This window comes from Dromiciops gliroides, chromosome 3, assembly GCF_019393635.1.
Source record: "Dromiciops gliroides isolate mDroGli1 chromosome 3, mDroGli1.pri, whole genome shotgun sequence".
In the NCBI taxonomy this organism is placed as follows: domain Eukaryota; kingdom Metazoa; phylum Chordata; class Mammalia; order Microbiotheria; family Microbiotheriidae; genus Dromiciops; species Dromiciops gliroides.
This window is the reverse complement of record NC_057863.1, coordinates 2,666,355-2,954,712: the sequence shown is the minus strand read 5'-3', so window position 1 is coordinate 2,954,712 and position 288,358 is coordinate 2,666,355. Positions and strand designations below refer to the sequence as shown.

Here is a 288,358-nt window from a genome sequence, read left to right as displayed (position 1 = left end):
GAGACCCTCGGGCCTCCCTCCTCCCCCAGCACCCCAGGACCGCACTTTGAGGTCCAGCCAGGGGACCTGGGCTCCCAGCAGCTAGGCCCAGCCTGTCAGCAGCCTCCAGAGGCCATACAGGTGGGTGGTTTTTTTCTTGAGCAGTGCCTATTGTCACTGCTACAGCCACATCACCATTCAATGGGTGCAAAGGTAGAGCCCGGACTTCGGGTCAGGAGGTCACAAGTTCAAATCCAGCTTCAGACACTTCCAAGCAACGTGACCCTGGGCAAGTCATTTAACCACCCTCTGGCTCAGTTTCCTCATCTGTAGGGTTCAGTTAAATGGTGTCTAGGGTCTCCCTGGACATGTCCCTTAGCTTCTGTTTAGTTTCCTACATCTCTAAAGTGGGTGTGATAATAGTACCTATCTCCCAGGGTTGTTGTGAGAATTAAGTGAGGTGATAATTGTAAAGTGCTTAGCACAGTATCCGGCCTACAGTAAGTGCTGGATAAAGGTTAACGATTTTATTTATTGTCCTTATTATTTGGAAGAGATGTTTATGTTGAGTGGAGTGGTTGCTAAACTTCTCCCTATGGAGAGTTGTTTTTTTTTTTCTTTTCTGGATCCTAACCAATGGTAACCTCTCAGCTTGGCTACAAATTCAACAGCTTTTTTCCGTCCATTGTTTTTTTGTGAGACAGATGCCTTGCTGGGAAGTTTTTTCTTTCCATTCCAAGATAACAGGAGCTTCTTTGAAGTCATTCTAGGGATGGTTATTAACAACTCTGCCAACTCTGGGAATAAAAGCCACTTCCCGAGGTGACTGTAACTGTGTGTCACCCTTAGGCAAACGACAAGAAACTTCCCAGGACAAGCCTCTCCCCCCCCCCCCCCACCTCCAGCAAAGTCCTGTGTGCCTGAGGCTGCTGTGGGTATGGAATGTGCGCCAAGGACCAAGCCTGAGCTCAGAGAAATTTTCCAAGAGGCTCTGCCGCCTGGGACCTGCACAGTCAGGACTCCCCAGACATTCCAGGCCAGATCACAGAGCCAGACTTCACTGAGAAACTAAGTCAGAAGGAAGATGCTTATTTCGTTTCCTCTCTAACTGAACAACAAAGCCACCTAGGCTCTGCTCGTACTGCCATCAAAAACCAGTTTCACTGGCCCTTTTGGCTGTGATGGACATCTGTACGCAAGGAAGACTCATCCCGGGTGGCAGTCGGCTCTATCTGGGGATGCATCTGGCTGTTCTCCATCCTTCTCTGACTCTGGAATAGCCATGTTCTACAGCAGGCTCTGTTCTCCTTTTGACAGGAGACCCTGAGACTGACACCATTACCATCCATTCTCAGAGAAATTCTGCTAAACATTGGAGAAAGAGCAGGAGTGACAGGTCACCCCTCCATCCCCTCGAGCCCCAAACAAGACCCAGCTGGGGGTAGACTGTGTGTCTGCTACCTGAGGACCTGGCCAGGCTCACCTCTGGGGCTCAGCAGCCCAGGCAGGCTACCCACAAGTCAGAGAGAGGTGGAGATCTGTGTTGGTGAAAAGGAGGTTCATAAGGGCAGTCTGGTGGTTCATGTGGAACATTCTTTAAGATCTCCTGAAGCAGTAAATAACAGCCCAATTAGGTGGCAAATGCAGTTTTCCTCTGTGACAACAAACACATGCATGTTTGAAGCATTCTAAGTTTTTGCTGCCATTCAAAACTGTTATGCTCATGCACACAATTGCCCTGTTCATGCAGTGATTCCATCAAACTCTGATAAAGAGCAATGTCTTCTTGTCATCAAATTGTTTTCAAAGCACCACAAGCATTCAGCAAGCCAATTCCCACTGTTGGTCAGACACGCACAAACTTCCTCCTTGTTCTACACACCGAACGAGAGCAGCTTCCTCGCTCCCTTGTAACCCTGTAACTGCCTCACCAGCCATGGAATCACAGAATCACAATGTTGGGCTTTTCAAAGACCATGATCGCTGGGCATAGGCATCACAAGTCCTCTTGAAACCATCCAGGACAATTACAAAGGTTCTGCAGAAACAAACTTCAAGGTGTCTCTCAGCACAGTATTAAGGCTGTTTTCCTATTCCACCGTCTCTTCTCCATAGGTTACCATTCTTCTTTCTGGAGATTTTCTGATGAATTGGCTGCAACTCTAGTTAGTCATTGAGTAGAGTTTCTGTGAAAGTGTAGTCAGCGTGCCAACGGAGGGAGAGAAGAAAATTATGGTGGAAGAGATTCTTTCCTTGTAAAGGTTGGTTTCGACATAAACTTTTTTAAAGTGTCATGAAATTTTAAGTGCGTGTATCCCCTTATGGATCATTTATCCCTGGTCCATAGAAAAATAGTTTCTATCACAAATGGCTGTTCTTTTCATGGATTGGTTAGGTCACTAAACACTGAAAATGAATCACTACCTCTCCATTTTCCATTGGCCATCTCTTCCAGGTTAAGCTCAGGCAGATTTTCTCAGTCTTTGATACTCAGCCCCTTCTCAATGCTCTCAATAGCCTCTCCCCTCTGACTGCACAGCTGGTGAATAGAACAGTAAGCTCCTTAGAAAGTCTTCCTTTATAGAGGGCTCAGAGCTGTCCTGAGCAGCTGGGTGGTGCAGTGGATAATGCTCTGGCCTAGAGTCAGGTAAGCCACTGAGTTCAAATCCAGCCTCATGACACTTCCTAGCTTTGTGACCCTGGGTGAGTCACTAAACCTTGTTTGCCTCAGTTTCCTCATTTGGAAAATGAGAAGGAAATGACAGACTACACCAGTATCTTTGCCAAGAAAATCCCATATGGGAGTTGAACACAACTGAACAATATTTTATATTTGAAGCTTTTATGATTATAGAGAGAACAAAATTTTATATTTTATAAATAACTTTACATAATGTGAATTTTAATTTGGAGCTTTTAGGGGCAAAAACTATCACTGTAATTTTTGTTAGCACTTAATGAATAAATCTAAAAGAATATTAGAATTATATTCTGAATCTTGCCCTGGGGTTTTGCAACACTTTTTAAAGGGATTTAAGGAACAATAAAAAGTTGGGGACCATTGGAGTAGAGGATAATTGATGATAGAATCACAGACCTGAAGTGTAACTGTACCAGACACTGCTCTATGTCCAGGAGTTAGGGCTTTCATCATTCTCACCCCAGGGGGGCAGTTTTGTATTACAAAGCAATCCCAGCCCTGCTCTCCCCAGCAAGACCATTAACAACAGCCTGTGAACCAAGGGGTGGAAGTGGCTGCCCCTCTGACTGAACTCTCAACAGTTCAGATACAGAGGACGGCTCTCTTGTAAAGCAGGGTATGACCCTCTGGATTCAATTACAGTCACGTGTGCTGAGTCAAGTAAAGCAGCTTCCTGTTCATACTTCTCTTCCCTCCTTAATAATAGCTAAGGAGAGTGGGCATTTGGATCATAGTTTAAAGTTTGTAAAGCTTCATATACCATTCCAAATGAAAATCCACACATATCAATACGAATTGGTTCTCTGTCCGGTGTTCTTCTGCCAAAGGACAAAGCAACAGAGGAGCTGAGATCTCTCTGCAGGATGAAGTGGATCAAAAACTCTCTCTCTCTCTCTCTCTCTCTCTCTCTCTCTCTCTCTCTCTCTCTCTCTCTCTCTCTCTCTCTGTGTGTGTGTGTGTGTGTCTCCTTCTCTCTCTGTGTGTATCCTTCTGTGTTTCTCTCTTCTTCCTCTCTGTCTCTCTCTGTGTGTATCCTTCTGTGTTTCTTCTCTTCTCTCTCTCTCTGTAACCTTCTGTGTCTCTCCTTTCCTCTTCTCTCTGTCTTTGTATCCTTCTTCTTCTTCTTCTTCTTCTTCTTCTTCTTCTTCTTCTTCTTCTTCTCTCTCTCTCTCTCTCTCTCTCTCTCTCTCTCTCTCTCTCTCTCTCTTTCTCTCTCTCCCCCTCCTCCCTCCCTCCCTCTTTCCCTCCCCCTCTCTTCCCCCACCCTCCATTCCTCATCTGAAAGCCCACTTGGCTCCAGACTGAGGAAGAGTCCACTGGAACCCAGGACAAGTATTGAATAATTGTGCACCTTATATGTTTAGGATTGTGCTTAATGAATATTTTCATTCTATTGACTTCGTTGATAAACTTACATATGAGCCACTGAGTTAATGGGCTTCCTCCAATGGCACATGGCTTGGGAGTAACCATTACATCCCCCTATTGAGTCTTTTTAATTCGGTTCAACTCCCTGGCTCCTCTATGACAAGTAGCCCAGGAGTCCTGGCCCCCAACAGCTTTGAGGATGCAACAGACCCAACAGACAAGTGATGGAGGTTAGTGCTCCTGTAGGTGTGAGAAAATGAGAGAGGATGCTCTTTATTTGTCCCATGAAGGCCTCCCTCCAGCAGACCTGGCTTCAGTGTGAGTGAGCAGCCCAGGACAAGGTTCTAGACATTTGCTCAAACCCAGGCCTAGAACCATAGCATATCATAGAAGACACTTGGGAGCCCATCTAGTCAAACCCCTTTATATTACAGGAGGAGAAACTGAGGCCACAAAAGGAGGGGACTTGTCCCGGAGACAGAATCCAGGCTAATATCCTTCCCCCTGTACTATGCTGCCTCCTGTCTCTGGTTAAAATAAAGATTTCCCCTAGTCCCCTCCTCATCTTCCCTTCCACAGAGACATGCCTCATAAGAAGGAAGGGAGGGAGGGAGGGAGGAAGGGAGGAAAGAGGGAGGGAGGGAAGGAAAGAGGGAGGGAGGGAAGGAGGAAGAAAAAGAGGAATAGTAGAAAAAAATCCAGAAAATTGGCCAACACATTGAACAAAACCAGAAGTTAGAAGCAGTCGCGCCAACTCACAGCAAATGGCCAAGGGGTCTTCTATCCTGGCTTTGGGCCCAGCCATGGTCATTAGAACTCCCCAACATTCCCTCGGGCTGTTTGGTGGCTGACTTGCCACCACCAACACTCTTGCAGCCCTTTGGTTTTTCTCTCCTTCCCAACCCGGAGCCCTTCCCCTTCCATCCGGGTCACTCATCAAGCCCCCTGCTTCTCCCTCTGCAGCCTGCCTGGGGTCTCTGCCAGTGCGGCCACATTGCCTTCCATCCCCCAATGATGGGCACGGCCATTGTTTCCGGGGCTTTGCTGCACTTGAAAGGGCCTCCAGGGATGCTCTGGTGAGCCTGGGGCCGCTCTTTCTGTCACCCAGCTCCTCGGGCCCAGTGCCAGGTGCACAGCTTCCTTTCCATCCGTTATCTTTGGTGCTCACTCTCAGAAGTTGGCTCTCTTCCTCTCCACCATGGCAAACCTTAAGAAGCAGCAAACCCGCTGCTGCCCCATTAGAGGGGAGGGGAGGGAGGGAGGGAGCAGCTGCCCTGCACACAGCGACTGTGAGTGTCTTGACGGAGCATCCCTTTCTACCCACGCTTGGCTGATTCTAAAGGTCACGGCTTCACCTGGAGACCTGCGTGGGGCTGGAGTGAGCGCCTTTTACAATAGTTTTGTCATGTTCCGAATGGTTTCTGACCTGAGGGCCAGAGTCAATAGGAGGAAATTAGATTCTGGGGGAAAGTAGGTGCCCCAGCCTGAGTTCGGAAAGCAAGCAATCGGCCCAGGGCTCACACGTCCCCCGCATCAGTCCTCGGGGCTCTTTCGAGAAGATGCCTGGGCTTTTTGTTGTTGACTCGTTTTTCAGTTATGTCCAACTCTTCATGACCTTGTTTGGGGTTTTCTTGGCAGAAACACTGGACTAGTTGGCCATTTCCTTCTCCGGCTCATTTGACAAAGGAGGGACTGAGGCAAACGGGGTGAAGTGACTTGCCAGGGTCGCACAGCGAGGGAAGTATCTGAGGCTGGATTTGAACTCAGGGAGATGAGTGAGTCTTCCTGACCACAGGTCCAGCACGCTATGCACTTCAGCGCCCCCTAGCGGCCCATGCATGGCTTAGATGCCTTCCTTTGTGTCCATCCTCCACACAGCTCCAAGAACGATGCCCCGCGTGCCATCCCGTTCATGAAAGGGAACCTCATGTCTGAAGGCCCCACCCCTCGGCTCTCAGACCACTTGGGGGATGAATGCAAAGGTCCATGGGAGAGAAGCTGCCCATCCGCTTAAAGATCCTCAGCCTTGGGCCGACCTGGTGACCTCTTCCCAAAAGGTAGCGATCCGCCGGGAAGTTCTTGAGACCAAGGTGTCTCAGAGCTAGAGCAGGCACCAAGAACCTTGACCCGCCCGAGAATGAGGAGGCTCCAAGGGGGAGCAGGGCATACCCCCTGGGCCATCCCCAACCATGCTTGGCCTGAAATTCTGAAACCTCACAGGTTACCCCCAGGCAAGCCTGGAGCCAATCTGTAATCTCAGAAAGGGGTTCTCAGCTCGATGGAGAGGACAGTCCTGCTCACCCAGTTCCCTTCTTGATCTGCTGAGTGGTCAGGCCCCAGAGCAGCCTGGGACTCGATCACCGGGCTATGTGCAGACCCCTGGGAGAAGACGTGCCCCAGGGGCTCCTGGATACCTCTTCCAGAAATGAAATTCAGCAGTCAGCCCCACTCATGGAGGGCCTTGAGGAAGGATACCCCCCCAGATGCTCCCAGAGCCACAGAACCACCCCACTCCCACCCCACCCCAACCTTCTGCCACCATTTGCACTGCAGACCCTGCTGAGGTTGGCCTGGCTCAGCGTCCCCACAGGAGCACTATCCAATCCCATCACAGTCCTAACCCACTTAAACGTTTTTGCACTGAGTCAGTCAGAGTCTCTGGCCCTTACCTCTACAGGCGCAGCAGTGTCTCCTTCCCCCACCACTGGGGGGGCAGGGAGAGGAGGGGAAGGAAGGGAATCGGCATGTATTAAGCACCAACTGGGTTCCAGACACTGTGTTTAGCTCTTTTTACAAACAGTGCCTCATCACAACAACCTGTGAGGTCGATGCTCATATATATATATTGGTGAGGCAATTGGGGTTAAGCGACTTGCCCAGGGTCACACAGCTAGTAAGTGTTAAGTGTCTGAGGCTGGATTTGAACTCAGGTACTCCTGACTCCAGGGCCGGTGCTCTATCCACTGCGCCACCTAGCTGCCCCTAAGAAACACAGCTTTTTTTTTTTTTTTTTTGCAGGACACCTAGCCACCTCTAGCAGCTCTTTTTGTGGTGGCTAAGAATTGGAAATCAAAGGAATGCCCATCATTGGGGAATGGCTAAACAAGCTGTGGTGTATGATGGTGATGGAATATTCTTGTGCTCTAAGAAATGATAAGCAGGATGATTTCAGAAAGGCCTGGAAAGACTTGTATGAACTGATGTAGAGTGAAGTGAGCAGAACCAGGAGAACATTGTATATAGTAACAACAACATCATGTGATGATCAACTATAAATGACATGACTATTCTCAACAATACAATGATCCAAGACAATCCCAAAGGACTACTGATGAAGCACACTAGCCACCTGCAAAGAAAGAACTGATATTGATGGAGCACAGACTGAAGTAGGCTATTTTTCACCTTCTTTCATTTTTTCTTTTATTTGAGTTTTCTTATACCAAATAACTAACATGGTCATGTTTTACATAATTGCACATCTATAACCTATATCTGATTGCTTACTGCCTCAGGGAAGGGAGGGATAGAATTTGAAACAGGAAGGAAGGAAGGAAGGAAGGAAGGAAGGAAGGAAGGAAGGAAGGAAGGAAGGAAGGAAGGAAGGAAGGAAGGAAGGGAGGAAGGAAAAAGAAACCCCAGCAGGGGGCAGGACTCTAACTTACAAGGACTGGGGCCATTAACCTTGGCCCACAACCCCCAGAGTTGAATTAGCCAAGGAGGGCCACTAGGATTGTTGTCTTCCATCTCAACCATGCCCCTGGCCAAGGCCTCAGCCTGTGAGAACAATAGTAGAAGATGAAAGAGAAGGGTGAGGGAAGGGAGGGTGGAGACAGAGGCTGATGGAGATGGGAGGGAAGGGGTCTCTTGGCTCCAATGTCTCCTCTTTAAAGCACAGAATCCAAATCTCAGGCCTTGGAAGACCCCAGCAGCCTCCCAAGCCAAGCTGTGCCCCAAGGGAATGCCCGGAGGCACACGCCTGGCCTGGAGGCCTGAGCCGTCCTCCTGAGACACCAGAAGGGTCCCCAGCTCTGGCCCTCAGTCGGAGTCTCTCCACCCTCACTCCTGGTTCTGCCCTTTGGAGCCCAGAACTATCTCCTCCCTCTTCCACACACCAGCCTTACATATATCCCTCACCTGGAATCTGGGGGTGTGGGTGGAGATGGAAGAAATCGCCCACCCAGGGAGCTTTCCTGATAGAAGGCAAGGACGCCGCAGCCTGTGCTGGCTCCTGACAGATGGCCACAGCCAAAGCTTGTCATTGCAACCTACACATTCCTTCAACCTGAGGTCTAGTCTTTCCACTCAGACTGGTTCAGGCCACTGACCTGGAGAAGCCGAAGGACCTCTCACCAGGGCATGAGCTTCCTGACTGGGCTCTCGCTCTGCTCTGTCCATGCCTCCCCTGCTCATGAAGCTGCCGGCTCTCCCTAGTGCTTCTCCAGTAAAAGAAACTCCCTAACAGTGTAATTCCAGGCTGTCTCTCCAGAGGGATATCACCTTTATCACTCTCACGTGCATCGATCCACTGGCTTGTTTGCTCTCCCCACAGACAACATGGCATTGCCCCCCCTATGCCTAGAGTATACACCTTCCTCTTACCTCTGCTTCTTGGTATCACCAACATCTCCAGCATTCAGCTCAATAATTATCCAATAGATGAATCATCAAAGAATATAAACAGACAGCTTTTTATTCTTGTCTCATCTTTTCTTCCTTTCCCTTCTTCCCTCCCTCCCTCCTTCCTTCTTTCCTTCCTTCCTCCCTCCCTCCCTCCTTCCTTTCTTCTTTCTTTCCTTCCTTCCTCCTTCTCTCCCTCCCTCCCTCCCTCCCTCCTTCCTTCCTTCCTTCCTTCCTTCCTTCCTTCCTTCCTTCCTTCCTTCCTTCCTTCCTTCCTTCCTTCCTTCCTTCCTTCCTCTCTGCCTTTCTCATTCCCTTCCTTTGTCTTCCAGGCCATTTCAGATGTCATATGTGGTTGGAGGGAGCAGAGGGGACAGCCTGTGTTGCACCAGACCACACAGGTTTGCATTGAGGACTTTATTTGGCTTGGTTGTTTTGTTATTTGATCCATGTGGGAAGAGAGAGAGAGAGGAGTAGGAAGCACTGAGAAATTTTTTAAACTAAAACCCCAAAGGACGCTGATGCTCTGATCCACAGCATATATTTTAGTGCAGTTTCTTGCTGTGTGGTGATGTTGCTCAAGGTTAAAACTGAGGCACTGGATCCCTACCCCCAGGGAAATGAAGCTGTTACAGAGCCATCACTAACGAGAGCAGCAGGAAAAGGCAGTCAGAGTGGGCTAGATGGGGGGGGGGCAAGTCAGGGGAGCCACTGTTGATGCTTCTGTTATAAACAATGAGTAAATAAAATAAAAGTGACATAAGTGTCCAAGAGGCGGCGTGTGTGCTATTTGTGTTTCTAAATCATCGTATCCTGACTCCCAGGCTGCATAATTAAATTGAAACGTCCCCTTTCATCCAAGTCACAGACAAAATGTTTAAATAGCGCAGATCCCCGGGGCCCTCCCCTGGAGACCTCTCTCTGGCTGGTGACCAGCCTGCACTGCTCTTTGGGCAGTCAGCCTGCCTCTGCTCCATCTCGACCATATCGCCACATCTCGTCCATAGGTACAATGTGAGGGATGGTTGGATGCTTTGACAAAATTCTGCAGCAGTCACCACTTTTTGTTGTTGTTGTTTTTTCGGGGCAATGAGGGTTAAGTGACTTGCCCAAGGTCACACATCAAGTAAGTGTCAAGTGTCTGAGGCTGGATTTGAACTCAGGTCCTCCTGAATCCAAGGCCAGTGCTTTATCCACTGCACCACCTAGCCGCCCCCAGCCAGTCACCACTTTGATGTTGTTGTTCATCCTTTGTGTCTTGACTTGCCCATGAATTGGATTGAAGTGAGGCAGAGCTTTACAAAGTTGGCAGCAGCCTCACTCTCCCTTTCAGAGTCATGCAAGTCCAGTGGCCAGACAAAAGTCAGGCTGACTGGTGATGGCCTGGTGTGCAGCAGATGAGCTTGGCGTCTTTGGTGTCTGATAACCTTGTCCAGGAAGAGATGTTAGTCTGGCCAGGGCCATTCTTGCCGTGCATTTGGGTGGGTGGGAGAGTCCTCCAGGGTTTGCTAGAATGAGCTTTCATCTGCCCGCCCAGTCAGCATCTCTGTGGAGGTGACAAGATGAAGGTAATTGGGGCTACGCCCTCACACTCATGTGGCCTTTCCCATCTCCAAAGATGTTCTTCCAGACAGCTCGAGAGAGCAGGGGGAGGGCATCTCCACCCCCACTCTTCAGAGGTTCCCAAGTTTAAATGGATGGCCCCCAGTTGTTGGTTTAGTAAAATCAAAGGTGAGAGCCTGGCCAGCGTCCTCACTCTACTCCTACAGCATGGCTAAGCCGGTTTTTCTAAACCCCTGCTATGGGCTTGCACTCCACCCAAGCAGACACCTTCCTGGGGCATGGCTCAAGCTGTGGCCTGGACTCTCATGAGTCGGGCTAGGATTATGTCTCAGGGCTCTCCAGCTGGTGCTGGAGAGGACCCCAAGACCATCCAAAGCAGGGCCTCACACCCTGGGGGTGATGTACTTTACTTATTAGGGTTTTGTTTGTTTTTCGCTTGTTTGTGGGGCAATAAGGGTTAAGTGACTTGCCCAGGGTCACACAGCTAGTGTCAAGTGTCTGAGGCCTAATTTGAACTCAGGTCCTCCTGAATCCAGGGCCGGTGCTTTATCCACTGCACCACCTAGCTGCCCCCTACTTATTAATTTATTTCCCCCCAATTATGTGTAAAAACAACTTCTAAGATTTGTTGGGGTTTTTTAAAGTTTTGAATTCTAAATTCTATCTATTCCTCCCTGCGATGGTGAGGAATCTGGTGTAGGTTATACATGTGTAATCTTGTGAAGCATTTCCATATTAGTTATTTTGGGCAAGAAGAGAAAGAAAGGAAGGAAGGAAGGAAGGAGGTGGGGGGAAAGAGGAAAGGAAGGAAAAATAGTCTGCTTCCATCTGCATTCAGAGTCCATCAGTTCTTTCTCTGGAATTGTCTTGGACCATTGTATTGATGAGAATAGCTAAGTCATTTACAGTTGCTTATCGTACAATGTTGCTGCTACGCTGTACAATGTTCTCCTGGTTCTGCTCACTTCATTTTGCATTAGTTCATGTAAGTCTTGGCAGGATTTTCTGAAACCATCCCCTCAGTCATTTCTTTTAGCCCAGTCATGATTCCATCACAATCATATACTATATACATATATGCTCAGCCCCAATCTTTATCGGTCAGTGCACTTTTTAAAGAATCGGATAACTTTCACTATAATTGGTTTCCTTTGTAATCTTTTGGATTGGTTTCATGTATTTAAAGCCAATCTTCTTAGAAGGGGGCCCCCCACCCAACTCTCCACTTGCTGTCAGCAGTTCTGCTTGGTTTGGCCATCAGAACCTTCTGCCCCATGCAAGATAAGCTGATCCCCTGAGATCTGAAACATGATCATGGCGCATGGGGGCATCGAGAACTGCCTGTGGGAGCAGAGGGGGTGGGCACACCGATGAGGCTGGAGAAGTCGGGAGGCGGGGTGCAGAGGAGGATATGGGATGCAGCAAGCCAGGGAGTCACTGATGATCAATAATAAACCAGGGCTCCCACATGCACATTCTGCTCACACTCCACACCAAGAAATGGCCCCACCAGTCACACAATCCCTATGCCCTTTCTGAGCAGCAAAAAGACAGCCTGTCGTTCATTCAGGAACCCCAGCCCTATTCAGATGCCCCCAGCCCCACCCAGCTCCCCACCCTGCAGGTGCTCAGCCAAAAGAAGAAGCCCCTGGAGTGGGGAGGGAGATATCCGGGATCAGTGACACCCACAGCTGGGGGAGACTTCTGGAATCTTCCTCAGACAAGATGGGCATGGGGTGTCTTCTCAGGCCTGGCTTCTCCACGGCCCAACCTGGGTCAAACAGCCGCTGTCAGACAAGTTGCTAGGTAGCTTAGGGATCCACATTGTTGGGCCTTTTAGGAAGTGCCCAAGTGCTGGGCACCCAAGCCAGGCACAGAGTAAGAAAATACCTGTAACTCGGTGAGAGGCAAGTGAGCATGCCCTGGCCTGAAAGGAGCTTGCCAGTCCCAGGATCATTAGGTAATTACAACCTAAACACATAATGATTTCTTCCTTCCAAAGCCTCATAATTGCTTTGGGAAATACGAAAACCGGCAGAAACTTGTACTCACAGAACATTTCCCAAGCCAACCCCCAGCCCTGGGGAGGCCAGGACTGGGGCAAGAAGCTGGAAAGACCAGAAGAGGTGCCCGTGGGCACCCTGGTACTCCTCTCCAATGCTCCTTTGGGTGTCTCTTGGCCCCATGCCAGTCCTTGCGTAAGGAAGGCTTTGAGGAATGAATTAATGCCTTTTAAGAGCTACCTGAGGGGCAGCTAGCTGGCACAGTGGATAGAGAACCAGCCCTGGAGTCAGGAGGACCTGAGTTCAAATCCTGCCTCAGACCCTTGACATTTACTAGCTGTGTGACCCTGGGCAAGTCACTTAACCCCAATTGCCTCACTTTAAAAAAAAAAAAAAAAAGAGCAACCTGGACTAGGCTGGAGGAACCAAGCAGGGTCTTAATAGCGAGCCAACATCTGCAGAATGAATGGAGCAGAGCCCAGGGGCCTGGGTTCGAATCCCAGGTCCGAGGCTCCCTGCCCCTCACCATGTGACCCTGGACAAGACACTTTGCTTTCCAGGACTGTATGTAGCCTCTAAGTTATCTCCTAGTTCTGAGTCTGGGGCCTTTTCATCCTAAATTATCTCAAGGAAGAATAGTTTTAGGGACAAAGGTCCCAGAGAAAGGACAGGTCAAGGGAAGCAATCCTAGTGAAGCCATCGGCAAAGGGTGAAATTCAACAAGCTCAGCCAAGCTCCAAGATATACAGGACTCCCCCAAAGGAGCCGATGGGCTCTTGGCTATCAGTAGTCTGGGGGTGGGGGTGGGGCAAAGGAGACACTTTGGGTTGGCACAACCACTGGCAGCTACTCATCTCAAACCTAGGGAAGCACACGTGGAAGGGATTGTCCGGCTGACCCGCAGCTTCCTGGGCTCTTGTTCTCAAGGTGGGTGGAACAGGGCTCAAGTCTCTAGAACAAGTGGCCATCTTAAGGGGGAAGCAGAAGACTGAGAACATCAAGAAGTGACAGGCCAACCCCAGAGGGACAGATAGGAGAACTACAAAAAGCAGGCATGAGAACTGGGAAAGCAGAGAAGCTGGGGGCACTCACTCCAGGGCAGGGCAGAACAACCCATCTCAGAACCACAGCATCTTAGAGGGCCCCCAGTCCACTGGGGCCAGAGATTTAGGGTCCTCGGAGGCCTTCAACGACACTCAGGTTACAGAGGAGGAAACGGAGGCCCAGAGACATCCAGTTACTTACCAAGGTCACCAGGTGAGTAGGGATCTGAGAGTGGACGGGAAGCCAGACCTTCATTTGCACTAGAACAACACAGCTGATGAGCCTTTCAGCAGGTGAAGCTCCCTCTCTCCTGAGGCAGGCCACTCTACCGGGCTCCCCTCTCATGGGGAGGAAGCTCCTCCTAGCACTTAGTCTTGAATGGCTCTCTACACCTCCCCACTCTGCCCCCTGGGTCCAGACAAAGCAAGGCTGACCCCTCTTCTGTAAGCTGGCTCTGAACCGTGTCCCCAGCCTTCTCTTCTCCTCTCTATAAACCCCCGTGTCATTAATACAAAGTGTCGGGTGTTGTCACCAATTATAATGCTGATGTCCCCAGCTGAAGCAGACCGGGGAGGGTGTGATACATGGATTCTTGGGAGCAGGGACCACATAGATAATCTTACTGAGTTTTGTGTCGTGCCTAGCCCAGGTCTTTGTACTTACATAGTTGTTATTTTAGAAAGTTATTGTTAGAAAATGATTACACTATATAAATATACGTGTGTATATACATGTATATATGTATGTGTGTATATCTAGATCTGTGTAAACACGGCTGGCCAGAGCTTGGTTCATATGGAATAGCAAGGGGTTGTCGAAAGCTGTTCTTGATTCTGCTTATCTTGAATTCATCGGATGTGGGCTGTATTTAGAGATAATCATTTCAATGCAGGAGAACAGGGAGAAAAATGCTGTCCCAACCACAGGAAATCACCTCACCCGGCAGCAAGTCTTATCTCAGTGTCACTGCTCTAGAGATCTCTGCCCCAAGAGAGGGTTTGCCTTCACCTGGACCTAACTATGGACTAACATGACTGTGGAAGTCAAAGAATGGGAACAGACTTCAGTAAGATGCAATTATAATCACTTTAGAATTATAATTCACATGCCTGATTTAGGGATTTAATCCTTTAAGTGCAAACAAAATTCACAACCAAACAATTCTAGGAATTTATTTTTCATTTTAGTTTTAGTTTTTTTTTTTCCTTTTTAAAGTAAGTTTTGTTGATGCTTCTTGTGTCTACATCGAAATCATTTCTGTATAAAATGGTATAAGGCAAAATATGTCGGATACAAAAAAATGGAAAGACCAAACCTCAAATTTCTGGTCAATGTCGGTTGTTTCTAACAATAAACTAACTATTCCTTCAATCACTGCAGGGATAATAGATTTGGTCGTGTGTAAACCAGCTTTTGCCAAACAGAGGAAGGGACTTTTCTTTCTTTTTTTTAGGGCTTCATTTTTTTTTTTATTCTTAATTCCTTTAAAAAAAATTTTTTTTGCTTTTCCCCAATTACATGTAAAGACAATTTTTAACATTCTTTTTTAAAATTCTGAGTTCCAAATTTTCTCTCTCCCTCCCTCACCTCTCCCTTCCCAGAGACAGTAAGCAATTTGATATAGGTTTTACATGTTCAATCATGCAAAACATATTACCATCTTAGTCATGTTGTGAAAGAAGACACAGATGCAGAAGGAAAAACACCCCCAAAAAATACAAAGTGAAAATCTGCATTCAGACTCCATCAGTTCTTTCTCTAGATGTGGAGAGCATTTTTTCATTACGAGTCCTTTGGAATTGTCTTGGACCATTGTATTGCTGAGAATAGCTAAGTCATTCACAGTTGATCATCATACAATGTTGATGTTACTTTACATAATGTTCTTCTGGTTCTACTCATTTTACTTTGTATCAATTCATATAAGCCTTTCCAGTTTTTCTAAAAACTACCCTCCTCCTAATTTCTTACAACACAATACTACTCCGTTACAATCATATACCACAACTTTTTCAGCCATTCCCCAATTAATGGACTTTTCCTCAATTTCCAATTCTTTGGCAACACAAAAAAAGCTGCTATAAATATGTTTGTACAGATAGTTCCTTCCGCCTCCCCCTTTTTTATCTTTTTGGGATATGGACCTAATAGTGGTATTGTATCAAAGCATATGCACAGTTTTATAGCCCTTTGGGCACAGTTCCAATTTGGTCACCAGAATGTTTGGATCACTTCACAACTCCACCAACAATGCATTAGTGTTCCAGTTTTCCCACATTCCCCCAAATATTTATCATTCTCCTTGTCTGTCACATTACCCAATATAATAGCTGTGGAAATGTGCATTTCTCTGATCAGTTGTGACCTAGAGCCTTTTTTCATATGACTAGAAATAGCTTTGGTTTCTTCATCTAAAAACTGCCTGTTCATATCCTTTAACCACTTATCAACTGGGGAGTGATTTGTATTCTTATAAATTTGATTCAATTCTCTATATATTTGAGAAATGAGGCCTTTAACAGGAACACTTGTAAAAATTGTTTCTCAGCTTTCTGCTTTCAGAAGGTAATTTTTCAAGGTTACACAAAGAATAAGTGGCCAGACCAGGATTTGAACCCAAGGCCTGTCCCTTTATTGGCATTTGTTATATTTCATAAGATCTCCTTCCCTTCCTGATGACTTTTCCCTTTCCTTTGTCTTTTCCTTTCCACAGCTCCATTCCAACATACACACACACACACACACACACACACACACACACACACACACACACACACTCTGTCTGTGTCTCTCCCCTCTCACTTTTTCTCCCTGCCCCCCATCCCAGATAACAACCTCCTTTTTCCTCCCTTTTGTTTGATCTACCTCTTCCTCCCTTCTCAGGCCAGTCTCCTATGCCTAAGGTCTGGGAGCCATCAGGGATCTCTGTCCCCATGTTGGTGACAGCATTTGGTCATTTGGTTTTCCTGGTGCCTCTACAGGGGCTGAGAGGAGGCAAGGGAGAGAAGATCTCTCTGAGGGAGTGAGAAAAAACTGCAGCTTTCTGCCCTCAACAAAGCAAGCCCTAGAGGATACCATTAACAAACAAACAAACAAATGAACAAAGGAATGAATGCACGAACAAATAAATAAATGCATGAATGAATAGATAAAGAAATAAATAGGCAGACAGACAAATGAATAAATAGATAAACAGGCAGGTAGATAGACAAATGAATAAATAGATAAAGAAATAAACAGGCAGACAGACAGACTGACAGACAGACAAATGAATAAACAGATACATAAATAAACAGGCAGACCAATAGATAAAAAAATGACCCCGCCAAGTAAGTAAGTAAATGAATAAATAAAAAGTGGTGTCTGATGTTGAGGCTGGTCTGGACTCAGGAGATCCAGCAGCTGCAGGGTTGGAGGTGGGAGGTGGGAGGTGGTTTGCAGCAATGGGAGGAGAGGAGGGTTCCTCGATCCAGGTCACCCTCAGAGTGTTTGCTTTGGTGCAGCCTCATGCTGAGCCTTCGAAGCCCCTCATGTGCTCACAGACTGGCCCTGCTCTCCGGGCCTCACTTGTGAAATGAGGGGGTTAAACCAACCGGCCTCTGGGATCCCCGTGACACACTGGTTTTTATTTCTCAGTGTTTCTCTGTCCCAGGAAATAGAGCCCCGCCCCCCCAAGAGTGCTGGCCTTTTGTCCTCCAGGCCCAATGCACCTAACCAGGGCACCCCTGAGTGTCCGTCTGCTCCTGGCCAAGGCTGGGCTGGAAGCCAAGAGGAGCCTTCCCCACTGCCATCCTTAGAGGGTTAACACCATGGGGTACTTAGGCACAACACAGATGAGCGCTTTAGAAACAAAACAAAACACCCCTAGACACGACTCCTTAATCATCCCACTAGGGAGAGTCATTAATTACAATCAATGGTTCGGAGCGGGTAAACCATCAGGCTTGCTATCCAGATGCCCACGGGTGGCAGCTAGAGCTTGCCTCTTGGGATGTCCATGGCCAGCTGCCCCCAACTGAGCTAAGCACGGGGACCTCCTTAAGGGAGAAGAAACCAGGGCAGCATCAGGGTGTCACAGATACAAGGTCCAGAACGGTGCCTTCTGCTCAGACATGGTTCTTTCGATTTCCAGTTTTTTGGGTGAGATGGCTCCCTCCAAAGTCAGTGCCCATGAAAAGGTCATCACTAACACTTATGTAGCCGGTGAAGTGAGGGTGTGTAAAGTACTTTGCAGATATCACCCCTTGTTGTTGATCCTCTAACAACCCTTTGAGAAAGGCCGTGTCTCCAGCTGAGGTTGAGTGGTTTTGTGACTGCCCACAGTTCACACAGCTGGTATGTATCTGAAGTAGGATTTGAACTCAGGTCTGCCTGATCTGATTCTGGGTGTCATCTACCATTGTTGTAGTTCAGTCATTTTCAGTCATGTCTGACTCTTCATGACCCCATTTGGGGTTTTCTCGGCAAAGATCCTGGCCACTTGAAAAACTAGGACAATAAAAGTGGTGTGATTTAGCTCAAAGACTCATTGTTCAGAGCTCTGGAGGAGTTTTCATTTATTTCCACACAGTTAAAGTGTTTTGTTCAAGGGCACAGGTATTATTTTTCTTTCACACCCAATAAAAATAGGATATTACAGTTTTTCATGGAAAAGCTGTGTGGCCCACTCTGTGTTTATATGCCACTTTTCTAAGTACTCAGATAGCCCAGAGAGAGCTAGATGAGGACCAGCTGAGGGTCCTGTCATAAAAGTAATCATTTGACAGATGAGGAAACAGAGGGAAACAGGGTGAAGTGACTTGCCCAGGGTCACACAGCTAGGATCTGGACTCGGGAAGAAGAATCTTCCTGACTCTGGAGCCAGACCTCTGACCATGGCACGACCTCGCTGCCCACTGGTTTACTGTGAGTATGTTGGAGCAGGCTGGGGGTGAGATCTTCCCCAGTGACTCCTTTTAGAGCCTGCAAAAAGCATTTCCCAAGCACCTGCAGCAAAAAAAAAAAAAGGGGGAAAGGTGCCTGCCCTCAGGGGCAAGGGAACTCTAGGGTGGGGGAAGCGACTTTGGGGGAGGTTTCAGCGCCATCTCCCGAGGCAGTTCGACCCTGGATGTGGAGACGGATCACAGACCCTGGATGCCAGCCTTCAGGAGGCTGCCCTTCGAATGCCCTTACAGTTGCCTAGCAAATTCAGGTCTTCGGAAGGAGGAGCCCTCCACCTTTACCGTGACTTTTTAATGGCACCACACTGTCTGGGGTCTCAGGCACTTCCCAGAAGGCTCCTGGGCCCTCTATCCCCGTACTTAGACCCTACCTGGGGGCTGCCCAAGGGTCGTGCTGCCCCAGGAATGGAATGACAGGTGGAAAGAAATCCAAGCACGTTTGAGCAGACATCCTGGACCCTGGACCCTCGGGGGCTCTATAGGAGCCCAGGCTGGTCATTTGGCATGACCCACCCAAAGCTAGACTTGAAGGCCCAGGTGCTGGCAGCCAGCCTGCTCCAGAGTCCAGCAGCCAAGTCTGGGGTCCGAGAAGTGCCCAAGTGTGGGAAATGCACATTTCTGGTCACGGCCAATGAGAGTGTTTGGCCTGTCTGTGCATATCTCCCGTGAGGGTTGGTGTTCATTTTTCTTTGCTTCAGCTTGAGGGGGGCAGGAGGTGAGAGGGAGAGAAAATTGAGTTTTGTTCCCTGGAAAAAAATAATTTAATTTAAATAAAGGAATCACGAGGCAGAGAAGAGGCAGGAGAGGCACTTGGCTGGAGGGGCTTGGTAAGAAAGATCGTCACTCCTGTCTCAGGCATTTTCTCTGGCTATCCCCCATGCCTGGAACTCTGTGTGTGTGTGTGTGTGTGTGTGTGAGAGAGAGAGAGAGAGAGAGAGAGAGAGAGAGAGAGAGAGAGAGAGAGAGAGAGAGAGAGAGAGAGAGAGAGAGAGACTCTGTGTGTGTCTGTCTCTCTGTCTCTGCCTGTCTTGCTGGAAAATGATTTCTTCTTCTTTGGGGACATGACTGAGCTCAGAAGGAAAAACCGAGTCTGCCTATGTAGCCACCAGCTTCTTCCCATCCAAATAAAACGTCCCCCTCCATTGCTCACCATCCTTTCACTGCTATCATCTTATCTCCTCTTCATATAAAAGAAAATCTGGTGTCTGCTAAATGCTCATCTCTTGGGATTGGTGCTGGCACAGGGAGAGATTTGGGGAGATGGCTCTTTGAGGAGGGGTGGAAGAAGCAGCTTCAGCTCAGCTGGTGTATATGAAAAAGAAACGACACTGGGGAGACTCCATTTGGAAGTTTCCAATACAGTGGAGGCAAATTGAGATCACAGCCCTCAGCAAGTGACAGGAGAGCCTCATAGCCTAGATGTGTGTGTGTGTGTGTGTGTGTGTGTGTGTGTGTGTGTGAGACAGACAGACAGACAGACAGACAGACAGAGACAGAGAGAGATAGAGAGACAGAGACAGAGAGAGGAGAAAGAAACAGAGAATAGAAAGTGTGTATGTGAGAGAGACAGACAGACAGAAAGAGATAGAGAGAAAGACAGAGAGATAGAAAGACAGACAGAGAGGAGAGAGAAACAGAGAGAGAAGAGAAACAGAGAAAATGTGTGCATGTGTGTGTGTGTGTGTGTGTGTGTGTGTGAGAGAGAGAGAGAGAGAGAGAGAGAGAGAGAGAGAGAGAGCGAGAGAGAGAGCACATCCACCAAAGTTAGTAGACATGAGCCCCTCAGTCCAAAGTGAACGAAACCCAGCAGGAGGGGCCTGTCCGTGGTGTGCCTATCCACTCATGCTATAATGGAAACATTCCTTACATTTCTTAGATGTCTTGCAGGTGAGGAGGACAACCCCTAGGAGCTCCAGCCCTGTTTCTGTCTGGCCACAGCCCACCTCTCTTCCTGGTTAGCTTTAGCTTAGAGTGGGGCAGCTAGGTGGTGCAGAGGAGCGCTGGCTCTGGAGTCAAGAGGACCTGAGTTCAAATCTCACCTCTGACACTTACTAGCTGTGTGACCCTGAGCAAGTCACTTAACCTCAATTACCTTAAACATCTGGGGCCATCTTCAATATATTCTAATATGTAGCTTGCCACTGGACACAAATGGCTCTGGAGGAGTGAGGTTGAAGACCTTGCACAGCCTACCCTCACTTAAATCCAATTCAGCAGTGCAAGTCATGACATCGTCACGGTCCTCTTGGAGAATGAAGGACAAACAACAACAAGGTTAGAGTAAAACACGCCCTATAATCTACAAGTGAACCAATCCCCTCAAGTGAGCTTCTTCCCCACTCAGAGAAACATGGGAATATCGCTATGAACTGATACAGAGTGAAAGAAGCAGAACCAAGAGATCCGAATCCCCAGTCACTCCCACAAAGGAATGTCCTGAACGAATGGCTGAGGAACCTAATGAGGAACAGAGACCTGCCCCCTCCCCCTCTGGAGTGGGGGGCTTCAGTGCAGGGATGGAATGGGAAACGACTGTAACCCAAAGACAGAAGGCATCATCAACATAAAAAATCTAAAAAGAAAAAAACATTAATTTCCAAAAAAATCACAAGGACTGGGCTGGTTGCAGAAAAAAAACAAAAAAATCTTATGACCTTTGTTCCACTTACCCCCTCCCTGAATCTCCCTTTCTATCCTCGCCCCCAAATAAACAAACCCAGGATAATCACAAAGATTCCCTTCTCCCTTAGCTCACTTACTTGCTAACTCCATATGTGTGTGTGTGTGCTATATGTGAGATGCACTTCAAGATGTAATATGATAAATGTATACATGTGTATACATATTGTGGAGTTGCATCATATATGTGTGTATCTCTTCTGTCCTGAAAAACCCCAGAGCCCAAGGGTCCCAGCATTAGACCCGAGGCAGGCTCTGCCAGGAAGGGCAGGAGAAATCGAAATGCTGAGCACTCCATTAATGAGATGTGCTTGATTAGCTCCTCAGTACGGGCCCCAAACCTCGCCTCCTGCTTCCTTGGGCCAGGGCTGAGGTCAGTGGGGCCTCTGCTTGGCAGGGGCAGAAGGGGGTCCCACTTCTTTAATGAGAGTTGCAAAAGAGATATTGATCACCCAGCATGAGTCACCTTAGCAAAGCTGGGGCTTCCTGGGGGTGCAGGAAGATTTTTCTTGTTGAAATTGGTTTCCACAAAGAAATCATTGGTTGGCAAATAACTGAAAAATTGGTTTCTTAGAAATTGGAAAAGGGGATAATGGGGTCACTTCTGTTGAATACCTCCCCCTTGACCTGCCTTGCACCTGTTTTGTTTGCTAAACAGAATTGGAAGCCATAGACTCTGCTCATTCAGGAGAGGTGAGGGGTCAGAACGTCTTTGAGGAAGGCGCCTCTTTCCTGACTACACACTCACCTTGCCGATGCAGACATGAACACCTATACTAACAGGGGCAGAGGCATGCTGCCCTTTGGATCTGCTTTGCCTGCTCCCTCTGCCCCTCCATCCTTCCAACCACTGCCTGTCTAACATGGACACATGTGTGACCTTCCCCTTCTCTAAAACCTCCATGATCCCATGTAGGGAATAAAATAGAACCTTTTACAGTATCATCTGAGATCTCCCGCTGAGGTTTGGAATGGGGAACTGCTCCATGGGCACAGGCAGGCCGCATCCAGGTGCCAGGAATGACTGATATAGACAGACCTCAGCTGGTCTTGGCAGGAGGGTGAAGACCCACAGCTAGCATCAGCCCTGGGGCTGTGGGCAAAGTCAGGAAGCACCAAGAGAATCAGGGACCGGCCTCCAACCATTGAGTGGCTCCTCTGGGGAGGGCTGATGCGTCCTTCAGACTCAGCAGTGAAGGGGGTGCACTCACCAGGGAGATCCTGGCAAGGACTGAAAGAGGGGGTTAGAAGAGACCCACACACACACACCACACCCCCCACCCCACCCCCTGACTCAGGGCCTTCCCTAGGCTCCTGATCTTCATTACAAAAGAGACTCACCACTGGCCCTTTCCAAGCAGTACATAAATATAAGTGAGTTTGCCCCAAGGTGAGGAGTGGAGCCTGTGGGGCCCAGGGGTATCCTTAAATCCCTTAAATCCTTAAGTCTCTAGGGCAGTGGAGGGCCGGGTATAAAGTTAAGCTGCTTCCTGCTCCAAGCTTCAGCCCTCCACACGGTGACGTCTCAGTAACAATCACGCCTATTTCTTCCTCCACAGTTTGCACACACATTCACACGCTTTGCAGACATTACCTGAGGATTCTTGTTATACAGACTAGGAAGGTGAGTCTCCTCACAGAGAGAGGAAGAGGGATGTGCCCACAGTCACTGATGGCATTTGTGGCTCTGAGTCCCCCCTCTGGTCATTGCCCTCGGTCCTGCCTGCCCCACCCCTGGGAGCAGCCGAGTTCAGAGGGGGCACAAAGATGATCCCTCACGCTGTCTGCCATGCATGGCTAGGCTAGCCGGTGGAGGCTAAGAAGCAGGTGCCACTTCCAGGGGCTAATGCCCCTGTGACAAGCTCCATGACCTCACAGCAGTAAGAGGTGGCTGCCCTAGGCCCCCTCTGTCCCCCCAAACCACCCCCTACAGCTGGAGAAGAGTATTTTGTGATCCCCACCACCCTGCTCCACATCTGGGACCCTGCCAGCAAAGCCATCCTTCTCACAGGCTTTGGGTGAGTCCTTTCAAATGCACCGAAATACTCCCCAGTGCAGGTCAGTTAGGAAGGCCGAGGCCAGGGTGGGCAACCAGATGCAGACCCAAGGGCAGGAAGCATCCCCCCTCCAAGGTTCCCCCTCCCCCTCCTGGGGAGCAGGAGGGATTCTGGGAAAGGCAGCGCATCCTCTTGGGTCTGAAGCCTTGGTGCAGACAATGTCTTCTGCAGAGAATGAAGGCCTTGTTTCCTCAGCGTCAGAGTGGGGCTCTTTGGGGTCTGCCCCCCTCCCCCCAGCCCCGCAGGCTTGGTTCCTCTTATCTGTCCCATTCCTTCTGGTTCCAGCAGCCTTTGTTCCTGGGCCTCTCCTGATGGATGGCATCTTACATAACCGAGGAGCTTGATAGCATCTGCCCATTTTAATACTCTGTAATTTCCTCCCATCACAGGCTCGGCTGCAGGGGCCGCAGCCTGGCTTGTTGGCTGTTTCCTTGGAGCTCTGCGGATCACCCAGGGGAGCCTCCTTACCAAAAAAGCTTCCTCTCTGTTTACCCTCCTCGAAGGCAGCTGCCCATAACGAGGGTGCAGCTTAAAGCCAGGGCACCGAGCCCAGGGGCCCCGCTGGGCCTGAGCCAGGGCATGCCCAAACCCACTGAGCTGGCCAGGGCAGGCTTACAGTCAGTGCCACCACGGGTCCCCTTGACTTGCCAAAAGTTTGTAAGTCCCCGCTTGGGTTGGGCCGGATCTCAAGAATGGCACAAAACCTTCCCAAGTCTGAACAAGTCCCTGGGACAGACCGTGTCCTCTCCTGAATTCCAGACCTCTGGGGCAGTGAAGCCTGGAATGGACAATGGGAGCTCAGGAAGAATATTTCCGAGTAATTCTCTGTAATAACTGGAGTCATTTATGAACTTCTGCCGGCTCCAGATGGTGGGAAAGAGATTGGAACATTAATGTCACATCTCCCAGAGCGTCTGACTTTGAAGAGGAGTGAGAAGGTCTTTCCTCCACTCCTTGAGGAGACGGGCATGCGTGGGAGAGACATCACGATCAGCCGGGCTCTTGTCTTGGGGGAACAGAGTGGGAGACATGAGTAGGGAAACCGACTGCCTGAGAAACACATTCTTTGTCCTTCCATATGGAACCTGAAGAAACAAACAACAGTCTTTATACGTGATGGAGGAAGAAAAGACACTGGGACGTGGGCCAAGAAGGCCACTTGTCAGCCCCTTCCCAGGACTGTCCCTATCATGGGAAGGCCAATGAGTAATTCAATCCAATTCAACCAATGCTGGTTAAGCAGCTACTACTATGAGCAAAGCTCTGTCTGTGCTGACGTTGGGTTGAAATGCCTTATGGTCTCTGATCTCTTTGGTGTTAAAATAAATCCACTTTGCAAGTACAAGATGGTGGAGGCAGGATCTGAAAAGGATCTCAAGGGGTTAGTGGCCCTCAGACCCCCTCTGGAAGAATAGACCTGCTTTTCACATCTTAGGAAGGACATTGAGAGGCTGGAGGGTACCCAGAGAAAAGGAGTCATGTCCTTTGGACAGAGAGCCAATGGATGGGCAGAGAAGAGTGCTGGTGGAAGGGAGGAGGAAACCTCCTGGAAGAGAGAAAGAGATGGGATTAAGGACACTAGAAAGAGTAATGGAGTTGATTCAGCCTTTACAACACCTCTCAGATCTGCCCCTGCCCCTGCCCCTGCCCCACCCCGGGGAGGACCCTCTTCTCCTCATACCTGGACTGTTGCAATAACTGCTGGGGAGGGGGAGAGAGGGAGGGGGTTCTGCCTCGTCTCTCCTCACCCCAGCCCCTCCTCCACTCCGCCCCACCCCATAAAGTATGACTAAAAGATAAAAAGCCATCGGCTTCCCTGATGCCAGGCATGTTCCTTGGCTGTGGCCCCTGCCTGGTCTCTTCTCCCTCCCTGTCCTTGCCTCCTGACTCCTCTGGCTTCCCGCAAGTCCTAGCCAAAATCCCATCTCCTACAGGAAGCCTCTTTCCTTAGCACATGTGACATCCTTGGGAAGAGGCCCTGCCTTCCACTAATTCTCTCCCATGTATTATCTGCTGTATGCAACTATTTCCATGTTGTTTCTCCCATCAGGCTGGGAGCTCCTAGAGACCGGAGCTGTTTTCCCCTTTCTCTGTATCCTAAGTGCTCCACACAGTGCACACAGTAGGTGCTTAATAAACGATTGTTGACTCGTTGACCAGGAGGTGAAGGTGAGCATTGGAGAGGAGCTGGAAGTATGGAATAAGGGAGATCAGGGAGATAACCAAGGGCAGCTTTGATTGCTTAGAAAGTAGAAAGCAAGGACGCCTGCCGAGGTGAAGGGACAGCAAAGGGTTTTGGAAGAGAGAAGGGAAGGCTTAGGACTGTCATTGAGGGGAAGAGAGGGGGGAGGAGGAAGAGGAGGAGGAGGAGGAGGAGGATAGACCAGAGAAAAATCAAAGGATTGCCCTACACCTTCAAAACAAAGAAAATCATATTTACTTAGCGAAGGACACAGAAAGGACTTGCTTTTGAGCTGTGGAAAGCCAAATGGGCCAACTTCCTCAGAAGTGTGTGCAGTCTTCCAGGACTTCCAGTATTTCCCGGGGTGGGGCCCCAGCATAGGAGTCTTTGCTCAGGGGCCCCTTTCTGTGCAGAGATGTCTTCTTGCCAGCAGCTCTGTTCTGGCCTTTGCTCTTGGTTAGCATTGTGATGTCCGGAGCCAGACCTAGGTGTCCCGAGGACAGAGCCCTGGGATCAGTCAGCAGGAATGGGTGTGGAGATGTGGAGAATGAGAGCAATTGGGGGATGAGGTCCTGGGTGCAGCCCATAGAGTTCATGTATAGGAACTCTATGGCTACCATGCCAAAACACTCTCTATTGGGCTCCTGAGGAGGGGGCAGAGAGCAGAGGTGGGGAGACCCCAGGCAGTAGAAATGCACACAGGGCAGATGGGACCGGCCTAAGTGTGATCTCATGCAGACCGCCTCCTCCCTGGCCCCTCCCCCTGCTTCCAGTCGCTCTCCTGCCCAGGCCACCCCAGCCCTGCCGCCACATTAGTATTCTCAAGACCCTGAGCTCGCTGTCACACCTGGCTGCTCCCCTTCGCTTCTGAATTGGAATCCAGACGACTCAGCCTCCATTTCAGGCTCTCCCTAGTCTGGCTCCCATCCCCCCTTCTGGGCTTCTTTCCTCAAATACCCCTCACTCCCTCTCCAAAGTGGTCAAACCCCTTCCCATCTGTGTACCTCTGCACAGGATTCTGTGCAGTCTTGAAGAAGGATTCTGGGGACTCGGACGACTGAGCCCCATCCCCCAGTAGGGGGAGAGGAATGGTTTCATTTCTGTCTCCTTATTCCTAGTGCATAGAACTACACCTGGAACATGATAGGTAGTTAATAAATGTTTATTGAAGTGGAATAAATTATGCCAGTGGATGACTTGCAGATTCCCAGCAATGGGGCTGCTTCCTGCCTCAGTAGACCAAGCACCAGAGCCTTTCCATCCCTCCCTAAAGAATATAAGCTCTATGAGGCAGGGGCTGTTTTGTTTCTTGTCTCTGCATCCCTGGATCATGGCCCAGTGCTTGGCACATAGGAGATGCTTAACAGATGCTTGCGGATTGATCATAAATTCTATTTAAAAGAAAGGTCCCTTGTCACAAAACCTGTGATGAAAACAGTGACTGTTAGAACTACTCTCCCCAAATGGGTGGCCCAATCCCAGGTGTTAAACATACGGTCACAGGGACACAGCTGAAGCCCATTGAAATTGGGATAATTGGGATACGGTGCCAGCAATAATGTATGACAATCAACAGATTGTCAGAAATAGTGATCCAAGACAATCCCAAAGGACTCATGATGAAAAATGCTCTCCACCTCCAGAGAAAGAACTGATGGAGTCTGAATGCAGATGGAAGCAGACTTTTCTTTACTTTCTTTGTTTTTCGGGAGGGGGGGGGGTTCTGTTTTCTTTCACAACACAACTTCTATGGAAAGATGTTTGCCATGACTGTATAACCTATATCTAATGGCTTGCCTTCTCAATGAAAGAGGGAGGGGAAAGAGGGAAGGGGGAGAATTTGGAGCTCAAATATTTTTTAAATGAATGTTTAAAATGTTTTTACATCTAATTGGGAGGAAATAAAATATCTCTAAATTTAAAGTGTAATTGAGGGGGCAGCCAGGTGGCTCAGTGGATAAAGCACCAGCCCTGGATTCAGGAGGACCTAAATTCAAATCTGGCCTCAGACACTTGACACTAGCTGTGTGACCCTGGGCAAGTCACTTAACCCTCATTGCCCTGCAAAAACAAAAACAAAAACAAAATAAAATAAAATGTAATTGAAAAATAGTTAACAAAATAAATAAGAATGGAATAAAACACAGATAAGGTAAAAACATGGTTTAATAGGCAGTTGCAGTGACCTCTGTGCATGGTTTAGTGGCCATCAAAACCACTGGTCTAAGCCAGCACAGAGACCCTAGAGGAGGCTCCGTCAGACACCCAGCCTTGGCTCTCTCTCATTCTGACAGAAGTCAACAATATGCCATGGGCTGCAGAGACTGCTTGAGAGTCAGGAAGCATCCAGGAGGGCAATTCACGTCCTTCTTCAGGCTGCTGCCGGAAGCCTCCTGGCTCTCTGGCTCTGATGGTCTGGCCCGGAAAACACCTGCAACCCTCCCCCCTCCAGGAGGGGCCTGGAGCCCATCACGAGGGGTCCCTGTGGGCACACACCAGGGTGGGGGTTAGGCTGTTCTCCCACCTGACTGTGGTAATGTCCTAGGGAAGGGGGGGGTGGGACTAACATGGGAGCTGCCGGCTCGGGCCCCCAAAGAGGCCTCCCTCTTCTTACTGTAGCTCAAGGTCAAACAGGCCCAGGAGAACTCCAGCCACTCAACCTACTGACACCCAGTACCTCCTGACCTGGGGAAACCAGCTTCCTCCAGATCATTTCTCCGGGCCCACTGGCCTCATGGGCTCCACACTCAGAGGGCTCGAGTTCAAGTCCCACCTCCTACCTCAGTAACCTTGGGCCAGTTTTTTACCCTTCAGTTTCCTCATCTGTCAAACGAGGAGGGAGGTTTCCCCAGGGGGTCTCTGCAGACCCTTCCAGCTCGGAGTCTTCAGCCTGTGGGGAAATAAATCGGTCAAGACTTGGGTGAACACTGCCTCTAGTCCCCATGCCTTGCCTCTGATGTCTTTGATCCACTTGCCACCCATCCCCCACTAAAGACTAAGATCCGCTCTGCTTTTCCTCCAGCAAGGGAAGAGCCGAGCACAGCTGGACTGTAAATGAGCCCCAGACCAAGAGCCAAGGCTGTCTGTTCCCCAAGCCGGGGCCAGGGACGTCCCTCTCCCAGCTCTGAGAAGCTCCCCAGGTCCAAGGATGCTCCCCTCTTGGCCTTGGGCAGCTTCCCAGGGATGTCCCCTTCCCAGCCTTGGATGGCTCTCCTGGGCCAGGGGTGGCCCCCTCCCAGCTCCAGGCAACTCCCCAAGGCCAGGGACAGCCCCCCCAGGAAGGGTTCCTGCAGCTCCCTGGATTGGAGCATCATCTGCCTGGGATGAGCCTCCACTGCAGCTCCCAGTCTGCCTGCCCCCTGCTGCAAGCTTGCAGCCTGGCTCTGCAGCCAAGTAGGCTCCTGCACTGCTTCCCAGGAGGGATGCCTTCCTCTCCAGCCTTGCCCGGCATAGCAGGAGACCTGCCAGGAGACCCCGGGGCTCCCACCCCTCTCAGGCAGCCCTCTCCCTCGCCGGCCCACCCTCCATCTCTGTCTCCTTCCAGCTCCCATGCTGATGAGCAGCACCCGCCTTCTGTTGCTGTTGTGGGCAGGGGGCCCTCAAAGTTTATGCGATGGAAAGGGAAGCCCCGGATTGTCCCCTCTCTGCCTCTTATCACTCAAGTGACCCAGCAAGCAAGCGAGCGTCTCGGCCTCTGCAGGGGCACCCCCTGTCACGTGGGGAGAAGGGCACCCACCCTGCCAGCCTCCCCTGCATGAGGCCAAATGTATGCTAAAGTGCTACAGCAATGTAGGCTCTTCTCCCAGTGATTGCTGCCTCCTTTGAGTGAAGCGAAGGCAGCCACTAAGAGCTCTCCCCACAGGGTCTCTGGAGCCGGCCTCTCCCCTCCATTCACTCAGCCCCCCTTTAGTCCAGACCCTCGTCACCCCTTAGCCCTATGTACCTTCTAACGAATCTCCCTGTGTCCAAGATCTGTCCTTTCTAGTCCAACCTTCCCCTAGATGTCAAAGGAATCTTCCCCAAAGAGAGCCTGATTGTCAGGCTCCTGCAAAAGAGCCATCACTGGCTCCCCATTACCTCCAGGCACGGAAACCAGTCTTTCCACCACCTGCTCCTTCCCTGTATTCCCTCTCGTCCCACCCCACCCCCATTCCATGGTAAGTAAACTCCTGGAGCAGTTATAGTCACCCTGGGTTGACTCCCACGGCACCTCATGCATGGTCAAAGCACATCGGATCCATGAGCAGCCAAACAGCAGCATCCAGGGAGCTCTTTCCAAGGTGGGGACCAGGTGTGGTGGAGCCCCAGGAGCCCAGACCCAGAGCCAGCCGTCAGACCTTAGCCCTTGTTCACACAGTGACCTCAGGGCTCCCACCAGTGACAGTTCCCCTCCTCCCCGTGCCTCCCCCTTGTCCTCCACCAGCTCCTGCTCTCGTTCGCCCAGAGCCATCTGGGCCTGTCCCCACTGGGCCCAACACTGGCTGATGGGCAGAAGGAATTTGTGGAAGGACAGAGCCTAGAGTCTGGTGTTTGGAGCCAGAGGGAACTTCGGAGGGTCCTTAGATGAACAAAGCATCCCCCCCACCCTGCCAAGCCATTGTCAGGTCTCTGCTTGAAGACCTCCAAAGAATTAATCCCCCCAGAAGGAAATCTTGGGGGGCAGCCTGGCAGTAAGGGAGAACCTTCAACCCTGAGGACCAGCACTCAGCACAGTGCCTGACAGACAGTAAGCACTGAACAGATGCTTGTTGACTGACTGAATGACTGACTGACTGAGGAGAGGACATGACAGTCAGCTCACCACTACTTCCACGCCCAAGAATCCAAATCACTCCCAGCTTGCCTCTGAGCGCACCCTCCGCAGAGAAGAGCTGGCCGTGACTGTCTGGTCCGGGCCCTGCTGCTGTCTCTGTCTCTACCTCCTGCCCTAGCTCTTTGCCTGCCTCCTGACTTATCCCAAAGGCCACCTTTGCTGAAACTAGCCCCAATCCACTCCCCTTCCTGCTCTTCAGACCCCGCAGGAGAGAGTAGAGTCAGCACCAAGGACAGTGACTCAGTCATGGCCCCAGCACCAGACTCCGTCCCAGGTCCGAGCACAGGCCCTGCTGTTGTTTGTCCTTCATTCTCAAAGAGGACCATGACATGGGGTTGATGTCACGACTTTAAATGAGGCAGGGCTGTGCAAAGTCATCAACCTGCCTGTCCTCCGGAGCCATCTGCGTCCGGTGACAAGACACAGGGAGGTGCCTCATGCAGTGGGAGACCTTGGCCTTTTAAGGGAAGACTTTTCCCAGCTCTTGGATTGCCTGAGGCAAAGCATCTGCACCAGCCAGCCCGACTGAGAACAGGACGGAAGCTGCCTCCTGCTGCGGCCGCTGCCAGGTGCTGAGCAGCCCCTCTCCACTTGGCTATCAGAGGGCAGGGTAAGGAGCCTTCTGGTCTCTCCCCAGGGCTCTGTTCCAGCTCAGATTCCAGCCACAAAGAGCGCTTGGCCACCAGGAACTCACAGGTTCCCAGGCAGGGCATTTGTTGGGGGCACAGGCGAAGAATGTGGGTTGGCAGAGCCCCCCAAGGTCACCTGGCCCTGTCCATGGGCTCTGCTGACAGTGGCCATAACCTTCCAAGTCTTTTTGTTTAATCAGACTCCTAAGTCCTTCTGAGCTATGAAGGTACTTGGTGCATTGTGAGGCAGGGGCAAGTCCATCATCTCCAGGACCTCCCTCACTCAATCAGGAAGTCGTTTCCTCCTCTTTACCCTGTCAGGACATCACTCTTCAAGACTCCTTGCAAAAGCTGGGAGCCTATGAGCTCCCATAAAGGCAAATGATTCTTTTCTAGGACATTTTGTTTTTTCATTTCTAAAACAAACCTGGGCAGCCGGGTGGTACAGTGGATGGAGCACTGGGCTTGGAATCAGGAAGACTCATATTCATGAGTTCAAATCCGGCATCAGACACTTATTAGCTGGGTGACCCTGTTTGCCTCGGTTCCTCGTCTGTAGAATGGGCTGGGGAAGGAAATGGCAAAGCCCTCCATATCTCTGCCCAGAAAAGCCCAAATGGGTCCCAAAGAGACAGACAGGACTGAAATGACTGAACAACAAAAAGCACTTATTCCTCAGAGAAATGACTCTTCCTCATCTGGAAAATGAAGGGGCAGAGGGTTGGCCTGTGTGCCCTCTGAGGTGCCTTCCCATGCTTGGTCTGAGGTCCGGGATTTCAGCAGGGAACCCTTTGCCTCACCCCCACACCCCAGATGATGCCTGTGGATGAAGAGCACTCGCTGAGCTGCCCCACCTGCCAGGGGCCTCCTGCCATGCCCCTGGGATCCCCCTGCCTCTCCTCTCCTCTCCTCTCCTCTCCTCTCCTCTCCTCCCCTCCCCTCCCCTCCCCTCCCCTCTCCTCCCCTCCCTTCCCCTCTTCTCCCCTCCCCTCCCCTCTCCTCCCCTCCCCACTCCTCTCCTCTCCTCTCCTCTCCTCTGTCTTGTTGGCTTCTCTTCACTCCCTGGAGTTTGGTCCCTGGCTTCCCACCCAAGGCCTGGCAGCAGCCCACACTATGGCTTCTGGGGCAGCGGGGCTGCTTGGATCCCCACTGACCTGTTTGTGCTCATTTCCTTTTTCAGACCGTAAAAACATTTTGATTCATCATTTATGTTTGTACAAAACCAGGTCGTTTTCAAAACCCTCTAAGCAGAGGTTTTCAGAGCCTGGAAGAACTCACCCCAGCCAGTGACAGATTTCTCTGACGAGAAGCAGACGGGCCTCTTCTCCAGGATGACAAACGCGCTTCATTCTCCAGCAATAGGGGTCGATGTCCAAGTGACTGAGCCCTGAGCAATATGGAGGATGCTGGGGAGAACAATGGGAGGGTCCTCGGGCTGCTTCCCCTGGTCCTGATGCCGGCTGGGGTGAGATTTAGCCACTGCTCTAAAGATCACCACGTTCCCCCCACCCATGCCCTCCTCCAGTGCCTTGGTGTGACTGAGGGGGGGTGGGGTCTGGGGGAAGAATGACCAAGAGTCCAAGCTGTGCCAGCTCCATCCAAACTGGAACGCTTCAAGGGCAGCCTGGCAACAGGACAGGGACCTGTGTGCTGAGGAGATAAGAGCACCAGGATGCTCCTCATCGTCTCCTAGGAGCTTAGGCAATGGTGGGCTCCCTCTGGCCCCACAAAGGAGGCTGAAGAAGACTCTAGACCAGGCATTAGATGCACACTCAGCTAATCCTTCAGCATCTCACATTCCTAAATTAACCCCAGCTTCCTCTCCCCCATTAAGAAGTCTCCTAAATGGATCTATAATTGCCTCAAGGAGTTTGGTCCGGCTATTCACACAGGACGAACCAAGTGGATGAAGAATTCTTCAGTCTAGACCATGCTACGCTATGGGATGGACAGTCTTGCCCTTCAGCACATACAGATATATTTGGCCACCTTGATCAGGGTAGGGGAGGTTTAACTATTATTTTGCCCAGGGTTCATCTTTAGATAAATTAATCGGATAGCATCTGTCTTCTCAGCCCTTTCCCTCACCTCAGCCCTTCCAGCACCTCCCTGCAGCCCAAGTCCCTCCATGTTCTGTTGCCCTGATCTCTCCACTCACTGGGGCATAGGTTCACCTTTACTAAGGTAGAAGTGAACCTTACTTCTCCTGGGGAAGCTTGTAGGAGGGGCCAAGGCTCAACCACAGGGAGGAGCCCTAATGGCGGGCTTTTGGGCTATAGTGGGGAAAGACTTTGGCTTGGTGGTTTCTCTAGCCCCAACCTGAAGGCTTGGGCTTGTAGACAGAGCAGTTCAATGTGCTAAGGAGATGATGGATGGACTCTCAACTCTCTGATAACCTTGCTTTTCTCATTAACCTGCCCTATAGCTTTCTCATCAGGAAAGTTGCCTGCAAACAGGTTAGTGCGCCAGAGTCTGGTGGTGAAATGCCAGCCGAGCCTGGCAGGGACCTCTTTCTGGCTGTGACATCTGCCATGAGTGATGGTTCATCCTCTTGCCTTTTGGAGTGTGGGAGTAATAATGAGCCTTTCCAGGCCTGGAGGGGGAGCCTGCTTCCTCTTCTTCACCCCCATCTCAAAGCCCCAGAGATTTAGGTAGACAAGGACCCAGACTGCTTCTTCTGGCTTAGGCAATCCACCACTCTCTGAGCTTCCTTGGACCCTTCTCAGATGGGGACTATAACCCTCTCTCCTGGGATAGTAATAGAAGAGGTCAAGGTTGGGAAGTTTCTCAGAGATACTGGGGTGACATTAGCCCATTAGGCAGGTCCCCAGCATTAAAAGAGACTTAACCTGTGGACAAAGGAAAGGAAAAGTTTAGTCTCAAGCTTGTCTATACAGTACCAAGTCCTGAAAAAAGGAGAATAACATGAATCTTCAGTATTTTTCTATATTATAAAGGAAAAAACCCACAGGAAGAACTAGAAAGAGAAGTTCCACTTGGGATTGCTACAGAACATATAAAATGAGTATAATTACCAAGACATATATAGGAACTCTATGGCTACCATGCCAAAACACTCTCTATTGGGCAACAATTGGAGAAATGGGAATTGCTCATGAGTGGACTGAGCCAATATGATAAAAATGCCAGTGTCACAAATTAATTTACTTACTTGGTGCCATACTAATTAAACTACTGTGAGAAATGATTATTAATAATCGATATCTTAGGGGAATCCAGTGATCTCCCTTTCTTTCTCAAGCCCTTTCTACTCCCCACAACCCCCCACTCAAAGGCAAGTTCTCCTTGAGAGAGTTCACCAGATCTCTCCATCTGGGTCAAGTCCAAGCCAAACTCACAAAAGAAGCCTTGGATGGAGACATATTATTTTGTCTAGATAAGCTTACTGAAGAGATTTGGCCTGCATGAACCAGTTCTAGGTCCTCAGCTACTGAAGGAAATACTCAGGATTCAACAAACACTTCTGGGAAAACAAAAAAATGGTTTAGCAGAAATTCAATATAGATGGACAATTTCCCACTACATACCAAAATTAACTGCAAATGAACACAACTTGGATATAAAAAGCTGTATCATAATTAAATTAAAGGAATAATGAAATAACTGCCTTTTGGACCTACAGATGGACAAATGTAATTATATGGAATTTTAAAGGTTTTGCAAAAACAAAACCAATGCAGTTAAAATTAGAAGACAAACAGTTAACTGGAAAAAGTATTTTGTAGAAAGTGTCTCTGATAGACTGAGCCTACAGCTGTCCATCTACCTGCAGGAGGGATTGGAGAGTCAGGGGAATGGGGAATGGTCAGCCTCCAAGAAATCTCTTGACATTCCCCCAGAGCTATGGTGCCCCAATGTCTGGTTTCTGCTCCCCTAACTAACCTCCACCCCTGCAGAGCCCAGGGGCATTGTCCTCATGCCCACTGCCATTAGGAACTCAGTTGGGGGCGAGAATGAACTACCCACCCCCAGCTCTGGCGGGAGGAGGAACTGGCCACAAGGCCTTTCTCCACCCTCTTCTTCCCCTGCCCCTTCCGCCTTCTCAAACTCCAGCCTCCTTCCCCTCCAGCCAAGGGGCTAAGCTCTGCTCCCTCCTACCACCTTCTATCCTCAACTTTTTAAAAAAACAATAATATTATTAAAAATGTAAGTTTAAAAATAAGAAAGTGTCTCTGATAAAGGTCTCATTTCCAAGATCCACATTTATAAGAATTAGAGTCATTCCCCAGTTGATAAGTAATCAAAGGAAATGAATAGAAGTTTTTAAAGGAAGAAATACAAGCTCTCAATAGACATATGAGGGAAGTATCCAATTCACTAATAATTAGAGAAATGCAAATTAAACCAACACTTCACCTCCACCAAACTGTCAAAGATGACAAAGATAAATGTTGGAGGGTCTGTGGGGGAAATGGGCATATTAGGGGAGTTGTGTATTGGTCCGTATTCTGGAGAACAGTTGGAAATAATGACCAAAAAGTCCCTAAGCTGCAAACCCTTTAACCTGACAATACCTTTACCCCCCTTTATCGCTGCCCCCAGTCCTCAAAGAGATTAAAAAAAGAGGGAAAGCATCCATCTGTATGTACAATATTTATAGCAGCTCTTTCTGTAGTGGCAAAGAACCAGAAAGTCATGGGGTACCCACTGATTAGGGAATGGCTGGACAAATTATGATTATATGAATGATATGACTACACTGTAAGCAATCATGCAGGAGACAGGTTCAGAGAAACCTGGGAAAATTTGTGGGACTGCTACTGAGGGAAGTGAGCAGAGCCAGAGGAACCAGCTCAGCAATGGGTGGGAAGATAGTTTAGAATCCTCCCTGATCCATCCAGTAAAGATTTATGAAGTACCACCCCAGGCACTGTGCCAGGCACTGGGAATGCAATTAACAAAAAGAAAGCCGATGAACACCCTCAAGGAGCTCACAGTCTAATGGAGAGGGGGGACAAAACCAGGGAACCTCCCTCCTCTGGAGGCAGGTTGTCCCACTTTGAGACAGTTTGATTTTCAGGAAGGGTTTCTCGGTGTTCTGTCTCATGTGCCTCTTTCTCCCTCCCCACCAAGGCTGCTCCTGGTTGGGCCCGCTGGGTGGTGCCCTCCTTGTGACAGCTTTCAGATATTTGTACCCAGCTTCTTCTGTTTGGTATTTTATGGAATAGGGCAAAGATGATTCAGCTCAATTCAGCAAGCCATTATTAAGCACCTCTTGTATGCAAGACCCTGAGGTAAAAGTGTGTTCACCATCAGTTAAGGGGTATAGGTGACATACAACATCAGCTTTACAAGGGCAGGTTCTGAGTCACAGGTGGGCTGCTGCCCTTCCCAGCATATTGGGAAGACTGGAGAAAACTAAATGAGTACAAGGAAGCCCAAGGTCATCCTTCCCTCAAGATGGATCAGCAGAAGGAGCCTATTTTCCTGCAGGAAGACAGACAGCACAAGGCAGGTGCCTCAAGCCACTCACCTTTCTTGGGAAGCGCATTTTCGGTTTGGGAAAGAAAAAAGGGGAGGAGGGAGTGTTTCTGTCCTTGACCAAACAGCCTTTTATATTTTTTTATCCTCTTTACTTCAGTGTAACCAAACAAGCCACAAAGACACAAGAAAGCAAAATGCCAAGGGGCTTGTGGTGTCCTCCCAAGAGCTCCTTGCTATGGATGCCGATGGAGCCAAGAAAGGCAATGAGGCAAGGTGAAGATTAAGTAGGACATTTCAATGACATGAAGGTAGAAAGCTTTTGCATGAACAAAAAGAAGGCAACTAAAATAAGAAGGAAAGCAATGAAGTGGGAAAAGCCTTTGTACATATGAGTCTGATATCTAAGACATTTAGGCAACTAATAGAAATCTATAAAACCAAAGTTCCTTCTTCAATAGACAAATAGCCAAGAAACAACGACCAAAAGATAAACTGCAAACAATCAAAAAACCATGAGAAAGAATGCTAACAGTCATTAATAAGAAGAGAACAAATCAAAACAACCCTAAGGTTTCACCTCTTGCCCAGAAATTGTCGATGATGATGGTGGTGGTGATGATAACAATAATGATAACAATAATAATAATATTTTAGGGTTTGCAAAGGGCTTTACATAGTCAACTGATCTCACAACAGCCTTGTGAGGTAGGTGCTATTGTTATCCCTAATTAATGGATGAGGAAACTAAAGCACAAAGACACTTAGGATCACACACAGTTAGTTAGTGTCTGAGCCAGAATTCAAACTCAGGTCTTTCTGACTCCCAGGCCCCCTGCTCTATCCACTTCACTCCCTCACTGTCAATGAAAACTGTCATTGTTGGAGGTGCCCTGGAAAGGCAGGCATATTAATTCATTGTTGATGGAGTTGTTAATCCGTCCAACCATTCTGGAAAGCAAAAAGTGACTAAATTGGCTATAGCCTTTGACTCAGAGATCCCAGGGCTAATCAGTGACAAAGAGAATGGACCCAAATACATAAACATTAGTACCTGCTTATTGTAGCAAAGCCTTGGAAACAAAGTAACACCTGTCAACCAGGGAGTGGCTATGAAACTGTGGTGCCTGGATGTAAAGCAAGGGAAGACTTGTATAACCTGAAAAGCAAAATAAGCAGAACTGGGGGGAAAAAATAACAGCAAATTACTGAGTCTGACTCCTGGGAAATCACAGTGACCAAGCTGTGATCCCAAAGAAGAGACACAAGAAGGTCCCTTCCTTTGCAGAGCTGGGGGGGCTAGAGATGTAACAGATTTTTTTGGATATATTGATTAGCTTCACTAAATTGATTATTTCTCCTCTTTTTTACTTTCTTATAAAGTATGGTTTTCTGGGAAAGAAAGGGATACAATAGGAAATGTAAACAATGGGGTAAACATCAATACCTTTAAACATTTTTAATGAGGTAGGTAGGGCAGTCAGGTGTCCCATCACCTCACAGATCTCTTTCCTCTTCCCATCAGATCACGGAAACTTAAAGTTAGGAAAGGCCTCCTGGAGGAGAGTATGTTGAGCTAAACCTTAAAGGAAACCAGAGATTCTAAGAGTTCGAGGTTCAGAGGGAGAATTCTCCAGGCATGAGGAAGAGCCAAGGAAAATGGTACCCCGTGTTTGAAATGCTCTCCCTCCTAACCTCTCAGCCTCAGTTTCTTCATTTATAAAAAGGGAGAGAATGATAGCACCTTTCTCAAAGGACTCTTGTGATGACTGACTTTCTCTCTCTCTCTCTCTCTCTCTCTCACACACACACACACACACACACACACACACTGCTTTGCAAACCATAAATGTTAGCAAATATTATTCCATGTAAATTCTGATTGGTTAATTGCTACCCATGACCCCCCTCTCTCAAGCAAGCATGCCCCTCCTAGCCATAGCCAGGAAGGCCTGCTGTCCTCATCCTATGGTCACACAGATGATGGATGCTAGAGCTGGGGCTCAGAGCTCCCTGGGGCTCTAAATTCTATCTGAACCACCCAGAATTCTGAGGTCATTCTTCCTGCATCAGATGCTCAGAGACTACCATGCTCACTACACTGTCCAAGCTGGCTCGTTTTCTATCCCCTTCCAGTAACTCGAATATCTTCCCACACACACAAGTTCTTTGAATTCCCCCTTCCTAACTCCTGCTTCCATAATCCTTTTTTCACAGATTGCACTTGGCAGGGTATAATCCCCCATTCTCACCCTCCAGACCGGCTCGCTCGCCTGGTATGTTCTGTCTTCACACTAGCAGGTCTGGGATTCCCAGAGAGGGATCCAGCTCAAACTGTGTCCGAGTCCTAAGGGGAATCTTTGAATGGGAAGAAACATCACTCCTACTTACCCCCGGAGTTTTGGAGCCCCACCACTGTGCTCTCTATTTATTCAAATTCAGTCGCCATGACACTATTGGATCTTTCAAAAATTTTTATTGATACCTTTTGTTTTTATATCACCTACATTTCCCCCATAATCCAACTTCCTTCCCTTCCCATAGAGCGATCCTTACAAGAAAAGGAATGAAAACGTATCCAAAATAATACATTTTCCAAAATCTGACAATATCGGCAATGTCATATAACCATAAAGCCCACCCCCTTCCCCCATAACAAGGCAGAAAGAAGGTGTCTTCTCACATCTCTTCTTGGGGCCAGACATATTCTTTGTAATTTTGCAGTATTCGTTTTTGATTGTTTTGTGGTTGTTCTTTCTATTTATATTGTTTTAGTCGGGTCTATTTTCCTTGGCTCTTCTTCCTTCACTCTGCATTAGACCTTATAAATCTTCCCATACTTGTGGGTATTCACCATTTCTCATAGCACAATAATATTTCATTATATTCACATACCACAATTTGTTTAGCCATTCCCCAACTAAAGGAAACCATTAGCTCTGAAACAGCTTATTTAATAATAAGGCAAAAACAAAAGTAATTATCACATAACAGTTCATAGAAATCAAATGCAGTAATAATCAAAACATTACAGTCTATTGGCAAACCTGGGTAACAAGACTCCCACCAGTATCTGGGTGGGGGTGGGGGTAGGGAGTGGGTACACATTTATAAAATCCTAGAAGAGAGTCATATGATTGGGGAAGCCATATGCCTGAGGCAACTCCCAATCCTGGACTATAGCTCTTGATATTCTAATCCCTTCAGGAGCCCCACATGAAGCCTCTTCTCTGTCCCCCCTTCTCTTATCACCATTTCAAATTTCTAGTCCTAAATTGACCCTGTTCCTTGTGGAATGCCCACACTATTGGGAGAACTCCCCTGTATTACTGACCTTTGCCATAACTACTTCTTCTAGAAGAATGTAAGTTTCTTGAGGGTGGGGACTATTTTGTTTGTCTTCACGGCCCTGCATAGGTGTGTGATAAATGCTTGTTGACTGATCAGTTTCCTCAACTCCAATGACTTCTACTCTTGCCCACCCACACCACCACCAGCTCACATGTTGGGCCTTGTCGTCACTTTCAGCTGGTCCACCTCCAAGGTCACAACTGTAGATAAGCTGAGCAGCTGAAACATCGGGCATCTGAGGGAAAGACAGGAGTCAGAACATGCCAGTCGAGTCAAATCACCCCCACCCTACTTTGGCTGCCACCTCTCCTCAAACCCTGATGGAGACAGACCAAGACCCTGAACCCAGGAGCTTTAGGAGTAGCCGGGCTTCCAGCCCTGTGGCCACAGCCACCCTCCTGGGAAGCCACCCCTGCGGGGATGCAGCCTGGACCTGCTTCTTCAAGGGTTATAGCCATGGCTACTCAAGACTCAGAAGAGAAAGTCCTTGGCCCTGTCCAATGTTCAACATCAGACACTGAGGATTTTATCAGTGGAAATGACATGAACGAAGAGGCTGGAGCACCTGTTTTGGAGCTGCTCCCCAAGGACCCGGGACCTTTTCATTTGCTTTGCAGCTGAATCCCCCGGGTGCTGTCTCCCCATTAGAATGTGAGCTCTTCTCTCTGATTTCTTTTTGTTTGCATGTCCAGGGTTTTACACATGATTATTGATAAATGTTTTTCTCATTACTTTCTTTATGATGTAATTTCCTTTTGACTACAATTCCTGACCTCCAAGCTGGCGGCCTGGCCCTCACTTCTAAGAAAGGAGTCCTTCCTCATCTCGGAGACATCCACTGCTGCCGCCAGCCCTCCCTTTTCCTCCATTAGAATCACCAAATCCGAGACTGAGAAGAGACCTTGGCCGCCCTTGAGGCCAACCCAGCCCTGAATTAGAATCCCTGCTACAACGTATGCAAATATCTTTAACTACTCTTCCCTTGGAGCCCCTGGCACTCCACTTTCCGCTCTTTGAACCCTTCATCCCCTTGTCTGCTCAGTATGGTTGGTGGTACCCACCCTGAATTACCCTCAACCCTAGGTAGAGTTCCCAGTGCTATAGGCACGATTTCCACTTGAGTCAATGGGCCAGGATTGGTGAATTTCTCAGCATAAACGGGAACCAAGAACCAGCTTCTGGGGCCAAGCTGTCCTTCAGTGAGTGAGCCCAAGCTCAGACCTCCCACTATCCAGCTGGCCCCAGCTACACGTCATCTTCCATCCAGTCAGTCATTCCTCTGTGACCTCGCCCTTCCTCCCTTTCTACCTCTTGCTTTGGGAAGCATCATCAGATCAATATTCCCATTGCCTTGTGGGAAGAGAAAGAAAGAAAAGGAACACACGTTTATTAAGGATCTGCTATATGCCAGGCACCGTGCTAAGCACTTTGCAAATATTATCTCATTCAAGTATGCCAGTGGCTCTCATTCCCCATCCCTTCAACTACCAGCCAACACTCTCTAGATAGAGGTTCTTAACTTCCTTTGTGTCCTAGACCCTGTGGGTGTCCCCTTCTCAGAAGAATGTCTTTAAATGCACAAAACAGAATATATAGAATTACAAAAGAAACCAATTACATCAAAACCCAATTGTGTGTGTGTGTGTGTGTGTGTGTGTGTGTATACGTTTATGAACCCCTGGTTAAAAACTCTGTAACATGTGTTGTCTTTCTTTGGAAGTTACATACCTAGAGCTTAGCAGCATACTTGGATGGATAGACAGGCAGACAGGGCTCTGTCCATCTAACAATATCAAACCCCCGGTTTCATTTAACCAATGAACATCAATTAGCATTTTCAAACTCCTTCATTAGAATGTTACCTCTTTGAGATCACAAACTGTCTCATTTTTCTGTGTCCCCAGCACTTAGCAAACTGCTTTGAACATGTTGTTCAATATACTGGAGTGATTTGCCATGTCCTTCTACAACTCACTTTACAGATGTGGAAACTGAGGCAGACAGGGTTATGTGACTTGCCTAGGGTCACATGGCTAGGAAGTATCTGAGGTAAGATTTGAACTCATAAAGATGAGTCTTCCTGATTCCAAGCCCAGTGCTCTATCCTCTGTGCCACCTAGCTGCCCCAACCAGAAGGCACGAATGCGGGAATTGCAAGTGAAGAGGACAATAAGACAATTGATCCTGCCTCCAGGGAATGAAGTGTCTTCCTGCCTCTGTCCCTATCCACTCAACTTCAAAAGATTCCCAAAGGAGTATGGGGTGTGAAAAAGATGAAACTGAATCCCCTAAAGGAATAAGGTGAGCTTACCAAGAGCAGAAATTCAGGGACTAGAGAAGGCAAGATTTCCCCCATCTCCTGCCTGGGGGTGACAAAGGGCTCTGGGGGAGTTCAAGGGAAGAGGCTTCTGCCAATCCATCTTAGGGTTTGCCTTCACTGAAAGAGCTCTGTGGCCCTCTAGCTTAAAGTGCTAGCTAGCATTTTATAGTGCTTTGAGGCTTACAAAACATTTTATTTGTGTTATCTCATTTAATTGGAAAAGAGCCTACTAATACCCAGTGGCTGAATGTGCAAAAGGTTGCAGGTGCCCATCAAAGAGGGAGCCCAGCAGCCCAGGATCCGGCAGGGACTCCACCCCCAAGAAGATCCCAGAGGCCAAGTCACCTGCCTGGCCCATGCTGGCAATATATAGTCTAGTGAGAAGCCAGCACAGCCCCCACCCCTGGCACCAGCTTGACCCATCCCAGCACACCACACCTGCCAATTATCATCAGGACCCTCGTGAGGGAAAAAAGGACACTGAGACCCTGCACTTCTGGGGTGGTGGGCAGCCTTGGTCAAATGTGCTACCTGTACATGTACTTTGTGTGTGTGTGTGTGTGTACCTATACATGTACTACTTTGTATTTTTAAGCACACACTATTCCCTTCTCCTGGACTTTTGGCGGACTTGGGGGAATGTGTGGCCCCGGCGTTAAGGGAAATGCTTTGTTACTGGCCTCACCATTTGCATAAATGCATTCACTAAAAACCTAAGTCTCTTAGCTGACTATTAAGGAGAGGCATGTCAGTAGGGGCTCATGAGTCAATGTGAGAAAGATAGTGACCCATGGGGTAGAAGTAACCATTGGGCACAAAATCCCAAGGTGGGGGAATTATAGTTGAATTGAACTGATGCAATAGATAGAGAATAAAAAGCTTCTTCCAGGAGATGACATCTTCCATAGGTGCTAGTGAGGACACGAGAGGCTAAAATAACATCATCGTTTCAGAAGAAACTTAAGTCCAGGAATGATGAAGCAGAGGGCTGTGAGCATCCACTCACGCATACATACTCACAGCCGTGGGAAGAAGGAATCACCTTAGGTGGTTTTAAGGGGCTTTCCTCATGCTCCTCTTCTCCCTCCCTTTATCCTTCGCCATTGCTCGCCAGCTACTTGCAAACTCTTCTCTAGACCGGCTCAGTGAGAATCATGAGCAAGGCAGGGGTGGTTCCCAGGAAGAAGTGGAGTCTGCCTCCTCCTTGTCGGGGTGGGGGAATGGCGGGGGAGGGGCGATGACCTTATGTCTGCTCCACTTGCATTTTGCCGATACTGATACTTGTACATGCTGTGTCCTCCCAGAGACGCTCCCTGAGGCTAGAAACTGTTTGGTCCTTGGCTCAGTATCCCCAGAACAACTAGCATAATACCTGGTCCAAAGGAGAGACTTGAGGATGTTTGTTGACCGACTGAAGGGTTTTTCCCAGAATTTATGGGTATTAAAGTCAAAGGGAAAAGGAGACAGAGATGGAGGCAAACACCCCTGGACATCGCTATGCACCATAAGCTGGACATCTCTGGGTCAGGGACACCCTCAGCCTCCTGATCGTAATGTGCTGGTGTCTGATCTGAGGCTACCACCCCAACTCCCATTCAAAGTGACCAGTCACCTCCCCAGATCGTGGCTACTACGTCTCTCTTTGGGGCTCTGAGGGGTTGGGGCTTCTCTTTGTGCTATAAAACTCCTGGGGAGGGCACGTTCAGTCAGGAGAAAGCCCTGGACACGTTGAGTTCTGTCTACACAAGGAGTGTTTGTGCCTCAGTCAAACTGCTTCATATCATGATTGATCCCCAACCTCTGAAAGGAGGCAGAGAGGGAGAAGTGGGAGAGGACAGAGAAGGCAGGAAAGGGACATCGCGGCACCCGGCCTCTGGGAGAGACCCGTCCTCTGACAGGCACAGCAAGGAGAGAGCACCCTTTGCCAGCTCCCCAGGGGGCTGGCATGCTGGGGCTCTGGCTCGGTCACCCCATGGTGGCTACAGTACCCAGCTGAGGGACACAACCTCAGGGACTTTACTCATGTTGGCAAAAAATCCGCACACTCCCTGCCATCCTCCAAGAGCGACACAAGCAGGTATCCTCACCCAAGATTGTACTGGGCTGATAACATACAGGGACAAGTCAATTCTGGGGCAGAGGAGTGAGCCCAGCCATCCCAGAGAGGGCAGAGAGTGATAAGGGCAAGGAGGGTGGGCAGGCAGGCTGGTAGGAGGAGCCTGCAGGGCACAGCACAGCTTCAGGGGGCCTCAGAGAAGGCTGCCAGGGATTCAGAGGGCACTCGGGTGGGGCGGAATCCAGTTTGTTAGTTCTGGTTTGTAGCCAGCTCAGGGCCCTTGAAGGACCCAAGAGGTGACATGGGAGGCTGTGTGCCCAGTTTCCAGAGCAGCAGGAATATGGGCAGGAGAAACCAGAAGTATGTAAGCCTGACCTTCACTGTCCCTGCTCTTCCAAAGGAGAAGCAGCTGACATTCACCCATGTCTGGACACTTTCCCTAGCACCTGGAGGCCATAAACTCCATCCGATGGTACCAAGCTGGCACACCCTGAGACTCAAGGGAGCCTGAGTTCAGAGCAAGTTTTACCCCTCCTTCCCAGACCAGGGGCCGCTCCCTCTCCACTCTACAGCGATGAAATGGACTTTATAAAGGGTGACCAGTCAGACAGCCATGGAGGGGGCATGCAGGTAGTGTCAGCCTGTGCCAACAAGCCACCCACAGTAAATCCAGAGCCTGGGCAGGACAGCATTTCCATCACACACCGACAATGACCTTGGCCCTCCCACCAGCACCTCCACATGCCCCCAATACCAGGAAGATCAGCAGGCATTTCTTGGGACATCTTCTTGTCATTGCCTTCTAACCCAGTTTCTCCTCCTGACTTTGCTCCTTTTCCCAGGAGCACTGCCACTCATTCATTCATTCATTCATTAACTCATTCATTAATTCATTCACTCACTCACTCACTCATTCATTCATTCACTCATTTACTCACTCATTCATCTCCTACAAAAGCATCTTTGACTCCTCCCTCTCTCCATTGAGTGACTGGGTCACACTGAATCCATCACATCACTCCTTGGGTCACAGGATGAGGGCCCAGTTAGAGCTGGAAGAACATGGAGGCCATCTGGTCCAATCCCAGCATCTTACAGCTGAAGGACAGAAGCCCAGACAAGTGAAGGGACTTACCCAAGGTCACACAAGTAGCATCACAGTGGGGATTTGAACCCAGGTCCTCTGACTTCAGATCCCATGCTCTCTCCTTTTTCCTCTCCACTGTGTGCACTGTTAGGACTGGGGTGGGGGGGGGCTACCAGGACATGCCCAATCCCATCTCATTGACGATGGTGAGGACATCTCCTTAAGCCTCCTCTGCTGGGAATGAAGTTCCCTCAAGTTGGGACTGCTTCATTGATTGCAACTGCACCCCTAGGACTTAGAAAGGTGCCTGGCTTACTGCTTGTGGAATGATTCACGGGATCACTGTGGATTAGGGCCATCCCTTTGTTCTGGTTCTAGAAAGTGAATCTTCACTGAAGAGTCAGTCCCTTCCCCTGCCCTCCCATTTTGCAGTGACCTAGAGAGAGCAGGGAGCAGAGTGAACTTTGGTGCCTGGGGTGGGGGGGTAAGGTTAGGGTCACCTGCTCACTGGCACGGCCCCCTCCCACCCCATGCCCTTCCTCAGTTAGGAGGTGGGGGCAGCTGGGGAAGATGAAAGGAGCAGAAGTCCTGGACCCTAAGGTCACCACCTCAGAGGGCAGCCCCAAGCCTGGACAGGCTGTGGTGAAGGGACATTGCAGATGTAGCACTCTCAGCCACGTGGCCCTGGGAGACTGTGTTCAGCCAAGGGCCCGAAGTCCCTGAACATCAGCCCTCCAGAGAGAAAGGGGCTTTCCTGGGCAGTGCCAGAAGTGTGATATCCTCCCTAGGAGTCCTCAGGTCAGGATCTCTGGGACCCAGGGTTCCAAAGGGAGGTGGTGTGTGTGTGTGTGTGTGTGTGTGTGTGAATGTGGGTGAGTTATGGGAGGGTGCATGTGCATATTGTGGGTATGTGTACAAGTGTGTGGTGTGAGTACATATGTATGTGATGTGTATATGTACGTGTGGTTGTATATGGGAGGATGCATGTGCATATTGTGGGGATGTATGTGTGAGTGTATGTGTACAAGTGTGTGTTGTGTGTGTGTGATGCATACATGTGTGTCGGGGGTAACCTAGACAATACCAGCCTCTCGAAGAGAAGAGTATCCCAGGATCTAGTCTTTTCTAGAGAGACAGGGAGTTCCTGGATACCACTGGCATTGAGGAAAAAAGAGGATTTCTCCAATGGTCCCAGAGTAAGAAACTAAGCCCCACAATCAGGGAACAAGAGGCCTAGACTTTGATCTCCATTACTGTGAGTTTAGGGGCAGCTCTGGACCCAGAAGAAAGAGTTCACCTCGAGGACTTCTGGGGCAGAGCCAAGATGTCAGAGGAAAAGCAGTGAGCTCTCGAACTCATGACACAATCGCTCCACAAAACCTCCAAATAACGCCATAGGACAATGCCTGGAGCAGTAAAACCCACAGGAGAATGTGCTGAAATCATCTTCTAACCAAGAATGGCTTGGAAGGTCAGAAGGAGGGAGCTGCTGTGCTGATACAGGAGTCGGGCACAACCCCACAGTCACCCTGACACAGATCCAGTCCCAGGAAGGCCTCACCAGAGAAGGAGACCCCCAGAGCCTCTGAATCAGCTGAAGCGCCAGTGTCGTCTGGAACTAAGCTCACAGTCTGGTGAGTGGGCTGAGCCCTGGGTAGGGGAGAGACTACAGGGGTCTCTGTTGGTGCTGAGGCAGAACTTGGATTTTACACCCCTGCTGAGAACCAGGAGGTAGCTTCAAGTAGCAGTGGCCCAGGTGGGGGAGAGGCATGGGCTCGTTGGAGCTAACAACCACAACACACAAAGCTGGTTGATTAGCAAGTTGGTCTGGGGTCATCCAAGGACCAGGGAACAGGCCGGGCGAGGGAAGAACCAGATTCTCCTTAAATCATACCACCTGGGACTTCTTAAGCTTGGGATAGTGCAGCCTGGAAACAGTGCTCCACTTTAAGGAGCTAAAAGTCTAGTAAAAAAGAAAGGCAAGATGAGCCGACAGAGAAAGGTGAGGACCATAGAAAGTTTCCTCAGTGACAAGGAAGATCGAGGTGCACCCTCAGAGCAAGATGTCAACGTCAGGGCCCCTATATCTAAATCTTCCAAGAAAATTATGAATTGGTCTCAGGCCATAGAGGTGCTCAAAAAGGACTTTGAAGATAACGTTAGAGAGGTAGAGGAAAAAATGGAAAGAAAAATGAGGGTGATGCAGGAAAGACATGAGAAAAAAGTCAACAGCTTGATAAAGAGTTCACCTCTCTAAAACCAGAGGTTCTTAACCTATTTTGTGTCATGAACACTTCTGGCAGTCTGATGAAGCCTACCAAAGCTTTCTTAGAATGTTTTTAAATAACAAAATAAGATGAATTTTTATTAAATATTTTTATCATATATATAGGATTAATAAGTAACAATAGCTGGCATTTATATATTAAAGTAAATATGAAAAGAAAAGAAAATTTGATTGAAATTAAGATGTAATTTTTCCCATACAAATTCATAGACCCCCCCCCCACCCCTCTGTCCCCCCAAGTTTAAAACCCCTATTCTAGACTAATGAAAAGATCTCACTTGGGCACGAAACACCCTCTGTGGAAAGGAACAAGAGACTGGGAATTACCGTGACCCCACCAGGGACAGGCTGTTTCCAACATAGAGGGAAAGGTGGGTGAGGTCAGCAGTTAGAGCCCAAGAGAGAGTTTGTACAGTGCTCGAACCTAAGACTGAGATTGAACTAGAACCCAGACAGGGTAACTGGGGATGAGATGCAGACAGGCCTTCTTCATAAAATGCCTCAAGGTCCAGAGACACCCCCTGCTGGGCAGTGACAGAGACTTACCCGAGGAGGGAGGTCAAGCCCCATGCCCAGAGGCTGGAAATCTACAGGATGAGTGAGGGATGCTGGGAGAACAATGATCCACAGGGCCAGGGGCACCTACGAGAAGCTGCAGTTGGATGTCTCCCCCCACCCTCCCCAGATGCCAGGTCGAGCCCTGTACATTAGTATTCAGTGGCTCCCTATTGCCCCCCCCTCCCAGGATCCTCTGCACCTGGCTTCCACTTCCCTTCCCAGCAGACATTTGACATCACCCCACTCTCTGGACTCTCCCGGGTCTATTGGAAGTTCCCTGAGCCCCCACGCTTTCTCCTGTCTCTTGTCCCCAAGGCCCGCACTTCTCCCCCTCCTTACCCAACTCTCACTCAAGGCTCAGCTCAAGATGACTCCCATGTCTGACTCCCATCATTGTTGGTACTCTCTTTCTCTCCCTGAATTATTTTAATCATTGATCTATTTACATGTTGAATCCACCCCCCCCAAGTAGAATGTAAGTTCTCTGAGGGTAGGTGCCCCAGTGCCCAGCACAGTGCTCAGCCCAGAGCTTAAGAAAGGCTTAGGAAGGTGACCCCTCTAGAGCACACTGGCTGGCCTCTCTTTGGGAGGCTCTCTCAGCAGGGTCTCCAGGGCATTAGGGATGGACATTAGGGGCCATCACCCTGTTCTGAGTTGCATTGGCTTCCTCTGACCTGTAAAGAAAACTTCTCCGTGAGTTCTGTGAATGTGCTGCTAAGGGAGCGCGGTGACAACCCACTGACTCATGCGAATAGCAGGCTGGTGCCTCGATTTCCCAGATTGAGGCAATGAACAAGAGGGATGAGAAACCCCCTAAAGTGACAGGCCCTTGGCAGACGGCAGAGCCATGGACCTAAAATGTTACGGCCCATAGTGGGGACCTCTCCTCTCCGCAGACGAAGGCAGCAGGGGCTAGCTTCTGCACCCAAAATCCAGGGCATCAGTTAGGGTTCATCTAAGCCCCCTCAAGGGTCTGCCGACTCTACAGGACCATGCAATTGGGGAGAGTTGACTCAAACTCACGTCTTGTAGCGGCTTGCCCTTCTTACCTTGTCTTGCCCACCACCAGCCTCCTACAGACCTTGAGGCTGTTGTTACACAACAGGAAGCAGACCCTGTAGACCCCCAGGGTCCTGATTTTATCAGCAGTTGGAGTATGAGTGAGAAAGTAGAAAGGAACTCCACAGTTTCCAACAGCATAAAGGAGCATCCATCCCCAGCCCCTCCTGCTTTGCTCAGACACCACCAGGCTGCCCAGGAGGTGCCCACAGGAGCTGGGGACTTGTCCAATTCACCATATCCCTCAGGTAGCAGGGAGAGCTTCCGGTGTGGCTGGGAGAGCCAAGGCTGCTGAGTCAGATGCTGTCTAGACTTCTATCTCACCCTCTCATCTCCCCCCTCCACCCCTTCCCAGCCTCCCAGCAGCGGATTTCCGGCTTCATCATGATCTCACCCTGCCACCCGCTCTTCTCAGGGCTCTGCAAAAGAAAGGAGGCCTGGCTCTCGCCTCACCCCCTTCCAAGTGCCCTTCTGTACCCTGATAAGTGAGCCCTCCAAGACAGAGCCCCTCGTCAGGATTCAGAGATCCACTGGAGACTGGGAGCCCTGGCAGGCCGACGCTAGCATAAGACTGAATTAGTGGCCACATTAGTGGCAACAGCGGCTGCTTGGCCCACGAGAGAGCAGGGGCTGAGAGGGGGGTCCTGCCCATTTCTCCAGAGGCTGTAGAGACGGAGGAGGGGGAGAGAGAAGGCGGAGAGGCAGCAGCTGGGATGGCCCCAGGAGGAAGCGGGAAGGAGGCCAGGCCCTGAGAGAGAGGGTCAGGACAACTGAGGAGGGAAAAGCAAGGAAGCAGAGCGGAAACGAGGTCTGGGAAGAAAAGAGCATGAAGGCCAAGCCAGAAGCCCAGAAGGCCAGGGTCTCCGGGCTGGGCCCCCCCCCCCCCCCGGCCTTAGAGTCACCCATTCCCCAGCCCCTCAACTCAAAAATCAATCAATACTTAAGCACCTACGACGGGCCTGCACCGCACTGAGCCCCGGGGACCCGTGGTCCCTGCACCCAGGGAGCTTCCTTGACAAGGGCTCCCCCAGCCTTTGCCTTGAGACCTTCAGTGAGGGGACCCACGACCTGCCGAAGCGGCCAGCTCTGACCTCCAGGACGTTTGGGCTGCCGCTGAGCCGAAACCTGCCGCTTTGCAGCCCCCCCCCACCCTGTGTCTGCTGTGCCCCCACAGGAGTGCCCCCCCCCCTCTGGAGCAGACTGAGATTGAGCCTTCCCCTGGCCCGCCCCCATGACAGCCTGCAGAGGGCAAGAGTTGCCCCCCCCAGTCTTTTCTTCTCCAGATGACAGACCCCCAGCGCCTCCACCCGATCTTCCTGGGACTTGAGCTGAAGGCCCTCCCCCTCCTGGCCGCCGTGCTCCAGATGGGCCCCTCATACGGGGAAGGCCCCATTCCAGATGTGGTCTGACCCAGGTGGCGTCCGCCCTCTCCCCTCCCTCTCTGTGGACCCCACGAACTGCCTTCCTGCCTCCCCTGCCTTGTGCTGCAGGTCACTCACCGGGAGTTCGCAGCCCACCAACGCTCCAGGGCCTTTTCTGAAGTCCCCTCGCCTTGTCTCTTTTTGGACCCGGTACGACTTTGTGTCCATTAAATGCCATCCTCTCGGCCCCATGTTCTAGCCTGCGGTAGCCCTTTGGGCATCCCGATTCACCCCTCCCTCCCTCCTCCCTGCTTTGTGCTGACCAGGAGTGCTCCCTCCCTCCCCTGACCCTCTGGGCAGGTTCACCTCTTTCCCTAGCACCATCTAAGTAAGATGAAAGCAACAGCACCTTTGTCTTCTTCTTTTTTTTTTTTTAGTGAGGCAATTGGGGTTAAGTGACTTGCCCAGGGTCACACAGCTAGTAAGTGTTAAGTGTCTGAGGCCGGATTTGAACTCAGGTCCTCCTGACTCCAGGGCCACTGTGCCACCTAGCCGCCCCAGCACCTTTGTCTTCTGATCACAGGCAGAGAACAGTCCTGAGCTGACCTTGCCCTTCACGACCCCAGAGAAGATGGCATCCCGGCATTCTGCAGAAGACCACAGTAGACAGGCTGTGCCAACATGTCCAAAGGTGGTCCACGGGCCACGTTCTTGAATGCCCATCATAATGAGTCTGTGACCAAATCTTGAGGCTCACTCTTCTCTTTATAATATGTGGCCCCTGCGGCACTGCCTCACTACCCCCCACCACGTGCAGGGTCTCCAGAATATCGGCCCAAGTTCAAGGTTCTCCCAAGGTCCACACCCATTCAATGCCACAATTCATGAGCTCCCACCGACGAACTGACCTGTTCTCTAGCCTGCTGGAAGAACTAGGACACTTAATTTAATAGTATGGTGAGAACATTTGCAATAAAACTTTCTCCCTGTAAACATGGGTCATTCTCTCTCTCTCTCTCTCTCTCTCTCTCTCATAAATATAGACCCGAGAGGAGACTGTGAGCACACACAGGGATCACAAGAGGGCCACAGACTCTTGGGTGCAGCGACTCCGCTGGGTTCCTTGGCCCTGGTTCCCGCTGGCCCGAGGTGGTTGCAGCACAAAGCTCCACAGGGCATTGCCCCTTCCCAGTGTCTGAACTAATGACTTCAGGGAGACCAAAGCATCTGAGGACCAGCCTGTTAGGGAATGGAGACTAGCTCCTCTCCGGGATAAGGGGCTGTGGATGGCTCTTGGCTTTCTAGGGCTCGCATGAAGTCCCCTTGACCCCTGGGTCTGGGTAGACACCACAACTCTCTGTGAATCTACGGTGACTCCCTCAGATCCTCCCAAGATTCTCTGACTTGGCACGCACACGAACTTGAGAGAACAAGAGGTAAGCTAAGGACTGAAGGTCATTGTTCTCCACCCACCTAGCTGACTTTCCGGCCTTAATTATTCACACCTCTCAGTAGTTTATTTCTGGCCAGTAAAAACACTCAGACTCTCTACAAGTTCATTCAAGAATTTCCCCAGGAATCAAAGTCAAGCTCCCTGGCCTATAGAGGCAACAAGTGGCTCAGTGGAAAGAGTACTAGCCCTGCAGCCAGAAGACCTGCGTTCAAATCTAGCCTCCGATACTTACTCACGGTGTGGCCCTTCACCACAGTCTGCCTCAGTTTCCTTATCTGTAAAATGGAGGTAACAGTAGCACCTCCCTCCCAGGTGTTGTGGAACTCAAATGAGATGTTTGTAAAGTGCTTAGCACAGTCCCTGGAACATGGCAGGTGCTGTATAAATGTCTGTTCCCTTCCCTAGAGTTGGCAGGTCCAATTCTCTTCCCTTTTGGGAGAATCAGGACATTTGCCCTCCCCAGCTCTGCAGGGCACTCTCCTATCTTCTCAGGGCACAAGGTCTGTCATCTGCTCCTGGCCACTTGAACTGACCAAGCGACGTTGACTCTTCCTTACTTTGGAGGGGGAGGGCGGGCAGATGCTCCTGGTTTAGTCATTTAATCTGCCTTGTCCTGGCCTGGACCAGAAGCCAGTTCAGAGTGTGCAGCTGCCCCTGCACTCTTATGACATTTCTCACGGCCTCATGCACGGCACACAGTGGCCCAACCCGTCCTTGGCTCTCTTCGCACCCACAACTGAAACAAGCTTTTCGATGTGCGTCCCTCCCTCCCTCTCACTTCCCAGCACAAGTCCTGAAGCGCCCTCCCTTGGCTTTGTCATTAGTCCTTACTCTCTTGCTTCTGTCCTCTGCGTACTTTTTATGAATACAAGAAACAATTTAAAGGAGACTTGGAGGCCCAGCCCGCTCCAGAGCAGGCAGGACAGGGTCCCTCTCTGCAGGCTCTAGGGCCGATTCACCAGCCACACCTGCTCAGCCGGGACCGAGCCCAGCCCCAAGGATCCATCGCTCCCTGATTTGGCAGCTGCTCTACATCTGAGGGCTAAGGGTGAGGCTAGAGGGAGCAGCCGGCCAAGAACAGACTTAACCCTTTAGCCACCCAGCCCCCGGGGGGCTGCGGGGAAGAGATGGTCACCCTTTCAGGCAGAATGCCAGATCTGAAGTCACACCTTAGGCACCCTGGGGACACTGGAGGTGGACGAGTCAGTCACATGCAAAGAGGGGATCCTGACGCTCTACCCGCCAGTTTAAGTTGTTCCTGTGAGGTGGCGCAAGGATTGGGTAGGCATGTTCTCAAAGAGCATGAAACCACTGAGTCTGGGTAACCAAAACCTCACAGGCCACCTACAGTCCATGAGTGAGCAATGACTGAATGAGGCAAGCTGGGAGGGACCTGACAGAAGAGGATGTTGGCAGCAGAGGTAGAATTCGAATCCAGGCCATCTGACTCACAGTACAGTGCCCACCCACAGTAGGTTATTAATAGGAACCGCCCAAAGGGATAGGCCTCTGGATACTGGGGAGGGGGGGTGCTGGCCCAGGGCAGATGCAGGGAGAAGGGCCCTAAAAGGGTTGATGGGAGAGGGCCAGAGACCGCCCAGAGTCTGGGGGGCCCTGAAGGGAACCCCTGAGGGCACTGACTGTCATCCCAGATTCAGTCTCTGGCCAACAGCATGAGGTCTGACTGCCCTTTAAGGAGCCCAGAGAAGGCGGCACAAGGGGTGGGGGCAGTCAGAAGCAAAGGAAATCCACGTTCCTCCAATAATCAGGGCAGCCCAGATGGCAGGGGGTGCCGCGGGTCTGGAGCTGTCGGGGGCTCGGGGGTCTAGACCGAAACTGAGGCCCAAGAAGATGACTTGTCCAAGATCACACAGTTCACAAGGCCACCTAGTCCGACTTGTCCCCAACTGAGAACCCCTCAATAAGACAGAGTCACCCGGCCTGCCCCTGAAAGGCCTGCAGGACCAAGGACCCCACTCCCCTCTAAGGTGTGAGAGGAGTCACACAGAGGCAGTCAGGTCTGGAGTCAGGAGAGGCTTGGGGGCTCAGTGCCCACGGATAGCCCCATCCTGCCAACAGAGCCTGACAGGGCGAGAGGAGGCCTGAGTCACGCACTGGTGGCCAGGAACGCTCTGACCTTGTTATCAGAAGTTACTCCGGAGGTGAAGCTTCTCCATCCTTCTCTCGGGCTCTGGCCCGTCCCTACATCTCCTTGGAGCAGCCCGGCCTTGGGCGGGCCATGCAACATCATCCCACCAACATTTATGAATCACCTGCTGTTTGCAGTAACCCAGCAACTTCTTCCAGCCCAGTGAGGTGCCCGGTGTAAAGAGTACTTGAGAGTGGGTTTTCCTGGACAGCTTTTGTCTCTGTCCCCCCACCTCCCTTCTCGCCGGCCAGAGAAGGAAGACGAGGCTGGCTCTTCCTCTGCGGAGAGCAGGGCCAGTGGGGCCCAGGGGGGTGGTCTGTCCACAGAAGGCACTGGGAGGGGCTCAAGCGGCAGGGCTGGGAAATGGTGGGTGGGGCTAAAACCCCTCCACCTCTTCCCAGCACGTGATGCTCCACCACAAGGGCAGGGACCATACGGACAATCAGGGCTCCCAGTCCGCAGCCAGGCACCCGACCGTGGATCAGGCTGTCTTGATGCACATTCAAGTAGGAGGGGAAGAATGCTTTGTCCCAACGCCATCTTCTTTTTTTCAGTGATGTTTACAGGCCCATGTGAACATCAGCTCATTGATCATAATCATCAAACGTGCGAAGTGGGAGGCGTCAGTTCTCATCCTTAGACAGGGAAGCTGAGCCAAAACCTGGGCCAAGCTTCTGGGCCTCAATTTCCCCATCTGTAAAGTGTGCAGGCTGGACCCGGTGGCCCTGAAAGTCCTTCCCATCACGATTCTAGGGTTGGTGGTAAATGATGCCCAGATGGCTAAGAGAGGAGAAAGTGCATTGAGAAGAGAAATGAAACAAAATTCATAGAACTGAGGACTCTCAGAGGTCCCCTACCTCATGGCTACCAGGGTCCCGTGAGCCCTCCCCTAGTTATGCCCTCAGCCTGGGCTCAGAGAATGTCAAGAATGAAGACACCAATGACCTTGGAACCCAGAATCACTGTTATCCAGCTGCAGTTGTCTCCAGCACTGCCCAGGCCGACAGGAAAGACTCCCCCAAATGCTTTAGAGCCTGGAGGAGAATCAGACAGACTCAGCAGCATCACACCCCCAAAGCCTCAGGCTCAAGCACATCTTGCTGGAATTTGAGGCCCCGGCTCTCTCTGACTGGACAACACAGACAAGACCCAACATTGTCCAGAGACTATTGTGTTTGTCAAGTGCTCTTCACTTCACCACTTGAGCTTGACAATCCCCACAGGAGGGAGATCCTTTGGCTATCTTCATTCCCATTTTACAGATGAAAAAACCAAGGATCAATGACTAGGCTCCCAGAGCTGCTAAGTACCAGAAGCAGGAGCTGAACCTGGGCCTTCCTACCCCAAGTCTGGTGCTCTATCCTCTAGGTCACTCCCTTTATAGGCTGGCCATAGGCAGCCCCAGCTTAGGAAAGAGCTGCCATCAGAGGCGTCTGCTTCCTGCACCACTGAGAAGACCACAGGACGAGAGCTGGGAGGGATGGCAGAGGAGACTTAGGTCAACTCCTTCATATTACAGATGAAGCAGCTGAGGGATGGGGGGGTCACCCAGGCAGCAAGTGGCAATGGTCATTCCCCTTCGGGCCCCTGGCCCAGATGAAAGGGACCATATGGCTAACTAGCCAGTGTAGACTAGAATTGGGATTTGAGAAAAAATAACACAAACTAATTCCTGTCCCTTTCCTATAGGACCCATGGGGAAAGCCACTTCCCTGAGCTCATAAAGCTAGTAAGCATGGGAACCAAGATCTGAGCCCAACCCAGATGCTCCGGAATTCTTCCCACCACACCACAGGATGCAATAGACTCTCTCTTGACCAGAGTGGAGTCTCAACTGTAGACTTGAAGTTTCAGGGCACATTCTCTTTGAGGGAGTTAATGCTTTTCTGCCATTTCCCCCTGAGCCCCATCAATCGGAGACACGAGATAATGATGACAACACCACTGACATTGCTACAGGCTTGACCGTTGGGAAGGTGCTCTGCATACTTTATCTCTCTTGATGATTACAAGACAAAGGTAGGAACTATCACTGCAGGTTGCAAACATGTGACACCTACTAAATCCCAAGCAATACGTGCCTTGATGGCCAGAACTTTACACCCCAAGCTCATTGTCCCTCAGAAGCTAGGAGACAGCAATCGCACTAGAACAAATACAAATCCCCCAATATTTTCAGTTTTGAATTCCCTAAATAAACTGTACCAGAGGGGCCGCTAGGGGGCGCAGTGGATAGAGCACTGGCCCTGGAGTCAGGAGGACCTGAGTTCTAATCCAACCTCAGACACTTGTCACTTACTAGCTGTGTGACCCTGAGTAAGTCACTTAACCCCAATTGCCTCACCAATAAAATAAAATAAAATAAAATAATTAAATTGTGCCAGAACTAAGGTTTGATCCACACCTGTGTGTGAGGCAGGCCCCATGATTGTTCCCATTTGGTGGAAGAGGAAACTGAGGCTCATTGGTATTAGGCAAGATGCCCTTGGTCAAGTCACCTGGCCAGTGAGGAATGGAGGCAGGATTTGGTCCCCAGCCCTTCCCTGTTCCAGGCTTCTTCTCCACAGGAAGGGGAAACAATGACTAAGCAGCTCTTTCGTTGGGGATGTGATTTAGCCAAAGAGAGCCAATCCTATGTGGAGGCTTCAGATGAGTCTGGCTGATCTCCTGGGGGGGGGGGTGCAGGAAGAGATGGTGGCCTGCTGGGATGAGGCCTGACCCGCCTAGCAGAGGGTAGAGTCAGGGGGTAGAGCTTTGGTGAGCATCACCATCCTGTGCTTAGATTTCAGCCATCCTAGCTGGGAAGGACTCTCTGCTAAAACGGAGGTGCCTCCCACCCCATCCTCTCCCCAGGATCTATGACTGTCATTCCTCCCCCCTGCCTGTGCAGCAAGGCATGGTTGCCGTGATGGGGACTTCATAGATTGCCCCTTATTTTGTGCCACATAGAGAGAAGGGAACACTGAGATTGGCAGCCCAACAGAAACACCCTCCCCACTTTTTCCACTTTAAGTCACTCTGTACGTGAGCCTCAGTATTCTTATCTGCAAAATGGGACTAATCCTGCCCCTGCTTTTCCCATGCGTCCCTCAGCTCACTTTTCTTCTTCCCTTTCTCCTCCTCCTCCTCTTCTTCTCCCTTTTCCTCTTCCTCCTCCTCCTCTTTCCCCTTCAGGCCTGCCTTCTACATTCCTTATTTTTGGTGGGGTAATGAGGGTTAAGTGACTTGCCCAGGGTCACACAGCTAGTAAGTGTCAAGTGTCTGAGGCCGGATTTGAACTCAGGTCCTCCTGACTCCAGGGCTGGTGCTTTACCCCCTGCACTACCTAGCTGCCCCCATTTCTATGTTCTTTTTAACCTGGTCTCATCTGTACATAAATGTCATAAGGAAATGCAACCTCCTGCCCCCAGTGACCATCCCATCCAATTTCACGCCATGCTGTTTCATGCTTGAATGATCTGTGTCCTTGCTCCCAGCCAGGGGTGGAGACAATTGACAGCTGACCAGGGAATTCCGAAGTGGGAGGGGCTGAGAGCTCACCTATTTAAGCCAACTTCATTTCAGCTGCCTTGACGTTAGAGTATAAGGGCCCTTTCTTTGTATCCCTAGCACTTAGCACAGTGCAAGGTACCTAATAGGTGTTTAATAAAGGCTTGTTGACTGATTTTCTAATGGCAAAAACGGAATACAAGGAACCCAATCAGAGCAAGAACGTAGAGCCAGAAGGGGCCTCAAATATTCAAAACGCCTTTATTAAGCACCTATTGTATGCCTAGCACAAGGACAGATTTAGCCCAAACTCTTCTTACTGCAGATGGAGAAACAGAGGCTGGGAGACAGGCTATGGCTAATCCAAAGTCGCAGTGGGAGCAAACAGCAGAGCTGGGGCTTGAACCCAAGCCTTCTGTCTTCAAACACTCTTCCCACCTTCCCTCCAAATCCCTAAGTGGTGGCTCCAGCCCCTCAGGTGGCTTGGCAATCACTGGATCTGAGATATGGGAAGGCCGATTGAGGAGTGGCAGCAGAAAGTTGGCCTCCCAGTCCCCCTAACCCCCTGGCCTCAGCCCTGGCTGTTCTGACCCTCAGGTCACCCCCAAGGCCCAGGGCTTGCAAGTCTCAGGAACAGCCAAAGCGTTCCAGCCTCCTCTTCTCTCTAGGAAGGCCTATCTTTTGTAGCCTCTGCCTGCCCCGCCTACATCCGTGGCCAGGTCTGCCTCCCCAGAAGCCTGGCACCAGGATGCTGAGAGCATCCTCCAGGAAGGAATCCAGAAATCCTGGCTTCGGCCTCCACCCTGCTCCCTGCTTCCCAGAGATACAGGGGCACCATTCAGGAGAGAGAGGTTCCCAGGCCAGGGGGCCGGGGCTGGGGCTGGAGTCAGGCTCCCCTCCCCTCCCTCCCTTTTCCTCACCTCTCATCCACCTCCTCACCTTTACCCTCATCCACTGCAGAGACTCACCTGAGGGTGGGCAGGGTCCAGGCCCACGGACACCCGATGACGTGCTTGTCCCTCCTGTGCCCGGAGGCCGATGCCAGAGGGTCAGGCCACGGCTGTGAGTAGCCCGGGGCGTTTTGATAAGGGAAAGTGGGAGGTGAAAGCTGGGGCCTAAAGAAGCCGTCAGCCTCAGCAATCACCTGCTGCCACCCCCCCTCACAAGGGCAGGGCCTCCTCCCGCGCTCCGTCTGGGTCCTCGCCGTCTGCGCGCCGCCCGCGTTCGGGCTCCCGGGGCGGCCGCAGCTGCAGACACAGTCGCCGACTGGGTTCTTGCACATAATGGCAGGGATAGGCTGAAGCTGCAAGGACCGTCAAGCCGCTCACAATGCCATAAGGGAGCAAGCGCCATGGTTGAGGGCGGCCTCCCGCCGCCCCGGCCGGTCCGGCTCCTTGGGCTGGGCCCGCAGCCGCGGGAAGCCGGCGCTCCGCGGAGAGGCGGGGCCGGAGCTTGGAGTCCCAGCCTGCTCGGGGCCGGGCCACACCTTCTCCAGCCCCGGATTCCTCGTCGGCTGCTTGTGGAGGAGAGATGACTTGGAAGGACCCACTGGGCCTAGGCTCTTCTCTTGCTAAGAAAAAGGATGTGCCCAGAGCACCCACCACAAACGAGAGAGGGTTTACACAGTGCAACTGTAGATGGAGTGGGCAGATGCCAGCGGAGCCTCCCCTCATCCCCTGAGCCCACGGAGGATGGAAAGGGAGCCCAGAGCAGCCCCACCACTGGGCAAAGGCCAACCGGCCCCCCACGTCCACACGGAACCAGGGGGACCCGCCACTGGAGGCAGGGAGCTAGCTGCAGGACCGTGTTCGTCAGGAGCGGAGGAACACAGACCAAGAGACTGATGGGAGCAAGTGGCACATGTGGCAGGTGGAGGAGGGGAGGCCAGGGATGAAGGGGAGATGGAAAAGGAAAAGTCCGAGGGAACAGCTAGTGAGCAGCTCGGCTGCATTAGGGACTGCATGATACCAAATAAACTTAGTAAGGCCTTCGATGCCAAGCTGAAGACCTTGACTTTTATCATAGGGGCAATAGGGAGCCACCAAAGATGACATCTCCTCATAAAGCAAGACAAGCAGAGCGTATGCCTTCCAGACCATGTTCTGCCTTGATTTCCATGACCACTCTTGGAACAAGGGCACAAAGGGACAAAAGGCCTGGGATCTGCCTCCTGGGCGTCAGCTGGTATCTCCTGCCTCCCTGTTCTCAGGTGCTATAATTGGGAGTCCCCCCCCCCCCCGCCCAGCGGCAGACATCCCAGGCCACCTGAACCCAAATACCTCCTCAGGTCTCTTTTCCATCCTCTCTTCTCTGCCCTTCCCCGACACTGGCCCTGATCCCATCCCCCACCTTGCTGCTCTTCTTCCACTCTCTCCTCCTCATCTTCAGGAAGTTGTTTTTTCCCGAATTCTGTGTGCAGTACAGTGCTCCCTCTGGGTGAGTCCCTGTTTCTTTCTTGCTCAGCCATGGGCATTTGGGCACATGTCCAAAGGGCAGGGCTAGAGTAAAGTCCGAGGAGGCTCTGGCTTTGGGTCAGAGGACTTTGGAAGAGAAGATGGTGAGTCCCGCTTTGGACAGGTGTTTGAGAGGCTTACAGGTCACTCTTTGGGTGGCAGAAACCTGGAAAGTAAGAGGCCATCCAACATTAAGGAAAGGCAGTGCCTGTGTTGGAGAACCATCCACCATGTGGGCAGATGAGCATGTATAGGGTCCGATGCAAAGGAAAGTGAGAACCACCAGCAGGACAAGGGAAACCAGGACTTCACATTAGCAAAAGGAACCACACGGATGACTTTTATGAGCTGGAGAATGAGATAAGTGCAGACAGGAGAACAACAGCAGTACCTGGGGGAGCTGTGAGGGCTCTGATCCCTCAGGGACCATTCAGGGGGAATCTCGTGCCCAGCTCAGCCAGAGGGGATGGCTCTAGGGGGCAGAAGAAGGCAGAGACCACTGGTCCTCAGCTACCGAGGACGCTGTCGGGCTTCTTGATGAATTGTTACAAGAGATTTGCTATTGTTTTCTATTTTTTCAATGGGGGTGAGTGGATGGAGAGAAGAGAGATTTCTGTTCAATTATTTTTTTAAAAAACTTTTAAAAGAGGGAGAAAAAAAGGAGGCTGGGGTTGAGGGGTGCAGTCCAAATGTGGGATGCTGCCTGCACTCTCCAGTGAGGTCAGTGGGTGGTTAGTTTGCCTGATTGTTTTCCGTTGTCAAAGAGAGCTCTCATGGGGGCCGGGAGAATGTGGAAATATTTGACATCTGAATACCAAACGCATCCATCCCTTACAGGGCAAGAAGCACATGATGCCCATGCACATAGCTGAAGAGTCCTGCACTGTAAGGTAACAATCATGCATGTGGTAGATCCAGAGAAACGTGGGAAGATGTCTCTGAACAGATACAGAGTGAAGTAAGTAAGCCAGAGCAGGGACACAGTCTACACGATGGCTGCAGTCTGTGAACAGGATGCACAAAAAGGGAAAAGGAATGCTGTGTAAATAAATGTACTATTGCCCAAGCCTGGTCCCAAAAAAGAGACGGGGAAATGCTCTTCCCTGCAATCTCTGCAGCAGTGGAGGCCATAGGTGCAAAACACAGCATACACTGTTAGACTTGACTGATGTACTGGCCACTCGAGGTTTTTTCCCCTTTTTCTCATATTGTTACAGGGGATGACTCACTGGTTAAGGGAGAGGAAAGGGATGAATAAAACTTTCTAAAGAAGAAATAAGGGGCAGCTGGGTGGCGCAGTGGATAGAGCACTGGCCCTGGAGTCAGGAGTACCTGAGTTCAAATCCAGCCTCAGACACTTAACAGGTACTAGCTGTGTGACCTTGGGCAAGTCACTTAACCCCAATTGCCTTACTTGGAAAAAAAAAAAGAAGAAGAAATAAGCAGGGGACAGCTAGGTGGCACAGTGGATAAAGCACCAGCCCTGGATTCAGGAGGTCCTGAGTTCAAATTCAGCCTCAGACACTTGACACTTACTAGCTGTGTTACCCTGGGCAAGTCACTTAGCCCTCATTGCTCCACAAAAAACAAACAAACCAAAAAAGAAAAAAAAAGAAAGAAACATTTAGGATTAACTCAACTGAACAGAAAGGAATTAAATCAAAAGGAAAGAATGGCACATACACCTCCAGGGTTCTGCAGCTCTCAAGGTGCTTTCAGTCATGGTCCTGGCAGGGCAGGAGTACCTCCCAGGGATCACAGGAGCCAAGATTCCCTTCAGGAACTTGTGAAGGCTCCTGTGCCTCCTCCATGGCCGCAGATGTGGGTCAGGACAGAACACAATTCGGTTAGAGAAAAAAATGACTCTGAGCTGAGCCATGTGTCAGCACCAAAGCCAGCACCCTGCCCAGAAAGGAGCCCTGGCATTGTGAAGCCTCACCACACAGCCAACAAAAGCCTGCTCCATTCAGGCCACCCCATGAGGAGGTCTCTTTTCTACCTGAGCTGGAATGGATGGGTTTCACATCTGCAGACCATGATCCTTCCGGGCCTCACCTGCCTGCTTTGATGAATAGATTTTTGTTCTTTAAATAAAGAGAAAATCACGCCAGGGGAATGAGTAATCCTAAAAGTAATGAGACACATAAATCAAAGGCAGCCCTTTACAATTCCCATCAGAAACACATCACTTTCCAGCCCAGAAGGGAAAACAAGCTTCCCAACGTTCCCACTGTCCACCCATGAAAGATGAAGGATGGCATGCATCAGTAAAGACTGAGAATTGGCATCAGGGGGCCCTCCCTTTTGGACAGTCCCCCTCTCCCACTCCCACTCCCATCTTTCTTTCCTTTCTTCCATCCCTAAAGAAATTCTCATCATCCTTCACTCACAGAGACCATAGCCCACAGTCTTTGCAAGCCTCCAAACTCTTGAGCATATCTGGACTTGGCCTGTCTCTACTCCCCCCAGGTCACACTATGCAGCCTTGAAGACCACGGTGAGTCAGGGGAGACCCCACCCTTTAGGGGATCTAGCCTGGGAGAGATGCCCATTCCACTTGGGCCATGCCCTCCCTCCCCAAGAGCAGGTCTTCTTCCCCTTAGTCCTCATCTACAATGTTCACTTCTCCCCTTCATTTCTCTCTACCCATCCTCGTTTGGACTCCATGAACGCAGACTCCCAGCAGCTTTTTGAATTTTTGACCCAACTGGCAGAGGCATCAAACCTTGAAGATAGGAAGGGAGGGCAGAGCCCACTGTTCACCAGCCTTCTGACAGGTGGCGAAGAGCAGGTGCCCCTGCTCTTCACCCTTTCATCTGCCACAGCCAGCCTGGATCTCTGGCCTCCACTTCTAATGGAAAGAATTCTTGTGTATTCTCACCTGCAGGGTCTGTCCCTCTCTAGGCTTTAAGACCAACCAGGCTGAAATTGTAAAGCATGTATAAACAAAAGTTGAGAACTATCTTTACATGTAATGGAAAAAATAAAATACCTCATACATTTAAAAATAAATAAATTGAAAAAAAAAAAAAAAAGACCAACCAGGTCCCAGTGCTAGGGAAACCCAGCAGCCCTTAGGAGAAGAAAAGGTAGGCACGGCTTTTCAAGAAGGGCCACAGGGAAAAAGCCAGCAGCACAGATCCTGCAGTGCAGCAGACAGATGCGGTCTCTTGAGAAAGCTAATCTAGGGGCTGAATCCCTAAGCATGATCGAAGTCACCTGCTCCTCCAAGGGGAGATGGTGCCACCCAGGAGGAAAGGCCACTGGTCCAGACTGCCAGTGGGGCGGCGGGACCGAGGGGGGTATTTAAGAGACAGGGACCAGCTGTGGTACCATGGGCTCCTCAAGCAACCCAAATGGACTTTGTCCTTAAGGCCTCTGGCTTACTCGTAGACAGGAGGGGAGAACCCAAACTGTGTTCGCTGAACTCCTGGGTGTTGGGGAGCTGCCAGAGAAGGACTGAGAAGGAGCGTGCATGCTCGGCTGGCGACAGCCGCCTTTGTGGATCCTTTTTCTACTGTCGGGATTTAAGGACTGCAGACAGCTCCAGTCCAGAGCAGCAGAAAGGACGGGAAGAGGGGCAGAACTCTGCCCCGAGAAATGCAGCGGGCGAAACCTTCAGCCAAATGAGAGGTGCACTGCCGCCCACAAAGGAGGGGAGTGAGGGCAGAGAGGGAGCCAGCTCTCTGAGAGCCGGGGAGAGCTTGGCAGTCTTCCCAGAACTGGGAAAAGGCTGACGATATTTGGTTCTTGGAACTGAAGGACCAGCTCCCTGAACATCAGCGCCCTCTTGTGACTAAACAAGGCCACACACCTAGAATGATGCAGAACAGAACCCAGGACCAGCAATAACAGGTCTGGGATGGAATCCCAGCAATGTTTTCTTGGATCTAGGCCATCTAGGATCTTGGGAGATCCATTCTCCAGCCTCTGTACACTTCAGTTTCCTCATATGCCAAGTGTCAGAGTTGGACTGGACAGACATGGGATTCCATGTCTCGGGTGGAGGCAGGCTCAAGGCAAGATGCTCTGAGTCTTGGATCAAGACCTCCCCCACCACACCCCAGACTGGCTGGCAGTCTTTCAATGAGGGAAAAAGCCCAAGAGAAGAGGAGATGCAGCGGAACACCCAAGCTCCAGGAAGACATCAAGGCCACAAGCTGGCAAGCGGCTAAGAGCTCCCATGTCTGCAGCCTTCTGGGACTCATGCACATGGTGTCATTTGATTCTCATAATCACACTCCCCCCCCCCCCCCCCCCCCGTGGGTGCTATTATGATCCGCATTGTGATGAAATAATGGGATTTCACAGATATTCAAAGACCCACCTGGAGATGAATCTAGACTGATTGAATCAAGTGAGAGTGACTGACTGTGATTAAGCCTACTTCAAGTTAACTGGATTGTAATCACGCGTGGCTAGCCCTTAGGAAGGTATTGTTCTCAGAAGCTAGACTGTGAACTCAACTTGAGAACACCTTCAAAGCCAGTGGATTGGGATGACACCAACCAATCAGCTTGAAGCAGTGTGTAAGGACCGCCTCTGTTCCAGACCTATAAAAAGCTTCCACAATCAGCTTGATTTCTTGATTTCCTGATGAAAGCAGGCTCCTGGAGGAGGACTTGAGGAAGAATCCAACCAGGCTAGAACTCTATGCGAGATAGGCCTTTTCTTAACTTTCTGAGCTCCATGTTAATACCCGTATGCTTTAATAAACGTTTAATCCCCAAAGACTGGTGCTGAAGCTTCTAATTTAAGGCAATCACACAATATAGATTTTAAACATCACAGCATCTTACACAGGGAGCACTAAGGGAGCAGGTCTCCACTGACCCTCAGCCCTCTCCAGCCTGGGAAACATCAGCAGAAGCAGGGAGCTGTCCAACAGCTGAAGCTTGAACAGGGTGGGCTCCTTGGACTTGGAAGGGTTGGTCTTTGCACCAAGCAGGTGCTGGTGTCTTGTTGTTTGCTACTGGAGCAATTCAAAGTGGAGGGATGTGGGAGAAATAGCATAGAGAGCTGGCCTCAGAACCTAGCCAGGAAGTCTTGCCTGTGACATATATTGGCTATGTGGCCCTGGGCAAGTCAAAGACCTGGCTTAGTTTCCGTAGTCTCTGGGGAACTCTGTAAGACCAGTCTCCAAGTTGCAGAGAAATGCCAACCTGCACTGGCAGAGGGAATTCCTCACCAGGAGTCCCACAAACGAGTGACTCCCAAGGCAAGTTCCTATCCCTATCTGCACCCCCCGCTTTGTTGATACCAATCCATCCACAAGCGCCTCCTATCTCTGCACCAGACACTACAGTACTAAGCACTGGGGAAGCCAATGGAAAGGCAAGAACATGGGTCCTGACCTCAGGGAGCTTCCATCCCGGTGGGAGAAGCAACATGGACGTGACTAGAGGCATGCAAATGCATGGGGAGGAGATGGAAGGCAATCTGAGAGGAGAAAGGGGGATGAGTAGCTGGGAGTGGGGTGCGGGGACACCAGAAGAGGCCTCCTGCAGGAAGGGCCAGTTGAGCTGGGTTCAGACCCTGCTTCTGTAGGCCCAGGACTGATCACAGACCTGCCTGCTCTGCACTTTATGTCCAGATGCTGCCAAGGGGCCGATCTGTATGTTCGATCCCTGCACACACACCTGGGATCAGCCCACCCCTCCCCCACTGGCTCATGTTGACCACACCCATGACCTTTCCACCTGCTCCCCAAAGAACAAACCATATTCCTATGGGATTGGAAACCACAACAGGAAATTAGACTGGATTCTCTGGCCCTGGAGCATTCTTTGCTGGAGAATGATAAAGGTGTCAAAGCTGTGGGAGCAGAACAGGTGGGGCCCTGGGAAGAGAGAGGTCAAGTGGGGCTGGGTCAAAGTAAGAGCTGTCACCAAGACTGTGGTGGAGGAAAAGGAGCATGAGGCTCATGGGAAGTGGGAAACAGGCACAGAACAATAACAATAACCTAAAAAGCCAACACCTTGCACTTGAGCCTACTTCTGGAAACAATTACAGAAATGGTACTGGGCTAATAGAAAAGAAAGTCTTACTTTTTTTTAAAGGGGGAGGGGTGAAAAAGGAAGCCAGAAACATTTCAAAGCAGGGGGCATAAGTCAGAGTCTGGTGAAGAACCAAAGGGAAGGGAGGCATCAGGAGAATGAGGAGAGCCCACCCTCCCAAGTGCTTTCAGCATCCCACCCTACATGGAGGCCCTGTAAGTGCTGAGGAAGGGAGAAGTCAGAAGGAAAGCCAGCATACCCATAATCTCAGCAGGGCACAAATGGGAACTTGGGAGTCAGAAGACCTGAACTGAAGCCCCAGCTCGAACTAGCTGTATTACCTTAGACAAGTCACTTCCCCCTCAAGTTCTCGGGCTCTTCATCTGAAAAAGGAGCCCACGAGACCCAGCCTATCTATCTCTTGGGGCCTTCAGCTTCCTTTCAAGCCCCACCCCCCCCCGGAGCTCTGTTCTCATGCCTTGTCAGATGGAAAGTCTCACCAGTCCTTGGAAGGAGATGTAGATGCACCTTCACCAAATTCTGTGACACTTTACACATATTCCCTCATTTGCCTCTCACAGGTAGATGCTATCATTTCACAGACGAGGAAACTGAGGCACAGAGAGGTCAGCTGACTTGCCCAGAGTCCGACAGCTAGTAAGTGTCTGAGCCCACATTTGAATTCAGGTCTTTTGGACTCTGGGCCCTATGCCGGCTACTTGACTATCGAGTCTGGATGCTACAAAGTTGAAAGGGAGAGCTATGGTTTTGGATGACCCCACTGGGGTCCACAAAGATCCCAACAGACTGGAGGGGCAGGCTGGAAGCAGGTGGAGTGAGCGGAAGCCCCTACACTTGTGCAAGGAAGGCAAGACATGGCTTAATCAGGCTCTGGGACCTGGGGGCCCGGCACAGCCTGAGCCAACCGTGTGACACGGAAGCCCCCAGAGCCAATGTGAGTTTGGACGGCATTAACAAAAGCCTCGTCAGTGTCCCGGATCAGATGGGCAGCAGCCCCACTGACCTCTGCCTTGACCAGGTCACACCTGAAGTGCCACAAGGCCTTTGAGATGCCAAAGGAATGTCCAGCTCAAAACATCCAGGAGTCGGCAGGTGATGTTGGCCTGAATCGAGGGCGGGAGTTTAGGACTGGGCAGACAAGGCTAGGAATCCTCATGATGGGAAGGGTCAGTTTACCCACTGAACTGATCCATCGACCCATCGAGCTGACAGGTGATAGGATCGATTTGATCGCTGTGCCTAGAACACGAGGTAGAGGGGGCTGAGGCATCGGGAGGGACCTAACAGAATGGAAAGAAAGAGCCCCTCCAGGCCCTGCCAGGCCCATTTCTCTCTGGCTTCTGGGACAGGGTTCCTTCCCTAAGGCCTGAGAAGTACGGCTGTTCAGTGGCCCTTGTCCAAATACAGACTCCTCTGTCTGCCATGCCGTCCCTCTCAGGGACCCTGGGGCGGAATGCTAGCTTCCCTTCCATCACATTCCATCTGCTTCCACGTCTTTGCCCAGAGTGTCCTCCATGGCTGGAATGCCCACCATGCCATCACTGCCCCTCAGCACCCCTGGGTCCTTTCAGGTTCAGCACAAGGCCTACCTCCTGCAAGAAGTCCTTCCTGATTTCCACAGCTGGTACTGGATTCTCTCCAATCACACACACACACACACACACACACACACACACACACACACATGCATATACATATGTGTGAGTATATATATATATACATGTATCTATAGATATCGATATAGATATATAGATATAAATATACACACACACATACATCTACATCTCTTATCTATCTGCTAGGTGGCACAGTGAACATAGAGCTGATCCTGGAGTCAGGAAGACCTGAGTTCAAATCTAGCCTCAGACACTTATTAGTTGTGTGACCCTGGGCAAGTCACTTCACCCTGTTAGTCTCAGTTTCTTGATCTGTAAAATGAGCTGGAGAAAGACACGGAAAACTCCAGTATCTGAGCCAAGAAACCCTCAAATGGGGTCACAAAGAGTCAGGTGCAACTGAAACAACTGAAGGACATAACTGCCCATCTGTCCAGCACTGACTTACCTGGCACGTGCTATCTCACCAAGGAGAAGGTGAGATCATGCAGGGTGAGAACTGCCCACAGCACAGTGCTTAATAAATGCTCGTTGAATTGAATATGTTGGATGTTTTCATTTTGAGATTTATTGAAAGAAAAAATACAAAACTAATCATTACAATAAATAACAATAAGCATTTATTAAGCACCGACCGCAGACCAGACTGTGCTGAGCCATTTGCAATCATCTCATCTGACCCTCACAACAACCAGTGAGGCAGACATTGCCATCGCTCCCATTTTACAACTGAGGGAACCGAGGCAAACAGATGGAATGAGGCCAAGAGCACATGGCCAGTGACTGTCTGAGGCTCAGGTCTGGAACTCAAGTCACTTTGACTCCTGGCCCAGTGCTTTGTCCACTATGACACTGAGTAACCTAGAGGGGTGTGTGTGAGAGAGACAGAGAGTGTAAGAGTGAGTGTGAGAGTGTATGTGAGTGTGTGAGTGTGAGTGTGTGTGAGTGAGTGTATGTGTGCATGAGTGTGAGAGTGTATGTGAGTGTGAGTGTGTGAGTGAATGTGTGTGAATGAGTGTATGTGTGTGAGAGTGTGTGAGTGAGTGTATGTGTGAGTGTGTGTGTGTGAGTGTGAGTGTGAGTGTGTGTCACTCACAGGTGCACACAGAAACACAAACCCATGCACGGGGTGTTTAGTAAACCATGGGATTCACGAAGAGGAGGGGATTCACGAGCCGGCAGTGTCCGGTAGAATCTCCCAACCCCACCAGGGCTTAGATCCTTGAATGCCAACAAGGGATAGAATAGCGATGGTGATGCTGAGGGTGCATGTCCAGAGCTATCCTTCCCTCCTTCCCTCAACCCTCTCTTTCCACCCACACATATCCTTCGGCCCTGCACCCAGGCAGCCAGGAGCCCTAGGTGAGAGCAGAGCTACACCTGGAGCACTGGATGCATGCAATCTGCCTTGTTACTGAGGGAGGCAAAGGCCCTTCCAAGGGGGCAGCTAGGTGGCACAGTGGATAGAGCACCGGCCCTAAATTCAGGAGGACCTGAGTTCAAATCCAGCCTCAGACACTTGACACTTACTAGCTGTGTGACCCTGGGCAAGTCACTTAACCCTCATTGCCCCACCCCCCAAAAAAAAGGTACTTCCAAGCTTTCATACTGACCCAAAGGAATGAGAGGGAGAGAGACACATTCCTCCCCTCCTGCTAACCACCACCCAGCAGACCCAAAGTAGGCTGATTTTGGTAGAAGCTAAGGGCAGACAGGGCAGCATCTGCTGCAGCCTGGACTGACACCCCTTCCTGTTAGTGTGGGCCGGGAACAGGCCGGCTCTGCAGACAGGAGGCTGGCCTTCAGGAGAAGGAGCACTCTAAGCAACAAGGGCAGAAGACAATGTGAAGGGTCAGGGGATCATGCTGAGCCTCCCTGCCCCCCAGCCTGAGGCCACTGCCATGCAGCCACACTGCATCCCAGCCCCCCTGAGGCACAGCTAATCGGAAGGAGGGGCAAAGAGGCATTTGGGCATCTTTAAAAGAAAGAAACCGAATCCTTTCTGTTTTCATACAGAGCTGAACCCAAATGAGGTTACGGCAGTGTTGCCTCAGAGAGGGCTCCTGGGGAGCAGCTCTGTAACCCCAAAGAAGAGTGCCTGGGGGTAGGCACATCTGTCTGTGAGTATAAAGAGACTGAGCAGAGCTTGTTTTCCACCACAGTGCAGAGCAGCTCCGGAAGTGCATTCATGCCACCGATGAAGGACGAGTCCAGGGCAGGGATACTGCAATTGGCTGAGCCGGCACTCCAGGGGCTCAGGGGCCCCGAGTCTGGCTCACCAAGTGCAAACAGCCCTGACTGCCGCTTCTCTGCAAAACCAGCCGAGTCCACTCCTCTGGGCAGAGAGTCTCGCCCCAGGGCACCTGAAGTGTGATGCTCGGGCTTCCTTCCCATTTCAGGAGCAGACTCCTTGGGCCACACCAACTGCCAAGGCCTGTGGCCATCCCCGGGGGCCGAGCCTGGTGACTCCAGCTTCCCCACTCCCGACATAATCAACGCAGGAAGACAGATTCTTTCCACTGAATTTATTAAGCTCTGCACCTGAACTCACGTGCAGTTAAAAACGACGATGCTCAGAATGGATGGCATCGAACAGTGTGCCCAGCTGTGGCAGGGGATCGGCTTCCCTCAGGCAAACACATGGTGGGAGAGATCTCTGGCATGCCTCCCCTCCCCCTGCCCGTGGGGACACTCTACACCACGGACCAAGTCCGGGCTTCCTGTCTGAAGCTACCACAATGGAGACCAGCATGGGCACTGGCCTCCTGGGGCAGGATGGCTACTTACAAGATCTGAAGATGAGCAACGAGGCCGCCTTTTTACCAAGCAGAGTACAACTTGGCCTTCGGGAAGAGCGCAGTCACCGTTCACCTGTGTGAGCTCGACTAACAGCTGCCTTTGGCTCAGCCCCAGAGAAGCCGCCTCTCTCAGGCAGCCTTGGACGTTGGAAGTGTGTCTGGCCAGGATGACCAGGGGCACAATGATACTGGGTGCATCAGCTCTCCTCCAATGGGGAGTGCCCAGTCTTTGTCTAGTGGCAGGAGAAGCCTGCTCAGAGCCAAATCTCGGTGACCAACCAGCATGATCAGGAAGCCCCTTGGGGACTTGGGCGGGGATGCTCCGGCCATGGCTGTGAAGTACCTCTGGCTGCTGCTCCCCAGTTCCCGGGAATAAGCAGGGCTTGGGGGGGGTACCCCCAAACAACATTGGGCAGGACATCTATGCCCCACCAACCTGGTCCAGCCTCAGCACCCAAGGGCCACACCAAGAAGAGTGGCCGAGTCTCGGGTGCCTCTTGTTTTTAAGTTAGTCTGTATTTGGTCCCAGCGAGGATGAGATTTGGGGAGCGCTGGCATCATGTGATCTGATTCTGGCCAGGATGGTCCCTCTCTCCTGAGAACTCAGCCCCTCCCCCCTGTGGACAGCCTGGCAATCACACCTCTCCCTTGTCACTGGGGGCAGGTGTGATGAAAGCTGGTGGCCGAAGAGAGGCCCCCAGCGGGGCCTCTAGCTGCTCTCGCAGGCCCGGGCCCCTAGTCCTCTGGGATGGGTGTGTTGCAGTTACCGTGGAAGATCCGGACGTGGCCCTCACAGTGGAAGTAGGCGTCGAAGACGTCCCCATAGCCATGGTCCCTCCACCAGGTGCACAGCTGCCGGTTCCAGGTGCAGTCGAGAACGTGGAAGAGCTCGGGATGTTCCATGCCCACAACGGTGAAGAAGTCCTGGTCACCCAGGTGGCCCTGGAAGCGGTACTTCTCGGTGAGCTGCTGCAGCGCCGCCGGCTCCAGCAGCCGCTGGTAGAGCGCAGACTGCCGCATGGCCTCCAGGTGCAGTAGCAGCACACCGCTGTTGAAGCCTGGGAGCCCGGCGGGAGGAGGGTCCCCGACTCTGGTGTGCGGGTTCTCACGGCGAAACTGCCAGAAGGTGTGCCTGGGGAGAGGAGAGAGGAGCTGTCAGCCAGCCCGGGCCAAGGGGGTGTCAGCACAGGGCGCCCAGGAGCAGGGGGCAAGCAGGGAGATGGAGCGACAGGGAGCCGGCTCAAAGCGGCCTCTGAGCCGCCCCCCTCCCCCAGCTCCCACAGACAGCATCCTGGTAAAAGGGGACAAGCCTCCATCGGCAGCGGAGAATGGGGAATCCAAGCTTTGGGGCCTGGCGTCCCTGCTCTGGAACCAGGTCAGGGCTAGCTCTGCTCTTGACCATCCGCTGGGCCCCTCCTGGCTCCTTCACGAGCCTCTGGAAAATGGGCACAAGAGCCAAGTCCATGCGCCTGCCTGGAATGCTGAGGGTAAGCAGTGGCACGTCTCTAACAACCCCCACTCCCCTAAGGATGAGGAGCCAGAGAAGGCCGGGCTGATCCCTTCCCAGGAGTCCCCTCTTGCGGGTGTCTGTGGGCCTGGCCCCATGCACGTGCCTCACTGGCCCGTGGGGCTCCCTCTGAGCTGGCCCTCTGAGCCCTCCTCCCCCCACTCTCCCTGGGCAGACCCTCGTTCCCTCCCCTGCCCTAGCCTGGGCTCTTGTTATTCCCTGGCCTCAGTTTTCCAGGGCTGTGTCTCCGCCGGCCTGGCTTGGCGGGGGGGGGGGGGGGGGGGGGGGGGGGGGGGGGGACAACAGGGACTGCCCCCAAGGAGCTTCTGGGGCCTGCTGGGAAGGAGCTCTGGTCTTCTGAAAGACCAGGGCAGAAGGTCATAGATCTAGAGCTAAAGGAGACATCAATCCCTCACGTCACTGAGGTGGAAACTGAGGCACAGTCAGCTAGTGACTGAGACAGGACCAGAGCCCAGGCCCCCACAATGGTGGGCCTCTGGGGAAGTGAGGAGGAAAACAAAACCCCTTCAGCCTGGTCTCTCTGGACCTCAGTGGGACAGTGCTCGAGTCCCTGGGCCTTAGGGGAGCAAGGAGCACCCCAAGAGGTATTGGCCACTGCCTCCTGCCTGGTAGCAGGCTCTGCCCTGGGGGCTGGGGAGCCACAGCATCTGGGGGGGACCTCCCAAGTCCCACCAGCTTGGGCTCAGTAAGGCCCGATGGACAAGGTGCTGAACTTGGAGTCTTAAGGGCTGCCATCTGCTACCTGAGTGACCCGGGGCACGTCGCTTCATATCCATGGCCTCAGTTTCCTTATCTGTAACAAGAGGGTCAGGCTCAGGGACCCCTCCCCAGCTCTAGAAGGTAAGTGTGGTGAGGACAGGGAGTGACATTTTCCTCTTGCCCCAGCATGTGCCTAGCCCAGTGTCTGGTATACAGTAAGTGTTCAATAAACACCAACTCTACCAAAGTGCCCAATAATGTGGGGCTAGCCTGGGTCAACTGTTTATTCCCAGGGGAGCTGCCTCACCAGAGACCCCCCAAAGCAGCCCTCCCTGCCCAGCCATGGGAAGCCTCCTGCAAGCCACAGTTCTCTTGGAATATCAAAAATCTGCCCAAGCCCGGCTCAGCTCTGGCCGACAGACAGCTCCATGGAGATGTGAGCAAGGAACAAGGCCATGGGGAGCCAAGCAGTGACTCAAGCGTGCCAAGGTTTCTTCTCCCTTCCCCCCACCCGCCCTTGACCCACCCTTGAAGCTCAGGATGGCCAGAGCTAGCTCATGCGTGAGGGGCACGGAGAGGGCTACAGCTACTGATGTGAGCGGGCATCCCAGGCTGGCACCTCTGAAGGGAGTCAGTGACGGACACCCCTGGGACTGCCCAGAATCGGGAATGCCAAGTATGTGAGCCCTAGACAACGGCAGCAGACAGCAGAGGCCCCAGCGCCCACTCAGATGCAGGGAGCCCATTTCTCCCACTTGGCACATGCCTGGGAGCCCTGGGCCCGAGCCATGTGGCCTGGATTTGCCTGGTCCAAATATGCCCAGTGCATTGAGTGAGAACCCATCTGTGAAGCCACGGCATAAGTGTCAGCTCTTACCATCTCAGGACACAAAGGGGGTCCCACCCAGAGCTCCAGGGAGGGTTCTTGGAGATTGCCTCGGCCAACCCCCTCACTTACAGGGGAGGAAACTGAGGCAGAGGGATGAGGCAGCAAGCTCAGAAGTGTGAACACAAGTCCTCCGGCTTCAGAGTCGTGTCTTTTCCACTGTACCATCTGATCTGGGACAACCTTGGGACACTGAGATCAACCCCCTTATTTTACAAATGGGGAAACTGAGGCCCACATTCATTGCAGCCTCTACTCGAAAGCATTATCTTGTATCAAAGGATAAAGGTGGAGATGGGGAGTAGACAGCAAGGGGTAGCGCAAGTGACCAGAGGGTTTGTCCTGCTCTCCTTCCTACACACACACACACAAATACATACACACACACATACACACACTCACACACACACATACATACACACACATATACACACATACATACACACACACACACACATTCACACACACTCACACACAGAAGCATATTTCAGAACCAACCATCAAAGTAAAGGGAACTGTGGCAGCCAGGATGAACACAGGCCAAGTGTGAATTCCTGTGCTGGTGCAGCCTCTCCTCCCCCTTGGCACAGACTCTGCTCCAGCCTCAAAAGACCAGGAAACATCTGGAGCCCAGCATTTCCCAGCATTGAGATGCTCAAGGCAGGCAGGATGCAGAGGTCAGGAAGCTGGCTCAGTGAGGGGTGTGTGTGTGTGTGTGTGTGTGTGTGTGTGTGTGTGTGTGTGTGTGTGTGTGTGTGTGTGTCCTTCTCTGACTCTTTCCTTTCCTTTCATTACCCCAGGGCACTAAAGCTTAAGAACAGTATTGGTCCCTTCCATCTTCATCAGAATAGAAACAACTAGGATTAAAGGTGCCTGGTTATCGAGAATAATTTGTTTTAATGCTCTACCAACCAAACCACCCAAGGGGCACTTTGCAGAACTCGATGCAGGAATAACAAGATTCATTTGGAGGAACACAAGACCTAGAATGTCAAGGGAAATAAGGAAAAAAACCAAGGTAGGACAGAAAGGGGGAAGCAGCAGTACCCAACCTTGAACTACCTGATGCAGCCACCATCAAAATCACTTGGTATTGGTTGAAAAAGAAAAAAGAATGAGGAGGGGGCAGCCAGGTAGTGCAGTCGATAAAGCACCAGCCCTGGATTCAGAAAGACCTGAGTTCAGCCTCAGACACTTGACACTTACTTACTAGCTGCATGACCCTGGGCAAGTCACTTAACCTTCATTTCCCTGTTTAAAAAAAATGAGGAGACAGAGTAATGGAAAAGACTAGACAAGGAAGAGCCAGAAGCAATGGAAGTCAGTAAGCTGGTATTCAATAATCTGGAAGCCATGAATGACTTGGGAAAGAACTTGCAGGAAGACTGAAGCAGGCTGGCAGAAATCAGACTGGGACCAAGCCCTTACACCACACTCCACAATGTGTTCAGCATGGACACATGGACTGAATGTTACTATCAGAAACAGATGAGAATAGTTAACATTGGAAGGATGGTGGGAAGATAGGTGGACAAATACATTGTTGGTGGAGCTGCAAAGGAGTACAACCAATCTGGAAATCCATTTGAAATGGTGCAATAAAGTACATAAAATGTCTATATTTCTGACCCAGAGTCTCCACAGGGGAGGGGACGCCACCCAAGGAGATCCCTGGAGAAAATAAAGGCTCTGTATACAGGCTTTTGGGGCAGTAGTGGAGTTGCCCAGGCTGGTAGGAGGAGCTCCACAGACTGATTCCTCTCAGCAGCAGTAGACAGGGGACATCCTTTTTCATTTGACAAAGGCATTTTGGCCATTGTGGTGAATCCCATCAGCTCTGCTGCTTCTTTACACAAAAGCCGACCTGTGTAGCCCTTCCATTCTTCCACTGATGCTCCGTAACTCTGAATCACAGAACATTCAAAGAAAGCGGGGGAAGCCCAGGAGCAGGGGCCATGAAGAGGTGTGTGAGCCCCAAGCTGGCTGTACAAGGAGGCCCAGGAGGCCCTGCGCAGGAGAAGGAGCCCCAGGCCCCTGCGGCTACTCCATCCACCCCTCCATCTGCACCATTTTAAGAGCCAACCTCGTGCCGGGAAACTCTCTAAGGCCACGAGCTGCAGAAGGCACTGGGTCGGCGGGAAAATGCGCACTGACATGAAGAGCCAGCCACCACACTTTTGCACGCGCAGTAACAGAAGTACCACAGAAAGCCGCCAAGACATGGAGGCTCACAGGGCTGTCTATTCAACCAGTCTTGATAAGGACGGCCCAACGTCCTGGGAACCCAAAGACCAAAGCAAAACAGCCCTGCCCTGCTGATGCCCATGTTCTGCGGGGCAACACATGAAAGAAGATGCACAGGATGATGGATGTCACTTGGTTGGCGCTGGCCTGCTTTCGATGGGTAAGCCCTGGCCCACCTAAGGCCCCAGGGAAGCCTTCCGCCAATGACAGCAGGGAGAGGCATGACACTTTGGGCCCATTTTCACCTCAAATGATTAAATAAATAGCATAGGGGCAGATGTAAGGGATAATGTCTTCTCTGGAAATTTTACGGGTAGAGAACTGTGCCTTCCCTGGTAAACTGGACGAGGCTGTGGCTCCTACCAGACCCACCAGAGGGCTAACTGCTAACCACTCGACTGATGGTGCCCACTAGGCCCCACTCTGGTGCTCTGCCGAGGTGTGGGCATGGCCGAGGCTCTTGTGGCAGCCTCATCTGCTAGAAAGGCTTCACCACGGCCCCAGAGACAGAGCTGGCTGTGGGCTGTTCAGGGACTACTAGCCTGGCGCAGAGTAGAAACATTCACCAAAAGGCTGGACAAGAAGCTGTGGATTCCCCTTAGGCCACAGCGCCTCATAAACCACTGTCATAGTGGGAAGCAGCCACGATACAGGGAACTTACTAAAGCTGCATGGATCCCACCCTGAAAGCCACAGTCAGAGGCCATGGCTCCTTGCTCCCAGAGAACAAGGAAAACATTGACAGAAAAATGCTCATATAATGACAGAAATTGTTCATATCAATGGACTATGTCCACTCCCTCAAATGGTCGTCCTTACATTCCTGCTTATATTCATTCTTGATTGGGGTGAGCTGAACCACACCCTAGGGCTGCCCCCCAAGCTGGGATATGTAGCCCTGTGGGGAACCCGGCTCAAGGGAATCTCAGCTTCTCGAGTCTTTACCCCCTTCCATTGGGATTCCTGGCATGAAGGGCAAAGCAACCAGAAAGAAGTGGCGTTCCTTGCCCGGATCGCCCAGGGCCACTGGAGTCTTTGACCAGGTCTTGCTACCTCATGCTGCCTCCTCTGCTCTCCTCCTAAAGGTATGTCTGGGAAATCCACACGACATCCCGCAGGGTGGCAGGTTTGCTAGCCTGGTGTCTCAATTTAAGAGGCTTTATCCCAACTTGAGGCTTTGGTTTACTTCAGGACTTAACAATATGGTGAGTCCTGCAGAAGGGGGCTGGGAGGGGGCAGCTAGGTGGCCCAGTGGATAAAGCACCGGCCCTGGATTCAGGAGGACCTGAGTTCAAATCCGGCCTCAGACACTTGACACATACTAGCTGTGTGACCCTGGGCAAGTCACTTAACCCCCATTGCCCCGCCAAAAAAAAAAGAAGGGGGCCGGGGGTGAGATCTGCACTCAGGGCCTGTGAGGTCTCTTCTAGCACCAGGCATAAGCTCCAGTGAGGATAACACCCCCAGGGAGGAAGGAAAAACTGAGCAAGAGGCAGCCGGGAATTTGAGGTCAGCCCACAAAACCCAAGAAAGTGGGCAGCCACGGGAGCTGTGGGTGTGAGGCAGCCTCTCCCAGAGACCAAAAAGTCATCTCCTCAGAGGTGTTGTGTGACCTTGATGTCAGAGGCTGGACTCTGGGAAATCACAAGCGGGTCTGTAGCTTACAGGTTCACCCCTGTGTGGCTCCCAGCAGAAGTGGGAGCACTACCCAGTGCCAACGCCCAAGACAGCCCTAATGGATATCTGACCCTGAAGCTTTGAGTGATGCTCTCAGGCTCCCCCCAATCCCCAGGAAGCCCTCTTGTTCTCCTATGTCCCATGGGCGTGGGGGAGGGGGCGGGAGCACATCTGCTTGGCTGGATTTCTGGGCGTTTAGTATTTCTGAAAGAAAGGGAAAGCTACGGCAAACCTGCGCCTGAGTCTGACTGTGGCTCCTGGCACCATCTCACAGAATTATTTAACATGAGCTGATATTTTCCCCAGTGTGAATTTAAAATAAAGACGTTGCCTGGCAAAGCTTAGCTTGGCTAGACTCGGGCACTTCTTTTATGGGTTTGTCTTTTGTTGCTGAATATTATCATTGACAAGGCAGGAGCTCCTGAGGATAAGAAAGACTAAATGCAGCTGCAAGAAGTTGGGCTGCTTGTGAATGGTTTCCAACTGGAAAACGAAGGGTGGCCCAGCCTGAGGGAACCTAGCTAAACCCCACCACCAGTGGCAGGCTGCCCACACTCCCACAATGCCAGGCCACAAGGAACAATAAGATTAGCGACATTAACAACAATAAAAACAGCAGCAGTTAGTGAGTAGGGAAGATCAACCCTGCAGCAGAATGACACCAGACACTTATTGGCTCTGTCACCCTGATGGGGTAATCAATCGCTCTACAGTGGCCTCCCCTCTCCCTGGAGGCCTTGAAGGCCACTTCCAGGGGCTTCATGGGGCGGGGGAGGTCAGTCAGTTAGGGGCTGGATGGGGCAGCCACGTCTGGAGACCCTTCTGATCCTGCTGGCGTTACCTGTGTGACCTTGGACAAGTCACCTCTCTGCTCCAGGCCTCAGCTTCTTCTTTTGTGGAATGGAGTGGCTGGGCCAGTAGGTCTCCACAGTCTCTGCTAGCTCTACGCCCTAGGGTGCTTTGACGTCTTGGTCCCAACAACAATTAGGCATAAACTCCCCATCTTGCTCCTGATGGAGGAAAGTGCCAGCTCATTAAGCCACCCTTCCCCTTCCATCTCTCCAGGTCGGAGTCATCCCAGACTGTCTGCACTGACCGGCCTCCGTGCCCAGGTGTGAAGGGTCCGCATCGAACTCTTTTGAGGACAAACTGTCCTGGAATCGATTTATCCGTTTTCCTAAGTCATGGAAGGAATCCTTTTCATCCCTCCTTTGCTTGAGCCCAGAAAGAGGGAGCCCAAAGGGGCACGAACCAAGGGGCAGAAGAATGTTGAGACATTGCCATAGTTCCACCTTCCCGAATGCAAATCTGCCCTCAGATATTTAGACTGCTCGGGCTCCCTCAACTGTACAGTCGGGCACGGGGCACCTACCCTCGGTGATCTCGTCTGTTGTGAGGATCGAAGGAAATCCTACTTGGAAATGCTTGGCACAGTGCCTAGCCCATAGCAGCGCTGACAAAAATTTGTTCCCTCCCCCCATCAGAGCCACCACTGTGGTTGGCTGGGACAGTGATGGGAGGGACCCCGGCGACTCCTGGGGGCTGCAGTTACGCCTGTCGTGCCACGCAAGCTCATCCAGCTAGGAAATGGAAACACTCAGATGGGAAAGAAACAAAGGATGTGGAAGCGGCCACTGGGGGAGCTGTCTTCTGGGGGCTCGTGCCCAGAGGCGCCAGAGATACTTCCAAGACCTCTCAGAGCCCCAGAGGTCCATGGACATGAGCCATGAGGATGGCACCACCACCACGACAGTGAAAACGTGACCAGGGAAGGCAGGGCCTGGGAGAAGGCAGCACTGCCTAGCTCCTCTTGGCGCCATCCTCTTGACCAAGGAGTGGAGTGGAGGCACAACATCCGAAAGGAGGGGACCCTGTACCGAGCAGGATGCCAACAAGAGAAGACCAAGCGCCCTGGACAAACATGGGTCACTGGCATCAGAAGAGCCACGTCCCAGAGGAGGGGAAAGACGGGTCTCTGTGACCAACCATCAGCGAACAGCCAACGATCGGGAACGCAAGGACAAGGGGAGAAGAGAAAGGAATCTGCCAGAGCTCAGCGGGTGAGCTTGACTTTGGTTCCTGGGGAAAGAACAGGGTCTTTTTTAGGAAAAGGCTGGCGAGTGTGGGTCCCTAGAAAAGAAAGTGGGGATCGTGACACATCATTTGGCTTCCTCGAGAACTGGCCACGTGAAGGTCGCCCAACGCTCTTTGTGCAGAAGTTATTACAGAGGTGGGCCAGGGAAAGGCGGGCAACACAACGCACCTGAATGTGAATGTGGCTGGGCCTCATGCACTCTCCTTGGGAGCAAGATGGAGAAACATCAGCAGGACAAGTGGGCACTCAGCGGAACTGGAGCTGACCAGATGCCTTGCCAGTCGAGCAGTTATCAGCCACCTGAGGGCAACGGACCATTGAGCCTGGCCCAACCCTCTTTATTTTTTATTATTATTTTTTTTTAGATAGGCAATTGGGATTAAGTGACTTGCCCAGGGTCACACAGCTAGTAGTTAAGTGTTAAGTGTCTGAGGCCACATTCGAACTCAGGTACTCCTGACTCCAGGGTCGGTGCTCTATCCACTGTGCTACCTAGCTGTCCCCCCCAACCCTCTTTAAATGGTCTGACCAAATCCTAGAACAGAGACAGTGACAGCAGGCTCAGCACATCAGAGAAAACACAAGGTGAGGAGGAACAGCCAGTACACTGGGTTCTGACGAGCCAGACTCTGGGGCTCAAGCTGATCAGGTGAATTCAGTCTGGAAACGCATAAAGCCCTTGACTTGGGCTAACAAAAAATCAAGCTCGTGAGCACAAGGCTGAGGAGGTGCTGCTACACAGCAACCCATCTCAAAAAGATCTGGGGGCTTTAGTGGACCCCAAGCTTAATGAGTCAAGCGGGCAGCCAAGAAAGCGGGGAGTATCTTGGGTGGCATCAAGAGGGACCACGCCCTTGGCCAAAGAGAAGCCTCCTGAAAATCTCTGCCCAAAGCAGATGAGTTGTTGGCATCCCCAGGGGCTGACAAAGCGTCGGTGATCCACCAGTCCCCGCCACCCCAAGTTATGGGCAGCGTCTGCTCTGACTGCCTGGCCAGAACCCCCAGCATCACTATTTATGCAGCCCCACAGTGGACCCCGGCCACACCAAGCCCTAAGGGTTGTGCGAAGCAGGAGCAGGGCCAGGTCAGGCGAGGAAGAACCAAAGCACAACTTAAGGCATTAAAATGAAAACCAACAACTGACGCGGTGCTGGCCTCACCCCTTGGAGGAGCCACCTTCTCTGTTCGTGCCGCCTCATCAGCCTCTGATGGGCCAGGAAGACACTCGGGGTGACAGATTACGGACTGAGTCTCAGGATCCCCCACTCCACAGGCCCAGAGCCAAAGCCAGCCCAGCCCTGGCCAAGCTAGAAAGGCTTCCCAGGCACGTCCCTGGACAGTCTGGGGCTCCAGAACAAAAGGGGAGAGTGGGCAGCTTAGCTGCACGGATCCCCACTGCTGCATCAGCAGGGAGTGGGTGGAAAACACTTGTCTGCTCTGGGGAAAAGTGCTAATGGGCTCAACTTTGGCTGAGAGCGTCAAGGTGTTTCAGAGGGTGGCAAAGCAAGGCGAGCAAACACGCATACATCTCTCTCTCCCCCCTCCCCCCTCCCCTTCCCTGCCCCCCCCATTCAGCAGCACCCCAACAGACCGGGGTGAGGAGAGGATACCAACCCCATGTCCCGTGTAGCCACACACCCAATTCACGCTGGGGCAGCGCTGCCTTTTACTCAGCAGTTGCTACGGTCCAGTCCCTGAACCCGGGGCGGGGTAGAGAAGCACAGAGGAAGCACCGGCCCCAGGATCCTCCCTCTCTTCAGGCAGGGAGGGCTCAGAGAGCAGCATCAAAGCAGGCCACCACCCCGTGCTGACATCTGGGATGAAAATAAATGACTTTTTCTGTTCCGATGTTCTTTGGGTTGATAAACGACCACTGTGGTTTAGGTACTCTCCTGGAGTATCCCAGGACACGGCCCGGGGGGAGAAATGAAGTCCCAAATAGGGACAAGGACAGAGAGACGCATAGGCATGAGCAGCCTGCCTGGCGTCAGCACCAAGGACTTACAGGCAGCCCCTGGGGCTGGGGGCACAAAAGGAGCTTTGGGGGCTGTGTCCAACTAGGAAGGGAGATGGACTGGCCAGGGACCGAGAAAGAGACTGGTTCGGGTGCACGTGGGCCCCTGAGGTGGTAAGGGAACCAGAGGCGAGGGGGGAGACCCGGCTTGAAGGGAGACTCACTTCACCCATTAGCCTCAGTTTTCTCATCTGTAAAGTGAGGAGAAGAACTGCACCTGCCTTCTTGTAAATCACGTAGCACAGTGCCCAGTACATAGGAGAGTTATTATCAATATGGGGGTGATGGTGACGGAAAGATCAGTTGAAGAGATGCCCTGAAAAGTGTGTCTACATGGGAGGACATGAATGTGAGAGGTTCTGGCATAAGCCCCCATGGGGACAAATCCTCAAGGTCACAAGTCAACAGGGGACACCCACAAAGAAACAGGGGTCCCCAGGGCCTTCAGCTCCAGGTTATGGAAATCAAGGACTGGGGCCAGGTTTTCATTATCATAATGGTGATAATTAATTCTACAGCTTCAATGGTTTACCATGCCCATTTCACAGACAAGGAAACTGAGGCTTGTGACTTGTCCAGCATCACAGGACCAGCATCTGAGGCAGGATTCAAGTTGAAGTTTTCCTGACACATACATGAAGGCTTTGACCACTGAATCACACAGTGGCCTCTGTGTCTCACCCATCATGGTCCTCTCACATGGCTCCTGGGGCCCATGGCTCCTGGGATGGGCTCACAGTAAATGAAGGGTGACCCCCTTTCCGCCTCCGACATTTCCTCTTGACACTCTGGGCTCCCAGCTCTGAATGGGGAGCCTTTCCCTATGGTGATGAACTCATCCTGCTTGAATGAAGGAAAGCTAGAACCCAGAACCAGCTGGGCTTGGTCAAGACTTAATTTGATTAAAAGAGAAACAAAGGAACCCAGAAGGGGAAAGTCAAGTCACTTGGGGATGAGGGGCAGTCGTTTTAGCCACAGGCAGAGTCCCTGCGGCCATGGCACCATCGGTCCTGGTAGGGGCTCGAGGTCAGACCCTTCACCCAAACCCTGCATTTTTTGCAAATTGAAGCCCCTCGAGTCACTGGGCACTATTTCCCAGCAGCCCGTGCGCATGCCGGGTCTCCGTGTCACAATATTTCAGACTTGTCCATTGTGATTATTTCTGTCATGATCACCTGTCATCAGTGATCTTTGATGTCATTGTTTTGGGGTGCCATGAACTGCACCCATGCAAGATGCAAAATCAATCCATAAACGTGTGTGTTCTGTCCGCTCCACCAACCAGCCCTCCCTGCCCACCAGCCCTCCCGGCTGAGCAGCCCATGGTGTTCCAGTCTACCTCAGGGCCTTTGCATTGGTTCTGCCTCCCTCCAGGAATGCCAGGAATCCTCCTGGCCCCATCCAGGCACCCTCTGCAGAAGCCCTGCTTGATTAGCAACTGCCCCCCCACCCCACCCCCGACCCTGGCCCAGCTTTGTCCATCCATCCCTGTGGGGTTGAAGCTGCCAACAGCAGCCCCAGACTGCTCACTAATGTTCTGCGACCAGACTGGCTTCCGATTTTCACTGGGGCCCCTCTGGAGACACTGATCCTCTTTATGTGGTTCCTTCTGTGCCACTACCCTCCCAGCCGTGGGGAGGAGGCCCACCTTCAGAAACAGCTTCCTTAGCAGAAGGGTGTGATGGCCTTGGGGCAGTGGGCTGCCCCTCCTGGGGGTCTCTGAGCAGAGTCCTTTGTGGGTGGGTTGGACCCTGAGCCCCACCCCCCACCCCCTGCCAGCTCCACAATTGTGTGGTTCAGATCCAATCAGCAGCTTGGCTGCCACCTCCCCACCATGGCCCGGGCAGCCCCAAATGCCACCAACTGCTGAGCTGCTCTTCGTCCTCTGGGTGGCTGTTTGTGCTCCTATCAAAGGCCTGAAGATGATGGAACATTCTCCAAAAACAATAACTCATGATCTAACCTCGGCCTGTGACGCGGTGGAGAAGGGGGCAGCCGGGGGCATGGCCAGCAGGGCTGAGCTGTTTCCCAGAGAAGCCCCCGCTGGGTTCGCAGGACTCTGCCCAGGTTTCCCCAGGCCAGCTCCACTGAGGCCTGAATCCAGACAAGCCTGAGCAGGGGCACTGATAGGGGCCCTCTCTGAGGCCGCATCCTTGCCTCCCACCCAGCCTCTGTTGGGGAAGCTTCACGGTCACACCTGTGCCCAAGAACCCCCGTGTGCCTGGGCAGGAACAGGACCTGCTCTTCCCTCTTTCCTCTCTTCACATTCCAGGACGGGCTGGTCCTGAATCACCCCAGCGCCATGATAGCGCTGCTCCGCAACCTGAGAGCGAGCTCCTGCAGAGGCAGAAATGTTTGTCTGCCGAACTGTCCTCAGTCCCTCTCTGGGCCTGTCCCACATCTGTCTGGTCTCCTTGAAGATGAAGACCCAGAGGCCCAGCAGGGACGGGACAGTCCAAGGCCCGACCAGTTGGAAAGGGATCAGCTTTGGTCTGCTTGGCCCCGAAGGAAGAAGCAGGAACGATGGGTGGGAGTTGTAAGGAGGCAGATTGGAGCCCGGTTCCTAACTAGGAGAGATGCTGGGGTCGGGGAGGTCCCCAGTCCTCAGGGGCTGGACAGCCACTTGTTGGCTTTAGAACGGTGGGCAATCCCACTCAGGTCCCACTCAGAGGAGAGGCCTCCGAGGTGCCTCCAACACTGAGATTCTCCCACTCAAATAACTCCTGTGTCCCATCCAATCCAGTCTCCACCCAGTACCCTTGCGCCTCAGTGCTTAATTTAGTCTCTTCTGGACTTCCCCAGTGATGGGGAGCTCACTCATGGCCCTAAATTGAACCTGCCTCCTTGTAAGGCCCCCCGCTGTATCCTTCCTACCCCACAGAAAACAAAGCGGCCCCCTCATCCATATGACTGTCCTTCGAATACACGAAGAACCCCGTCTCATCTCCCCCAAGGCTTCTCTTCTCCCAATTAACTCGGTTCTGGCCTCAAACCTTGCACAACATGCCAAGGTTTGAAATCCCTTCTCCCTCCTGCTCCCGGGCCTCAGGAACCCCTCAGAAAGCCTGACATCTGGAAGCAAAGACAATATTGGGGTCTGGCTCCAGCCACGGACATCGATCAGGGTGGGGGTGGGGGTGGGGGCCTGTTCCTCTGGCTGAGCCACAGCTATAACAGCAGATGTGGAAGAGGAAGCTGCCCCTGCTGCCCGGCTCTGGGCACGCAGGGCAGAGGGCAATGTGAGGGGAAAGTCTAGCAAGTCAGAGAGGAAGGGGAGCTGGGGGGCGGGGGGAAGGCCACTGAGTCGTTTTCTTCCCTATGATTTATGGCGCCTCTGTCTCTCACACACAAACACACACACACATACTCACACACATACACACACTCTCACACACACCTCGGTACCGGTCCGTAACACCACAGCATGTCTACCACAAAGAATGTAAATAGCATCTGCTAGCACAACTCCCCAAACGCTGTGAACTGCTGACAAGCTCTTGGTGGAAAACCAGGCAGCACAAGCAGGTGAGGGGGAAGCGGCCCCCACCCTTATCACCGAGGCAAGTCTGAGTGTGAGTGGAACTGTTCCCACCCAAAGTCTTGGGGCCCACGGCTGGCCGCCAATGCCCATATCCACAGGAGGCCCAGCCTGGAGCCCCACAGTGATGTGGAAGAGCCTTTGGCTTCCCTTAGGCCGTGCCAAGCGAATGCCGTTTTGGAGGGATCCCATGGTGCCCAGGGCCTGACCGTGCGCTCCTGGCCAATGACCAGCCTTGGTAAGCACAGAGCCAAGCCCTTATGGGAGTGGGCACCACGTGATCCATCACAGGGGCCACGGCCAACCAAGGGTCAAACAAAGATGTGCAATGGCCCTGGGTCTGTGCATGTCCACAGGGAGGGGGCGGGTAGCTGGAGGGCGGGGTGGAGGGGGCCGGGGAGGACACCATCCTCAGGCCATTCACAAGCTGGACTGTTAGTATGGTCCTGAGACTGAGTGGGCCCTGTCCTGAGGAAGGCACCTCCCCAGCCCAGTCTCACCATGACCATGAAGGGCCCACAGATGCACAGCCTCACTGAAGGGTGGCCCACAAGCGCTCACATGTCCCATGTGCCCAAGAGCAATTCTTTGGGATGATGGGCAGCTCCCTTGGCTGTGGGGCTCAGGGGGAGATTGGGCAGGAGGGGAGAAGGGCTGTGAGGAGCCTAACAGGCCCCCCAGTTCTCTGCCCGGCGTCCCTTCTCCACCTCCATCCACAGGCCCCGCCAGCCCATGCCCTCATGCCCTGACCCCTCGCACTCTAATGAGGCCTCCTCCCCTCCCCTCTGCTTCCTCTGCTTGGCCAATGCACAGGTGAGACCATGTGCCTCCCTATGGCCTCTGTCCTGACGTTATCTCACACTCCTCCGCTCCCCCACCTTCACTCTCCATCCCAGCCAAACTCCACACTCTGAGGCTTGTGCCTCATGGTCAGGGACCAAGCCCTGAGGTTCTTACCTGGAGAGAGAGAGAAGCAGTCAGTGACCCCACAGAAAATCTGGCCATCCGGTAGTTGGGGGGGGGAGTGGGAGAGGGAGAGAAGAACAGACCCTTATTAATGGGCCCGGGGAGGCGGTGGGATGAGGGGTCTAGCCACCCAAATTTACATGTTCAGGGTCCCCAAGCCAGAGATGGGGAGTTAGATGGGAGGGGGCCCTGGAAACTACCCCTCCCCTTCAAGTGGGGATGCTCACAGCCACCAACACCTTCCTGGGTACCTGACAGACAGACACCAGGCAATTCGGCTATTCTCCCCATTCTAGAGGTAGGGAAACTGAGACCCTGTGGCCACCAAGGGATGAGCAGGAGATGAAAAAGCTCTTAAAGGCACAAAGTTACATCCTTTCCATAAGAGCAAATGTGAAATGAGTTGTGCCCCACCCTCAGCAGCACCCACAGCCCCCCACCCTGAGAGCATTTCCTCCCTTCTTTACTCATCACGGCTGCCCTGTGCCCTCCTGAGACCCAGGGAAGCAGGGGGTTTTCCCTGCCCCGCACTCTGCTCTCTCCAGGGAGGCCTCTAACCTCAGGCAGTCCTCAGCCCAGCCTGGGGATTTCCCTGGGAGGACCCAATGCTCTCCACCTTGGGGCAGTGGTCACAGTCCTTGGGGGGCCCTGTGCTAAGAGGCCAAGGGTTCTCAGAGCAGGAAAGAATGAAGTCATTGTCCATTCTCAGCCCCAGGAAGGTCTCCCTGGAGCAGGAATGCCTGGCCTAGTCCATGGCCCTGCCCCCTGGCCAGCCCCGCCTCTCATCCCCGCCCCCCCAATCTCCCTAAATGGTACCAAAAGGAAGTTTGCACACGACCTACTGTAGCATCCAAGGCTCCCAGAGATGCCTCTGTCTCAGAGGGCGCAAAGCCGCCCCCTGCTTCACACCACCCTCTGTGCCCTTTGCCTTTCAAGGGGACGGTCCCTGCTGAGCTCGGAAATTCCTCCCTGCACCCCCCCTCCCCATCAACCATTTCCAGATGCGCCTTTAATCTCTGAGCTCTATTTGGCCATGAGATAAACCCTTTGCCCCGGCTGAACAGTTATCAGCAGGCTTCCCAAGAGGGTGCACTTCAGCCGCAGCCAAGCTACCTTCCCTTATTCGCTCCTCCCACATCTTGTCTCCCCACTGTTCATGCAGCTCGCAAGGGAGGACATATGGGGAGGTCACAGGGTCACAGTTTTCACCTTGAGGAATCTGGGGGGGGGAGAAAGAATGCATGTGGGGACAGCAGGTAGGAAGAGGTACATTTGGCAAACGGGAGGAGGAGGGGTGAGGACGCTTGCTCTGTGATTCCCTTGGTTGGTCTGGGGAAGGTGTAGACAGTAAGCCGGGGGCTCCAGAGCCTGTCAGGACAGACAGTGGAGCACTGCATCCCTCCATTCCGTCTGCTGGGGCCCCCAGCCGTCCCCCACGCTCCTCACTTCTGCCTGTCTGCCCTCCCGATCATCACTCGCCCAGCTGATCTCCAAGATGCTTCCCCTTTGGTGAACCCTCCAAACCCTGGCAGCACCATTCCTTAGGACCTGCGCTCTCCCTGTCTACACACCCTTCACCCTGATGACCCGGCTCCCAGAATTGGGTCCAAGCCAGCATTGGGTCAGAGACAGAAAATCCATGAAACAAAAACCTGCAGACCAAACAGGAGAGCGAAGGGGAGAAGCAAGGCCTCAGGAGGGCAGGACCCGAACCCCATGTCTACCTCCAAACAACATTCTTCCCTCAGGCACCAGCCCCCACAATCTTAGAGAAGTACCACCTATTTCCCTGTTTTCATGACCTCCTTTGAGTCAGTGTCTGCCTGCCTGCCTGCCTGCCTGCCTGCCTGTCTGTCTGTCTGTCTGTCTCTCTCTCTCACACACACACACACACACACACACACACACACACACACACACACAGCTTTCCCACTAAATGCAGACACCTTGGAGGGAGGGAGAGCACTCGAAGCCAGGGCCGAAGACCTTTGTTATCTTGAGTGACAGAAGAAAGACACACATCCCCAGTGATGCGTGGCACCATCCCTCGTGCCACCCGGGAGCCAACGGGTTATTTTTAGCCCCAAACCATTTCTCAACCCCCGAGCTCACTCCCCTCCCCCAGGTGTTGGTGGCACTTTCACATCTCTTGAGCAAATTTTTCGTGTCAGGGGCAGGGAGACACCTGAAAGTGAGCCCCTGCCAAAGGGTCTCCTGGTACGATTCCTCTCGCCCTCCCCACCCCATCTCTACAAAGGGAATGAGGGGCTCGCTGCCCTCCTTCCTCAAAGCCAAGCATGGCTGGGAAAATGAGTGGCTGTGTGGACTTCTTTTCCACACCCATCCCCAAGAAGAAAGAGCTCCTGGGATCCCAAACAGGAAACCAGACAAGGGGGCAGCTGGGAAGCCTCTCTAGGCCACAGACATGGGTTCAGATCCTGATTGTTTCACTTCATCTTACACATGAGGAAACAGGCCTAGAGGGTAAGAAGATGTGGGCATGTTCACCTGGGCATTAAGAGGAAATGCAAAAAGAGAGGGAGGGAAGGGGAAGGTTTCTCTTGGCTCCTTGCTCACGTTGCCTGGGGAGGGGGCTAGTGTAGCCGTAAGACCCCACCAAATGGGCACGGCCCAGAAGAGCACCCAGGGCTGTAGACTCTATCACAGACCGAGCTCCCCTACAGGAGTGTAGGGAGCAAGGGAGCTCTGTGGGAGAGGCAGAATCACTGCATCTAGAGCCATAGGGGGCATCTGACCTGTAGCATGGGAGAAGTCCCCTGACACCCCCAAAGAGTCCCCTCAGGTCAGCCTCCTGATGCACAGGGCTCGCTGTGTCCCCTGGTGAAAGGCATTGGGATCAGGTTTGGTTTTAACTGGTTTTAACATTTCTCTTAAATCATGAGCAAGTTAGGAATGTAGGAGAAACTCTCCCTTTGCAGGAAGAGAGACGTGTTATCATTGGAGTCACAGGACATGGATTCAAACCTTGCCCCTTACTTACTGAGACCTCATTCAGCATCTCTAAAATGGAGTGGGTGCCCTGGATGGCCTGTGAGGCCCTTTCAGGTACAAATTGGGGAGGTGCCGCACTAGCCACCTGCATCCAGGCAGCCCTGCCCATGGTCCAAGTGGTCGGCTCTGATAGAATTCCCAGGATAAGTGAAACAGCCCAGTGGTGAAATAGGCAGTGCCACACTGGGAGTCAAGGAGACTCGAGTTCAGATCTCCACATAGACAGCAGCCCACCCCCTACCCACCCTGCTCTGAATGATGCTTTTTTTTTCCCACAGAGCAGTGAGGCCTAAGTGACTTGCCCAGGGTCACACAGCTAGTAAGTGTCAAGTGTCTGAGGCCAGATTGGAACTCAGGTCCTCCTGAATCCAGGGCCGGTGCTTTATCCACTTTGACCCCTAGCTGCCCCCAGGATGCTTTTACCAAAGGCCCTAATTGTAGGAATGGCTCCTCCGTCCACAGAAGGCACCATTCCTCATCTCAATGCTGCCATGTAGGTAATGCCCCACCTTCCATGGGCAGCTTCTGCCCTGAAAGAGCCAAAGCCTACAGGGGTGGGGCCCTGTTTAATGGACCCCAGGGCAGGCACACACAGAGCTCCCAGCTGGTCTGACCACTTTGCTGATAATTCCTTTTGCTGTGTCTTTTCAAAGAGGACACCCTGAAGCCCCAGCCACTGGACAGACAACTGCTGGGGGCATCACCAGAGCACCTTGAATAACCCCCAGGACAGAGGCACTGCAGCTTTTCTAGAAGCACAATGGACAAACCAGGGGTTTTTTTTGTTTTTTTGTTTTTTTTGGTGAGGCAATTGGGGTTAAGTGACTTGCCCAGGGTCACACAGCTAGTAAGTGTTAAGTGTCTGAGGCCGGATTTGAACTCAGGTACTCCTGACTCCAGGGCCGGTGCTCTATCCACTGCACCACCTAGCTGCCCCAAACCAAGGGGTTTTAACAGCAAATCTTGAGCGTACCAAACAATGTCTCTCTTTGAGCTAATCTACCCTAGCCAGCACCTATTCTGTAAACCATGGGCCAGAAGTGGGCTCGGAGCAGGGAGTACCCAGGGACCCCCAGCTAACTAACTAACTATAATATATATAATATATAATAACTAATGGCAGTGCTACCCTCAGGGAACCTACATTCTAATGGAGACGCAGAAGGGAAGACCAAGACCAAGGGAGCAATCAGGGAAGGCTGCCTGGAGGAGATGGTGCAGCACCCATTAGACTCCACAGGCCGAGGCATCCATGTGGGTAGCATGGCACGGCCCAAGGGGAGCCCCTGACTTTCTGGGCCCATGCATGGTCTATGGGGCAGACATTTTTACACACACACCAGGCCCTGTTTATAAGAGTGGATCCTCTCCCCTCACAAAGGGACAACCAGGCCAGGGTCACAGCTGTGGCACCATCTCCTCTAACTAACTCACTTCCTTTTCTTTCTTTCTTTCTTTCTTTCTTTCTTTCTTTCTTTCTTTCTTTCTTTCTTTCTTTCTTTCTTTCTTCCTTCCTTCCTTCCTTCCTTCCTTCCTTCCTTCCTTCCTTCCTTCCTTCCTTCCTTCCTTCCTTCCTTTCTTTCTTTCTTTCTAGTGAGGCAATTGGGGTTAAGTGACTTGCCTAGGGTCACACAGCTAGTAAGTGTTAAGTGTCTGAGACCAGATTTGAACTCAGGTACTCCTGACTCCAGGGCCGGTGCTCTATCCACTGCACCACCTAGCTGCCCTAACTCACTTCTTAAAGTGGAGTGTGGATGGGCTTCAGTGAGGGAGGCCACAACAGCCCCAGCCTTCTGGGAACAGAGGATGCCTTGTTCTTGGGTCCCCCAAGCAGATCCCCAGGGCTCCTCTGCTCATGGAGGTGAGGAGGGGGCAGGCTCTGGGGGAGGTCACAACACAAGAGTACCAGGTGGAAAGATTCAACCACATGGGGCAGCTAGGTGGTGCAGTGGATAAAGCACCAACCGTGGATTCAGGAGGACCTGAGTTCACATTTGGCCTCAGACACTTGACACTTAACTAGCTGTATGATCCTGGACAAGTCACTTAACCCCCATTGCCCCACAAAAAAAAAAGAAAGAGAGAGAGAGAAAGAGAGAAAAGAAAGAAAGGAAGGAAGGAAGGAAGGAAGGAAGGAAGGAAGGAAGGAAGGAAGGAAGGAAGGAAGGAAGGAAGGAAGGTTCAACCACAGCCTGGACCCAGCCTGCCCGGCTAGCTAAGGCACAGGGACCCTTCACCAGGGGGTGTCACTGGTAGGAGAATGACAGTCAGCCCCCGCAGCCTCCTGGCTCCAGGCTGTCCATTGCCCAGATCCAGGATTATGTGATCAGAAAAGCATTTCCTAGCACCTCTAATTACCCCCTGGACATTAATCATCCCAGCAAAAGGATAGAAATATTGTTCAAAGCCCAGTGGCACTTGGCAAGGAAGCCAGCCCTGTGAGCCCCCGGCCTCTGCAGGAGACCTTTGATCAGCCCGGGCTCTGTGGGTCGCCTCTGAGATGCAGCAAATGGGAAAGAGCCACCAGGAGCTGATCCAGCGGCAGAGATGCCCCTGCTGGCCACATGGGCAGAGGCAGGGCTGGCGGCAGAGGTCTGACAGAGCGAGGCTCCCGCAGCTGGGTTAGACATTTGGGGTCAGCCAGTCATTCCCCAAGCAAGCATTTATTAAGCGCCTACTGTGTGCTAGGCTCTGTGCTAAGCCCTGGGGATACAGAGAAAGACAAAAACCAGTCCCTGCCCTAGGGAGTTCCCAGTCTGAGGGGGAGATGGCATGCAGACAGCTCTGTCCCCACAGACACAGCCAGGATAAATCGGGGCTGGGCTCAGAGGGAAGGTGCTAAGGGGAGGGGGCTAGGAGGCTTCTTGCAGAAGAAAGCCAGGAGGGGGAGACAAGCAGGGAGAGTCAGGCACCGAGGTATCTTCTGTGGGGAACAGGCAGGAGGCTGACGATGCTGAACCACAGAGGACCCTGGAGGGGAGGAAGGCGCAAAGACTGGAAAGGGAAGAGGCGGCCCAGTTTGGAGGGCACTGAATGCCAAACAGTGGGCTCTGTGTTTGATCCTAGGGGGCATGGGGATCACTCTGGGGATGGATGTGATCGAGGAAAGATCTGAGGCAGGGAGGTCCGTCCGTCCCCCCCCCCCAGCAGCTACTGCAATTGTCCGGGTGTGAGGCTGTCAGAGCAGAGAAGGGGCGCAGAGGATGTTGGGAAGAAAGATAAGATAGGACTTGGTGGCTGATTGGATGGGGGGGGGGAGGCCAAGAGCAGAGGGTTTGAGGAGAGGGGGTGAGGGCCGTTTGGGACGAGCTGGCTTTAAGACGTCTCCTGGAGGTCTGGCTCCAGACGCCCAATGGGCAGTGAGATACCGAAAGCCGGGGGTCAGCACAGAAGCTGGGGCTGGGCAGGTCCAGCGGAGAGTCCTCAGCATAGACTGGTCGTTACACCCAAGGGAGCCAATGAGCTCACCCAGGGAAGGCGTCTCGAGGGAGGAGAGCAGAGGGCCCAGGAGGAACCCTGAGGGACACCCATGGGTGGAGGGGGTGGTTTGGAGGAGGATCCAGCAGAGGAGACAGGGGAGCAGCGAGTGTCCCGGAGCGGGTGAGCCCAGCATCCAGGGCTACAGAGTTCGGCAAGGGTGGCCACTGAGAAGGGGCAATCAGGGATCACCTCCCAGCAGTCTGGGGGCACGATGACGTGGGAGGGGAGACGAGCCAGAATGCAGGTGTGTCCGAGGAGAACTGGAGGGAAGAAGCGGAGCGCTGACCAGAGACGCTCTTCCCAAGGAGCTTGGCCAGGAAAGGGAGGAGAGATGTGGGAGGCCAGCAAGCGGATGGATGGCCCAGGAAGGCTTTCAGAGGCTGGGGAGACCCGAGAGTGTTTGTGGCAGTAGGGGAGGAGCCAGCAGATGAGGGGAAGGGAGAGAGCAGGCAGGATAGAGGGAGCGATCGCCGAGGAGGCGGGGCGGGGCACTGGCCTCGGCACAGGGAAGGGCCGCCTCTTCATAGAAGATGGGGGGGGGCGGTGCCAACTGTGATGTGCAGCCTTAGGTAAGTTACCTGCCCTCTCTGAGCCAGTGAAATGAGGGGCTGGACGAGAAGACCTCTCAGGCTGTAACAGTCCACAGGTCTAGGAGTCTCACACACACACACTCTCATGCACACTCCCACACACAAATACATGTGCACTCATGCACACACATGCACACACGAACTCACAAATGTCTCGCACAGCAGAGTCCAAACTTGAACCTAGAGTTCCAAGCTCCCCACCAAGGCACTTTTGACTCCCTGACAGCACCACTAATAATGGCTAGCATTTACCCGGCACTTTCGCTGCATCCTGGGAATGGGGTGGTGTTATTTTCCCTATTTGACACATGCTAAGGACACTGAGGCAAACTAAAGCTAAGTGACTTGCCCAGAGTCACACAGCTAGTAAGTGTCTGAGGTTGGATTTGAACTTGGGGTACCCTGGCTCCAGGCCCAGAGCTCTGTGCACTACAGTGCCACCTCTTTGTCCGCATCTGCTCAAATTAAATCAACTGAGACGATATTTGTAATGTGGGAATTTATTTTGATTTGGGGACCCTACCTTTGGGCTGAGATTAGAAAGCCTTAGGCCCTCAGGGTCTCTTCTGTGTGGGAGGAGCTGGTGCCCTTCCCCTTCCTCTTCAGCTGAGCCAAAAAGCCCTGTGGGCTGTACAAGACATCTGGGGGGAAAAATTCCCCAGCTCCCTCCAACTAGAGCGGAAGTATCTGAGAGATACTGGGCTCTGGGGTAACCTGTGCTGAGGCACGTGAGGCTCAAGTGCACCGCCCCCCACCAGCTGCAGCCCTGGCTGGAGGATTAGTTTGGTCTGTGGGGGCACAGGAAGCCCCGAGATTTGAGTGGAGAGAAGAAAAGGTATATATAGACCTGGGAGTTAGACAGGAAGGGAGGAAGGCAAGACGGGGGGCTACAAGATCGGACAAGGAGGGGAGGGGCCTGAGAAGAGGACTGGGGGCAGCTGACGAGACGGCAAAGGCTGGAGAAGACAGACAGGGGGCTAAAAGGATGCAGGAGAAGACGAGAAGGACTAGGAGCAGAGAAAAGAGAGGCCGAAGGGCAGACCGAGGGAGCAGACAGACAGACAGACAGACAGACAGACAGAAGGTCAGTGAGAGAGAAACACAGGGATTCAGCAGTGGCAGTAAGGAGAGGAAAGTTAGAAGCAGGGGGATTTACAAAGTGAAAGGGGCTTGGAGTTAGAAGAAAGGACCTGAGTGCCCTGAGGCAAGAGGCAGCTAAGGCCCTTATTGTATTAAAGAAGTTCCAGGCCCAGCAGGTGGGAAAGAGACAGTGGAAAGAGATGCACCACAGTGCAGTCAGGTTGTACATTTTATTTCCCTGTATTCTTAATTTAAATAGTCTCTCATAAATAAACTCTGCTTGGATTATTTAGTTAAGAGGCTTCTTAATCTTTTGCTTATCAGTTTGGGAGTGGAGCAGTTTGGGGGAACTTTATAAATGGCCCACATTAAACTAATAGCAGTCAGACAGCCAAATAGTCAAAAGTCCCAGATTTAGTCCTCCAGTCAGCTTTAGCCCCCAAATTAGGCTAGTCATCAAAAATATTTTTACAGTAAAGTACTTAGCACAGTGCCTGGCACAGAGTAGATGATTACTAGACACCTGCTCTCTCCCTCACAAGACCTGATAATGAGAAAGAAACTAGAGGAAAGAAAACATAGGCCTTGGAGGCCGGGAGTGGCTGTGTCTATATTTACAGCAGGAACAGTTAACCGTCTGTGGGAGGGACCCTACCTCATAGTCTCTGTTCCCTCCCCCAGCCCCTAATTGGAGGGGCCTGAATGGATCTGCTGCCTCCAGCTGCCCTGGCCTCACCCCCTTCTCACACGCCATGAGGGTCCCAAGGGTGGCTGGCGCTCTGCACACATCCCACTGCAGGTGACGCCCTCCAGAGACCCAACATTCAGAAAAAGCAGGTCCGAGAATAGGAAGCGGGAAGGGAGGCCAACATCCTCTAGGCCTCAGGCATCCCCCACCCCAGGCCCAGGGAGGGCAGGGCCTGGCTTGCATGGCCCCATGAGCATCCAGCGAGTGAGCGGCAGAACCTCGAGATCAAAGGCCAAATTCAGTGCCCCACGAGGTCAGCCTTGATGGGATCCCAGGCCTTTGCTTTGCCAGCTCTGGTCACCAGACTACCTCTGCCGAGTCAAACAGCAGAAGCCCAAGGAAGGCCATGGACCAGGGATGTTAGATGTGCTCTGGGCTCCACATAGAAATTCCCACTGAGGGCCAGAAATGCAATGCAAAAGTGTCAGTGCAAGAGAAGCTCTGAGTTGGGAGGGATCCCAGAGGCCTTCCTATGACCAACGTGTCATGCAGCCTTTGACCTCCATAGAGGAGAAAGCGCCCAAGCCCACTGAGGCAGCCCAGGACACTCGGGGCAGCCCAAATGGTTGGGAAGATTTTCCTGACATGCAGCCTTCTTCCAGGGGCAGGGTCCTCCCCACTACCCACCACTTCAATTCTCAAGCCTCTGCAGATGTACCTCCAATTATATAAACCAGCCAATACCACTCATTACACCTTTAGATCTTAAACATGCTATTTACTCAACAATAAGGCAAAAGAATAACAACATTACAGGGATTACTATATTAAATCAAAGAATAAGTGCACCAAATTAATACATAAACCTAAGGTCAATCTGCCACTAACACACTCAATTTGGGTGGGGGGGTGTGGGGAGAGTAGTAGGAACATAGTTATTATGGAAACCTTCCAAGAAGAAAACCCAAGAGCGCAGGGCAACTCAAAGTTCTGGAAAGGTAAACATCGTCGTTGTTCACTTTCTCTCTGAGGAACAGGCCATACAAGTGCCCTGATGAACTCTGTGGAACACAGATGCTAAGTCAAGTTCATCCACGCCATGCCCAGCTCACACCTCAATGGGTCAAGTCAAATCGGTCAATCCCCAGGGTGGACTTTCTGATCTTTGCTTCCAAGTTCATCCAGGATTACTTATCATCCTTAATTGTAGTACCCATCCCTTCCAGTTTCAGACTTAGCTAGTGCAGCTCTGGAATCTGTGCTTTTCCCTCTGTCTCTGCCTCTGGGTCTCTCTGGGTCTGTCTATCTGTCTCTCTCTCCCTCTTCTTCCTCTGTCTGTCTCTCACCTCTCATACTTCTTTGTAGCTTCAGACTGTGGGTCCTTCCAGCCAGCCCCACTTTAGTTTATGGTTAAAAATTAAGAGTCCCTTCTGTCTGTGATCAGATAAGCTACAATTGTCCCAGATCAGAGAATAGTTAGTTCTAATGTAGTCACATTCTTTTTTTTTGGGGGGGGGGGCAGGGCAATGAGGGTTAAGTGACTTGCCCAGGGTCACACAGCTAGTGTCAAGTGTCTGAGGTCAAATTTGAACTCAGGTCCTCCTGAATCCAGGGCTGGTGCTTTATCCACTGCGCCACCTAGCTGCCCGTGTAGTCACATTCATGAGGGAGCAATGTCTCCAATCCGGGACTCATAGTAACTTTCTCTCAGAATTCTGAGCAGACTTAACTTGGTAACAAAGTACTCCACATGAAAGGATTTTGCAGTCAGTGCAGAGCCCTTTGCCCACCTGGGTGCAAGCTGAGGAGGAGGCCCCTAAAAGAAAGACAAGGTACCTGTGCCCCCAAAATCTCCTGGGCTGGCAGCTTTCAGGTTGCTAATCCCCTGGCTTCCTTCAGATTTCAGCTGAAATCCCACCTCCTCCAGGAAGCCTTACAAGATCCCCCTTCACACTAGAACTCTCCCTCAGGGGATTATCTCCAATTTATCTCATCAATAGCTTGTATGTAGGTGTTTGCAGGCCATCTCCCCCATTAGACTAGGAACACCTTGACGACAGGGACTGTCCCTAGGTTTTCTAGGTGTCTACAGGTATAAGGCATATTCATTAAAAAAAAAATACTCAAGGCCTTGGAGTCATGTGCAAATTCTGGACAAGTCCAGCTGGGTGGTGCAGTGGATAGAGCACTGGAGTCAAGAGGATCTGAGTTCAAATGTGACCCTGGGCAAGTCACTTAATTCTGTTTGCCTCAGCTTCCTCGACTATAAAATGAGTTGGAGAAGGAAATGGCAAATCACTCCAGTATGTTTGCCAAGAAAACCCCCAATGGGGTCATGGAGAGTGACTGAACAACAGTTATTGGTATTGCCACTGCCAAAGGTGGGTGCAAGCTGGTCTCTCCAATGTCTAGAAAGAAAGGGTCAGGGGGGCAGCTAGGTGGCACAGTGGATAAAGCACTGGCATTGGATTCAGGAGGACCTGAGTTCAAATCCAGCCTCAGATACTTGACACTTAACTAGCTGTGTGACCCTGGGCAAGTCACTTAACCCTCATTGCCCTGCAAATTAAAAAAAAAAAAAGAAAGGGTCAGGAAGGGTGACAAAGGCTGTCAAAGACATTGGTAAGAGCACCATTTTAACTTCCTTGTCGAATGAGGGAAATGAGATAGATGACCCACAAGGTCCCTTCCTTCTCTAGTTCAAGTCCCTGAACCTCTAGGCCTCAGGTTTTCTCATCTGTAAAGAGGCCATCACGCCAACCCCCCTCAGTGGGCTAAGGTTTGCAGAGCACTTTGCACCCATTAGGAGGCTAAAGAAATAAGCACTAGCTGTTCATACAACCACGGCTATTGGCACCAAGACCACTGGCTCAGGAGGTGGATCGACGTTGACCTCTCCAAAGAAAGAGTATGTGAGGCTGAGGAAGACTCTACGGAGCACTGCAAGGGCAGTGTTTGAACTCCTCTGGAGAATGGTCTCCAACGGTTGCAAAAACCTTCATGTGTTCCAATAACTGACAAGCCGATGACCAGGCGTGGCTCTCTGTACTATGGGAGATCCCCCTCCCCATGGTGGGCAGCTCCTAGGGAGCACGTGGCAGAACAATCGTACTTTTAATGCGAGAAGTAAGTCCTCTCCCCTACCCCTGCAGTGCTGGGTGGGGGTCACCAGACTCCTTCACTGTCTGTCAGTTACCATGGGTCCTAGACAGGCATTGACTTCTTTAAAGTGACCCACCGGGGCAGCTAGGTGGTGCGGTGGATAGAGCACTGACCCTGGAGTCAGGAGGACCTGAGTTCAAATCCGGCCTCAGACACTTAACACTTACTAGCTGTGTGACCCGGGGCAAGTCACTTAACCCCAATTGCCTCACTAAAAAAAATAAATAAATAATAATAATAAAAGTGACCCACAATCCCAATGGATTGCAGGTTTGGCCACAGGATTCCTTAGATAAGAAAGGAGAATAGCTCTGATTCAAAGAGAAATATGAGCCTATACAAAAATGTCAGCTTCATTAACTCAGCAAAACACATTTATCAAGTGTCTCTAGCACTAAAGTCCTGTGCGCAGAGAGGGGGATAAAACAATGAACAGAGACCAAGTCCTGCCTTCAAAAAGCTTACAATCGATTATGTTTCAGGAAGGGTCACAAGCTCCTCCACAAGACACCGGCAAAATACCTCCGAGTGACGGGAAGGAAGGACCCCGCCCCCGTTCTGCCTCCCTGCGTGACATACCTGTACACCGGCTGCATCTCCCGGGCAATGCCAATGACAGCCCCTGGAGGAAAATCATCAAACTCCTCAAACAGCTCCCGGATATTGGTCTTGTACTTCAGGTCCAAATCCAGCTGAATTATCCGTGAGATCTCTGGAGGGAGGAAAGGAAGCGATGTTTATAAAACTGAGGACCTTAGAATGCCCACTAGGAGCTAGGGGTCCCTCGTAAGACGCCTCCCTGACAGGGGAGGCACAGGTTACACCGCTCTGCAATGATACTGGGTCTAAAAAATGCCAAAGAAGAGAGAGAAACCCGGTGGCACCAAACAGCCCTGCAAACAGAGAGATGAGGTGCACCAGGGCCAAACTGCCCTCTAGAGTACAAGGCAGCTCTCTGCAAATGTGCGTGATAAAGGAAGGAAAGGCCGAATAAATGAAGAGCTAGCACAGCTTGAAAGGGAAAATGACTGGAAGCTTTCCCAATAAGTTCAGGGGTAAAACAAGTGTGCTCCGGAAATTACATGGCTCTGAAGCTGTCAGAGATCTCAGAGGGTATCGAGGCCAGTCTCTCATTTTATAGATGAGGAAACTGATGTTCACAGAGGTTGAGAGACTTGCCCAGGGTCACACTGATAATGTGTAGTGGAGTCAGGGTTAGACCACATATTCAGGAAATTTCCTGTGTGTTTTTTCCACAGTAGCACATTTGTCTCCAGCTCTCGACTACACTGACAAAACACGAAAAGTGTTAGCCATAGCAATAAGATTTTTTTTAAAAATTTAAGGGCATAAACATATGCAAAAGGAGGCAAAATTCAGCTGCACAGTTATTAAAGGTCTGCTATGTAGGGAGCTGGATACAACATGCATGTGAGCCAATGGATAAGTAATAATAAAGCCATTTCAAGAGGACTTGCAGAGGGATTTCCCCCCAACTCTGTCTTTATGGTCCTAGCACCTCACAAAATACCTGAGCTTACTCAATATCCTTTGAATGAACCAAGGAAAGCAAGTGCTGATAATCCCTACCCTAGTCCAGAAAGGTTTCATGTAGATGTAGTGACTGAGCTGGAAGGAAGCTTGGGACTCTACGAGGATAATGAGATCCTATCTGTGAGGCACTTGGCACAATCTGAGAGCATCATATAAGTGCTGGCTACTATGAACACAAAGAGGGAATGGCATAACTAGGTGGATCCCCTGTGGTGGAGGCCGTAGATGAGAGTACCCCAGGACAGGACGGGATAGGCAGGGTGGGATTCGGTTAAAATCTACACATCACTGGAGAGAATATGCCTATCAGTGAGATCAGAGACACATAGGAGGAGTGGAGCATGATGGGCTACATAGAAAACCCAAGCAACTCAATGAAGATGGGGCAGCTAGGTGGTGCAGTGGATAAAGCACCAGCCCTGGATTCGAACGACCTGAGTTCAAATCCAGCCTGAGACACTTGACACTTATTAGCTGTGTGACCCTGGGCAAGTCACTTAACCCTCATTGCCCCACAAAAAGAAAAAAAGAGACTCAATGAAGAAACTAACCAAGATGATCCAATAGCTCAGTAGCTTTCTCAAAGTAGCAACATCTAAAAGAAAGCCTCCGGATCATTGCCACTTCTATGGGGTATTCACAAAAACCCAGAAGACATGTCAGAAAAATGATGGGAAAACACATAAAATATCTGCTATTCCCTCACCCAGACATATTCAAGGCTTACAAAAACGCAACGACAAAATAGTATTTGTAATAAGAAAGACCTAGGAAAATGGAGAGAGAATCTTTGTTCACAATTGGTCTATAGCAATATAACAAAAATTCTATTAATTAATTAAATTAAGTAATTAGTTAATTTAATTAACCCATAGATTTAGCACTGCACCAATCAGGTTCCTGAGTATAGTCTTTAAACTCGAGAAAATAATACCAAAAGTCATTTGAAAAAAATCACGGGGGGGGGGGGGGGGGTAGGAGGGGAGAGAGGAATAAAGCCAAAAACGATCAGATGTCAAATTCTATTATACAATCTGCTCCATCCAAGCTAGTTGGGCAGAATCCTCATAAACCAGGTAGAGACAGGAATAGCCTAGTGTTTGACGAACTCAAGGAAACAAACTACCATTAAATAATGTCCCATCAGCATCTTCCAATATAGCATGTGTGTTTAAGTCAATATCTTATAGCCAATGCCACCAATTTCCAAATGGGTAAGTGACCTAAATATAGAAGGTTACTTCATTTTAAAAATTGGGATAGAATGGAGGGTCATCTCTTTCTGATAACTAGAAGAGAGGAAATCAAAGACAAAACAAACCATTTGTGGTATATAAAATTTAAAAGATTTTGCACAACAAAGTCAATGTAGTTAGAATAAAAAGAAAAGTTCTGAATTAAGGGGAAAAACCCTGTACCTCCAACATCTCTGACAGAAGTCTGACATCCAAACAAAAAGTCATCACGCAATGGATGAGTGGTCAAAGGGTATGGACCAGCAGCTTTCAATAGAAAAAATACAAATCAAAACAACTCTGAGGTTTCACCTCACATTTATCAAACTGACAAATTGATAAAGGGAAGAAGTAGTCAGTGCTGGAGAGTCTGAAGGAAGCCAGGTACAATGATTCATACATTGTTAGTGGAGCTGATAATCAGCACAACAACTGTTCTGCACAAGAACTAGGAAGGATGGAAGAAAAGCAACCAGCCTTTGATCAAGCAGTCCTAGTGCATCCTTACTGGGAGGTCGATGACAGAGAACGGTCCCACAGATGGGCCCAAATATTGAAAGCAGAACTTTTTCAGAGGAGCAATAAACTGGAAACAAAATGGCTGCCCAGATAGGGGGACAGCCTATGACTGTCAGGGACTCTGCCTTCACCGTTAGCCATGACAAATGTGAGGTCAGAGAAACACGGGAAGACTCCTCCAGACTGATGCAAAGAAACGAAAGCCAAGACTAAAGCGTCCAAGCCGACTACAACAGCGTTGGTGAAGACAACGCTGAGACCTGCCAGGATGCAGGCAGATACAAAGACGGATGCTTCAACGCTTTCTCCGCACAGATCTGGAGTCTAAGAATGTAGCCCTTCCTCCTCCACCCCTGGGACGAGTCCCTCTCCCTCCCACCTATCCCGTGAGAGGGCAGCAGTCAGTCAGTGAGTCAGTCAATAACTGTCTGTTATTTATCAACTTTCCCAGGAGATCTCCCTCCAAAGGCTGCTTCTGGCTCTAAAGTGATGATGGGCTCATCTCTGCTAAGAAACGGCCCCTCCGGGCACAGGTGTTTACGAGCTTCGGTGACACTCATGGGGCATGGGGGCTGTTTATTGGAAAGTGATTTGTTCTAGCCACACAAAAAATGGCTCATTTTTTAAGAAAGAAAAAAGCCCGTTTTTCTGCTGCTAATTAGTGAAGACAGCAAACTGGGTCCTTTCAACCTTGGACACGGGGAGGCATCTACAAAGAAAGACTGATTCCCGATGCCTGGGGACACAAGGCGGCTTGACAGCCCTGCGGGGGTGGGGGGGTGCTGCTGCTGCTCAGTCCGTGGGGGAGGGGGTCACGCCTATCACAGACACCAACCCTGAGGCCAGTCAGATGGAAACGTCCCCACTGGACAGGTGAGAAATCGGAAGTTCAGCAGTAACTTCTCCAGAGCTCTACCGGCTTCAAGGCTGGCCCTGCAGGAGCTGTCTACTGTTCTCTTTGTATCTTTGGGGCCTGACACCTAGTAGGTGCTCAGGAAGCCACTGCTGTTTGTGGCCAGAGAAGGGGACTGGTTTGACACCCCCGACTCTGGGAAGCTGAACAGCTGACAGGTCATGCTGAGCTCATTCCCTCCTACCACCTCCCCCAATGATGCCATTCTCAAGAGCCGCCAGTCCAGCCCCTCCTCCCCCACCCTGCCCCATCATCCCAGGGATGCTGAGCTCAGGTGGCAACAACATGATACCCACCAGGTAGTTCCAGGTCAGAATGGAAGACCCAAAGACCTTCAGACAATCTCGGGCCTCTCAGGGGACACATCATGCCTGACTGAGCCCATCTTTGACAGGTAGGGAAACTGAGGAAGTCCAGAGACTGAGAGGGCCTTGGCCAAGGCCACACAGGAAACTTGTTGACAGCCTCCAGAATCTCACCCAGCGTCAGGCTCCTTTATCCTATTAGAGGGTCTCTCTTGGGCTGGAAGGGAGCCCCGCTCCTTATCTCAGAAAAGGAAACTGAGGTTCAGGAGTCAGTAACTTACTGGAGACAGCAGAGACAGAAAGCCACTTGACACTTGACACTTACTAGCTGTGTGACCCTGGGCAAGTCACTTAACCCTCATTGCCCCTCAAAAAATAAACAAACAAATAAATAGTAAATAAAAAATAAAAGTAAAAATGACTTTGTGCAAATAAGTTGTCTATTATAAACACCCAAATCAACTCTAAAAGACATATGAAGAAAAATGCTGTCTGCATTCTGAGGAACACCTAATAAACAGAAGTATGCAGAGAATAATTTTACATATATATGCCTGTGTGTCTAATGGCAGCCATCTCCAGGGCTGGGGGTGGAGGTAGAGGGAAGAAAAAAAGGAGTGTACTTGATGATTGTACATTTGAAGGGTAGCAAGTTGTGCAGAGTAGATTTGCTGCTACGTGTGCACTCATGGTTTTGACTGTGGTGCTGTGGAAGTGCTGCTGCATTCCATAAATTAAAAAGAAAAGATGAAAACAAAAGGAAGGGGAACCAGCCAGACCCCGGGGCATCACTGAGCTTCTGGAGCTGCACTGGTATAGGCAATTAAAAGAGGACTTAAAATGAAAGAAAAAACTTGTTTTTCTCCTTGGAGACCTGCTCCTTCAGAGAGGTCAGAGGTCAGTGCAGGCTTCCTTCCAGAGGTGAGCAGCCATCCTCACTGGCAGGGCCGCCCCACACCCCTCCGGCCTGGTTCGAGGCTAACTCAACGCAGGATTTCCTGGAAAGGTCTTTGCAGCTCCAAAGCCAGGCTGAGAAAGGTGCTGGGTCACTGGGCCGCCCTCGCAGATCCTCTGCCAGCAGTACCCACGGCTGGGTCACCAAGAGGCCAGGGACAATGGGGAGGGCCTGACGGACGCCAGCATCGGATCGATCCCCACCCCCTACCTGGGGCCCAGCCTGGCCTATACTGCCCTCCAATGGCAGATGCACAAGCGGGCAAGGCTGTCAGGAGAGCCCCCAGCTGGTGTTTAGAGGTGAGACACTCCAGTCTTGAGCATCCCGAAGATCTCAACAGTGAGTGATGGAAAGGATGCCAAAGCATTTGGGTCCACAGAGCTGACGCTGCTCCACCACAACCCTCAGACACCAGATGCCCATCCATGCCCATGCCTTCAAAGACTGGGTTTTTCACGCTGGCAAATTTGGTAGAACCACAGAGCTGGGCACACAGTAGGAACAGTCCTTGCCCTCTTAATGAAAACAGTTCCCTATTACAGAAAGGTATTCTCTCTCCTCTAAGCACAGAGGTGGGGACCACCAGTGCAGAATACTATATACACTGTTGGATGGAGTCACCATCATGGTATTTCTGCTTTTGCTTAACTTTTTTTGTTGTTACAAGATTCAGTGCTACTGGGGGCTTCTTCTGGGTATAGAATCAAAAAGTGTCAATAATATTTATGTTTTTAATAAGTCAGTGGTCCAAGAGACAGGGTAGCCTAGTGGAAAGAGCCCTGAATGAAGCCTGCTTGACTCTAGGCATTCCGCAGCCCCGGGCAAGGCGCTTCCCTACTCAGACTGGTTCCAACTCTGAGATATCATGTCCTACCCCACAAACTGGCAAAAACGACAGAACAGGGGCAGCCAGTGGCAGAGGGGCCGGGCACTGGACCCTGTTGGTACAGCTGAGATGAGTGTCATCCTGAGAAGCCACCTGGACTCATGGGAAGAAAGCGATGACCCCCGAGGTGCCCCCCACAGACGCTCCCTAAAAAGGCCAAAGCCTGGAAGAAAAGTCCTGGAGCCCCGTGGGACAGCAGAGCCTGAAAGACAAGGACAACGAGGAAGAGAGGCACACAGGGAGGCCTGCGGGCTGGGCCAGGCCCACGGGGGTGGTTTCCACAGCAGTGCGTGTGGAGCCACCCCAACCACGCGAGAGGTGCAGGTGCTCCGCCCCCCAGCCCCAAAAGGCTCCTCGGATTCTGGATCCTGAGGCAGGGCTCACTGGGAGGCGTATTCTAGAACCCGGCTCTAGAAGCGAGCTCAATGATCAGCTCAGAGCCGGGGCACCATCTTGGAAAGGAGGCGGCCCCTTCTGCTCAGGCACATCCAAGGATGTTCTGTTCTTATGATAAAGAGATGGAATCCCGGCTGGCTTCCGTGAGTCCCCTAGAAAGTGCCGGCTGGCAGAAGGATCGCTGCTCGGCAAGGCGGACGTGGCTCCACCCCTGGAGAAGAGGCAGGAGGAAACCCATCCTCTCCACTCTCACCTCCCCAAAGGGGCAGGTGCTGCTGCACAAGATGGCGAGAGATGCCACTGAGCTTGAGGACGGTAGCATTTCAGCAGACAGGGAAACCTCTCCCCAACCAGCGACTTCCCTGGAGGGGACCTGACAGTGCTGGCATACAGCAGGCACTAAATAAGTGCTGTTGACAAAGAATGTCTTCCCCAGAGTTGCTAACAGTGACCTGAGAACTTTGCCTGAGGTTTGATAGTCCAACAAGGGTGGGGGTCAACTGGGTGGACGAGGCAATGCCCACCTCCACAATCGGTACCAGAGAGACCACTCCCCACCGTCGGAAACTCGGCTCCACAGCCAGCCTGGATGACTCTCAAGCAACATTCCACAGTGGAAACCTGGCTCAAGGCACGCGGCAGCTTCCAATTAAATGAGCCACGAGACGTGTCATCTGACCAAGGATGGAATTACAACCCAGAGTGAGGGACCGTCCCTGAAAAGTTTAAAAAACAACCAAAATCCCAGGGGGTGAGGGGAGCCTGCTGCCCCCCCTCCCCTCCCGGCTCCAAACCATCCAGATACAATTCCTGGACGGTCCATTTCAAAACACAAACGAAAACACCCCACAAATTAAATCAGGAAATTGCGCCAAGAATGACCTTACTTAAGTACAGCACTTAACGAGCAAGCAAAAACAATGATGGGCAGAAATAAACAGAGGAGATTAAGGATGCTAAGGAGCCCCACTTCCCTCCCTGCTCTCCCTCCCTCCGGGGTCTCTCCCTTCTATCTCTCCCTCCCTCCTTCCCTCTCTCTCCCCCCTCTTTCCCTCCCTAACCCTCCCCCCCATTTTAAAATAGTTCCAGACCTTTCCAAAGAAAAATGTTTACAATATCTGAGGGCACTTTAAATCTCAGACTAGGATTTCTCCTCAAGGGCAGAGAAAAGGGACCAGTGATGGGAAGTGGAAAGCCAGGAATGCTGACCCTTGACATGACGTCAGACAAGGACCTTGGAAAGGCTCAGCTGGAAAAGCCATTTTACCAGAAAATGGAGCATCCTTTGGCCCAGCGTAAAGGGGAACGATATCCTGCCATATGTCTGCTCAAGTTACAATCCTTCTCCACAATGACTCAGCTCAACCAAAGGCTGGGGGCTGCGAGCTTTCCCTGGGCAGAGGGAGGACCACTCTGGCCTTGCTGAAAGCCCCTAGGGACGACAGTCCCTCCCTTACTCCTTCTGGTTTTGCTGTGATTTCACCTTATTTGCTATTTTATTGATAGGTGGTTCAGTGGATAAAAGTGCCTGTCCTGAAATCAGGAAGACCTAAGTTCAAATCCAGCCTCAAACACTTTCTAGTTGTGTGACCCTATGACCCTAGGCAAGTCACTTAACTTTGGTTGCCTCAATTTCTCCTCTATAAAATGAGCTGGAGAAGGAAATGGCATACCACTCCAGTATCTTTGCCAAGAAAACCCCAAAGAGGGTCATGAGGAGTCGGGCACAACTGAAACAACAACTTTTTTATCAGGCTGGCTGAAGGTTTACCAATTGCATTTGTCTTTTCAAAAAATCAGTTGTGGGGCAGCTAGATGGCACAGTGGTTAAAGCACCGGCCCTGGATTCAGGAGTACCTGAGTTCAAATCTGGCCTCAGACACTTAACACTTACTAGCTGTGTGACCCTGGGCAAGTCACTTAACCCCCATTGCCCCGCAAAAAAAAAAAAAATCAGTTGTTAGGGTAGTTTTTTTTTTTCCAGCTGATCTGTTTTTCCTCTATTTGGGGGGTGGTGGTGGCAGGCAATGAGGGTTAAGTGACTTGCCCAAGGTCACACAGCTAGTAAATGTCAAGTGTCTGATACCGGATTTGAACTCAGGTTCTCCTGAATCCAGGACCAGTGTTTTATCCACTGCACCACCTAGCTGCCCCCTTCCTCTAATTTTTAATATCTCCTTTTGTGTTTGTTCTAGGTTTGTTTATTTGTTGTGTTTTTAATTTTTAAAAAGCACATTTGGTTCACTAATCTTTTCTTTTTCAATTTTGTAAATGTATGTTTGTGGATATTATTTCCCCCTGAGGAATGCTTTCAGTGCCTCCCAGAAATCTAGCTGTTTGTTTCATTACTATTATTTTCTTTGCCATGCTTATCAATTGTTTCTATGATTTGTTCTTTGACCCACTAATTATTTAGGATTTTGTTGCTAAGTTTTCATTTGGGCTTGTGTCTTTTGTTTGTGTTCTGTGAACTGATGACTATTTTTACTGCATTATGGTCTGTAAAGGATGCAGTATCTCTAGTACATTTTTGTTCTATGTGGTGCTGAGAAATACATGCGATATTTAACCATTCCATCAGCTCTAGTTTCTCTGGCAATTTGTTCAATTCTATCATGTCCCTTTTGTTTATCTTTGTTAAATTTATCTAAAACTGAGAATGGGACATTGAACTCTCCCGTACTATCTAGGTGCTCCATTGTCTATTGGGTTCAGTTCACGTTTCTGTTGAGTCCAGATACCCAGGCATTTGAAGCATTTCAATTGAATACTGATGCTGACTTGTAGTCTATGGTTCCTTTCAGTATAACATAGTTTTTTTGTTTACCCTTTTTTAGGCTGTGAGTCTGTACTTATATTTTGTCTGATAGCATGACTGCAACTCTTGGCTTTTTAGAATTACCCAATTCATGATCAATTTTGTTCCAGTCCCATATTTTTATGTTTTATACATATACGTATATGTATATATTAACCTAAAAATATACTTGTAAATATATTGTATATAATGTGTTAATATTATACATATCCTTAATCATGTGTTTAAGTTAAATATAAATAAATGTACATTTTTAACATAAAAATAAGGGGCTAGAACAAAATTGACATATATATTGAGATATATGTGTGTATATATATATAAATAATCTTTGGTTTATATATCACAAATCTGAATAAAATCGACATTTAAATTGATACCAATACCAATACCCAGACCTATACCAATACCAAACACCTATACCTATAACCCTATACCTGGTTTTTGGGTGTAGCTCTTGGAAGCAGCAGGTTGGGGGTCCTGGTTTCTTATTCAGTCTGTCACTTTTACCTTTTATTGTTTTGCTTAATCCATTCACATGTAAAACTGAGAGCTATGTTGTTTTGTTTATTAATTTACTCCATTTGTCCAAATATTGGCATTTTTTCAGATTAGGATTTTTTTCCCTCTGTAAATACAGTATTTTGTTCTCTTCAGTTATTGTAGCTTAATCTACTTTGAGACAACCCTATTCATACCCGCTTTCTCCCACTCACTCTCAAGCCCACTTCCCTCTCCCATTTATTACCCTTCTCCCTAGTTTTGCTTAATTGCTTTGTTCCTTTTTCTCTCTTCCTCTTTTCTAGTTATTTAATTTTTCTCCCTCTTTCCCCGCTTTCAGTTAAGTAGTAAAGTAAAACTCATTCTCTTTCCCCTTCTCAACTTGTCGAGGAGGTGAGAGATTAGCCTTTCCTACTGTTAGTTCATTCAGCTTTTGCCTCATTTGGGTTCTCCTTGGGGTCAAAACAGTTAAAATTGATTTATTTCTTGTGCATAATTCCTATTTTGAAGAGGTTTAAAAGGCCATGAGCATTGGAAAAACATTGAGTCTTCCATCCTGTTATTCACATGATTCGCCGCCCCCCCCCCATTTGTTTTTCCTACTCCTCAGTTCCCCCCTCGGGTAATGGCAGCCACAAACCTACCCTGGTGACAGCAGCAGGAGTTTGTTAGGAAAGTCACATAAAACCAAGTGTCTGTTTGCCCCTGGCATCGTAACACTCCCTCTGGGGGGCAGACTGCCAGCCCCGGACCCCACCCTGTCCGCTTCTGCTTCTCATTGTGGTTTCTAAAAGCAAGGAACCTTCCGGGAGTGACCAAAGCCCCTGCTGGGCTTGGCTATTCTCGTCTCATGCTGACGACAAACCCACTGGAAAAGTCTGATTTGCTCCCCATCCTCTGGACCTCTGAATGGCTCATAGTAAGTAGGGAGGTTCTTTTTGCCCGCACTGCCCTGTGCTTTATCCTCCCTCAGGCTGGGGGGGGGGGGGCAGTTGCCAAAGGCTCATTAAGAGGTCCTCCTTCCCAGTTACTTCTGTAAGCAAATAGATCAGGCTTTCCAAGGTCAAGCAGTCTCAACTCGGAAAGGTCTCTTAGCACAAATACTGATGGTGGTGGTGATATTAATAATTAGGTAATAATAACAATGAAAGGTTAGCCCTATTGCTCCCTAGCCCTTCAATCCAAGGCATGGGGAACAAAGGTTGGCCTGTCGGAGAGAAGGCTCAGGGGAGGTCTTCCAGAGTCCAAGCAAGAGCTGAGGGATGAGGCTTCCTCTCTAGTCCCAGGGTATGTAACTAGAAACGATGGAGGAACTTGCAAGGAGGCAAACTTCAGTGGAGCTAGGGAGGGGCCAGAAAGTGTCCCAGGAAGCCAGGCCACATTTCCAGGTACATCCCCATCCTTTCAAAGTCCCCTCACCTGGGGCAGCTAGGTGGCACAGTGGATAAAGCACTGGCCCTGGATTCAGGAGTACCTGAGTTCAAATCCCGACTCAGACACAACACTTATTAGCTGTGTGACCCTGGGCAAATCACTTAACCCCAAATGCCTCACTAAAAAAAAAAAAGTCCCCTCACCTGGGAGGGTGTATGCTCCACCTCAAAGAACCCCTGGGTGCCCCCAACTCTCCCCTGGACCACAGGCTCAGACTGAGGGAAGAGTCTTTGCTTGAAGACTGAAGCTGCCCAGGTGTCCTCACCTCCACTGTCACTTGGTGGAAGGTTCTATCTCCCACTTCTCAGCTATTGGTGCAAAGCTGCCTCTCGGCCCAGACCATTGAGTTGGTCCACGGGGCATCTCTCCTGCATAGTTCCTGAAGCTGGGGCCCAAGGGGGGCCCAGAATTGAATCAAAAAAAAGCAGGCTGGAGGAGTTTGGGAAAGGCCCTCCCTGACCAAAAGCCCCCTCCTCTAAACAGCCCCTTCTCCCACAATGCCGCAGGGCAGTGAAGGCTGTGGCTAGCCAGAGGACTGGTCCCTCCAAGAAGAGATGATCATATGAACAAGGGTAAGAGGAAACAGGCTGGGGGAGAGCGGGGTGGGGAGGAGACCCAGCCTAGCATTTTCTGCTGCAGCTAAAGGAGGAAATCCAATAGCTGCCCTAGTCCACCCACCCCTTCCAGCTTCTCCAGAGGCTGGAGAATGGTAGGAGTCCTGGGCTCACTGCATCCCTCCGGAGGGGGCTCCCGCGAACCATGAGAGGACCAAGAACAAGCCTGGTGATCGTGACAATGACGGGCTTACTGCTCCTGCTGCGCTTTTCTCACAACATTCCCCAAGTTGTAAAGTTTGCAGCATCAGCTACATTTAGAACAGGAACGGAGCTGAGGACCCTGTGGTCCATCTCTGAGATGATAAATACCGAGGCCCTAAAAGACTTATCCAAGGCCACACAAGCTTGTGGCAGGCCTGTGAATGAGGCCCCGAGCCTCCCGACTTGACACCCCATTTTTCCCAATAACTCACACTCCCTCTTCCATTTCCCAATCACCCCTAGAGACAGATTTCGAGTGTGACTCGGTTCTAGCGCTGGGGCGGTGGAAGCACACGGTGCAGATGAAGCCTCAGCAGTGGGTCCCATGGCAGCCTGGAAATGAATCCTGAATCCAGATCCCATGCCTTTGGCCATCCACCCTCCCACATCTCCAATCTGCTGTTCACTGGCGCCTGGTTTCATTTCCCTCATCTGCCACATGGGGGGCTCAGAGGACCCTCCCATCTGTGGAGCCAGGATCCTACAATTCACAGATGGTAGACACGTGAAGGCCTGGCGTGGGATTCGGCGCATATCTGTGTTCTCCTGAGGCAGGGAGAGTGATAGGGAAGCCAGCTGGGTAAGTCTGCAACAATGAGGCTCAGCCCCCAAATGCAACAGGCTATTTCATGAAGCAGTGAGCTTCCCATCATTGGAAGGATCCCAGCAGCTTGTTTTAGAGAGAGCCTCCTCCTTCATTGGACAGCCCTTACGGGCCCTTCTGACACTGAAATTCTGTCAAAAGAGCAATTGAACTGATAAATCAAAGAGGGAGTGTGGTTGTGGTTGGTGGTGGCAGTAGTGTTTAAGGCCAATAAAAGTGGTGAATAGTTAGCAATTTCTATCGAAAAAGAAAAGGGAGAGGAAAAAATCCCATTTCAAAAATCAGACACGGGCAGCTAGGTGGCACAATGGATAGAGCACAGGCCCTGGATTCAGGAGTACCTGAGTTCAAATCCGACCTCAGACACTTAACACTTACCAGCTGTGTGACCCTGGGCAAGTCACTTAACCCCCATTGCCTCACTAAAAAAAAAAAATCAGACACAAGGAAGAAGAGGCCACAGAAATCCACACGGACTAGGAAAAGGGAAAATAGCCCCTCTACCTCTAACAAGTTGCATGAAGTCCTTGGGCTGGGAGGACCTCACAACATCAACAACAACACAAAGGCAGCAAGGAAAGAATATGAAGAGGAGAAATAATTCCATAATTGGCGTGATTCCGAGTGTCCTCGGCTGGATGGGGCCAAGAGAGCAAAGATGGGAACGGCGCCTAAACGGACTAGCTGATCCAACATAACCAGATTCCAAAGCTCCTCTGCCATTCAATAGAAATGACTGGGAGACCTGCAGTGCAGTCCTTTGGAAATGGGCTTCACACAACATCTCGCTTGAAATATCCCCAGGTGATGGGGATGTAGACTGGAATTCCCAGATGAGGAGACTCTCCCCATCAGTGCAACGTGGCACCAGCACTGTGACTTCTAGCACTTTGGAGCCCCCTTGAACTCTGACAGGGTTGCACAGGAGGTGGGTGGTAGAGATGGGATTTGAATCCAGGTATTCCTGTCTCGGAAGCTAATCGCTTGACATGAAGTCTCACTCTTCCAAGAGGACCATGATCTTGTGGAAAATGCAATGATTCCAGGAAGACATCAATCATAGAAGAATGGAGCTATTATCAAGTCAATAGGCATACATTAATCGCCTGCTGTGTGTCAGGCACCATACTGAGCACTAGAGATACAAAGAAAGACCAAAGACAGTCCCTAAATTAGAGAAGCTTCGTGAAGACAGCAGTGGCTTCACATTTGTGCCTGTGATTCCTCTCTATGAAGTAAGCATCCGCCAAAGGGCCAGGTGCAGGCTGGGACTTTAAATTCTCCCCACCCTCGCTGGTATCATCCTGTCGAAGTCATTCCCATGGGTGAGGCCCAAGGAGGTGCCCCTCTCTCGGGCCTCAGCCTGGCCAGCGGAGGACTGGAGCTGGGGCCCGGGCAGAAGCCACAGCACCGACTCGCCAGCAAAGCCAATGCACCCATCACTTGTCTAACCCTGAACCATGCTTTATATTTCATCATCAGGGCGGATGAAGATACCGGCTTGGTTTTTCTGTGGTGGAACTTCCTGCATTTTTCAAAACAGTACAAGAAAAACAACCAGCATCTGCTGGGAGGAGGCAACAATTTAACCTCTCCCTGGAAAGATGAGGCTGTGTTTCTGCCCTAATCTTGGGCCTGATCTCCGGTGATGAGTCCTCCATGATGGTCTGAGGCCTCATTAGGCTGAGTGCTGACAAGCACTGAGGTACCCAGGCATGCACAGCATAAATGAAACATCCTGAATATTATCACCAAATTATTTTGGCCTTGATGAAGTTAGAAACAACAGAAGAGCCTTTTGTCAGGCAAAATCAATGGATTTTACAGCCGAGTCCAGCGTGCTGGTGTGACTGTGGGCACAGGTCTGTTCCACAGCATGGCCTCAGAAAAGGGCCCCTTGATGTAGTATCAAGGACCTGGGTTGAAATCCTGGCTCTGCTTGTGGCTCGCTATGTGACCTTGAAAAGGGTCTTTTACTCTTCCCCTCTGGACAATCCTCAGAGGAGGGGTTCAGACTACTTAATGTCTAAGGTCCCTCCAAATCTTCTAATCCTAACTGAGACTCTGCCTCTCTGGAGGCCCCCAAGACTCCTTAATTTCCTAAGGAACCTCTGGCCAATGGAGACAAGACCCACTCTTGTACAAAAGAAGGCAATGGAATAAAACCGAGACCCAGGAGAAAGAAACAGCTCCAGATTCCATTCAATGTCATCCAATCAGCTCTTGAAGTGACTACCATGTGCCAGGCTCTGGGCTGAGCCCTCCTGGACCAGAGACCAAGCCACCCCCACCCCCACCCCCACCCCCAGGGCATTCTACAGAACAATATGCATGAATTAGGCTCCAGTTCAGATAACTGTGAGCAGCAGACAACCCAGAGGCAACAAGGTCACCCCCAAGACCACCAGCAGGTGGGGGGGGGAGGAGGAGATTTCCCAGAGAGGAGTTATGGAAAGGGATGGACCAGAATCCCTGGGGGTGAGCAGAGGGCTTGCCGCCTGCCTTGGAGGAGAGAAGAATTCAGGGATGCATCTCAGGAGCCAGCAGCCATCCTTCTGTTGGCCTCTCCTGGGCTGTAGTCAATCCCTCCCTGGGAGTGGATGAGAGGGGACACCCTGTCCAGAAGGTGGGGCACCGAGACCTCTGCCAAGGAGGGTGTGGAGGGCACTAACTTGCCACCATACCCTGCCCGGTCTGTTCTGCCCTTGCATTGTAAACAGGTTGGGAACGCAGAGTCTGTGATTGGGACACACTGTTCCCTCCTGCCGGCCATGACGGGAAACCACAGGCTCACAGGTTGGGAATCTGGGCTTCTGGCCAACTAGGCTTAAACTGATTCTTTCCTGTCAGACCCACTCCTGGATGGATGTTCTGCCGGGCCTGGTCACCAACTAGCCCGGCCCCTGAAGAAAGGGAGTAAAAGCCTGAAGGATGAGGGCCCTGGGCTGGCCAAAGAAGCCCAATAGAAAGGAAGGAAGCCTGACACTTCAGGCTTTCAATAAATATGCAGAGGGGCAGCTAGTTGGCGCAGTGGATAGAGCACCGGCCCTGGAGTCAGGAGTACCTGAGTTCAAATCTGGCCTCAGACACTTAACACTTACTAGCTGTGTGACCCTGGGCAAGTCACTTAACCCCAATTGCCTCACTTAAAAAAAAAAAAGAATAAATATGCAGGGGCAGTGTCTGAAGAAACCCCACAGGCTTCCAGGCAAGCCCCTTCATTTCACAGATGAGGAAACTGAGTTTCCAAAGTTGAGTGACTTGCCCAGGGTCATACAACTGCTTCAGGAGTAAATGGGGAGTCCAGAAGAGTCCTAAGAGTCCTAAGCTTCGTGCGGTACCCAGACTTTTTTGGGGGGGGAGGGAGGCCCACCTAGGAAGGAATTGCCCATTTGATAAAAACAAATTAAAAAAAAAAACTCCTAAGGAAATTGGAAAATCATCTGGCAGAAATTAGGTTCAGACCAATACCTTACACCATACTCCATAATACATTCTAAATGGATAGAGGTCCTTCACATTAAAAATAATAATAATAAACTGATCTTTAGTTAAAAGAGAAGTAAATCAAATCTCTTTCTCGATTATAGGTAGTAAATGTGTTCTTAGAGAAATACTCTGACCTCAACATGGAACCACCCTCAAGTCCAGTGAACCAATGGATTTGGGTGATGCTAGCCAATTAACTTGAAGTAGTGTGTATGGACCACCTCTCCTCCGGACTTAGAGGAAGCTGCGATGGGCAGTTCGTCTCTCGAACAGGCTCATGGAGGAGGACTTGAGGAAGAACCAAGAGAGGTTGGAACTCTAGGCTAGATAGGCCTTTTCTTAACTTTCTGACCCAGGTGTTCTTTTTTTACTCTATTTTAATAAATGCTTAATGCCCCAAACTAGTGCTAAAGCTTCTAATTTATATTAGAAACCCTAGCTAATTTTCCCCACACTTGGGACAGGAATAAGGCAACCACACATTTAGTTTTACTCATCACAAGATAAAGAGAGAGACCAAATAACCAAAAGCCATTTCCCAATAGATGAGTCAAAGGATTTGAATAAAATAGTTCTCAAAGGAAGAATTGCAAACTATTAACAATCACATTTCAGGGCAGCTAGGTGGCACAGTGGATAAAGCACGAGTCCTGGATTCAGGAGGACCTGAGTTCAAATCCAGCCTCAGACACTTGACACTTACTAGCTGTGTGACCCTGGCAAGTCACTTTAACTGTCATTGCCCCACCAAAAAAAGAAAAAAAAGACTCCAAATGTTCTCATGTAGGAAGGATGGTATTGGGAAGGAAAATGTGCAAGAGGGCTAGGCAGCCTTAGCTGGGTACTTGTTAATCCCTAAAGTCCAGCTCCAGGGTCTGCCAGTTCTCTTCTCAGTCCTGCCACCACTGGTTACAATCCTCCCTGCCCAAGAGAACATGCACGATTGGTTCCCTCTGCCTGCTTGAGGCACCGACTAGATCCTAGGCTGGGGGCAGCACTCTGGGCCCAGATGCCAAATCCCAGGAAGCCCTAACTGGGAACTGGCCCTGTCAGTTACAGAGCAAGCAAGGGCTGTTTGGCATTGGTGCACTCACTCTTTGGTGGAGCTAGGAGGTCCACAGGTGTTAGACACAGCACAGGTTTTGCACTTTTTCACTGCATCTATCACTTGTGTTGGCTTTTTTCCTCTCTTAAAAGATATTATTTGTCATATGAGATGACTCTTAGGGAGGGAAGGGGAAGGGCTACAGGGAATACTACAAGGATGTAAGAAAGCCAAAAGCAGGCACCATGTGCTTTGGGGACAAACTAGAACTTCAGAAAACATGAAGAAAAACATAAAAAGTAAAACATCCCACCAGACTACAACAATTTATCCCTAAAATTACTATGACCAAGTGAGATTTGTACCAGGGATGAAAGGGTGGATCAACATCAGGAAAACAATCAATAGAATCAATCACATTAAAAACAAAAAGATTGAAAATGGCATGATTGTCTCAATAGAAGCAGAAAAAATATTTTGACAACACACAGGTACAGAAGGGCCTTTTTAATATAATAGAAAGCATCTGTCTAAAACCAAAAGCAAACATCTTTGCAATGGGAAAACACTAGAGCCTTTTTCAGTAAATATGGAGTAAAGCAAGGATACCCTCTCTCCTCACTATTATTTGATGTATTTCTGGAAATGTTAGGAATAGCAACAAGAGAAAGAAATCAAAAGTATAAAGATAGATAGGTAAAGAGGAAATAAAACTCTCTATTTGCTAACAATATAATGGCTTACTTGAAAAATTCTAGAGAATCAGCAAATATAGTAATTAAGACAATTAATTAATAGCTTCAGTTGCAGAAGAGATGATGGTACATTTAGAGAATCCTAAAGAATCAACTAAAGAAACTACTTAAATACTTGGGGCAGCTAGGTGGTGCAGTGGATAGAGCACCAGCTCTGGAGTCTGGAGTACCTGGGATCAAATCTGGCCTCAGACACTTAACACTTACTAGCTGTGTGACCCTGGACAAGTCACTTAATCCCAAATGCCTCACTAAAAAAATAAAATAAAATAATTAACTTTAGCAAAGTCACAGGATACAAAATAAACCCACATAAATCATCAGTATTTTTATATATTACTAATAAAGCCCAGCAACAAGAAATAGAGACATTCCATTTAAAAAATTGTAGACGATATAAAATATTTGGGAGTCTACCTGCCAAGACAAACCCAGGAACTATATGAACACAATTACAAAATACTTTTCATACAAATAAAGTCAGATCTGAACAATTAGAAAAACTATCAATTGCTCATGGGTAAGGCAAGCTAATACAGTAAAATGAAAATTCTACATAAATTGATTTGTTTATTCAGTGCTATACCAATCAAACTACCAAAAAAAATTTTATAGAGCTAAAAAAATTATAACAAAATTCATCTGAAGAAAAAAAATGTCAAGAATATCAAGGGAATTAATGGGAAAAATGCAAAGGAAGGTGGCCTAGCCATACCAAATATAAAACTATATTATTAAACAACAATCATCAAAACTATTTGGTACTGGGGGCAGCTAGGTGGCGCAATGGATAGAGCACCGGCCCTGGATTCAGGAGGACCTGAGTTCAAATACGACCTCAGACACTTGACACTTACTGGCTGTGTGACCCTGGGCAAGTCACTTAACCCTCATTGCCCTGCAAAAACAAAACAAAACAAAACAAAACTATTTGGTACTGGCTAAGAAACAGAGTGGTGGGTCAATGGAATAGATTAGGTATACAAGACATAGTAGTAAATGACTATAGTAATCTACTGTTTGATAAACCCAAAGACTCCAGCTTCTGGGATAAGAACTCACTATTTGACAAAAGCTGCTGGGAAAATTGGAAAATAGTATGGTAGAAACTAGATATAGATCAACTTCTCACACTATATACCACACTAAGGTCAAAATGGGTAGACATTAAAGGTGATACCATAGGCAAATTAGGAGAGGAAGGAATAACTTTCAGATAGATCTATGGAGAGAAGAATTTATGACCAAACAAGAGATAGAGAACATTATGAAATGCAAAATGGATCATTTTTATTACATTAAATTTAAAAAGTTTTGCACAAACAAAGCCAATGCAACCAAGATTAGAAGGAAAGCAGAAAAATGGCAATTTTTACAGTCAGTATTTCTGATAAAGGCCTCATTTCTCAAATATATAGAAAACTGACTCAAATTTATAAGAATACAAGTCATTGCCCAATTGAGAAATGGTCGAAGGATATGAAGAGGCAGTTTCCAGATGAAGAAATTAAAGCTATCTATTCTCATATAAAAAAAATGTTCTAAACCACTACTGATTAGAAAAATGCAAATTAAAACAACTACTAGGTCTATATCCTATTATTATATTTTATTTATTTTTTGTCTGTTTTTGGCAGGGCAATGAGGGTTAAGTGACTTTCCCAAGGTCACACAGCTAGTAAGTATAAAGTGTCGGAAGTCACATTTGAACTCAGGGCCTCCTGAATCTAGGGCCAGTGCTTTATCCACTGAGCCACCTAGCTGCCCCCTCTACTAGGTCTATATCCTAAAGAGATAATAAAAAAAGGGAAAGGACCCAGATGGACAAAAATATGTATAGCTTCTCTCTTTGTGGTGGCAAAGAATTATTGGAAATTGAGGGAATGCCCATCATTTGGGGAATGGCTGGAACAGGTTATGGTATATGAATGTAATAGAATACTATTGTGCTATAAGAAATGATGACCAAGCAGATTTCAGAAAAACCTGAAAAGATTTACATGAACAGATGCTGAGTGAAGTGAACAGAACCAAGAGAACATTGTACACAGTAACAGCAACATTGTATGATGATCAACTGTGATAGACTTAGCTCTTCTCAGCAATACAACGATCCAAGACAATTACAAAAGAAACATGATGGAAAATGCTCTCCACATCCAGAAAAAGAACTATAAAGTCTGAATGCAGATCAAAGCATACTATTTTTACTTTCTTTGGGTTCTCTGTGTATATGTGTGCATGTGTTTTTTCACTTTTGTTCTGTTTCCTCTCTTACAACATGAATAATGGGGGCAGCTGGATAAACCAACAGCCCTGGATTCAGGAGGATCTGAGTTCAATTCTAGTCTCAGATACTTGATGCTTACTAGCTGTGTGACCCTGGGCAAGTCACTTAACCCTCACTACCCCTCAAAAGAAAGAAAATAAAAGTCACTTAACAATCACTGACCCACAAAAAAAAGAGAAAGAAAGAAGGCGACTACAATATGACTAATGTATATGTTTAATTTGATTGTCCCTGCTTTTTTTTTTTAGGGGCAATAAGGGTTAAGTGACTTTCCCAGGGTCACACAGCTAGTGTCAAGTGTCTGAGGCTGGATTTGAACTCAGGTCCTCCTGAATCCAAGGCCAGTGCTTTATCCACTGCACCACCTAGCTGCCCCTATTTGATTGTAATGTATAACCTATACCAGCTTAATTGCTTCTTGGGGGGGGGGGAGAAAGGAGTGAGGGAGAAAAATTTAGAACTCAAAATCTTATAAAAGTGAATGTTGAAAATTATCTTTATATATAATTGGAAAAAATTAAATACTATTTACATTTTTTAAAAATAATAGCTTCAGCAATACTGAAGGTTACCAGATAGAAATGCATTTCCATATAATAATAATTTTTAAAATTCAAGAGACTCTAATAGAAAGGGAAATCCTTTGACACCAAATAACAACTAAAAAGTGATACTAAATAACTCAAAAATGTATAAAATATCAGGGACTGACCTCCCAAAATATATGACATGTAGATTCAATTACAAAGTGCTCCTTAAAAATGTAAAAATCAGGGGCAGCTAGGTGGCACAGTGGATAAAGCACTGGCCCTGGATTCAGGAGTATCTGAGTTCAAATCCAGCCTCAGACACTTGACACTTACTAGCTGTGTGACCCTGGGCAAGTCACTTAACCCCCCATTGCCCCACAAAAAAAACAAAAAAAATGTAAAGATCAACTTAAACAACTAGATATTTATTTGGGCCATGCCAATAAAATAACAATTACAATAATGCGAAGGTTAATTTATATTTTTAAAGCTATATTAATCAAATCATTAAAGAGGAACTTTATAGAACTTGATAATAACAAAATTAATTTGGAAAAATTATCTTTAGAGATTTAGATTTAGAGTATCAAGGGAAATGATGAGCAGAAGAAAGGACAAAAGGGGACAAGGGAGAATCATATACAATAGAATTCAATAGCCCCAAGAGAGGCAAATTAAAACAACTCTGAGGTACCACCTGACACCTATCAGATTGGCTAAAATGACAAAAAAGGAAAATAATAAATGTTGGAGAAGCTGTGGGAAAATTGGAACACTAATGCATGGTTGGTAGAGCTGTGAACTGATCCAACCATTCTGGAGAGCAATTTGGAATTATGCCCAAAGGGCGATAAAGCTGTCCATACCCTTTGACCCAGCAATATCACTATTGGGTCTTTTTACCAAAGAAATCATGGAAAGGGGAAAGGGACCCACATGTACAAAAATATTTATAGTGCTCTTTATGTGGTGGCAAGGAATTGGAAGTTGAGGGGATGCCCATCAATTAAGGAATGGCTAGACAAATTGTGGTATATGAATACAATGGAATACTATTGTGCTATAAGAAATGATGAGCAGGAGGAGTTCAGAGAAACCTGGAGGGTCTTATGTGGGCTGATGATGAGTGAGATGAGCAGAACCAGAAGAACATTGTACACAGTATCATCAGCATTGAGTGTTGATCTACTGTGATGGACTATATTCTTCTCACCAATGCAATGGCACAGAAGAGTTCCAGGGAACTCGTGATGGAAGAGGATCTCCAAATCCAAGAAAAAAAAAAGAACTGTGGAGTATAGATGCTGAATGAACCATACTATTTCTTTTGTTTTTGGTGCTGTTGTTTTTTCTATTTTGAGGTTTTTCATCATTGCTCTGATTTTTCTCTTATAACATGACTAATGCAGAAATAGGATTAATGTTCTTATGTATATATATATATATATATATATATATATATATATATATAACCTATATCAGATTACCTGCTGTCTAGGGGAGGGGGGAGGGAGAAAAATCTGAAATCGGAAAGCTTTTATAAACAAAAGTTGAGAACTATCTTTACATGTAACGAGAAAAAAATACTTTATTAATTAAAAAAAAAGAATTCAATAGCCCCATGTTCAGTTAAGTGGGGAAAAATAAATTACTTTGGAACAAACTCATAATTGATAAAAACTGCTCGAAAAACTAGAAAGCAGTGTGGCACAAATTAGACACAAACCAACACCTTTAACTGTATTCCACAATATATTCTAAATGGATATGTGACCCTAATATTAAAGCTCATAATAAAAAAAATTAGAAGAGAGATAGATCATGCACATCTCAGAGGCAATTACAAACAATAAAATAGATAAGTTTGATTTCATATAATTAAAAAGCTTCTGCACAGACAACATTGATGCACTTACAATAAAGGAAGCAGTCAAATGGGAAAAACATCTCTGCATCAAATTTCAGACAAGAGTTTGATATCCAAGATATATAATTAACAGTCACATACAAATATATATATATATATATATATAAAATTCTAAAGTTTCAACCTCACAACCTGAAAATTGGCAAAAATAACAAAGGATAGTAAAAGCCAATGTTGGTGGGGTTGTAGGATCATGGGCATACTAATACATTGTTGGTGGAGATGTGAAATGGTACAACCATTTGGAAAGCAACTTAGAATTATGCAAATAAAATGATTAAAATACCCATACCCTTTGAACCAGAGATTCTATTATTGGGCTTATAGTCCAAGAAAGAAAGTCTCCATATACACCAAAATAATTATAGCAGCACTTTTTGTGATAGCTAAATTGGAAACAAAGTAGATACCCATAGATTGGGGAATAATGGTGCAATAAAATGTGGTCCATTAATGTAGTAGACTATGACTCTGGAGTAAGAAATGATATGTGTGATGAATTCAGAGAAGCCTGGAAAGATCTATATGAACTGATTCAGGGAAGTCAGCAGAACCAAGAAAACACTAGACACAGTAACTACAACCATGTAAATGGAAACAATGACATACAAAGTAACAAGAGAATGTTGCAAAATCACTAAGAACCTGCCCAGTTCAGCACCTTCTCCTTTGCAGAGGAAGGCCAGACTTTTTCTTTTTCAGACTTGTTCCATATATTTTATCAGTGGAGCAGATTATTTTCTTCTTCTTTTTCTTTTGTGAATCATTCATATGTTATTTCATGTAATCCTCACAACCACCTTGTGAGGCAGATACTATGATTATGAAGAAACTGAGGCTAAGAAAGGCTAAAGTGACTCACCCATAGTCACACAGTGAGTTTGTGTCTGAGGCAGGATTTAAATTCAAGTCTTCTTTACTCCAAGCCCAAAACTCTTATCTATGCACCACCTTGCTGATCATGGATGCCAGGTCCAGTGCCCATCCTAGCCCCCTACCTTATGCCATCAGACTGGCAACCTGGTGCCAAGAATTGGCTAACTCATTCTGAGATACCAGGGGCCACTCCAGAAAACTGATCAGTGATCAATATATCCAGAGCCACCTCAAATGGACCATTGTAAACTTACCCTGATACTTTTTACGGTAAGAAGCTTAATCTCCCCTAATCTCCAAAACCAACCAAGGCCATGTTTTTGAATAATTCATCCCAACATCCTTGGAAAAGAGACCAGCATCAGAGACATGGGGGTTGGAGTGGGACAGGAGAAGGAAGGGAGAAGGAGGAAGGAGGAAAGGAGAAGGATGAAGGGAGAAGAGAGAAAGATGAAGGGAAAAGAGGAAAGAGAGAAGGGAAAAGGAAGATGTGGGAAGAAGGAAGAAGGAAAGAAGGGAGAAGAGGGAAGAGAGAAGGGAAGAGGAACAGAGAAGGAGGAAAAGAAAATGAGGGAAGAAAGGAAAAAGAGGAAGGAAGAAGAGGGAAGAGAAGGGGAAAGGAGGAAGAGAGAAGGGAGAAGAGAGAAGAGAAAGGGGAAGAGGAGGAAGGAAAAGGAGGGAGGAGGAAGGGAGAAGAGGGAAGAGAAATGGGAGAAAGGAATAGAGATGGGGAGAGAAAGAAGGAAGAAGGGGAGGAGGAAGGGAGAAGGAAGAAGAGGGAAGGGGGAAGCAAGAAGGAAGGAGGAAGGAAGAAGCAATAAGAAGAAAGGGGGAAAGAGAAGAAGGAAGGGAGAAAGAGAGAAGGGAGGAAGAAGGGGAAAGAAGTGTTTCTATAAGTTTCCAGCTCCATGATCAATAAAGAGGCTTGAGCTGTTAAGAACACGGTATAACGGGGCAGCTAGGTGGTGCAGTGGATAGAGCACCAGCCCTGGATTCAAAAGGACCTGAGTTCAAATCCAACCTCAGACACGACACTTACTAGCTGTGTGACCCTGGGCAACTCATTTAACGCCAAATGACTCACCAAAAAACAAAACAAAACACTTGGTACAATGGAAAGAATACAAGATTCAGTCAGAACACCCTGGATCTGCCTCTTACCCAAGCCCCTTCCATCTCTGGGCCTCATTTCCCTCCTCTGCAAAATGACAGCCTTAAACTCAAAGCTCTCTGGGGTCCCTGCTGGCCCTGAATCCAAGGGTCCTGTGACAAACAGGGCTACAGGAAGGGACCTTCTCCAAGCACAGCCCCACCTGTCTTTCCCTTGACAATAGACAAGCCTCCTCTCTCTCTACCTCAGCTAAAGAGAAACGATCCCCCAACCATCCATCTCTCTCCTATAAGGGGCTTATAGTTATTGGTTATGGCCAAGGAGAGTGCTCTGGGCAGGCTCCACCCTGGCCACAGAGAAGGGAGAAGCCTGCTGGCCACTGGGGTGCTGCGGCAGAAGCAGGATCTGCCACCAGGGCTGGCCGAGCTTGTTGTCCCAACCTCAGACCATCCCGGGGAGCTTGAGGAATCTCAGCTATCCAGGGTACCGAAGGCTGGCCCATGGGGAGCTGGGGCCCCATCCAACACAGCCGTGTTCATTTCATAGGGAGATGAGGGAGAGCCACATCTCCCAGATGCAGTGCCAGGTGTTTGCAGAGTATCCTTTCCAGACTGTGGCTAAGGAAACCTCTACTGGCTCACTTAGATGGCTTATGACCATCTCATTCTATCCCAGTTCCAAAGCAGCCTCAGTCAGGCCAGGTCTACACCAGAGAACCCAGGCCTCCACTCACCCAGCTCCACCATTTCATTAGGGAATTCGAAACCCCAGGACAAGACTCGCTCGAGCCAGGGCTGCCAGGGACAGGCAGGCCTCAGGGGAGAGTGCCTCTTGTTGCCTTGGCTCACGTGTGGCCCACAACCTGAAGGCGACCTGCCGTTTTCCCACTTGAATGTAAGCTTCAGCAGGGCACAAAGGAGTTCCTTTTTGGCTTTTTCTCCCCAGCACCTAACACGGTGATGTAGGAACTGAATAAAGGGAGGCGGCCTGGTGCCCTGGGCATACTTGGGGTAAGAGGACAGCCTGGCTTCTAAATCTGCCTCAGCCTCCCACATGAACCTAGGCTCCCTCTGGGGGCCTCCGTTTCCTCAGATGTAAAATGAAGACACTAATTCCACGGCTCTCTGACAGACTGAGAGCCAGCAAACTGACCCGGGGCCCAGCTCTCTCTCGCTGGACAAGATCTTAAAGATGGTGTAGTAGATTCTTGGAGTATGGGTAACAAAATCAGACATGGGCAGCACCGTGCATAACCTGGGGCGTTAAAACTGTCTCTAGCACCTGATACAAAATTTGCTTCCAAAAATGAAGGCTCAAGGACTCCCCTCTATAGCCGGAAGAAACACCTGAGACCACCTCCTTTTACACCTAAGGAAACTGAGACAGTGAGCATGGGCAGATTAACCCAGGCTCTCTGACGCCAGAGCTGGTGAGTTTTCCACTGTACCACAAATATACTGGTTTGTAGTTAATTCTCTGCCTACGTGTTGCTCTCCCCAAAACGAAGCAACCAGTTGTTTTCCCTCTTCCTAGCACAGTGCTCGGCCCAAAGGAAGCACTTGGGAAACACTTGTTGAATTTGGGAATAGATGGGTTGTTATTATAATTTTATCTCCCATTCTACCGACCACAGCTAAACACAAATCCCGTTTGGGACAAGGCGTTAGAAGGATGCCAGACGCAGACAATCGCATCAACAATGAGCATCGCCGATTGTTAGGACCCCAAGAAAACCCTGCCGCAGGCCCCGCCACCGCACCGAGCTGACAAACAGATCGACAAACAGATCGCGCAGGAGAATAGGAAAGGCTTACGTGGGAAGGGGTGACCGGAGGGCCCCCCAGACCCCGCCTCGGGCCAGGGGCTCGCAGCTTCCAGGGGACAGCAGCTTCTCCAGCATCCCGAGGACGTCGCCAGGCAGCTCCATCTGCAGAGCCCGTCGGCCAATCCCTCGCCTCCCCTCCTCCTCCTCGCCAGCCCCTCTGCGGCAGGCCGGAGCTGTCCATCACCCTGCTGCTCCCCCAGCACAGAGCAGCCCAATCCCTCCCTCCCCGCTTCCCTCGCTGGCCAGGCTCACGCAGCAGGTGGGGTCGGCACGGGCAGCAGCCCCCCTGCCTGGCTAACTAGCTGCTGAGCGGGGGTGGGGGCGCAGGGGCTGGCTCGGTGCCCCCCCCACCCCGCTGCAGCAGGACCGGGAGGGGGGAGATTATGCAGCTAGGCAGGGAGAAAACAAGGAAAAGCCTTGACAACAAGGTGCCTTCCCATCCTCCTCCTCTTGAGCCAAGCCCAGCCTTACAGCATTACTGAAGGCTGCAGAGGGGGAGAGATGGAAGCTGATCATGGGGCTCTTAAAGAGCCCCACAGACGTTCTCATGCTAGAGTCAGCAGAGGCTGGACAAGCCCCAGGAACGGCTGGTGGGCGTCAGGATCCCGCCCAAGCAGCAGGAGTCCGTGGGTAAGGAGCTTCGATTCTCTCAGAGGGGCTGAACCAGAGGGGGTCCCTGCCTCCTGGGACCTGGGAGGGCCCAACCAGCTCATCTTAGGTCGTGTCCTGCTTTACAACAGGGATGATGCCGCAAAGTCTGGGGAAACTTCCTTGTGTGGCCCAAGGTGTGCCTTGGTCTGTGGCTCATGGCCTCTGCCCAGCACTGGCGCTCTCAGCCCCAGGAGGAAGCCAAGAAAATGGTGAAATGCCTCGTGCTTCTTTCAGAGTGATCCCTGCCTCCACCCCCCCATAATTCATTTCCACCCAACAAGGCCACTTAGGGAACTCCTACTCTCAGCCAGCCCTGAGGCTCACCCTGGCCTTCTACCTTTAGGTACCAGGGGTGCCCAGAACACAGGGTCAGAATCAGGAGGACTAAGTTCAAACCCAGCCCCAGGCATTTCCTAGCTGTGTGACCCTGGGCAAGTCACTGAACCTCGGGCTGCCTTTGTCTCCTTGTCTGTCAAATGGGAATAATAGCCTGGGGAAGCCTGGGCACTCCTTTGCAGAAGAATACATTTAAATGCACAAAATATATAGGGAAAACGCTCGTGTTGAAATACAATTACCAGAAAGAGGAACAAGGAATCAGGGATGTGATTTCTCTCCATCTGGAGATGCCTGGAGACCGGGGAAGTTCCTTCTCCCTCTCCCCTCCCCCATGGGGTCTGGCAAGAGGCAGAATCAGCCTGGGCAGGGCTCCAAGGACAGGGAAGAGTCCCAAGGAACAGCTAGAGGGTGGGAGGAGACCCAGGGCCAGAGCCAGCTGAAAAGACATCTCTGACTGTGGAGCAGGATGTGGGGTAGGACTGGGAGGGGGAACCAAAGGGAGGATGAGTTAAAGTCCCCTTAGACCCCTCCTGGAAGCAGGCAGCCAGCCGCCTGTGGACTCAGCCCACTTCCCAGTGGTTGCTGCTCTTCTCTGGAAACTTCCATTCCACAATGCAGGGTCCTGTGGTCAGTGGTCAGCAGGTCCCTGTCTCTAACAGCAGCCATTCCTTAGTGTACCCCGCCCCCCCCAATCCTGCCATCACCTTGGACAGTGGCCTCAGCCTGGCAGAGCCTGGACACAGGCACACCTCCTGCACTAAACTGAAACCTTCAGATTCTCAAAATACATCATGCACCCACAAGTGGCCAGAAGCCCCCCCCCCCCCGCAAGGAAAGAGAGTCCACCACCCCCAGAGGCAGGTGGCTGCACCAGCCCAAGGGGAAAAAGTTCTCTGACCTCAAGCCTAAACGTGCCTCTTTGAAACTTCCACCCAATATTCCTTGTTTCTACCTGGGGGGCCAAGCAGAACCCAGCGAAGGCCTCCTCCCCACAGCAACCTCAGCCCCCTCCCTCACACTCTGCTGTCTCCAGGCTGAACGCCCGGCATTCTCCCAAGTGATCCCCAGAGGCTGCGGAATCCAGGCCCTTCCCTATGCTGATCTCTCTCCTACACCTTGGCCTCCAGCTAGGGGCTGATGGGGTCGGCAGAGCCCGGGCATTCCCTCTTTCCCCCAGGAAGCCTGCAGCCCACCCAAATCCCCAGAATGTTTTCAGGAACAATGCAGCCTAGCCCTGCCTCCCTCTGCCCTGTCCAGGAGAAGCTAAAATCAATTTAAACACAGCTCTAAAGGATCTCACAGCATCAGGTTCAGGGCTGGGCTCCAGTGGTCCTGTCACTGGCATCCCAGAAGTCAGGAAGGCTTGGGGGAGGGGCAGGGGAGGGGGAGGGGGCAAGGATGCTTCCTCTTTCTCCTTCCAGATCCCCTTCTCCTCCACTGGGCCAGAGGCAGAGGCTAAGCCCAGGGAAAGGGTCTTACCAGCCTCCGCTGGAGGCAGAAGCATGAGCCCCCGGGAGAGGCGGGGACACTTACTACAGCCTGCCTGTCCGATGGCAGGGCTGGCCTCAGTGGCCGCTGAGGTCCCTCCAGGAAGGAGCCACTGCATAGCCCCCCCCCTTCTCTTACTGCTCCTCCTCAAGGAGCCCCGGCAGGGGGGGTTGGGGGTGGGGCAGAGACAGCGCTCCCTCTGCCTACAGGAGCATCTCCGAATTTGGAGAGAAAGCTCAGGGTGTTGGGGCTTGGGGCCTCACCCTAATCTTCATTTTACAATATGATTCCTGGGCGTCAAATGATCACAGACCAGGTAGCAAATCAGAACTGAGGGTAGAAGGGAGCTGTGATCCCAGAGGGGCCGCTCAGCCCTGCCCCCAGAGGGCCCCAGGACAGAGGAGAACCCCCCCCCCCCAGAAGGGCAGGCCTAGATGCAGTAACTCGGCACAGGTCAGGCCGAGGGAGGGCCTGCTCTCTTTCCCATGGAGGAAGCCGACTGTGGGCTGGACAGGTGAGTACTTCCAAGCCCAAAGCCTCAAAAGGCCTGACTCCATGGCGGGGCTGCTGGCTTATCTCCATCAGCTCATCCAGGAAGAGATGGCCCCTGGCCTTGGGCAAGTGACCTGAGAAAGGCCAGAGCCTACAAGGCCCCAAACCCACCATGATGGAAAGGAGGGTCGTGACCTTCCTTGTCTTCAGGGATGCTGGGAGGAGCTGAGCGTTAAGGTCTGTTAGATACTCTGGGACACGCAGGCAAAAACCTGACCTTGTCTGCCAGAGAATGTGTCAGGAGCCCTAAGAAGGCCTGGTCCTTCTTGGGGGGCTGGCCAGCTCTATAGCAAGAAGAAGGAGGGAACACAAGGGCAGAGTCAGGCCTGAGAGAGAATCGGGTGGGGAGATTGAGAAAGTCCTGGAGAAGGACTGAAGACAGAGCAGAGAGGAGGCAGATGGGGGAAAACCTCAAGTGCTGAGCAGCAAAGCCACTAGGAGCCAAAGCCCAGCAGGCCCCCCTTGACATCCCCGGGCACATGGAATACACAAGGTCAGCATCTTGGCAGATCCTTGCTTGGCAGAACGCTCCACGGGGAACTGGGCACAGACCCAGGATACACGTCAAGGACAGGACAGCTTGTTTCAAGTGGGAAGAAAAACACATACTCACATGCACCCATGTGCACACACATACAAACGTGAATACATGCATGACAATGTGTGTCTTCCTTATTTGTGCTTCTAATTCTAATGAGTCAGTGTTGAACGATGGAGGATGCATCAGTGAGGCCTACAGCTTTCAATCCAATTCAGCCAGCATTTAGTAGGCACCTACTACATGCTGCCACTGGCCCAAGGGCTGGGGATGGAGAGACACAATAAAACCATTTCTGCCTTCCCATGGTGGATGAGTAGCCAGAGTGGGTGCTCTGTGTGTGTGTGCATGCACATGCTCTTGCAAGTCTGTGTGTGTGTACATGTGTATGTGTGTGTTTATTAAGAAAGAAGTGATCTCTGAACACCTTAACCTTGTGTTATCTACAAATAACCCCCAGGGGTTGAGGCTGTGGCCTGACTCCCCAACAGGGTTATGTATGTGATCAACCAACCTGAAGGGGGTTAGAAGGGAAGGGGTATGAGCACTGATAGACTGCCGACCATGCTCCAGGTGTCCTGCTAGGGGCTTTACAATGTATTCTCATTGAACAGGGTGCAAAGACGGGCTATGCTACACCCTCCTTTGTGACCAGTGTCAGTGTGGGCCTTGTCTCCAACACAAGCACTCTTACCCTTGCACCCCAGCACTGCCCCACATCCCCCCTCCCTCCCTCCATCCCTCCCTCTTGGGGGAGCTCCCATCCTCTTCCCTTCTGAGCAAGGCAGCCTCTCAAGGTGGTTGTAACCAAACTGCTCCCCAGGAACCCCCACTGACAACTGAGCAGGGGTCACTAGGAAATCTCCACTGCTACTGCCCCCCCCCAACATTGTCCCTGCTCCCCAAAGGCCAGATCACTCAGTCTTTGGCAGGAACCCAGGAATTCCCACCAAATGGCAGCCTAGCCCCTTTTTGTTTGGAATGGGACAAAGTGAATCTCACTAAAGAAGCTGGCATGGATGTATTGTGACAGATGGCAGATCTCATAATATCATCTTTCCCCCTAAACCTTCTGCCACACTCCTCCTACCTTCCCTCTTACTGTAGAGGCCACCCTCACAGTCCCTCAAGGTCCCAACCTAGGAGTGATCCTGGATTCACTCTCTCATACCCACAGATCCAATATGGTGCCAAGGCTTGTCGATTTTACCATCGAACGTCATCAATTTCACCTCTGCAACATCTCTGCCTGTTTCACCTCTGCAACATCTCTGCCTGTTTCACCTCTGCAACATCTCTCCAGCCAGCCCCACCTTCTTTCCTAGGACACTGACCCCACTCTGGTGCAGACCCTCATCACCTCACAGCTGGATCATTGTAATAGCAGCTGAGGGGTCTGCTGGCCTCTCCCCACTCCAGTCCACCCTCCATTCAGCCAACAAAATGGTTTTCTAAAGTGCAGGTCTAACCATGTCACCCACCTACTCATTAAATTCCAATAGCTCCCCACCACCTCCTGGCTCAAATATTATATCACCTTTATCTTATCCTTTTTCAATTTCTTTTTTTGCTATAAGTTGTAAAAGGCGCATAATTATTAAGAGTAATACATTTATTTACACAACTTACAAACAGGTAAATATATACAGCTAAGGGGCACAGTACGTAGAGTGCCAGGGGTGGAATCAGGAGTTCAAAATCTGGCCTCAGATACTTACTAGCTGGTTGACCCTGGACAAGTCACTAAACCCCACTGGCCTCAGTTTCCTCAACTGTAAAATAAACTGGAGGAGGAAATGGCAACCACTTCAGTATCTCTGCTGAGAAAACTCCAAATAGAGTCATGAAGAGTTGGGCACTACTGAAAAATGACTGAACAACAAAAAATACAAATTGGAGGTATATACTCCAAAAATTTTCATAGATGCCATGTGTGAGCCAAAAAATTGGGGGCCATTAGTGCAGACAGACAACCTGGTCATTGGAAGTGGTTCATGTGTCAAATCTTAATTTACAGGTAAGAGGTGCCCCACCCCCTACCCCCACAGGTCTATGCAAATGACTTGAAAGTGAAGATGCATGTTTGCCCCTCTCTCCCATACTGCTTGGTACAGAGCTACCAGTTAAAGAGATATGCAACCTGATCCCCAAACCTGCCCCATCCTGGCTGGTCTTGGGCTCACTGGGCCTTCCCATGGGGCCAATCAGCAATGGCTCTGAAGGAGTCCCCATCCCCCCCCCCCCCGGAACATCCTGGCTCTCCCCCAGGCTCCCTGGACCAGGCCAGACTTCTGAGGGCCCACAGAGCTCTCCCAGAAGTGAGCCCTTCATCCCCGTTGTCAGGACACCAGACAGCAGGATCACCTCCCTGCCTCAGCCTAGCAGGACTAGGAGCAACTCCCCCACCCCTTGGAGCAGAGCAGTGGTGAGACAGAGAGGGCAGAAACATCAGACTCAGCAGAAAAGAGCCGCAGGGGACATCAAGTCTAACCCTACCAGGTTACAGCCGTCGCAGTGAAGCCCAAATGGGCAGTGATGTGTCCAAGGTCATACAACCTGCCATTGGCAGAGCTTGAATTCCAAACCAGGTCTCCTCAGGCCCAGGCCAGAGTCCAAGCATCACCCTTCGAGGCAGGACCTTGATGACAGGAGAAAACGGGGCCTCTGCCCTCCCCTCCTCTGGCTGTCCCCCCAGGCCCCCACTCATTGCCCTGTAGCACCCGGGGACAAAGAAGCACCCTGCGGCTGCCACTTCTGGGCCCAGCCCCCTTACCCTTGGGCATGATCTGGTGCATGGCGACAGACAGGAAGAAGATGGAGTCCCCGTAGTAAGTCCCAGAGCCTGCGCTGAAGTGCTTCTGCATGGCCTCCACCACAGGGAACAGCTTCTCCGTCAGGACGCCGACGTCATGGAAGATGATCTGTGTGAAGACAAGAAGGGAAAGCCTGAGTAAGGAGGCTGAGGCCGGTCCCTGGCCCAACAGCCTTGTTCCAGGACCTCCCATAATTCCATTTCACTGCTCCCCATGAGGTCCCCACACCACAACACACTTGGTCCCCTGCTCCCCACCAGACTGCTCCTGTCTGGGGCTACTCAGCTCATCGAGACTGGCCACAAGCTCCCAGCCCTTTCCCAAGTCCAAGCCCTGAGTCCGAGGTTCCCAGTAAGGACTTAATAAATGCTCATTAAATATGCTAGGAAAAGTCACCTTGAATTCCCCACATTAGCCCAGGGGCTTCCCAGGGAGTGTGACTGCCCCGGACCACCGGACACCCGACTGGGAACTCTGGCCAAAAAGTTCTTAAACTGTGCAGACTTTCTGACCAAAAAGATCTACACCCAAGAGATCAAAGAAATAAGAAGAAGACTATTTGAATGAAAATGTTTTCGTGGCTCTTTTGGTGGTGGCAAAGAATTAGAAGCTGTGGAGATACCCATCACCCAGGAATAGCTGAACAGGCTGTGATGGAATACTACTGAGCTGGAAGAAATGGAGTGGGTGGGTTTGGAAAAGCCTGAGAAGACTTAGATGAACTGAGGCAAAGTGAAGGGAGCAGAACCACAATCACGTCGAGGTAATTAGCCTGAAAAGAGCTCTGATCAATATGATGGCCAAGCACAAGTCCGAAGGACTCATGAGGAAACACATGCCCATGTCCTGATAATGATGGACTCAGAGGGAGTCACAGTTCTCTGTCCCTCCGCCTGTCTCCCTCCCTCTCTTCCTTCCTCTCTCCTTCCCTCCCTTTATGTATCTGTCTCTCTCTCTGTGTCTCTGTCTGTCCCCCCCCCATGCCATTTCACAGGTTTCAGCCATTGCCAGGCCTACAGTGCCTAAGATGAGCACTTGCCACTAACCCCCTTTCCAGGTGAGGTCCCATTAGCCACAGTCACCAGCTGCAGCCTGAGTTGGAGAGACAAAGCCACATGGAGGGCAGCCCTGGGAGGAATGTCCCTGATGGCCCACCAGGAGCCAGCTGGGTCAGGTGCCCACAGCTTCTCAGAGCTGAGAAAGAAGAGAGACGCAGAGCCTGGGCAATGAAGTGGGAGGAGGTGGCACCCAGACAAAGGGGCTGCCAAGCCACAGGCTCTCCAAGAGCATCAGGCATGAGCAGAGCATCAAGTAATCAACCATTTATTAAGCACCTGCTGTGCCAGCCACTGTGCATCTGCTGGGTTTGTCATGGATCGAGAGACATAGAGTGATGAACAAGCCCTGCTTTTGGAGTCAGAGAAACTGGGTTCCAATCCTCCCTTGGGCACATGCTACCTGAGTGACCTTGGACAAGTCACTTTCTGGGCCTCGGTTTTCTCATATAAAAAGGGGGTTGGAATAGAGATGGCCCCTGAGGTGCCTTCCCTTGGTACACATCCCCCCGGGATACTAAAACCTCATTCATTCAGAGCCTAAAGATTCAGAATTTAGGATCATCCAATTAATCGAGGCAGCAGGGATGGGGGCAGCATGATGTGCTTTCAGAGGGCGTGCTGGACCCACTCAAGAATGTGGGAGATGCTTTTCCATAGAATCCCACATGCTAATCTCATTACAATTTGTGCTCCTTATCCCTGAACCTCCACCCAGCCTCCCCTAGGAAGGATGGATGGCAGAAAAGCCTCCCCCCCCCCCCCCCAGCACAGATGGAGAAAATGAGATGGAATCAGACCCTGTCTGGAGCCTCCCTTCAGGCCAGTCTGTTAGCAAAGAGGGAGGCGGGGCAGGGGCAGGGGCAGGGGTATGCTCTACAACTTCGTGTCAGCTAAGGGCATAGGGTCCATCGAAGCTCCAGAGAGAAAGGACTTCCTGTGCTACCCATTTGCCCCACTACCATTGTACTCTCATTTTGAACCCACTTCTCCCGTGGCTGCCCACGTGATTTGTGTATTCATGGAGGGAAGAGAAGATTTTGTGCTAACTGTTCTTACTAGACTATCGTAGTAAATACCTTTACTAAAAGTTAACCAAGGGGCAGCTAGGTGGCGCAGTGGATAGAGCACTGGCCCTGGATTCAGGAGGACCTGAGTTCAAATCCGGCCTCAGACACTTGACACTTACTAGCTGTGTGATCCTGGGCAAGTCACTTAACCCTCATTGCCCTCCCCACAAAAAAAAGTTAGCCAAGTCTGCTGGCTGATTGTAAATGAGGAACGCCGCAGTGGGGGCTCATACACTATAGTCAGGAGTGGCCAAGCCCAGGGTCGGCAGCTAAATTGGGAGGATACAACCCATGAGCATGAACTGGGGAACCCCAGAAGGAGATGATGTATTTATTGTTATTGTTGTTGTTTTATCATTACTTTCCCAGCTGGGACAGCATCACAGGATCATAGATTTGGGGCTACAAGGCCCAAGGTCGTTTTGTCCCAAATTCTCATCTTACTAATGGGAAAACAAAAGCCCCCAAAATAGGATCATACATTTAGGCTGGAGGGGATTCAGAGTCCTTTTACTCGCCAAAGTCACACAGTGACACAGTAAATGTCCACGGTGGCCTTCCCGCCCAATACCAGAATTCAAACTCAGGTCCTCGGAAGAGCTCCTGACACCTGGAGGTGAGTGGACACAAGCCACTTCTCTCGAAGCCTATTTTCCCGCCTGTAAAATGAAGTCTGTGTCCAAGGGTTTCTGGAGGAAGCCAAAGTCCAAAGGATGCTCCACAGTTGCAAGCGTCCCTTATTTCCCTCCCAGCGCCCACCACAGGTCAGGTACAGAGAAAGGACAAGCCAGACCCCGCACCCTCTGCGGTCCGTGGGGCTCTCTGCAAAGGACAGAGGGACAAATCTGTGTGGCATCCTTGGCCACTCCAGAGGAAGTGCAGCAAAGGCACCACAGGAGCCTTTGAGGCCTGGCACAGAGCAACATGAACCTGGGGGGCCGGCCCACGTGGAAGCCAGCCCAGGGCCCTGGCCAGACTGCCTCCTGCCGTCCAAGGGCAGCAAGCCTGCTCCTGGAGGCCCCAGGGTTATTGAGTAGAGGGGAGACATGAGAAGGCCTAGACTTTGGGAAAGTCCCTTTGGGGGCTGAATGAAGGATGGATCGGGATGGGGGAGGAGACCTGGGGCAGGCAGACCCCCCCAGCAGCCATGGCCACAGTCCCACACCAAACGTGTGTGTGTGTGTGTACAAAGGACACTGGTCACTCTGGGCCAGAGCCTCACCTGGCCTGCCAGTCCAACCACAGGTAGCTATGGATGGTTGTGGGCATTGGGAGACAAAGGACTGCTGTGCTCTCCACACCCACACCTCTGCCCTCCCAGGTCACCACACGGGCTCCTCCAGGATGCAGAGACGGGCCTTCTGCACCCTCTGCTTAGCACGGAGTCAAGAATGGCCAGCTTTAATGGGTGTCTGCCCCTTGGGCAAAGGAACTGCCTGGCCTGGCCTGGCAGAGACGTCTGGGGGCCTCAGCCCTATGAGGAGGACAAGGCTGGTGGTCACAGACACAGTGTGGATGCCAGCGCCCTAGGGCCTAGCCCCGGGGCCACATGATAGGAGGAGCCGGGGCTGCTCATCTCTCCTAGGGGGGTCAGGGAACCAACCGTGCGCAGAGCCTAGCCTCCAACAAGGGTCAGGGGAGTGGGGAGAATAGAGAGGGGGGATGTGAAGGGGGATGAGCAAGGGGAAGGGGGGCATCTAGGCCATGTTGCAGAAGAGGGACTAGACTGAGGGGGGGGAACAAGAGGTGTAAAAACACAGATTTAGACTGATGTGAAGCCCCCTGCCCTTCCCCCCACCCCCAGTCCCTGGGCCTCTGACCTAGATCAGCCCTTTATCTGTGGGAAGTCTGAGGTTTTAGCTCTGAGTCGGCACATGCAGGCAATGCCCAAGGCACCCGGGCTGCCTGCCTGGGCAGGGGTGTGCTCTTGGGGTGCTCCTACAGTCTCACCCCATCCTACTCTCCAAGCAGGTCCCATCCGGTGCGGCCCCCATCCCAGGAGGGGCCTGCCCATTCGCTTACTGAAATGAGCCCCAAGAACCTGCAGCCCCCCTGCATTTGCCCCCCTCTATGGGATGCCACCTGGGCCTGGGTGCCCAGCACCATCTTCTCTGCCCCCAATTTCCTCTCTGTGTCCCCATTCCCAAAGTCCCCCAGGTGGGGGTGGGAGATGGGGTCACATGTAACATTTCTCTGATGCATTTACATAGTGACTTTGCATCCCTACCCCCCCCACCAGACTGTAAGCTTCCAGAGGGCAGCTCTCTAAAATAGTTATCTTCCCCCCTTACTGCCCCCCAAGTGCCTAAGACTGTGCCCTTCTCACAAGTTCTTAATGAATGGTTGGATGCACCCAGACCTCCTGGTGCCCAACACTGGGTGTCCAACATATGTTTCCTACACTGGGTGGGGTGCAAACCTGTGGCGAGGGGCAGGGAGAGTGGGGCGAGAGGGTTGTTTGCTTAAGATTTCTCTGTTTGGGGAGAAATGACTGAAAAGTGTAACTGAATTTCTAGACATATGACCTTCAGCAGGTCCCCCCACCCCCACCTCAGTTCCCCCTCTGCATGGGGGAAGCCCACCTAGATGGGCTCTAGAGCCTGGTCCTGCCTGCTCCCCCCTCCATGAGCTCTGTCCCTGAGGAGTCCACCCACTAGTGCAGATAGCAGCCTAGTAGACAAGGGTGGAGACAGTCGCACGCTGCCCCCCACTCCCAGTAGCCACTAATATCCGCTCATCTTTCTCAAAGCATCGATCAAGGAGAGCGCTAAAACAGGGCCGAAGCCAGGAGGCTCCTACCACCCCGCCCCACCTGACGCCCTCCCTCCCGGAGCTGCTCAAACAGAAACCCGGCTGCTTCCTTGGCAGCCCTCCCAGCTGGCTGCAAACACTTCCTCTACCCTAGTAGCAGCAGCAGAGCTGACTGTGGGGCACCAGTGCCCTCTGCTGCCAGCAGATGGAAAGAGCAGCCTCCCGCCCCCCAGCTCTCCCAGGTGGCTCAAGCCTCATCTCCCCTGCAGCCTACTCAGCTGGTTGGTGGGAGCTGCTTCCCCCTGACATCTTACCCAGCCCACCCCCCTGGGGCCTCAGGGCCCACCCAGGCAGCCACCTGGGTCTATGCCCGTCACCAGCAGAAAGCTGCCCGGCTCCCTCACACCCGCAGGGGCTCAGGAGCCAAAGCCAGAGGGAACCTGAGAACCTGTCATTTCACAGTTGGGGAAACTGAGGCAGGGAGAGGGGGAAGAGACTAAAGATCAGAACCCAAGGGCTAAACAGCCCTTCAGGGGTCCCCCACTTAACACCCCTTTTTAAACTGTTTCATCTATTGCTATTTAGCCCAGACTCACTGAACTCCCGGCGGTGCCCACGGCTCCTCCCTGTTCCCCAAAGGAACAGGGTGTCCAGGGCAGATTCCAAGACCGCAGAAAGGAAACCACAGAGCAAAGGGAACCTTCCCACCCTTCCCTCCACCCCCACCCCCATCTCTAGAGCCTAGAACCAGACCCTGCCCCAGCCCAGCCACCCAGTGTCCAAACTAGCCTTGGCCCGGCCTGCAGAGAAGGGGCTCCTTCTGCCACCACTTGTGTGACCTGGGTGGCTACCGCCTCCGACAGAAGAGGATGGAGACTGGGCTGGGGGCCTCAGAGGGCTCCCCCAGCCCTGTCTGATCTGAGGACCCTGCTCTCTCATGCAACCTTAGTACCCCCGTGCCCAGGGGCACAGCTCCCCCTGGATGGCGGACCCAAAGGTTCAGGAGGTCCCTTACAGGGCTGGGGCTTTAGCAGGCCTTTGGTTCTCTTCCTAAGGCCCAAGATGCCCGGTCAGCCAGGAAACAAAACCCAACAGGCTGCCATTGCCTCCCACCGGCATCCTGCTGTCAGCTCCTCTGAGGAGCTCCTTTGGTTCACGTGGAGGCCCCAGGCCACAGAGCCCCCCGGGCAGAAGGAAGGCTCCCACACAAGGCTCTGTGCCTTGGGTCCTTCCAAAGCTCACTCCCTCCACTGCCTAAAAGCTAAGACTCTGGTGCAGCTGGGACTGCAACATCAATACCCCAGTGGCCAACCTTCCTCCGGGCTATGTGGCAAGAGGCCAGAGGGTCCAGCCACCAGCCTGAAGGAATGGCCCTTTGGAACCCAAGGTTACCTTCACGTGATGTGGCCTCATTCTGCTTAAAATCAAGAGAGAAGAGCAAGCATTTCAGCTAAACAACCCATGGGGAGGTAGAGGGGGAGCGGAGAGAGCCCAGTTGCAGACCTTCCTGAAAGGGGACCTCATGAACTCTGATGGGCCGAGGACTTTGGAATCCCGGTCTCCTAGGAGCACCCCCAGGGCTGACAGCGGGCTGTGTCCTGGGGCCCAGGGACAGCCTGGACAAAGAAAGACTGGAGGCAATGGAAACAGGAGAAGGCTATTAGTTATACCCTCTACTACATGGGATCGCTAAGTTTAGGTCAACCTGAGTGTCACGGACCTTTTTTTTTCTTTTTTCTTTTTCTGGGGGGGAAGGGGGGCAATGAGGGTTAAGTGACTTGTCCAGGGTCACACAGTTGGTGTCAAGTGTCTGAGGTCAGATTTGAACTCAGGTCCTGCTGAATTCAGGGTTGGTGCTTTATCCACTGTGCCACCTAGCTGCCCCCCTGTCACAGACCTTTGGGGGATGTTTTGTACCAGCCATCCTTCTACATTAACATACCTCTCTAAAAGCCAGTTGAATCTGGCTAATTGACTTCAGCTAACCATTCTGGTGGGAAGCCTGTGGGGGCTCATGAGCTAAACAGCATTAGAAAGAAACCTCCAAGCCCTTGATGAGCCCTGAGCACACTCAGCCATAGCCCTCTGAGGAAAGGGCAGCTGGGAGAGCAGCTTCAGATCCCTGTGGATCCCTAATGAGGGTCAAGACAGTACCACTGTTCTCTGCCCTGACTGTGCCACGCCTGGAGAGTCATTTTCAATTCTGGGACCATACTTTGCCAAATGCCTTGAGATGGTGTTTGAAGGAGCAGTGATGTTTAAACGAGAAAAGGAAGGACTCATGTGGGACAGGAGAGCTGTCCTTCAGTAAGTGTACAGAGCCCTAGGCAAGACTTGAGTTCAAATGTGGCCTCAGACTCTTCCTAGCTGTGAGACCTGAGCAAGGCATCCACACCTCTCCTTAACAAAGGGCCGTGGTGTGGACTGAACAAGATGATACTCTAAAGTGCTCAGCACAGGGGAAGGGCTGTACTTAGCTGTTATTATTGTTGTTACTAAGCATTCGGAGGACTGTCCTGCTGAGGTGCCATGACTTGGATTCTCTTTGGACCCAGAGGGCTGGACATGGGACCGAGGGCAAAAGGCGCCAACGAGTAAGTTTCTTATTAATTAGCACAGCTGCTGTTGGTATCACGCTTTGCCATCAGACAGATGTTATCACCTTCCTCACAGTCCCCTGTGGCTGTGGCTGGGTGTGCTCAGGGCTCGGTGAGGGCTTGGAGGGTTCTTTCTAATGCTGTATAGTTCATGAGCCCCCACGGGTTTCTGGCCAGAAAGGTCAGCACTTCAAGAGGAGGCACTCCCTTGGGAGAGGGGGAGAGGAAGAAACAAAGGTCATGTGACCTTTGTTGGGTCTTCCACTGAGGATTCTGGGTGACAGACAGGGTGGATGCAATGGCCTCAGAGCTTCCTTCTATGTCTGTGACTCTGGAATGCTTCATTAGACAGCACAGACAGTTTGGTTGGTCGGGGGAGGTCCCTTTCTTTATAGCCAGTGCCTGGCACATAGTAGATACTTAATAAAATGCATAACTGGGGAGGTCCCTTTATAGCCAGTGCCTGGCACATAGTAGGTACTTAATAAAATGCATAACTGGCTTCAGTTCTGGCATGAGGGGACAGGGTGGCAGCAAAGGGCCCAGGGTTGCAAGGAATCACCCCCTTCTTAGACCATCAACAATGCTGACCTTGGCTCCCCACCCTCCAAAGATCCCAGCCCAAAGACCTACAAAGGGACAGGTTCCACTCGGATTTCCATTGTCTTGCCTATAAATTAAACTAGGGCAAAAAAGGATGTTGCAGCCCAAGGCAAGGCGGTTGCCAGTGTCTGTGGAGGGGTAGATGGGAGGCTCAAAGGTTTCTGAGCAGAAGGACAAGGCCAGAAGCACATTTGAGGAACACCATTTGATGGCTCAGCTGAGGAGGGCAGGAGCGGCCAGGAGCCAGGGAACCAAATAAAAAGCTATTTCAAGAATCCAGAGGAGGAAGCTGTGAACCTCAGGGCCTGGAAGGTGAAGCCGAATGGGAAAGAGGGATGGGTTTGGGGGGAGAAGTCCTAGGCTCCTTTTGGCCAGGATGACTGAAATGGCTCAGGATGTGCAGGAGGACAGGGCCAGTGGGAAGGGGCAGGTCCTATAGCTGCCCCTCCTGGGCTAAGGGAGGTAGAGAAACCTTGTTCAAGCAGAGAATGACTCCATGGTCACAGAGGTCCCCTGCCCCTCCCCCACATACACACTACTGAGCCAGCGTTCTCCATGGTCAAAAGGTGGCTTGGTGTGCCCTCTCACTCTCCCCACTTAGCTCTTCAGGAGGAAGACACTGATTTTCCAGGGCTAAAATGTCCTTTCCAAGAAACATCTGCCAATATCTGCCAACATCTGCCAACACCTGCAGAGTGAGAATGTATCCAAAACCCGGTCCGAATCTCAGACCATCTGGGGAAGCCCCAATATTCAGGATTCGGGTGGAACCTCCTGGCAGAGTTGGTCCCCTTACTTGAGGGGATGAGTGAGGGTTTGGGGCCTCAGGCTAAGGTGAACCTCACCTTTCATTCCAACCTCGACCCTGCCCCACACAGCGACACGCAGCCCGCGGGTCCTGGGAGCCCACGAGTCCTGGGAGCTCGGAGGCCGACAGCGGTGAGCCGAGCAGGCCCCTACTGCCCCTGCACTCCCAGGTCCCGGCCCCGACGCCTCACCTTGTACTTGAAGGGCACCCCGGGCAGCAGCTCGCGGAGCAGGTTCTTGGCGATCTCCTTGCTGGCCTCCTCGCTGACGAAGTGCACATTGAGCACCTCATGCTCGTCCAGCTTGGCGAGGCGCAGCAGCGAGCGCAGGGCTATGCGCCCCTTGGCCTGCAGAGCAGGGCTGCGATCAGCCTTGGTGAACATCATCAGCACGTGGTAGTCCAGTTCCGCTGCGGCCGCAGACAGGCCGTCGGCCGGCTTGGCCTTGGACTCGGGAGCCAAGGGGGGGTCCGAGGCCGGGGCCGGAGCGGGCCCGGTCGTGGCCCCGGCCCGGTTCTCCTTGAGCCTCCGCGTGGCGCTGGAGAAGGTCTCGCGGCCCGAGCCCACGTAGTAGAAGGCGCACACGGCGAGCAGCCCCGCGAGCAGCAGCGCGCACTGGTGGGAGCGCAGCGAGCCCAGGCGGGCCCAGCTCAGGGAGCACGGGGCCCCGCCGCGCCCCTTCCCCGCCGTGCCTGCTTGGCCGCCGCCGGGCCCACCGCTGGCCCCGCCGCTGGCCATGCCCGCCTCCTTGGGCCCGGATCAGCTCCGCCCCGGCCTGTTCGGGTCTGAGCTCGCGGCCTCAGGAGCACAAGAGCCGATCTCCGTGCGTGGGCCAACCTGCAGCCACCAGGCAGCGGGGGAAAGGAGGAGACGGAAGAGATCGACCAGTGAGGGGGGAGATGGGGCTGCCCGCAGAGGTCCGGGGTCTAGGGGCCCTCGGTGCCCGCAGCCGGCCGGTGGAGCTGGAAGTCCTGGGCTCGCCCTGCCCACTTGGGGCGGGACCAGGAGAGTGAGCTCATCCTGGCCGGGGGAGGGCCGGGGGCGGGGCTAGGAAGGGGCACCCCGGATTTTAGACTTCTAGGGCGGGGAGCGAGCCCCCTTCCATTCACCCACCGAGGGCCGAGCTCCCCCTGGCCTGGAAGGGGGACCCGGATCACAGACTTATAGCGCTAGAACAGCGCCCCCTTTTCTCCCTCCCCCCACCAGGGACAGCTCATCCTGGCCGAGGGGCGGGCCGGGGGCGGGGCTGGAAGGGGTGGAAGGAAGAGGGGACCTCGAATCTCCCAACCAAAGCAGGGAATGAGGCGCCTTCCGTCCCCCCACTAGGGGCTGAGCTCTTCCTAGCAGGGGTCGTGGCTAGGATGGGATGGCAGGAAGGGGGCGCTTCTCCCAAAGCTGGGAGAGTTCCCCCTCCCCCTGCACCCGGCGCTGAACTCAGCAGGGCCGAAGGGGGAGAGGATCTCAGACCCAGAGCTAAGAGAGCCACCTCCCCCAACCCCCAGGGTTAGGTTAGGGTCTTCCTGGGTGGGGGGCGGGTCGAGGGAAGGAGCTGGAAGAGAATGGGATGGCGGGGGGGGGGGGGCGGGGGGGGGGGGGAGTTACTTAGGCTCAAAGGCCTAGAGCTGAAGAGCCCCCCTCCCTCTCTAGAGCTGAGCTCATCCTGAGGGGGCGGGTGGGAGGGAGAGAGGACCTAGGGTCACAGATCTGGAATTGAGAATGGCCCCTCCAAGGCCTGAAGCTTAGGGGCTGGGGGGGCCAGGATCCCAGGCCTAGAGCTGAAAGGTCCCCTGACCCCGACCAGTTGCTGAACTCATGGCGGGGCGGGGAGGAATTGTGGGATTCCCCCTCCTCACGTCTCCAGATCTGCTCTGAAAAAAAATCCCCAATTCTTTGAGCCTTCTCACAGAGGTGGCAACTGAGGCCCAGCTCGGAGAAGGAACCAGCGCCAGCCCCCTCCCCCAGGACATCCCTAGAGGCCCAGTGCTCCAGGCTTCCTGACTCTAGACTTCAGCTGCTCTCTACACCCCGCACAGGCTCTCCTCCTCTTGCTCAAGGGCAGCTTAGGTGCTTCCATCTTGACCTTGACCCTGAGGCTCCCCACACCCAGGTCTGCACTGCCCCACCCTAACCTACTCAGGCTTCCCTCTTCTAGAAAACATCTGGCCCTCCTTGGGGTGGGGATTACAGACCTGGGGCAGACCCAACATGGAACACCAGTGTCCTGACTGATGGAGGAAGCTAAAGGGATTAACAGATAACCCAAGACTTGAACAACAGCAGCTAAAAGGGTTAACAGAGAAACTAGGGCTTAAATTTTTATCCACTGGAACTAGAGGGTTGTAGTCCCTACCAACCAACACTATTAGCAGAAGCCTAAGGAGACAGTAACCAGGGACCAATGACCATTAATAGTCAATAATATTCCTAAATGACAGGAAACAAACTGCACCTAGGAACCAGATCTTAAAGCAAAGAGAGAGCCTTGGGGTCTGACAAGTTTCATCATGTCTTTATGAACATGCACAGAAAGACCAAATGTGTCCTTAGGTTCACCTTATGTTTAAACTCCCAAAACACACACACACACACACACACACACACACACACACACACACACACACACACCGCCCCGTGGAAGATGTTTTAGGACCCCAGGAAGTCCTGTGAGGAAATGGGGGTTGGGCTCCTCTCAATCTGGAAAAGGTCCCCCCCCCCCAACAAAATCACATCATTTAGGGAAACCCTAGGCTGGTCACAATAGATCTGCTCCTGAGCTGTGTCCATGTGGGGGAGAAGTTGAAGGATGGTCCCTGTGCTGCCTTCCCCATTGGCTAAAGAATACTGCATTCTGATTGGCTAGTTCTAGTTTGGGGCCTTTGGACTGTAATCCTTGAGTAATTGATGAAGAAGGGGAGGAGCCAGTCGAGTAAGGCAATAAAAAGGCCTTCAAACCACCATTTTGTTGTTCACTCGCTAGGGGGTGGCCATTCTTGTGAGAATGACACATCAAAGTTATTGGATTTCTATTTCTCACAGTCCAAAATAGGGTATGAACCTCCCACAGGAGGAGATGAAGATGAGGAGATAACCTACTTTTCTCACTATAAATATGACCTTATCCACCTCCCTGTTCGAGACACCTATCTCCTTTGGGTGCTTCTCCCAGTGGCCACCAGTCTTCTAATAAAACTTGGGAAACTGAGTCACTGAGTCTTGTAATTCTTTGGGACCACTCATGATCAATTTGATCAATTAAACCCATCCCCCACATCGCTGACCGCCCAGGAGTACAACAGAAGGGGAGGCGGTAAAAGGCCCCAGCCCAGCATAAAAACTGTGAGAGGTGACAATCAGGGGATCAGGGAGTGTGGACCTTAATCAAGTGGGTTATCCCCCGGACTCCCAGGTCTCCCCATCCTGCCCCAACCTCTCTGCTGACCTCCAAGCCCTTTCAGACGCACCTTGAACTGGGCACCCAGTAGACATCTCGAACCCTAAATCTGTGTCCAAAAGAGGTCTCCTCCTTTCCCCCAAACCGTCCCCTTCCCCACCTTCCTATTCCTGGAGAAGGCAAGGCCTCCTCCGAGACGCTCAGGCTCCCAGCTGTGAGACCCAGGCCGCCTTCACTTCTAAAAGGAGGACCCAGACCCGTTGGGTGAGGAGGAGCTTTGGCTCAAGGACGGAGCAGACGCCTGCCCCACAGGAGCGGCTCGGCCAGTGCTTGCTTCCTTCTGCTTCCTTCGACATCTTCAAGCACCTTCTACATGAAGCCTTGCCTGAGCTGCCCCTCCATGTCGCCAGGTCTCAGGAGTCCATGGATGCAGACATAGATGACACCTTACGTGCGCACCGTGCCTTGTCCTCTGCTCACTTTCCTCAATGCCTCCCCTTTAGGATTCAAGCTCACTGAGACCAGAGGCCAGTGCATTCTTGTCCTTCGGTCCCCTGAAGCTCCCTCTGTGGCGGACTCGTAGGCGAGTTCCATAAATCCTGGCTGAATGACTGACGCCGCGCCGTTCCATTTCCAGCCTCGGTGCCTTTGGGCAGGTGGTGCCCCACCCCTCCTTCCTGGCAGCCCCTAGACTGTGCTCTCTCTTCATCTCTGCCTATTAGAACCACTAGATGCCTCCTAGCTCAGCTTAACCACTGCCGCTACCCGAGACTTTTGCTGATTCTTCTTCCCAGCTCCCAGTGACCCTGTATTTGTTAGGATTTCTCCTTGCTCTATACAATATTGTTGATAGTTTGATTGGTATGGCACTAAATAAAGAGACTCATTTAGGTAGGATTGTCATTTTTATTATATTGCCTCGGCCTACCCATGAGCAATTAATGTTCTTCCAATTGTTTAGATTGGACTTTATTTGTGTGAAACTGTTTTATAGTTGCACTCATATAAGTTCCTGGGTTTGTCTGGCAGGTAGACTCTCAAGTCTATATTGTCTACAATTATTTTAAATGCAATTGCTCTTATTATCTATTACTGCTGGGCGTTGTTGGTAACACATTTCTATTCAAAAACACCAGAGAGAGGCAGCTAGGTGGTGCAGTGGACAAAGTACCGGCCCTGGATTCAGGAGGTCCTGAGTTCAAATCCGGCCTCAGACACTTGACACTAGCTGTGTGACCCGGGGCAACTCACTTAACCCTCATTGACCCCCACCCCCCAAAAAAAAACACACCAGAGAGAATAGGAGTAAATGGAATTTTCCTTAAAATGATTAGTAGTATCTATCTAAAACCATCAGCAAGTATTATGTTATGAGGATAAGTTAGAAGCATTCCCCATATAATCAGAGTGAAAAGAGGATGCCCATTATCACCATTATTCAATATTGTTCTAAAAATGTTTGATTTAGCAATAAAAAAGAAATTGAAGGAATTAAAATGGGCAATAAGGAAAGAAAACTATCACTGTTTGCAGATGATATAATGCTATACTTAGAGAACCCTAGAGAATTAACTAGAAAAACTACTTAATTAACAACTTTAGCAAAGTTGCAAGATAGAAAATAAACCCACATAAATCATCAGCATTTCTATATATTACCAACAAAGAGAAATTCCATTTATAATAACTGTAGATGATATAAAATATTTGGGAGTCTACCTGCCAAGAGAAACCCAGGAACTATGTGAACACAATTACAAAACTTTTTACACAAATAAAATCAGATCTAAACAAATGGAAAAATATCAAATGCTCATGGATAGGCTGAGCTAATATAATAAAAATGACAATTCTACCTACATTAATTTACTTATTCAGTGCCATACCAATCAGACCACCTAAAAATTATTTTTTAGAGCTAGAAAAAATAATAACAAAATTCATCTGGAAGAACAAAAGGTCAAGAATATCAAGGGAACTAATGACAAAAAATGCACAGGAAGATGGCTTACCATACCAAATCTGAAGCTATACTATAAATCAGCAGTCATCAAAACCATTTGTTACTGGCTAAGAAATAGAGTGGAGGATCAATGGAATAGGTTAAGCATAGGAGACACGGTAGTAAATGACTATAGTAATCCACAGTTGGATAAACTCAAAGACTCCAGCTTCTGGGATAAAAACTCACTATTTCACAAAAACTGCTGGGAAATCTAGTAACTTCTTTGTCTGAAAATTGCCTATTCATGTACTTTAAGCATTTATCAACTGGGAAATGACTTGTATTCTTTTTCTTTTTTTTGGTGGGGGGGCAGGCAGTGAAGGTTAAGTGACTTGCCCAGGGTCACACATCTAATAAGTGTCAAGTGTCTGAGGTCACATTTGAACTCAGGTCCTCCTGAATCCAGGGCCAGTGCTTTATCCACTGTGCCACCTAGCTGCCCTTGACTTGTATTCTTATAAAATTGACTCATTTCTCTATGTATTTGAGAAATTAGGCTTTATCAGAGATACTTGCTGTAAGAATTTCCCTGCCCCCCCCCAGTTTTCTACTTTCCTTCTAATTTTGGTTACATTGGTTTTGCTTTAAAAAAAAATTAAAAATTTTATGTAATCAAAATTATTCATTTAACATTTCCTATGCTCTCTATGCCTTGTTTGCTCCTAAATTCTTCCTTTATAAAGACTTAAGTGCACTGATGCTGAGTGAAGTGAGCAGAACCAGAACATTGTACACAGTAACAGCAACATCGTGTGATGATCAACTGTGATAGACTTAGCTCTTCTCAGCAATTCCAGGAAACTCATAATGGAAAATGTTCTCCACATCCAGAAAAAAAAAAACCTATGGATTCTGAATGCAGATGGAAACACTGTTTCTACTTTTTGGTTGCTGGGGTTTTTTCTTTTTTGAGGTTTTCCCTTGTGTTCTGATTCCCCTTTCACAACATGACTAATGCAGAAATGTTTAATGGGATTCTACATATGAAAAACAATTCTTCCTTCATCCATAGATCTAACAGATAAACTATTCCATGCTTTCCTAATTTGCTTATGGTATCAGCCTTTACACCTAGATCATGTACCCATTTGGCCCTTATATATATTGGTCCATACCTGCTAATTTATTTTCAACCTCTCCCTCTCTACTGGCTCCTTCCCTGCTGCCTACAAATATGGCCATGTCTTCCCCCAACCTGAAAAATCCCTCACTTGTTCCTGCTTTCCCTGCTATCATCCTGTCTCTTCTGCCCTTCGTAGCTGTAGAAAAAGCCATCAAAGATGGCTGCCTCTACTTCCTCTCCCCTCCCTCTGCTTGGCTTCTTACACTCCGCCTTCTGATCTCATCATTCCACTGAAGTTTCTCTCCAGAGTTGACATTGCTCTTACTTTTTCAATCCTCATTCTCCTTGGACTCTGTGGCTCACCCTCTCTTCCTTGAGACTCCCTTCTCTCTAGATATTAGAGACTTCCCACTCTTTCCTGGTTCTCCTCCCTCTCTGATGGCTTCTGTTTCTTCTGCTGGATCTTCCTACAAACCATGCCCTCTAAGCATGGGTGCCCCTCAGGGTTCTGTCCTGGGTCTTCTCCCTCTAGCCTACTTCACTGGGTGATCTGATCAACTCCCTTGGATTTAATGACCATCTCCATGCTGATAATTCACAACTCCACCTTTTCTTCCCCAGTCTCTCAGTTGACCTCCAATCTCACATCTCCAATTGGATGTCCAGTGGGCATCTTAAACTCACTATGTCCAAAATGGAACTCCTTCTTACCCCGAATCTCCCTCCTCCTACTTTCCCTATTACTGTAGAGAGCACCCCCATCCTCCCAGTCCCTCAGACATACAACCTAGGACTCACCAGGGTGAGGACTCACCCTGGACTCCTCACTCTCTCCCACCTTCCAGATTTAATAGGGTACTAAGACTTGTGGATTTCGCCTTTGCAACATCTCTCCCATACACCCCCTTCCCTCTTCTGACTCTGCCCATACCCTGGGGCAGATCTTTCACACCTCACACACGGACCATTGTAATAGTTGCTTTGGGGTCTTGCTGCCTCAAATCACTCCCTATTCATCCATCCTCCATCCAGCCACCAGATATCTTTTTAAAGTGCAGATCCACATCATTTCCTTACTCAATACACGTCAGTGGCTCCTTATCGTCTCCAGGATCAAACCATCTGGCTTTCAAAACCCTTCATAACCTGGCCTCTTCCTCCTTTTCCAGTTTTCTCCCAGGTATTCTCTGACATCCAGGGACACCGGCCTCTGGCTGTGCCACAAACTAAATGCTCCATCTCCCTGCTCAAGGCATTTTCTCTGGCTGCCTCCCCCCCCCCCCCGCCCCCCCCCATGCCTGGGATGCTCTCCCCTCTGCTCTGACTACTGACCTCCCTGGCTTCCCACCTTCTACAGGCCATCTCTCCTGAACCCACTTCCCTCTGATGATTATCTCCACTTTATCTTGTCTACAGGTTGTTTGTACAGAATTGTTGGCATGTTGTCTCTCCCGTTGGATTCTGCGCTCCTTGGGGGCTCGTCTTTCTCTGTGCCCAGCACTTAGCAGACCGCATGGCACATAGCTGGTGCTTGTTGACTTAGCATCCTCTGGTCCAGTCGAACAGGCCATAACTCAACATTCCATCTGCGTGCCTTTATGAATGGTCCGCCATGTCTAAAAGGCACTCTCCTGGACCCTCAGCTTTGCTCCACGCATCTTCTGAGCCCAGAGTTCAAAGGGCCGCACAAGCCATCTGACTAATCCTCTCATCTCTGTGAGGAAGGAAAATGAGGCTCTGGACGCTGTGACTTGTCTAGGTCGTGTCAGAAGATCAGAAACACATCCTGACTCTCAAGCCAGGGGTCCCTCACTGGAAACCCTTACAGAGCAGGAGCAGGCCAGAACTTGAGGCAAACCATTTCAAAGATTCGAAGGAAGCAGCTCCTTTCTGGTGACTGTAACAATTGGAGTGACACCACCTGCCAGATAGTTATTGTAGGAAAGCTCCGCCATGAGGAGAAGGCATCTGAGGGCAAGGCATTCGGCTTAGGTCAGTTCCTTGGCATCAGGAAGTGACATTTGCTCATGGGTACTATCAAAGCCATCAGCGGATTAGCTTAGAGGTGTGTGTGTGTGTGTGTGTGTGTGTGTGTGTGTGTGTGTGTGTGTGTGTGTGTGTGTATGGATGTTCCCAGTTTCAGAGGCTCACTCTCTCACTCTCTCTCGAGGACCTCAGGGCAGCAGAGCAGGAGACGCTGGCTCCCAGAGATAGATAGCTGAATCTAGGCCTCTTTCTCTCTCTTCACCAAATTCTTATTCTCCTTAATAAATGCTTAAAAGTCTAAACTCTTGCTAAAGCTTATAATTTATTGGCAACCACTCATTAGATATTTTAGACAGTATAGCTAGATAGCAACTTTACATGACAAAGCCGGGGTCCCCTGGGCAGGAGTGGAAGGAGAGACAGTTTTGGACAAAAATGTGATATAAAAACAAACTTTAGGAGGAGCCCGTGAGCTGTTCAAGACGGCAGACGTGCTGGACCTTCGTGAGGCCAAAGGCGAAGACTTCACCACGGCGAGGATGGGGACAAGAGTATTCACAAACTGAAGCAGAAGGCCAAGAAACCCAAGGGTTGCGGCTTCGGCTCAGAGGAAGGGTCCCGGGCCTGAATGCAGAAGGACTATGACAGTGTGGAGCAGGACGGAGATGAGCCCGGGCCGCAGCGCTCTGTGGAGGGCTGGATTCTCTTTGTGACCGGGGTCCACGAGGAGGCCACCGAAGAAGACATGCACGACAAGTTTGGAGTATGGGGAAATCTCGGCCTGGAGTGGCGCACAGGGTACCTTGGAAGACATACTCTAGGTGAATATGAAACACACAGGGAGGCTCAGGCTGCCACGGATGTGACGAGACAGCCCGTAAGCATGGACTGGTGTTTCGTTCGGGGTCCCCCAAAGACAAAAGGGGAGGTGGCCGAGGCGGGGCAGGAGTCTGGGCCGGAGACGTCGCTGACGACGCTGCTCAGATGCCACCCCCTCTAGAGGATCATTTTGCCTACATCCAACCTTGGAAGAAAGGGGCTGGGATGGCACCGTTCTTCAGCATCTCCCACCTCCTTACATGTTTCTTTTGCATTGTGAATAAACAGTTTAGTTTTCCTTTCTAAACAAAACAAAACACTGTATTAGTAAACCATTAAAATAAGTGGCTTGGTCCGGCAAGTCTGTTGAGCCCAGTATCCAAACACAAGCCCACATGCATCTCTTTAATATTATTCCTAAATTATAACTAGAAATGGACAAATACACCTACTTTCAATTTATCAACAAGCACTGAGGGAGTCTGAGAAGGCCCCAGTGCCAAGGGATTCACAGGTGTAAGCTCCAGGCGTCTCTTGGTGCCAACTCTAGTGGAAAATGGTCGATGTGTGGGCCTGGGATGGGGGAAGTGTTAAAGGTTGGGAGAGTCCACTGACTGCTGGAGACACCCTCTGGAACGAGGCCAAAAGAATCCCAATCCCACTTCTTCGGCCCATATAAAGCGTGTCTTTTGCACCAAAAAAACATTAGAACCAGGAATGGAATTGTAACTGCCCCAGGTCCAAACTCTGCAAGAAATGGGGCGGTTTCTAAATTGTTAGCACCACTTTGGGGTGATGATATATCTCCAACACTGAGCACAGTGACTGAATGGTGTTTGAGGGGCTGAAAATGGGGTAATCAGGGTGAAGGAGGGGGAGAAAAGAGGCCAAACAAACACTTAGGGTACAGTCTTCACCTTGCTTCTGCTGGTTAACACAGGGCAACAAAGTTAATTTTGCCACTAAAGAGAAGAACATCTTTCAAATACCCAAAGCATTCGATTTCTTGCTTCAAGGAAATCATTTTACTCATCCTCTTGGCCAAAGGGCAGCCACAGAGCAATCTGGGAGAGGGTAAGGTTGGGGGGAGAACACAAGACCCTTACATAACCATCCTCCTGGGCCAGATTCTGGCTGGGGCAGGATAGGAGAAGAAAACCAACACTTGGCTGGAAAGAAGTGTTTTATTGATGCACTCCTTGAACTTTTCAGCATACAAAGTCTTTATTCCAGTACAATATTTACAATTCTTACATAATGTACATTTTAGAGTAATAAGAGCATATGTGTTTTTGCATTTACAATGAAAACAAGCGACTGCCATGTCTGACACACCAATCTACAGGCTAATGAGAGTCAATGGAGTGAGGAATGGGCTGGGAAGCCCCAAAGGAATGCCAGTGAGCAGGCTCTGGGATAAGGCTAGGAAGGGGTTCACTGTTTGCTGCTGGCTGACCCTCCCATTCTGACCACAGAGCACCGGGCAGCTCCTCATGACCGGGCAATCTGCCGTGCTTATAATCATAACATGGCTTTACTAAGTTCTTCTATTTCCTTTGGGGAAAAGAGGATTGGATGGAACATAATACGAAAGGATGCTAAAAGGATAAATGCAACAAAGAATATTCACCATTTTCTGCAATTAAAAAACACTACTCACTATACACCTGAAAAGAGCAAATTGATGTAAACAGAAAAGACGTCTAAAAAAATAATATCAATTGTATAACTGACTCATTGAAATTCAATTTAAAATACTTGAACAGGTTCATTCGGATGTTCTGAAAACGTTCTAAGGAGCACAGGATCTCCCAAAGGCCTTCCCTCTGCATCTGCCAAAAGGCTTAACAAGAGGGTGTTGCTCAGCCACCAACCACCGGGAGGCTAAACCATTTCAAATCAGCCATGGAGAAAGATTGATCCTGTTGGTAAAGAGGGGCCTGGGCTCACCTCAATTTTCTAAGAGTAAAGGTGGGCTGAGCCCCGGGTCAATATCCCTATTCAAAAGAGGAATGGTCATGAACTTTCAAAGAGATCACTGGCCTTGCAGCCACCTGGGAACAGTGCTGCTGTTCAAGGCCAGGGTTCCATTCTGTTACAAATGAAAACAAATAGTTGTGGTCTTTCTGATTGATTATAATCATGTCTTTTTACAAAGAAATGTAAAAAATGTTGCTACATGTGTAAGATTACCTTTGAAAATACTGCGTAATACACTAGAGATCATTAAATTGTTGAGGTCATAAAATAAAGGAACGTTTCCAAATTCACCATGAGAAGACGAGCGCAGACATTTCCACACAAATGTACAGCTCTGAGAAAGCACAGCAGATACTAAGTCTGAAGGGAAGACCAATGTCATCAGTCAAACCCTGTAATGCCATGGACTCTTGGAGATACCTGAACATTTAAGCACTGTACCGACAGTAATAAACAAGTGGCATTCATTAGCATCTACCTTTTGTTGTAATGGAGGCATCACAACTACTTAACCAGAATATACCAAGAAAAACCAGAGCTTCCCAAATCAATTCCATCTTCTGTGTTCTGTTCTCGGACCGAGTGCTGTTCTCTTATAGGTGACAGAGCCGGACGGTCCTGATGTCTCTCGACCCCAAGGCCCAGCAGGCACCTCTTCAGATCCAGCCAACAATTCAACTTGTATCGTTTAAACAACAACCCCCCCGTGTCTGAGTCAATGTTACAATTTCAAAAGCCTCAGGTGTAGTACATAGGATAAGAAGCCATGAGAGCAAAACCAAAACTGACCGGGGAACTGGCTGGAAAGGAGTCACAGGTCAAATGCATTTCAAATGCAATCGAGCCAAGGTGTGCCCAGAAGCCAAATCCAGAATTAATTTCTGCCCATTCACCCTACAGGGACTACAAAGTGCTGCTTTGGAGAGATCAAGCAGCAGAAACGGGTCATTGTGGTGGCCAAAACCACGTCCCCCATGAAAAGACTGAACTTGGAAGATTTGAGAAAGCAACAGTTGTAGTTAGTGCCTCAAAGTGAAGCTAATGCGGCCAGGGTGAGCAGCTGCCTGCAGTGGAGCAGAAGGTGTGGGGGGCTCATAGCACCAGAGGACGCTACTTAGCACCGGGTGGGCAGAGCAGCAGAGGCTTAGGAGCCTAAGGGTGGGGGTGGGTGCCAAGGGATTCTCCAGCCAGCCAGGAGGACCAAGGGCCAGCACGAGGATACTCATCTTGGACACTCCGACTTAGCAATTCATCTCAAAACAAAAGGCCCAGGGATGGGGGTAGGGGAACCAGAGCCTACTTTAAAACTGTATTGACTGAGAGCTCTGGTTTTGTGCCCTTGCATTGATTTATGTAAATTATTACTTTCTTTTTCTTCAAAGCTGTAAGTAGTTTACTTTGTAATCAAGGTACATTGGATGGTTTTACTGGAAACATGTTAGGTTTTTTAAGGAAGTAATTCTAGTCTAAAGGCATATAAAAATGTGCTTTTAGGACTTAAGTTTACATTTTATCATAGCTATATGACAGGGAAGCAAGAGGACTTAAATTCTCGTTTTAAAATGACAAAATGAAAAGTCTCTAACACTCTCAAAGACATCAGTGATTGCTCATCATTAAGCAAGACTGGATAATTTATAGAGCTTAACAAATTAGATTACCGAGATTTTTCTCTGGCTTGGTTTTTCTTCATAAAACGATATGACTTGCCATTAAATCACCTGACGACGTAACTAACTATGATCTATTTAAAATTCTAATGTTGGAAATGACGCTCTACTCAAATCACAAAATCACACGGCATTTCTCCACTCACAGTCCAAGTCTCTACTTGGAGCCCAAGTGTCAGCATCCCACTTTTATTCCTTAGTGACGTGATTCACAAGTAATGGACAATTCAACACAAGGGGTGGCTGCAGATGCAGAAGAAGCGTCGAGAGCATATGTGACGATGCCAGGACGCCAGGCATGACAAAGGAGCCTCGTGCTAAAAAGGTCAAGAGCTACATCTTTGATGCTCTGGAATGAAAAGAACTGTGATCAATAGAGTTTGTGAACAGAGAACATGCATCTAATGGGTAAGGCTGGGCAGGACCAGGGCAGGCGCCCAGGCGGGGCAGAGCGGACCAAGAACTGGGGAAGCTGGCTTCTGAATGAAGATGGGGGGAAGGCGAGTCCTCGCTGGCCCAGACACAGCCACCAGCACAAATCTGCTGGGCCCTTTGGAGCAGGGGCTCCCAACCAACCTCTCAAGCTGAAGTCTCCCATTTTCGAGTCGGCTCCTTTGAAAGTGACCTCTTGGTCACAGCTTAATTCTGGGAGAAGAATTCTATGGCATCAATACATCTGGCAAGGACCAGGGAAGCTGACCCAACAAGACGGCATCCCGAGGACCAGGTTCTGAGGGAGAAGACTGTGCCAGGTGGGAGCTCAAACTTCTCCCCTGGACCCGAGCCTGGGGTGGTGCCGTTGGGATCAGGGACTTTCTTCCTCACTGTGAAAATCACATATTGCACATGGGATGAGAAGGCAGAGAAGGCTCTGCTGGCCACAGAGCCAGCCTGGGCCCTGAGCTCCGGCTGTGTACGCACGGCTAATGGAATGTGCTAAGCATAATTCATGGAAAGAGGTGGCCATGCTTCCTTAAAAAAGAGTCCCTCGATCCCCCAGCACAGGCAAGCCCAGAAAGCAGGCCCCTCGCACCCATTTCCAAACAGTCTCCTCCCAGTCTGCAGAGGTGCAGAGACAATCATTCACCAAACTGTTTCCACAGAGAATTGGCAAGGAATACACCTTTTCCCATCACTCATCCAACACCTAGACAACCTGAATGTGCAGCATGAAAGCAGGAGGAAAAGGTGCATTTTCAGCTGGGTAAATAAGAGGGCACCAGATTTAATTTGTTTCCCTTCTTTAAAAAATTCAGAATTTCTGTGAATCTTGCTGGAAACGGTTTAGCTTTTCTGGATTATTGGAGGCCATTTGGGAAAAATCACGGAAAATGTCTTGGTAAGTTTCATCACCTGCATAAAAATAAAATGAGGAAACTGTCAGATGTACACGACAAACTTGCAAATGTACATGAAATCTGATGTCTCTTAATTAGAACATAATCCGGTGAAGTTCATGATTTGACAGTCAGAGCTAAGCAGTTTTAGAGACAAGAAATAAGGTCAAAGTAAATGACAGAAAAAGGTAACAGTAAAAAAAGCCAATACCTGGACAAGGTGCCTCAGATGCAGCCAGAGAAGAAAGGGCAGAGTTAGAGAAAGGTAGAGACCAAGGGCTGGAAACAATGCACAGAATAACCAACCCACTCAGGACTCCAAAGGTCCCACCCAACCAGAGCCTCGTAAGGCAATGACAAAAAACCCAAAACCCGGCCTCAGGTAACTGGGAGAGATCTCGCCCCGTGTCTGGCCCCCACTACCTGTGGGACCTTGGGCAAGTCCCTCTGCCTCCTGGGGCCTCGGTTTCCCCATCTGTCAAGGGAGGGGGGCTGAGCGAGGCAGCCAGGTGTATCTCTCTGGACCACTGCATCTCTCTTTAGAGCTCACCTTGAGCCACAAAGTTGTGCACACACAGGCCAGGACTGTGTGAATAACGGTGCTCTGACAGTCTCTCAAAATAGCTTTTTTGCTTAACTAAGTAGAAGAGCAGCTCAGGCATCCTTTGAGACACAGGTGAACATACACACTCACACACACACACACACACACACACACACACACACACCCCTAGGAGACCGAGGCCACACCCCAGACACACAAGTGTAAGAGCTTATTCCCAATGCTGTTTTACTTGGTGGGTTAATTCCAGCACGGGGACCAGCATGGAATACTCCTCCTCTTCTCAGGGGTTGGGCCATGGAGCCAAAGCACAGGTGAACAACACCTGCTTCAACAACACAGTTCCGCTACCCCTTCCAGAGCCAGTCACAGGCCCCCTGCCTCTATCATGCCCTGGGCTCACAGCAAAGCTCCTGCTGCGACAAGAGGCTGCCACGTGTGCAGGTGTGGGTAGAAGGAATGGGGCTGGGCCTCTCAGAAATTGGGGGGAAGCAATCGGTGCCTGTCCCGCTGATCTGAAACTTGGGCATCAGCTCCAAGAGGAAGGTTCTAGATCAGATTTCCCTCTCGGAGTTAAGGAAGTCAGTTACTGACAGAAATCTGAGTTTGCTCTGGGGATCCTTCCCGAGCTGAAACCCCAGGAATCTGATGTTGTGTCTAGACGAATGCAAAGGAACTGACATGGCTGATGGGAGCCAACATTGAGTTGACCAAGTCAGCAGGATCCATGCTCAGCTGATTTGATAGAGGAACCAGCTTCTGACTGACTGGCGACAACTCATTAGGTTTTTAGACAGTCTAGCTAGAACTTTAGCCCCCTCACAGATAGCAACTATTCATGGGACAGCCCACCTCCCTGCCCAGGGACTTCTGAGTTCCCTCCTACACACCCCTCCTACACACACACACACACACACACACACATACACAAAAAGCCCTTCTGGCGGCCTTGGGAGGCCATGTGAGGAGATTAAAAACAAATGAGAAGGGGGCAGCTAGGTGGCGCAGTGGATAGAGCACTGGCCTTGGAGTCAGGAGTACCTGAGTTCAAATCTGGCCTCAGACACTTAACACTTACTAGCTGTGTGACCCTGGGCAAGTCACTTAACCCCAATTGCCTCACTAAAAAAAAAAAATGAGAAGGAGGCAACCGCAGCCGAATGAATTCTAGAAAAGAGAATTTGAAGCAAGTTTCCCTTCTCTTACCTGCTGCCATAAAATACTTATTGTAAACAGTGCAAAATAGCATTTGTCCCCATTGGTTAAACTGGAGTCTGGCAACGGATCTTCCCAAAGTGTATTTAAAGTGCAGGCCACAGCTTAATACAAAAATACTCTAGCGTAGGTTTTACTCTTCCACACCAAAAGGGACAGAAAAGGCACACAGGAGACACTGGGGAAGGAGGCCAACCGTACCCCAGAAAGGTCCCAGGCAGCAAGCACCAAGCACCAAGAGGGCAGGAGTAGGGCCTTCAGCTCCTGGCCGGGCCAACAGGCTAGACCAGCCAGCCCCCCTGACCGGCCCCTCTGGAAGGACCGCTGCCCAGGGCAAGACCCATGTGGACACTGCCACACGCAACCAAATGTACTGCTGCTGCTGGGAGGCATCGGCAGCGAGAGGAAGCTTGCCCTATAGGGGCACACACTCGCCCATGCACACACGGCCACACGCGGCCACCTAGTTTCCCTCATCCACCCTGTCTCCAGCAGTGATGGCCTGAAATGAAGTCTCAGGAGGAAATGAGATGATGACACACACACAACACATGCAGGAACAGTCAGGCTTAAAGGTTATTCTCTACAACAGATTCGCTATCTAGTTATTCAAACCTACCCAGGCTGGCTTTCTGCTCCTGACTTCTGAAGGTAAACCAAGCCAGAGCATTCCTCTGGGAGGCTTCCAGAGACCCACTGCAACGTTTACACAACAGGGTGCCCTTGAAACCCCTCTGCCCCATTAAGGGGGAGCTCCCTTGTTTGGGCTTTGGCTTTTAGGAATGAGGTTCACTGAACACGTGGGACTCAGCCCCTCGCCTGCATGGACAGGTCACTGAATACACACGGCCACTTCCCCTGTGAGCCTGTCCAAGATTTCTGACCAACAGCTCCCACGCTGGCTTGTCAGCATTTGGGGAAGCGGCTCCTTCAAAGCGAAAGAGATCTATGCGCATCCTGATACACCCAGGGACTCTAGCTATGGGGCAGTGATTGCGTGTGGCTGTCTTCTGGAGACAGGGCTGAGCATAGGAATCCCATCTGGCTACATCCTAGGCTTTTTAGACAAAGCAGGGAGAGAGGGATGGAACTACCCAGAAGCCTCTGGAAGATCCAAACAGGTTTTAGCAAAGGTGAGACCTCAGCATCTCAGCCGGGACTCCTCAGAATTATGAAAAGAGAGCTGAGGGATTCTCTTGGAAGATTTTAATTGATTTCTCACTTTCCCTTCTAAGTGAGCAGGAAGCCCTGACCCTACAAACCAGGCAAAGATAGGAAGCTGACTTCCCCTCACAGCCCAGGGTTATAAAAGAAGGTTACTGGGCAGTTAGGTGGCGCAGTGGATAGAGCACCGGCCCTGAAGTCAGGAAGACCTGAGTTCAAATCCAGCCTCAGACACTTGACACTCACTAGCTGTGTGACCCTGGGCAAGTCACTTAACCCCAATTGCCTCAGCAAAAACAAACAAACAAACAAACAAAAAAGAAGGTTACCCAATGATCCAACCCTGAAGACCCTCCCTGCCCAGAGGCCAAACAGCGGGATTCGTCAGGGAGACAAGGGGGCTGCCTGGGCTCAAGCATGTGGGCTCCCTTATACCCCAGAAAGAATTAACTAGGCCACCCAGGAATGGGCAACATCTTATCTGTATTCTGGTAATATCTCTATCACAACAATTGTCTATTCTGAAAACTGTCCAATTGTAAAATTTGGAAGACAATTATTTAGCAACTATTTCAGATTTCCAGTTAAACAGACGGGCAAAATCACTTTCTCTGCTCGGAACCCACAGAAAGGTCCAAGGAAGGCATCGAGAAGATCTATGGTGGTGGCAGCAGAGCAGGTGCTGGGCCATGGGCAGAGTGCTTCCTGCTGCCCAACACCAAATTCACACCAATGACGTTCTGACTAATCAGGTGAAGAGAACTCCTTTAGCAAACCCAACAGGCCAAGAGCCAGGACCAAATGGAAGAATCTAGAACACCAGGGTCACTGTACAAAGCTGAAAGGGACCTCTCTTGTAAATGTCAGTATGCTATACACATAGATGTATCTATGCACACGTGTGTGCGCACACGCGTGCGCACACACACACACACACACACACACACTCTTTTTTCTTTTTAAAGTGCTTAAACACAGAGGCCTCAAAAATGGCCTACTAAGTAGAGGATCATTTAAATATCTGATATAAAATTCTCATCTAATATTCAAGTTTAGACCAATGGGTGACCTTCAGAACCACTGCTGAACACCCCCAAATGGCACCTCATTCACAGCCCGGGATTGGCAGACTCCGTGCTATTGTCTGAACGGTGGGACAAAAGCCAGAGCTGTCCTTGCCTAGAGGTTTCAGCCTCCCTTTGACCCACAGAAGGGTCGTACAAGCCCCTGAGAAGGGGCCTGCCGTTTCACTTCTCACTTTAAACAGCTGTTAGAGCGTGCCTTATGTCAGCAAAGACCAGAGACACTTCGAGGCTCGAAAGGGGAAGGAAGCCTCCTTCTACATGCTAAATAAAGTCTCTCGGTGTTGGTGAGACCAAAATGCCCATCGCAGCTATCTGGCTACACATGTTCGAGCTCACCTCTCAGGCATGAGAAGCTGAAATCTAACCAAGGTGGACATGAATGGGAGTGTTTGATGAATCCCTAAGACTAAAGTCATGTAATGGCATGAGAGGCCTCTGCGAGCGACTCTCATCTCAGAGAACACCAAGTGTGGACAACTGTCCAGGCTGGAGGTGCCTCCAGCTCGGCGTGCCAACTCGTCCCGGGCTAAGAACTCCTCGTTCTGAGTATGGAGGAGATGAGCACATCAGGATTTTGCTCAACTAAACAAACGAGTTTGGGGACAGTATTTAAACACATTTCATCAGTTACTGTGCATTCTGGACACGCCGAATCGTACATTTCCCCTACACAGACTTCTGTCTATGAACTGGCTACTGCAGCCCATTACGGCCTACTGACCTGACAGGCATTTCAAAGCCTCCCAAATTAGTTCATTTTTTTTCTAGCATACACACATTTCTTAATTTAGTCAACTTTTCTCTTTTGTCTTCCCCACACATCAAAGAGACTAGGATTTCTTTGGCCAATGAAGGATTTGGTGACGGGCACTGAGGAATGACTGTTTTCCCCACCTGACAACAGACTCCTCCAGGGGGATTCTCATCAGAAAACACCCACTCTGTTGCCCCATGGGTGTGTTACGTAGCCCTGGCCGTCCTTGCCCCCTCATTGGAATATTTAAGGGCAGGAGAAAGACGTATGGCAGAGAGAGGAAGTCCACAGCGGGCAGGAGGGAGCTGGTGTCTAAAGGCCTGGCCACGAACCCCTGGAGAAGCCACTGAACACTGTACACATATCGGCCAAGGAAGTCACAACTTACAAGTCAAGTTAAAAAACACTATTGTACCAAGGTGACATCTTTTGTCTAAGAATTACGGATCTTCTAACTGTAAACTGATAAATTCTTGAATGCATTTCTTATACTGCATCTCCGTGTGGTTATTGGGAGAATATTGACCTGGCTGTCCGTAAAGTCCTTCAGACTCGCGCATCTCTTCATTCATTCTGGCCAAACGCAACCTGGGGTTAAAAGAAAAAGATTTGATGAGAGAAACCAAAGCAGCGCGAAGCGGCATCACAGCCCTGCCCAGGTCACTTATTCAGGAAACCACGCACAGCAGCATGAGAAAACCGGCTTCTGGACCCGGGCACGATGCCTTGAACTGGTGCTACGGAGAGAAGGCTCACACAGGCCCACACTTGGCAGCCTTCCTCTTCTTCTGAGGCTGGGTCTGCTGGGAAGGGATCCCACACTTACTCACTGGCCCAGGACTGTCTGACCTCCTTGGGGTTCACTGAACCGGGGCCAGACTTTGGGCAGAGCCCTGAGCTTACTCCCTCTGCCAGCCTCAGCCTCCCTGCAGCTGGGATTAAAGGAATGCAAAATGTCTGGCCAGCGAGCTCCTTGGAAGATTTTACAAAACCCTATCAACAAAATCATGATTTGGCCACATCTATTTTCCTAAGCTATGAATGAAGAGCAGAAGCGCTCTGGTCCATCTGGAAAGTTTCTGAGCTCCCCCAAGGACCAAGCAGGGTCGGAGGGAAGGGCTCTTGGGTGCAGCAAGCTTGCCTCCCCATGGCCCCTCAGGCTCATGAAGTGGCCACGGCTGCTGAGGCTGCTGGGAAGGAGCTGGTCCAAACGCGGTTGGTCTACTCAGAACCCTTTGCGATTTAAAAGAAGTGTTCTTACGATCTGTCAGCAGTGGTTTGGAACACAGAACGCACAGCCCAAATCCAAGACATGGCTGCCAGATTCTCGGAAGAACATTCGGATGCCTTGGTAGGGCCATCCCTATTGCTCATGGCTCTTACCGCCATGGCTACAGATCCTAGTGCATCCCTCTCCTTCTCCCGCCTGATTCTGTTCCCATCTCCCTGTGAAGCCTTCACCAAGAGCCCACCCCCAGGCTGGCAGCGTTCTTTCTGGTCTGTGACGACTGTGGAAATGCTGCCTGCCTACCCTTCATCCCCAGCTCTTGGCCGTGCCTCCCAGGGAAGAGGAAGACAAGCGGGGCAGATACACAGAGCTCCCCTCCTCTGAGAGCCTAAGCTCTGTCTGCTTTGTTCTGCCCCTTTTAAACCTAGTGAGTGTCATGGCAGCAAAGGGTCTATGAGTGTATGAGGAAAAGAGAGGAGAGAAGGTGGGCAGCAGCCCCATGAACAATGCCCATGGTGCAGGTCTTGGGCACTCACAGCACACCCGCCATATTGTCTGAAAGCTAGCCCCTCCATCACGCTGCTCCACTCCACTGGCAGACCCTGAGAAGGGCTGATCCTCTTTTTGCCCTCTCTGAGAGTCTGACCCTGCCCCCCAAACCATCTTGCTGACATTCTTACTAAATCTCGAGTGTTCCCGGAGCCATTTCTCCCAGGCCCCCAACAGGCAGCCTTCGTCCCCAGCGTGAACAGGCAGACTTACAGGGTCACGATATCTGCATTCGCGGCTTCTACGGCAATGCTCAGTGGGTCATTCCCTTCCTCGTCGGGGGCGTGCTGGTTGGCACCTCGTTTCAGGAACAAACACACCTGCCTGTGGAAAAAGAATCGAGTCCCCACGAGCCCAGACTGATTTTAAGAGGGAAGTGCCGCCATTCCCACAGCAGGCATTAGCAGAGTGCCCAGGCAAAAGGCATGAGGGGAATGTAAAGTCATATGGATGGCAGTCTTCACCCTGCCAAGCAAGCTTTAAAATCCAGCTAAACAAGGATTTCGGCCCGCCTCTTCTAACTGGCAAAGGTGGGCATGTGGCACTGCTAGAGACCAAGGCAAAGGGCCCCGTTCTGACCTATGGGGAGGACCAAAAAGGGCGCGTGCCAAAGGGAGCACAGAACCAGAGTGTCGCCTATGGCACCTCCATGCCAGGAGCAGCCAGAAAGGACAAGAAGAGAGGACGGGCTGGCTTGAGGGAGGAGGGAGAGATACCAGGGGCCCACAGGCTGGACCATCTCACAGGAGGGAAAGGGCCGAGTGCCCGGCTGGGTCTTTAGCAAGGGAAGACCTAACCAGGCTGATGAGATGACAAATGCACGAGAACAAAGGGCTGAGAAAAGCTACTGTTTTCCTCGGTGCTTCTGGTGGAGGAAATGAAGCAAAGCAATGCACAGAGCCTGGCGAGCCCAAGCGTCTGAAGGAGATGATCTGGACGTGAGCCTCTGCTCAAGTCAGGAAAAAGCCAGGGGTCACTGGGAAGACTGGAGTTAAAAACGCCGCCGCAGCTTTGATGCACAAGGAAGGAAACCGTCTGTGCAAGGCCAGAAGGGCATTTGAGGAAGGTGACCACAGAAGTCAGGCCAGGTGACAAGGGCCCGGCGGACGACACCATGGCCTTCTCCCCTCTCCGTGTCCTCGCAGGGACTGTCCCCCAAGGCTGAACACCCTCTCCCCACCTCTGCCTTGGAGGTTTTCCGGCTGCCTCCAAGAATCAGCCCAACTCCTACAGCCTCCCCCCCCCCCCCCCCCCCCGTGGTGAGCTCTCTTCTGCCCCACTGACACCACAAGAGCACCCAAAACACTCCCTGACTGAATGGACTGGGGCGTCTCCTGGGGGACAGAAGGGGCCGCACACACCCAAGAGCTTACAAGAGATGCAGGGCGCCTGGGGGTGAGTGGCCTTTGTTTTCCTTCCCATTTCAAATGATATTTGATTGCACTGATGGGACTCACGGGCCCTTACCCAGTGTGTCCCAAGACGGTGGCGTGGTGCAGCGGGCCTCGCCCCTTGGCATCCCTCTGGTTCACGTTAGCACCATTCTGCAGGAGGAACTCACAGGTCACCAGGGAGCCCTAGGAAATAACAAAGCCAGAATGAATTAGAAGCTGACGATATGGCCAGGACCTGAGACTGACCGACTCTACTCTCTGGCCCCGAGCTCTTCCTCAGGGGCAGTCACCTTGCTCTCAGGGGCACCGTCAAAGAGACGGCACACTTCCAGTCTTTGCTAAGGAATGTCTGGCCTGGGAGCATGAGGAGAAAACCCCAACTCATTTAGTACGACAACAAAAAAGTTTAATGAGCCCATCTTCAATCATGATTTAATGAGCCACTTCGCTGCTGCTGCTGCCAGAGGTGCAGCAGGTACAGCTGCCGGGGCACCCAACTTGGAGTCCGAAGCTCTGGGTTCAAATCCTGCCCTCCGACACTTACTGGCTGCATAACCCTGGGTCAGCTATTTAACCTCTGCCTGTCTCAGCTTCCTCTTCTGTAGAAGGAGGGAAGGGGCCCCCAAGGTCTCTTCCAGACCTTACTGACAAAAATCACAATGAAATTGTTCTCAGGATGGACATGCCAGACCGCCTCTCTGCAGCCACCCCCACCGCGCATGCGGCACAGCTTCCCTACCCCTAAGACAGCCTGGATAAGTGGTGTGGCTTGGCTCTCTTCAGGGTTTGCCCAGTTGACATCTGCTCCATGAGCCAATGCCTCAGCCATGTCGGGAAGCCTTTTTTCATAGGAAGCCCGGTACAGCTGGAGTCCTGGATGGACGTGCTTAAATTCAAGAAATACTGAAGAATCTCGCCTTTCTCCCTCTGAAAAGGAAACACATCCATGAGCCACGAGGTGCAAAAATGCCAACGGGGCGGCCCTGGAGTCAACTCTTCCCAATCAATGCGTGCCTTGTGCTGACAAGGGCCAACTGTTAACCGCACCTGTAGGAGGCTGAAAAGGCCTCCAAGAGCCACCCTCCAGGCCACAGGAACTTAGGGGAATGGGGAGCCCAGCCTGGCGGCCATCAGTCCTCAGACTGCAAATGAAATTCCCCAAGGGGCCTCTGGTCTTCCTCCCAGACCGAAACGACAGGTGATGGCTGACGACTCTGGTAGCAGGGTCGCCACCCAGGAGATGGTTAAATGCTCCATCCTACATCTAGGAAAGGACCCAACACTTGGTGAAGAGGGGAGGTTGTGAATACTGGTGGCAAGTCAAAGTCAGGGGGAAAAACCAGGTGAGAAGACTAACATATCCTGGAACGGAAGGGTGTCCCAGGGATACACGGCAGAGACAGAAGGAGCTCAAAATGAGACATTCCCCAGCTTCTGGTGGAATCTTTTCCATCGGTCCTAGGGGCTCCCAGGAGAAGAAATGAAGGAGGGCCTTACTACTGGACAGAGCCAACAGGAGATAGGGCACTTCCCTGTCCCATTGTGGGGCTTCTCTTATCAGCCTGTGGCTCTATTTGGTGACTCTTTCAAGAATAACAGCAGAGTTTTCAGAAAAACCTTTGGGCAAAAGCCAATTTAAATACAATTTAAGTGGAAAAAAACCCACCTGGTTCGTATAAACTGTTAGCAGAAACCACAGAGGACAGGCCTTCTCTGATATCATCAGCACACTGCTGGATTCCGCTGTCATTGCTTTTGACTGTGTAAAACAAAAGGTGCACAAGGCATGAGCCCCTGCCAGGGAGGGAACGTGTGTCACAGACAGCATGCTAAAGCTTGCTCTCCTCCAATTCATCTGGCCGCCAGCCGCCGCCAATGAATTTGGAATAATTGAGATACTTTTACCAAACACTGAATGATTTGCAAGCACTTAGCTTATCCCGCTATCTGGATCGCCAGAGTCTACAATCACCCTTTACATCGATCCCTTCCAGGTCAGGAGAAGCAAAGTGCTGAGACTCTGACATAGTTGAAAGGGATGCTCCATGACAAATGAGCTCACAGGTAAAGACATGGTCCCACCACACAACGAGTACTAGCACCAACTTGGAAGGCTCTGCCAGACAGAGGAGTACTTACTACTACGCAGTTTTGAAGAGGTATCAAAGTAGGAGAAGAGGGAGTCTAGCTCATCAGGACAGAACAGAGATTCCCGCCTGGCCTCGTCGCTATTTACAGCCACCGCTGGGTACATGCAAGTTATCAAAGCACAAAGCAGGCAGTAAGAAGGGAAAAGGGCAGGAAAGAGTGTTATTGGGGGAGATTCAGACAGAGCAAAAAGGAAGTTAGGTAACTAAGACGTTGTTGGCTTGGGTTAGGCTTGGGGGAAATGATGGCCCAGATCTAATCATGTCTGTCAGTCTACCGAAATGTGAGTTTGACAGCCGCCCCCCGAAGGGCATTCTTTTAAGGATGACAACTAGCAAAGAAATCTACCATTTCCTGTGAAGGCTGAAAAAGATATGACTTGGGTTACCTGCCTTAAGCTAACAATTCATGATACTAATTCATTAAAATAACAATCAGGCTGTCTGAGACTTACCAAAGGGGTCAATGTCTAAACTTCTGGCTGATGGTCCAACGGGGTCCTCTAGTGCTGGCTTTGAGAAGCTGAGTCCCTTCTCCTCCCGACCTTGGCTCAGAGTTTTCTTCCCTTCCTCTGGTGGTGATGAAGAAACAGAATCCTTATCCACAAACTTCCTTTCCACGTACTTTGCTTTGATATATGCTTCCTTCTCCTGCCTGATACAGAAAAGCAGAGGACATGTGAGTCAGTGCCCTAGTAACTGTCGGTCCAAACCAAAAAAGAGACCATGAGACATTTCTGATCATTCTCGGAGTGTCGCTAGATCAGGATATTCCCTTTAACCCCAACCCATACTTTATAACAAAGCTTCTTAAACTGTGGGGCACAACCCCATATAGGGTCCTGAGAAATTTGGCAACAGTAAAGGTTATGTATACCCACTTTATAGACCTACATACTCAGGGTTGCATAAAAATTTCTCAGGTGAAAAGGGGTGGCAAATGGAAAAAGTTCAAGAAGCCCTGCTTTTTACACCACGGCTGACTCAAAATTGCCCTGAAGGCTTTAAGCCCAACCTCCCATACTGGAAGGACTGGGGCATCCAGCGTAAGGCACTGAAACCCCCAGGGCCCCAGGGAACTCTCCCAGCTGGAAGGTACACAAACAGTAGAGGGAGCTCCCTCCCAGGGCGTTCTGTATACCAAGGATACCACAGGGCTAGGGCAGAATAAAAGATACGTGGGTCTAGTCATGCCACTTCTGGGCTCCAAAATCTCCAGGAATCTGTTGCCCCGGAAGTTCTGTGAACTTCCCTGCTCTGTGGCACGGCCACGCCCCTCGAGCTCACAGTTTGTCATAGGCACTTAGAATACCCTCCATCTCCTTTTGGCGCTCATGAAGCACGCCATTAAAAACCACTAGACAGGCTTCAGTGGGGCAAACCAAGGGCACAGAAAGGCAGAACAGGCCCTCCCTGGCCTTGACAAGTGTGAGGAAGAATTTATTCTTTCACTCTGGCAAACAGCATCTGCCCATCCCACCATGGGCCCTTCTCTGATGTACTCAGAAGGGGCTGCTGCGTGTGACTGGCATCTCAGCTCGTCTGTTCTCTATGTCGGTGATATCTATAGATCTGAGAGTTTCTACCTCCCCAAGCATCAAATGGGAGTTTGCAGGGCGAAGACACTTTAACATCAACAAATGTGTGGTGAATGGGGCAACAAGTCACATTTCTGCTTCCAAAATTCATAAAACGGATGTCATGCTCATAAGAGAATACAAATGCCAACCTACATTTTTTTTTAAAAATCCACATTTTCACTAGGTGTTCTTTTTTTTTTTTTTAAAGTGAGGCAATTGGAGTTAAGTGACTTGCCCAAGGTCACACAGCTAGTAAGTGTTAAGTGTCTGAGGCTGGATTTGAACTCAGGTCCTCCTGACTCCAGGGCTGGTGCTCTATCCACTGCGCCACCTAGCTGCCCCTCAATAGGTGTTCTTTTGTGCTCTTAATACAAAGCAATGAGATCCAAAGCAAGGGAAAAGTCAGTCTCAAGCAGCTCACAATCATGGGGGAGATAATAGGCAAAGAACCTATGTACAGACAAGTTAAATGAAGGAAAAATTGGAGATAATTAACAAAGGGAAGGCAGTAGAATTAAAAGAGATTTCTGCAGAAGGTAGGATTTTAGTGGAGACTTGAAGGGAGGTCAGGCAAGCCAAAAACACTGGAGAGGAGGAGGGGAAGGCATTCCAGCCACTGGCTGGGACAGCACGAGAAACAGAGAGTCTTGTTTGAGGCAGTCAGAAGGCCAGTGGCACTGGATCAGAGAGACGTGAGAAAGAGCCTACAGCTTATGATGGGCATTGAATGGCAAATGGAGGATTTTGTATTTGCTCCAGGAGGCCCATCACTTCTCACAGCACAGTAATATTCTATCACATCCATGCACTACAAGTTAGTTAGCCATTTTCCATTCGATGGGCATCTACTTGTTTCCAACTCTTAGCGATCACAAAAAAAGATGGCTATAAATATTTTGGTGTGAAGGGAGGTTTTCTTCTTAAAGATGGCTTCCTGGGGTATGAAGCCTGGTGATGGCATCTCGGGACATTGTACCTTATTTCCAGAATTCCAAACTGCTTTCCAAAATGGCTGTTCTGCTTCACAACTCCACCAACAATGTATTTCCTCAACCCCTCCAAAATTGGCTGTTGCCATTTTTTTGGGCCAATTTGCAGCATGTACGGTGAAACCTTAGGGTTATTTTTATTTTTTTTAGTGAGGCAATTGGGGTTAGGTGACTTGCCCAGGGTCACACAGCTAGTAAGTGTTAAGTGTCTGAGGCTGGATTTGAACCCAGGTACTCCTGACTCCAGGGCCGGTGCTCAATCCACTGCGCCACCGAGCTGCCCCAAATTTCTTTTTTTTTTTTTTTTGCAGGGCAATGGGGGTTAAGTGACTTGCCCAGGGTCACACAGCTAGTAAGTGTCAAGTGTCTGAGGCTAGATTTGAACTCAGGTCCTCCTGAATCCAGGACTGGTGCTTTATCCACTGTGCCACCTAGCCGCCCCCCCCCCCCCGCCCTTAGGGTTATTTTGACCTGCATTTCACCATTATTAGTGATTTGGAGCATTTTTTTTTCATGGTCATAAATATTTTGCAGTTCTTTTGAGAAATGTCTGTTCATATCCTTTGACCACTTATATGCTGCGGAATGGCTATTAGTCTCCTACATATTTACCCACTGTTTATGTATTGTGGCTACCACACCCATATCACAGAAATTTGATACAAACATTTTTTCCATTTGACCACTTTCCTTCTGATCCCAGATGTATTAATGATGCCTGTGTGGAAGCTTCTCAGTTCCAAGTAATCAACAGAGATTTTATCCTTTGTAACTGCCTTTATCCCTTGTTTGGGTATTTACACATCTCTCTTCTATAGCTGTTAGAGGCCTATGGCCTGTTTCTCTTCTAATTTTTTAATAGTATAATCTTTAAATATTAAGATCACATATGGGAGCAGCTAGGTGGCCCAGTGGATAGAGCATCGGCCCTGGATTCAGGAAAACCTGAGTTCAAATCTGGCCTCAGACACTTGACACTTACTAGCTGTGTGACCCTGGGCAAGTCACTTAACCCCAAATGCCTCACCCAAAAAAAAAACCCCAAAAACCCCACAACCAAACCAAAAAAAAAGATCACATATGGACTTAGAATGTACTCTGGAGTATGGTATAAGATGGCCATCGAAATCTAATCTCTGATAGACTGATTTCCCATTTTCCCAGCAGTTTTTATCAAATAAGTAAATTTTCCTACGTAACTAGTGTTCTCCACTTTATCTAACCCTGGTTACTGAGTTCTATTGTTTCTGAATCTCTTCTTTCTATTTTGTTCCACTGATCTATTTTTCTATTCTTTAACCAATACCAGACAGTTTGGATGACTACAGCTTTATAAAATAGTTTTTGGTCTGGAAATGATAGTCCCCCTTTGTCCTGACTTTTTTTCATCATTTCCCTTGATATTTGAGGTCTTTTATTTTTCTAAATGAATTCTGTCATTTTTCAATTTCTATAAAGTATTCCTTTAATAATTTGATTGCTATAGCATTAAAAGTGTAGATTAACTCTGGTGATGTGGATAAAATTCTGTGACTCCATTAGAGTTTGGGGGTTCTTTTTTAATTTGGTAGTTCCTTTATAGCTACATCTACTTCCTTTTCTGAGACTGGATTACTTAAGAACTCTAGCTGATATTCTGATAGTCTGGATATTTTCTATTTTTGAAGATACTCCTCTATTTCTTTTGTGTTTAGTTTTATTAGCATACAATTGTGTATAATACATTCTGATTATTTTTGTTGTCTTTTTTGTAGGGCAATGGGGGTTAAGTGACTTGCCCAGGGTCACACAGCTAGTAAGTGCCATCTCCAAATTTCTGTCTTCATCCCATTTTCCTTATGTACATTTAGAAAGAAAGCTCTTTCTGCTGTCACTCTGTGGCTACTGCACCTTAGATTTATTCACTCCTCCTATATTTCTATTGTTTGGGGTTTTAGTGATACAAAAAAAAAAACCCTCTTCAATTCTGATTTTCTTTCAAAAATTTGTTTTGGGGGCAGCTAGGTGGCACAGTGGACAAAGCACCGGCCCTGGATTCAGGAGAACCTGAGTTCAAATATGGCCTCAGACACTTGACACTTAGTAGCTGTGTGACCCCGGACAAGTCACTTAACTCTCATTGCCCTGCACCACCCCCCCAAAAAAAATTGTTTCAAGCTCTTCATAACTGAAAGTCCATCTTTTGTTCTATATGGTTAGGCTCAGAATTGCAGGACAGGTCACCTTGGGCTGTATGCAGAGCTCCAGTGTTCTTCCTAACACTTTATTCCATTCTCTCCTCCTTTTTCTAAAGGGGGTAGAATAGTCTTGTGCTATTCCAGAGTCCTTTTCTTTGTGTTTGAAGGTCTTCCTCCAAATGGATTGCAGAACTTGCTTCTTAACTGAATTGTTCAATTTAATCCCAGCTTGTCTTGGAGTTTGTAGCCTTAGGCTATTTTCTGGAAGTAATCTGTGACCTTTTTCATTTTCTATGTTCAGAAGTTCTGGGCAGGTCTGCAGACAGTGTCATAGTGCCGGTTTATGAGGGACCGCCCCCTGGACAAAAGTTCCCCTTTCTCCTTTTCCTATATTGTTATTTACATATTGTTTGTTAACATAGGGTATTATATTCTGTTATTTTTTACTGTTTAATCAAGGAAACAGTCCATGTTCCTCAAAGAAACAAAGGGAGGAATGTGTTAAGCTAATGGAATTTGGTAGACGCCCAGGGGTCCGACTTGATTGACTTAGTAGTGTCTGAATTGGGTGTGAATGAGGAACTACTGAGTACCCACTTAAGGGTGATTAGATTTTAGCCAGTGTGTTCTCAGAGGCTATGGACTGGGACATCAAGTGTTCTCAGAGGCTGTGGACTACAATATCAACAGGAGACCGCTCTCGTCCAATCAACTTGAAGAACCCCCCATTTCTGGGAGGAAGACAGGAAGTGGACGCTGGCAAACAGAATCTGCCTCTTTTGGTTCAAGACATTGGCTTGGTGGCAGGACTTCATGTGAGTTGTTAGGAAGGCTAGGATTTCCATGCTACAAGGAATCTGTTCTCAACCTTTCTCTTTACTATCATATCTTTTTTTTTTTTTTAAGTGAGGCAATTGGGGTTAAGTGACTTTTCCAGGGTCACACAGCTAGTAAATGTTAAGTGTCTGAGGCCAGATTTGAACTCAGGTACTCCTGACTCCAGGGCCGGTGCTCTATCCATTGCACCACCTAGCTGCCCCTGCCCTATACCTTTTTTTTTGTTTGTTTGTTTTGGTTTTTTTAGTGAGGCAATTGGGGTTAAGTGACTTGCCCCGGGTCACACAGCTAGTAAGTGTTAAGTGTCTGAGGCCAGATTTGAACTCAGGTCCTCCTGACTCCAGGGCTGGTGCTCTATCCACTGTGCCACCTAGCTGCCCCCCCTATATCTTTTAATAAACCCTTAAAAGCCTAAACTCTTGGTGAATTTATGAATGATTTTAGCCAGTTTCCCCCCAAAACTGGGGGGGGGAACAGATTAGAACCCACATTTAGATTTTTAAACAACACACAGGTCTCTCCTATTATTTCCTTCACTATGGTGGTAAGGTGTTTTCCTGTCTTGTTCTTAGGAGAGACTGATGATCCTTACATTGTCTCTACATGACCCATCTTCAAGATCTGCACATCTTGCTTGCATAGTGAGTATATCTCTTTAACTGTTCTTGGCTTTCTGCTTCTTTTGTTCTAGATTTTCCTTCACTTCTGTGGCTCTGCATTTCCCATTGATTATTCTCTCTTTGTTTCTTTGATGAGGTTTGCCAATACAGATTCCAGTGTTTCTGTTTGGCTCATTATTTCTGCCATGTGGGACATGAATTCTGCTCTCCTAATTCTCACTTCTCTGCTGAGCCCCTCAGGAACAACAGTACTTTCGGCAGTTTTGTACATTCTGTCTAAATTTATGTCAGTGCTCCTTGTTTCCCCAGTTGGAACAGAAGCTTCCTGACTGAGAGCTGTTTCCGTGTTTGGATCTGTACCTCTGTGCACATAACAGTCACTTAACAAAATGCTTACTGAGCAAGTGATTTCAAGAAAACTTCTCTGAAAAGCTAAAACAAAACAATCTCACCTTAATTCCTGCATTTAGAAAAGGACAAACTAAATGAGTACCTTTGTCCGGGCTGTGGTTTCTTTATTCCCATTTTCTCAATTCTGGCTTCATAAACTCGATTCATAACATCATTTCCCAACTCACACATAAGCTGTGTGGCAAGAAAAAAAAAGAGTAAGTAACATGGTCCTCAAATAATCATTTTAATGCTCAAAACACATGCAGCAAATATTACATAATTTCTGATTATGCAAGAGGTTGCTTTAAAAGCAAAGAGAGGCATGACTAAGAAGACATTCTCATCGTGGATGCCCATTGTATCCTCTTCTTGTGAAACCCAGAACCCAAATAGAGGCTGCCAGATTACAGGCGTCCCTCTTACTTGCCCAATCACAGGGTTACAAACTACGGCATAGAGATACAATAGACTAATTCTGTGCAAAACAATAAAAACGAAGAAATCAGAGGAGCCCCTGCAACAGGCTGGACGACACAAACGGCCAGAGCTACAACAAACCTCAATGCTACAGAATGAATGATTGTGACAAAGCTTGGCCCAAAGAGAAGACGACAATGTCCCTCTACCCTCCCTTCCACAGTCACGGAGCAAGGTCAGCACTGCTGTATTCAGCAATGGTGGTGGAGGTGGCGGCAGCTTAGTTTGGCTGAAATTCTTCTTCCTCTCCTGTTTTATGCCTTTTTTCAAGTTGGTAGGAAAGAGAGATGGATATACTTGGAAATCAAGGTGATATAAAAACAGAAAATGCCGGTAAAGTCAAAGCAAATAATATTACCTTGAGAAGTTCTGGCTCCCAGGTGTCCAAAGTTAAAGAGCGTACCTTTGAAAAGTGAACCCCAAGACTCCTAAAGAGAAAAGAGGGCATTAATGAATGAGCGTGTCTGCCTACCTCGGCCTAATTAAACACGATGCTGCGTGCCAAGGCCCCGAGCCCTCCGCAGGAATGCACACCTCACAAAGCCTTCTGGCTTCTGCCAGATGCATTGAGCGTCCAGAAGTGGCTCCCCCCAGCCCATGGACAGGCCAAGAGCGGCTCCTTGGGCTCGCTGGGCCCAGGCCGAGGCTCAGGAGGGAAAGGGCTGCAGGGGGAGGAGAGCACCTACCGGTGTATACCTGAGCACTCAATGCACAGGGTGATTCCCAAGTTGATGCTGGCCCAGCGGGGGTCAGGCAGGCCACAGTCACAGCAGCTGGCATTGCCAGGAATGCTCTGAACCCGCTGCAAAGCACTCTCCCCTTTCAGTAATTTCTCTTTTGACTCATTTCCGGAGTCCAGGCTTCCTGTAGATGGAGATGATTTTTTATCCAGCTTCTAGAAGGAAAATGAAAAAGCTGGTTCTTATTCAGTGCATTCCCAGGCTCTGCTAGAATCACAATAAAGTGACTGGTTTATAGACACGAGCCAGACAGACAAGCTCTGACAATCTGTGAGGTGATCAATCCTCATTTGGTCCTCAGAGCATTCTGCAGTGAAAAGGTCAACTCCAAGTGTCTTTCTGAGGAAAAGCCAGGGAATAACACAACTGAACAATCCATTGCTCACAGACAAGAGTCAAGGGATTATGCTCACCCTTCCAGAGGGGCCCTGCCTCTGTGAGCTTCAGTTTTCTCATCTGTCTGACTCCAGACTCTGCCCGCCAAGGCACCCGCGACATGCCTCCGGCCGCAGGACAATGAAGTCCTGTAGCGCCAAGGGCCGCTGGTCCAGCGGACAGGAAGCCCTACGCCAGTGTTAACTGTTATTATGATTTATCATGCAGTTCCCTCCTCCCTACCTGCTCAATTTAAGCACATCTCTCATAACATTTGTGAGCCCCTGGCACCAGGTAGATCCAACCTGACAGGCCGGCTGAGAGGCCAGAGTGGGCGGAAGGACTCAGACTGGGCCTCCAGCTCCTGGCTGGAGAGGCTGTTCTAAGTTCCAGCCTCCAGCTGCCTCTGTGGAGGGAGTCCAGGTGGTCTCCACAACCCTGGGCCTTCCGCAGAGCCTCGAATGAGCCTGCAGACGTCGAGATGCCCCGGCCGACCACACGGACTACTCACCTCGGCCTCATCTCCCTTCTCTCTGTAGGCGGTGGCGATGCTGGTCTGAACTGCCTTAATCCAGGCCTGGCGCAGCTTCTCAGAGTCGGCCTGAAGCATGCAGCTCCTGCAGAGAGACCAACGTGTGTGTGTCAGAAGAGGACCTGCCCCGGGCACAGGCACCAGGTCTGGGAGCGCGTGAGCGGGCCGGGCTGCGTCGGCCCTCTGGACCTGCCTCCACCTAGCATCCTTAATGAACTGTGAGCCCCCAAGGGCTGCGATTAACGGGTGGATTCTGAGCTCATGACTCTGCCCCACTCTCCAAGGTTCACTGATAAAGCTCCTGGTCCTTCCTCAGGCCTCTCGGCTCCTTCTGAGCTATCAGAGGCAGCCGTAGGGGAACAGTGCATAGGGAACTGGGCCCGGAGTCAGGGAGACCTCCTGGCAGGGGATGGCAACCGAAAGGCGCTGATCACAAAAAGAATGGCAAAGCTAAGCGGGGCACTGACCCAGGTGACAAAGTCAGAGGAGGCCCATCTGTGCCCCAATTATCAAACAATGAGCACCCCCCACCCTTGGGGGAGGACTCTCTCTCCCGCTGGGCTGCCCTGCATCTCTCCCATGGCTCCAGGCGGTCTCCCCCCAGTGAATGTAAGCTCTCTCCATCCCACCAGCTCCCAGCATGGGGCCTGGCATTGAGGTAGCCCTCTGATGCTTGCAGGCTGTCACCAAGACCGACAATTCAGAACTCACTTTGTGGGCGAGACCACCTCGAAACAGAAGCGTCTCTCTACGTCCTCACAATGCTTCACGGTGCAAAGCCTCAGGTCTTCAACAACCACCGTGGGATTGTCCTATGGGAAGAAAGCACAGAAAAGCTTCTGGTGCAACCGAGCCCAGAGTGGACGAGTGGACAAGTGATAAAAGCTGCCTGCTCTGACCTAAGACGGCACAAGAAGGTGAAATCTGCAGCCTCAGATGCTTCCCCCTTCCCCAGCCAGCACGCACAAGAGGAGTGTACAAGACAACAGGGATCAGCCACGGGCCTGTTTGCAGCATCTTCTACCTTCCGGGTTCTGTTCCTTGTCCCCCGTCCCACAGGAAGAGGTGGCTCTTCTGCTGGCTAAGGTGAACGCCCTTCTGTCATCCCCACTCTAGTGTTCATCTTCGCGCTCTCTCCCCCTCACTGCCCACAGACATGGCCATGCATCCTTACCCACCGAAGCCCCACCCGACGTATCCCCTGAGAAAGCTATCGACACTAGGTGCCGCCACTTCTTTTCTCTCACCCTTCTCAAAATCCTGCTGTCTAGCTCCCAATGGAAACCCCTCTCTCCAAAGTTACCAAGGGTCCCTTATTGGCCAAACCCCACCGCCTTTTTGCGATCTTCATTTTCACTCTCCCGACACCGCTCTCCTCTGCTTGGCTTTTCATCCAGGTCCCCCTAGCCCCGCTGCTAACCAGAGGTGTCCCTCCAGACCCTCTCCTGGGCCCTTTTCTCCTACATGGCTGGGCTCCTGGGCAACCTCCTCAGCGCCCACAGGTTCAATTCTCGTCCCTATGCACATGTAGCACCGGTCCAGATCTCTCACCCGACCACCAGTCTTACACCTCTGACTGCCTCTTGAACCTTTTCACTGGGATGTCCTGTAAACATCGTGAGCTCACCACGTCCCAAAATGAGCTCACTAGATTTCCCTGAACCCCCACCCCTCGTTCCCAGCTCCTGTTACTGCCAAGAGCGCCGCCATCCTCCCAATGACCCAGGCTCACGCTGGCGGCATCTCTGATTCCTCACTCGGCCCTCCTATCAATGGGGAGGCTGAGGCCTGATGAACTGATCTTTGTAACATCTACCCAACACACTCCCTTCTCTCCCCAGACGCCGCCCCCACCTTGGCACAGACCCTCATCACCACATGTTCGGACCCTGCAGCAGCAGCTGCCTGTCTCGAGTCTCCCCCGTCTCCAGTCCTTCCTAAAGGGAAACCTGACCAGGTCACACAGCCCTGCTCCCTTCGGTCAACTCGGCTGTCTCCAGTCACCTCCAGGACAAAACATAAAATCCTGTTTAATGTCCTTGCCCCTCTGGACAGTCTTAGCCCCTTCCACTCACTATTCAATTCCATGACTTTAGTCCCTTTGCCAAATATGTGTCTGTGCATGTATACGTGTGTATGTGTATACATGTAAACATTTATGTCTATACTAACATACACACGTGTGTATGCACACACATGTACATAGATACAGATAATACATATGTCCTATTTTCCACTGTGGTAATACGACAGCTAACCACTATATGAAGCACTCTGCCACCATTACATCATCGGATTCTCACGAGAACCCGGAGACAAAGGCGCTATTATTACCCATTTTCAGCTAAGAAAACCGCGGCACAGAGAGGGGATGTGGCTTGCCCAGAAGTGTAGGAGACCAGATCTGGAGTCAGGTCTCTCTAACCCAAGAAGGGGAAGGCCCATATCTCTGCCTACCAGTGGGCACTTCACAAAGCCGGCTGACTTGACTGAACTTAAGAAGAGATCGCTACCTTAAAACCCCATCTCTCAAAGAAGCGGCCTGTGACTAGCTCCTCTCCTGAAGAAATCCCTAAGGCCCCCTGCTGACTGGTGACGTGGCATTACCCCTCAGGCCAAGTCAGACATAAAGATTCCTTGTAAGGCCTCAATTACTAAATCAGCCTTTACTGATCAAACTGTCCAGCAACTGAGAACTGTTCCATAAAAACACAATGCTGGTGAGATGAGCAGAACCAGAAGAACATTGTACACAGCATCATCAACACTGAGTGTTGACCTACTGTGATGGACTAGATTCTTCTCACCAATGCAGTGGCACAGAAGAGCTCCAGGGAACTCATGATAGAAGAGGATCTCCAAATCCAAGGAAAAAAAAAAAAGAACTGCGGAGTATAGATGCTGAATGAACCAAACTATTTCTTTTGTTTCTGGTGCTGATGTTTTTCTATTTTGAGGTTTTTCGTCATTGCTCTGATTTTTCTCTTATAACATTATGTTATTATGTGTATATATACATAAAACCTATATCAGATTGCCTGCTGTCTAGGGAAGAGGGGAGGGAGGGAGAAAAATCTGAAATTGGGAAGCTTGTATAAACAAAAGTTGAGGACTATCTTTATATGTAACGGGAAAAAAAATACTTTATTAATTAAAAAAAACCACAATGTTGGGGTGGCAGCGACGTGGGACCCAAGCCACTGAGGAGCTCTTGGCAGCACCCCCAAAACACACCCCCCCATGTACTTTCTTTTAAAGTCACTTAGTGGCCCCAGGGGAGTCAGTGGTAAAGAGAGAGGTCCCACATCCACCAAAATATTTCTAGGAGCACTTTTTGTGGTGGCAAAGAAGTGGACATCAAGTAGTTGCCCACTGACTGTGGAACAAGCTGTAGTCCGTGAGTGTAATGGAATTTTACTGTGGTGGGAGGCACAGACAGGCTGAGATGAACCGACAAACAATCACACAAGGATGGCAACAGAAATGGCAACTTAATGCTGTGAAATTAAGATGTTTGAGAATGGCCACAAGCTAAGCTCTGAGGAAACCCCCCTACCTTTCGCTCTCTGTAGCACTGGGGACTCTGAGGGAGGATGCTGCAGAAGACCCTGGACTCACTATCTTTTTTTTTGGGGGGGGGGGGAAGGGGGTGTTTGGGAAAGAAAATGAAGTTCAGGAAATCAAAGGGAGAGGAATACAAAAGTTACCAATAAAAATGTAAAAGGCTCTTGTCTTGAAAAGAAGCCACCCTCTGCTCCCCCCTACCCCCACCCCGTCAGGGTCATCACCGAAACAATTGACACACCAAAAATCATCCTTTGCACCACAAACATTGAGAACATTGAGAGGAGAACAGAGAGCAACTCTTGTGTCAAATACAATCTGATTTTGTTTTCCATATATCATATTTTGATCCTTTTTATTGGGGGAAAAAATGTTACACAGGCCAGACTCCCCATCTAACGCTTTCCTGGAAGATCTGTGGCCCTGAGCAAAGAGAAGACAAAACTTCGAAATGCCCAGAACTCCCTGAACTCCCCTTCTTGATGAACAGAGTGGCACCTACCTTGAACTTTTTCTGGTACACCAGCTGATTATTCTGTATTGAGAACCAGCGTCTAAACAAAGAGAAAGGAATTCAATTGTTGATAAACATAATTTATTTCATTTGCTGACCAAAATAATTTTACTTTTGGAAAACGAGTACAAATTGGCCCACAGAATTATGTTTTTAGAACTAAGTCATGACCACTTTTGTCAGTATGAGATGCACATGGCAAAACAGAAGGATGAAAAAAGGAGGGAAAGCCAGCCTTTTTAAACTGCAGAGTTTAAATTGGGATTAAAGGAAATAGTTACTTGAATTAGTTCCTCTACAGCACATGAGTTTCTACTCTAACAAAAATTATTCTTTAGTATTCCTACATTAGATAGAACAATTAGCCTTGGAAAAGTCACTGTGTATTTTGGGAAGTTTTTCTCCCTAAGGAATACCAAATAATGGAGTTTTTGTTTTTAGTGTTTGGAGGGAGATGGACACTGTAGAAGTGGGGGAGGGAGAAAGAATGGATGAGAAGGTACTTTTATATTCCACATCACTCATCCACCACAGGAAACGTGAAAGAAACGCTATTTGATGATTGCTAAACTTTCCTGCTACTAATGAAGGGGAGCACCCAACTCATCACTAGTGCTTCATTTGAGATAGCTGAAAATTATTCATTTTAGAACTGACATCAAAGCCTGTCTGGGTGCCATGTGTGAGTTCGAGCAGGTGTGCACATGAGTGTTTGTGTGTCCAAGCGTCCAGCCACGCGCCTCCCTGACAACGACCTGACTGAGCCATCTCGCTGTAACACTGAACGCTTCCAGACCATAAGCTCAAAGTGAGGAGGTCTCTAAACCTTTTCATCCAGGCTAATTCCTTCTGCTTTGTACAGCAATGGCTGCTACGCCTGCTCACCAAAGTGCCTGTTGGGATCTCCTTCAAAAGAAAAGATTCAATATGGTAATGTACTCAGTCTGAGCTACAAAAAGCAAAAAGCCCCTGGTTCTTTTCATTTCACAGCCTCAAGCAGGCTCCTCGAACATCTCAGTCATTTTATATTAGTTTCATGTAATACGATTTCCATTTCAAAAGTTAGTCATTAATCCATTAGCAGGTGGAAATTCTACCCTTTCACTCTAACAAAGACACCTGAAAGTGTCCAACAGAAGCCATTTCAGGTCCCGAGAGCCCTTCAGTTGATGAAAGCAAACTCTCCCAGGCAAGGACATCACTCGCTAGCAGGCAGTGCATTCAGCCAGGCCCTCTCCTTGCAGACAGACAGCTGTTCCTTGAACTCTTTTCCTCTTGCTATCCCTTCTGCCATCTAACAAGCTTGGCGCATTTTACTTTTATGAGAAAATCACCCATGTGCAGGCTAGGAAAGGAAGACGTTCCAGGCTTAATCTCAGTTTCTGGTTACAGTTGGTTAGAAGGGTTAAAGGCGATGCCTACACACACACACCAAAAAACAACCCAGCCCAGGCACTGGAGAACATGCAATGGAACAGATCTCTGAAAATGATCAGACGCCTGCACTCCATCAGGTGTGCAGGGCAGCTAGCAATTCCTCCTTTGTCTGCTGTATCATCACCGACAAAGAGATGGTGGCCAAGGGCTCCCGCTTATTCAAGGAGAAGCTGCCAACCTTCTGGCAAACCACAAAAAAAGATGGCTGCTGAGCTGAGAAGCCCAGCCCTCCCCCAGGCAATGGGGGATTCTCTTTGCGGACGGCCTGCACTAACTGCAATTCTCTCCTGATGTGACTCTGGCCCAGTCGGGTAAGATTCTGGTTACCTCCCCCACTGTCCATTCTGTACATTTGGGGAATGCAGATGAGCTTGGCAAACAAAATTAAGGCAGTCGCTGAGGAAAACAAAAAGGAAATGATAGGTCTCAGGGCCAAACTAACAAAAAAGGGTGGGTGGAATTGCTGCTGTTCTCTGCTCTCCCCATCCTCCCTTGGCTCTAGAGCTGACTCTAGATTCTGTTAGGGAATGTACCCAGGGCAGCTCAGTGGGAGCACGTGAGAAGTGGCAAAGGGGAAGGACACTGGGGTCCAGAGCCCACTGGCTACTATGGAGAGCTATTCTTGAAGCTCGATACCATTCCTGGGCATGCTCTCCATAGGAATCCAACCTGAAATGACCACATCCAGTGACCATGATGAAAGCCAAGGCATATAATACGTGAGTTTCAGAAAAGGAAACAAAGTCAGTCTAAGATAGCTGTAGAAATAACTTTATAAGTAAGAAAGACACAGCCGGGACTTAAGGCTATGCAGAAATGAGACATCTAAACAGGGGATTGTGAGGACGCTAAAGTTCAATTTTTGAGGGCAGTGCCACAAAGCTGAACCGTTCACCTGCTGCCCATTGGGAGCCGTCTCTGCAGGCACTGGTCTCACAGTTGTGCTTGTAGGTAAGAACAAAGATCAGATTCCAGTTTCCAAACTAAGCTCAGTCTCATCCGCAACAGTAAGATGTGGGGGAAAGGACAAGTTCACGCATGTTCTCATGGGAGACACATGGGTTAAAATGGAATGAACTTGCATGTGTGCTTGCTATCTGATGCTAATGATGTCAGATTCCATTTACTTTTTACCCTTCTGTTCTTTAAAGCAGCTGATGGTAACAAAAGGCTCTGCAAAGACTCAACATTTCTTGGCCCCAGAACTAGCCTCGTACCAAAAGGGCTCACACCACCCCAGCCCTGAAAACTGCCATACACAGAAACTGCCGTGAAGTGGTGCCAAGACTGGTCTTTCTTTTAGGAACTGGAAATTTAGCAAACATTCTCTGCCAGGTTAAAAACAAGACACTGCAGGCAGTCCTGAGAGATCTTCCATGCTGAGTTTTCAGATTTGGTACAAGAGACTTTCTATCCATTGCAAGTAATCCATGTGAAATGTCAACGGAGGTTAATTGTGAGCTTTCTCATGCCAAAAGAGAACACTGGAGAAGGTGGGAGGAGAAGAAGCAGCTAATTGGTACCTGATATGATCTGGCTTTCTCCTGTCATGTGAAAAAATGGGGCAGGATTAAAAAATAAGGGAAAGGCAGAAAAAAGAATGAAATGCAAATGAGCAAAATAAGCAAAGGCCGAGCATGATGGGAAAACGGAGCAAGAAAGAGGTGACCGCCCATAAGTAGAACATGGTCGGCCCGTACCCGTGGGTCACAGACGAGCACCCTCACTCACCCTGACCAGGAGACAGACTCTGCCCTCTGGCCCCGGGGTGGGCAGCCTCAGGAAGCCTCCCTCCCTCCTTAGAGACATGTTTGTTGATAAACAAAATAAAATACAGATTCCAGTGAAATACAGTGATCAAATGATAACTGTTCTAAAGTCCGAGTCTCGGGTTTAGCATGGACAAAATCTCAGAGGATTTGGGTCAAACACGGCCAAACCTTTTATATATACACATATAAATTTGAGGGACAACTGTTCCACACTCCTTTGTCAGGAACAAATGAGACAACCCTTGACCCAAGGCACAAATGTTCATGCAGCCTCAGATCTGACTGTGTGGCTCTGTCCCACTGCAGCCACTGGCCCCCAGCCAGCCAACCCCTCTTCAACCTGTCTCCCTTCTAGCGGCCCGGGAGCTCGTCTTTGTTAAGACCTACACAGCAGGTTTTCCCCAGGAGACCTGGGGTCACAGATCTGACGAGTCTATCGGGAGGAATCTCAGCGACACTGAGTGACATTACTCTGGCACAACAGAATGCTCTGCCCCACCTGCCATCCCTCTGTCTTCAACCTCTCCCATCTTTGCCCAACCTCTAGAGAGCTGCCAGTCACTTCTCTATTCGAGAAGTTCCGGGGGCTCCCTGGGGGCTCCATCTCTTCTGAACTCCTCCCTCTGGTTTTTAGATTTATCATTTCTATAGGTTTGGGGGGTTTCCAGGCCATCTAGATCACCTCAAAATGTTAATATCTTCTCTTTTACACTTATCTTAGGTTTATTTGTTGGCTTTTGAACTTTTAAAATACAGGTTCAAGTCATTTATTCTCTCCTTTTCCATTTTGTTCATGTATGTTTATAGGAATAGAATTTTGCCCCCTGAGCTTGCATCCCAGAAATTTGGGCAAGTTGTTTCATTTTCTTTCACAAAATTACTGTTTTTATATAATCTACCCTTTGGCCCACTCCTATTCATGACTCCACTGTTAAGGCTCCAGTTGAGTCTAGATCCCTTGTATTCCCTCATACCGATTGTTTTATTGCTTTATGGGCTACAAAAGCTGTGTTGACTCTTTCTCTTTATATTTGTTTACAGTGTCTCTGTGCCCTAGTACCTAGGACATGGTCAGTGTTTGTAACAATTCCAAATGGTGCTAAAAAACACACATATTCTTCAGCAGTCCTGTGTCTCTGAGATCTAGTTTCTCAATTCTACATTTTCCCCCTGCTTACCTTTGTTAGACGTGACCAAAATTGAGATGGGGATATTGAAATGTCCAGCTAACATTTTCTTACTACGTCTTCTTCAAGTTCAATGAACTGAAAGGCTGAGGCAGTTGGACTACGTGGGTTTAATATTGACGCTGCTTTACTGCCTCTTGTTCCTTTTACTCTGTTGATGTCACAAACACCTCTTTTTATGTTGTCTGACAGCACAAGTGTAAATCCTGTGACGCCCGCCTGTTCCATGAACAAGGCCTCCATCTCTTGTCTCTTTAGTTGTTCTCCAAGACTTCTCCAACTACTGACCTCCCTAGCTTCCTTAAGTCCTAAAATCCTACCTTCCCTTCCCTCTGTTAATTATTTCTTATATCCTGTATATAGCTTGCTTTGTATATACTTGTCTGTATGTTGTCTCCCCCACCAGATTGTAAATTTCTCGAAGGCAAGGACTGTCTTTTGCCTCTTTTTATATCCCCAAACTTAACACAATACTTGGCACATGTTGTTATTTAGTTGTTTCAGTTGTGTCCAACTCCTTATGACCCCACTTGGGGTTTATCGGCAGATGCTAGAGTGGTTTGCCACTTCCTTTTCCAGCTCATTTTGCAGATGAGAAAACTGAGGCAAACAGGGTGAAGTGACTTGTCCAGGGTCACACAGATAGTAAATGCCTAAGGCTGGATTTAAGCTCAGGTCTGCCTGATTCCAGGCCCCAAACTCTATCCACTGCACCATGTAGCTGCCCCATTTGATATGTAATAGACTTTTTTTTTTTTGGGGGGGGGGGGGAGACAGGGCAATGGGAGTTAAGTGACTTGCCCAAGGTCACACAGCTAGTAAGTGTCAAGCGTCAGAGGCCAGATTTGAACTCAGGTCCTCCTGAGTCCAGGGCTGGTGCTCTATCCACTGCAGCCCCCAGCTGCCCCATGTAACAGACTTTTAATGTTTACTGACTGGTTTACTTCCTCTTTTACCTCCTCACCCTCTCTTCTTCCTGGGACTACAGGAGTTATTGTACCTTCTTTGTTCTTCCATCAGAACAGGGATTGCTCTGTAGGCAGGAATGAGGCAAATTTAGTGTCTCCTGTTTCAGGTCTGTTTCTCCTATCATTTCTATCGTCTGATGTTTCCGGATGCACACACAGCAAGAAGTCTCCTCATGGTCCCTCTGGTCACTCCGGCGCGGCTGTCCTGGGCGGCTCTATTTGTTTCCCTTTTGTGTGCTTGTTGTCTGGGATGTTGGAAAAACACACCATCTGTTCAGGTCTGGTCTCCTTTCTGTGAGTGCTTTGAGTGCCTCTTCTCCCATTAATGAACGGCTGGGGTCCGGGTGGCAGGGTAGGTCGCCTTGGAGTATGTCTCCAGCTCCTCTGCCCTTTAGCACACGTTATTCCACTCTGTCCTGGGGTTTCTGGAGGGCACGGCAGTTTGGCATTATTTGTTGCTGTTTTTTTGTTTGTTTTTTGCTTTTGTGGGACAATGAGGGTTAAGTGACTTGCCCAGGGTCACACAACTAGTGTCAAGTGTCTGTCTGAGGCCAGATTTGAACTACTCAGGTCCTCCTGAATCCAGGGCTGATCCTTTATCCACTGCGCCCCCTAGCTGCCCCTCAACCAGAATTGCTCATTTTAACAACCATGCATCTTGGAGTATTCAGCACAGGGTTTTTTCCTTCTGAACACAATCTATGGAATCTTTCAATTGGCACTTTGGGGGGATGGGGGGGAGGGGTTTCCTGTATCTTCAGAAGTTCTGGGTAGTTTTCTGGTATTATTTCTTGCATTATGCTATTCAGATGTTTTTACTTTATACTCTTCTCTGTGTCTTTGAGATTGGCATGTTTTGCTTATATAGAGATCATATATTTTTTTAAAAAACAATTGCTTGATCCAAAACAATTTCAAAGAACTCGTGACAGAAAATGTTCTCAACATCCAGAAAAAAGAACTGTGGATTATGAATGCAGATTGAACCATACTGTTTCTACTATGGGGCCAGTTTTTTTTCCTTCTTTTTTGTAGTTTTTCCCTTGTGCTCTGATTCTTCTTTCACAATATGACTAATGCAGAAATGTGTTTAATGTGATTATACATATATAAACAATGTCAGATTGCTTTCTGACTTGGGGAGGAGGGAGGGGAGGAAGGGTGAGAGAAAAATTTGGAACTAAAAATCTTATGAAAACAAATGTTGAAACTATCTTTACATGTAACTGGAAAATAATGAAATACTTTTATGATTAAAAAAAAAGGATTGCTTTCTGCGTCTCTTCTTGCAGGTTGTCCTTCACTTCTGTGTACTTGCATCCCCAGCTAGTTATTCTCTTTTTTTGTTGAAGACTTGCCATGGTGGATTTGTTTTTCCTACTCTTCCAATCATTTCTGCTATGCCGGCCAGAGGCTTTCACAATTTTTATCTCTCTTCAAAATCATTCAAGTACATCCTGCCATGGTTCGCCGGGTCCTCTGCCTCATCAGACAGAGGACTGACTGAATCATTTTGCTGTGACTTATAATACCTACTTATAGATGGTTAGGAGTGTTTTGTTGACCTGGAGGCCATATTCCCTTCTGTTATTAATATCTGTTTATGTGCAAGGTCTTTAACTGAGTTTTCTTCTACCTGAGTTCTCTGGGGCTTTGCCAATTTCTTCATTACTTTCCCCCATTGTCACATTCTGACTCCTTCCCCTTTGAATGCTGTTTCCCCTGCAGGCTAGACCTCAAGCCTGACTCAGTCTCTTCCCATGATGGTCATGTTAAGTCTTAGTCTCTGTCCCAAATGATTTCTGCGGGGGGCTGCGGGGGGGAAGAGAAGCCAGAATGGCCCTCGCTGGAGGCTATGCCCTTTACCCAGGCAGGCCTGGCGGATCTGTGTGCACTCTGGTGTCCCACACAAGGAAGTTCTGTCTGTTGCTCACTCACACACCATCCTTCAGTCCCAGAAAGAGCAAGCTTCTGCCTTTTGGTTTTGTGTGGCACTAAGAGCAGAGGGGCAGAGGAAAGACGGTGCTGGGAGTGTGGGGGATGCGCAATGGCAAGCTCATAGGATGGCTTGGGCAGTCCTCTTAGAAGTGGAGGTGGGTGAGGCACAGGGGGCAGAGGCAACGTTTCAGGAATGAGGGATCAGTCCCCTCCTGTCTATCTGCATGACATAAATGTGGATTCTTCCTTCTCCCTCAAAGCAGACCACTCACTACCCCCCAAATCTCCACACGGACACTGTCATCCTCTAGTTTCCTGAGCCTGGGATGTCCCAGCCCCCATCAGACTCGATACTTTGCTCTAGAGACCGTCACAAATAGCGTTCTCCTCCCTGATCCAATCACCTCCTGCCCTGAAAGGTAAGGAAGAATCCCAGCCCTCCCCGCCTCACACACACACACACACACACACACACACACACACACACACACACACACGCACATAGCCAGACATTCGGAGCTCTGCAAGGCCTAGAACCCCTCCAACCAAAGCCAGCAGGCTTTCTATGTAGTTTATCATCTACCTTTAAAAACCGACCTCTGATTAAGGAGTACTCTACAGAGGAGCCTTGGCCAATGTTTACTGGATAAAAGCAGCTCACATGCTTATGTGGGTACTTTCTTTGCAACCAATCTAATCTGTGGGGCAAGCAGTGCATTTTTATACCCATTTCACAGATGAGGCTCAGAAGAGTGCACCAACTCAACAAAGTGTTAGAGGGGGCATCCTGACTCCAGATGTCACACATTCTCCACTGAGCTATGCTGCCCCTCGTTTTATGGAGCTGGACGTAGAATGACACAATGAGAAGTGTACAGCCCTTGGAACCAAGAGACTTGGGTTCAGATTCTGCCTCTGACACTTAAAGTGTATCTCGTCTCCTCTCTGAGCCTCAGTTTCCCTTTATGTAAAATGGAGTTAACAGGGCCTTGCATAATGAACGGCCTCCTGTTCGGTGAGACCACTTCCACCCTGTGCTCGGCCATGGCTGTGACGAAAGCTCTCACCAAGTGTGTCACGTTTGACTTCAGCCTGGGTCTCGTGGCAACTGAAAGTCTCTTCCTGGATTCAAAGCATCAATGAACTGGGAGACAAAGAAGCCTCGGCTGCTGGTGACTGAATCCCAGCTCTGGGCAGCCTCCGAAGCACGGGCACCACCCCCAACACACCCTCTCCGGTTCAGAGGACACAAGCTGGGAGCGTGGGAAAGCAGCCGAGCCAGCCAAAGGGCGAGTCACACAGAGAAAGTGCAGAGCCTACAGAAGCCAAGCGAAAAAGCAGAAAGACGACAGCTGATTCAGGGCCAGCTCCAAGTCAGCCTTGAGAGAGCGGCCCCACAACAACACAGGAAGGGAGGTGCCACTACTGCCCCCCCCATTATACAGAAAAGAGGGAAGCCCAGAGAGGTTCAGGGTCCCTCCAAGGCTCCTGCCCATCCAGGGTCTCCTGCCGGGGGCCAGGCAGAGGCTCTGCAGACCTGGGGCTGCTTCTCTCCATCCGCGTCAGCTCCAAATTCCCCGTGCATTTCCTGCCAATCTCTCCTTTTCTCCCCCACATCCCTTCCCATGATAAGGTAAGGTCTGTGGGCATTTCCTTCTTTCATCTAGAGAAAATCGTGAGTCTGCTTACGAAAGCCGTTGTCCTTCCTCCCTTTATTTCAGCTGCTTCCATTGTAACAACTAGCCTTTCCATGTTACAGTGCCCAACAAAAGCATGGGATGGTCCTAATGCACATCACTGCACATTTTATAATGTATCTTTACCAACACAGGAGAGGAAGATCCAAGTGGAAATGCTCTTTTTCTGATTTCTCTTGAAAAAGGAAATCAGTAACTATGATTTCAAATTACGAGATTAAATAGCTATGATTGCCCCACCAATCAAGGAGTCTGTCTCTTAAAATACGGGCCATAACTTTTGGGAGGCAGGGCAGGCAGGCAAGGGGCTAATGCTCTTGACTGACCGATGAGCCCGTCACTCCATTCTCTACACAGCTGAGTCTAATTTCCTCTTTATATCAATTCATGAAAATAATAAAGGACAACCTAGAGGGACATTATTCATTTTTTTCTCCCTTGGCCATGGCCTTTGGCTCTTTTCTCAACCGTAGTAGTTTGGGAAATATCCTTTCACTCCCCATTCAACAGAACAGAGGTACACACACCACCTCCTGGGTAATCCAACATCTCGGGAAGCCCCAATGCCATGCAGGGGGCTGCTGCTGGGAGCCATGCCACAGGGCAGGATGGGCGAATGGGTGGGGCACACACTCGCCACCTTCTCTTTGGACAAGGCTGCTTCTGGAGCTTACAAGGGCCAGCAAAAGGACAGGCCCTGACAGCTCCAGACCTTTTCATCAGTCCTGTAGAGGCCAACAAGACTGTCTTGCCAAGTGTCCAGCCGAGCTTTTCTGAGCCAAGCTCTATCCAATGAAAAGAATGTGGTCGGAGAAGAACCAAAGCAGTGCCTGGCATGGACCCTCCTGTCTCCACTGCCTAGAGAAATGTCCAGCAGTCACTGCCATCGGAAGGGCATGGATCCCACACAGCATGTGAACCCTCCAGGAAGCCAACAGCAACAAAACCTTTCTTTGTTTCCCCTGCACTCAGCACAGGGCCTGGAGTATACAAGAAGAGCTTAGGAAATGCTTGCAGACTCGAACAAAGTCAGGAACAAAAAGGCTCATCTGCCGTATTCAATTCTCCTTGTTATATATGCCCCCAAAATAAACGAGAGTTTTACTGTCTGTCTTATCATTAAACCAAATCAAAAAACTAAAGCCCCCACAGATGACACACACACTTACTGAATAAGCAGAGTCAAACAGAGACAAACAGACTCCAGCCTCAGGACGCTCCATTCCCTATCACCCAGTCAGTACCCAAGGACCTCAGCCTCCAGCTCAAGCCCTACTCTCATGGATTCTCTGATGATGTCACTGCTGCACGCACGTTCCCTAAAGGACAAGCGAGCATGCAGGGGCACTACCACCATGACAGGATTGGGGAATCTCAGTGCTGGCGAGGAGTCCATGGCTCAAAAAGGGTCGCCATGAAAGCCTGCACAGAGCCAGAGGGCAGCCCCCTCCCCAGGCAAACTCGCTGCTTGGCAGCTCCCCTTCAGTGCAGAGGTAGGAAGGACGTGGTTCCATGTGGCTGCTGCACTGGGCAGAAAAGACTTTTGAGAACCAGCAAACTTTTTGGCATCATGACATATAAAAAAAAATGGAATTTCTTAATTTTTAGAATTTAAAAATTCATGTAATAATAATGACAACCTCCCCCTTTCCTTAAAGTATGGTTCATGTGATCAAGTGTAAATGCATAAAAATGAGCTAATCACACTACATAATCAGAGGAAAAGGCAGAAAGTAGAGATTCTGTGTATGTGAGTGTCCACGTATTTGTGTAAATGTACACTTCCATGCAGGGAAGAGTATTCAACACAAATTACCTGTTCCAAGTCTTGAAGGCATTGCTGGCTCGTTTGAACAGGTAGCCTTCCATGACAATGCCATTGGCCGCATCCACGTTATATTCTAGCTTGGTGTCATCGCTGGAGAAATCCTAGGTCAAACAACAGACAGATCTCTTTATTTTATTTTTTTTCTGTTTCGAATTTTATTTTCCAAAATATAAGTAAAAACAAATTTTGACATCAATTTTTTTAAAATCTGTGTTCCAACTTCTCTTCCTCCCTCCCTTCCCATCACCCACCCCCAAGAACTCAAGCAATTCAGTATAAGTTATATATGAGTAGTCATGGAAAATATCCCCACATTAGCTAGGTTGTGAGAGAAAACAGATAAAAAAACAAAACTTCAGATTAAGGAATTGTCAAAGAAAAAAAAAAACATCTGTTTTCAGATACCATGAGTTCTTTCTCTGCAGATGGATTGCAATTTTCATAAGTCCTTCAGGGTTATATTGGATCCTTGCCTTGCTGAAAATAACCACATGCTTCCCAGCAAATCACCCCCCACTATTGCTGTTATTTGTATACAGTACATTTCACTCTGCTTCAGTTCATGTAGGTCTTTCCAGGCTTTTCTGATAGCATCCTGTTCATTATAACTTTTATATAGTATCTTAAACCTGACAAAGAATTTTCTTCACAATAGCCCAGCAAAGTAAGTACCATACCTTTTGCCATCATCATAACTATTTCCCTCCATCCTATTCCCTTCCCATGATATTTACTTTATTTTCTATCTTCTTTTACCCTATTCCTCCTCAAAAGGGTTTTAATTCTGACTGTCCCCTCTCCACTCCGCCCTCCCTTCTTTCATCCTTCCCTCTTTATCTTCTTCCCCTCCTACTTTCCTGTAGGGTTAAATAGATTATTCCTCCCAATTGGGTGTGAATGTTATTCCCTCCTTGAGCCCACTCTGATGAGATTAAGGTCTTTGAGCTAATTCTGTGTTCTAAATTTTTCTTCCTCCCCCCCTCCTCAACCCTCCCTATGAAATCAAGCAATTGAATATGTCATACTGGTGCAGTTATGCAGAACATCTTCACCTTCCTTGAAAGTGTTTTGCTTTTTACTGCTCCCTCCACCAATCTGCCCTTCCCTCCTTCCCCTCTTTTCTCCCTCCCCTCCCACTTTCCCTCAGGGCAAAAATATATTACTATACCCACTTGGGTATGTATGTTATTCCCTCTTTGAGCCAATTCTGATGATAGTAATGTTCACTCACTCCCCCACTCCTTCCCCTTCTTCCCCTCCCCTCCATAAGCTTTTTTCTTGTTTCCTTCATGTGAGTTACCTCTCCCCAGTCCACCTCTCCCCTTCCCCCTCCCCCAGTCTATTCTTCCTACCCTTCAACCCTATTTTAAAGATGTCATCATGGGTTATCTAGGCGGCACAGTGGACAAAGCACCAGCCCTGGATCCAGGAGGCCCGAGCCCAAATCCAGTCCCAAACATAAGACACCCTACCCTGTTTGCCCCACAAAGAACAAGGATAAACAAAAAATAAATGCTTTACAGATATCATCCCTTCATCTTCGATTCAGACCTGTGTCCTCTGTGTATTTCTTACTGAGAAAGTTCTTATGAGTTCAAAGTATTATCTTCCCATGTAGGAATGTAAACAGTTTAATCTCTTAATATCCCTCATGAAGTCTTTTTCCCATTTACCTTTTTATGCTTCTCCAGGGTCTTGTATTTGAAAGTCAGATTTTCTATTCAGTTCATGTCTTTTCATCACAAATACCTAAAAGTCCTCTTTTTCACTGAAGTCCCATTTTTTCCTCTAAAAGATTATAGACAGTTTTGCTGGGTACGTGATTCTTGGCTGTAGTCCCAGTTCTTTTGCCCTCTTGCAATATTTTCTCCTTGACCTAGGAGCTCTGGAATTTGGCTATAATATTCCTGGAGGTTTTCCTTCTAGGATCTCTTTCAGGAGGTGATTGGTAGATTCTTTCAATGCCTTCTGCTTCTAGAATATCAGGGCAATTTTCCCATACAAGCTCTTGAAAGATGCTGTCTAAACTCTTATTTTGGTCATGGTTTTCAGGTAGTCCAATGATTTTCAAATTATCTCTCCTGGAACCATTTTCCAGCTCAGCTGTTTTTCCAATAAGATATTTCATAATGCCCTCTATTTTTTTATTCATTTGCATTTGCTTTACTGTGTTTTGGTTTCTCATAAAGTCACTAGCTTCCATTTGTTCAATCCTAGTACTTAAGCAATAATTTTCTTCAGAGAGCCTTTTATCTCCTTTTTCATTTGGCTTTTCAAGCTGTTGACTTTTTTCTCATGACTCTCCTGCATTGCTCTCATTTCTCTTCCTGTTCTTTCCTCCACCTCTCTAAATCTTCCTTCTATCTCTTCAAAGTCCCTTTTGAGTGCTTCCGTGGCCTGAAACCAATTCATATTTTTCTTAGAAGCCTTAGATACAGGGGCCCTGAGGTTGCTATCCTCTTCTGAGGGTACGCCTCAATCTTACTTGTTGCTAAAGAAACTTTCTATTGTCCTCAACATTCTTTGCTTGCTCATCTTGCTGTTTTTACTGGACTTTTAACTCCCCCTTACAGTGGGGCCCTACTTCCAAGCTACACAGTCCCAAGCTTCAGAGGGCCCCAAGTGTTTTTTTGTTTTTTGTCTTTGTGGGGCAATGAGGGTTAAGTGACTTGCCTGGGGTCACACAGCTAGTAAGTGTCAAGTGTCTGAGGCCGGATTTGAACTCGGGTCCTCCTGAAACCAGGGCTGGTGCTCTATCCACTGTGCCACCTAGCTGCCCCAGGTCCCAGGTGTTTGGGTTTGAAGGAAGGTTTTTCTCTTGCCTGGCCTGTTCTCTGGTCTGGAGATAACCTCAAGCCAGCTTGCTAGTTAGCCAGCCAGCAGAGCGCTGTGGGGGTTCTTCACTTCCACGTGCCTGTACCCCTCCCCCACCTGAGCCTCCCACTGCTCAGGGTTTCTCCTGGCTCCCTGATGGGGTGGTATAGCCCAATTCTCCCTTAGGTCCTGCAGACGCCCCTGCACTTTCCCCTGGTCAGCTGTTCAGCCCTCTCACCTGACTGTAACCTTAGTTCTAGAAGACACCAGTGCTGCAGCTGATTAGAAGGCATGGGGGTAAGTTCCTCTTTAGCAGGGTGTCTGGGGTCTGTGGCGGCTCTGCCTGCAGCCCGGCACGGCCCCCTTTAATCTGGAAAACAATCTCAGCCCGTATTTTTGTGGGTTTTGCTGCTCCAGGGCTTGTTTTACCGCTGTCTGGGGGGTAACTGTGTCAGGAACTCTGTGTGTTTACTGTCTTTCCTCCACCCGCCCACCCGAAGAAGACAGATCTCTTTAGATGGGGTTCCAATTCAAGGCACCGAGGCCTTTTTTGGAGGTGGCGCACTGGGCTCTATATTCATTACCATGCTCATGGCTCTCAAGGCCTCTGTGCTCAGGACAACAGTGAGACCAGAGCTGTGGCTGGACAGTTCCAAAATTCATGGGAGAATGATTCTGACCACTGGAGACATTCAGAACTCTTAGCTGTACAAAAAGCATGAGGCACATTTCTAAAACTCTGTGTGCACTAAACTTGATGGTCACCATCTGGGAAAGGTCATCGGGATGAGGAGGGGGCATGGTGGGAGGCCCTGACAGGGAAGAGAGGCTAGGCTTGATCGGCCTGGCTCCAAGCCTGGGAAGAAGCAGCAGCAGAAATGGCACAAGGCCAGATTTTGGCTCCTCAAGGGGAGAAGCATCTTTGCCATCATGGGATACCCGACTGACCATTAGCTACTCCAAGGGCAAACCGAGAGGAGGGGTGGGGACTGCTGGAAGCCTTTAAGCAAAGGCTTGATTGGCACCTTTCCGAGTCTTTGAAGGTGTTCCCAGAGGGCATGGAGCCACAGCTTCCATCAAAACTTCTGATCTGGCCAAGGATAAGTTGATCCACTGGTGGTCGGCCCACTGAGGAAGGGTAGACTTGTAGGCTGCTCTTGACCATGGTGGTCCAGCACTTATTGCTTAAGATTTCCTTTTCCAGAAGGGAAGAAACTGCCTGTTCCCTATCTGATCCATGTTTCTACAGTAATTTTTCTCCCGTCCTTTGGGAAACCCTTGTCAAGAGCTAAAAGTGGCATTACTCTAATTAGCAACATTGCCCATAAAGCCCATATGAGAGTAAGAAGCCTCTATCTCCTACTGGACACTGAGTCCCCCCAGAGTTGGATCCTGGGCCAACCACAATGGCAGGTGAAGGCCTTGTGGGTAGCTAGGCAGCACAGTGTTGAGCTTGGGCGTCAGAAAGACCTGAGTTCAAATCCCACCTCACTGCCTTGCTGGTCACTTCACCTCTATTTGCTTCAGTTTCCTCATCAATAAAATAGATATAATAATAGGATCTGTCTCCAAAAGTTAGGGCAAAGATCAAATGAAATAACACAGAAAATGTAAAATGCTATAGAAACGTTAGTTCTGATTCTTCCTAGGACCAAACTAGCCGTTCTGCTAGATAAAGGAAAGTGATTCCTTTTTTTTCCCAGTGAGGCAATTGGGCTTGACTTGCCCAGAGTCACACAGCTGGTAAGTGTCAAGTGTCTGAGGCCGGATTTGAACTCAGGTCCTCCTGACTCCAGGGCTGGTACTCTATCCACTGCGCCACCTAGCTGCCCCAGTGATTCCTTTTTAGATGCAGATCTGATTAAAAACCTTCTGAGATTCTTTTCTTCCAGTCCTGAAATGTAGAATGAACCTTCCAGATTTTAGCTCCAAAGCCTTCCAAGATAGACAAGTCCTTATCTTGTGCACCCAAGTCACAGACTCCTGGGACCATCAAATTTATAGCCAGAAAGGCCTCCTTCCACTGAACACACCCATGAACACCCAGATGGGAGTAGACACAAAGAATCCCAGTGTAACGATTGGAATGACACCACCTGCTGGGGACTTACTATAGAAAAGCTCCGCCATGAGGAGAGGGTCTCTGAGGGCAGGACCACGCGTCTTTTCTTTAGCGTCAGGAAGTGATGTTTGCTTGTGGGAGGAGGAAGGAGGAGCCTGGCACTCTGACTCACACTCTCTTTCCTGAGGACTCTGGCAGAGAAGGGAGCTAGAAATGCGCTCTCCCTTTAATAGATAGATGAATCAGGCCTTTCTCTCTCTCTTTACCAAATTCTTATTCTCCTTCATAAATGCTTAAAAGCCTAATCTTGCTAAAGCTTATAATTTATTGGCGACCACTCATTAGATATCTTAGACAGACTAGCTAGAATTTTAGCCCCTCACACCAGATCCTGAGCCAGAAGAAACCACCAAGGACAACTCGACAAGTGGGGTCCAGTGGAAACGAGGGTTCTGAAACCATCCGTGGGAATCCCCGCAGGTGCACAGTGACATCATCTATGTTTTGTGGTCTATGTGTTTTGTTAAATGGTTCCCAAGTATATTTTAATATGGTCCTGCTGTGGAGTGGCCCGAGGGATGCATGTTGGATATTTCTGCCTTTACCAGTGAGGACACTACAGCCAAGGGAGCAGATAATAGCTGACATCAGAAGGGAATTTGAAACTGAGTCTTTTGCCATGTTTGCTGACCCCTCTATACATATTGTGCTGTTAGAGGGGTCCAGCAAATGGTCCCAGAGTTGAAGCCCCAAAGCCTGCCCTGCCTTTGGCATCTGTCACTCAGTTTGCTGGAACAATAAGGACATCCTTGGGTGAACTTACATGGCCCAAGGCCACACAGAATCCCATCCTGGGACTGCCCAGTGATAACAGTCATGAGAAAGACCCAAGGATGCAAGTTTTGTCAAAGTTCTCAAACCACAAAAATCCCACCAAGGCCGGCAGGCAGTGCCTCAGGATGCTGAGCTACCTACATCTCAGCCCGCTCCCAGCCCAGGGTAGCAGAGTGTCCACACAGGAACGAATTCTAGACAGTTCTGGGCTGGCTAGGACCACACTGGTGTCACCTGGGAGTAAGCTCTCATCTGAAGGGCCGAAGGGAACCGTCCTCGGTCTTATTCTGAGAACCACATGCTGCAGGGCCTTGGGTGGGATCCCAGGTGCCATGGCTACCTAATTTTCAAGTGGTTCAGAGCAGAAAGTGATAGCCGGGGGAAAAGGAGGCAAAGCTCCAAGACGACATCTCCATCTGTGGCTAGTCCTCTCCCCTGGGCATTATGTCCAACACTGCCGGGATGGGGATCCATCTGGCCTTCCCATGCAGTGGGAGTCTGGTTCATGTTCTTGCAAAGGCTGGAGACCCCGCTCTGGGCTTCATCAGATGTCACAGGAAGCAGGCCAACCCTTCATCTGTCCTCCCTTAATCCTCATTTTTTCCCACAACTTTCTGGCACCCTTTTGTCTTCACACACTCCCTGCAGGGCACGCCTTCAGGCAGTCCCTTCACAAAGTCCCACCCCAATGTCTCCCTGGGGTGTGGAAGTAATGCAAGGTTCCAAGAGGCCGGGCCAGCAAAGCTGGGCTTGGACAGACTGTCCTGTGCTGGGAAGGCCTGGGCTAGAGACGCAGTTTGTCTTCTGAGCACCGACCTAGCACCAGAGACAGTCAGTGCCAGGGGGCGCTGGCAGGGAAGGGGATATTTCATGGGTTGTACATTGGCAGCTCCAAGGGATGGGGGATGGGGAGGGGAGGGAGGCCTGTAGGAGAAGGCTGTGCTTGAGCTGCACTAAGATTGGCACAGAAGCATTATATGCTTCTATCCTATATACATCTCTCTGAGGACATGGAAGATGCACACACTTGACCCAGGTCTACCTCCCCACCTGTCAAATTTGCCTCCAATATATTTCTGCGTAATGACCCAGAAGCACTCAGCCAAGAGGAGAAATGCAAGGTGGGGGCGGTGAGTAGCTGAGATGACCCTTCCATCCCTGGATGAGGGGGGAAGAACATGGAAACAGAAAGAGGGATGCGTGCACCTTCTCCGCTGCTCCTAAGCCTGAATGTATGTACAGCGAGGGGCACAGGAGTGTGGCAGTATATCCATATGTATGGCAGAGGAAGCCAGAAGAATGAGGCAACCATCTTCTGTCTGCAGGAAAAGGGAGGCAAGGGTTAGGAGTGTGAAGCAGGCCTAGCAAACGCTCCTGGAGGAGACGATCGCCAAAAGACCAAGAGACTGCGCTGCCAGGGTGCGTGCTGAATCGGGTCTTTTTACTTTGGAGTCTACACTTGGGGTTTCACTGGTGTAGAGAACTCCCAGCATGCACATCCCTGGCTCAGCTGGACCTCCATTCTCCTCTCCAGGGGTGCCTGGGACCCAGAGCCCCTCATACGGGAGGGGTCAGGGGCGACCCTGGATCAGTGGTCTTCCTGACCCAGAGGTCAGCTCTCTGCATCTTGTGACAACAGAGACATACAGAAGCCCGTTCAGACTGGCTATTCAGGACAACAAAGTTTAAACCCCAGCTTTCTGAGTCTTTCTAAGTCTAGACCGAGAAAGAGAAAACTGCTGTTTGGACGTTCGGACTGGGTGTCAGCCAGCAGCAGCATGTTAGAAAGATTGCTAGATGAGGAGTTGTGAGCCCTTTGTCCCCCTGGTCTGGGTCCCTCCCTGCCCATGCAACCTCCAGAAATCCCTTCTTTCTGGGGCTCAGTGTCTTTAGCTGCAAACTGAGAGGGTCCTAAGTATGACAGGACCCCAAAGAGTCTCCTAACCTATCAGTTTTTAATCCCAAGAATCTCCTGTGATCCTGCTGACTCCAAGCCATAGCATGGAGATGTGTTTCTATCCTGCGGACACACAACGACCACTGTGCGTCCCCTGGGCTGCTCATCGCTAGACACAAACATCACATTTCTCATCTTCAGGCCTCAAGGGTAAAAGAGATCCTGGGGGAGGAAGTGAGCGCTTCTTTTTTTCCTTTGTAATAGTGCTCAGCTGTTTCCAAGAGCTTCCAAAGTACATGGGCTTCACTGGCTCTGGAAATTGGTGTTAGCAGGCCTGCTGCTGGCATAGAAGAGACCCGAGTCACACCCACACATCAGGTGCTGCGGCTCTTCTCTCCAGCTGCCTGGATTGCATCCTCTGCACAGTCTTACGTAACCACCCAAAGCCACAGTTCAAACGGTATTCCTAAGGAATGGCTCATGCTTTATGCTGTATAACCTGGCACATGCACAGTAAGCTGAACTATCTAAGATTTCATAAAAGGGTCAGACTTCCCAAGAGAACCACACTGCTTTTCTTCTTCTTCAAGCATTCCTGGTGGTTGCTGTTTTGATTCCCTCTCCCAAAGGCACTTTAAATATTCTTTCCACACGGTTTGTTGTCATTCAGTTGTTTTCAGGCATACCCAACTCTTTGTGACTCCATTTGGGGGTTTTTCTTGGCAAAGATACTGGAGAGAGGTTTGCCATTTCCTGCTCCAGATCATTTTATAGATGAGGAAACTGAAGTAAACAGGGTGAAGTGACCTGCCCAGGGTCACACTGCTAGTGAGTACCTCTGATTGGATTTGAACACAGGTCTTCCTCACTCCAGGCCTAGCACTTCATCCATTGTGCTGCAATGAGGTCTAATATTTCTCTTTTTTTTTTTTTTTTGCGGGGCAATGAGGGTTAAGTGACTTGCCCAGGGTCACACAGCTAGTGTCAAGTGTCTGAGGCTGGATTTGAACTCAGATCCTTCTGAATCCAGGGCCGGTGCTCTATCCACTGTGCCACCTAGCTGCCCCGAGGTCTAATATTTCTTTATCAGAAAAGAGGAAAAGAAGTAGGCCTATTATAAAAACAAGGGTGCTTTACTATATAGATTTAGAAACTTTCTCCTGAAATCACTCACTCAAGTAACACAGGAAAGGGAACTGACCTATTCCCTTCCTTCTTCCTTTTCTCTTTCCTCCTCTCTAAAATCCTGAAGTTTTCATTTTCTTATTTCAAAACCTCTTTTCGCAAACAGAATTACCTCAGCAGGCTCCCATAAGTCTGACTGAAGCACCAGATCATGGGTGCACACGTGGCTATCAGGAATGTGACCTTGGCCCTTCAGTTTCACACTAATGTCCCTCTGGCCAGGAATTATGCCTCAAACAGTCCTAGCTCCCAATGGAGGGACGTCTGTCCGGTGGGCAAGAACAGAAGAAAGGAAGAGGGGGCACAGGATCATCAACCAAGTGCAAGGGAGCTGTGGCACCGCTTGTAGAAACAGAGCTGGACACCCCGGGGCTGCGCTGTTACAGCGATACCACGAAGAGCCCATGGACTCTTCAGGACTCCTGGTACATTCACCTGACTTCTTGTAGCGACTGTGAGGAATGCCACGGACAAGACCACGGATAAAAGGAGCAGTGGACAAGAATTTTGGAGACTGCTGGAGGGGTGGGGATGTCATGGATCCCTGCAGAGTTAGGAAAAACTGCTCAAAATACAAGCACTAGATTTCTTCCTTGGAATTTTTGTATTGAATATGAATGACTTACTATACCACATTGTTTGGGGTCACCAAAAAGGTCTTTTAAAAATAAATAAGGTAGGGGGCAGCTAGATGGCGCAGTGGATAGAGCACCGGCCCTGGAGTCAGGAGGACCTGAGTTCAAATCCGGCCTCAGACACTTGACACTTACTAGCTGTGTGACCCTGGGCAAGTCACTTAACCCCAATTGCCTCACTAAAAAAAACTAACTAAACGAATGAATGAATGAACAAACAAACAAACAAACAAACAAATAAATAAATAAGGTTTCTGGGCATATCCTGAAAATGGATAATACAAACCATGGAATTTTCAGTCATGTTGTTCCTCCCTATCAAAGATGTTTTTCTTTTTTCTTTTCACAGATTTTCACCAGGGGAATCAATTTGGAACAGGAAGTTGGTTGCCTGTTGTTCTTCAAGCTCAAACAGGACCAAATGACAGCCCAATGGCGGGGTCAAAGCAGAGCTGAGCAGACCAATATGAGCTTGGAAGGCTCTACCACAGCTCAGGCACAAATAGTCCACATGAACATCTGCAGTGGAGACGGCTCCAAACCTGCGCATCTCACCTTCCTTTGGAGCTTCTGCGGTTCTGCTTCCCTCACAGAGCAGAGCCCCTGAATGGGGCCGCGCCTTGCTGGGGTCCGGTGTCTCTCATCTTTCACAGTCCGTTGCAAAGTTCTTCAGGGAGACCTTGAGAGTGTCCTCCTCGTAGCACTTCTTCTAACCTCCAGTGAGCACCTGCCTCGTGTGAATTCTCCATAAAAGTCTTTTAGGCAAATGTGTGTTTGGCATTCTAAAGGGCCGGCCCATCAGAGTTGTGCTCTCTGCAGCAGAGTCTGAATGCCTGGCAGTTCAGCTCAAGAAAGGACCTCGGTGTCCAGTGCTTATCCTGCCAGGTGATCTTCAGGATCTTCCCAAGACAATTCAGACAGCAGTGACTCAGTTTCCTGGCAGGGTGCTGGTGCACTGTGCAGGTCTCACAGGCATACCACAACCAGCACAGGCAGTCTAGTACCTCAGGAGGTACCTCTAAGAAGGAAGATGTTGAATTAAATGAGGTTGGTGAAGTGCACACTACCGTCAGCTGGAAAAGGTGCTGACTGTGGAGGTACCAGATAGTACAATCTTCTACATCCTCGTTGGCTAACTGTTACCTCCTTAAAACAGACCGATGAACACTCACATCTATAGTGTGGGTTAAGTAAAAGCAGCACCCACACAAAGAGCCCAGCTCCCACCCTGCCCCCTCCCCAACTTGTTCCCAGATTGAAATTAGTTTCATGTTAAACATAGAGTCTTTTCTCCTGGACGGCGGAGGGGGCCCATTCTCAAAGTCTTCCAAAGATGTCTATGGTGAGCTTCTGCAAGCCAACAAATGACGGGGGGATTTCAAGAATACCACGTAATTTACCAGGTATTGACAAAGGAGTCCGTCAAGCCAGAAAGGAAGCAGGGTGCTAAGTTTAGGCAAACCCACATTCCAGGGGAATGACCACAAAGTACAAGAGAAAGTAAATGGCCATTTGGGGCAGGACATGTTTCAGTGGCAACAGTTGACCAACAAGGATTTATCAAGTGCTTCCCAGGGGCCAGAGTGCTGGGGATACTGAGAGATGGGAAAACAAACCAAGCCACACCAAGCCATGGTACCCACGCTTAAGGGGCTCATGCCTGGAGCACAGCCACAGGGCTGACAATGTACAGTCTGGGGCACAGAACAAGAATCAGTGCACAGCAGCTTTGATCTTGTGCTAGGATCAAAAAGTAGATCAGACTCAGCTCTTCTAAGTCAATAAAGAAATACAAAGTATAAAAAGTAAATCTTTCTATGATTGTGATACAGAAATTCATATGCATGACAGAAAGGTTTTTGCAGTTTTGTTTTGTTTTTTGCAGGGCAACAAGGGTTAAGTGACTTGCTCAGGGTCACACAGCTAGTAAATGTCAAATGTCTGAGGCCAGATTTGAACTCAAGGCTTCCTGAATCCAGGACCGGTGCTTTATCTGCTGCACCACCTAGCTGCCCCCCCCCAAATAAGACTTTTTTTGTTTGTTTGTAGGGCAATGAGGGTAAAGTGACTTGCCCAGGGTCACACAGCTAGTAAGTGTCAAGTGTCTGAGGCCAAATTTGAACTCAGATCCTCCTGAATCCAGGGCCAGTGCTCTATCCACTGTGCCACCCAGCTGCCCCCAGAAAGAAGATTTTTAAAACTGAAAAGTCTAATATTAAAACTAACAATGCCTATAACTCATAAACAGGTAGAACTTTTAGAAGCTTTTTTCCTTTATAAAATGGCTTTTTATAACGGCTTCTTGGTTAACTGGCATTTTTTTTTTACCTGTAATGCAGCCTTGTGTTAGCATTTAAGAGAAAAGAATAAAAGAGACATCATGATTAACGTAAATACCACTCTGAAAGGAAATTAAAAATCTTCAGTAGATTTAAATTAAGGGACATCATAATTAGCATTATCCTTAGTGGTGAATCAGTGTGAAGCTCTCATGAAACCGAGTTCTACAGACTGGTCCACTGAAGAGAGGATGATGTCCTGGTCACAAGGAACCACAAGGAATGCCCAGTGGTCCATCCCAGGCCATGGCTCAACAAAACTCCCTTCTACCACATGGCCTACAAAGGGTCAGCCAGGGCAGCAGGAGGCATTCTTGCCATTTCCTGACTTTAGCTGAGTTCCCCCTTTTAACAACTCATCCCTGTTCTGCCCTTTCCGATCCCAGGAGGCTTCTGGTTGGCAAAGAAAACAGAGGCCAAATAAAATAAGCCTCAGCAGCTCTGCCTTCTCTCCAGTACTCTGAGCACTGGGCCCGGAGTTTCATTGGGCTCTACAAGCAAAGGCACCTCCAGAGGGGCTCTTCAGTGGGAAGTGGCTGCGTCTGGAGGCGCTGGCCACGGCCTGGTGCACCATTTCCCGAAATGGAGAGTCACATAATACCTTCAGGTTTGAAATATTCTGAATAAAGCTCTAACGATTCTTCAGGGGAATCTGAGGACAGTCTTTCCCTCCCACAGCTAAAGGGATGGATCAAGGACACTGAAACAAAATCATGCCTAAATTAAATCTATCTTCACACTGATCATGTAAGAATCTGATACACAAATTTAACTTGATATTTGCTATTTTTAAAGGGAAAGGATTCCTTCTGGCTCTCCTAGCCACAGAGACCGAGTTTGACAATGATCTCGTGTGCCAAAGGCTAATGCTCCTGACCTGCCACTGCCCCAACAATGTGAGCAACACTCGCCCCTTCTTTCTCTGATTTCTCCTGGCAAATCGCTCCTCCCCCTCCAATTTCTCCTCCTTTCTACTTCTGAGTCCCATAAAGCTGTGCCCAAATGTGTTCTTTACTGTACTTGCACCATTGCTGATTGTGCCAATCTTCAACTTTCCACAGGAGAAAAGCAGCTCTTAGCACTGCACTGTTGGGGTGACCTGCTGGGCCCTATTTGCATCACCCCAGGTGCATACAGGGAAGAAAGGACAAGCACCCGACTTCTCTTTCTCAGCCAAAGCTTCCCTTCTCTTGAGCAAGGCTAACAGTCCTGGCCATGAGTGTTTTCCCCCCAAAGGCCCTCCTTCTGAGTCAGTGTAACCGGCAGCTGTGGTCAAAAGCTCGGCTCGCCTCCTAATTAAAACGCAAGACCCCGTGACCAGGAGGTGCCATTCTGAACTTGTGGCTGGGCTCTAAGTCTGACCAGAGACTACTTCAGAGAGTCAGAGGGAAGACTCCTTTCCAAGGCAAGGCTAAGAAGAAAGGAGGCCACGGGCCACCAAAGGTAGTAACTGAGGAGGGCTCTGACTTGCTGCCTGCCATCTCTGCCTGCATCTTACAGCCGGTCAGTACCTTCTGCTGGATGGTAGAGTGCTTCTGCTCCATGTCTCTCTTCTCCTTGGCTGCGTCCACCACCAGCCGATCCAGCTGTGGGGAAAGAGGAGCACAAGTGAAGGGGGCGCACAACTTCCTGCTGAAAACAGGGTACAGGGAACCTCACTCCGCTACCTCTGTGAAGCCGCACGGCATCTGCGTCTGACCCCCGTTTCCCCCGAACCCGAGGCCAGTCTCGAGGTCCAGAGGAGCTCAGCCTAGGGCTAGGTGCCTCCCGGCATGCCGCCAGGATACCAAATGCCACAGCAGCTTCCCGTTGGCCCGCTGAGCCGCTAACGGCCCCAAGAGCCAAAGCAAGGCCAGAAGGTCAGGCCACGGGGGTGCTCTCTACCCAGCCGGGAAGGAGGCAGGTTCAGCAGCCTTTCCCATGACTTCCCAGAATGACTTAATAACATACAGACGAAATCACAGAGGAGGTGGAGGAAGAAAATGCAACCAACCATAAGCTCTCTGAAGGCAGGCAGGGGTTTTGTTGTCTTTGCAAGCCCAGTCCTACGGACAGTGCCTGGCACATGGTGGACTCCTGATAAATATCTCTGATAGCCTCTAGACTTTGCATCATCAGGGGACGGAGACTTCAGTCCTAAGCTAAGTCAGTCTCCAGAGGTAAGCACTCTAAGCAGGAAAAGGACAGTGCATCTGCCGGGCAGGACTATTACCCCACACAACCTGAGCTCAACTGTCTCCAGCAAAGTGACACAACTAAAGCTCCCCACAGGAGGCGCTCCATGGAAGCCACCGCTCTGTCAGCTCAAGGTCCTCATCTATAAACTGGGGAAACAGCACATATCTCTGAAGAGTACTGTGAGGATGGCTAAGATTATACACGTAGGCAAACTTCCAGGTGTTATATAAATGTCAGCTGTTATTACTGTGCACGTGCACGTAAAAAGGCAATGCTTCTATCAAAGTACAGTTAGCAGAGAACCATTTTTAATAAGAAATGCATCCTTTCCTAAGGCAGTGATAAAACGGGTTGAGCTACACCATCCTTTGGGGGCCAGACAAGTCCAAACGATGTAAATAAGATGAGGGCTGAAGGTGGCATGTGCCCTCTCTGCCCTTTTGGTCCTCTGATAACACCACCCAACTCTGTTTGTTTGTTTTTTTAGTGAGGCAATTGGGGTTAAGTGACTTGCCCAGGGTCACACAGCTAGTTAAGTGTTAAGTGTCTGAGGCCGGATTTGAACTCAGGTACTCCTGACTCCAGGGCAGGTGCTCTATCCACTGCGCCATCTAGCTGCCCCTTGTTTGTTTTTTAGTGAGGCAATTGGGGTTAAGTGACTTGCCCAGGGTCACACAGCTAGTAAGTGTTAAGTGTCTGATGCCGGATTTGAACCCAGGTACTCCTGACTCCAGGGCCAGTGCTCTATCCACACCACCCAACTCTGGACAAGATAATCCCCTATTTGGACCCTGGCCTTCCTTTTAACTCCTGCCTGCAACCCTAATCTCTCCTCCCATCACCATGTTACCCAACGGGCAGGGCTCAACAATCAGAAGATACGCTCTCACCAACCCCTCACTCCTGGCCCTCTCACTCCCAGCTAGGCTCTAATGAAACAACATCGAGGGCCATGGGATCAATCAATCGTCAGAGAGTTTAAAACGGAAGAAATGGAATCAAAGGGAACAGACATCAACGCCTTCCTGGAGCTGGACAGTTTTTTATTTCTCCTTGGTGATACTCAGAGGACTATCACATCAGTGCTGATGCAGCCAACGAGAGGGAAAGACCACAGGCCAGGAGCAATGAAACTCACTTCAACAGCACCAGTGTCAGAAAAGAAAAAAAGGAAAACTTCCTGCATCTATCGTCAAGTTAAATGGGATTCCCCAAGTCTCGTTCCTCGGGCTCACCTTAGCTCTCTCGACTATGAGCCTTTTTTTGGCCATTCTTTGCTGAGCACATCTGAAATCTTGGTGACTCTGCTGCCCAATGACCCCATAAAGTCCACATATCCTCATTTTAGCTCAATCTGATTCAATGCTGACACCAATTAAGGGGTCCCTGTGTGCTAAGCACTGTCCTAGGTCCTGTGGCTACCAAGACAACAAACGAGATGGTCTCTGCCTTCAAGGAGCTCACACTGGGCTGCAGATAAAATAACAAGCACTTGAGTGTGATAGAAACCCTGCGTCGAGAGAAAACGTGAACGAGGAGGGGATCTGTGGCAGCCTCTAGGGAAACCCCCTCACACCTCCCCTGAGAGGACAAGGAGGGCTTCTGCTGGGAATGCAGGCATTACCTGAGCACCGAGATCCTTCATGTAGGGCCCGAGTTCACTAAAAAGGTCGTATCCCTGATGAAAGAAGGCCAGGTGGGCATACATGAACGACAACATCTGACAGGAGGAAAAAGAGATTAAAACAGCTGGAAGCCACTCATTCCCGAAGATCCTCATTGCCACCCAAACGACTGTGAGCCTGGTTTTCAGAGCTCTGCTGCCCACAGGCCAGGCGCTCTCTCCCCTTCATGAAGGCAGCACAGTGGTCGCCTCCAGGATGGGCCAATTCCCCTCTGCCTCAGGAGAGCGTGCTGCCCACCCGGGGGCAGGCGAATTCCAAGGCACTTGCAACCAGGAAGCTTGGAATCAATGGAAAGGGTTTGTATTAACTATCTTCAAAACTAGAGAATAAACATAAGCAAGCAAAGTCCAAAGGAGAAGAGTCCACCCAAAATACCAAACAAGAGGCTCAATGTAAGGCCACAGAGCATCTGATAATGTACCGAAGAGGTGACCCAAAGCCGGGCTCTGCCCATGAAGGAGGGACACCCAAATGGTCCAGATACCCATGACGTGCTGGGGGGACAGAGGGAGGGAGGGGGAAAGAGACAGAGGGGCAGAGAGGGAGGGAAGGAGGAAGGGGTGAGGAAGGGAGCGGGAATAAGGCAGAGACAATGAGGAAATGAATCATCCAAATGACCTTCTCCATGAATCTCATAGGAAACAATGCCCCGAAGCCATCTCAGCATTTCAGCCTTTGCTAACCATCAAGTGCAAGTGCTGACATGAGGGCAACCTACAGGGGTGGTACCTGACTGGGGGGTAACCTGCTCGAGCAGGTGCTTCTGCCCTCTGCCTCAGTGTGCTCCCCGGCAGGAGGGGGTTGGGACCTGCCACTCCAGGCTCCTCCCCACCCAGGTGTGGCTCTTCCCAAGGGTCCATGGCTGGACAGACACCCAAGGGAGTCGTCTTTTGGAGCAAGGAGAGCCCGTACTGGGGGAGGGGAAGGTGTCAGGACCCCGGGCCTCCTCTCACAAGGAATCAGCAGGAGTTCAGAGGAAGAAGGAAGCAGGTAACCCCGTCTCCCTCTGCACCAGCATGATGTCCCAGCCTGGGAGAGTGTGGGCACCTCAGCAATTTCACTTCACAGCCAGCACAACAGCCCCCTCACAAACAAAAGCCTGGTGGGATTCAATTGGCTCTTGTTTCATATTGGAATACAGAGGAATCGAGGGAATTCATAAAATTGCTTACTGATTTCAGGATTTCTGATCTTCTCTTTGACTGAAGCACATTAATCTGGGGAGAGAGGAAGGAATTATTCTGGCTTCCTGTCAGAAAAATAAGCAAATACGCAGGCCAGTGTAAGAAAATAACAGGTTTTGGAATGCCCAAAGGCCCCAGCTTGATTGAACTGATTGGACTGACAGACTGTGCTGACTGACTCACTTGAACCACACCGGCCTGACTGAAAAGGGTGTGTTCTTAGAGGCTGTGCACTCTGACCTCAGCACAGGACCGACCTCAAGTCCAGTGAACCAATGGATTTGGGTGATGCTGGCCAATGAGCTTGAAGCAGTGGGTAGGGACTGCCTCTCCTCCTGACGCTGAAAGAACTGCCACTCTCAGTTTCTTGCTGGAACAGGCTTGTGGTGGAGAACCGGAGAACTCTAGACTAGATAGGCTTTTTCTTGACGTTCTAACCCAGGTGTTCTCTTTTTCACTAATAAATGCTTAATGCCTAAAATTGGTGCTAAAGCTTCTAATTTATAAGTAAACCCTAGCTACTTTTCCCTACACTTGGGACAGGAATAAGGCAACTACACATTAAATTTTAGGCTTACTTTTTTTTTTTTTTGCAGGGCAATGGGGGTTAAGTGACTTGCCCAGGGTCACACAGCTAGTAAGTATCAAGTGTCTGAGGCTGGATTTGAACTCAGGTACTCCTGAATCCAGGGCCAGTGCTCTATCCACTGTGCCACCTAGCTGCCCCCCACATTAAATGTTAAACGTCACACCAGGAAAAGCAGGGCCCAGAAGAAGATCTCCAGGGCACCTACCCAGGCCAGACTCAGGCTCCGGGGACTTTGGTTCAATATTCTCCCATTTCATCTCTGTCTGCCTCAATTTCCTCAACTGCAGCATGAGGATAATAACAAGGTTGTTGTCAGGATCAAGTGAGCCCATGTTTGAAAAGCACTTTTCCCTGTGCAAGGCATGTAATAATCTAGGGGTCCCCTTTACCAAACAGCAAGTTAAAGGAGGGAAGGACATTGCCTCCAAGAGCACCGGTCATGTGCTCTGATGCCAAGTCATCCTCTGCCTCCACACCCCTTTCATGCCAGGCCCCTGGAGCCCTTGGCCCTGCCCCTCAGACACACGTGGGACACGGCCTGAGGCCTAATGGGCCCAGGACCCCCTCCTCCCCAGCATACCTGCAGAACATAGTCCAGGGCGATGTGGCGGAAGCACTTCCTGGTAGCCGTCAGAATGTTAGCAGCTTCTTCTACTTCATGCTGTTTATTCCTCTGAACCTGAGCGTTTTTCACTAGGGCATTTTCCTTTTCTTCACTGACCTTCTCAAACTGTTTCTTGGCATCTTTGAACTTTCGGAGATCTCTGAAAAGAACAAGGTGGGTGATTTTCTGGAGACTTTTTAAAGAGTTCTGGCAGAACCCGCTTTACAATCACTATGGCCACTGTCCCTCAGTTGGGCCCCTCTTCATTTCCCATTTCTGTCTCTTCCAAGTCAAAAGCACAAAAGTTTCTGGGCTGAGAATGTCCAGACCCTTTGACCCAGAGATGCCGCTGCTGGTGGGCACATGCCCCCCGGAGGTTAAGGAGAAAGGCCTCACAGAAACCAACTGACTCATAGCGGCTCTTTGGTAGTGAAGTAGATGCCCACTGACTGCCCAGGGCTCAGCCAATGGCGGGCCAGGAACGCAATGGAGTGTTGTGGCTGGGCTGCCAAACAACTAGAGAGAAGACTGGGGAGACTGAGGGGAGCTGGGGCAGCTGCTGGGACACAACATACACAAGCAATGTCAAAGAAAGAAGGGCCGGGATGTGACAGTCACATGTAAATGCTGAGCTGCCCGAGAAGTGGTCGAGGTGACAGTCCGCGCTCCTTCCTCTGCTGAGGCCGGGCTGCCAAGGGCACACGTCAAGCTGGGCATGTCCTGCGTATCAGCAGATTTCCCTGAGACTTTTAGGGAATGACTCTCTGGGAAGGGGTGGGCAGGAAGGGATAAACTGGGAAGGGTCAATCACTCTGACCCTCCCAAACATACATTCATCCAGACTGTGCCTCTAAACGAAGATCCCAAGTTCTCAATGGTATCCAGCCCCCCACTCCGGGCAGTCTGTGGCTTCCTCCTCTGACCAGCCGCCCAAGTGCTGGACCCTAGAGGAGGCTTCAGAACATTATGGCACTTGGTCCTGTCTCCCCATTATCCTGGACAAGCAACTAAGTGCAAGAGGCTCAGACCAGGCAAGCCAGCCCTGTCCAATGGCCATCCTTCCAACCCAGTCCTTGGAGCCATCGTCCAGAGGTCCAGAGGCTCCAATCCTGGAGAAGACCACCAGCCTCACTACCAATGCCAACCGACTGCCATGGGCAGAGAGGTCAATCTAAGAGCCCCAAGACCGGCAGCCCCCTCTGGGTCCCTGGCTCTGATTCCAACCCAGCCAGGGGAGCAGCCAGTGTACCCCCCGCCCAGACACAGTCCACAGCCATCCTCCAGGAGAGCAAACCTAGTAGAGGTGGGACCTGGAAACTGCTATGGCAAAAACTGTAGCTCCTGGGCACAGTCAATGCTTAGACCACAGAAAAGAAGGGAGTCTGATGAAGAGCAATGACGGGGAACCACATGCACACCCAGAACACACCAAGAAGGGCATTGTGGCTTTGTGACAATGCAAAGCTCTTTCTCCTTCCCAATGGGGAGAGGGTGGGACAGGCAGAGAACAGCAGAAAAGGGGTCACCGAGGCACCTTTTGAAAAGCTGCACAGACGAGAGGAGAGGGAGGCCAGAGAGGCTGACAGCTTGGAGAGCTTTAAAGAGAAGAGGCAACAGACAGGAGAGAGACCTGCAGCGTCACCTTGGGCGAGCCTCCTCCTCCATTCTCTCTCACACACACACAGCACGAAGCACGGCCTTTACAGGGGGCTCAGAATTGTCAGAGGAAGCCCTGGCCCCGTCCAGCCTCTGGCCCAGCCAATCCTAATTCCCACAACAGCCGACGGGGGCTCCGTTTTATTCTGCACCTTCCCTCCCTCCACAATGGAACCAAGGACTGACTTACTCTTTCACAAAGGTCTGAAGTTGTGCCTTAATGGATCTCTGCGTCTGGTCAAACAGGATCTAGAGGACAAAAGAAGAACAGGAAAGACTGAAGTCAATGGACACCTGGAGAAGAGTCTCTGGGAGGGTGAGCAGCAAAGAAGGACATGACCAGAGAGCAGGCCAAGTGCGAGGTTCTCTCCCGCCCACCCGGAATCCCTTCTTTGAGGACCTTCCAATACAAACTGCCCGTTTCCTCTTCTGCCTAAATAAAACACCCGAGCCAGCACAGAACATGACATCTGCCCCTCCCAATATAACGCAGGCCTCCGAGCTGGGCAGCCTCGCCGCTCCCTCCCCGCACACGCTCTCTGCCAGGCGCTCAGACTCTAGTGACTGGAAGACCCCCAAACTTAAACAAAGGTGGGAGAAGATGACAATTACGTGTCAATATAGCTTTAAGATGGTTGGGAACACATATGGAAAATTAGATTTTTTTAAAAATTATTCTTCCTTTCATAGAAATGAAAATGAAACCAAATGAATGGACTGGCCTCCTAAATCTCTTCTAAGAGACTTTCCAGCATCTCTGTTCTACCCTTCACCTGCCAACACACGGCCTCCTGTGTCTAACGTCTCCCTCCCTGGAGAATACTACTTGAAACTTGGCAACACACTTGAGGCTGAATGATAGGTTTTCTTTGAGACCAGTGGTGCAGCAGCCACTCACAGTCGGGAGCACACTGTGCCTCACCCCTCCTTAGGCACCCCCGCTTGGGGCTCACCATAATGGTGCTAGACTAACGAGGGATGCTCAATTTGTGTCAGCCTATCACAGCTCAGATGTCCACCAGCCTCAGCCTCCCACAGGACCATGAGCTACAAGTGGGGATGTGGGGAAATTGGAACACTAATACACTGCTGGTGGAGTTGTGAACTGATCCACCTATTCTGGAGAGCAATCTGGAACTATGCCCAAAGGGCTATGGGGCTGTGCATACCCTTTGACTCAGCAATACCACTGCTAGGTCTGTATCTCAAAGAGATCATAAAAAAGGAGAAAGGACCCATGTGTACAAAATATTTATAGCAGCTCTCTTGGTGGCGGTGGTGTATGGTTTTGATGGAATGCCTATGGTGTTACAAGAAATGGTGAGTAGGATGCTCTCAGAAAAACCTGGACTTACATGAACTGATATAAAGTGAAGTGAGCAGAGCTGGGAGAACATAATACAATATTGTACAATAACGATATTGCTGCAATATTATACAATGATGAACGGTGAATGACATGGTTATTCCCAGCAATATGATGATCTAAGACAATTCTGAAGGATCTATGATGAAAAATTATATTCACCTCCAGGGAAATGCAGATTGAAGTATACTTTTTTTTTTACTTTTTAAATATTTTGTGGGTTTTTTCCTTTTGGTCTGTTTTCTTTCATAACATGACTCATATGGAAATATTTTGCATGGCTGTATATGTAACCTATATTAAATTGCTTGTCTTCTTAATGACTGGGGAGAGGGAAAGGGAGGAAGAGAATTTGAAACAAATTAAAAAAAAAAAAGCAGGGCAACGGGGGTTAAGTGACTTGCTCACACAGCTTGTCACACAGCTAGTAAGTGTCAAGTGTCTGAGACCAGATTTGAACTCAGGTCTTCCTGAATCCAGGGCCAGTGCTTTATCCAGTGCACCAGCTAGCTGCCCCAAAAATGTTTTTAAAAAAACAAATGTTAAAAACTGTTTCTAACATGTAATTAAGAAAAAATAAAATTTTTTTAAAAAGCATTTCGAATTTTTATCGATCAGCTTTTTTAAAAAATAAAGTATTTTATTATTTTCCAGTTACATGTAGAGATAGTTTTCAGCATTTGTTTATATAAGATTTCCAATTTCAAATTTTTCTCCCTCCCTCCCCCCCTCCCCTAGACAGCAGGCAATCCGATATAGGTTACATATACATATATACATATATATATATATATATATACACACATATATACATATACATAGCATATACACACACACACACACACACACACATACATAACAACACTAAGCATATTTCTACATCAGTCATGCTATAAGAGAAGAATCAGAGTAATAAGGAAAAACCTCAAAATAGAAAAACAACAGCACCAAAAATAAAAGAAATAGTATGGTTCAATCAGCATCCATATTCCACAGTTCTTTTTTTTTCTTCTGGATTTGGAGAGCCTTTTCCATCATGAGTCCCCTGGAACTTCCTTGTACCATTGTATTGGTGAGAAGAATCCATTCTATCTCAGTTGATCAACACATAATGTTGATGACACTGTGTATAATGTTCTTCTGGTTCTGCTCCTCTCATTCAGCATCAGTTCATGCAAGTCCTTCCAGGTTTCTCTGAACTCCTCCTGCTCATCGTTTCTTACAGTACAATAGAATTCCATGACATTCATATACCACAACTTGTTCAGCCATTCCCCAACTGATGGGCAACCCCTCAACTTCCAATTCCTTGCCACCACAAAAAGAGCAGCTCTAAATATTTTTGAACATGTGGGTCCTTTTCCCTTTTCTACGTATTGATCAGCTTTTAAGATAGTTTTGGTTACATTTTTATTTCAACCAATCAAGAGGGATGAATGTGTTTAGCACAGAATGGATGGTATTTTGTTTTCCAATTATATTTTACTTGTCAATTCAATCTAGAAACTAGAAAGCTGAGTAGTTCCGTCCCAACAGTGGCTCCAGCCTAGCTTGGGAGTTTATGTGATGGTTGGTGAGCAAATCCTAAATTGTAACGCCTCCCTAGCTCTCAAGCCCTATTCTGTATACAAGATTTCTAACAAACCGCCCCAAGAAATCTGGATCATTTAAATGCCTCTCCTGTCAAACAATGTCTTTTTGTTTCTGCAGAGCTTTTACCTACAAAAAGAATCTCTTTTTATTGTGAACTTGATAAAGACCAGCAAAAAGTAACATTTCCTTAAACAAAGAACTGCAAAGGGGCACCCACGTGAAGCTGAGTCTCTTGCTACTGACATCTTGGCTTTCTGGAGTATTTCAAATTTAATATGGCAGAGCCAAAGACTGCCCTGTTTACCAGCCCTTCCTGGACTTTCTCTTCCATCTTAGCCTATTTTTCAATGATTCACCGATGTTTTCTTTCTTTTGTTCCTTTTTTAGCATCACTATCACTCTCCCCTTTTTGCATGACTCCTCCCACTGTGCCCCAAAAGCTTCCCTTGTGATTGTGAGAAATAATTATTAATAATCAGTATCTTAAGGGACCCAGAGATCTCCCTTTCTTTCTTAGTCTTTTCTCCCTCCTCCAAGCTCACAAAGGAGTCTTGGGTGGAGACAGATCCTGTTGTCTAGATAGCCCAAGGACATTACTGATGAGATTAAACCATACACAGACAGACCCTGCTCAGCTTGAGTAGGGGTCTTACATTCTTTCTCTGATGTCATTTTAATATAACCCACCTCCAATCATGTCAGACAATTAGATTTGATGGCAGTGTAATGGACTCCTACAGTTGGAAAGGCATATGAAGTGAGACCCAACTGAAGGGCGAAGCGTCTTTGATCTGAGAGAGACAGCCAAAGGCCCTCCTTTTATTAATATCCTGCCCACAAATTAATAAAATGATTAAATTCCCCAGAAACTATGCTTCTCATATTTTTAATGGTCACAGACTTTTATCAGAGAAATTTGCTGCAAATTGTGAGAAAATTATTAATAATGGGGCTTTGGGGGACCGAGAGACCCCCCCAATCGGGGTCTGGCTGGTTTCTCAGAATCATCCCAGAGTCAGTAGAATCGCAAAAGAAATGTAGATTGACTTTCCTGACTACCTAAAGGAAGGTAACTCACCTGGATGATCAGATCAATGTGCAGTGACCCACCTCTACCTGAGAGGATAAAAATCCTTGGGGATAGAGGGGTCACTCTCTTCTCTTCCCGTCTCTTCGCTGGGACTCTGGAGGAGGTAGCCACAGGTCCCCCCATGCTCTCCTCTCTATCCAGATAATGCAGAGCTTCTGAACTTTAATTCGGAGCCATGTGCTCTCTCTTTACTAACATGATTAATAAATGCTTAATGTCAAAACTGGTACAGTAGCCTCTACTTGAAAAGTAGCAATATATTAGAAACCCTAGCTAAGTTCCCCAATAACTCAGAATAGGGACAGGCACCCCCAATATATTTCAAACACCACAAAATATTTTCCCTAGTTATTTTTTCTTTTTATTCTAACTGCACTAATTTTATTTGTGCTAAAACTTTTAATTTTATGTAATGAAAACTATTTTTTTTAAGTGAGGCAACTGGGGTTAAGTGACTTGCCCAGGGTCACACAGCTAGTAAGTGTCAAGTGTTTGAGGCTGGATTTGAACTCAGGTCCTCCTGACTCCAGGGCCAGTGCTCTATCCACTGCGCCACCTAGCTGCCCCCAATGAAAACTATTTTTAATGATCCTCTCTATGCCTTGTTTAGTCAAGAACACAACCATATCCCAGTTATGAAAAATATCTCCTTCCTTGCTCCTCTAGTTTGTTTATGATGCTATCTTTTATCCATTTGGATCTTATTATGGCATATGGTGTGAGGCACTGGTCTAACTCTAAAATTTCTGCCAGACAACTTTCCAACTTTGCCAGGAATTTTTGTTGAATGGTGAATCCATACCCCAGCATTTGGAGTTCTTGGGTTTATCTAACACCAAGCTACCATATTTTAGTGGCTTCTGGGGCTCACAAACCTAATTTTTTCCCACTTGTTGACTTTTCTATTTTTTAACCAGCACCAAACAGTTTTGAAGATTTAAAATGACTGACTCATTTTAAAATCTGCCTGACCTCAAACTTTAAAAGGCTTCTTCTGCTACCATCCTTTTTTTTTTTTTTTGGAGAAGCAGGAGAAGGTGGCAGTTAAGTGGCCTACACCTGACTCCCTAAAATAGAAGGGAAAAAAGGCTGTTGCTTTTGTTCTTCCAACTTGACCATATTCATTTAAAGACCAAAATTCAATGTCAAATTCCAGCATCTTATGGATACAAAGGGATCTTCGACATTCTTAAATCCTGACAAACTTCACCATGTCTTTTCCATTAAAATGCTGAATTTATACCAGGGTTACTTTTAAATTAATTCTGTATCTAGTAATATTTTGCACTTAGGAAAAAAAGACTAAAGAACCAAACTAACACAGTCAAAACGAACCTGTCTTGCTGGCAGATTCACTTGGATCATAAAATCCATTTTCTCTTTTCAAATGGAAGAAATACATTACAAATCTGTGGCCAACTAGAGAAGAGAAGTTCAGCTGCTTCCAGAGGAACTTACCAAATTATGTCAGGCATCTTCCACATGCCTTCTCCAAGAATCCATCATGACACCTCAGCCAATAGACAAAGATATAACTGAATCAATGTACAAAGGAGCTTAGAACTTAAGGCTGCTCAGAACCTAAAGAAGTCACTCGTGATGTCACAGAAACCTCTACGTTCCAGCCAAATAAGACTATTTGAGACCCAGCACTACATAACCTCCTCTGAAAATGCCCCATTGTCCTAGGTTCTAACTCTATTGTTATAGCTTACCTAGGAGCACAAGTTCAAACATAAGACTATGAATAACCCAGAGGGATTCAAAATCGTCCTCTAAGGGTTAAGAAGACTGAAAAGAGCAGAGCGACTTACTGAACTCCACCAACTCCGAAATGGTCACAAGATTGCTCAGGTCACTGTTACTGCTTCAAAAGAGTAAGTGAGTGCTATGAGGTGTCACTAATCCCTGCCCACAAATAACTTACATTCAAATGGAGAAGGCAGCGTGTCAATAAAGGGCCCACACAAGATGTATACAGAGTAAATACTAGCAGCTGGGGAAATCCTACAGAAAGTGGCATTTGAGCCGAGTCTTGGGGAAGCCAAAGATGCCAGGAGGAGGAGATAATGGGGGAGTGGGGGCGAGGCTTCCAAGCACAGGAGACAGGGAGTATGAAGGGATAAAAACAGGAAATGGACACTCGAGTACAAGGGACTGCAGGTGCACCAGCAGGCCAGACAACGGAGGGCAGGAAGACTGGAAAGGGAAGAATGGGCCGGGCTATGAAGTGTTTTAAAGGCTAGGACACTTAACATTCAATGCCAGAATTAAGATGGAGTCAATGGAATTTCTTAAAATGAGAGAAATGTGGCAATTAAACCTAGGTTTTAAGAAAATCACTTTTGCAGCTGAATGAAGGATGGAATAGAGTGGTGAGAGCCTTCCAACTCTAATTTCTGTGATTCTGAGCCTACTGTTTTAAACAAAAGCAAGGACCCCAACTGTTGGACAATTAACCTAGCAAACCAGATATTTTTCCGGAATCTGATCCTGTCTGAAACAGTACAATTGAACCTCGAGCTCACTACTCTGGGTTTCGGATCTTCACAAAGCCAGGTGAATGATTTCTGGGAAGGGGCCTTTGTTTGCTTTGTTTAATCTAGGATGTTTCTTTGGCTAACTTTCCCTTACAGATAATCCCATGGTATAGCAGAAAGAGCAGTGGAAACCCACGCTCAGATTCCTTAGGGGGTCGGCGACTTCTAGTACCCCTATTTCTTCTGTAAAATTCAATCCAACAAACATTTAGAAAGCCTTCACATATGCTCCAAGCACTCAGTAGAACGGCACCAGCATAACCAACTCCTTCCCAGGGGCACAAGGATCTATTATGTACAGTGCACATGCCCATCTACACGCATCTGTGTCTATAAGCACAGAGATGTACAATCATCTGTGGTAAAAATTATTTGGGGTAAAGATTCATATTCCCGTTTTTAGCTAACTCATTTGGGAGGGGCCACACCTGGCCCACCCCAGGTTACAAAGGCAGCTTTTTGAAGGACGTCCCCTTTTGGGGGAGGGGAGATTGAACGCTCCCACAAGGGAGGCACTCGCTCTCAGTCTTTTCCTGCTGGGCCCTTGAGCTGGTGGCACGTGTTCGTGCTCTGTCTAGGGCGACTGCTGTCTCTTCGCCAGTCTGTTCAGTTGTTTGGTGAGTTTAATTATGAAAAACCCTAATAGGCTAAGTTTAGAGTTAAGAGCATTTCTCTGTATTTCTATTTTCCTATTTCCTTATCTTTGATTTTTATTAGCTTCACCTTTGTTGTTTAATTAATTCCCAAGTAATAAAATCTGATCCTTTTGTGAACTAAAGCTTAGAGGCTCCTTTCTTATTGGCCTGGGAGAAATATCTAAAAAGGACTGTTCAGAGGGGAGGGTTAAACCTTAAAGGTCCCTCATATTTCCGGGACCCCAATATTAAGGCAAGTCACCCAAATAACGCTCAGTATATCAAATTTTGGCCCTCACACATCACAAAGATTACAGAGAACACAGTCTCTCTATCTATGTATGCACGTGGTCTTCATGAGGGCTGGGGTGCCACAGTGAGGAGAGTCACGAAGCCAGGCTGACTGGGCCCATCATCTTCTCAGGGCTCTCACCGCAGCAAGGCAAGCAATGCTTTTTATCCCCCTCAGCACAGAGGCCCTTCCACACCCTTCCATCCTTCCTTGAGCCTCAGCTCCCCAATTTCGCATCTCATGGCATTCAGACCTCTTCCCCCACTGCTGTCTCTCCTGGATAGGTGGCTCTTCCTTTTTGCCAAGGCAAATCCAAGGGGTATCTTTGATCCCATCTTCTCCATCCAACTGTCCCCTCTCTCATCCCCACTGTCTCCCTGCTCGTTCCATTTCTCTCTCTGTTCTGGCTTCTTCCTTGCTCCCCACAAACGCACCCATGCTGTGGAACAGCCTCCAAAAGTCCCCACTTGCCCTTCCCACCCTAGCTAGCCCTCCTCCTCTCTCTCTTCTGCTTCTTGGCTGTCAGTGCCTGCTGGCTCTCCTCTGGCTTCGTGCTTTCACCCTCATCCCTGGATGTTTTGAAAGACTCTCCAGAGCTGCCAAATCTCACAGTCTTTATCTAGGCCTCCCCCTTCTTGACTGTTCTGCAGCCTGACACAGTCAAGTCCCCCCCTTGCTAGGTTTTCGTAGCACTGCTCCCTCCCCACCTCTTCTCAGTGTCTCATGCTGGCTCTTTGTCCAGGCCCCACACAGATGGCCCCCAGGCTCCCTCCTGGGGCTCCACTTCCCCTCCACGATGCCCACAGTTCGGTTCGGCTCAGCAGCTCCCATGAGGTCAGTGATTGTCTCTACAAAGATGATGCCTGGGTACACCAATTCAGCCCAAGCTCCAGCCTCACGTCTCCAATGCCACCTCGAATATCTCCGTAGGCAGACGTCACCCATCACAAACAGAACTCTTCATCTTTCCCACCATCCCTGCTACTGTTGAGGGCACGATACCCTCCCAACCACCCAGACTCGCAACCTCAGGGTCACTCATAACTCATTCCACAGGTACAATCTGTTGCCAAATCTTCTCATTCCTACCTTCACGTCTCCTGTGTCCCCATGTCACCACCATCTTGGGGCAGGCCCTCATCACCTGTCCTAGTGCCATGGCCCACTGCCACAAGTCTCCCCCAATCCAGGCTGTCCTCCACTCAGGCACCAAACTGATTTCCCTAAAGGGCATGGTGGGCTGTCATTATCACCCCCATCCCCACCCCCCAACACACTCCAGTGGTCCCCCGTGACCTCCAAGATCAAATATAAGCTGGCTGGCATTTGACCCTTCTTGGCCCTTCCTTCCTAACCTTCTGGTTCACATACTTTACAATCAAGCAGCACCTGCCTCTCTGGCTGCTTGCATAGGATACTCCATCTCCTGACTGCATGTTCTTCTTGGCTGCCTCCCTTGCTGGGATACTTCTCCCTCTGGCTTCCTTTAAGATTCAGCCCAAATTTTACCTTCTGCAGGAGCAAGAGGCCTTTCCAGGTCCCCCTACCCCCTACCACCTCTACACCCCATTGCTAGTGCTTTCCCTCTGAGATCACCATCCATCCATTCTCTACATCTCTATCTCTTCTACGGACCTCGTCTACATGTTGTCTCCCCCATTACACTGTGTGTTCCTCAAAGGCAGGGGCTGGTTTTACCTTCCCTTGTACCCCTAGTGTCTGCCACACAGTAGGTACTTACTGACTGACTGACTCTAAGTCCAGTGCTTTAAAAAGTTTGAAAAAAATGATTATGCCCTTGACAAATATTAAATATATTTCCACATAAAAAGGACAAGGAAAAAACCCCCAGAGGATCGTAGATTGAGTGCTCTCCAAGACTTTCATTTTATAGACAAGGAAACTGAGGCTCACAGAATATACCCAGGGTCATAAAACTCATGACTGTCTGAGGACAAATTTGAACTCAAGTCTTCCTGACTCCAAGTCTAGAATGGGAGTTACTGGGTTACCTGTGATTTGTCCCTGGCCCAGTCAGCCTTGCACAGCAGCCAATGAGGACATCAAGAAAGAGTACAGAGAATGAAGAAAAAAGGACCCAGGACCCAGGACCCAGGACCCAGCCTGGAGGAATGTTCCCCTACTGAACTGGCTACTTGAACTGGATAGAAATTGCACCCTCCTCCCCACCCCCCAACCCCCCTACCCATAAATCTTAACAAGCAATTTATTTCCTGTGAATCTGACTAAAAAGAGTTAAGACAATAAAGAATTTAAAAATCAGAATTTTTAGGAAAAAAAATCAAAATTACTATTTATCATTTGCAAAAACACAAACTGTTTATACTCTCTGAGCTCACTAGGAATAAATGTAGAAACAAACAAAAAAATTAAATGACAGGCATAGTAGTTCGATATTTAAGCAATAAAAAAAATGAAAAACCCTAACCAATGTATAGGTTACATCCTAAAAAGCTTGGAGTATCAAGTTTTAAAAGTGTTCAATCAATTTCTCTCTCTTTTTTCACGTATTTCATTATTTTCCAGTTACCTATAAGGATAGTTTTCAACATTTGTTTTCACAGGATTTTTAGTTCCAAATTTTCTTCTCCCACCCTCCCTTCCTCCCTCCTCCCCAACACGGAAAGCAGTCTGACGTGGGGTATAAATGTACAATCACGTTAATCATATTTCTACATTAGTATCCATTTCTCTTTAACACACAGATAACAGTGGGCATTACTTCTGGGACACAATGAAGCAACACAAAAAGGGATTTGATAGACAAAAATTATACAACATTCCTTTTCAAAAGAAAAATTCTTCCAAGCCAGCAAGTTAAAGGGAGTTATTTCTGCCCTCCTCCCCACCCTACTCGTTCCATTTCAAAGAAATACCATGAGATCCAAAATTCAAAAAGTTAAGTAGCTGAAGAGGCTCATGAGCAACCCAGCCAGGCACTGAGTGGCTGAATGGCGTCACCAGTCGATAGTCGATGAGATCCCACCTCTGTCCCCTCCCTCCCCAAGCACAGGACTTGGGCATCATTAAGGAACTTACGGTCATTCATGGTCTTGTTACTGGCAGCACTTACTGTGTGAAAATTGATCATTTCCTGAAGACTTTCAGAAAATTTGGTCAAGCTTGTCTGCAAAAGAGAGAAATCCAAATAAACTCTAGTCATTGAGCAAAGGGAAGAGGAAGAGAATAAGCGTGGATCAAGCAGCCAGCAGGCAGCGGGCACCAGGCAGCAGGCACCAGGCAGCGGGCACCAGGCAGCAGGCACCGGGCAGCAGGCAGCAGGCACCAGGCTCAGCACTTGACTGGTTTATTTGTTTGTTTTTAACACATATGATTTCCTTTTGCTCATCACAACCTAAAGTAGAGGCCCAGCTGAGCAAAGGTTTGTCCAAGTGAACAGGGCTGCTGACCATCAAAGAGAAGATCTCCAACAACTTAGCAGGTATTAAGAATGTGACACCTGGGGGCAGCTAGGTGGTGCAGTGGATAGAGCACCGGCCCTGGATTCAGGAGGACCTGAGTTCAAATCTGACCTCAGACACTTGACACTTACTAGCTGTGTGACCCTGGGCAAGTCACTTAACCCCAATTGTCTCACTTAAAAAAAAAAAAAGAATGTGACGCCTCAGACAACAGAGTAAATGTAAAGCCAACGATGCTGTGAAGGCAGGAATAGACAGGAGGAAGGCTGTTAACTCCCCAAGGCCAAACACGCTGGCACTTTGGCCCAACTGAGCAGGCCACCTCCTTGTTCTCTGCTCTTCCCTCCTATGGATGACACATCATTCCAAGAGGCCTAAACTGAGCCATCATAGATAGTCTGACTTCCACAGCCTGGGGAGAAAAGCCCCCCACCTACTCTCTGTTTCTATGAGGCTGAACTTAAATGAAGCTGGTAACAGACACGGTAAGAGTCAGCCCCCGTTTGGGCTAAGTTATTTAACCAGGCATGTCTGGCTGGAATAGACAGTCATGTACAATGATCTCACCTTCAGGGCATGTCTATCTTCCCTGTGCCCATAGGGGAGAAAGCCCGAAAATTACACGAGTACCAGCAAGGAGTTAGAGACATGGATTCTAATTCCATCTCTGAAAATACTTTGGACAACGACGTCCTCTCCGGGCCTTGACTTCCTCATGTTTAAAAGGGAGGGGGAGAAGAGAAGCCGAGACAAGGCCCTTGCTCACTGGGGCTGTGTGTTCTCTAAGTCTAGGTCTCTGGCTAGAAGCCCAAAGGGCCAGCACAGTGCACCTAAGTGCACAGGGAGGAGAGCGCACCCCTTGGTTTCTTGACGTCTGGCACCAGCTGCATTTAAAACACTTGCTTCCCTAATTGTCTTTATTTGAATACTCACCTCCACTACCGCATCTTTACTAGAATATTGGGCCAAGTCTCGGATTCCATTCACAAATTGCTTGTTTGCCACACAAAAGGCTTTTCCAGTGTCAATCATCGCAATACAAAGTTTCACAAGCTGAAAAAAGGAAAAGGTCTCCATTTTACAAACCCTTTACATAAGGGAGTTTTAACAGTTTATTTGCAACACAGATGAAAGTTCACTTGATTTCATCATTAAATACACAAAATGACCAGTAAATGTAAGGAAACAGTTCCAGTTTACCAAACTTGACTCTTGTTCTAAGCCCCCAGTATCCACTTAGAGGCCCTTCAAACCCACTCCCATACCATATCTATTAAGAACAAATCGAGGGCAGCTAGATGGCGCAGTGGATAGAGTACCGGCCCTGGAGTCAGGAGGACCTGAGTTCAAATCCGACCTCAGACACTTAACACTTACTAGCTGTGTGACCCTGGGCAAGTCACTTAACCCTCACTGCCTCACCAAAAAATAAATAAATAAATAAGAACAGATCAACAAGTGCTCCGATGGGCATCGTCTCAAGAGCTGATCCAAAACTGGCCAGCCAGAAAAGCTCCCAGGCTTCTCAGAACTACTGACTACTACTCCACTCCTTGTGAGTCATATGGGCACAAAGGATGCCACCAAAAGACATCTGGAAAGTCCTAGTAATATATCCAGAAGTCTCTGACAAAAAACTAAAAACTGGAGGAATCGGTGGCAGTTTTCACCATTGGCAAGCGACTAGAGGCAAGGGCTTCAGAACAGAAAAGGAAATCAGAGAAGTGAATGTGCTACCCCAACTACTGGGCTAAGATCGACTGATGGCAAAATTGGAAAGCAGGCTGGCAGAAATTAGGGTTAATGCAGTACTCACGACACCACCTGAAATCCACCAAATTCGAAAAGATGGGCAAAAAAGGAGAAGGATAATTGTTGGAGGGGTTGTGGGAAGAAAGGCACACTAGCATAACGCATTGTTAGTAGGACTGTGAACTGGTCCAGTCATTCTGCAAAGTAATTTAGAACTAGACTCATTACTAGAAGCAGCTGGGGTGCTGGAGTGGATAGAGCTGCAGGGCCTGGAGTCAGGAAGACCTGAGTTCAAGTCCAGCCTCAGACACTTATTAGGTGGGTAGTGCTGGACAAGTCACTTAACCGCTATTTGCTTCAGTTTCCTCAACTGTAAAATGACAGTAACAGCACCTACCTCAAAAAGCTACTGTGAGGATCAACTGAGATATTTGTAAGGTTCTTAGCACACAGTGGGTGCTATAGAAACATTGACTAGCACCAGCACACCAGCACCATCATTCCCTTCCCTTGCCCTGATATCATTTTTAACATTCAACCCAAAGACATAAACAAACAAGGAGGGAAAAGATGGTATACAAACATTTATATTATTGCTTTTGTTATGGCTAAGAAATGGGAATGGGAATGACTAATACAACTTACCTTAAATGAATATAATGTTGATTTTTGTGAAATTTGGGGTTGTTTTTTAAAGAAAATTGGGAGTTTTTGAAAGAAGCAAAGGATATGTTTGCCTGATATCCCACACTTCCAATGAAAAGGAAGCACTGAAAAGTAGGAGAAAGGGAGAAAACTGCCTAGATATGCCTACTAAGATGGAATAACATGGTGTGAACAGTAGTAATGTCACCCAGAAATTCATGTGCCAAAAAGTCTCAGAAAGGAACAAACCACTTCACTCCCAAGCCTCTGGTGTCTCTATGGGCAATGGGCAACAAGTCACATGAATCTGAAATGCGGATGAAAGGAGGCCAGCTGGATTTCACAGGTATCACCGAGTCAGGGCAAGGTGGGCACCCTGAGGGACAGAACTACGGAAAGGCATATCAACTTCAAGAGGGAAGGGACTGGTGTAGTGGACAGAGCACCCGCCCTGGATTCAGGAGGACCTGAGTTCCAATCTGGCCTCACGCACTTGACACTTACTAGCTGTGTGACCCTGGGCAAGTCACTTAACCCTCATTGCTCTGCCAAAAAAAAAAGAGGGAAGGGACTGGCCAAAGGTGGGGCAGGGAGCAAAGTGAGAGCATGGGAAGAGGGAGCAGAGCAGTGTGGGGTATTGAGAAGACATTCTCCCAAAGAAATGCAGGAACCCAGAGGGAAAGGAAGCACAATGGAAACCGTGTATGTGAAGGGCAACATAGGAAAGAAAGAGGAAAGAAATGAGGACTTCCAGGAACAGCAGAAGCATGCCCTGGGGGTAGAGCCCTCTCCTACTCCATCCAAAGCAGAGCAGCGACTAACAGTGTCCACAGGGCACAGGAACCATGGGAGGGAACTGCTGTTGTGGACATGAGCCTCACTACCAAGGAAGAGCTGGTAACTGAGGAATAACTGGTAGGAATACAGGGGAATGACCACTCCATCTCCCAATCTGGGGTAGAGGCAGAAGGGAAAGAAAGCTAGGCATAATCTGGGAAGAGCAGATTTCCAAGGATTCCAAGAAGGGAAAAGTCTTCTCCCTTGGACTAGAGGGAGAAGTGAGCCCAGGAGGGAGGAATATCAAGTTCCCAAGACACAAAGAAAAGGTGACAAGGAAGAAAAGGAGCTTTCTAAAGGGACCAAGGTTGATACACCGGAAACTCATTAATCACCTCAGTCTGTAAAAGCCACAGAGAATATGGAAGGAATATTAACAGCAACAATAAGAACACTTACTGCTCATCTAGCAGTCTGGGGGGAGCCCACTAAGATAGGTCAGATGGTATTCAGGGTCCAGAGCAGCACAGCCTACCAGAGCTTAGGAAGCAGTGACTGCTGGGAAGGAAGTGTTAGACCCAAAGGTTGGAGGGGAAGGGATAGGGACAGGTGGGCCAGCATCTAGACAAGAGGGGTATCTAGTGCCAGGTGGGAACTAGGAAATGGGAGTTAGGGTATAACAGGGAGAGAGTTTGCGAGGTCCCCTGTGGCAGCCAGGTGGCTGGTGGGGCTGAGGCAGATGGGGCAGGCAGTGACATTCCTACATCTTGTAATAAACTGACAGTACTATTGGTATTCCTGGACTACAAACCCAGGAGGACAGAAGCCACACCGCAGCTCATCTTTTCATTCGGCCACAGAGCCCAGCACAGCATGCTTGTTCCTACTGGTACTTAATTAATACACATTTGGGGCAAGAACCATATTATTGGTATGTTATTAACCTCAGAAATGTTCTCTCTACACAATAATTAAGAGGAAATGCAAAGGCAAGATCAGAGAAGCCACCAGCAAATACAGATACCAGGAGTCAGCAAACAATTTTCCCTGGACACAGAAGCTGACTTCTTGAGATTTATTCATGGGCAAGACCATCTGTGGAAAAACCACTGAAAATGAAAAGTCACAGATAGAAAACAAACTCTCCGACTGTATGTTGCTGTGAAAGCGGGTATGGCCAAATCCGTACCCAAACATTCCTAACAGATTATTAAGCAACCGAGAATGATGGCTGCCCTCCAGTGGATCTTCTCTCGTGGGTCTGTGATAACAATGGACCATGAGGGTGACTTCGATCTTTCTTACAGATTTTCAGCATCTGTGGATTGTGAAGGGAAGTCTGACTGGACTTACCTTATCGAGTTTGAGTTCCAATTCTGCCACATCTCCTTCCACCTCTTCCAAAGCAGCCCTGCAAGGGTGACCATAAAGCACTTAATTAAGATGCCTTCACTCCCCAAACCCCACTGCTCATGCATCCTTCCCAACCGTCAGGGTACCAGGAGGCTAAAGAGCAAGTTCTTGACTACAAAGCTCCCTGGGAGGGGAAAGCTAGGTGGTGTAGTGGACAGAGCACCAGCCCTGGATTCAGGAGGACCTGAGTTCAAATCCAGCCTCAGATACTTGACACTTACTAGCTGTGTGACCCTGGGCAAGTCACTTAACCCTCACTGCCCCACAAAAAAACAAAAAAAAATCCACAAAGTTCCCTGGGATACTGGAAAGCTCAAGTCTGCGCCATGCACAGAGGTCAATAAGACAATTTGATAAAGGAGTTCGTGATTCTGTGAGACCCGATCCCTTTCAGAAGAGGAGCCCGTGTTAGCGCAGCAACCCACAAGCACTGAAACACAAGGCACTCAGATGTGCCCCCTGACCTGGGGCATCCTTATCACATTCAATTTCTGTTCCCTTTTTGCTTGGACCAAATCTACCATCCCATCTCATAAGTAACCTGGGAGAAAACTCCATCCACGAACGCAGGTCAATTTAATAGTCAATTTGTAGGCATAAAAATCAAAATGTGAGAAATTCTTAATTAAACCACAATTAAAATATGGGATGACAAAAGCAGCACTGGCAAAAAAGAGAAAAGGGCCCCTTTCTGCTGCTGAGCAGAGCAGCATCAACCTTCTTTGGGGGACCTCCCATGGCATTAAGAAGCTGAGTCATCTGCTCTCCCGACCATCTCTCAGTTAAGGGGCAGAGAAAAAGAAGACAAGGAGAGGGGAAGTAGCAGAGGAAGAAGCTGAGGGGGGAAATCCTACCTTAATGCAGAAATGGTATAACGAACCTCTGAACAAAATAGACAGAACTGTATTATATCAGCTAATATATTATAAAGACCAACACTGGACCCTGGAACTGACGACAGTAATGACAAACTTTCTACTAGAAAACTAGAATCTCCAATTGGAAAAACAATTCTTACTATCTAGTCACTTGTTTTGATGTAACAGACATATGAAAAGTATCTATAGGGGGACAGCTAGGTGACAAGTGGATAAAGCAGGGCCTTGGATTCAGGAGGACCTGAGTTCAAATCCAGCCTCATACACTTGACATTTAACTAGCTGTGTGACCCTAGGGAAGTCACTTAATCCTCATTGCCCTGGGAAAAAAAAGTATCTGTAATTTGCAAGCTGCTTCTTCTATTCCCCAAATTCACTTTAACGTGTGTCAGTGGCTACCACGTCACCAACAGAAGTTCCCTAGTCAGGGACGGTGACCTAAAAGAACAGCGTAGCTGGAGGTTTTAGGCTCCAATCCCTTACTTATTCATGACAACGTGACACAGGTTCATTAGATCTTTTACCCTGTGTCAACCAAAATGAACAGGAGACCAGCATATGAGGAAGTACATCTGACCTCACAGGCTATCATTAAGAGCTGGCAGGATGAAAAGCAGGCCTGAGACAAGGCTCTAGAAATGTGGCTTATTCCAAAGAAACAGGACAGGGAAAAGAGGAGGAGGATGGGGACCGTAGATAGTCTGAAGGGATACTCCTGTGAGGACATACGGGAGCCAGAGCAGGAGAAGCACAATGGATGATAATCAGTGCAGCATGAAGGAGAAGCATTTGGGTCATTAGAGAGAGGCTGCCCGGACACAAGCATCCAAGCAGCCCCTTAGGTTTGAAAGCCTTCAGAAGATGGACGGAGAAAAGACCTAAGTTCTACTGGGCATACATCATAGCAATCTGGCCCACAGCAGCTAAATCCCCAGCTCCTGAACCCTCCCTGTCAGTGCTACTTCAAAAAGCCGTGGGAGACACGAGGCACTATGGGACAGGAAAGGGGGGGCGGAGGGCTAAATAGACATTTAGTAAATATTTTTATCTGAAGTTCTGAGGCCCAAATTCTCTTCCTCCTTCCTTCCCTCCCCTCCCTGGTAAGCAATCAGATATAGGTTATACATGTGCAATTGCGTAAATATGACCATATTTATCAGTCATTTTGTATAAGAAGCCTGGAATAAAAGAAAAAAAGGAAAGAAAGTGAAAAGTGGCCTGCTTCAGTCTGTGCCATCAATATCAGCTCTTTCTCTGCTTCCTCATTAGGCCCTTGGGACTGTCCTGGGTCACTGTATTGCTGAGAAAGGCTAAGTCATCCATGATTCTTCAGAGAACACAGAGTGACCAGTCAAAAAGGGAAATGTGGGCTCAGATTCTAGGTGCAAACTCTTAAGCAAACGCACTTGACGGATGCTGCGTAGACTCTGAGAAGGCATAATTAGGGAGCAGCTTACCCAGTCAGCACTCAGGACGCTGTCACTGCCAGCCTGGGGAGCTTCCGAGGCTAAAGTCCCTTAGACAACTCTTGGGAAAGAGATAGAGGGCTGGGAGCTAGCCAAGAGCAGCAAGTGAGTTCACAGAAGGGAACTTAGCCTCTGGTGGCTCCACATCCACTTGGGAGAAGGTCCCAAGGATGAGTGTGAGCCTTGGGCTTCACGGTTTTGTTTTGTGTTTTTTTGCGGGGCAATGAGGGTAAAGTGACTTGCCCAGGGTCACACAGCCAGTAAGTGTCAAGTGTCAGAGGCCGGATTGGAACTCAGGTCCTCCTGACTCCAGGGCCGGTGCTCTATCCACTGCACCCCCTGGCTGCCCTCCTCGAGCTTCATCTTTAACATTCTTATCACTGACTAGGAAAATGGTGCCCGTGGCCTGGCTGCCCATTTTACAGGCGCCACCAAGCTGAGAATCAGTCACTCACGCCAAGCATTAATCAAGCCCCAGCACCGCGCTCAGTGCTGAGGGCACAAAGGCAGGCAAAGCCAGCCCTCCCTTCAGGGAGCCCCCACTCCAAGGGCAGGAATGACGCATTATAAGCCAATCACCGGAGCTGGCGTTCTGTAACACCTGGAGATCTGCACCATGATACAACTGTCACCCCATTGGCTCTTCACAACAACCTGTGAGGCAGGTGCTACTATCGTCCTCTTTCTACAGATGAGGAAATTGAGGCTGAGGTGTCCAGCCTGCCCACAGGCCCAGAGCTAGTAAGGGCAGGCAGATCTTCCTGACCCCGAGGCTGCCACTCTGCCCGCCATCCCAGCAAGTGAGGAAGCTCCAGCTACTGCAGTCACTAGGGGAGCCCTCCTGCTGAAGGCAGCTCCTGAGGTGAGTCCTGACAGAAGCCAGGAATTCTAAGAGGTAGAAGGAGTCAAGAAGGGAGGGCGGTCTGGGCATGGCGCCAGCCAATCCATCCATCGATCTTCTAATCTAGGCACTGCGTGGAGAGGAGAGATGGCGCATCATGTGCAAGGAACACTGAGAAGGTTAAACTCGAGTCTCACCCTTGGCTTGGCTCAATGGCAGTTTTGTCTGAAGAAGATCCGGGCCTTTGTGTGAGTGAGTCAGCAGAGGGGGTGGCACCCACAGAAGTGAATGGAGAACTTTCAGGAACGGGAGGTGCCAGCCCTGCCATCCTGGGGCTCATCTGGAGACCTGGGGTCACAATTAAGAAGGCTCTAGCCCCTGGAGAGAGGAGAGCAAGCAGAGAGGGGCCTCGAGTCCAAGGCGTACGAGGAGCAGTCCACTGAACCGGAAGGAACAGGATTCTGGCAGCTACAGAAAGGACAGACGGGAGCCACGGAGGTTATGGTCATAGCCCCACAGGAGGGATGTGCCCCCTAAGGTGTTGCTTGTGTGCATGTAAAGGATGTTATGGGGGACCAAAAATTCTGGCAAACAAGCAGATGGGAGGTGAGATGAAGGGGATGGCAAAACGGAGCCTGGAGAACGAGGAGAGGGCAGTGGCGAGTCAGGAGCAGGGGAGGAAAGTCATCATAAAGCCAATCAGCAAAAGGTATTTGCTCGGCCAGTGCTTACATCACACGCGTGAGGAAAAGGGTCTGCGAGAGGAAGTCGGCTAGGAAGACCCGCACTTTTCTCCATTCATTTCGGTGTGGGTGGGGAGGGCCACGAGTGAGTGTCCACTGAGCAGAGGCAGTGGCAGCTCAGGAACAAGTTCACCAAGGATCCGGAGATGCCGAAAACCACAGATCCGCTGCCCTGCCGCTCCGAAGACTGGCTACTTTGGACACAGCGTTGGAGGGGAAGGAGCACTGTAGGTGACTGCGCCATCTAGAATGTTTTACTCGAAAACTGATCACACAAGTACATTTCCCAAACACAAGATATCCTGTGCTTTCGAGATCAGACTTAATCCTGAAACTCTATGTCTAAGACAGTTTCCTACATGTCAATCCTGTCACACATGAGAACCCTTTTTAGAAGGCGATCACCCCCTCATTTATTCAGCCAATTTGGGGGACCAAATAAACCACCACCGAACCAACTAAATCTGAGGGCACAGAGAGCTGGCCTCAGGAAGCCTGGCAGAAATTCTAGTCCTTCCTCAGTCACATGCTGCATCCTTCATTCCCTTATCTTAAAAAGATAAGGAAACATCGGGGATCAAAGAGAGCGAAAGGAAGCTGAGAAGAAATACTGCCACATGCCACACATTTACACAGCCAAAGAAGTCAGCCCACTTTCCTACTGCAAGGGGAAAACAGCAGCATTTCTGGCACTAAAAACATCCCAGGCAGGCTCAACAGCTGGCTCCTCTGCACAGGAGCCCCCTGTGGGCCTTCCCAAAGTGCTCTTCTGTGGCCAATGGCACGGAGCCATCTGAGAGGGGGTCTTTTAGCAGTAACCCCCAAGTAACCCAGTGCTCGTACTGAAATAAGGCCAAGAGACAACAGGGAAAGCCTTTAGCACCCACTAACACACCATCAGAATGCCAACGGTAAAGCCAACTGGTTATACAAAACTTAACAATGGATTAAAGGACAAAAGGACTGGAGGCCTCTCTTTTAAGAGTGCCCCCCACCCCCCTTTATTCTCAAAAGTCTTTAAGGAACCAAGGGGCCTGTCCCCTTTAAAAAAAAAAAAGTCAGAGAAATAAAATAACCACGAACCAGTTGTGCAAGCTATAGGCTGTAAAAAAAAAAGGGGGGGGGGGGGATGTGGGCCAGAAGAGCTTTTGAGTCCCCTCCAGCATGTGCCAAGGGACAGGAAATAACATCTGAATGTGATTTTCCTAAAACAGGATTCTCCCAACTCCCAGGTCTCTGTCACTAAACACCTCTCCCTTGGCCAGATCTTGCTCAGTGGCCCCCTACAATATTCTTCTGTGATGTTCAGTCACAAGCTGTGGAATACTAGTCTCAAGACAAAAGAAAAAGAAAAGAATCATCACCCAAAGTGCCCACAGTAAAGTTTGGGGGGTGGTATATGTGGGCTGAAGTTTGTCCGGGAAAAGTGAGGCAAAGTCTGTCTGACATCAACAATCAGCAATGGGGCACGGCCAGATTCTGTGGACCACTGGTACATGAGCAAGGTCAAGAGAAGGGGGTAGGCCTCCCTGCGCAAGGTATAGGCCTGCCAGGAGCTAAGAAGCAGCGGTCCCACAGGACACGTGGGCACACACAGGTTAGGGACCACGTTGGGATGAGGACCTACACAGCCTTCAGTGTGGGAATATACCCTGAAAACTAATTTTCTAACTCATCACTTCCTCAACTCCACTTTCTCGAATGATTTAAAAAAAAAAAACAACTCAATATATTACTGTCCAGAAAGCCAGTGAAAGGACCCAATAATAAGGTCTGAGTAGGAGTCACAGGCTAAATTTAACCAAAGAAAGGCAGGCAGGGGGAGCAGAGTCAGCCTCACTGCCTCGGAAAGGCCTGGGGCTCAGGCCTTCTCCACCAGCCACTGAGCCTGCTGCTTAATGATACGAAAGTGGCAGAACAGGCACCCAACTTCATTAGAAGGAGCTTCCTTCCATACCAAGAAAAGCACCGGGCCAGTCCAAAGGAAGAGTCAGATTCTAAAAAAAGCCAAAGTGACGTTCATAATAAGCTACCACATTGTACACTGGAAGTCCAATCTGGAGGTCAAGGAAGGGGACAAAGATCTTTTCTTCCTTGTCTGCCCCTGGGCCCAGACTTGAGAAGCATCACCAGTGGAATTCAAGGCTCAAGGCTGAGAACAGGCTGCCTCTCTAGTCTATCACTTGCCTGACCTTCAAAATCCTAGGAGATCAACTCTAGAGGTTTTGTGAACCACATCTTAAAGATGAGGAAATTTAGGATCGGAGAGTGAAGTAAGTCACTCAGTTAGGTGACTTGCCACAGAAGGTTTTTTTGTTTGTTTGATTGATTTTTTTTTTTTTAGTGAGGCAACTGAGGTTAAGTGACTTGCCCAGGGTCACACAGCCAGTAAGTGTTAAGTGTCTGAGGCCAGATTTGAACTCAGATCCTCCTGACTCCAGGCTGGTGCTCTATCCACTGCACCACCTAGCCGCCCAGCCACAGAAGGGTTTTAAAATGTTAGGGCTGGATGGAAAATGAGCTAGCAGGAGTCTCCAACAAACGGGAACACGGCTGGATGAACCCGGGGCAAGCAGCTGTGTTTAGAGAAGCTTGTCTACACTTTTCAAAGCTCGTGAGTTTACAAGGCTTATAAACAGGATGAGGAGGAGGACAAATGCAAGTGTTTAATACACAGGGCTTAAGTACTGAAGACCCTTTTATATCTAGGAGAGGATGATGTGGCAGGAGTGAACTAGCATGCAAAACTTTTATTCAATCACATACTTCTAGCCTTGGATAATATTAAACAGCACGTCACACAGTGGCCTCCTCCTAAGTTGTGTCAGGCACCGTTCAATAAAATCCTACTGGCTACCCGGCTGCCAATGCTTTCTACGTGGGCCAGATGCAACTTGGTGTGGTGGATAAAATGCTGGCTGGGGAGGCAGGAAGCCTGGGCTTGTTCTCCCTCTGCAGCTTGGTGGTGCCAACAACCCCCATCTCCTGTCTTACAGACTCACAGCCAGGGCTGAAAGAAGCCCAAGGCCACCTAGTTCAGCTCCCATTTTACAGATTAGGACACTGAGAATCAATGAGCTGAAGTGAGTTGTCCAAAGTCACAAAGGGAATAAATAGAAGAGAACAGACAGAAAAGAGTCACTTGCAGCCACTCAAATACTCCAGATCATAAAAAAGGGGAAAGGACCCACGTGGACAAAGATATTAATAACTGCTCTTTTTGTGGTGGCAAAGAATTCGAAATTATGGGGCTGCCCATCCATTGGGGAATGGCTAAACAAGTTGTGGTATATGGATGTAATGGAATACAATTGTGCTGTAAGAGATGATGAGCAGGAGGAGTTCAGAGAAACCTGGAAAGACTTACATGAACTGATGCTGAGTGAAGTGAGCAGAAGCAGGAGAACATTATACACAGTAATGGCAACAGTGTAATTATGATCAACTGTGATGGACTTAACTCTTCCCAGCAATCCAAGGATCCAAGAGAATGCCAATAGACTCATGAAGGAAAACGCTCCCACATCCAGGAAAAAAACTGTGGCGTCTGAATGCAGACTGAAGCCGACTTCATACTTTTGCTGCTTTTTGTGGCTCTTTCTTCTTTCTTGTGGTTTTGTTTTCCTTTTGTTCTGACTCTTCTCTTACAACATGACTAATGTGGAAATAGGTTTAACATGAATGTAATGTATAACCTATATCAGGGGGCAGCTAGGTGGCGCAGTGGATAGAGCACCAGCCCTGGAGTCAGGAGGACCCGAGTTCAAATCTGGCCTCAGACACTTGACACTTACTAGCTGTGTGACCCTGGGCAAGTCACTTAACCCCCATTGCCCTGCAAAAACAAAAAACAAAACAAAAAAGCTCCTGGTCTATTGTTCTGCTGGAGACTTACTGTAGAAGAGTTCTGCCCATGAAGGGAAGGTCTTTGAGGGCAAGACCAGGAGTCAGGAAGTGACGCGAGCTAGTGGGAGGAGGAAGGAAGAGACGGGCGCTCGGTCTCACGCTCTTTCCTTTGGACTCTGGTGGAGAGCGGAGCTAGAAATGCGCTCTCCCTTTAATAGATAGGAATCTAGGCCTTTCTCTCTCTTTACCAAACTCTTATTCTCCTTAATAAACGCTTAAAAGCCTAACTCTTGCTAAAGCTTATCCTTTATTGGCGACCACGCATTGGATATTTCAGACGGACGAGCTAGAATTTCAGCCTTAACAGTTCCTTTCCTGATATTGACAAACATGCCTAACTCCTCTATCCTTAAAAAAATAAAAAGCAAAAACGACTCATTTAACTATATCAGGATTGCTAGCTGGCTTCAGGAGGGGGGAGGGAAGGGAGGGTGGGAGAAAAATTTGGAATTCTAGAGATCATTACAGCTGCTACTACATTTTTCTCAATCAATAAGGGTGGAGGAGACACCGTGTCGTGTGCATCTATTTATCTATAGAAAGAGGATGTAAATCACATAATCTCAGGGCCTTTTCTACCTCTCAAGTACCAGTGGATGACCTTGGTGCTAAGGGGGTCTAAAAGGCAGAGTGAACATGCACCCATTCCTGGGAAGGGTGGAGCAGGATGGAGGCAGTGTCAAAAGGAGGTAGTCAGGGCTCAGTGGAAGCCACAAGATGAACAGAATGAAAAAGGGAAAGGTGAGGGAGCAGGCACTACAACACCATGGGTGGGTAGGTCTGAAGTGGAACACTTGGGGAGAGGACCAAGAGGGGGTTGGGAACGTGCTCAGTGGGGTCTGGGGAACAACCTTTACACAGCACTGGGCCTATGATGTGAGTCACCAAGGTGTGGTGGGAGTGATTAGACTGTGGAGGGGGGTCCTACATTTCAAGGTCTAACCAAGTGGGAGACGGTGAAGTTGCATCATGTAAGGCTTCAAAATAGGCAGATAATCCTATATGTAAAGCACTGAACAAACCTTAAATTACTATATAAACACTAGCTGCTATCAGTATTGTTGTTGTTGCTACAACTACTACTAGTACTACTACCACAGCCTCCACAGTTACTACAATATGCTGCCTCTCAAGCCCTGGGGATACAATTACAATTACAAAAACAAAGACAATCCCCACACACATGAAGTTTACTTTTTAATGGGGGAAACCACAGGCAGAGGAGAGTTGATCTGATCCAGGCTCCAGAGCTAGAAGAATTCGTGAGGGGTGGAGAGAGTACATGAGGGAATGGAGTCAAAGCTGCTGACCAGAGAGCCAGGGGACAGTGAGTGAAGGGGAAGCACGGCTGGGGTCTGCCTCACAGAGCAGGTGAAATAAAGCAGCCCCTCATCAGAACAAGAGGAGCCTTCCTTACAGGGCTCACGCCTGGTTTTTTTTAACAGAACAAGAGGCACCACTACAGAGCCAGGGTTGACCTCTTAACACAGAAAGAGGAAAAGCAAGAGCTGGAGGTATAGGCGCATGAATCAGCAAAAGGGCCTTCAGCATGAGAGGCATGCCTACTAAATTAAGCAATCACAGGAAAGCAGGAGAGACAGGTAATTGTGGGATAAAACAATGTCTCATTCTGCTAGAGTAAAGGACCAAATCTAATAAGATGAAATGGAATGGACTGAATATCAGAACATTACCAGTACACAAGTCCAGGATAAGAGCAATGCTGTGAAGAGAACTCCAGGCGTTAGGGGCACTAGAAACTCAATATTTGAATGAGTCAACATTGGGATATTTCATCCAAAAAACTCATTTCCATGCTATGCAACTGGATGATCAAGCCACTGACCTGGCCTATCACAGAGAGGGAGACGAGATTTGGTTGGGAAGCTAGAGGACCTCATGCTTTTCCCTGAAAAAGAGATTCATCTTTTAAATATCCAAATTCTTCCAATGATGCTATATAGCTCTGAGTTGTGAAATACCCACACAAGCCACAGCTGATCACTTGGCCTCTCCCTCCTCCCATCAATCCTCCCAACATGCCCAAGTCATCTTCCCAAAGCAGTCTGCCTGACCATTGCTGTGGCTCCCTATTACTTCCAGGACCAAAGAGAAAATCCTCTCTTAAACCTGGCCCCTCTTCTTGTACTCTCTTCCTGTCCACATGCTCTATGACCCTGTGATAGGGGCTGTCCCTCGAACACCCTGCTCCATTTTCCAATTCTACACCTTTGCCCTGGCAGCTTCTCATGCCTGGGATGCTTCCATAGCTTCCTTCAAGACTCAGCTCAAATGCTGTCTTCAGCAAGGGGGCCTTTGCTGGTCCTGACTGCACCCTCCACCCCAGGGCTTTCCCTCTGAATCACCTCCCTTTTCTACTGTGTAGTTCTATATGAACATGGGTGCTTGCATGTTCTCTCCCCCATTAGACTGTGAGCTCCGGGGACTGATTCCAACTCCCCCCAAACTCCTGATAGAGAGATGAAAGAATCAAGAGCATGGAATGAGACATGCTAAGTATGTACGTGTACATGTACACACACATCCGTGTACGCACACATCTTTTGGTCACGGTCCATGTGGACATTTGTTTTGCTTGATTAAATGTCTTTGTAAGAGAAATGTGGTTTTTCTTTCATTCTCAGTAGGGTGGGGGAGAGACAGAGAAGGTGGATTGTTGCTGACTGAAATAAAGATAGCAGACACTGAATGTGCAAACGTGACATGCTGTATTAAGATTTACAAAGCATGAGATCACATTTACCTCCTTTTACTCTCTCAACAACCCTGGGAGGTAGGTGCTATCACTATCCCCATTTTACAGGTGAGGAAACTGAGAAAGAAAGACATTAAGTAACTGCCCCAGGGTCACACAGTCAGTCTATTTGAGGTAAGATTTGAATTCAGGCCTTCCCCACTCCAAGTCTAGCTCTCTGTCCACTGCGCCACTTAGTATCCACCTACAAGAACACTAATCCATCACCTATGTGAATACAACAACAAAAGAGTTTTGAAAAAAAAAAAAAGAAATGCCTGAAGAATTGGAGGTATATTCAATATTCATAATTAAGTTAGTAAAAATAACAATATTGCGGGGCAGCTAGATGGCGCAGTGGTTAAAGCACTGGCCCTGGATTCAGGAGTACCCTGAGTTCAAATCCAGCCTCAGACACTTGACACTTACAAGCTATATGACCCTGGGCAAGTCACTTAACCCCCATTGCCTAAAAGAAAAAATAAAAATAACAATAACAATATTACCCAAATTAATAAATGGATTTAGCATCATACCCATCAAATGACCAAGGCATCCAGGCAATGTGATAAATTTTATAACGGAAGAACAAAAAGTTGGAGAATATCAGAGGAAATGGGGGTGGGGGAAGGAATTGAGGGAATCAGCATCACCAGACCTTCGATTATATTGTAAAACAGCAACTGTCCAAAATGACCCTGGGTAAAAAGTCAAACAGCAAAGTAATCCATGGGAGAGGGGAAATGAAGCAGCCTACCCAGTGTAGCCAGGACCCAAGGATCCACTGCTCAGGGGGAAGGTGTTTGTTACACAAGAGTTTCTGAGAAATGGCAGATTTGTAATGATGGTACAAGCTGCCTCACTGATACCTCACTGGTGAATGGATACAGCCATTCAGGAAACCAGCCGCACCCCAAAATCCCACCACTACCTTGTCCACTGATTATCTGCAGTTCCTCTTGTCTCGGGTCGTACACAGCTGTTTGGAGGTTCTCCCCCCTCCCCAGACAGGGAGCCCCCTGAGGGCAGGGCCAGTCTTTTGCCTTGCCCAGTATCCCCAGTGCTTAGAGAAGTACCTGACTCAGCAGGTGCTCAATGTGAGGAAAGGAGTAATGGTCTCCTCTCAGGACACAACCGCCACATCAGTGCTGATCAAATTGTACTCCTGTACCTATTTGAGGACTTAGGTCTCTGTCCCCCTCCCCTTCAGCAGAGAGATCACGTGGTTCAAGTAGCCCTGAGCTGGGTTGTGTCCATCTAAGGGAGGATTGAAAGAATGTCTCTATGTCATCTCCCTATTAGCTAAGAACTCAAAGAATTATGGAAATTAGGGTAAAGAATACTGCAGTCCAATTAGCTAGCCTCTGCACTTAGATTGTAACTCTTAAGTAATCAGCCGATGATGAACAAGGGGACAGTCCATTTTGCATTAGGCACTATGGATAAAAGGAGCCTGTGAGCCCCTATACTTTGCACCTACCTGCTGCACACTAAATTACTGCTCGAGGTGTCCCTTTCACACCTGGCTGCTGAGTTCCAGAGGAATACTGAGCAGGGGTCGTTTTCTTCTCCCTCAATAAATGCTTGTTCTCTGCCTGACCACCCACCACCCCCAAGAGGTAAAAGACAGGCCCCTCGTGCAGCAACCCCTGTCAGGACAACAAAGAACTGGGGCCAAAGGAGGAGCCTGCCAGCTGGGAATACCTGAACATGCTGTATACGAAACAGACAAGTTTCATCAAGATCTTACTGCACTGAGTGAGGGGACAGAGAAAGGTCAAAGAACTGCCAGGCCTGGCTCTCAAGGAGCGCAGTGTGATGGGGGAGACCCCCAAACACCCAAGGGCAGGGAGGGAGGGAGGTGGGCTCCAGGGCATTCTGTGCCCCAGACACCCAGGGAGCACTGCACAAATCAGTCCCAGCGCCCAAGAAGCTCATAATCTAATGGTCTAATGGGGGAGACAACGTGATAAATCCGAAATGATCAACAAAGGGAAGGCATGAGAACTGAGTGGGAGGGGAAAGGCTCCTTGTAGAAGGTGGGGTTTTGGCTGGGACTTGGAGGAAGTCGGGGAAGACAGGAAGTAGAGCTGAGGAGGGAGGGGGCACAGTCAGAGGAAATGCACAGAGTCTGGAGATGGAGGGGTTCGTTCAAAGAACAATGGATCGTGGAGGACATCATGATGAAGGGATGGGAATGCCGACACAGGATTTTATATTTGATTCTGGAGACAACTGGGAGCCACTGAACAGAAAATACTCCTAGAGGGAGGGCACCATTGGCATTATGAGAGGGTCCAGAGAGGCAGCTTCCAGGAGGGGGGATTTTAGCCGTATTCAATGAATGTCAGCAAGGGGTGGGAGGAAGCATCAGTGACAACTGATGGATGGGCTGGCTGGTTTTAGGAACCATTTTCTTCTTTATCAAATTTTTCTTACAAGGGTGAGCTCACTAGGAAAGGCAGGAAAAGATATTTGGAAGTGAACATGCCAGGAAAAAAGGTATCCTTTTGTTAAAAGGTGGGGATTTCTGGGAAAGCCAACAAACTTTCTATCTCTACATAGACTGTATATGCCACCAAGGTAAATTACAAATTTATTAAAAATGTAACTATTTAAAAACATACCATTAAAAGTTAGGAGAGGCAGGAAGGCAGAGGGCATCAAGTGCTAGCTTGGGCCACCTCTGATGTGTCCTGGCCACGTGACCCTGGACCTCCGACTGACCTCCTGGGCTCCCAGGCAATCACAATTACAAAGTACAAGGCAGTTGCCAATGCACGCCATGACCAGTCACAGGGTGGGAATTATAAAAATAGATGAGTCTTGGGGCAGCTAGGTGGTGCAGTGGATAGAGCACCGGCCCTGGAGTCAGGAGTACCTGAGTTCAAATCCGGCCTCAGACACTTAACACTAGCTGTGTGACCCTGGGCAAGTCACTTAACCCTCCAAATCCCTTCAAATAATGCCAGGAGACAATTCCTGGAGCAGCAGAACCCACAGAAGGATGGGGTGAGATCATTTTCCAGCCAAAGATGGCTTAGAAGATGGGCAGGAAATATCTGTTGTGCCAGGGTGGGAGTGGAGCCCAGCCCTGTACAGACCTCGCCAGCGCAGATCCAGCCCCAGAAAGGCAGAAGGTGGCATATGATCTGGAACCTGAAGGAAGCCAGGAGAGTGAGGAGGTAGATATGAGGAGAAACAGGCAGCCAGAGAGAATGTCTGCAGTTGGAAAGGGTTATCTCGCTCTGGGAGAGCCGTCCTCATCTTGTAGTGTGTGCCAAAATGGACATATTTTTCTATCTGGCAAAAATTATTCCTTCTTAGTTTACCTCTAAGATTTATGGAAAGGAGAACAGTTTATGACCAAACAATAGATAGAGAATATTATGAAATGCAAAATGGATGATTTTGATTACATTAAATTAAAAAGGTTTTGTACAAACAGAAGCAATGCATCCAAAATTAGAAGGGAGGCAGAAAACTGGGAAACAATGTTTATAGCCAGTGTTTCTGATAAAGGCCTCATTTCTATTTATTTATTTATTCATTCATCTATTCATTCATTCATTTATTTATTTTTGTGGGGGCAACAGAGGTTAAGTGACTCGCCCAGGGTCACACAGCTAGTAAGTGTCAAGTGTCTGAGGCCGAATTTGAACTCAGGTCCTCCTGACTCCAGGACCAGTGCTTTATCCACTGCACCACCTAGCCGCCCCTAAGGCCTCATTTCTAAAATATATCAGGAACTAAATCAAATTTATAAGAATCCAAGTCATTCCCCAATTGAAAAATTGTCAAAGGATATAAACAGACAGTTTTCCGGTTAAGAAATCAAAGCTACCTATTGCCATATGAAAAAATGCTCTAAATCACTATTGATTAGAGAAATGCAAATTAAAACAACTCTGAGGTACCACCTGACACCTATCAGACTGGCTAATATGACAAAAAAAGGAAATAATCAATGTTGGAGAAGCTGTGGAAAAATTGGAACACTAATGCATTGTTGGTGGAGCTGTGAAGTAATCCAATGATTCTGGAGAGCAATTTGGAATTATACCCAAAGGGCTATAAAGCTATGCATACCCTTTGACCCAGCAATACCACTATTAGGTCTTTTCCCAAAGAGATCATATCATAAAAGAGGGAAAAGGACCCACATGTACAAAAATATTTATAGCTGCTCTTTTTGTGGTGGCAAAGAATTGGAAACTGAGGGGATGCCCATCCATTGGGGAATGGCTGAACAAGGTGTGGTGTGTGAATGTAGTGGAATTCTATTGTGCTGTAAGAAACAATGAGCAGGCAGATTTCAGAGAAACCTGGAAGGACTTACATGAACTGATGCTGAGTGAGAGGAACAGAACCAGGAGAACATTGTACACAGTATCAACAACATTATGTGTTGACCAACTGTGACAGACTTGACTCTTCTCAGCAATACAATGGTCCAAGATAGTTCCAAAGGACTCATGATAGAAAATGCTCTACAAATCCAGAAAAAAAGAACTATGGAATCTAGATGCAGATTGAACCATACTATTTCTTTTGTTTTGTTTTTATTTTTTGAGGGTTTTCCTTTTTGTTCTGATTCTTCTTTCACAGAAAGACTAATGCAGAAATGTGTTTAATATGATTGTACATATATAATCTATACCGGATTGCTAGCAATCTTGGGGAGAGGGAGAAAAATTTGAAACTAGAAATCTTATAAAAACAAATGTTGAAGGGGCAGCTGGATAAAGCACTGGCCCTGGATTCAAGAGGACCTGAGTTCAAATTCAGCCTCAGACACTTGATACTTACTAGCTGTGTGACCTTGGGCAAGTCACTTAACCCTTAGTGCCCTGTCCCCACCAAAAAAATGTTGAAAACTATCTCTACATGTAACTGGAAAATAATAAACTACTTTTATGGAAAAAAATTATTCCTTCTGATGATCTGGTGGGCAGGAGAAGGGTATGTATGGGGCACCAGACAAGCGGCACAATCAAATAAATGGACAAGCAGAATGAAGAGTTTACTGAAGATCCTAAAAGAAAGTAGTGTCCAGGCAGGCCTACAAGTTACTTCTTGTGTAAAGCAACTGGGACAGGATGGAACAAGCGAGGATGCCTGGGCTCCAGTCTGGAGGGACTGTGGGACCTGAGCCCCTGACAACCACGTAGGACTCTGAGGGCCGGGCCAAGTGCCACTCGGTGCTGGTGGCTGGAGTTCCCTCCCTGGTCGCTTCCTAGGCCAGTGCAATCACAGATCCAATCCCCCAGAAGAGTAACAGTGGGAGGCGGCTCTCAAAGTTTCTTGAGGTCAGAGACAGTGTCTTCCATCACATTGCTAACGTGATGCTGTTGTACCTAAACAAATTCTGTCACCTGATAAACAGGCCAAGCACCCCGTGGCAGCGCTGGGGAGCGTCCCCCCAGTCCCAGCCCCAGCCCAGACAAGCCCACGTGCTGACTTAGAACACATCCAGGCCGTTTGTCGTTTGTATTTCCTGTGGCGGCTCAGCTTCCTGTTTTCCGAGGCTGTTTCCTAACAAGCACAGCAGAGGTGTTTTCTAACCAGCCACAGCAAGGACTCAAGGGAGGCCCAGCGGGGAGGGGAGGCCTCTCCATCCTGCGCTCAGTCAGCGTCACCTGATGGTCACAACCACTAGGTCCTTTACTGGTTCAAGCTTGGAAACGTGACTCAACATAAAGTGATGGCCTCCCTTCAAAATCCTGGGAAAAGGATGACTAAGCATGCCTAAGCAATGCGCACATCCCCGCCTCTCAGGCGGGCAACCAGCTGCCGCACACTCAGCCTGCGGACCCACCATCAGCGCAGGAACAACTCCTGCCGCATAGAGGGCCCATTCCCAAAGCCAGGCCTGGAAGCTGTTTGGGGCAGGGCTCCACCTGCGCCACAGAGTCCCTTGGAAGAAGAGCGGCCTCCCGCCTTCCCTCTAGGATCCAATGGAGGAGCCCAGCCCACAGAATCAGGCCCCCACCAATGGCGTCCGTCCGTCCTATCACAGATTTAGCCACAAGGGCCGAGGATGCCTTTTCTTGCTTCACCCTTCCAATGGCACTGAATACGGCACAGTCCTCTGAAGGCGGCCGGGGGGCAACACTATGCACAAAGTGCTGGCTTTGGGTCAGAAAGGCCCCAAGTTTGAATCCAGTCTCAGACACTTGCTAGGGCTAAGACCCTGGGCAAGTCTTTAACCTCTTTTTGCTCCAGTTTCCTCAACTGTAAGATGGGATCATAACAGCATCCACCTCACAGCATTGTTGTGAGGATCAAATGAGATCAAATGTGGAAGCCGACTTCCCCTCGATGCCCCCAACAGTAGCCCAGTGACTCCAGACTGGGGACAAGAAAAGCTTGTTGTCAGTCTCTGTGCCCAGGGAGGTGGGGAGACAAAGACACACCAAAGCAGCCTCTTCTCTCCCAAAATGTTACACTCTGCTGCGGTGTATTCAAATGAGGCTGGTCCGGCATGACCGGCTTGTGCAACCAGGTCGGTTTCCTGTGGCCACAGTCACTTTATCTCTTTTTTTTTTCTTTTTAGGCAATGGGGGTCAAGTGACTTGCCCACGGTCACATAGTTAGTAAGTGTCACGTGTCTGAGGCCGGATTTGAACTCAGGTCCTCCTGAATCCAGGGCCGGTGCTTTAACCACTGCGCCATCTAGCTGCCCCTACAGTCCCTTTATCTCGATGCTCACTAAGCATGCCTTACAAAGAACTGTGACAGGAAGCAGGTCACAAGCCCTCCATGCCTTGCCCATCCATGATTCACAGCCATGTTTTCCCTGACTCACAGGGTCCACCTCACATGCTGGAAGACTTCTGCTTTCTCCCAAAGTCTCAAGAAGCATTTCAGTGGTCCCTCTAACATGGCTCACTCTTGTGACTAGGACAAAAAAATAATCCCAACCCACAAAGAGCTGACATCTTAATGGAAGAGGCACCATGCAAAAATGTAGCATAGGGCAGCTCGGTGACACAGTGGATAGAGCACTGGCCCTGGATTCAGGAGTACCTGAGTTCAAATTCGGCCTCAGACACTTGACACTTACTAGCTGTATGACCCTAGGCAAGTCACTTAACCCTCACTGCCCTGCCCCCCCCAAAAAAGTAGCATAAATATAAAGGGAATAAATGTAAATATAGCCTTGCTTCCTAGGGTCTTCTCACTTTCGCCACCTGATCGTCACCATCATGGTGACATGCTCCTGGGAAAGGTCAATCCCATTAGACTTTGCCATACTGCCACAGCATGCCCATGTGGCTGAAGCTCACCTCAGATGATGTGAAGGAACAGATTTAAAAGCTGGCTAAGAACGGCCTGACACCCTCCCAGAACAGTGCAATCCTGAGGGATTCTCATGGTGTGGCACAAGTGAGCTTTGTAACTTGTAACAAAATTTTGAGAATTCTCAAGTCCAAGGGACTTGCCCCTCATTTTCCTGAAGATCTTTATCACTTGATCAAGAAAGCTGTTGCTGTTCAAAAGCATCTTGAGAGAAACAGAAAGGATAAGGATTCTAAATTCCATCTGATTCTCAACAAAAGCTGAATGCACAGGCTAGCTCGTTACTACAAGACCAAGAGAGTGCTCCCACCCAATTGGAAATATGAATTATCCAGTCTCTCCTCTGGTTGCATTAATTTTGGTTGATGTACTAAAATAATAAAATCACATCTAGGTGAAAAAAAATATAACTATAGACACAGAAAAAGCCATCTGGGAAAGAGGGCACTAGCAACAGGGCACCCAGAAAGGCTTCATGTAGCTGGCAGGGCTCTGACAGGGCTCTCTCTAGCTGTCTCTTAAGGGAAGAGGGACTCTTTGGCAGAGGACAGAAGTATAGAAAGAAGGCATTGCAAGAATGGTGGCGAGCCAGTGCAAAGCCATGAAGACAGCCATCAGATTGACTGACATGATAGAAAAGGAAAATGACAGATGTTGGAGGGAAGGGAAACACAGGGACACTAACATGCTGTTGGTAGAGTTATGAACTGATCCAACCATTCTGAAGAACAATATGGAACTATAACCAGAGGGCTAAAAACTGTCCATAGCCTTTGACCCAGCAATATAACTACCAAGTCTGTATCCCACAGAGATCAAAGAAAAAGGAAAAGGATCAAGTTGTACAAAAATATTTCAAACAGCACTTTCTGTGGTGGCAAGAACTGGAAATGAAAGGGATGCTCATCAATTGAGGAATGGCTCAACAAATTCTGGTATGATTGTGATGGAATATGACTGTGTTCTAAGGAATGATGAAGAGGATAGTTTCAGGAAAAACCTGAGAAGACTTGTATGAATTGATGCAAAGCGAAGTGAGCAGAACCAAGAGACCATTACACACAGCAACAACAATAATGTAACAATCAGCTGTGAAAGAGCTGGCTACTCTGATCATGGCAATAATCCAAGGCAACTCCAAAGGACCCGTGATGAAAAATGCTCTCCACCTCCATAGAAATAATTGATAGAGTGAAGACTAAAGTATATTATTTTTCATTTTGGAGGGGGGGGAAGAACATGGCTAATAGGGAAATATGCTTTCCAAGACTTCATCTATATTGCTTGCCTTCTCAATGGGTGAGGAAGTAACTTGAGGAAAGATGAGAATTTGGAACTGAAAAGAGAAATTTAAATTTAAAAAGTTATACAGATGGAAAGGAGAGGTTTGCTGGGATGGACTGATCCCGATGCCGGGAAGAAAGAGTGTACGGTGAGACTGAAAGAACAGGCTGAGGGCAGGGTGCCCAGAGCTTCAGAAGTGAACCAAGGGGGCAGCTAGGTGGCACAGTGGATGGAGCACCAGCCCTGGAGTCAGGAGTACCTGAGTTCAAATCCGGCCTCAGACACTTAACACTTACTAGCTGTGTGACTCTGGGCAAGTCACTTAACCCCAATTGCCTCACTAAAAAAAAAAAAAAAAAAAAGAAGTGAACCAGGGGGGCAGCTAGGTGGCGCAGTGGATAAAGCACTGGCCATGGAGTCAGGAGTACCTGAGTTCAAATCCGGCCTCAAACACTTAACACTTACTAGCTGTGTGACCCTGGGCAAGTCACTTATTGCCTCACTAAAAAAAAAAAAAAGAAGTGAACCAGGGTGGAAGTCTGCAGCATTCTTCACTGAGCACACTTTGCAGCTGACGCATCCACGGGCCTGGAGGAAGGTCCAGACTGCAGGAGGGCTCCACATCTCACCGCCATGTCGGACTATCACTAAGCTGCTGGTATTGAAAAGACAGGCTTTTACTTTCATGAGAAGCTTAAAGGCAGGAACCAGCATGGTCCGATGTGGTTGCTCTTTACCTCAGTGTATTATGTTTCATTTTGTCACAAAAGAGGATTTAAAGGGTGAAGGGAATAGATCAGGAAATGACAAATGTAAAAAAAAAAAAAAAAAGAAAGAATAAAAGCAAATGGTGTTGATCCTTTCTTAAGTGCAACAGGGGTCACCTGAAGCCCAAGCAGGCATTCCTGTCTGACTGACAACTTGCTGTCAAGGGCACGCTGGCCCAGGTGACTCCTGAGCTCCTGAGGTGTAACACAGGCGAGGCTGCTTGCCTCTGTCTAATGCACTCCACATGTTATTCTAAAAATCATTGCATATGATTCAAGGTGCTGGAAAGCACCCAACTGAATGAGAATGTCAAGGTGCTCCAGGAGGCAGCAAGCCTCATTCGAGGAATCTTTATATAGAAAGCCTAGGAAATGTTTTATAAACACAACCATGGAGAAGTCTGCAGGATCACAAGCAGTTGGGGGGGGGGGTGCTTAAGGAGAAGCAGAATAGACCCCAAAAGTACAGGGCTTAGATAAGGGAAAGGGCTTCCAGTCACAAACAAGTGCTCCTCAGCACAGCCAAGGCACTCGCCTGGCTAGAATGGAGGTTTTCTTGCAAGAGAAGTAGGAAAGCAGGTTGGCCAGCCAGGCTGGGAGGTTCCCAGGGCAGGGAGAACCTCCAATTCTGGGCTCCAGAAGCTGCACATTGCCAGGTAATGGGAAACCAAAGGGTTGGGAGGCTAACAAGGAGGCTCTGGGAGCCCACGTGACAGTGCTGTGGGGACAGGGTGGGAAGGCAAACAAGTCTGGAGGCCCCTCTCTCACTCAGCTACCTGGGGCTACCGGCCTATTCGCTCATCTCCATCTCCCACTTGCCTGGAATTCTCTACCTCCTCATCCCTACTGCTTCTTTCAAGCCTTCTAGCCCTTCCAAATCCACCTTCTGCCCACAATCTCCCATCTTGGATCCCTATTGCTCCCCCCATCTTCAGTGTCCCCCCAAGGGTTTCTTTCCTTCTGTTCTGCATGTGCCGTGTATGTACCTATTCAGTTATATGTCATCTCCCCACCATTACACTGCAAATTCCTTGAAGGGAAAGGCTGTCTTGTTGTGAGGGGTTTTCTTTGTATGGCTGGTGCTTCCCACAGTACAAAATAAATAAATAAATAAATAAGGCATGCTGATTAATTGCTCTAGTATTCATTTTCAGATGCTATCAAATTGTCTTGGAGCCTATTTTAAATGCATCAATTTTTCCCATTTAATTATTGTTGTGTTTGCTCAAGTGGCTTTAGTTAATCAAATGAGCAACTACTGTGAATTCGTAAAATTAGAAATACTACCACGCTCCTATCTAAAATGATGAGAAATTATTAAAGCAAAAACAGAATTATCTCTGTAAGCAAGAGAGTGAATTGTGCAACACCAGCTAGAAAAGCAGTAACACCGCTAACATGACAAAAATCTGCTTTCCTCTGTGTCATCGGGTCACTTCAGTAAAGCCTCTGTGGTCAGGCCACAGCTGCTAGATTCTGATCATGAGAGAGATCATTGTTGACTCAAGAGATGCAGTCATAGGAAAGCATCTTCAGTCATGTCAGGGGGCCGTGATCCAACAAAGAGGAGACACAGCTTAGACACAAGGTGGATTCCGAGAGAGGAAATTCGTCTCTAATCAGCTTCTTTGACTTCAGGCATGGCCTGAATTCCACAGCTGCACATTTTACACGGCACCTCGGGCATTTGCCAGCAGGGTCACTCCAACAGCCTCCCAACCTCAGTGTCACCCTTCATCCCTCACTCAGCAAACTCATCCCACGGATCCGGTCCACTGCCATGTCTTGGTGCTTGGGCCCGCGCCTCTCCCCTGCGTATATCCATGTATACATAGAACCTTCTCCCTGCTCACACACTGTGGAGCAGACCCCCACCACCTCCCTCCTGGCTGGCTCCTCTGCCCTGAGATTTCCCCCACTACAATCCACCCTCCACTCAGCTGCCAAAGTCACATTCCTAGGGCAGCTAGGTGGCGCAGTGGATAGAGCACCGGCCCTGGATTCAGGAGGACCTGAGTTCAAATCTGACCTCAGACATTTGACACTTACTAGCTGTGTGACCCTGGGCAAGTCACTTAACCCCAACTGCCTCACCAAAAAACAAAGTCACATTCCTAAAACCCCTCCCCAAACTCAAGAGTTGCTCCTCATTACCTCCAGGTTCAACTATGAAATCCCCCTCCCTCCTTCCCCTTCTTTCCCTCCGTGTCCTCTCTGCCCCAGCTGCAGTGCCCTGCTAGCTGCTCCTCACACACAACACTACATCCCCCAGCTCCAGGCCTTCTCCCAGGTTGCCCTCCTCTCCTCTGCTTGCTGAAATCCTTTCCAAGTCAGCTCCAATCCAATCCCACCTTTTGTAGGAGGCTGTTCTCAGTCCCCTCCCCTCCCTGCCAGGGTCTTCCCCTGAGGATGCCCTTGCAGGTATGCTGCGCATATTCTCAATGTTCATGGCTACCTAGATGTGGCCTCTCCCCATTACCACGTGAGCTCCTGCATGGTTGGAAGGGTACTGTTGCCTTTTCTGGCATCCTCAGAGCTTAGAACACACTTGGCACATAGTCAGCTCTTAATAAATGCTTGATTGACTGACTATCAACAGATGCCAGGAGCACCATTTGCTTTATTGAATGAGCCTTTTCACACTTCATTATTTGGCAAATAACATTATATCATGCAAGCAATCCTTTGTGTCATACGTCATACGTTTGCCAATACATTCTACAAATATACTGCAAGGTTGTCATTTCTATTTGTTTTGTGTTATTTGCAGTTAAAACATTTACAGAAAACAAACAGTGGTCTATCCTCTCTGTCAATAACATATCTGTAAGTTCCAAAGATGGAGCAAATCGTATTTTTGTTGTCTTATTAACTTTCCTTCAACTCCTTGCTGCCTTTGTGCTCCTGTCAGATGGTTCAAAAGACCTTCCTTTGAAGAGGTGTATTAATCCATTATGAAAGAAAAGACAGTACTTCATCAATACACAAAAATTTAAGACAAATTTAAATTTAATCATTGAAAACTTCTAACATTTATCAATGATAGTTCATCAGTAATGTGTTCTTTATGTTTTATAAGTTGAACTTGTTTTGGAAATCAGCTTTTGTACATCATTTCTTCTTTTTGTTTGTTTGTTTTTTTGGTGAGGCAATTGGGGTTAAGTGACTTGCCCAGGCATCATTTCTATCCAAATGAATGAAGCCAAAAAAACATAAACAGCTATTTCCCACAAAGGGATTTAACTTTGAATTTATAGCCTTTATTTTTTTAAATAAATTTTTAAGATAGATTTTGGTTTTTTACATCAACAGAATTTCCCCAAGTATTCCTTTGTCTTCCCCTCCCCAGAGGGTCACTCCATAAAACAATATTTTTAAAGGGGAAAAAAAGAAAGAAATTGGCAAAACCAATCAAATATCAGTTTGAAAATATATGAAACATTCCACAGTCACAAATCTCCTATCTCTACAAAGGAGGGCGAAGGCTTGTTCTTTTTAATTTTGCAGAATTCTTTTTTTACTGTTTTGAGGATGTTCCTTCCATTTCCATTGTTGTGGTCATTGTGCAGATGTCTTCCTTGCTCTGCTTCCTATACTCTGCATCATTCATGTAGATCTGTCCAGGATTCTCCATGTTCTTCATATCTGTCATTTCTCATAGCACAGGAATCTTCCATTACGTTCATGGACCACATTTGGTCTAGCCATTCCCTAATCAATGGGCATTCATTTGCCTCTAATTCTGTGTTACCACAATTTTGGTGTATATGGGGGCAACGAGGTGGGAGCACAGTGAAAAGACCACTGGACTTGAAGTCAGGAAGGCCTGCACTCAAATCTTGCTTCAGACACTCACTGGCTATGTGACTACAGACAAGTCACTAATATGAATAATAATATAGCTAGCATTTGTACAAAACTTTCTAGTGCCAGGCACCATGCTAAGTACTTTATCTCAATCATTATCTCATTTGATCCTTACAACAAGCCTGGGAAGTAGGTGCTATTATTATCCCCATTTAACAGGCCCTCCTGTGATGTGGTGCTCAAAGGTAGATCTTTCCAAAAAACACGGCCAGCATCGTCTGATATCTTTATGACTTCCTAGCTCCCTGCACTGGTAAAGTGTGAGCATATGAATAACATAAGCCAGCTGCCAGGCCTAGTGAGAAAACCGAATAACAATAGCCAGCACTGCCAGAGTAGCTCCCGCACAGCTGGCCTGTGCCCACCCTCCAGAAGCAGGTGGATCTCGGGAGTGCTGCCTGGTTCTGAGCTGCCCAAGTATCTGCATTAAACCCAGCATCACTCTGGGGGGAAAAAGAGGTTGCCTAAGGAGAAGCAAACAACAGAAGCACAGCAGGACGAGATCCCAACTGCTCACTCGCACCCGGTGTGGCCCTGGACAAATCACTCCGTCTGCTTCCTCCTCTTCACTAAAGCCAGCTCAAGGGCCCTTCCAGCTGTAAGTCTTTGGGCACCCTTGACTGGGCTCAACCATTAGAGCATCTTCTCTCGCACGCGTGGCCTTTTGTCCTTAATCCCCATGCACTACTGCATGGCCTTCTGAGAGATCCCCAAAGCCAAGCACAAGTTCTATTTGGACGATTTATGGTTTTTCTACAGGCTCCTGGGACGGACAACCAAAAGTTTACGTTACCCATTTATTTACTGTAGTTTAAAGTACATTCCCTAAAATCCTAGGGTTCCAGGAGATGTTATTAGAGGTTCTTGGGAAAAAAAGCGGGGGTCAGTACAATCGTGCGTTTTCTGTTGCTGAGAGCGCGTTTGGATTTGTGGAGCATTCAAAAAAACACACAACAAAAAAAGGAGCTTCCAAAGTGTGAAAGTATGGAATGGTGGTGGAACACGGTATGTATCTGTGACAGGATTTTTTAAACTGTGCTACATATTGGGCTGGGCAATGCCACCAGCCTCACTGATGCAGCAATTGTGCAGGAGACTTTGGCCTTCGGAAACCAAGGTCTTTCCCGGGTCTCAGTTTGCCTGAGGCAACACCCATTCAGTGATTAAGGCTAGGTAAGAAATAAGGAAAAGAATGACCGCCTTTAACTAGTCAAAATAAAATAAACAAATAAATAAACCTGCAGTTTTCATTTAGCCCCAGGACAAGTAGAACTCGCTAACTGGTCAAAACTGCTGGGAAAACTGAAAAGCAGTCTGGCAGAAGTGAAATTGAGACCAAGATGTCACATCATAAGCCACAAAAAGCTCCAAATGGATACAAGACTGCTCTAAAAGGTCATAATCGTAAACTAGAGAAGGGAAGACTATAACTTTCACAACTCTGAAATAGGGAAGAGAATTCTTAAAAAACAACAACAAACGGGGCAGCTAGGTGGCGCAGTGGATAGAGCACCGGCCCTGGAATCAGGAGTACCTGAGTTCAAATCCGGCCTCAGACACTTAACACTTACTAGCTGTGTGACCTTGGGCAAGTCACTTAACCCCCATTGCCTCGCTAAAAAAAAATTAAAAAAAAAAAACAACAAAGGATATAGATGATCATAAAAGATAAAATGGACATTTCTAAATACATAAAACTGAAAAGTTTCTGTGTGTGCACACACACACACGCGCATCAATGCAGTGACATTCAGAAGAGAAACTGTGAACTGGAAAAAAATTTTGCCCTAAATTTCTCTGTTAAAGATCAGCTACCCGTGATATTAGGAACTGAGAACATTTTGAGCCTCCCAAGATGACCCCCTGAAGCAGAGGCAGAATGTTTCCTAGTTCCTGCACACTAACTCCAGCAAAACCCTGAAGTTCAGACCAGGCCAGATGATGATAAAGAAAAACAATAAGAAACCATAAGTGACTTCTTCCACCCCAAACGAGCACAAAAAGTGGGCCAGAAGTCCATGGGCAATAAGAAAAGGGACTTCTACTCAAGATGGAAAATGCTCTCCACATCTAGAAAAAGAACTATGAAGGCTGAACGCAGACTGAAGCTGACTGTTTTCACTTTTTGTGAGTTTTTTGTTTCTTCTTTCTTGTGGTTTTTTCCTCTTGGTCTAATTCTTCTTCCACAGCATGACTAATGTGGAAACATGTTTAACATGATTGTACTGTACAACCTGTGTCAGACTGCTCGGTGTCTTGGGGAAGGAAGGGTGAGAAAAAATTAGAACTCAAAATATTACAAATGTGGATGTTGAAAACTCTCTCTACCTGTAATTGGAAAAAATAAAACAAAATGCTATTAAACAAAAAAAAAAAAAAGAAAGGGACTTACCGCCCCAAGCAAAGCAGATACTGGACACACATTGGATCTGTCACCCTTGAAGACGGAAGCAGCAAGAACAGAGGAAAAGGGGCAGCTAGGCGGCACAGTGGATAGAGCACCGGCCCTGGATTCAGGAGGACCTGAGTTCAAATCCGGCCTCGGACACTTAACACTTACTAGCCGTGTGACCCTAGGCAAGTCACTTAACCCCAACTGCCTCACCAAAAAAAGAAAAAGGACAGAGGAAGAGAAGGGAGAATAAAAGGAGGAATACACTGCTATAAAAAGGAGGAAGGAAGGGGTAGGATTGGCTATTTTAACAATTGGGGCATGTGAGAAGACAGCAACATGAAGAAACAGGTAGCAGGAGTAGACAACAGATGAACCTCGCTTTTACCTAAAACGGACAAAATACAAACACACAGCCAATGGACAGCTCGGTCCCAATCTGTGCAAACAATGAATCTCTTTAAGGGGTAGCGGCCTTCCAATTCATACTGCAGATTTCCACTGGACAGAAACAAACGGCTCTATTTTACATAACGATCTTTGACTGTACAAATATGAAGACATGGGACCAATTCAGGGGGTTCTTATTCGCACCAACAGGGACTTTGCTGCAGAAATACAAATGCTATACAAGGAAACAAATTGAGATGGGGAGGTAAAGAAAGATGAGATACCCAGGAGCAAACAGTCACAAGCAAAACAAACGTTCTGGTCCCGAAGGGAGAATTAAAAGGAGGAAGGAAAAAGGAAAGGACTAACTATAATAGCTAACATTTATATAGCATTTCAAGGCTTACAAATATCTCATTTAGATTGGATCCTAAGGGCCTGTCTAAACTTTTGGACAAGTAGGCAATGGGTGAACAAATGATGGCATCTGAATGTAATGGGATATTGTGCTGTGAGACATGACAGAAACAATTTCAGAGAATCCTGGGTCGAATGCAATCTGATGCAGAGTGAAGTGAGCAGAACCAAAAGAACAATTTTCTCAACAATAGCAACACTAGGGGACAGCTAGATAGCACAGTGGATAAAGCACCGGCCCTGGATTCAGGAGTACCTGAGTTCAAATCTGACCTCAGACACTTGACACTTACTAGCTGTGTGACCGTGGGCAAGTCACTTAACCCCCATTGCCCCGCAAAAAAAAAACAAAAAAAACCAATAGCAACACTAACAAAAACTACTTGGGAGGCCTCATGATGAAGTATGTTACTCAGATCAGGACATAAGGTGAAAGGCACAACGGGCAGAAACATGTTTCTGAAGATGGCCATTGTGGGGATCCATTTTGTACCTCTGCTTGTTTGTTACAAAGGGTTTTTATCTCCAAGATCACAAGAGTGACAAGTAGTGGGGCTGAGATCAGATCCACCATGCTATTCTAACTGGAGAATAGAGGACTGGTCCGTAGGCACTATCTGGCTCTTGGCTTAATTTGTAAACCTCATTCCTGGGTAGATACAATTAAACATCAGATCAGCCCTGAATCCTCATTGCTAAAATGTATATGTGTGTGTGTATGTACATACACACACACTTCTATACACACAAAACCACATATATATACATGCATTTTGTATTGATTATATATAATTGGGTGTCCCCAAAGACTTAGTTCAACATTAAGCTATTAAAGCTTAAAATGAAGACTCTGGAGACATCCTGTTTATACAACACACATATACAGTTATCCCTTCCATCACATATACACATATACAGTTATCCCACATCCCAAGGGTTAGGGGTGCAGCGCCCCATGGCCGGGAAAATCTGCACAAAATTTGTTGGTCCTCCATAGCAAAAGAAGTCTGAATTATTATGGTATGAAAAGATAAAATACGTTGATGTGCTGTGATACTATACATATGTTTTATGCATTTCTGAGTTTCTCAACTTTTCTATGGCTTTTGCGGCTTCTACAAAACTCCCCAGAAATTTCCATTTACTTATGCTGACCCATGATATAGAGAAACTGCAATGGGGAAAGCTGTGATGTGGAAGAGACAACGGAAAGCTCTTTTTGATAAGATTTCCCAGTAGAATACAGGCTCTCAGCTGTAACAAAGCATGCCGGATGTCCCTTCTTCAGGGGCTCACTCTGAAACAGCACCTTAGAATAGCAGACAGAGGAGAGGATGCTCAAGGAATTGCTTGTCAAGTCCGTTTGGTAATGGAGCGGGAAGAAGGTTAGCTGGAGCTCATTTGGGCTCAGGACACAGGCAGTCACAAAGCATCAACTAACCAAGGAGAGGCCTAAGAGCTTGAGGGTCCGAGAAGCAGGTTTTCCTCCTGGGGTTTTCAGTCCTCTTCCCTCAGTCCTCTCAGTCTCTCTTTCTCTTTACATCTCTCTCTTATTCCCTCCCATTCTCTCAAGTGGCCATGATATGAAACTGAGGCATATCTTTCTTATTCTTATACCGAATAGCTTCAGGGTTCCTTTGCTTCCCTAGGAAACAAAGGGCACACAGAGCAACAGCAAAGAAAGGAAAAAACACAGTGAAGGGAGGGAAATACACAATTAACAAACATCACAAAACAGAAGAGAAAAGCAAAACGGATTAGAAAGTAATATCCAATAGAGTTCTTTACAAGTGATTCATTTAAAATATAAAGACTCACATAGAGTAAAGATAAGGGATTGGAGCAAAATGTAGTATGCCCCAAGTGAACTCAAAAAGGCAATTCATGATTTCAGACAATTACAAAAATAGACTTAATTTTAAAAGATAAAGAAGCCACATGTAGCTAAAAAGTACCATAAGCAATGCATTAATTTCAATATTTAACATATATGCACCAAATGGCAAAGCATCTACATTCTTAGAAGGAAAAGCTAAACTAGTTATAGGGAGACAGTAAAACTAAGCTAGTGGGGAGACATCACGTTACCACCTTTCAGAGCTAGAAAAAAAAATACCAACCAAAACAATAAACAAGAAGGCAGAGAAGGACCCGAACAGAATTTTAGAAAAGTTAGATACAGTAGTTTGGGAATCACTGAATGGAATGGAAAGGACGCCCATCTCAGCTGTGCGTGACACTTTTACACCAAAACAAACAAACAAAAAACCCCACAAATCTCATAAACAAACGAAGAAAAACAATAATATTAAACACACGCTTTATCAAACAAAATATAACACAAATGATACACAATAAAGGGCTAGTGAAGAAAAAGGTTAAAAATTAACTACAGACCAAATAACACTCTAAAAAATCAGTTGATCAAAAACCAATCACCGAAATACCGAATAATTTCATTAAAAACATAACATACATTTGGGGGGATGCAGATGATCTCTAAGCACACTCATCAGCAGAAGAAAAGACCAATGAATTAGGCGTACACCTGAAAAAGCTTTAAAAAACACCAACAGGGGCCGCTAGGGGGCGCAGTGGAGAGAGCACCGGCCCGAAGTCAGGAGGACCTGAGTTCAAACCCGACCTCAGATACTTGACACTTACTAGCTGTGTGACCCTGGGCAAGTCACTTAACCCCAACTGCCTCACTAAAAAATAAAAAATAAAAACCACCAACAAATGTTTAAAACTCCAATTAAACACAAAAATAGAAAAACTGAAGAATCAAAAAAGAGATCGACAAAACTGAAAGCAAAATTAAAAAATCAAATTGATTAACAGATAAAACTGGGAGTAAATAAAACAAAGAACTAAACCATTAGCTGATTTGATTAAAAAGAAAAACAAATTACCAGTAGCAAATATGCAAAAGGTTACTCACAACTAATGAAGAAATCAAGACTATTAAGGAAATATTTTCCCCATCTGTATGTTAATAGAAAACTTAAACAAAATGTATGAATATTTACAAATATACAAACTATCCAGATTAAGAAAGTTTAGATTAAGGGGCAGCTAGATGGCGCAGTGGATAAAGCACCTGTCCTGGAGTCGGGAGGACCTGAGTTCAATTCTGGCCTCAGACACCTAACACTAAGTATGTGACCCTAGGCAAGTCATTTAACCCCAACTGCCTCACCAAAACAAACAAACAAAGTTTAGATTGGCCAACTAGATTATCAAAACAGACTCACCAAAGAAGTAAAGATAAAATTCTATAGCAGAAAAATCAGTTAGGTGTGGCTACAGATAACTCCAGAGGTCAGGACTATCATTCCCCCCACCCCACCCCACAAAAAAAAAAAAAATCCCCCGGGACCTGGACTCTCAGGAATCTTTCCCCACCCCCAAAACTTTCCATTTCCAGGTGATCACACCATCTATACCCTCTATAAAAGCTTTTCCTTTCTTCTGTAGGGGGAGGAAAATGTTTGAGCCCTCCTCCCTAGGGGAGAAGTCTTTGTCTTACCCCGCGGTCACTTTCTCTAGTGAGTGCCAAATAAAAGACCATTTTAATTCTAATTGGACTGTGTCGGAGTGTATAATTCTTTAAAATAGAGGAATATTTAAGGATCCCCACCACCATTCCCCTCCCCTCCCCTCCCGCATTCACAAAGAAATACTCAAAGAACAATTAATTCCAATGTTACACACACTCTTTGCAAAAATAACCAAAGAAGAGGTCCTATCAAATTCCTTCTGACACAATTATGGTCTTAATAATCCACAGGAAGAGTATGGTCTTAATAATCCACAGGGATGGGGGGCAGCTAGATGGCGCAGTGGTTAAAGCACCGGCCCTGGAGTTAGGAGGACCTGAGTTCAAATTCGGCCTCAGACACTTGACACTTACTAGCTGTGTGACCCTGGGCAAGTCACTTAACCCCCAATGCCTAAAAAAAAAAAAAATTTTTAAAAATAATCCACAGGGATGCAATGGATAGAGCACCGGCCCTGGAGTCAGGAGGACCTGAGTTCAAATCGACCTCAGACACTTGAAACTTACTAGCTGTGTGACCCTGGGCATGTCACTTAACCCCAATTGCCTCACCAAAAAAAATCCACAGGGAGAGTCAAAGCGAAAGAAGGAAACTATAGACCAATACCCCTAATCAATATCAAGTCTGACATTTTATTTTAAAAGTTTGCAAAAAACCTGCAACACTTGGGGCAGCTAGATGGCACAGTGGTTAAAGCACCGGCCCTGGATTCAGGAGTACCTGAGTTCAAATCCAGCCTCAGACACTTAACACTTACTAGCTGTGTGACCCTGGGCAAGTCACTTAACCCCCATTGCCTAAAAAAAAAAACAAAAAAGCCCCAAATACTTAATTGTTTGTGTATCTTATCTATAAGGGGCAGCTAGATGGCACAGTGGATGGAGCACCGGCCCTGGATTCAGGAATACCTGAGTTCGAATCTGGCCTCAGACATTTAACACTAGCTGTGTGACCCTGGGCAAGTCACTTAACCCCAACTGCCTCACACACACACACACAAAAAAAAAAAACCCCTGCAACACTGTATCACAAAGATGAAACAAAACACTATGAGCAGTTTGGATTTACAGCAGAAATTCTGAATTAGTATAATATTAGGGAAACGATTAACATATTAACATTCATGATTACGGGAAGGGAGACAGAAAACACAGAAACAAAAGAACTTTTCCTTAACATGATAAATAGTACATATCTGAAACACAGAGCCTGCATTCTACGTAATGGGACAAAATTGAGTCCTGTCAGACCCAATGCATAGCAACAATGTCCACCATCACCACTACAATGACACGGTGCTGGAAATGCTAGTTACAGAAGTAAGAAAAGGAAAGCAAGCATAGGCAAAGAAACAATAAAATGACCTCTTTCTGCAGATAATGTGATGAAGCCAAAAAGTAACTGAAACGATAACCTCAGCCAAGTTTTAGGCTATGAACTAAATCCACATAAATCATCAACATTTTGGTATAACACCAATAAAACCCAACAGGAAAAGGCAGAAAGAGGAACTCTACTTAAAATAACTAAAGAATGTACAAAATACTTCAATCCACAAAGAGGAACTCTATAAATACAACTACAGAACACTGTTTACAAACTAAATAATTGGAAATACCCACTGCTCATAGGTATGCCTAACCAATATAATCAAAATGGCAATACTGCCTAAATTAATTTACTTATTCAGTGCCACACCAAAGGACCAAAAGATTAGCTTATAGAACTAAAAAAAAAAAGTTTTTTAATTTATCTGGAGGAACAAAAAGGAAACTTTTTTTAAAAGTGGAAAGGAAGGAGGCTAGCAGTAGCAGATCTCGAATTCTACTATAAAGTAGAAATCATAAAAGACAATTTGATACCGTTTAAAAACCAGAGAGGCCACTGATCAGGGGAACAGAGATGGTGCACAGCCCAGAGGAGCCTAGGTAGAGGAAGGCTGGCCAGCAAAAAAAAGTGCTGACTTGGGGGCAGCTACGTGGCACAGTGAATAAAAGCACCAACCCTGGATTCAGGATGAGTTCAAATCCAGCCTCAGACACTTGACACTTACTAGCTGTAAAACCTCAGGCAAGTCACTTAACCCTCATTGCACCGTCCCCCGCCCCCCCCCCCCAAAAAAGTGCAGGACTTAGGAGTCAGGAAGACCTCTGTTCAAATCTATCCTCAGATACAAGCGAGTCTGGCTCAGTCACTTTCTCTCTGCCTTCCTCCATTTCCACATTACAAGAGTCCCTGCCTCCCAGGGGTGTGCTGAGGACAATGAGAGGACAGGGACCCAATGAAAGGACAAAAGTAAAGCCCTGGGCAAATCCTCAAGTGCCCCAGAGCAGGGCTTCTTAAACTTTTTCTCCTCATGACCCCTTTTCTCTAGGGTTATATAGGTATATGAAACAGGCATACATAAGCTTTTACTGTGGCCATATTTTTGTGACCCCCACATTCAGAACCATAGTTTAATAAGCTGGGCTCTATGACTTCTAGCTATTGGCATCTTCTCATTGTCTGTTGTCAATACTGGGAGCTGACTGTTCAGTAAATTCAAAGACACCTGCTAGTAGGGTAAGGACTTAGCATCTGACAAAAGCAGCAGGGAAAACTGAACAGCAGTCTGGAGGAGTTAGGTTTAAAACAACATTTTCCACTATATACCAAGATTAGCTCCAAATGGATACAAGACCTACATCTAACAGACCACATCACCAATTAGAAGAACAGGAAGAAATGACTTGTAGATCTCTGAACAGGGGAAGGATTAAAGCCCAAACAAGGGATAAAAGAGATCAGGGAAGAAAAAATGGCCAATTTTTGTTCCATCAAATTTTAAAAGTTTTTGCAAACAAATTAAGTGCAACTAAGATTTTTAAGGGGAACCATTAAATGGTGTCCCTTTCTGGACAGCTAGGTGGCACAGTGGATAGAATGCCAGACCAGAAGTCAGGAAGACTCATCTTCCCAAGTTCAAATCTGGCTTTAAACACTAACTGTGTGACCCTGGCCAAGTCACTTCACTCTGTTTGCTTCAGTTTCCTCATCCATAAAATGAGCTAGAAAAGGAAATGGTGAACCACTCCAGCATCTCTGCTAAGAAAACCCAAAAACGGGATCATGAAGAATTGAACATAACTAAAATCATTGCAGCGAGCTTCTCAGATGAATCTCATTTCCAACGTACGGAAGGAATTGATTCAAATTTATAAGAATAAGAGCCAATCCCCCAAATGATAAATGGTCAAAGGATATGAATAAGCAGTTCTCCAGGGAAGAATTCCAAGCTATATGAAACACTGCTACAAATGCAAATTAAAGAGATGAGTACACTTAACTCTTATCAGATTGGCAAAGGTGACCAAAAAGAAAAATGACAAATACTGGAGGGGAGGAAAGAAAACAAGCACACTAGCACCCAACTCATGGAACTGTGAATTGGTTTTGTCATTCTAGAAAGCAATATGGGACTATGCCCATAAAGCTACTAAACTTTTACTAAACCCTTTGACTGAAGAATGTCACTCTGATGCCTATACCCCAAAGAGATAAAGAAAGAGCCAGAGTCCTGGCTGAACAGAAATATTTATAACAGCTTTGTTTTTCTTTTTTTCTATTCTTGTGGTGGCAAAGAACTGAAAACTAGGGGGGGGGGCATCAATTGGCAAAGAGCTAGACAAATTCCAGTTTATGAAGAGAATGGAAAATTACTGAACAGAAATAAAGAGCCAGTTTCAGAGAACCTTGGGAAGACATATGACTTGATGCAGAGTGAAGTAAACAGAACCAGGAGAACAACTGATACTATAACATTAACACTGTAAAAAGGTGAGATTCTGAAAGACTTAACAAACTCTGATCACTACAATAATCAACCATGATTCCAAAGGACTAATGAAAAATATTACCCACCTCCAGACATAGAACTTACAGACTCTGAGTACAGATTGAAACATATTTTTGGACATGGCCAATGCGGGAATTTGTTATCTTTCACTATACTTCTTATTACAGGGGCTATCTTTTTCTTTTCTTTTCTTTTTTCTTTTCTTTTTTTTTTTTGAGGCAATTGGGATTAAGTGACTTGCCCAGGGTCACACAGCTAGTAAGTTTCAAGCATCTGAGGCCGGATTTGAACTCAGGTCCTTCTGAATCCAGGGCTGGTGCTCTATCCACTGCGCCACCTAGCTGCCCTTATCTTTTTCTTTTTAAGGGGAGTGGGGAGTGAAGGATACATGAAGAAAAAAAAAAGTTTAATAATTTGGGAAAAATACATTATTTTAGGTAAAAAAAAAAAAGATAATGGCCCTAAATACATGTAAAATGTTGGACAGAGACAGCTTTTAATAGATTAAGGCACATGAGTACAGGGCTAAAACTTGTCCAAACTCTCTCAGACACAGTGTTCTGGAACTACTCTCTCCCTTCTTTGCGGAGGTGGAGAACTAAGTGTGTGAACACTGAAAATACTGTCAGGCTTTGTGGATGTCGTTTGGTTTTGCTGAAATGCTTTCTTTTTACTTCTTCCTTTTTTTTTTTTTTTTGGTGGGGCAGTGAGGGTTAAGTGACTTGCCCAGAGTCTCACAGCTAGTAAGTGTCGAGTGTCTGAGGCCACATTTGAACTCAGGCCAATACTTTAACCACTATGCCACCTAGCTGCCTCTCCTTCCTTTTTTATTTTTTGTTTCAAAGGAAGGAGACATTCAAAAGTGAAGATGTTTAAAAACAAAGGGTATCACTGAACACTGGCCATATTTTAAAAGTCAAAAATGTTTGCTGTATTCTATTATTTATAGGAACTGTCACGTCGGTATAGAAAATGCCTTTCAGGGGGCAGCTAAGTGGTGCAGTGGATAAAGCACAGGCCCTGGATTCAGGAGGACCTGAGTTCAAATTTGGCCTCTGACACTTGACACTTACTAGCTGTGTGACCTTGGGCAAGTCACTTAACCCTCATTGTCCCACTCAAAAAACAAAACCCCGCCTTGAACTGGATGTCCAGTAGACATCTTAAACTTAATGGGTCCAAAAGAGAACTTGTTATTTCCCCCCCCCCAAACCCCATTAGAGCCAGGAGCACCGCCGTCCTCTCAACCCCTCAGGTTTGCCGCCGGCAGACACTCCGGACTCCTCCCGAGCTCACCCCTGCATTGGCAGCCTATCTCCAATATGCCCCCTTCTCTCCTCTGACACTGCAGCTCATCACCTCCAGCCTGGATTACTGCAATAATGTGCTGAGATGTCTCCCTGCCTCAAGCCTCTCTCCACTGCAGCCCACCCCCTACTCTGCCACCAAACTGATTTTTCTAGAGCATCTCTCTCTCTCCCTCCCTTCCTCCCTCCCTCTCTCTCTTTCACACACACACACACACACACACACACTCTCTCTCTCTCTCTCTCTCTCTCTCTCTCTCCTCTCAATAAGCTCCAGTGGCTCCCTGTTGCCCCAGAATCCAATACAAAATGCTGTGTTTGGCATTCAAAGCCCTTCCTAACCAACCCTGCCCTCTTTCTGGTCTCCTTAGACCTTATCCCCCCCCTACACACACACACACACACACACACACACACTCCCATACTCTTCGATCCAGTGACCCCAGGCTGCTCTCCTCTGGCGGCCCCCCCAAGCCTGGAAGGCTCTCCCATGTCCCTGGCTTCCTTCCCCAACAAGCCTTCTTCGTTCCGGTGCTTTCCCTCTTTTAATGACTTCCTACTTATCTTATATATAAAGTGCTTGTCTCTTGATTAGAGGTGAGCTCTTTGAGGGCAGGGAATGTCTTCAGGCTCTCTTTGGATCCCCAGTGTTTAGCATGGAATCAACATTTCAAGGACTGGCTCGGCTTCTTTTTTTTTAACTAGAATAAAATCTGTAGAGTCGAGTCTCTTGGAATTTCCTAGTATCATAAAATCTCCTCATCTAATGTCTGAACATCCGCCTGTCTCTGCTTGGCGTTCTTTGAAGGCTGGTTTTCAAATTTTTAAGGATCAAATGGACAGCATCATGCAAAAGTTTAAACCCTCATCCTGTCTCTCAAATCAATTCAATTTAACTGAAACCATAAAAACATCTGGCTTTGTTATAGGCTCTCTGATTCTAGTTCGAATTCACTCATTGAACATACGTCTACAGACAATACTGTCCTTACCCTCATGGGACTTTTAGTCTAGTATGAGAACATGATACAATTCCTGCAGCATTGGATCTAAGACCAGTCTGAATCCTGGTTATACATTCATTACTTAATCCTTCTGAGCCTCAGTGTGCACATCTGTGAAACCGGATAATAATTCACTATTACCCTCCTTGTCAACTGTTGTGAGGTATGTGGCAAGTTTTAAAGTAATATCAATGTGGGGGCAGCTAGGTGGCGCAGTGGATAAAGCATCAGCCCTGGATTCAGGAGGACCTGAGTTCAAATCCGAGCTCAGACACTTGACACTTACTAGCTGTGTGACCCTGGGCAAGTCACTTAACCCCCATTGCCCTAAAAAGTAAAGTAATATAAACATGAGTTACCTTATTCCATTATGTTCATCACCATAAGGGAAGACATCAACACTGACAATAAAAATCCTAAGGTCTGGAGCTCAGAGGAGGCCAGAGAAGCCCAGGCACAGTTCAGAAGCCAAACAAGGACCAGAATTCCAGCCCTCCGATACCAAAGCCAGTACTCTTGACAAAATGACAACATTGCCTTGCCTGACCTGCTGGGAAGCCTCCCCAGCCAGCCCAACTCGGTTCCTGCGAGTCCTGTTCTCTGACATGTCCTCAAGTTCTGTGACATCGCCTTGCCACCACCCAACAACTGGCATTCGGGATTGTACCACCAAGTCTTGCTTCCCAAACCTGTGAAGAATTCTCTCCACTCAGAACTCCTCAGGTCCCGAGATCCCAGGGTTTTCTCAAATCAGTTTTGAGATCACAACATGATTCTGAATCAGTGATTCCAAAGCAAGTTTGAGATTGTTTCACAAGGGGTTCAGCAAGACTCCACAAGTCTTTACCAACCAGGTGATGCCAGGGCTTTAGAGGCTAGGGAAGAATTCAACAGGTAAAGAGAGAGAATCATCCTTTTGTTGAAGAAGAGGAAAAGCATATTTAAGGGACAAAGGAGAACGGGTTGGTGAAAACATCAAGTCCTTGAAGGAGAATAATATGAAGGGGCCAAAAAGATGGGCTAACACCCAACCATGAAGGGCCTGGACTTCAGACTGGACATTGAAGAGAAAGCTGCTGGTGATCCCACAGTGGAGGGTCAGTACAAGGTGAGCCTGGGCAGGGAGAGAGTAAAGGCGAGAGGCCATCCCAACAGCCAGGGCTGGTGGCCCACAGAGGGCCTGCACTGAGGTGCCTGCGGGGGGGGGGGGGGGGTGCTAGAGAGGTAGGGACAGACAGGACAGGTGGGATGTGAGAATGGAAGGGGATTCTGCAGCTATGGCTGCCTCTGGTCTAACCACGCAGCCACCAACCTTGGCTCTTGTGCTGATGTAGTCAGAGGAGTACAGACACAGGCAAAAGGGTTAGCCCTGACCCTAACAGTCCAAGTGGAAGGAAGCCCCCAGGGACTGCTAATCTGGCCATGGCCTTGAATAGGTTAACATTTTGACCAATAGCTTAGAAAAAGTCAGGGAGGGGGCAGCTAGGTGGCGCAGTGGATAAAGCACCAGCCCTTGATTCAGGAGGACCTGAGTTCAAATCCAGCCTCGGACACTTGACTAGATGAAACTTCAGAGAGAGAGAGCTGTAAAGTCTGACACTTAAGTCTTCCAGGCATAAACTGGGACAGGGAAGATTAGATGGCACCAAAGGCTGAGGGGTGGGGGGCACTAAAGGCTCAATAAGCCAAGACTCCAACCACCAAGAAAGCCAGCAGGCTTCGGGTGTATCCGCTGCCCAAGCAATAGAGGCCACAGTCTTCCCCAGGGCACTGTGCCCTGGCCTGCTAGGGCCACATCTTCAAAAGGTCCCCAAGAAACTGAAAAGCACCCAGGGAAGGGCAACCAAGATGGGGCAGGGCCTGAAAGCTCCAGACCAGGAACGTCTGGAGACGATGAAACGTGGCTGCCATCTTTAAATATGGGAAAGATACCATCAGCCCTGCTCTGCTTGGCCAAGAGGGGAACCTGACAGACTTCAGGCCAAGAAAACTCCTTGCTCAAGGTTCTCTTTCTCCTCCAAAGGGGAGGAGGCAGTGAAGTCACCTCTCAGGCAGATCTTTAAGTCCCGACTGAAGGAGAAAACCTCATCAGATGCCTTAGAAAGGGGAGTGCTGGGCAAGTCTGGGGGGACCAGTGACCTCAGTGGTCCCTTCCTGTCCTGAGTCTGGAAAAAGTCATGGAAATGAAAAAAAGGTTCCATTCAAAGAGCTTTTAGCAGAGAGGAAAATGCCTCTAGCTGGAATTTTAAAAGTAGACACAGGGGGCAGCTAGGTGGCGCAGTGGATAAAGCACTGGCCCTGGATTCAGGAAGACCTGAGTTCAAATCTGACCTCAGACACTTGACACTTACTAGCTGTGTGACCCTGGGCAAGTCACTTAACCCCAATTGCCTCACCCCCAAAAAAAAGTAGACACACACATATTTCTTAAATTAACACGAGATAATGAGCAAGCACTACGGCCACCTAGGCTAACCATGCTATAATTCCCACTGAGCGGCCATCCCTCGAAACCTGTGTGTGTGTGTGTGTGTGTGTGTGTGTGTGTCTAGGATAGAGAGAAGGAGGCAGGGCTCCATCTCCTCTTGCTTACCACTTGACAGTCTTGTGGGCCCAATGGCTTCCTTCCTCACTACAATACTACAATAATGCACAGAGTCCTTTCCCTAAGTCTCCTGGACATTTTCTCTCTAGTCTAGCCACTGCAAATCACACCCTCCTGCCATGGCCTTCACATGCCCACCCCACTCTCAGACTCTCTCAGGCAGATCTCCTTTCTTTCCTTGCCCACAAGGTATTTCTAAATCTCTGACTTCCTCTAAGACAGGCTCTTTAAGGGGAAAGAACTTTAACGTGGAAAGATGAATACGAACTGATACAAAGTGGTGAAGTGAGCAGAACGAGGAAGGCAAAGTGTGCGCATCTCTATGGCGGTTCTGCCATCTCTGCTCGTGGAGGACCTATGACCTACCTCTCTATGGGTGTGCTTCCTTCCTTCCTTCCCCACTGAAGCACAGGCTCTTTAGGAATCACTCAACAAGTACTGATTAAGTGCCTGACCACTATGTGCCAGGTCCCAAGGAATCAAAAGATAAAAAGGAAACAAGCCCAGCTTTCTGGGGAACTAAAGCCAGAGCCAAACAATAGTTTACAGAGGTGGCAGGAGTGCCTGAGAGGCAACACCAAGCAGGCCTCACCTCTCATGTCACTGCAGGGTGTGCCCTCCACACACACCCTCCCCATCTCTCTCGAGGCCTCAGTCTCAGAGCAGGTGCTGACCTGCATGGCTAGCAGGTATTTCCTCACCAGGAGCTCCCTACTCCCCTTTCCCCCCAAAATGGAGCAACCAGGGCAGTAGTTCAAATTATGTGTATTAAGGACAGAAAATTTTTCTACCCAATGAGTTCAGCTTTTCGTTTCCAGAGGAAGATGTCTGACAAATAAACAAGTGCCACGTCCATAAAGTATTTGTGATCTTTGAGAGCTCCAATGCAAACACAAAAACCCAGCCCAACAAATTCTGGTCAAAAGGTACATTCTCCATGATGGAGAAAACAGGAAAACCTCCTGTAGATTTTCTAACCTTGAGGCTAAGCCATTTACACTCATTTCTAAACTTGTTTTAAAATGAAATGAAAGCACACATTGGCATAACTAAAACGAGCCCATTCCATTTTAAATGATGCTTGACCATAACTTAAATTAACCATTAACTTGATTCAAGTTAACAAGACCTAACTGTTGCAATTGTGGCCTCTTAGCAGTCCCCACCTCTTACTCCTGGGGAAAGATTCCTCCCTCTCCCCAGCTTCTTGGGTAAGCTCCCTTTCTCCTCATCATGAAAGACAACTGGCTGATATTTGGAAGGGGGAAGATCTGAGTGAGAATCCGGGCCTGGCCACCAGCTTGAGGTGTGACCTCGGGCAAGTTACTTAACTTTCCTAGGCCTCAGTTTCCACAACAGTAAAGCAGGAAGAAGCCTAGACCAGAAGTTCCTCAATCTCTGATGGATGAACATGCTCGGTTTCAACAGTGGCCGATCCAGCTCTCACCCTCGTTTTTCACTGTCCATGGACTGGCTGGGCCTCAGGGTCTCCAAGGTCCCTTCGAGCTCCTGGACAAGTTAGACTCGGCCTCCTTTTTCTCAAGTGTCAAATGGGATAATCGTGCTTCCGGACCTGCCAGCCTCAGGGGTTTGTAATCCACTTTAGGATCCTTAAAGCACTACGGAAACATGCACTGCTCTGGCCATGAAGCTGAGCTGCAGCTAACATACACAATGCTACCCAGCAGATGTCGGGTATATTGTGTCAACGTTCTTCACCACTGTTTCTCCAAGGAGCCTTTTCAAGAATTAAGTGTTTGGAGCTTTCCCCGCGTACAATGGCACTAAAAAGCTTTCTCCAAACTGAGTTCAGAAGCCCTGCCTGGTGCCAGGGACCATTTCTATGGATGACTGTCTGCTCACCACTACACACACTTCCAAAAGGTCAGTCACAAAAGACGAGCATCTGACCCTCCATGGGCTTCACCTCTCAATGGAGCAGTGATTCATACAGCCCAATCCCTAAGTTTTTTTTTTTTCCTGCTCTTAAATTCTACAGACCTCCCAGTGGGTTCCTCTATTTCCACCCAGTCCCAAGCTCTCACATGACCTATGACCGACACCAGCGGCTGGAATTTTTTTAATATTATTCGAGTTGATCTCAAAATTAAAGGGTGGCACAAATTCAGCACAAGCCCATCTTATAAAGAGAAATCGGCTTCCTTGTTTTCCTAAGTAAACTGCTGAGTCACAGCAATTTGAACTTCCAGAGTCCAACTTCGAGTTGCCTCCGAAGTTACCATTGTAAGCAGGCCCCGCACTGAGGCCCATTCTGAAAGCCGCCCGGGCACAGTCGGGAGACACAAGTCCAGGTGAGCTTGCCCAAGTCACGGGTTCGATGCCCAAGTTTGAGTTCTTGAGCGTGAAGTTTTCCTTCCTTTCCTGCAGGAGGATGGGAAGGCCAAGGAGCCCCAAGAGGGACCAGAAAAGAGTGCCCCCTCCCCCCAAGGCAGTTGTGTGCCAGGTCCGCACCCCCCACATCAGTCCCCAGCAGAGGAGGAGATAAGAGCCGGACTCCAGAAGAGGACTGCAGGGCTGCTGGGGCTCCCTCCCCATAAGGAAGTTTCTTGTTCGTGCCCAGGGCTGTCCCGAGGGGCTTAAGTGCCTGGCCAGGCTGCCTCCGAGAGACGAGGTGACTCCTACCCTAAAGAGGCAGCCCTGGGCGGAGTCTAAGGGGGGCCCCCAACCCCAAATCGTCCGCCCGGCCGGTGTCAGAGGTGCAGTCAAAGGTGTTCCCGTGGCACCCACGAAGGCAGGGAGGTGGGTGGCGGTTTTCCTCTCCGGGTCTGACGGATGGACAGGTGCCCCCCGCCCCAGGCTCAATCCCATAAGCCGGGGTCCTTCTCGGCTCCTTTCGAGGCCCCCCCACCAAACGGGCAGACTAAAAAGCCCAGCACTGAGATTCCCGTAAAGGGAGGGATGTCAGAGCAAAGCCACCCCTGGGGGGAGGGCTTTCTGGGGGTCCCCGACAGCAGGGGACTGGCCGGGGCGGGGGGGCTGGAGGGAGGTCCCTCGCGCTACGCGGCAGCGGCCCAGGCAGGAAGGAGGGAGGGTCCGGGGCCTCTCCCCAGGGGACCCTTCCCCAGCGATACGAGGGGGCCCCTCCTGGGGGTGCCTCAGTTTCCTCCCCTGCAAAACCAAGGGCCGGGCCCCCCAGATCCGCTGAGACCCCTCGGATCCAAGATCCCACGAAGCTGAGCCTCTTCCACCCCCTCCCCACCGCGAAGACCCCCCCCAGCCCCTTACTGCGCAGGCGCAGGGAAGGGGACGGGGAGACTGACAGCCACGGCCCCGCCCCCTCCCCCCGTTCGGCGGCGGGCACCCTCCCCCTCCCCCCCGAAGTTCCCCCTCTCCCGGGGCGGGGGTCTCACCGGAAGCGAGGCGAGTCCTTGAGACACTCCTCGAAGTCCACCGTCACCTTCATGCTGCCTCGGCCTGGCGCGGGCGCGGGCCTGACGGGCGGAGGGACGGACACGGACACGGGGCCGGGGCGGAGGCTGAGGCAGAGGGAGCCGGGCCGGGGCGGAGGCGGAGGAGGAGGCGGGGCCGTGGGGAGGACGTGCCGGCGTGGGGCGGGAAGGGGGCGGGGCCTGGGCCTACCGCGCGGCGCGGCGCGGGGCGGTGGCGGCCCTGACTGACAGGCCGGGACTGCTACCCGGCCAATGAGAGGAACCTGTGACTGGGCCGCTATGGCAACGCCCATGAACGACAGCGCCCAAGATCCACGGCGAGAGGGGTCACTCGGAGACCCCGGCCCCTCCCTGAAGATGGCAGGCCAATCGCAGCGCGGCGCCGAGGAAAGGCGGACCAATCGCAGCGCGACGCCGCAGGGAGGCGGGCTCGCGGCCCGTCGCGGCTAAGCGGGTGGCTGTAGGCGCCGGGGTAAGGAACTCACGTGACTCCTCCCTCCGCTCGCGCCGCCGCGGCGGCTACGCAGTGCCGAGAACCCTAAGAGGACCAGGCCTTTTTTTTCTTCTTAAAGGGCCCGAGCTGAAATGTGACGTTCTAGAGCAGCCCACGTGGCACAGGGCTGACCCCTGCGGTTGTCAGAAGCCCGGATTCCAATCTCCACTCTGGCCCTTATTTGGGTGGCCTCATTTATGTAGTGAAGGCCCTCCCAGCCATCCCGGGACCCCCAGAACTCCATCCACTGGCAGTCCTTCAATCAACAAGCATGAATTAAGCACTCACTGTGTACCAGGCAGGGTCCGTGCCCTCAAGGACGCACGATCTAATGGAAACACTAGATCCTCTCCCCCACATCGGCCACATTCACAGTTACATTGTATCCATGGGGGGGGGGGTGCTCGCGCGCACACACATTCACACAGGCTTGCAAACATACTCCAAGTCACTAACAGAGAAATGCAGATTAAATTGAAGCGGGAAAGGGATACGAATTTATATAGCACCTGCTACGTGACTGCGAGTTCAGTGCGATCATTTCCCCACTTTACAGTTGAAAAAACTAAGGCAAACAAAGGTTGAATGACGTCCAAGGTCACACAGCTCCGAATGACCTGAGGCTACATTTCAGCTCATATCTTCCTGAGTATCTAAGGTCAGTACTCTATCCACTGGAATAGCTAGCTGCCTAAACAGTGGGGCTCTGTCTCACCTCCATTAGGCCAGCAGATGACAAAATCGGGTGGGAACAGGTATATTAATACACTGTTGGTGAAGCTGTGAATCGATCTAACAATTCTAGAAACCCCTTTGGCCATGCGTCCAAAAAGCTTCCAAATTGTGCAAACACTTTGACCAAGCTGGCTGGACCATCCCCTAAGGAGATGAAAGACAGAATACATGGGGGGCAGCTAGGTGGCACAGTGGATAAAGCACCAGCCCTGGATTCAGGAGGATCTGAGTTCAAATCCAGCCTCAGACACTTGACACTAGCTGTGTGACCCTGGGCAAGTCACTTAACCCTCATTGCCCTGCCAAAAATAAATAAATAAATAAATAAAAGACAGAGGACATGGGACTGAGCTGCACAAAGAGGGAGAACATTAAGGAGACTCGATGACTCTGCAGCATCTCAAACCAGAGACCTGGGCTGCTGTCACCAGAGCATTCACCTACTCACAGTCTGAGGAACATCCCGAGGAAGGGTCTGCTCTTTTCCCAGCTTCCCCTCCTGATAGCTGTCTATCCACAGACATCATATCATCTGCTTCCTGTAAAAGGTGGGTTTTCTTTGGGACTTAAAGGGAGCTTGGGAGGTCAGAGGTCAGAGGAGGGTGAGAATGCCTGGAGCCCAGACAGGGACACTCGTGTCTGTGGAATGGCTGGGACCGTCAGGCATCCACAAAAGCTCCCACTTTGACTCGGGCTAAGTGGGTTTTCGATCCCCAAAGGCAGTGGCACAGAGCGAGAAGAGAAGAGGGAGCCCAGCAAAGTTCTGGGGGACATCCACGGTGAGGGCGGGTGACCTGGATGAAGATTTAACCAAGAAGCCTGAGAAGGAGCAGTCAGAGAGGGAGGAAGAGAACCAGGAGAGGGTGGGGAGCCCCAAAAGCCTAGAGAGAAGGGGGCTCCCCACAGCATCTGAGGCCGCAGAGGGGCCTGGACAATGAGGATGGAGAAAAGGCCGCTGGACTCCATAGCCTTGGACTCCATCTCTTGATCACTGGTGACTGGGCAGAGAGCAGTTTGGGTGGAATGAGGAGCTCAAAAGCCTGATTATAAAGGGAGAAGAGAGCCCAAGGAGAGAGAGTGGAGGCCCCTCCTGCAGGCCCTTTTCCAGGAGTTTGACCACAAAGAGCAGAGGAGATAGAAGATGATCCTTAGTGGGGATGGACATGGCATGATGAGGGGGCAGGGGATCCGAGAGAGGAGGGCAAGGGAGCTCTGAATTGCTTCACCGAAGGGTCAAGATGGGGAGAAGAGGAGAGAGGGGCCGGTGCAGGGGGGATGGCCTGGGAGAAAACAGAGGGGTCAATCTGAGGAGGAAGAACAGATAACTCAGCAGATACTAAAAGAGGGCAGCCTCTTTGCTGTTCTTTCCTGATCTAAGGCTCTGAAGCAGAGTGGTGAGTACTAGATGTCCAGAGATGCTGTTTCCTTTTGATCAGAGCTGACCGATGGTGTCCCTTTTTGGAGAAGATGATGTCTTCAGTAGTATGTTACCTCATTTGATCCCTCTGGCAGTCAAGTACTGCTATTATTCCCTTTTAGTTGATGAAGAAACTGAGGCAAACAAAAGTTAAGTGACTTTTCCAGGGTCACACAGCTAGTTGGTGCCTGAGGGCAAGAAGGATGCTCATTGATTGACCGGCTTGGTTCTGAGTCTGCCCTATCTTCCAAGGAATTTTTCATGCATAATGAAATGTGAATCACAGTGCTCTCCCTAAACAATATTATTATAAACATTTTTAACTGTAAAATGCTCTTTTCTCATGCTTTTAAAGTGTGTGTGGTGTACAATTCGTAACGTATAATAGTCCAACAACTAGGTAGCAAAGTGGATAGAGCACAGAACTTGGAATCAGGAGGCCCTGAGTTTGAATCCTGCCTCAGATTTTTATTAGTTGTGTGACCCTGGGCAAGGCACTCAACCTCTCCCAAACTCAGTTTCCTCCTCTGTAAAATGGGGCTAATGAGAGCACCTGCCTCAAAGGGTTGTTGTAAAGGTCAAAGGAGTTCATATTTGTAAAGTGCTCAGCACAGTGCCTGGCACTTAGTCAGCCTACATAAAGGTGGATTCCCTTCCCTTCCCACCCCTGTATCCCTCATAATGTAATCCCAGAAAGCCCAGACAGCTGGAATGAATCAATCTCTCAAAAGTGTACATGAGGTGCAAAGTCCTTAATCCATTTAAGAGGAATAAAGGGCTTTGACGTGAGGCTCAGACCAATGACATCACACAAAAGTCTTGGGATTAGCTGAAAGAATCAGATTCCACCCCCCCACCCCTCCAAGCCTGGTAGGAAAGTCTAGTGATGGCCGGGGAAGGGGGTGGGGAGCTCCCACCAGGCCCCCAGGAGGAATGCTTTGGGAGTGTCTCTCTCCCTTCTCTCCTCTCCAAGGAACCATCTGGGTTTGGAAGAGCTCATGGTTCCATCAGAGGCCAGATTGGTAGCTGCCAGAAAGGGAACAGCCAATGGCCAAGGAATCATCTTCCCACAGGTGTGGGTGCTAAGGATGCCAGCTGCAGCCCGGTGCCCCTATACTGTGAACTAAAAGACCCCAAACCTTTAGAAGCATTAGGAATTGTGACCTCTTGTGACAGAGAAGGAAGTCCTGAGGATGGATCCTCTAGAGGCACCGACTCTCAGAACCCCGGGGGCAGCTGCTACACTTTAGGGGAACCTCATGAGAATGCTTGGCCATGTGTCCCTTACTACCCAGATGGGACCCACTCTGCCTCCTGCGTGTAAGAGGAGATTGTGCCTTCAGGTTGGGGAAAATGTTTTATACTAATTGTACTTGCCAACCTGCTTAGTGAATGCTCTTTGCTAAAAGCTAGTTGTATCTAGTGGCCGATTACAAGAGGAAGCACACACTAGTGGGGGCTGGTGAACAACTTCTACCACCCTCAGTGGAAGTAGCAGGTGCACTCTGGGTACTCAGCCCCAAATGGGGGCTACATATAGAGAAAACTTTGCAACTTTGCAATGGTTATTTGCCATGACAGATTCCAGAAGAAAAAATTAAGACCCTAAAGAAATCACTGCAGAAAGAGCACTCAGAACTCTCCCCCCCCCTCCCCCCCGCGCACGGCTGGGCACCCTCAAAGTTACCCCAGGTTCTAGGCATATCGTGGGGCAGCATTTCGCAAAGCCCCATGAATCCCAGCTAGGCGGAGGTCGGGGTTGTTGGGGTTTTTATCAGAAAGCCAAAGGATATATTGGGTCAGAACAAGAGACGTTTAATTAAATTCCGTAAGAAAACTGGACTGAAGAACGTCCCCCGGTACCATGAGGGTCTTCCCCCAGCACACGGAGCCAGCAGTGGGAGGGGACAAGCGGGGCTACACGTGTTGGGCAGACGCAGCTGGCCAAGTGATGGTCCCGAGGCCCAGGGCTGCCCGTGTCCTCTTCCTCAGCGATGCCAGCAGAAAATACAAGTGCTTCATCTGGCGTGGGAAGCTCGGCACGACCCGTCCGCCCCCCAGCAGCCCCAGCCATCCCGGCTCCCTCTGCGCCTTCTCCTGGCCCTGACCGCACCGGCGCTTCCTTACACACAACGCTTCCCTCCTGTCTCCATGGGATGGCGCTCGCTGTGCCCCATCACCTCCTCACCTCTGTCTCCCAGCGTCCTTGGCGTCCTTCCTTCAGGAGGTGTCACTCTCCCGCTCTAAAGTGAGCTCGCACCTGGCTCCAGATGGAACTCGCATGTGCCCAGTTCTTTCCACACTGTCTCTCTCATTAGATTGGAAGCTCTTTGAAGGCCAGAGCTGGCTCTTCCCCTTCTTTGTATCTCCAGCACTTAGCATAGTGCCTGCTACACAGCAAACACCGAATCAATGTTTATTAACTGACTTGACGTGGGCAGCCAAGGCAATTCACACACCAGAAGTGGCATCTTCGCTGGCCCGTCCTCCCCGACAAGGTCACCGCTGTCTTCTGGGGAGGTCCTGGAGCAGAGTGGCTCTCTCTGCAAGTGGCGAGATCCGTCTGGGCGCCCCTCTGCCAAATTGTGATCCGCCAGTGCCTCTGCTGAGCTGCTCCCTTATGGGACACAGCTATCAGTGCTCGAGGGCTAGGCTGATTGAGTGAATAGGACCAGGGCACAGGGCTGCCATTCAGTTTGAAATGTGTGTCTGGACGATGATGGTGGTGGCGGTAGTGATAATGGTGAGGGTGATGGTGAGGGTGATGATGGTGGTGCTCTGGGGATGCAAATATAGACAAAAATGTCATCCCCCTAGAAGAACTTACCACCCACAGAAGGGAGAGAGAATAGTGGAGTCCAGAGTGGAGCCCCTGAGCTGGAAGCCCGAATGATGGTCCAGGGGGTTCCCCAATCAGAATTGAGGACCATGGGGCAGGGTCATCTAAGGTAAGGAGGCAGAGAAGTTGGGACTGAGCAGTGTAGCAAGAATAGTTACCAAGCATTTCCCCCCCAGAAGCCTGGGGCACACTCTCCCACAAATATATACAGACTTTATGGGATGGAAGTGTGAGCAGGAATTTAAAGTATAATGTGTGTGAGGTACACACACATGTAGACAAAATAACTCCTAGCTCTGGGACAGCAGGGCCTCTGTGTTCATTCTCTCTCTTGAGGTAGAGTGTGCTAGTAAATGTTTAATAACCAGCTCTCAAAAAAATATACATGCAAGACACTTTTTTAAATGGGGATTTCTTTGCTTTATTGGCCATTGGTTTGTTCCCTTCATACACAAGGAGAATGGGTCCCAAACAAAAGACTCTTTCATTTTCTATAACAAAAGAATACATTACATCAATACCTAGCCGTACATACATACTTAACTCTATAGTCCACATGACATAATCACTATCAACATATTTATAAACAAGCTCCATTTTGCATTCACTTCTCTTCCATGGTGACTATGTTGCTAAGGATTCCAACCTGTTGGAATCATCTGAAGCGCTAGATATATGAATAATCTTGGAAGAATTGCGAGATGATCATACGGGAAGAGCGAAGGGCCAATCCAAGGTGCCTTCTTTTCCTTCTTCCTTCTCATGACTCCTCTTTGTATCTCGTGTTTTCCTACCCAGTGGGTAATTGAAGCCTGATAGGAGAACACAATCAATGGAGTACATTATATAGGCATCATCACTAACAAAATGGGTATTATTATATCTGGAATTTTTTTTTATTTAATGTATGAGGTATTTTATTTTTTCCATTACATGTACAGATAGTTCTCAACTTTTGTTTATACATGCTTTACAATTTCAGATTTTTCTCCCTCCCACCCCTCCCTCCCCCCTCCCCTAGACAGCAGGTAATCTGATATAGGTTATATCTATATATCTCTATACATATACATATAGATATATATATACACACACACATATATATATATATACACATAATAACATTAATCCTATTTCTGCATTAATCCTGTTACAAGAGAAAGAATCAGAGCAGTGATGCAAAACCTCAAAATAGAAAGAAAAAAAAAACCAACAGCACCCAAAACAAAAGAAATAATATGGTTCAATCAGCATCTATACTCCACAGTTCTTTCTTTCTTTTTTTTTTTCTTGGATTTGGAGATCCTCTTCTATCATGAGTTCCCTGGAACTCTTCTGTACCATTGCATTGGTGAGAAGAATATAGTCCATCACAGTAGATCAACACTCAATGTTGATGATACTGTGTACAATGTTCTTCTGGTTCTGCTCATCTCACTCATCATCAGCTCACGTAAGACCCTCCAGGTTTCTCTGAACTCTTCCTGCTCATCATTTCTTACAGCACAGTAGTATTCCATTGTATTCATATACCACAACTTGTCCAGCCATTCCCCAATTGATGGGCACCCCCTCAACTTCCAATTCCTTGCTACCACGTAAAGAGCAGCTATAAATATTTTTGTACATGTGGGTCCCTTTCCCCCTTCCATGATTTCTTTGGGCAAAAGACCTAAAAGTGGGATTGCTGGGTCAAAGGGTATGCACAGCTTTATCACCCTTTGGGCATAATTCCAAATTGCTCTCCAGAATGGTTGGATCAGCTCACAGCTCCACCAACAATGCATTAGTGTTCCAATTTTAAAATGGGTATTATTATAACACGGGTGTCATGAATCCCTCAAAAGGGAAAATGAGTTTATCAGTTTCTATCAAAGTCATTTAAATAAGTAAATAAATCAGTTACTTTCTTTTCAAATAGAACCCTTGTTCCCATTAGCCATGTAGCTATAATTTCTGTGCTGCTATATTTGCCCAATACATATTAATGAACTGTGGGAAAAAATAGAAAATCTTTAAAACTTCTAAACTATAGTGGAGACGTTTTTAATCTCAGTTTTGAAGACTGTGTGCAAAAGATTTTGGCATGTTCTTAAACCAGGGATTACCCATCTCTACATTTTTGTGGTGTCATCATGGGTCCAGGCTCAGATCTCAACTCTATATTTGGAAACAGTGGGTAAGTTTACCTAAGGCTGATATGACACCCCAAACCCCAAGGTTTATTTGTATTAGCAAGCCAATTTTTAATTTATATTGGGGAAATATATCTATTAAGCACAATTACATAGTTGGGTGAGCTAGTTACCTTTTTCTGGTAGCAAGACACGTTTAAATCTAATCTTCATTATTTATATTTTCTCCATCATTTTTTTTTTTTAGTGAGGCAATTGGGGTTAAGTGACTTGCCCAGGGTCACACAGCTAGTAAGTGTTAAGTGTCTGAGGCCGGATTTGAACTCAGGTCCTCCTGACTCCAGGGCCAGTGCTCTATCCACTGCGCCACCTAGCTGCCCCCATCATTTTCTTAAGTCTAGACAATCCATAAAACAATAAATCAAGCCCTAATGTGTAGCATTTGCTGATTTTCTGAGGTATAACTCCTCACACTGAACATTTAACAATTGGCTCTCTCACAACCCCTAAGAGTCACTGTGCTAGGCTGGGTTGGATCCTTGCAGGGCTGGACCAGTGGATTAACTGGACTTGTGTTTCCTAGAGCAGGTGTAACTGGATCTGGTCAGGGTCAGGCAGGTGGCTGGCTGCTCAGCAGCTGACAGGGAGGACTGGCCGGGCAGGTTGCTCAGCTGCTAGGCTCCTCCTGCCAGGTGGGTATAATAGACAGCTCCCTCTGCTGGGCAGCTGCTTCCCAGGCTGGTTCAGGCAGTTCAGTGGGCCAGGGGGCTCTTAGAGGATGCGCAATCTCTGCTGAACCCTGGCCTGACTCTCTGATGGGCAGCTCAGGTCCTCACCACATCCGCCCTCTGGACTGGCTGGCTGGTGTTGAAGGGCTACAGGATTCTTTAGCCCTTAGTCAAGACCAGAAGACAGCCCTGTTTCTGGACTCCCTCAGGCCTTGGCACCAAGATTCATCACCTCTTGGCAGGACTAGGGTGGGGTCTAAGCTGTCCTGCTCCATGATCACTCTGACTCCAGCCAAGAACCCACTTTCACTTCTGGGGACTGGCCCAGTAGCATTCCCCTCCTTCCTCCTGGGTCTCAAGACAAAGGCCTGCAGGAGGTCTGCCCCCAGGGGCATGTGATTTGTCTCGGCTGGCCTTTCATAGTCATTTGAGCCAGTCAAGCCTCAGACCCTTTTTACCACTTCCACTTTACATTCAATGTCTTTTTTTTTTTTTTTTTGCGGGGCAATGGGGGTTAAGTGACTTGCCCAGGGTCACACAGCTAGTAAGTGTCAAGTGTCTGAGGCCGGATTTGAACTCAGGTCCTCCTGAATCCAGGGCCGGTGCTTTATGCACTGCGCTACCTAGCCGCCTCATTCAATGTCTTTTGCCTCTTCTGTCCTTCAGCTTGGCTGAAATCTGCCTGGCATCCCTTTAGAACGATGACCATTTGGAAAATCCCTAACAAACACACCCGATACTTTACCCTTAAAACATCTCTCTTGCCCAGTGCTGTCACCTAGTGCAAACCGAACTTGGCTGACTTTAGGCATTCCTTCCTGCATTGGGATGGGGGCTTGGGCCCCATGAGGTATCATCCAAATGAACCCAGAACCGGCAGAATGCAGGCTACGACCCCCTAAGATTGACTTCCAGGTGGCATCAGTTAGTTGTTTGAAGGATTTACTTCTATGGATCTGCCCCTTTCCCAATGACGTTGGGTAACTACGGTGTTCCTGGACTCTCCACCCATCTCCAGAGAAATCCAGTTTGGTGAAATCCAGTTTCTGCATCCCCAGCACTTAGCACAGTGGCTGGTGCATAGTAGGGACTTAGTTGATGCTCAGCATGGTAGCTGGCACACAGTAGGAACTTAATAGATGCTTATTGACTGGTTGTGTTCAGGCAAATGAGACAATCCATTTACCAACTGAAAACAAAGTACCATTCTACCCATGAATACATGGCTATCTGTAAGTCAGTCAATGAGCATTTACTAATTCCCTGTGGATGACCCCCCTCAGCTCTACAGGACCAAAGATCTCCTTAGGTCTGCTTGTCTGGCCCCTGCCTCTCCACTGACCTTCAGTCTCATGTCACCAACTGGGCATTGGACATCTCAAACCAAATGTCCTGTCGTTGTCTTAACTCAACATGCCCCAAACCTGACTCATTCTCTTTCCCTCTAATCTGTCTTCTGAACTTCCCCATTACTATTCAGGGCACCCCCACCCTCCCAGTCCCTCCAGCTCCCAAGCAAGGAGTCGTCCTGCCCCCCCCCCATTTCCAATATGGTTCCAAGGCTCATCTAAGCTCAACCTGGCAACATGTCTGGAATTTGTCCCCTTTTCTCCTCTGTCCCTGCCCCTGCCCCCACCCTGGTGTGGACCCTCCTCACCTCAGACCTAGACCAGTGCCATAACTGCTGGGGGGCGGGGCTGCCTGCCTCAGGTCTCTCCCCACTCAGTCTGTCCTTCATCAGCCACCAAAGTGATTTTCCTTAGGCTCATGTCTGACTGTGTCACCCCTTGTGCTCTGGGTGCTCCTGCCTCCCCTCCCCCCACATCAATGGGCAGCTGCAGTTAATATTATCTCTCACAGTATTGATTGCCCCAGTGACTACTTCCCCAGTATCATTTTTTTTTTTTTGCAGGGCAATGGGGGTTAAGTGACTTGCCCAGGGTCACACAGTGTGGTAAAATATGAAAGTTTTTAACAGTCGGTTAGGATAACTGAAAGACGCCAGTTTTTCAAGGACCACCCTTTTGGGGAGGAGATGAACAGTCCGCCTGCTGCGCATGTCAGACTGCCTGCCGGGAACAGTCCGCCTGCTGCGCATGTCAGACTGCCTGCCGGGTTTTTTGACTTCCGGGGGGGAGAGAAGGGGAGTAGCCTTTTTGCCGGTTTGGCGGGACTCCTGGCGGCGCGGCACAGACGGTCTGAGTCACTCCAAAGGTGGCCTTTTTCGGTTTGGTGAGTTTTTATAAGGAATATAGACTAAGCCTAGATTTAAGACGATTTGTACTGTATTTCTATTTTCCTATCCTTCTAATCAACAACACCTTATATACAATAAAGGCTCTATCTAGAAAACCAGAAGCTTCTTCCATTTACTAGTCTGGGAGATAAATTAAGGGAAAAGTTAAGTAGGGGAGATTTATGATCTAATATCCAATTTTAAATCTCACAGTTTGGCGACCCCGAAGGGACCTTAAGGACCCTCCCACCCTCCCTAGTTTGGCCATAAGCCGGCTAATTCGGTGGATTTTCCAAATACCGCCCCCCCCCCACAGACTTTCCCTTTGTCTAATCTCCCTTAAAGACTTTAAGCCTCTAAAAGTCTTGCTTTAAACAGAAAAGCCAGCCCAGTTTAAAGGGCAAGATGCTCGAATATTCTACTATCCCTTTGATTTTTCTCATCGGAATGTATTGGGACAGCATAACATCCCGACTTAGAGGAATAGTTTACTCAATGGTCCTTCATAACATTATTGGTTTTTTCCTCATTCAGGCAGCAAAAAGTTTTTTGTATAATAGTATAAGTGAGAATCTTTGGGAAAATACGTTTAATATAAGTAGAAATTTTATGCCTGCAATTGAAATACCTTTTAATACCACATCCATAGTTCATACGACTAAGGATTTTATTTTTTGGGGGGTTTTTTTTGTTTTTTTTTTTGTTTTTGTTATTATCATTGTTATGATATGGGGGAAACTCTCACATATAGAGAGAGACCTCAAAATGGCTGTTTCTACTAGAGATGATCCAAGTTTAGAATCAGGTCAGAAACTACTCCTTCTGCAGGAAGCTATAGAACATAGTAAAAAGGGAGTGCCAATTCAAGTCAGAAAATATAGCCCCTTTAGACCAAGTGACTTGAGCGCATGGAAATCAATCATCCCTAGTTTTGAGAAAAATCCAAACACTGTAATTTCACAGTTAAGGACTATATTTAATGCATATCAACCCAGTTGGGCTGATGTTACTTGCCTTTTGGAAACTTTACTGTCCCCAACTGAGATTACAGATATTATCTCAGCAGGAAATGCCCTTGTTGCGAAAGGTAAGGCCGATGTGGAATGGCCTCTAAAGGATCCAGAGTGGAATTATAATGATGATAGGGATTTCCAAAGATTAAAAGATGCTAGAGAAACACTTCTGAAGGGAATGGAATCTTGCTCTAGAAAACCGGAAAACTGGCAGAAATTTTTAAGCCTACCACAGGAGGCTAATGAAAGACCAAACAGATCTTATGATAGACTTTGTGAGGCCGCTAGACAGTACACCAGATTGGATCCAGTAGATTTAAGAGATTCCTGTATCGTTCTCAACACATTTGTTTATAATTCACTGCCAGAAATACGCAGATACTTTCTGAAACAATGTCCAGACTGGAGAAATCTCACAGTAGATAGAATTAAGGAACTTGCAAATTATGTCTTTGACTCACGTGAGGAAGATCCAGATCACCCTAAACAGAGCATTCTGGCACCAGCGATTCCTAGTCAGCCATGTGGACACCGGAGCAAGGACACTAAGGTGTGTTGTTACTGTCGTAAGGAGGGGCATGAATTGAGAGAATGTAGGACTTGGAGAAGAAATTCTAATTCTAATTACAGGCGAAATCAAAATAGAAATAGATCTTTTTGGAGGAATACAGAAAGGCAGTACCGGAATAATGGTAACCAAGATCCCCCTCAGAAGAGGACACAGGAATGATGGTGTCTTGGGGAGGAATGGAACATAGATAATGAAAGCCATATATTCCCAGATCCGAATTTTTTGAATGCACTTGTGCCAGTCCATTCACCTCCCCAGAGTAATGAACCACATGTCACCTTAAAAGTGGGGGAGACTTATTATGATTGTCTGCTAGACACAGGAGCCTCTAAATCAGTATTAGTAAGCAAACCAGATGCTGGGTGTAGACCTGTAGGATTTTTGAATGTAGTGGGAGTCTCAGGAAAGAGCCAGAGAGTGGCAAAATTGAATCCTCGCATGGTATCTATGGGGCCCTTAACAGTAGAACATTCATTTTTACTCATGCCTGATGCCCCTGTAAATTTATTAGGTCGTGATCTCCTTTGCAAGCTTAGAGCAACCATATCTTGTGCTCCAGATGGGGCTGTCTCCTTACAATTGCCAGAGGATACTGTTCATTTATTACCAATTTTACTTACAGAAGCTCAAGGAACAGCAGGGGAGGTATCCAAAATCCCCTCTGACATTCCTGAGTCTTTATGGGCCTCATCCCCTAATGAGGTGGGGCTCCTTAAGTCTGCCATGCCTGTTACCTTTAAAGTTAAGGGGGGACCACCCCCCTCCATTCCACAGTATCCATTGTCTAGGGAAGCAATAGAAGGGATCACCCCTATAATTGAGGCTTTGAAAAGCCAGGGTATTATTATTCCATGTCATCACTCTCCATGCAATACTCCCATTTTGCCAGTTAAAAAAACCCAAGCCTGGGCCAGATGGTAAACCTGTTTATCGCTTTGTGCAAGATCTTAGAGCGATTAATAATTATGTTATCCCTAGACATGCTATATTGGCTTCCCCTTCTACCATACTTTCTTCCATTCCCTATGAATCTACATGTTTCACAGTGGTAGACCTCTGCTCTGCCTTTTTCTCCATACCAGTACATGAGGACTTCCAATATTTATTTGCTTTTACCTGGAAAAATAGACAGTGGACCTGGACTAGACTCCCACAGGGATTTGTAGACAGTCCCACATTATTTTCCCAAATTTTACAGCAGGATCTGGCCTCTATTACCTTTAAAGCCTCCACACTAGTACAATATGTAGATGACTTACTTTTGGCCTCTCCTAATGCTGAAATTTGTCAGGAAGATAGCCGTCACTTACTGCTGGAGCTGCACAAGAGAGGACACAAGGTTTCCAAGTCAAAGGTACAATGGTGTTTGCCCCAGGTGGAATATTTAGGATTTATTCTGGCTGCTGGAACTCGCTCTGTCTCTTCTAAGAGAGTCCAGGCCATTCAACAACTCTCTGTCCCCTCTACTAAGAAGCAATTAAGAGCCATTCTGGGAGCAGCTGGGTACTGTAGACAATGGATACCCTCTTTTGGTGAAATTACTAAACCTCTCTCATAGCTCTAACAAAAAGTTCTGTTCCAGACATTTTACAGTTGGATCCCCAGCATCTCTCAGCCATAAAAGAATTAAAACGGGCCTTGTTATCAGCACCTGCCCTAGGACTGCCAGATTATAGTAAGCCTTTCACTCTCTTTGTGCATGAACAAAGGGGGGTGGCTTCTGGAGTCCTGACTCAGTCACTGGGGCCTAACCAACGTCCTATAGCCTACTATTCAATTCAGCTGGACCCTGTAGCGGCTGGAGCGCCACCTTGCCTTAGAGCAGTGGCGGCCACAGCGCTTTTGGTAGAAAAAGCCTCTGATTTGGTCCTAGGTAACCCTCTAACTGTGCAATGCCCTCACGAAGTGGAGGCTCTCTTACTACGTCACAGGACACAAGCCTTTTCAGATCAAAGGCTGGCTAAGTATGAAATAACCCTGTTAGGTAATGAGAATATCACTTTAAAACGCTGCACAGTTCTTAATCCAGCAACACTACTCCCTAACTTACCATTCTCGGGGGAACCGTTGCATGATTGTGCTTCTTTAGTTGATATGGCTGAAAAACCCCGTGACGATCTTTTTGATACACCTTTAGAAAATCCTGATCTTGTCCTCTATACAGATGGTTCCTCATTTATGAGAGAGGGAACCCGTTTTACTGGAGCTGCTGTAGTTTCTGATTATGACACCCTCTGGGCAGCTTCTCTGCCTTCCCATTTTAGTGCACAGGCTGCTGAACTTGTGGCTCTTACACAGGCCTGTAATATAGCTAAAGATAAGAGTGCCACCATTTTTACTGACTCGAAATATGGCTTTGGCATATGCCACTTTATTGGTATGATTTGGCGTCAATGAGGCTTTCTAACATCCTCGGGCAAGGCTATTGCCAATGGGGACCTTATCAAGGACCTCTTAGATGCCCTAAAACTGCCTTCTTCCCTAGCCGTTGTACATTGCCCTGCCCACACAGGGAATAGTGATCCTGTTTCAAAGGGAAATGCACGAGCCGATTCTGCAGCCAAGCTTGCTGCATTAGAAGCTCCTGAACATGTATTTAACCTTTCACCTTCTGAGGATATTCCTTCCAACCTAACCTATGACGATTCTGAAGTAGAAAAGTGGAAAAAGAAATTTAAGGCGAACAGATCAATGGCATCTGGGTGTCTCCGGAAGGTAAGCCATTTCTTCCCCGGAAATTCTACCACCAGGTATGCCTCTCTGTTCACAGAAAAGGCCATTTTGGTACACAAGGCATTGTAGACTCTATTAAGAGAACCTGGATAGCACCAGGTGTGACTAATACAGCATCTCGAATCTGCTCGGGCTGTTCCACATGTCAGTCTTATAATCAGTATGCTTTTAAGGCCAAAGCTTATGGAGGGCGTCCTCTAGCATATACACCTTTTGAGCACTTACAAATTGATTATATTACTATGCCAAAAGCAGGACATTATAAATTTTGCCTTGTTATAGTTGATCAGCTCACTCGGTGGGTGGAGGCCTTTCCCAGCCCCCGAGCCACAGCTGCCTTTGTTGCCAAAATTCTTCTTAAAGAGATAGTACCTCGTTTTGGCCCACCAGCCCGCATCGATTCTGACAAAGGCACACATTTCACTGATTCGATTTTATCCCAAATCTACTCTTTCTTGGGAGTGACTCCAAAATTCCACACTGCCCTACCATCCACAAAGTTCAGGCCAAGTCGAACGTATGAATAAAGAGCTTAAGAGTATGATTGGCAAATTATGTACTGAAACCCATTTGAAATGGCCTGATGTTCTACCATTGGCATTATTCTATCTACGAAGTAGACCAAGAGGAGAACTTCATATATCTCCTTATGAAATGCTTTTTGGTCACCCTCCTATCCAAGCTAAAACTTTTTCCCCAGTTTATACATCACTGGTGGGAGGTGATACTTCTGTTGCTTCCTATATACAGGAATTACAGACCAGGCTACGTGAACTCCATGAGGCAGGAGCTGTGGTCCAGGCAGGCCCATTAGACTTTTCATTGCATAACTTCAACCCAGGAGATAAAATATATGTAAAGAATTTTCAGAGAACCAGTGGAACTCAACCTGCCTGGGAAGGACCTTTTCAGGTATTATTGACAACTCCTACTGCCATTAAAATTGGTGAAAAAGACTCATGGATTCATTGCTCTCATATAAGGCCTGCACCATTCATAGGTGAAGAGATTTCAGATAGACCTGAGGTAGACGCTAAAGAGGTAAAAACCCTAACGATAGCAACTGTTAAAGAGCAAAGAGAGTTCAGAGGAAATAGGCAGTTCCCATTTAATAATCCCACTGATCAGTTAAATGCTTTGGGACTCAGTCTTCGTAAAGTATCAGGAGACGGAAATTGCCTTTTTAGGGCTTTAGCAGACCAGCTAGAAGGTCACTGTAGAAATCATCTCAGACACAGACAAGAAGCTGCTTCTTATATGATTAACCATAGACAAGAGTTTGAGTCTTTTAGAGTAAATGACTCCCCTTTTGAAGAATATGTTGATGAATTAAAGAAATTTGGAAAGTGGGGAGGAAATGATACAATTGTAGCATTTGCTAAGCAGCATCAGCTGAATGTTGTGGTTCATCAATTAAATCAGCCTTTATTGAGAATCAGTGGCACAGACAAAACTGATGCTAGAGAACTCCACATTTTCTACCATAAAGAACATTATGACAGCATTAGAAAGATCAATGACAATTCAGAAACCCCTGCCACTTTGGCATGCAGAGAATTGGGGAGCCAGTTAAAACAATGTGGCATACCCCAAACTCTAGCAGCTTAAATACCTTAAAATTTAACAAGCATTTCCTTCCACAGGCAAAAGCACTGAAGCACATGGCCTAGTTTTCTGGCCCACCTCAATTTTTCCCTACCCTATACCTATTTTTTTTTTTAATCCTTTTTGTTTTTTGTTTTGTTTTGACTTTTGAAAGACACTGAAAAGACCTGGAATTCACCACACCTTTAAGTTCTTTAAGAGCACAAAAGGGTGCTTAGCGAATCTTTTGCCTTTTATTTTTGGTTTTTGGTTTTGCTTTGTTTTTTTTTTACTTTTGTTTCTTTTGCTTTTCTTTAAAAACCCGATTTTGTAAACTAAGTGACTTTTCAAAGGCATTTTAAGTATATGCTATTGAATATTGAATCTTGCTAATTGAAGTCTTATTTCTTTTTGATGAATTAATCACCACTTTAAGTATCTGCTACTGTTATACTAGAGAATTCATGTATAAGATGATGTGGTCTACTTGCTAAAAGAAGATTATGTATAATGTCTAAAAGAAGATTATGTAACAATGTCTAATATAATCAGCTATTTACATTCGTTTATTATTTATATGTCATTATACTCTGGGTATGGTTTGGAATTATTGTATATATCACTAATATATTCTCAGTTATGCAGCATAGCACGCATTTTTACCATCATACTGTCTTTGGTGAAATTAATGAGATTTCAGAAATATGGAAACTTATCATTTCAGAGACTAACTTGCCGTGAACTCTGATGCAGGCCCTGGAGAGAATATATGTGCAACAAAAGGAGAGACAGGTATACATAAGTCCATGGTTTGCTTATGATGGTGACTATGTAGAGCACAATTACTAGGCACAGTCCAGTATTCATCCTCTCTCCCTCCTAATTTAACCTAATTTAACTGAACTTACTTATCTTTTTATCTCACTCAGTTGAATTCACCTGTGGCCTAGCACAATCACTGGCTGTCTCAGAACCATGAGATATGGTATGATAACCTTTCCATAACATTTTCAGGTGTCATGAACACATACTAAATTTGCTTTGATCCAGACACATGGTGGTAAAAAGTGTTACTGATTGCAAAATGCTATGCTAAGGTTTAGTAAAAAAAAAAAAAATACAGCAATTCAAACAGTTAAAGAAGAAATCCAGCTTTCCAGACCAGAGTCCAGAGTCCAGAATCCAGTTTTCCAGACCAGAATCCAGTTTTCCAGACCAGAATCCAGTTTCCTCCTGATGACATCTTACCACTTCAAGAAGACAAGAGAACTCAGAGACTTTATATGAACTGTTTTGCTTTATTAGCTTTTACTATCTCCTTTCTGTTATATACTATCTGTAACATGTACTCTCTGCAGAGGCTCTCCCTTTGCAAGACAAATGTCAAAGTGTCGGTTCATGAGGAAAGAAAAAAAATCGCCCCTCTGGACAAAACTTTCCTCTCTTCCTTTTCTGTATTGTTGTTCGCATATTATTAGTCAGCAAAAGTTATTATATTCTTTTTACTGTTCCATCAAGGAAACATTCCATTTCTTGAGGAAGCAAAGGGGGGAAATGTGGTAAAATATGAAAGTTTTTAACAGTCGGTTAGGATAACTGAAAGACGCCAGTTTTTCAAGGACCACCCTTTTGGGGAGGAGATGAACAGTCCGCCTGCTGCGCATGTCAGACTGCCTGCCGGGTTTTTTTGACTTCCGGGGGGGAGAGAAGGGGAGTAGCCTTTTTGCCTGCTTGGCGGGACTCCTGGCGGCGCGGCACAGACGGTCTGACTCACTCCAAAGGTGGCCTTTTCGGTTTGGTGAGTTTTTATAAGGAATATAGACTAAGCCTAGATTTAAGACGATTTGTGCTGTATTTCTATTTTCCTATCCTTCTAATCAACAACACCTTATATACAATAAAGGCTCTATCTAGAAAACCAGAAGCTTCTTCCATTTACTAGTCTGGGAGATAAATTAAGGGAAAAGTTAAGTAGGGGAGATTTATGATCTAATATCCAATTTTAAATCTCACAACAGCTAGTCAGTGTCAAGTGTCTGAGGCCGGATTTGAACTCAGGAACTCCTGAATCCAGGGCCGGTGCTTTATCCACTGCGCCACCTAGCCGCCCCTCCCCAGTATCATTTAGCCAAGGAACACCAGTTAGCTTTTACAAGAGGCTTATGTGCTGAGAATACACAGCAAGGACAGAAGGTGAACATCCCCTCTAAATGGATACAGGATAACCCAAGTGCCCCTGGGGTGGGAGCCCAGACCAGTTGATCCAAGAACCTTATGCCCTTTTCCAAATTTTTTATTGTTGTTGTTTAGTCGTGTCTGACTCTCTGTGACCCCATTTGGGGGTTTTTTGGTAAAAATACTGGAGTAGGGGCAGCTAGGTGGCACAGTGGATAGAGCACCAGCCCTGGAGTCAGGAGGACCTGAGTTCAAATCAGGCCTCAAGACACTTGACACTTACTAGCTGTGTGACCCTGGGCAAGTCACTTAATCCTCACTGCCCTACCCCAAAATAAATAAATAAATAAATTTTGGGGCAGCTAGGTAGCACAGTGGATAGAGCACCAGCCCTGGATTCAGGAGGACCTGAGTTCAAATCCGGCCTCAGACACTTACACTTACTAGCTGTGTGACCCTGGGCAAGTCACTTAACCCTTGTTGCCCTGCAAAAATAAAATAAAATATATATATACTGGAGTAGGTTGCCGTTTCCTTCTCCTGCTCATTTTACAGATGAGAAAACTGAGGCAAACTGGGTTCAGTGACTTGGCCAGGGTCACACAGCTGGTAAATGTCTGAGGCGAGATTTGAACTCAGGTCTTCCTGACTCCAGGACAGGTGCTCTATCCACTGTGCCACTTACCTGCCCTTTTCCAGATGATCCTGACCAAAGGAAAAGCTTCCTAGCTCACTTTGCTGCTGGCCAGAGTAGGTTCCTCAGGCCTGACCCTGACCCAGCTTCCTCTCAGGCAGTCTGTCCCTGAAGCAGCAGCCCCTACCAGAGGGTAACAGGATGAGTGGGAAGGTGGCCAGGGAATCTGGTGCTGTCTCCAGGCAACGACCCCGCCCCCAGCCCAGCTCTGCCTGATGAAAGCCTCTGATGGGGATGGGCTCCAGCATTCAAAACAACAGCAGCTGCCATTTCTGGTGTCGTGGGCACGTCCAGCCCTGCTGGATGACAGCGTGTGCAGAGGAGGCACCAGGGACCTGTGTGCAGCTGGGGCTTAGGATGGGGATTCTGGGGGAAGACAGTAAGAGCTCCCCTCCTCCTCCAGCCTCTTCCCCAGGGCTCCTTGCCTTCCTCAGAACCAGCCTGTGCAAAGACCCCAGTGACGGTGGAGGGCAGCCTAGGGGCAGAGCCTCTAGAAAAGACTCCAACAACAAGCTGGGAGTCATCCCACACCTGTCACCTGGGTGAGGGCTTGGCCTCAGGCTGCTTGGCAGGGTCCAGGGGGCTAGCCCAGAAGCGGTGCCAGGAGGAGGGTGGCAGGCTGAGGTGGCAGTGGGCTAGGGCGGTGTTAAGGCTAAAATTCTAGCTAGTCCATCTAAAATATCTAATGAATGGTCACCAATAAATTATAAGCTTTAGCAAGAGTATAGACTTTTAAGCATTTATTAAGGAGAATAAGAATTTGGTAAAGAGAGAAGAAAAGGCCTAGATTCATCTATCTATTAAAGGGAGAGCGCATTTCTAGCTCCGCTCTCCACCAGAGTCCTCAGGAAAGAGAGCCCAAGTCAGAGCGCCAGGCTCCCCCTTCTTCCTCCCACCAGCAAACGTCACTTCCTGACGCCAAAGAAAAGAGGCATGGTCTTGCCCTCAGAGACCTTCACCTCATGGCGGAGCTCTTCTACAGTAAGTCTCCAGCAGGTAGCGTCATTCTAGTCGTTACAGCAGGAAAGTCTGCAAAGAGGTAAACTGAGGCCAGAATTGGCCTGGAGGGCCGGTGGTGAGTCCACACTCATCTGTGGTGGTGAGTTCACATGATGTGACTGGAAGAAAGATCGTATCAAGGCTACTGTGGAGAGAGGGTGGCATCAGGAAGGTCTTGAGTTCACTGACCATGGACAACTTACTCTCTGGGCCTGGGGCTTTTCCTCTAAAATCTGTAGAACATTCATGGACACGTGAGATGTCATGTAGCCAGCACAGGTAAGTTAGAGCTGTGCATGAGCACTAAGTGCCCTGCAGACCTCCCAGTGCCGCAGCATCCTCTGCTACCTGTGGCTGAGTTCTGGCCTTGCAGAGGTGTGAGACCCCTAGCACGGAGACAGTGTGCTGCATCTAAAACATAGACAAAAGGAAAAGTGCCCCCCCCACCCCTGGGCACTGTGGGTCATCCCCTCATTGCTCATCCCAATCCCTGTCCCTAGCAGAAGTCCTTGGCTAGTGGAGGTCCGCTCTTCCCTTCCTCTGTACTCTCCGCAAAGGCCTAGCACACAGTTGGTGCTTAATATGTGCTTATTAATTGGGATGCTTTTGCACTGTGGCCATATGAAATGGGGTAGAAAAAAGCTCCTCCAGGATGAGGCCCTGAAAGAGCTGGAAGCTGCCATGAAGGAGGCTGGGCCAGGAGCCTCCCAGCCTGACTGTCCCCAGGCACTGGCCCAGCTGGCTTCCCCTCGCTGTCCCATGTGGCCATAAGGACCCCAGCACCAAGCCCTCCTGGTCACCTCCCCTTTGGGGCTTTATGTTCCCTTGTTGGAATGTCAGCACGAGGGCTATCTCTCTCTTTTTTTTTTTTTGCCGGGCAATGAGGGTTAAGTGACTTGCCCAGGGTCAAACAGCTAGCAAGTATCAAGTGTCTGGGGGGGAATTTTAACTCAGGTCCTCCTGAATCCAGGGCCAGTGCTTTATCCACTGTGCCACCTGGCTGCCCCAATACAAATGTTTTTAAAAGAGATAGCCCGGGGGCAGCCAGGTGGTGCAGTGGATAGAGCACCGGCCCTGGAGTCAGGAGTACCTGAGTTCAAATCCTGCCTCAGACACTTAACACTTACTACTAGCTGTGTGACCCTGGGCAAGTCACTTAACCCCAATTGCCTCACTAAAAAAAAAAAAAAAGAGAGAGATAGCCCAAGGGCAGCCAGGTGGCACAGTGGATAGAGCATCAGCCCTGGAGTCAGGAGGACCTGAGTTCAGATCCGACCTCAGACACTTGACACTTACTAGCTGTGTGACCCTGGGCAAGTCACTTAACCCGAATTGCCTCACCAAAAAAAAAAAAAAAAAAGAGCCCTCAGGGCAGCCAGGTGGCACAGCGGATAGAGCACCGGCCCTGGAGTCAGGAGGACCTGAGTTCAAATCCGGCCTCAGGCACATTACTTGCTAGCTGTGTGACCCTGGGCAAGTCACTTAACCCCAATTACCCGGCAAAACAAACAAACAAACAAAAAAACACATTTGTATTTACCAGAACTCAGTCCAGTGCCTGCCTGGTATACAGTAAGCACTTAATACATGTTTTCACATTCCCTTCAGTCCTGCCGTGTGACCCTGACAAGTCCCACCCCCAGCACCTTTCAAAGAACGTGTGATTAGAACGAGGATCTGCTTTGCTTCAGTGGAGGGAGTTTCCACACATCGGAGTTCCCTGATGATATCACGGGTCCAGAGCCAGGGTCGAGGACGTGCTCAAGGGTGGCTCCAGCCGTGCCTTCTCCCAGGAGATGGGGAGCTAGAGGCAGAGCTAAGGAAGCAGGAGGCAGGCAGCCAGGAGGCTGGGGGTGGGCTTCTCCTGCCGGCTCTACCACCTCCTCCCTTCTGGCAGCACCCAAGGGCTGACCCTGGATTGGCCGAGCCGGAAGCCCACGGCGAGGGGGCTCCTCCCGGCCGTTCCGGGACGGGCCCCCGGCCAAATGCGCTCTGCGCTCACCACCTCCTCCCTCCCAGCCTCCTCTGATAGGGGAACAAGAGGGAGGCAGCGGGGACGGCTGGGATAGAGCGAGGGTCTTCAGCTCTCCCCGGGAGCAGGCGGGGGCGGGGCTAAGGACGCGGGGAGGAGCCATACAGCCTGAGAGTGACTGTTACACTGTAGCCTTCGGGAATGAACATCCCTGTAATTCACCCTTTCCCCGACTCTTGGGCTGGCTCACAAGGCAGCCTCTGCAGGCTGGGGAGTGCCCACCCACCCGCACCTGCTCGCTAACCGGGGACCCCCGCCTCTACGCACAGAGACGCAGGGCC

General features: G+C 48.8%; 2 protein-coding genes, 1 long non-coding RNA gene and 2 pseudogenes across 11 annotated transcripts; 3 read left to right on the top strand and 2 right to left on the bottom strand.

Moving 5' to 3' along the window:
- Positions 1-69,786: 69,786 nt before the first annotated feature.
- Positions 69,787-140,759, bottom strand: XXYLT1 (xyloside xylosyltransferase 1). Its single transcript, XM_043990972.1, has 4 exons — positions 139,975-140,759; positions 130,861-131,008; positions 98,313-98,445; positions 69,787-71,206 (listed from the first exon to the last, which is right to left on the bottom strand). Exons 1-4 carry the CDS (start codon positions 140,518-140,520, stop codon positions 70,810-70,812), a joined length of 1,224 nt encoding a protein of 407 aa, XP_043846907.1. The 5' UTR covers positions 140,521-140,759; the 3' UTR covers positions 69,787-70,809.
- On the top strand, positions 140,682-149,198 carry LOC122747070 (annotated as a pseudogene).
- Positions 149,199-150,216: 1,018 nt separating this feature from the next.
- Positions 150,217-265,800, bottom strand: ACAP2 (ArfGAP with coiled-coil, ankyrin repeat and PH domains 2). 8 transcript variants are annotated; one of them, XR_006355474.1, is made up of 26 exons: positions 265,655-265,800; positions 222,905-222,962; positions 219,311-219,430; positions 218,029-218,082; positions 207,609-207,667; positions 205,739-205,922; positions 204,558-204,602; positions 203,325-203,420; positions 201,034-201,108; positions 199,512-199,523; positions 187,745-187,857; positions 179,890-179,910; positions 176,918-176,969; positions 173,563-173,663; positions 172,831-172,936; positions 171,891-172,099; positions 171,563-171,632; positions 170,828-170,919; positions 164,587-164,786; positions 164,124-164,228; positions 163,651-163,743; positions 162,724-162,911; positions 162,058-162,167; positions 160,804-160,914; positions 154,245-159,401; positions 150,217-154,049 (listed from the first exon to the last, which is right to left on the bottom strand). XR_006355474.1 is itself a non-coding variant. In XM_043990947.1 (26 exons), exons 1-26 carry the CDS (start codon positions 265,705-265,707, stop codon positions 153,949-153,951), a joined length of 2,490 nt encoding a protein of 829 aa, XP_043846882.1. In that variant the 5' UTR covers positions 265,708-265,800; the 3' UTR covers positions 150,217-153,948. The 8 variants fall into 8 exon arrangements, 6 of the variants coding, with proteins under 6 accessions (XP_043846882.1, XP_043846886.1, XP_043846884.1 ...); XM_043990947.1 differs by having other exon boundaries at positions 159,340-159,401; XR_006355475.1 differs by lacking the exon at positions 179,890-179,910.
- LOC122749174 lies at positions 240,038-241,221 on the top strand (annotated as a pseudogene).
- A 452-nt stretch (positions 265,801-266,252) lies between the features above and the next one.
- On the top strand, positions 266,253-268,628 carry LOC122750378. Of its 2 annotated transcripts, none has more exons than XR_006355740.1 (3): positions 266,253-266,489; positions 266,743-267,469; positions 267,641-268,628. It is a non-coding gene; the product is annotated as an uncharacterized LOC122750378 (long non-coding RNA). The 2 variants fall into 2 exon arrangements; XR_006355741.1 differs by having other exon boundaries at positions 266,253-266,844; positions 266,992-267,469.
- Positions 268,629-288,358: the final 19,730 nt, after the last annotated feature.

Bases quoted from the DNA above. Each gene is read 5' to 3' on its own strand.
- ACAP2 (XM_043990947.1), bottom strand. From the start codon at position 265,707: ATGAAGGTGACGGTGGACTTCGAGGAGTGTCTCAAGGACTCGCCTCGC. The intron at 172,937-173,562 runs GTGAGTTCTGAA...GTCTCTCTGCAG, and splicing joins GAGGTGGTCTCGCCCACAAA to GAGCTGCATGCTTCAGGCCG. The intron at 160,915-162,057 runs GTAAGGGCCCGT...CTTTTTCCACAG, and splicing joins ACCGTCTTGGGACACACTGG to GCAGGTGTGTTTGTTCCTGA.
- XXYLT1 (XM_043990972.1), bottom strand. From the start codon at position 140,520: ATGGCCAGCGGCGGGGCCAGCGGTGGGCCCGGCGGCGGCCAAGCAGGC. The intron at 131,009-139,974 runs GTGAGGCGTCGG...GTCTTCACACAG, and splicing joins GGGTGCCCTTCAAGTACAAG to ATCATCTTCCATGACGTCGG. The intron at 98,446-130,860 runs GTAAGGGGGCTG...TCCTCCCTCCAG, and splicing joins GCACCAGATCATGCCCAAGG to AGATCTCACGGATAATTCAG.